Source organism: Canis lupus, chromosome 27, assembly GCF_048164855.1.
Source record: "Canis lupus baileyi chromosome 27, mCanLup2.hap1, whole genome shotgun sequence".
Lineage (NCBI taxonomy): Eukaryota > Metazoa > Chordata > Mammalia > Carnivora > Canidae > Canis > Canis lupus.
Genome location: NC_132864.1, coordinates 15,956,461 through 16,224,061, shown reverse-complemented (window position 1 = coordinate 16,224,061; position 267,601 = coordinate 15,956,461). Strand labels below are relative to the sequence as shown.

The following is a 267,601-nucleotide window of genomic DNA, read 5'->3' as shown; positions in this document are numbered from 1 at the left end:
TATGTATTTAAGAAGGGAGCACAAGCAGGGGGAAGAGAGGAGAAGCTGGCTCCATGCTAAGCAAGGAAGCCAACACAGAGCTTGATCCTAGCACCCTAGGATCATGACCTGAGCCAAAGGCATATGCTTAACTGGCTGAGCCACCCAGGCACCCCTTTATCTTTTTTTAAGTAGGCTCCAAACCCAGTGTGGGACTTGAACTCACAACCCTCAGATCAAGAGTCAGATGTTCTTCTGATGGAGCGAGCCAGGCACCCTTTAATTCTAGAATATTTTTGCTATCCCAAAACAAACTCTGGAGATTATGAATAGTCACTCCCTATTTCTCCTTTATTTCCACTTCTGACCAGGACACCCCTAATCTAGTTTGTGTCTCCTTGGATTTGCCTGTTCTGGACATTTCACATCAATGTAATTACATAATATGTACACTTTTGTGACTGGCGTCTTTAACTTAGCATGATTTTTTTGTTTATTTATCTGAGAGAGAGATGGGGGAGGGTGGAAAGCACAGAGGGAAAGTGAGAAGGAGAAGCAGACACCCCACTGAGCAGAGAGCCCAACTTGGGGCTTGATCTGAGGACCCCAAGATCATGACCTGACTCAAAGGCAGATGCTTGGGCAGCCCCAGTGGCGCAGCGGTTTAGCGCCGCCTGCAGCCCAGGGAGTGATTCCGGAGACCCAGGATGAGTCCCGCATCGGGCTCCCTGCATGGGGCCTGCTTCTCCCTCTGCCTGTGTCTCTGCCTGCCTCTCTCTCTCTTTCTCTCTCTGAATGAATAAATAAATCTTAAAAAAAAAAAAAGTCAGATGCTTAACCAACTGAGCTACCCAGGTGCCCAGCATGATTTTTTAAAAAGATTTTATTTATTATTTGTTTGAAAGAGAAAAAGAGATAGCAAGAGAGAGCATGAGCAAGGGGGAGAGGGAGAAGCAGACTCTCCACGGAGCAGGGAGCCCAGTGCAGGGCTTGATCCCAGGACTCTGTGGTCACTGTGATCATAACCTGAGCCTAAGGCAGATGCTTAGTCAACTGAGACACCCAGGTGCCCCTAGCATGATGTTTTCAAAATCCATCCATGTTGTAACATGGATCAGTGCTTTATTCCTTTTTACAGCTGAATGATATTCCATTATAATTGATATATCACATTTTATTTTTCTGTTTTTTTTTTTAAGATTTTATTTATTTATTCATGATAGTCACAGAGAGAGAAAGAGAGAGGCAGAGACACAGGCAGAGGGAGAAGCAGGCTCCATGCACCGGGAGCCCGACGTGGGATTTGATCCCGAGTCTCCAGGATCGCGCCCTGGGCCAAAGGCAGGCGCCAAACCGCTGCACCACCCAGGGATCCCTTTTTCTGTTTATCAGTTGATGGTCATTTGAGTTTGTTAAGGGCTGATCTGTGTCCTTCAAAAGTTCCTGTGTTGAAGTTCTAATTCCCAGTACTCAGAATGATTGTATTTGGAGACAGGGTTTTTAAAGATGTAATTGAATAAAATGACGTCAGAAGGGTAGGCTCTAAGCCAGTGATTAGTGTCTTAAGAACAAGAAGAAATTAGGATCCAAATGTACAGAGAGAAGACCATGTCAAGTTACAGGGAGAAGACAGCCAATTACAAGCCAAGGAGAGAGAGGCCTTGGAGGAAACCAGTTCACTTGATACCTTGATATCAGACTTCCAGCCTCCAGAACTGTGAGAACAGCCATTTCTGCTGTTTAAGCTGATCAGTTTGTGGTACTTTGTTATGGCAGCTCTAACAAACTAATAAAGGGCTGTTTCCACTTTTCTCTATTATGAATAATCCTGCTGTGAACATTTGCATACTAGTTTTTCTGTGGATATACATTTTCATTTTGCTAGGAGAAGTTACATCTGGGAGTAGAGTTTGCATGATGAATTTTTCCGTATGTGTACACTCATCGTGCTATCACCCAGGTCAAGAAATAGATTTCAAGGGGGCGCCTGGGTGGCACAGTAGGATGAGCATCTGACTCTTGGTTTTGGCTCAGGTTGTGATCCCAGGATCATGAGATCCAGCCCCATGTTGGGCTCCATGCTCAGTATGGAGCCTGCTTAAGACTGTCTCTCCCTCTGCCCCTCCTCTGCCCCCCTAAATAAATAAATCATAAAAAAAATAAAAGAAAAGAAATAGATTTCTAGCACCAGAAAGTTCCTTTAGGCTCCACTCCTATTTATCAACTTCCACAGGGTAACTAGTTTTCTGACTTCTACTATTTGACTAGTTTTTGCTTGTTCTTAAATGTGATGTAAGTAAAATGATCCTGTATATACTCTTTTTTTGTCTGACTTCTTTCATGCAATATTTTGATTGTTATATTTACCCATGTTCTTGCACGTAGCCTTAGAGTGTGTTTTCATTGTTGTATAGTATTCCATATTTTATTAGTTACAGTATATGACAATTAGTATAGAGTATATTACTTACAGTATATTATAATTTATTAGCTCATTCATTGTTGATGTACAGTTGGTTTGTTTCTATCTTGGCCAAGTATGAATATTATTGCTTTTTGTTTTTTAGGTTTTTTTTTGGTTTGTTTTTAAGTAGGCTCCACACCCAGCATGGAGCCCAAGGTGTGGCCTGAACTCTCGACCCTGAGATCAAGACCTGAGCTGAGATCAAGAGTCAGATGCTTAACTGACTAAGCCACCCAGGTGCTCCTGGATATTTTTTTTTTTTTTTTTTTATTCTTGTTTTTGATTAAACATAACATTCATGGGATGCCTGGGTGGCTCAGGGGTTGAATGTCTGCCTTTGGCTCAGGTCATGATCCTGGGGTTCTGGGATCGAATAAATCTGAATAAAATGCATGGAGCCTGCTTCTCCCTCTGCCTATGTCTGCCTTTCTCTGTGGGTCTCTCATGAATAAATAAGTAAATCTTTAAAAAGAAAAAAGAAACCAGTTTCCTAATCAAGATGCCAGGTCCCAATCTGTTTACTTTGTCAATTCTGAAGCAGGGGGCTAGAAAACTCAACTGACATCTGAATTTGTTCATACATAAGGAGAATGGAGATTGGACGTGGGTCCTCAGAGCATGCTGGGAAATTTTCCAGAGTGCCTGGTTACTAGGCAGAATTCTCAGGAGCTGCTGCTCCGTTTGCCTGATGGCTTCCTCATCCCTCAGATCCTCGCACAGTGCCCTTCTGGTGTTGAGGGGAGACACTCTTAGGATCACTTGCATTGTGGTCTGCTTTTCCAGGAAATCTCTCTGTTCTTTCACCCCCATGCTGCCTAGGAAAGTACTTCTCATTTCCTAGAGGGGAAAACACTAATGCTTAAATAGTATTTTTCAAGGAATGGTTTGAGGGCTGGAAGGATTAACATCTTTGGGGGCAGGGAAAATGTTTGTAAAAAATGCAGGTGCCCAGGCCCACTTCCTACTTACTGGATACAAATTTCTGTGGTGGGGTCCCAGAATATTCATTTCAAAAGTCTGTGGATGATTCTTGTGCTCAATGAAATTAGAGAACCCTCTGGCTTAAATTATCAATTCAAGAAAAATTAACAATCCAGACATATTCTTGAAACTATTATCTAGTCCCATCCACCTGCTCCCCACCAGACTGAATATCTTATTTTACCTACCCACCCCTGTGTCCACCAGGACTTCTTAAACACCATTTCTGCTACAACCTGTCTGATGTCCCTCATCCTTCGGGGGTTGGTTTGATTTCACACACTCCAAGAAACCTTCCCAGAACTCTGGGTAAGGCGCCTCTCTGGCCCCTATTCCTTCCTGTGATTACTCTAGGAGCCCTAGAAAGCTACCATATTGTTGTCTCAAGTAGGCACCTGTCTGTCCCATTACACTGGACCAGTTCCTGGAAGACCAGGCTGACATTTTTTCCATGGGCATGGCTGGAACCTATTATAGGGTGGGGCACACGGTAGGCATTCAATAAATGTTGAAGAGAATAATTACCTATTATGACTAATGATACTTATGCCTGTTTAAGAAACCTTTGCCTACCTCACCACAAAGATTTTTTTTTAATGTTTTCTTCTAGAAGTCTTATTGTTTTATCTTTTACATTTAGGTCTATGATCAATTTTGAATTCATATTTGTGTATGGTGTGAGGTAGGGAATAAAGAGCTTTTCTGTCTTGTTTTTTGATATCCTATTGCTCCATTTACTAAGGGGAAGATTCTTTTCTTTTAAATTGCACTTGAGCCTTTGTCATAAATCCAGTGGCCAACCAGTAGGAATCTATTAACTGGATGCTGTTCTACTACTAATCTATTTGTCTATCTCAAACCAATACCACACTATCTTAATGACGGTAGCTTTAAGATAGGCTTGAAATCTGGTAATGTAAATCTCCCTCCTGTGTTCTTCTTTTTTTAAAATCTTTATTTTGGCTATTTTAGATCATTTGTATTTGTATACAAAGTTTAGAATCAGTTTGCAAATGAATTTCCTGACTGGTTTTAATCTCTTATACTTTATCTTACCAGAAAATTGACCAAACAGTAGCACTACTTCCCAGAGACTCCTTCATTTACTTATTTATACATTTTTATTTAAATTCAATTTGCCAACATATAGTATAACACCTAGTGCTCATCACATCCTATGCCCTCCTTAACACCCATCATCCAGTGACCTCATCCCTCACTCCTCCCCTTCTGCAACTCTTTGTTCCCGAGTCAGGAGTCTCATGGTTTTTGTCTTCCTTTCTAATTTTTCCCCACTCAGCTTCCCTCCTTTCCCTTATAATCCCATTCATTATTTCTTATATTCCACATATGAGTGAAACCATATGATAATTATCTTTCTCGGATTGAGTTATTTCAAAAGACTCCTTTATTTTAAATTGGGATCCAACTTTTTGGCATACTATCAGCCAAATGCGGCAGACAGGGCTCTGAGTTCAGCAGTTCAGAGGCAGTATAGAGAAAGTCCAGACTCAGAACATCAAATCCACCTAGTTTGGCAAATTCTTGATTTGTGACCCCAGCTTCGATCTGCCCTTGAAAGGAGCTTGTAAACTGTTTCATGACTAGACACAAGTGCATATGAAAATTTACTGTATGATAAAGGTGGCATGTGCTTTGTGAAAAAGATGGATTATTCAATAAATGAGGTTTGGAGGAACTGGGAAAGATCAAATTGGAACTCTACTTCATTATTCACACTGAAATAAATTCTAAATCAATCAAAGATTAAAATGTTAAAAGTGAAACCATAAAAACACTAGGAGAACTCAAAGTACTTTTATTTTATTTATCTTTTTAAAGATTTTATTTATTCCCAAAAGACAGAGAGAGAGAGGCAGAGACACAGGCAGAGGGAGAAGTAGGCTCTATGCAGGGAGCCCGATGTGGGACTCGAGTCTCCAGGATCACACCCCAGGCTGCAGGCGGTGCCAAACCACTGCGCCACGGGGGCTGCCCTAATATGGGACTTTCTACCACGGGGTGGCCTCTGTAGTCTTTCTGATATAGGATTCTCTGCCAAGGGCAATTCTGAGCTCTGTTGTCTTTCTGATATGGGATTCCCTGCCGAGGACATTCTGCAGTTTTTCCTGTAAAGTTCAGCTCTTATCACAGGGGCCTAAGATGGCTGTACTTGTGCTAATGCTAAACTTTAGGTGGGATGGCCTTAATTTTTCTCGGCCTCCACATTAGGGTCATGAGTTCAAGCCCCATGTTGGGCATAGGCTTACCAAAAAAAAAAAAAAGAAAAGAAAAGAAAAGAAAGAAAGGAGAAAGAAAGAAAGAAAGAAAGAAAGAAAGAAAGAAAGAAAGAAAGAAAGAAAGAAAGAAAGAAAGAAAGAAAGAAAAGTAAAAATAATTATAGTAAGATCTATCCCTTCTGAATTTGGGAAGTAGCCTGGGCAATTTGGCATTTGTGTGCCACCTGGTGGACAGAAGTGGATGTGCCCGGGTGGACAGCCAAGAGCTAGATCTCTGATGAGAAAAATGTGTGAGGCCCAGGTTCATACTGGGAATTACTGGCTAAACCAAGACCATGACCCTGATTCTTCAAACTCTTATCTCCCAGTTCTGTGTTTCTTTGCCTTGAACTCTATTTACCTTTAGTTCTGTGCCTTTCTTTGTACTTTCAGCCTTCTCTATGCTAAGTGTTTGGACCCAAGTCTGTTTGATTTTAGAGCCAGAAATCAAGCTGTTTATTCTATTGTCAAAGTGCAGGAAATCAACTGTGAAATATATCACTTTTAGAGCCAGAAATCAAGCTGTTTATTCTATTGTCAAAGTGCAGGAAATCAACTGTGAAATATATCAATTCTGTGAAGGGTTAGGGTTAGGTACTGAAACCTATCCATCAGAGGAGCATCTGGCTGGCTTAGTCAGAAGAGCATGTGTCCCCTGATCTCAGGGTTGTGAGTTCGAGTCCCACGTTGGATGTAGGGATTACTAAAATAAATAAATAAACAAATAAACTTAAAAAAACCCCAACAACAACATATCCATCAAGATGGAAAAGAAAACCAAAAAAACCTAGAAAAGTCATTGGGTGGAGATATAACCAGTACATCCAAGTAATGTGGCCCCCCTTCCCACATTACCCAGCTATTCAGGCACAATGTACCCATAAACCTCACTGCCCTTGAGTGAGTTTTTCACCAGAACGAATCTGCCACCAAAAAGGAGAAGAATGAAGGGTGTAACTTGTTCTAAGTCAAAGAAATGGAAACTACCATTGAATGAGCACCTGCTGTATGCCAAGTATTTCCCGTTAATGTCAGCTCTAAAAATGGAGTTCCAAATTGTACAGCAAGCAGAATGGGCTTTTGGCTCCTTTGAGGTCATCTCCTTTGTCACCTGAAATGACTCAGGTTTGCCAAAGGGTGTGGAGGCTGCCTCCCAGGAGCAGGTAAGGACAGACCCAGAGCCAGGTCACTGCTTCAGCCTTACGTGCTGAGGACAAGGGATAGGAATGGGAAAAGAGAAAGGCCAATTCATCTCACTTGGATGCCAACAAGGTTTTTGGGGAGAAGGGAAATATACTCTACCAACAACAGTGACTCAAGGATCTAGAGGCCTGTGTGAGGAGGTCCACAATGCTCAGGCTTTGCCAAGTTCAGGGAACAGTGCTGAGCCTGTCAGTATTCTTCTGGGGCCAGGCCAACAAAGGTAACCTGAGAATGATCTGAGTAACCATGGTCCTGGCCAGGAGCCTCATAGGTGCCCCTACTTGAAGGTGCTGTATTTTTCCATTCTGGGAAATTCTGAAAATACAGGTGAGTCACCAGCTCTTTCATTTGTGCCAAAGATGAGCCCCAGCCCTCCTCCCTCATCTCAAAGCTCAACCTTAGCCGATCATACTTGGCAAATCATCTCAGAATAATCCTGGGGTCAGTTTACCTAGACTCTTGTCCTTTATTCTTGCTGTTTAGCAGAATTTGGGGAGCATGAAATTCTCCCCACTAGGATAGGGCTGCCAGATTTAGCAAATAAAAATACAGGATATCTGGTTAAATGTTTATATCAGACAAATAGTGAATATCATTTTAGTGTAAGTACTTCCAAATATTGCATTGTATTTTACCCAACATTCTATCCTTTACCTGGCATTTCTACTAGAGCAGGAGTTGACAAACTTTTTTTGTAAAGGACCATACAGTAAGTGTTTTAGCCTTGTGGGCCACTGCTGGGTCTCTGTTCTAACTATTCAATGCTCCCTTTGTAGCACCAAAGCAGCTGTAGACAATGCATAAATAAATAGGTGTAGCTGTGTTACATACAATTTTATTTATGGACACTGACCTTTGAATTTATATAATTTTCACATGTCATGAAATACCATTTTTATTTAAATTTTTTTTGCCCACCATTAAAAAAGATAAAAAATCATTCTTAGCTTAAGGTTATACAAAAACAGGTAGAAAGCTAGATTTGGCCTACAGGTCAGTTTGCCTACCTCTGATCTAAAGTCAAAGAGTCCAGGGGTGGCGGCTTAGTCACTTAAGCATCCAACTCTTGATTTCAGCTCAGGTCATGATCTCAGCATTGTGAAACAGCCCCACATCGCGCTCTGAGCTTGACATAGAATCTGTTTGAGATTCTCTCTCTCCCTCTGCCCCTTCTCTCTGTACTCTTTCTCAAATAAATATATCTTAAAAAAAATAGTCAAAGAATCCAAGTTTTGTCAGAGTCTAAATCACCAGAGAATCAATTTCTAACAATACAGATTGCTAGGCCCTACTCCTAGAGTTTCTGATTCAGCAGGTCTGCATCAGTGCCTAAAACTTTCCATTTCTCACAAGTTTCCACATGATGCTTATGTTGCTAAGGACCACACTTTGAGAACCACTGCCCTAGAAGAAAACCATTTCCCTGAAATGCCTCTCTATCAGTAATATTTTGTTTACTTTTAAAAGATTTTAATTTTTAAAAAGATTTTATTTATTTATTTATTTAGAGAGAATGAGAGAGAAAGTGGGGGGAGGGGCAGAGGGAGAGGAAGAGAGAATCTCAAGGAGACTCCAAGCTGAGTGTGGAGCCCGACATGGAGCCGGATCCCATGATCCCAGGATTACAACCTGAGCTGAAACCAAGACTCAGATGCCCAACTGACTGAGCCATCCAGGTATCCCAAAGATTTTTATTTTTAAGTAATCTCTACACTCAACATTGGGCTTGAATTTATAATCCAGAGATCAAGAGTTGCACTGTGCACTGACTGAAACAGCCAGGCACCCCTATCTGGGTTATTTTATTTTTATTTATTTATTTTTTAATTTTTTATTTATTCATGATAGACATAGAGAGAGAGAGAGAGGCAGAGACACAGGCAGAGGGGGAGAAGCAGGCTCCATGCAGGGAGCCCCACGCGGGACTTGATCCCGGGACTCCAGGATCACGCCCCCTGCCAAAGGCAGGCGCTAAACCTCTGAGCCACCCAGGGATCCCCTATCTGGGTTATTTTAAAACCTCCTCAGCCTTAGGAATGATTTCCCATGAGGATCACAGATTCTATCTTTGTTGGAGAGCTTTCCATTCTCTGTAAGAATTTCTCCATGCACTCACTACTGAATTTTCTCTTTTAGCTAGCCTTGGGACAGAATTCAGCTGAGAGTTTCTACTTTTTTAAAAAATAGCTCTTCCCAATAATTAAAAATGATGCATTTAAAAATCTTTCATTTTGGGCAGCCCTGGTGGCCCAGTGGTTTAGCGCCACCTTCAGCCTAGGGTGTGATCCTGGAGACCCGGGATCGAGTCCCACAGTGGGATCCCCATAGGGAGCCTGCCTCTCCCTCTGCCTGTGTCTATGCCCCTCTCTCTCTGTGTCTCTCATGAATAAACAAAATCTTTCAAAAAAAATAGTCATAAAAATCTTTCATTTTGTGGGGCAGCTGGTTGGTTCAGTTAGTAAAGCATGTGACACTTGATCTCAGGGTTGTAAATTCCAGTACCATGTTGGGCATAGAGATTACTTAAAAAGGGAAAAAAATCTTTTATTTTGGAGTAATTTTAGATTTATAGAAAAGTTGAAGAGGGTAAAATTTACATATACTTCTCACTGTTTTCTTTCCCTTTTAAATTTTTTTTATTTTTAAATATTTTATTTATTCATTCATGAGAAACAAGAGAGAGAGAGAGGCAGAGACATAGGCAGAGAGAGAAGCAGGATCCCTGCAGGGTGTCTGATGTGGGACTCAATCCCGGAACATCACAACCTGAGCCTAAGGCAGACAGACGCTCAGCCACCGAGCCATCCAGGTGTCCCACCTTTTTTTTTTTTTTTTTTAAAGATTTTATTTATGTAATTCAGAGAGAGAGAGTGAGATAGAGAGAGAGAGAGAGAGCATGCACACTTGAGGAGGGGAGCTGAGGAGAGGGGGAGAAGTGGGAGAGAATCTCAAGAATCTCAAGTAGACTCTGTGCTGAGTTTGGAGCCTGACACAGGGCTCAATCTCACCACTCTGAGATCATCCCCTGGCTGAAACCAAGAGTGGGATGTTTAATGGACTGAACCGCCCAGGAGCCTCTCATCCAGTTTTCTTGAATGTTAACATCTTACATCACCAGTGTACATTTATCAGAACCAAAAGGCCAACATTAGTACAACACTATTAACTAAACTCCATTTTATTTGAATTTCCGCTGTTTTTCCATGAAGCCCTTTCTCTGTTCTAGGATCCCAACCAAGATACTACATTACTTTAGTTCGCATGTCTCCTTTGGTCTGTGACAGTTTCTCTGTTTCCATATCTTTTTTTAAAAAAATATTTTATTTACTCTTTTTTTCTGTTATATATATATTTTTATAATAAATTTATTTTTTATTGGTGTTCAATTTACCAACATACAGAATAACACCCAGTGCTCATCCCGTCAAGTGCCCCCCTCAGTGCCCGTCACCCATTCACCCCCACCCCCCGCCCTCCTCCTTATTTATTTATTCTTGAGAGACACAGAGAGAGAGGGGCAGAGACACAGGCAGAGGGAGAAGCAGGCTCCATGCAGGGAGCCCGACGTGGGACTTGATCTCAGGTCCCCAGGATCATGTCCTGGGCCGAAGGCGGCACTAAACTGCTGAGCATCTTTCATGCCTTGAGAGTTTTGAAGAGTACTGGTCAGACATTTTATAGAATATCACTCAAATTGGATTTGTTTAATGTTTTCCTCATGAGTACTCTGGGTTTATGGGTTTTCTGGAAAAATACTATGGAAGTTCCTTTCTTATCATCTCATATTGGGGTACATGGCATGAACATGAATTATCACCAGTAATATTAACTTTGATCACTTAGTTAAGGAGGTTCTTACCAGGTTTCTCAACTGAGAAGTTATTTTTCCTTTTCTATATTTAACTTTTTGGAAACTTGTCAATAATTCCAGAGTGTGGATTTGGGAGTGAGACTACCACACATTCTACCACAGATTTACCGTGTGATCTTGGGCAAATTACCTAATATATCTATACTTCAAAATTCTCATTTTAAAATGAGGATTGAAATGGTATCTATTCCACAAGTTTATAAGAGCAAAATGAAAAGATGTATGTAAAAGAGCTTATTTAGCAGTCTCTGGCACATAAGTGCTCAGTAAACGCACGCTATTATTATTATTATTATTACTATTACCACTATTTTTTTGTAGGCATGTATATTTAAATTTTATTATTTTTTTTATATTTAAATTTTAATAGCAGTTGTTAGCTTGCTGTTATGGTAGATACCAAAGACTTTTGAGGGGTTCCTGGCTGTTTTAGTTGGTAGAGCATGAGGTTCTTTTTTTTTTGAGCATGCAATTCTTGATCTCAGGATTCTAAGTTCAAACCCCATGTTGGCTGTAGAGATTACTTAAAAATAAAATCTTAAAAAAAAAGTAAATAAAAACTATTGATCTAGATCCTTTAATTAGTATTTTTTTAAAGATTTTATTTAATTATTTATTAGAGACAGAGAGAGAGAGAGAGAAAGAGAGAGAGAGAGGCAGAGGGAGAAGCAGGCTCTTTGCAGGGAGCCCGACATGGGACTCGATCTTGGGCCTCCAAGATCACGCCCTGGGCTGAAGGCGGCGCTAAACCGCTGAGCCACCCGGGCTGCCCTAATTAGTATTTTTTTAAAAAATGATTTTATTTATTTATTTGAGAGAGAAAGTGAACAAGAGACAACACAAGCCAAGGCGAGAGGCAGGGGGAGAGGGAGAAGCAGACTCGTTGCTGAGCAGGGAGCCTGATTTGGGGCTTGATCCGAGGACCTTGGGATCATGACCTGAGCTGAAGGCAGGCAGATGGTTCGCTGACTGAGCCATCCAGGTGCTTCTAATTACTATTTTTCAAAGAGCGGTTCTTTGTTTGAATTAGCATCTCTGGCAGTAGAATCCAGGAAACTAATGTTTATCAAGTTCCCCAAGGGATTCTGATGAGCACTAAAGTTGGAGAATCATTTTCTTGGATGCTAAAAAGCTCAGAAGGGGAGAGGGAAGGAACATCAGTAGAAGGTGTCAACCCTATCTGGTCATAGCTGACACTTGGAGACACTGTAGTGCACAGGATCACCCTGGTTCTCAGAAAGACCTGAGTTTGAATCATAGTGACTAGTGTGGCCTTACCTTAGGTTATGACTCTACTGAGCCTAGCACACCTAATGGCTCCCTCCTCCTCCTACTCCAAGTCTTTGACAACTGTCACTTTTTCAACTAGGCTTTCCCTGACCACATTATGCATATACAATTGCCTCCCTCCTCCACTCCCCTGTCCCTGTTTTACTTTTCCCAGAATCGTTTATCACCACCTCATTTGCTATTTTCTTTGTCTCTCCCATCACAAGTAAAGCTCCATGAAAACTCTATTGATGTAGCCTTCGGGCCTAAAACAAAGCAGGGCACATAATTGGTATTCAATAACTATGTATTCTATGCATTGAATTACTTTTTCCCTCCAGCTTTACTGATGTATAATTGACAAACTGACTGGATTACTACTAATCTAGGATGCTTTTTAGCTGGCTAAACGCCAGATGAGGGGTGAAGGGATCCTGAACATTTCAGGCAGATTTTTACTGTTGATCAGCATTCCACAACCCCCTTCCCTTTTTTTTTTTTTTTTTTTTTTTTAAGATTTTATTTATTTATTTGACAGAGAGAGAGCGCACAAGCAGGGAGAGCAGCAGGCAGAGGGAAAGAGAGAAGCAGGCTCCCCCCTGCGCAGGGAGCCGGGTTGGGGCTTGAATCCAGGACCCCGGGATTATGACCTCAGTCGAAGGCAGACGCTTCACCGACTGAGCCACCCAGGGGCACCCCCCCCCCCCATTTTTAAAGTAAGCTGTGTCCTACCAGGGGCTTGAACTTATCAAGCCCAAGATCAAGAGTCGCATGCTCTCCCTATTGGGCGAGTCAGGCACCCCTGATCAGCCCCCCTTTCCTTATTGTCCCTTGGGTCAATCTCCCAGAGGAGTTTCTGGTTCCTCAACAGTTAGTCAAAGACAAGTCTGGCTGGTCCTCCTTGGACACTGAGGATAAATACGACAAGCAGGAGCAGCCGAGCCCCAGTTTTGAACGAGTTTCTCCCCTCCTTTCCTCACTACCCACCAGTACGTGATTCGGAAGGGATTTCAATACCAACAGCCGTCTGTTCCACCCAGGTCGATTCCATCAGGCCAAAGGAGGAAAGTTTCCTATCCGAGAAGCCACTGCGGTGCGGGTAGGGGTCGGGGGTCCCGGGGAATTCCCTCTCCGCGCGGGGCGTCCAGTCGCAGCTCCGCGACTATCGCGATAGAAGAGCGAGATCAGCGCTGGCCCTTTAACAGCCCCTTCCCGAGGGCCTGCCCCGCGCGTGCGCATTGCGGTTCTGCGCTTGTCATCATGGCGACGCGGGGCCATGTGCAGGACCCTAACGACAGGCGCCTCCGGCCCATTTACGGTGAGTGTCTGGGGCCAGCCTGTTGTCGGCGGGACGCGTCGAGGGCTGCTGAGGCCGGGGCGAAGGTCCAGGAGGGGTGCTGAGGGGGCAGGCGCGGAACTGGCGGGCGCGGGGGGCGGGCCGCGCGGACCTCTAGGCCGCAGCCACGGGCCTCGCGTAGGTGCCGGCCGGGCCTTCCTGAGCCCTGTGCTGGCAGCGGCGCGGTCCAGGCAGGGTCAGGTCGGCAGAGCTGGCCTGACTTGCAGGCCCTGAGAGACACTCTGGCTGCGTTGTTAGTGCCGCACCAAGGGATTCTCAGGATCTCAGGTGGATCCCGAGCCAGGTGAAAGCTGGCTCCAGCGTGAGGGTGCGACACTACTTGAGGGAAAATTCATCACTAAAGAGTTTTTACTTACGAGAATCGAGCCTAGGGGGTGGTCTGACTAGCTGTGCTCGGTGCACATGGAAAAACGGACCCAAAGAGGGGAAGGGCTGATGTAAGGTCACCCAGATCGAGCCAGGAGCAGGTCGGATTCGAGGCCCCCAATCCAGAGCCGTTTGGTGGGGAAACAGCTGCGCTGGGCGCACGTGGGAGGCGGGGTGGGGGGGTGGGGGGGTGGGGGTCGTGGGCCCAAAATAGCGGTGAAGAGACCGTGTTAGCTCTTGTCAGAGGGGCATGCAGGGCTGCTGCAGGGCTTCTCCTCTCCGCAGCTTCTCTGGTTTTCTCTGCAGCTTCCCATGTGCTTGTAAAATAGATCCTCCTCCATAACGTTTCTCTTCACCCCAGGCTTTAAGACCTTGATGTCATCCTTGATGTTGTGAAAAACAGATTTGAGTCAGGGAGGAACACCTTTTCAATAACTGAGATGTTCTGTAATTGGACTGTGGTAGTTCCTCTCTCTCATGGGTGGTTGGTCTCTCTTAATGGTAAGGAAGGCTTCAAGGTCAGTGGTTTTTGCCAAACTAGACCTCGCGTTTATAGTGTAGATGTTACTGTAAATGGAGGTTTCTCCACATGGCTGAGATCACTCAACTTTTTTGGAGGAGGGGGCAACTTTATTTCTGGTACAGTTGGTCCTGCTTTTATAAATTTGTATGATGCTTTACTCATGTCTCATTTGATTCTAGCAACAACCCTGTGAGGTGGGAAATAAAAGCTAATGTGTATAGACTGATTACTATGTCGCCTCTGCGACTGGCCGTTCACATGGCTTATCTCATTTAATTTTCACACATTCTCATGAGGTGGATAGTTTTTTCCAATTCTGCACCCCCTCCTCCTTTTCCCCCACAGATGAGAAAAATGGGACTTTGTTCATGTTGTCTAATTTACCTGAGGTCACTCAGCTAACATTTGATGGGGTTAGGATCTGAACCCCAGTGTCCCAAGCTTACTGTCTTAACCATTGCTAGAGAATACCTCACTTTGAGCTGAAGACACTGAGTTGCCAAAGGTCACACAGGTGTGTTGAGTGGCAGAGGTAGGACTCTATTTCCATTTCCTCATGGTGTATGTTATCATACCCTCCAGTATATATTTTCAGAAGGCAAGGATGAAATAAGGGTGATTGAGAGTAGGAACTGAATCCAGCCAGGGCTCACAATTTTTGGCGTATTACGTATGACTCTCTGCAACAGCAGCTGCCTGCAGATTTTTTTTAAGTTTTATTCATTTATTGAGGTAATCTCTGTGCCCATTGTGGGGCTTGAACTCATAACTCTGAGATCAAGAGTCGCGTGCTCCTACTACTGAGCAGCCAGGTGCCCCAGGCCCCCGCCATTAAAAAGATTCAGTACTTTTATTTTTAAATTTAAATTCTAGTTAGCTAACATACAGTGCAGTATTGGTTTCAGGAATAGAATTCAGGGATTTATCACATACATATAGCACCCAGTGCTTATGATAACAAAGTGCCCTCTTTAATACCCATCACCATCTAGCCCAACCTCCCCAAGATACAGTACCTTTAAAAAAAGATTTATTTATTTGAGAGAGAGAGAGAGAGTGCATGTGCATAGTGTGGGAGATGTAATGGTGTGTGGGGGCGGGGGAAGAGAGGGAGTGGGAGAGAGAGAGAAAACCAAGTAGAATCTATGCTGAACCTGAAGCCTGACTCAGGGCTAGATCCCAGGGCCTTGAATTATGACCTAAAATGAAATAAAGAGGCTGATGCTTAACTGACTGCATCATCCAGACATCCCTAAGATTTAGCATTTTTAAGAATAAATGGATTTCTAAAATTGTTCTTGAAGACTAAAGAAAATGCCTTTGGTGTCCCATGAGTCATTTAGAAATAACGGTGTTTTGAACTACCCAGTAAGGAGTAGTTCATCGTCCATTTCACATTGCTAAACAATTAAGATATGTTAAATAGAAGTGACAGGTCATATTGTCAAAACTGAAGCCAGAATTATGTTGCTTTTGTTATATTACAAAAGAAGAGTATTAGAAGAGACTTTCTTTAAGAATTCCAAGGCAATTAATATCAACTGGCAGGAATAAGAAAAGAGAGGGTACCCACTGTCCTTGACTTCAGCACTTTTGACCTCCAGACTTTGGGACAGCCCCTCCTTTTGTGTTTATATATATTAATACCCCTAAACCACTATTGTTCTTGAATTCAGACTTTAATTAGCTGGTAAAGGAAAAGCCTGTGCTTGGTAGGTAGTGCTTGCTCACCAGCCTGAGGTTCAACAACTGTTAGCATTAATTGAGTGCTTATTTGTATGCTAACTGTCCTATTAGGTAGTAAGATTATTGTGATCATAGTAGTAAACTAAAGGCCTTAGATGAACTTGCTCACAGTTGTAGCTAGTAAATTGTAGATCTGGGATTTGAACATAGGCATTGTCACTGAGAGCCCAGCCCTTCACTGAGTTCAGAATTAGCAGCATCACTGTCTTTGTACAGCATTATTTGTACTGCCAAGGTTTTAGCATTTTACAACTGTTGGAATCTTGCCTGTGACCTCAGTTCATGCTGAGTATTGTTTAGGGTAGAAGTGGACAGGACTGTATGGGCAATTAACTGTGAAATTGTGTTGTGTTGAGATGTGGTAGGTTGAAATTACATTTTCTTTCTTTCTTTCTTTCTTTTTTTTTTTTTTTTTAAAAGATTTTATGTATTTATTCATGAGAGACAGAGAGGCAGAGGAAGAATCGGGCTCCATGAAGGGAGCCCGATGTGGGACTCGATCCCGGGACCATGGGATCATACCCTGAGCCAAAGGCAGATGCTCAACCAACCACTGAACTACCCAGGCGTCCCAAAATTACATTTTCAGTGTCTAGGTTTGGAATAACTTTTCAGAAAGCTCATTAGTTGAAATATCTTCAGAGCACTTCTCATTATTTTTAAATTGGTAAGTTTAGGTATTGTGTTTTTGGTGTTTGAAAACCATACCTGACCTTACTAGAACAACTACTTTATTTATTTTCCTTTTGCTAAAATTATTGTCTTGTGCTATGTGGTTCTTTACAGATTTTGTACTCTGACATTACTTGGTGAGCACCGGTGCTTTCTTCTATTATTATTATTAATTTTATGTTTTAATTAATTTATTTTAAAGATTTTATTTATTTATTCATAAGGTACAGAGAGAGAAAGAGAGAGGCAGAGACACAGGCAGAGGGAGAAGCAGGCTCCATGCAGGGAGCCTGACACGGGACTTGATCCTGGGACTCCAGGATCACACCTTGGGCCAAAGGCAGGCTCTTAACTCCTAAGCCACCCAGGGATCCCCATTATTATTAGTATTAAAACATTTTTTTAAAAGATTTTATTTATTTATTCATAGAGACACAGAGAGAAAGAGAGGCAGAGATATAGGCAGAGGGAGAAGCAGGCTCCATGCAGAGAGCCTGCCTGACGTGTGACTCTATCCAGGGTCTCCAGGATCACGTACATCCTGGGCTGCAGGCGGCACTAAACCGCTGCGCCAACGGGGCTGCCTGTATTAAAACATTTTTAGTGGTTAGAGGGACAAGCAGAATGGAAGTGATGGTCAGGTATGGCACATCATAAATTTGTATAGAATACAGGAATTGCTAGGTCAGCAATTGAAAAATAGAGAAGTTTCAAAGAAAAAATATCCCCACAGTCTTTAGAATACACATACACATTTTTATTTACTTTCTTCATACATGATCTTTTGTTCTAATATGTCTTACTGGCTTGCTATCGTCTGGGTCAGGTATAACATGCTTCCTATTTGTGTTTCTTTTTTCTTTTTTTCCTATTTGTGTTTCTTGAATGGTAATGACTTTTTAGTGAGTTAAGACGTTTCCCTTTGGTCCCTGGTCAACCCCAGGTAATTTTTCTGCTATAGTTCATTAGAAATGCTCCCTAGTCCTCAATCCAGTGTGGTATTTATTCTAAGCCTTCTGTTGGGCCTTGTTAGCCCTGCGAGTTATGTCCTGTTTTCCCCCAGGAGTGGCAGGGCATCTTGGTGAGTGAAGATTATCTTACCCTTTAGAAAAGTCATTTGGTACATTATTATGACCATTTAAAAAGGTCTGACTTAGACTTCTACTTTCTAAAAGCATTTTAGACTTAAAAGAAATTTTAATGCACAGAAAATTCTTAGAAGAATACGTAGAGCATAATGGGAGCATAAGGTAGGCTTAAGAGACTTGCTTTTCATGTTATGCCCTTATGGACTGTTTGGATTTTTTCTTTTTATTATTACTTACTATTAACCATGGCTTGCACTCCTTTTGTTATTTAAAAAAATTAGTTGGGACACCTGGGTGACTGGGTTGTTTGAATGTCCAACTCTTGGTCTTAGCTCAGGTCTTGATCTTGGGGTTGTGAATTTGAGCCCTACATTGGCCACCATGCTGGGCATGGACCCTCCTTAAAATTAGTTGGGGGGGTGCTGGCTGGCTCAGTTGGAAGAACATGCAACTCTTGATCCTAGGGTTGTGAGTTTGAGCCCCACATTGGGATTACTTAAATAAAACTTGAAAAAAAGAGAAAGCTTTAAAAAAAATTAGTTGGCAAGATTTTGAAAAATATTTTAATAGCATGAAGTCATCACTAATAATTGATTCTTTGAATTTCCTGTTATGGTCACTTTGTATGCACATATCTTTCATTTTCCTGATAGACTACTCAATTTCTAGAAGACTGCCTTTTCTCCCTTTTTGTTTCTGTATTCTTTTTATCATTCACCATATTATTGGGGGCCCAATATGTGCTAGGCACAATTTAGATTCAGGGAATGAGTGAGTACCAAACAGCACAACAGAGACATGGTTTCTGCTTTCAAGGAGCTTGTAGTTTCAACAGATTTCTAAAACGTAATGGTACCCATAATCATTACACTTGTGTAATGATTAAGAGATGTTTTTATGGAGCGCCTGGTGGCTCAGTAGTTGAGCATCTGCCTTCGGCTCAGATCATCCTGGGGTCCTGGGATTGAGTCCCACATCGGGCTCCCTGCAGGGAGCCTGCTTCTCTGCCTCTCTATGTCTCTCATGAATAAATACATAAAAAAAAATTTTTTTTAAAGATTTATTTGAGGGGGAGAGAGCGAGAGGGAACGAAGGGCAGGGCAGAGGAAGAGGGAGAAGCAGTGACGCTTGATTCAGGACCCTGGGATCATGACCTGAGCAGATCCTTAACCCACTGAGCCACCGAGGTGCCCTGTGTTAAGAGCTTTGAAGGAAAAATGTAGGTTCCCTTGAGTGCATACAATATATGGGTATCTGAGCTGTTGGAGACAAGACAAGACAAGGTTCCCTGTGGAAGTGACATTTTACTTTGAATGTGAAAGAAGAGCAGAGGTTAGTTAGGCAATGATGGGAGTGTGTAAAAAGGAGCTCGCTCTACCTGAGGACCTAAGTTAAGGCTTGTGTGGTTGCAGTGCAGACACTGCTCTACTGGTGAGAAGAGACTCAGCTTTGTAAGCAATTTTAAGAATTTTGAAATTTGTTTTAGAGATAGTGGGAAGCACTGAAGAGATTTAATTAGTGTAGAGTGAGATGATCAGGCTTGCAGTTTAAAAACGATAGCTCTGAATACTCTAGGGGAAATAGTTGAAAAGGGAGCAGCAAATGTAGGCTGTGAGGTGATCGGTTAGGAGGCATCATTCCTTTTTAAATTTAAGCCCTCCCAGCCATTTTGTGCTTAGTTGGTATTTAACAAAATTTGTTGACTGAGGGAATGTTTCACCTACAGTTTGTATTGGTAAAAGCAAGGCTTCTATTCTAAAGCATTTAGAATTTTAAGCAAAGATGGAGCTATGTTGTATTCAATCTTTTTTTCTAAATTGGAGCAATATCTTTAGTAGTCTTTGAAGCTCTTGTAGGAGGTGGAAACAGTGCACGTTGTCATTTTGGCTGCTCCACAGGCTTTCACAACAGCTGCAAGAACACACAGTGTAAAGGCTTTTTGTTTGTTGGTTTTTTTTTTTTTTTTTTTTGGCAAGACTAATCTTTCTTTTTTGAAGTAAGCTCTATGCCCAATATGGGGCTCGAACTCATGATCCCTGAGGTCAAGAGGTGCATTCTCCATAGACTGAGCCATACTTTCAGTATCCCTAAATATGATTGAACAAATCAATCCCAGGGCCTCTTCTACTGGACAAGTAGGTAGGCCTGCATGTGTCAGGGCCTACTGCTGTCTGCATGTGTAAGGAAGTCACTTCTGTTCAAATTGTTGCCCAGGAAGGTGGCTAGTTCACTCATTCAACAGATTTTGATCATCTCTTGCCAATGATTTAACCCAGTATTTCCCAAATTTCCACCATTCTTCTATCCAGTCTGATGATTATAGCTTTATTATAGTATTACCTGTACTATTGTTTACTAAATATTCTTCTCTAAGTGATTTTTTTTCTATTTTTTCCTAAGTTGATTTTTAACTTAAATTTGTTTTAAAATAATCTATTTCATTATCATTAATGGAGGACCTGTCACTTGTGCAGAGAAAACAAAGCAGTAAAAATAAAATGAAAGCAAAACAGTGGTGTTAAAGTCTTAACTAGATTTTGATATTTGTGGGACACCCGGTTGGGTCAGTGGTTGAGCGTCTGTCTTTGGCTCGGGTTGTGATCCTGGTGTCCCAGGATCAAGTCCCATATTGGGCTCCCTGCATGGAGCCTGCTTCTCCCTCTGCCTGTGTGTCTCTCTCTCTCTCTCTGTGTGTGTCTCTCATGAACGAATAAATAAAATCTTGAAAAAAAATAAAAGATTCTGATATATTTGTGAAGCTCTGAGTCTGAAGTCTGTTCCTTTGTTGTTAAAAGAAAAAAAAAATTAGAAAGTAATAAATCAATGGGGTACCTGGCTGGCTCAGTTGGTAGAAGAGCATGGACTCTTGATCTTGGGGTTGTGAGTTTGAGCCCATGTTGAGTGTAGAGATTACTTTAAAATCTTTTTTTTTTTTTTTTTTTTTTAATTTATGTATTCATGAGAGACAGAGAGGCAGAGACACAGGCAGAGGGAGGGAGGAGAAACAGGCTCCATTCAGGGATCCTGATGTGGGACTCGATCCCAGGACTCTGGGATCACGCCCTGAGCCAAAGGCAGATGCTCAACTGCTGAGCCACCCAGGCGTCCCAAGAGACTGTCTCTTAAATACAAGGGAAACGTTGGAAGAGATAATGTTCTCAGTGTTAGTTATCTAGTGCTGACTGCAAGGATCATAAAAATATTCCACTCAGAGTGGTACCTTTGCTTTGCAAACATTGCTTTCACCTTTGCATCATCATCTTACTGTTTCCTATGCCTGATTTGTGATGCTGATTTTTGGCTTACTCTTGTTGTTAAGGGAACAGCACTAATCCTCATGGTCAAACCACAGTTTAACTATTGAACAAGTTTCTTTTTTTTTTAAAAAAAAATTATTTATTTATTTATTTTGAGAGAGAGAGAGAGAGCATGAGCGAGCGAGCACAGGGAGAGCCAGAGGGAAAGGGAGAAACTCTAGCACACTCTGTGCTGAACATGGAGCCCGACACAGGGCTTGATCCCAAGACCCTGAGATCACAACCTGAGCCAAAACCAAGAGTAGGATGCTCAGCTAACTGTGCCACCCAGGTGCCCCACTCTTGAGTAAGTTTTAAAACAAACTTATTTAAAAAAACAGAGTTATTGTTTATTATTTTTAATTAAATTTTTTTAGAGGAGTGGGGAGAGGGAGAAAGAATCATAAGCAGGCTCCATGCCCAGGGCAGAGCCAGAGGAGGGGCTCAGTGTCATGATCTTGAGATCATGACCTCAGCCAAAATCAAATCGGAGGCTTAACTGACTGAGCCATTCAGGGGCTCTGGGATGTCTTTTTTATTGGCCTGTTTTCTCCAAGAGTTACCTAATTTATATTTCAGAGTCAGTAATGTAAAATGAAAATAGATTTTTCTTGTCTAGGCATCCAGAAACGGGGAGCCTGGATAATAGCAGACTGGCTCAATGTAGTGGAATGTCTTAGTTAAAACTTGTGGGTGCAAGGAGCAGAAACACTTGACACAAGCTCAAGTGAAAGGGACTTGCGGGCAGCTCTGGTGGCGCAGCGGTTTAGCGCCGCCTGCAGCCTAGGGCGTGATCCTGGAGATCTGGGATCGAATCCCACGTCAGGCTCCCTGCATGGAGCCTGCTTCTCCCTCTGCCTGTGTCTCTGCCTCTCTCTCCCCTCTCTCTCTCTCTCTCTCTCTCTCTCTCTCTGTGTCTCTATGAATAAATAAATAAATAATAAAAATTATTTTTTTAAAAAAGGGACTTGCTATAAACCCTTGTAGGAGCATAGGGCAGAAATGTATTCAGGGCTTGATGGAAATTGGAGAGCTGTCAGGATCTAAACCTATTTTCATCACTGCTTTTATCTGTGTGTGTTTATTCTCTGCTTGCTTCTTCATACTGTTTTATTTCTGCTTAGTCATCAGTTCATCCAGGGCCCAACATGTTGGGTTTATAGTCATACCAAGATGTGACCTTCAAAATGGAAATTCTAGCTCTGCCACTGGTAATGTCAGACTCAAAATGAGGTTCTTCCCCATAGTTTACTAACTCTGGCTTTGTGACTCAGTGTTGCAGTTATAGTTTACCAGGGAGAAACCTGACTTACCCTTGGGTCAAATATCCACCCCATTGGGTGTAGTTACAAGGTCTAGACATGGTTATCCAGTACTACCCCTGCAGTAGACACAATGAAAACTATTCCCAGAGAAGAGGGCATGGGCAGGTAGGTACCCTTTTAAGTCCTGACCTCTGGTCTCATCCATTTGTGTGCAGATGCTCGGAGCTGGGGTCTCATCAAGGATGTTTAGTTACTCTTTGAGAAGGCTCCAGGGTGTGCTCTAAGAACTTGGAGTCATGCAGGAATGAGTCAGAATTAACTTAGAACTGACTCAGAAAGAGATCAGCATCAAGTTATTAGGAAGAGAGTGTCCTTTATTGAGCTGAAATATCTCTCTCAGGTGTTCTGTAAGGACAAATGATGGCTGAGTTATTTAAGAAAACTAGTGTTAGATATTTGACTGTTTAGCCTAAGATTGTGTGCTTTTTTTAAAAAAATTTTTATTTATTTATGATAGTCACAGAGAGAGAGAGAGAGAGAGAGAGAGGCAGAGACATAGGCAGAGGGAGAAGCAGGCTCCATGCACTGGAAGCCCGACGTGGGATTCGATCCCAGATCTCCAGGATCACACCCTGGGCCAAAGGCAGGCGCCAAACCGCTGCGCCACCCAAGGATCCCAGATTGTGTGCTTTTAGAAAAAAAAGAAAAACTCATGGGTTCATGTGGTTGTCTGTTTTAAGTTTTAGTCAGGTATTCATTGGAGGAAAATTGAATTCTTTAGGTAAAATCGTCTATTTCTGTTATTTGGGATACTCTGGGCCACCAGGGCCATAGATTATTTTGAATTGTTTATGCCTCCTCTGTCCCTCTTTGGGACCTTGATGGACAGAGTGGGACCATAGGAGGTAGTAGATTGTGAATTGGCCTGCATTCATCCTTTTTTCTATGTTTAGAATTGACAGCTACCACCATTGTTTTCCACTTAGCACGCTTTTCACTTTCCTTCTCTGGAACTGAATCTTTGCTTTTATATATATACATATATATACACATTTATATAGTGTATGTATATAGTTACAATTATATATACAATATATATACAGTATATTGCTTGTGTATATATATATATATATATATATATATATACACACACACACATTTTATTAATACGCTTTTTTTGTTAGAGCAGTTTTAGGTTTACAGAAAAAATGAGTGAAAAGTAGCGGTCCAATATCTTCCCCCCCAGTTTCCCCTGTTGTTAACATCTTAATTTAGTGTGGTACTTTGTTTCAGTTGCTGAGCCAGTAGGATAGGTTATTATTATTATTTTTAAAGATTTTATTTATTTATTCATGAGAAACAGAGGCAGAGACATAGGCAGAGGGAAAAGCAGGCTCCTTCTGGGGAGCCCGATGTGGGACTTGATCCTAGGACCCCTGGATCATAACCTGAGCTGAAGGCAGTTGGCCAACCACCGAGCCACCCAGGTGTTTTTTTAAAGACTATGAGAAAAATAGAGAGAGACTGAGACATAGGCAGAGGGAAAAGTAGGCTCCCTGTGAGGAGCCTGACACAGGACTCAATCCCAGTACTGCAGGATCACGACCTGAGCCACAGGCAGACACTCAACCACTGAGCCACCGGGTGTCCCTGGGATAAGTTATTTTTATTTATTTTTTATTTATTTTATTGTATTATTATTTTTTAAGATTTTATTTATTCATTGAGAGACACACAGAGAGAGAGAGGCAGAGACATAGGCAGAGGGAGAAGCAGGCTCCATGCAAGGGAGCCCAATGTGGGATTCTATCCCAGGACTCCAAGATCACGCTCTGGGCCAAAGGCAGGTGCTAAGCCGCTGAGCCACCCAGGTGTCCCAGGATAGGTTATTTTTAGCTAATGTCCATAGTTTACTAGTTCACATTAGGGTTTATCCTTTGTGTTGTACCTTCTCTGGGTTTTGACAAAAGTATGATGACCTATACCCAATCATTACAGTATCCTACAGAATAGTTTTACTGCTCTAAAAATCCCTTGTGCTCTACCCTTTCATCCCTCTGGTGACCACTGATTGATTGTATTATTGTCTCTATAATTTTTGCCTTTTCCAGAATGTTGTATAATTGGCTACATATATTATGTAGCCTTGCTACATTGGCTTCTTTCATGTAGCAATATGCATTTAAAGTTCCTCTGTGTTTTGTGTGTTTGTGTCTTGATAGCTCATTTCTTTTTATCTGAATAATATTCCATTGTATGGATGTACTATAATTTGTTTATCCATTGGCCCATTGAAGGAAATCTTGGTTACTTCCAAGGTTTGGTAGTTATGAATAAAACTGCCATAAACATTTGTGTGCAGGTTTTTTGTGTGGAGGTAAGTTTTCAGCTTATTATAAGGATAGATATCAAGGAGCTCAATTGCTGACCAAATGGTAGAGTATGTTTAGTGTTTGAGGAAACTGCCAGACTCTTCCAAGGTTGCTGTACCATTTTACCTTCCCAGCAGCACCAAGTGAGAGGTGCTATTGCTCCCTGTACTCACCAGCATTTGATCCATAATTTATTTTCGGTTATCTATGCCTCATCTGCTCCTACACTGACTTTGGTGAGCAAAGAGGGACCTGGTAGTAGTAGCATGTTGTGGACTGGCTTGTTTAATCATCTTTCTATATTTAGAATTGGCAGCTACCATCATTTCCTATTTATGATACTTCTCATTTTCTTCTAGATCTTCTCATCTGGAAATGAATCTCTCCTTTTGTTAGACTTTTGGATAATAATTGATTCCTTTCTTTTTTTCAAGATTTGTTTGAGAGAGAGCAGGCATGATTTGGAGGCAGAGGGAGAGGGAGAAGCAGACTACCTGCTGAGTGGGGAGCTTGATTCAGGGCTCTATCTCTTTTTTTTTTTTTTTAATTTTTTTTTTTTTTAATTTGTTTATGATAGTCACAGAGAGAGAGAGAGAGAGAGAGAGAGGCAGAGACATAAGCAGGCTCCATGCACTGGGAGCCCGATGTGGGATTTGATTCTGGGTCTCCAGGATCGCGCCCTGGGCCAAAGGCAGGCGCCAAACCCCTGCGCCACCCAGGGATTCCCCTCAGGGCTCTATCTCATCACGACCTGACCCAACAGCAGAAGCTTAACTGACTGAGCCACCCAGGCACCCTGATTCCTTTTTTTCCCCACATTTTTTTTTTTTTTTTTAAGATTTTATTTGTTGACTCATGAAACACAGAGAGAAGCAGGGACATAGGCAGAGGGAGAAGCAGGCTCCATGTAGGGAGCCCGATGTGGGATTCCATCCCAGGACTCCGGGATCACGCCCTGAGCCAAAGGCAGACGCTCAACTACTGAGCCATCTAAGCGTCCCGCTTTAACACAATTTTATAACAGGTCTGAGATATGACTATAGGAATATATGATTGTATTCTGGACTATCCTAGCCATATATATATATTTTTTATCCTAGCCATTTAGAGTTAAAATTGGCACTGTGAGGTTTTTAATACTGAATTAAAATGCCTTATGAAACATAGCAGGGTACCTGGATGGCTCAGTTGCTTTAGCATCTGACTTTGGGTCAGATCACGATCTCAGAATCCTGAGATGGAGCATTGCATCAGGTTCTGTGCTCAGCAGGGAGTCTGCTTCTCCCTCTCCTGCTACCCCTCTCCCTACTTGTTCTATCTCAAATAAATAAAATCTTAGTATATGTACTGCTGAAGAGAGCACTCAAATAACATCTTTAAAAGAAAAAAAAGAAAACCTCATACCAGCCTATGCATTTTTCATATTTGTTGAAGGAATATAATAACTATCATAATTTGTTTTCATAGATTATCTTGATAATGGTAATAATAAAATGGCAATTCAGCAAGCAGATAAATTGTTGAAGAAACATAAGGATCTTCATTGTGCTAAGGTAAGTTCATTTGCTCTTGAGTTACTTTTGGTGGGTTATATATTGTAATCTTGAAAGAGAAAATATTTATTTATTTATTTACTTATTTATTTATTTATAGATTTTATTTATTTATTCACAAGAGACATAGAGTGAGGCAGAGACACAGGCAGAGGGAGAAGCAGGCTCCATGCAGGAGCCCGATGTGGGACTCGATCCTGGGACCTGAGGATCACACCCTGGGCTGAAGGCGGCGCTAAACTGCTGAGCCACCCAGGGATCCCTGAGAAAAGATTTTAAATCTCTTTAGTGACTATTTTTTCAGGGTTAATTTTTTTTTCAGGTTTTGTTTTGTTTTTATTTTTATTTTTATTTTTATTTTTATTTTTTTGTTTTTTTTTTTTAAAGATTTTATTTATTCATTCTTGAAAGAGAGAGGAGATGGGGGAGCAGAGAGGCAGAGACCCAGGCAGAGGGAGAAGCAAGCTCCATGCAGGGAGCCCGACATGGGACTCCATCTCGGGGACTCCAGGACCATGCCCCGGGGACACAGGCAGAGGGAGAAGCCGGCTCCATGCAGGGAGCCCTACATGGGATTCTATCCTGGGGACTCCAGGACCACGCCCTGGGCAGAAGGCAGGCACTAAACTGCTGAGCCACCCAGGGATCCCATTGTTTTGTTTTTTAAGTAGGCTCCATGCCTAGTGTGGAGTCCAATGCAGAACTTGAATTCATGACCCTGAGATTAAGACCTGAGCTCAGATCAAAAGTCAGATGCTTTACCGAGCCACCCAGGCACCCCTTAAAAGATTTCATTTTATTTATTTTTATTTTTTAGATTTATTTATTAGAGAGAGAGAGTGCATACATGTGTGAGTGCACGAGTTGGGGGCAGGGATGTAGAGAATCTTCAAGCAGACTGCCCTCTGAGCATGGAGCCCTACCTGGGACTCAATCCCAGGACCCATGAAATCGTGACCTGAGCTGAAACCATGAGTTGAATGCTTAACCAACTGAGCCACCCAGGTGCCCCTAAGGATTTTATTTTTAAGCAATCTCTACACTCAACATGGGGCTTGAACTCACAACCCTGAGATTGAGAATTGAACGCTCGACTGATTGAGCCAGCTAGGTGCCTCTCTAAGCCATTTATTTTTCTGATTACTTAAATGCCATAAATAATGTTTAATTAAAAGCTGGCTGTTTATTTCTCTGGATATTTTGGATATAACTTAGCTAATTTAATTTTTTATTTTGATAGACTTTTTTTTTTTAAGCACTGTTGTGCCTTTTATTTATTCATCTTTTGAGTAGGCTCCATGCCCAATATGGCGTTTGAACTCACAACCTTGAGACTGAAAGTTGTATACTGTTAAGACTGAGTCAGCCAGGTGCCCCTGTTGTGCCTTCTTAATAGACTGAAATAGGAAAGAATCTTGATTTGCTGATAGTTTTAGTGAAATATGGTTTACTTGATTAGCAACATAGACATACCTTACAGCTTATCTTTTATTTTCAAGTTGGCCTTCTTTGGCGCTTTTTTTTTTTTTTTTTTAAGATTTTATTTATTTGACAGAGCACAGGAACAGGGGAGAGGGACAGGAAGAAGTAGGCTCCCCACTGAGCAGGGAGATTTGGCTCATATTTTCGTTTCTGTCCTTTTAAAAGTGATTGTTTTTCCTTTGTCTCAGGTTTTAAAGGCAATTGGTTTACAGAGAACTGGAAAGCAAGAAGAAGCCTTCACCTTGGCACAGGAGGTGGCAGCCCTTGAACCCACAGATGACAACTCTCTACAGGCACTGACTATTCTTTACCGGGAGATGCATCGACGTATGTTTCTTTTTCTTTTTTTCTTTTTCTTTTTCTTTTTCTTTTTCTTTTTCTTTTTCTTTTTCTTTTTCTTTTTCTTTTTCTTTTTCTTTTTCTTTTTCTTTTTCTTCTTCTTCTTCTTCTTCTTCTTCTTCTTCTTCTTCTTTTTCTTCTTTCTTCTTTCTTCTTTCTTTTTCTTTCTTTCTTTTTTTTTGTATGTTTTTAAACCAGAGCTGAAGTTTTTGTTTCTTTTCTTTCCTTTTTTAAATTTTTTAAAAAAGATTTATTTATTTATTTTAGAGAGAGAGAAAGCACGTGAGTGGGGGGAAAGGAAGAGGGGGAGAGAATCTTAAGCAGGCATGGAGCCTGACACTCAGCTCAATCTTACGACCCTGAGATCATGACCTGAGCCAAAATCAGAAGTTGGACGCTTAGCCAACTGAGCCATCCAGATGCCTCAAGTTTCTGTTTGTTTCCAATTGAGTTCTGTATTTGTTTATTTAACAAAAAATTTTTTGTTTTATTTATTTATTTGAGAGAGCATGAGCAGCATCGGGGGAGGCAGAGAGAGAGGGAGAAACAGACTCCCTGCTAAGCAGGGAGCCCGCTGTGGGGCTCCATCCCAGGACTTGAGATCATGACCTGAACCGAAGGTACTTGCTTAACCAACTGAGCCATCCAGGAGCCCTGTCTCTTATTCATTTTACTTATCACTCATGATTAGAGTGAATGGCAATAGGCAATATTTTGTGCATTAACTATGACTTACAAAGACTGTAGGTAGAAAGAATATTTTACATGTATTAGTATCCCTGAATTGGAATGAGAACTTGAGGTCAATTGTGACATTTTGATTTACTATATGGAAGAATTACCCTTTTTTATTATTTGGTATGGAAAATTTCAACATAAAACCAGAACAGCATAATAAATCCTCTTAAACTCATTACCCACCTTCAGCAGTCATTGTCACATGGCCAATTTTATCTGTATCTCCTCCCCCACCACATTATTTCTAAGCATATTCTAGGTTGTTGTTGTTTTTTTTTTCTTTTTATCAAAGTTCGATTTGCCAACATATAGTAACCCAGTGCTCATCCCGTCAAGTGCCACCCTCAGTGTCCGTCACCCAGTCACCCCATCCCCCTGCCACCTCCCCTTCTACTACCCCTTGTTCGTTTCCCAGAATTAGGAGTCTTATGTTCTGTCACCCTCTCTGATTTTTCCCACTCATTTTCTCTCCTTTCCCCTTTAATCCCTTTCACTATTTTTTTGTATTCCCCGAATGAATGAGACCATAAATGTTTGTCCTTTTCCGATTAACTTATTTCACTCGTCAGAATAACCTTCAGTTTCCTCCACGTCGAAGCAAATGGTGGGTATTTGCCGTTTTCAATGGCTGAGTAATATTCCATTGCATACATATACCACGTCTTATCCATTCACCTTTTGATGGACACTGAGGTTCCTTCCACAGTTTGGCTATTGTGGACATTGCTATGAACATTGGGGTGCAGGTGTCTCGGTTTTTCACTGCATCTGTATCTTTGGGGTAAATCCCCAGTAGTGCAATTGTGGGGTCGGAGGGTAGCTCTATTTTTAACTCTTTTTTTCTTTTCTTTTTTCTTCTTTTTTTTTTTTTTTTTAATATTTTCTTTATTTATTCATGAGAGACAGAGAAAGAGGCAGAGACACAGGCAGAGGGAGAAGCAGGCTCCATGCAGGGAGCCCGACATGGGACTCGATCCCAGGTCTCCAGGATCAGGCCCTGGACCGAAGGCAGGCGCCAAACCTCTGAGCCACCCAGGGATCCCTATTTTTAACGCTTTGAGGACCTCCACAGTTTTCCAGAGTGTCCTTACCAGTTCACATTCCCACCAACAGTGCAAGAGGGTTCCTCTTTCTCCGCATCCTCTCCAACATTTGTTGTTTCTTGTCTTGTTAATTTTCAACATTCTCACTGGTGTGAAAGTGGTATCTCATTGTGGTTTTGGTTTGTATTTCCCTGATGGCAAGTGATGTGGAACATTTTCTCATGTGCTTGTTTGCCATGTGTATGTTGTCTTGGGTGAAATTTCTGTTCATGTCTTTTGCCCATTTCATGATTAGATTGTTTCTTTGCTGTTGAGTTTAATAAGTTCTTTATAGAACTTGGATACTAGCCCTTTATCGACTATGTGATTTGTAAATATCTTCTCCCATTCTCTAGGTTGTCTTTTAGTTTTGTTGACTGTTTCTTTTGCTGTGCAGAAGCTTTTTATCTTGAGGAAGTCCCAATAATTCATTTTTGCTTTTGTTTCTCTTGCCTTCATAGATGTATCTTGCAAGAAGTTGCTGTGGGCAAGTTCAAAAAGGTTGTTGCCTGTGTTTTCCTCTAGAATTTTGATGGATTCTTGTCACATTTAGATCTTTCATCCATTTTGAGTTTATCTTTGTGTATGGTATGAGAAAATGGTCTAATTTCATTCTTCTGCATATGGCTATCCAATTTTCCCAGCATCATTTATTGAAGAGACTTCCTTTCTCCAGTGGATAGTCTTTCCTGCTTTGTCAAATATTAGTTGACCACAGAGTTGAGTGCCCATTTCTGGGTTCTCTATTCTGTTCCATTGATCTGTGTGTCTGTTTTTATGCCAGTACCACACTGTCTTGATGATCACAGCTTGTAGTATAACTTGAAATCCAGCATTGTGATGCCCTGGCATTGGTTTTCTTTTTCAATATTCCCCTGGCTACTTGGGGTCTTTTCTGATTCCACACAAATCTTATTTGTTACAACTCTCTGAAGAAAGTCCATGGTATTTTTTTATTTTTTAAGATTTTATTTATTCATGAGAATACACACACAGAGAGAGAGGCAGAGACACAGGCAGAGGGAGAAGCAGGCTCCATGCAGGGAGCGTGACGTGGGACTCGATCCCAGGTCTCCAGGATCACACCCTGGGCTGAAGGTGGCGCTAAACCCCTGAGCCACCTGGGCTGCCCCAAGTCCATGGTATTTTGATAGGAGTTGCATTGAACGTGTAAATTGCCCTGGGTAGCATAGACATTTTTAAAATATTAATTTTTCCAATCCCTGAGCATGGAAGATTTTTCCATCTCTTTGTGTCTTCTTCAATTTCTTTCAGAAGTGTTCTGTAGTTTTTAGGGTATAGATCCTTTACCTCTTTGGTTAGGTTTATTCCTAGGTATCTTATGCTTTTGGGTGCAATTGTAAATGGGATTGACTCCTTAATTTCTCTTTCTTTAGTCTCATTGTTAGTCTATAGAAATGCCACTTACTTCTGGGCATTGATTTATGCCCTTAATGTGGGAGCTGCCAAGTATATCAATTAATAACCAAAGTAAAGACTTTCTTAGATATTAATACACTAATAGTAGGAGACTTTAACATGGCACTTTCTGCAAATGACAGATATTCTAAGCAGAACATCACGAAAAACAGGACTTTTTTGGTGGGGGGGCACCTGGGTGGCTCAGTGGTTGGGCATCTGCCTTTGGGTCAGATCATGGTCCTGGGATCCTGGGATCGAGTCCCCATCGGGCTCCCTGTGAGGAGCCTGCTTCTCCCTCTGCCTATGTTTCTGCCCCTCTCTCTGTGTCTCTCATGAATAAAGAAATAAAATCTTAAAAAAATAATTAGAAAAAAAAAGAAACAAGGACTTTTTAAAGTATACACTGGACCAAATGGATTTCACAGATATATATAGAACTTTGCATCTGAATGCAACTGAATACACATTCTTCTCAAGTGCACATGGAACTTTCTCCAGAATAGACCACATACTGGGTCACAAATCAGGTCTCTGATACCAAAAGATTGGGATTGTACCCTGCATATTTTCAGACCACAGTGCTTTGAAACTAGAACTCAATCACAAGAAGAAATTTGGAAGAAACTCAAACACGTGGAGGTTAAAGAGCATCCTACTAAAAGATGAATGGGTCAACCAGGAAATTAGAGAAGAATTAAAAAGATTCATGGAAACTAATGAAAATGAAGATACAACTGTTCAAAATCTTTGGGATACAGCAAAAACAGTCCTAAGAGGGAAATACATTGCAATACAAGGATCCCTCAAAAAATTGGAAAAAACTCCATCTAATCTCGCACCCAAAGGAATTAGAGAAAGAACAGCAAATAAAACCTACACCACGCAGAAAAAGAGAGATAATAAAGATTCCAGTAGAACTCAATAAAATAGAGACCAGGAGAACTATAGAACAGATTAACAAAACCAGGAGTTTATTCTTTGAAAGAATTAATAAGATAAACCATTAGCCAGCCTTATTAAAAAAAGAGAAAAGACTCAAGTTGATAAAATCATGAAAGAGGAGAGATCACAACCAATACTAAGGAAATACAAACGATTTTAAAAATGTATTATTAGCAGCTATATGCCAATAAATTAGGCAATCTAGAAGGAATGGATGCATTTCTGGGAAACCACAAATTACCAAAACTGGAACAGGAAGAAATAGAAAACCTGAACAGGCCAATAACCAGGGAGGAAATTGAAGCAGTCATCAAAAGCCTCCCAAGACACATAAGTATAGGGCCAGATGGTTTCCCAGGGGAATTCTATCAAACATCTAAAGAAGAAATAATATCTATTCTACTAAAGCCTTTCCAAAGGATAGAAAGGGACAGAATACTTCCAAACTCACTTTATGAGGCCAGCATCACCTTAATTCCAAAACCAGACAAAGACCCCACCAAAAAGAATTATTGACCAGTATCCCTGATGAATACAGATGTAAAAATACTCAACAAGATACTAGCCAATAGGATCTAACAGTACATTAAGAAGATTATTCACCATGACCAAGTGGGATTTATCCCTGGGATGCAAGATTGGTTCAACACTGGTAAAATCATCAACATGATAAATCACATCAACAAGAGAAAAAACAACCATATGATCCTCTCAATAGATGGAGGGAAAGCATTTGACAAAATACAGCATCCATTCCTGATCAAAACTCTTCAGAATGTAAGGATAGAGGAATATTCCTCAATATCTTAAAAGCCATCTACGAAAAGCCCACAGCAAATAACATTCTCAATGGGGAAATACTGAGAGCCTTTCTCCTTAGATCAGGAACACAACAGGGATGTCCCCTCTCACCACTGCTATTCAACATAGTACTAGAAGTCCTAGCCTCAGCAATCAGACAACAAAAAAATAAGGCATTCATATTGGCAAAGAGTAAGTCAAATTCTCCCTCTTTGCAGATAACATGATACTGTACGTAGGAAACCCAAAAGACTCCACCCCAAGATTGCTAAAACTCATATTCTAGTTAGTTTACCACTTCACCTGTAAATAAAGGTTTTCATTGTTAATTTTTCAAGTCTTTTATTATGGGATAATATATGTCTTCCATTTTCCATATTATAGAAGATATATTTTATGTAACACACTAAAATACTTGATGTGAAAAAAAATAAAAAAAATAAAATACTTGATGTGGAGTAATAAATCTACCCACCAACTTAAGAAACACATCAATACTAAGCTTCCTTTGTGTTCCTCTTTAATCTTACTTCCCCTTTTACATTCCAAGGGGTACTTGCTTTCCTGAATATATTTTATTATCTTGCTATTAAATCTATCACATTCGTTTTTCTAAGTAGTACTTTATTAATTTTGTTCAACTTTGAACTTACTTTAAAAGGTTTGCCCTTGGCAGCCCTGGTGGCTCACTGGTTTAGCACTGCCTTTGGCCCAGGGAGTGATCCTGGAGACCCGGGATCAAGTCCCACGTCCGGCTCCCTGCATGGAGCCTGCTTCTCCCTCTGCCTGTGTCTCTGCCCCGCCCCCCCCATCTCATGAATAAAACAAATCTTTAAAAAAAATAAAAATAAAAGTTTTGCCTTTAGGGCACGTAGGTGGCTCAGTTGGTTAAGAGTATGCCTTTTCGTTGGGTTGTGATCCTGAGGTCCTGGGATTGAGCCCTGCATCAAGTTCTCTGCTCAAGGAGGAGCCTTCTCCCTCTCCCTCTGTTTGCTGCTCTGCCTGCTTGTGCTCTCTCTTTGTTTGTCACATAGATAAATAAAATCTTAAAAAAGTTTTGCCCTCAAACCATCACATTATTTCTTTCTTTCTTTCTTTCTTTCTTTCTTTCTTTCTTTCTTTCTTTCTTTCTTTCTCTCTCTCTCTCTCTCTCTCTCTCTCTCTCTCTCTCTTTCTTTCTCCCTCTCCCTCTCCCTCTCCCTCTCCTCTTTCTCCCTCTCTTTCTCTCTTTTTTTTTTTTTTTAAACTTGCTTTTTTTTTTTTTATTTATTTATTTATTTATTTTTTTTTTATTGGTGTTCAATTTACTAACATACAGAATAACACCCAGTGCCCGTCACCCATTCACTCCCACCCCCCGCCCTCCTCCCCTTCTACCACCCCTAGTTCGTTTCCCAGAGTTAGCAGTCTTTACGTTCTGTCTCCCTTTCTGATATTTCCCACACATTTCTTCTCCCTTCCCTTATTTTCCCTTTCACTATTATTTATATTCCCCAAATGAATGAGAACATATAATGTTTGTCCTTCTCCGACTGACTTACTTCACTCAGCTCTTTCTCTCTCTCTCTTTTTTTCTTTTTAAAGGTTTTATTTATTTATTCATGAGAGAGACAGGCAGAGGGAGAAGCAGGCTCCATGCAGGAAGCCCATTGTGGGACTCAATTCCGGGACCCTGGGATCATGCCCTGAGCCATAGGCAGACGCTCAACCGCTGAGCCACCTAGGCATCAAAGTGCTTAAAGGCATATACTTTTTATTTTTATTTTTAAAAAATATTTTATTTATTTATTTATGAGAGACACACAGAGAGAGGCAGAGACACAGGTGGAGGGAGAAGCAGGCTCCACGCAGGGAGCCCGACGCGGGACTTGATCCTGGGCCTCCAGGGTCATGCCCTGGGCCGAAGGTGGCTCTAAACAGCTGGGACACCCGGGGTACCCTAAAGTCACGCACTTTAAATAATGCGGTTCTTTTTTTTTTTTTTTTTTAAAGATTTTATTTATTTATTCATGAGAGACACACAGAGAGAGAGAGGCAGAGACACAGGCAGAAAGAGGGAGAAGCAGGCTTCATGCAGGAAGCCTGATGAATGGACTGAAGATGGCGCTAAACCACTGAGCCACCTGGGCTGCCCAATAATGCAGTTCTTAATTGTCAGTTATTCCTAGATAAAGCTGGAAAAAATAAAGTTTTCGCCAACCTTATGGACAGAAAATGTTATCATTTCTGTTTTTCATTTTTATGAAAGAATTTAAGAGTTGGGATATTATATGTATTGATTTAGGGATATGAATTCTCCCCCAGTGTTTTTTTAAAAATCATTTATCTGTCTCACAAATATTGAATGTTTCTCTGTGACAAGTATTGTACCCCACTTGAAGATGAAAGAAGCTCTCTCTGTTCTTATGTTACAGTCTATAAGGGGAAATTCAGAGGCACCTGGCTGGCTCAGTTGGTAGAACATGCAACTGTTGATCTCAGGGTCGTGGGATTAAGCCTTATGTTGAGCATAGAGCTCAATTAAAAAAATGTAAGGGGAGATTCATCAATAGACTATATACTGCATTTTGTGTTAATAAATGTTATATAAGAGATTTATTTAAAAGATATAAAGATGGCAGAGGGAAGCAGTGATCAAACTGGGTGGAGGAGTGATCAAACTGGGTGTTCAGGGAAGGATTACATTTGAACTTGCACAGTTCCTTGCAGAGAGGATTGCATTTGAACTGGGTCTTGGTCTTGAATGATGTTCACTGAGTAGAAAAGAGAGGAAAGGAGAATCCAGGCAGAGGGAACAGAGTAAAGGCATGGTTAGGTATGATATAGCATAGGGAGTCTAGTGGAACTACAGATAGATGTGCTAGAACACAAAGGGCTGGGGGAAATAATTAAGGAGACAGGGGCTAGATCTGTAGGGTCTTATTTATGTATTGTAAATGTGTTGAGGAGGCCTGAGCTGTTCCATGCTTGATCGAGTAACACGCAGCATAGAGAACATTAATGCTCAGGTGAGGCAAAACAGATACTTTCTTCTTTCTTAGTGATAGGAGACATCTATTTACTTCAAAGGGGAAAAAAATTAAATGCTGTAAAGATTTAAGATATATTTTAATAATTAAAGAATATCCTGTTTCTCTTTATCCTAGCGGAGTTAGTTACAAAACTTTATGAAGCAGCTGTGAAGAAAGTTCCCAATAGTGAGGAATATCATTCTCACCTCTTCATGGCTTATGCCAGAGTAGGCGAATACAAGAAAATGCAACAGGTAACTTGATTCCAAACTTCCTGGGCTGTGGGATTTGTTATTAGATGTAAAAGCCTCTTTAAATGTGACTTAATTTTAGGAATGTGTGTGTGTGCATGTGTGTGTTTGCATATATGTGTAGAACTGAATCTATGTATTTATATGTGGAGATTAGGAAGATACTCTGTGTGTGTGTGTGTGTGTGTGTGTGTGTGTGTGTGTCTGTGTTTAAAAGATTTTATTTATTTATTCATGAGGAACAGAGAGGCAGAGACACAGGCAGAGGGAGAAGCAGGCTCCATGCAGCTAGTTGGACGTGGGACTTGATCCCGGGTCTCTAGGATCACACCCTGGGCCGAAGGCGGCGCCAAACCGTTGAGCCACCCAGGCTGCCCCTCTGTGTGTGTTTTAAAGATGAACTATTATTCAAGTTCTTTAAGAGTTTTATTTGGGGAAATCTGATTGTTCTTTTGTGGCCTGATGGTATGTTTTATTTGGTTCTGGTAAGTTGGCTTCAAATTGTCCCAATGCCTAAGATTGCTGTTATATTCGCAGAAATCCCAGAATAAAAAATGAATAGACTATAGAAATATTAATTTTAAAGTTTATATCTTAATTTTTAAATTTAACTCTTTGTAGCCTGCTGAGATTTAAATCCATCTGGGAAAACTCCCCACTGTTTGGATATTTGTCTTTTCCTCCAGAGGCAGCTTATTTGCCATTTAGCACATTTTAGATATTCCCTGTATTCATGTGAAGGAGCCTCATTTGGACACATTTGGACTAGTGGGTGGGTAAAGTCAACATCCCAGAGAGATGAAACTGGTAAGCCCATAAAGGGTTATGATGTCACACTAGTATTTTTTTAAAAAATAGCTTTGTGTGGGGATCCCTGGGTGGTGCAGCGGTTTGGCGCCTGCCTTTGGCCCAGGGCGCGATCCTGGAGACCCGGGATCGAATCCCACATCGGGCTCCCGGTGCATGGAGCCTGCTTCTCCCTCTGTCTGTGTCTCTGCCTCTCTCTCTCTCTCTCTGTAACTATCATAAAAAAAAAAAAAAAAAAAAAAAATTAAAATAGCTTTGTGTGTAGGTATAATTTCTTCTAAAAGCAAAGCTTTCTTACTTGGGTTTTTATTTTGTTTTATTCTTTACTTGAAATATCAGATTATAACAATAGATAAATTAGGGATGTTGGAAAATACTATATTAATATAAATCCTTTCTCCTTAAAATTAGTCCTTATATTTGCTTATGCAAGTTTTTAAGTTGGAAGAATTTTTTTTGCCCAAATACAATTCTTTGAAGAAGTTTTACTTACTATTGGAATATATTCTCAGGAAAAATATTCAGAGATTATAATTTTTCTTTTAGTGTGAAATGGATATATATTTCTAATTGGCAACACTAACGTGTATATGCAAATCTTTAATATTTTTACATCTAGAAATACATTTTAAATAAAGTATATTAAATGTCCATTAATACAGATATAGTAAAAAAAAAAATACAGATATAGTTAAAGGAATTATGATTCTTATATATGGTAGAGTAAAATGCAACACCCCATCCTGTCAATTAGTCCTATGTGTCTTTGTCTTTTTCTACCAGTACATAAAGGATCTATTTCTAAGGGTATGTACCAAAATGTTACCAGGATATAGGCTTGTGGATACTTTTCTTTCTCTTAATTTCTTTTTTTTTTAAGTGTTAATTTTATTATTCCACTGTGTGTGTGTATGTATAAAGATTATTTATTTATTTTGAGAATGAGCAAGAGAGAACATGAGCAAGGGAAGAGGGAGAAGCGAACTCCCTGCTGAGCAGGGAGCCGATGTAGGGCTCGATCTGGGGACTCTAAGACTGTGACCTGAGCCAAAAGCAGATGCTTAACTGACTGAGCCACCCAGGTTCTTACCACAGATTTTTTTTTTTTAAGATTTTTAAATTTACTTATTCACGAGAGTCACACAGAGAGAGGCAGAGGGAGAAGCAGGCTCCTTGTGGGGAGCCCAATGCAGGACTTGATCCCAGGACCCTGAGATCATGACCTGAACCAAAGGCAGATGCTCAACCACTGAGCCACCCAAGTGTCGTCCTGTTTTCTTTCTTTATAGTACAGCTAAAATATTCTTCCTAGAAGAGTGTAGATGGGTATATATCTCTCCCTTACTCTGTATAACAGACTCGTTTTTGAGTGCTTCACAAGAGTATCTCGGTTACCTTTCAGCCCTTTTCCCCTGCCAGTCCTCTTAATCCTTATCCTTATTTTTAGCCAAATGTCTTATTTGTTCTTTTTTTTGTTTTGTTTTAAGATTTTATTTATTTACATGAGAGACACACGGAGAGAGAGAGAGAGAGGGAGGCAGAGACACAGGCAGAGGGAGAAGCAGGCTCCATGCAGGGAGCCTGATGTGGGACTCGATCCCAGGACTCCAGGATCACAGCCTGGGCTGAAGGCAGACGCTAAACCATTGAGCCACCCAGGGATCCCTGTCTTATTTGTTCTTGTCAGCATGTCTCTTTTTCTTTAATATTTTTGTTCAGTTTATTTTGCTTCTACCTAGAATTGATTCACTCACTTAGCCACTCATTTCAGATGTTTGTATTTGTGTATATGTATTCCTTAGCCCCATCTTTGCCTGTAGACAATCTCTTTCACCTTCAAGGTTCACCTGGAAAGACTGTTACTTTGAAGAAGGCTTTATTTATTGATAAAGTTCCCTATCTCTACTTTCCCTTAAAGAAAAAGAAAGGAATGAATAAACTTAATCTTCACTTTTTTTGGAAACAAAAAAGCATCGTGTTTTTGTATAGGACATTTATTTTTTTGCCAAGTATAATTTAGTTGTTTGAATATTTGTCTTATCTCTTTCCCTAGCTTTTAAGTGCATTTGGAACTAGGACTCAATCTTTGTATCATCAGCAGGAATAGAAAGGTCTATTCCACTTAATAGAGGCTCTGTGTAATTTTTCAAGTGGGTTAAAAATAGGCAAAAGATTAATAAACATAAAATAAAAACTAAAATAGTAACTGTGACAATTAGTTGAGTTCTTACAAAATAATTTTCTTACAAATAATTTGTTCAATTACTAGTTGGCTAATTACAGGTTCTCAGTTATGCATGAATAGATCTACTTTTTCTTCTTGCCATGTCTCTGCTTTTAAGTATTTCATATTATACATTTCAGAAAGAAAGGGTTCAGTTCTAGTTAATGATATCTTGAAAGAACCTGATTATTTTCCTAAAATAAGAATTAATTATTTTTTGAGTAATGTCAGAGTAAACTTTTCTAATTTTACGTTTAAATATACTATCTGAATTTTTTTTGTTTTACTATAACTGGTTAATGCAGTGTCTTTTAGTAAAATTTATTGGTATACATTCATGAGCCACATTTTTTGTTTGTTGATAGTCTGTCAGAACCATATTGGGTTGCTATATTTTTCAAAAATACTGTGCTTTAATTTGAAGAAGTCTGATTCAAAAGGTGAAATATTCCTGATGTAAAATTCACCTTTGTGATTACCTATATTGCTATCTGCTAGAGAATATCCATCAAGTTATTAGGCACTTATAGTAACTGGGATGTGTAGACGTGTTGCTGTTCTCCTAGAAAACTTCTTGCCACATATCTAGATTATTAATTGCCCTCTGTATGATGTTTTCTAAATTAAGTATTTATGGCTCTCTATCTTTCAGGCTGGCATGGCTCTATATAAGATTGTCCCCAAAAACCCTTACTACTTTTGGTCTGTGATGAGCTTAATTATGCAAGTGAGTATGGCATTCAGAATGGGTTTGAAATTTGTTCTTATTTTTGTATATAGTTATTGCCCTTGTCTTTTGAACACATTGTGTAATATTTTGCAGCATGTATCAAAGGGAGTATACATATTGCCAGTTGACTTTTTGAGTTGGGGAGTTTTGGTATTTATTCCTTATGACTTGGTATTTTGGTTTATCTGTGTAGCACAGAATGTATTTCCCTTGAATCTTAAATCCACTACTGAGTTATTTGATCAAGTATGAGCCTCAAAATATTTGATATTTTGACTTGAAGTTTGTCTTTAAGACAGTATTATTTATTAGTGAACACAGTACTGAACTGGATGGCCTTGTTTTATCAATTCTGGTTTTTGAACCTCAGTTTGCTCTTTTGCAGAATTGAGATACTTATTTCTCAGAGCTACTATAAGGACCAAAAGGAGATAGTGTGTAAGAGAAGATGGGGAAGAAAGAGTTAAAATGTAGCAGTTAAGGACAGAGAAGCTTAGGGTTCAGACAGATCTGCATTCATATACTGGTTTCAGCACATCTTAGTGGGTTGTTGGGGAATCTCTTAGTTTATCTGTGAAACAAGCATAGTAGCTTGAGCTACTGAGCTCTGAGCAGAATCTTAGGCAATGTTAAAATTATTAATATGCACTGATTTTAATTATCAATCTAAGATAATCTTAGTTATTGAAATTCGCTAATACTAAACTATATTAATAGAAGTTATTGATGTTTTACCTCTAATATGTGAACATCTCAAAAAAGACATCTGAAAGACTTTTCTCTTCAAACACCTGATGATACCCTTTACATATAATAAGCAGTATAGGCATACCCCCCTCTTAACTTTCTAGAAAAATGTCTGAATAACCTATTTAAAAGTTAGGTCATATTATTGAAATCCAGTTTGTCAAAAATCCAGTTTGTCAAAAATAATATGGGCTAATGAATCTTTAACAAATCTCTTCTAAAGCAGACCACTCTGTAACGTATCTTCTTGGCAAGTTCAAATTAGGTCTGATATTTGACATAGGAAGTAGACTGGAATTCTGTGCTGGGATCACATTAATAGTCTGCCTGGTAATAATATAAATAGTGCGAACAGAAGAGAAATTAGAGTGAAACGTTTATTTTTTCTCCTATAGTCTATATCGGCACAGGATGAAAACCTCTCAAAAACGATGTTTCTTCCCCTTGCTGAAAGAATGGTAGAAAAAATGGTGAAGGAGGACAAGATAGAAGCTGAAGCTGAAGTGAGTAATGGAAGTCCTATAAAAGCCCTACTTTTGTATCACATGAGTTTGATATTGCTACAATATTATGCTACAGTATTATAAACTTCTGTCTTATTCCAGTTAGCTGGGTCCTCACTCTCTTGCCTTTTGTATAGATACAAAGCTTTGGAACAACTCAGCTGAGGTATAATGAACATTCTTACTGCTGATTGCATCTCATTTCCATTAGATACTTTTTAAATTAAGTTAAAATAAATTAAAAATTTTAAGGTAGTCTCCACTCAGCATGGAGTCCAACTCAGGGCTTGAATTCATGACCCTAATATCAAGTTGTGAGCTGGGGCACCTGGGTGGCTTAGTGGTTGAGCATCTGCCTTTGGCTCAGGACGTGATCTGGGGGTTCAGGGATCTAGTTGTACATCAGGCTGTCTGCAGGGAGCCTGCTTCTCCCTCTTCCTATATCTCTGCCTCTTTCTGTGTCTCTCATGAATAAATACCTAAGATCTTAAAAAGAAAAAAAAGATCTGAGCTGATAGCAAGAGTTGGACACTTAACTGACTGAGCCACCCAGATGCCCCTAGATAACTTTTTTAAAAACAGGCAAATGACTATTATTATTGACAAGTTTCAATTATTCCATTTATTTGTTTTTTCTGTAAGGTTGAACTTTATTATATGATCCTGGAACGTTTGGGAAAGTACCAGGAAGCCTTGGATGTTATCAGAGGAAAATTAGGCGGTAATTTTTAAAGTTTTCTTAAAGTTTTTTTTTTCTTATTTAAACATGGAAAATATTTATTGTGGAAAATTTCTTATACAGAAACATAAAGATATAAAGACAAAAAAAATCCACTTGTGATAATTTTATGTTCTTCCAGATTTTCCTGTATGTTGTACTTTGACTTTTTCTTTTTTAAAAAATTTAAATTTGATTTAAATTTATGTTAATTATGTTAAAATTATGTTAATTAACATATAGTGTATTATTAGTTTTAGAGGTAGAGGTCAGTGATCCATCAGTCTTCTATAACACTCCATTTTCATTACATCACTTGCCCTCCTCAATGCCCATCACCCACTTACCCCATCCTCCCCCGACCTTCTACCGCTCTAGCCACTCTGTTTCCTATGATGAAGAATGTTTTGATTTGTCTCCCTCTCTGATTGTCTTGTTTTATTTTTTCCTTTCTTCCTGTATGATCCTCTGTTTCTTAAATTCCACATGAGTGAGATCATATGATAAATGGGTTTCTCTGATTGACTTATTTTGCTTAGCATAATACTCTCTAGTTCCATCCATGTTGTTGCAAATTGCAAGATTTCTTTGTTGTTGTTGGCTGAATAGTATTACATTGTATATATACACACCCACATCATCTTTATTCACTCATCTGTGTTGATGGACATCTAGGCTCTTTCCACAGTTTGGCTATTGTAGACATTGTTGCTATAAACATTGGGGTGCAGGTGCCCCTTTGGATCACTACATTTGTATCTTTGGGGTAAACACCTAGTAGTGCAATTGTTGGGTCATAGGGTAGCTCTGTTTTCAACTTTCTGAGGAACCTCTGTACTGTCTTCCAGAGTGGCTGCACCAGCTTGAATTCTCACCAACAGTGTAAGAGGGTTCCCCTTTCTCTGCATCCTTGGCAATATCTGTCATTTCCTGACTTGTTAATTTTAGCCATGCTGACCAGTGTGAGGTGGTATCTCATTGTGGTTTTGATTTGTATTTCCTTGATGCCAAATGATATTAAGCCTTTTTTCATGTATCTGTTGGCCATTTGTATGTGTTCTTTGGAGAAATGTTTGTTCATTTCTTCTGCCTGTTTTGATTGGATTATTTGTTATTCAGGTGTGAGTTTGATAAGTTCTTTGTAGATTTTAGAGACTAGTCTTTTATCTGATAAGGCATTTACAAGTATCTTCTCCCATTCTGTCTGTCGTCGTTTGGTTTTGGTAACTGTTTCCTTTGCTGTACAAGAGTTTTTTTTATCTTGAGGAAGTCCCAGTAGTACATTTTTGCCTTTGTTTCCCTTGCCTTTGGAGGCATGTCTCTGCTGCTGCCGAGGTTATAGAGGTTGCTGCCTGTATTCTCCTCTAGAATTCCTAGGTATCTTTTGGTTTTTGGTACAATTGTAAGTTTCTCTTTCTTCTGTCTCATTGTTAGTATATAGAAATGCAACTGATGGGACACGTGGGTGACTCAGCGGTTGAGTGTCTGTCTTTGGCTCACGCCATGATCCCAGGATCCTGGGATCGCGTCCCACATTGGGCTCCCTGTAGGGAGCCTGCTTCTCCCTCTGCCTATGTCTCTGCCTCTCTCTCTGTCTCTCATGAATAAATACAGAAAATCTTAAAAAAAAAAAAAACAAAAAGAAAAGAAAAGAAAAGAAATGCAACTGATTTCCATGCATTAATTTTACATCTTTCCGTGTACATTCACTTTTTAAAAGTATTTTAAAATTGAAAATAATTCATGAATTTAGAAAATTCAGGAGGTGTGAAAGAAAGATTATACCCCAGATCTCCAAGCTTTTGTTCTCTAGGTTCTTCATCAGTAATTTGTTCTGTGTATCCTTCTAAAGATGTCCTTTCCCCTCGCCTTTCTTCCCAGTTTTTTCAAACCATGAATGAGAACATACTGCACCTAGTGCATAGAGTAATCTTATTTATTCGGCATGTTTCTATTAGAAAACATTAAAAAATTAATTACAATTACTTTTCTTGAAGATTTTTATTTATTTATTTATTTATTTATTTAATTTTAAGATTTTATTTATTTATTCATAGAGACAGAGAGAGAGGCAGAGACACAGGCAGAGGGAGAAGCAGGCATCACACAGAGAGCCTGATATGGGACTCGATCCAGGGTCTCCAGGATCACACCCTGGGCTGCAGGCGGTGCCAAACTGCTGCGCCACTGGGGCTGCCCCTCTTGAAGATTTTTAAATGTTATTTGTCTGTAGTCAGGATGTGTACCCTGGGTACAAAAATTTTTTTGTTTCCCTGCTTGTCCTATGAAGTCATTTGAGTTTGTGACTTTTGCTCTGTATCCTCTTATACCTATACATTTTTTTTTAACTTAACAGTGTCTTAGATATATCCTCATTACCTTACACTTTAATGACTGTCCAATATTTCATAGTATAAATGCAGACAATTTACTTAACCAGCTCTTGACGGATATTGAAGTTATTTGCAGAGAACACCTTTGTTACAAACCAGATTGCCTTCTAAGAGGCTGCAATGTGTATTCCCACCTGCTGTATTTGCTATCAGTGTGTGAGAGGGCCTGCTTCTTTGTATACTTAACTTGTATCACTAAACTGTTATTTCAAACTTTTGGTAAAGATTTAATTTATTTATGAGAGAGTGAGAAAGACAGCATGCACGCAACAAGTACGAGCTAGGGGAGGAGCAGAGGGAGAGGGACAGGCATACTCCAGGTTGAGCATGGAGCCAATGTGGGGCTTGAGCTCATGATCCTGAGACCCAGACCTAAGGCAAAACCAGAGGTCAGATGCTTAACTTACTGAGCCACCCAGGCACATTAAACTTTTTTTTTTTTTTTTTTTTTTTAATTACTTTTGGGCAGCCCCAAAATTTCTTTTGGCTCAGCATTTTAGCACCGCCTTCGGCCCAGGGCATGATCCTAGAGACCTGGGATCGAGTCCCACGTCGGGCTCCCTGCATGGAGCCTGCTTTTCCCTCTGCCTGTGTCTCTTCATCTCTCTCTCTCTCTGTCTCTCATGAATAAATAAATAAAATCTTAAAAAAAAAATTACTTTCAAGTAAGCTCTACACCCAACGTGGGGCTCTAACTCACAACCCTGAGATCAGGAGTCACATGCTCTACTGACTGAGCCAGCCAGGCACCCCTTTTTTAAACTTTTTAATGTTTTTCAATCTGAGAGATTGAACATATCTTACAATTTTTATTTAATTTGGAGGGAGGATAATTTTTTTGTTTAAAAGCCATTGATATTTTCTTTAAGCTGCTTTTCCTTATCCTTTTCCCATCCTAAAACTGTGGTTAATCATCTTAATGATTTGCAAAAGCACTTTATAGGTTAAAGAGTTAGGTCTTTTCCATCGTAGTGAAAAGACTTCTTCCCTTTTTATTGGAAAACTTATTCGTAGGAACTTCATAGATCTAACCATTCCCCTTTTAAGACGTTTATGACAAAGATTTAGGTTCCTAAACATTTACCCATTTTTGATGATTTCAATAGGAAAAAGTTCTGCAAATGCAGTGTTGTTTTGACAAACCTGGTTTTTAATTGTGCCGTTATAGTCTTTGGGGGAATCTATTGTAGATGAGTAGCTTTAGATCTCTCAATAGGAACAGTCATTAAAAAACTTTATTTCATATAGGTGTGTATATCCTTTATTTGATTGTGGTCATAAAACTAACTGTTAACAACTTTATATAAGACATAGGAGTTTTTGTTGTTTTTTTTAAAGATTTATTTATTTGAGAGAGAAAGTGAAAATGAGTGGAGGGGAGGGGAGGGGCAGAAGGAGAGGGAGAAGCAGACTCCCTACTGAGCCAGAAGCTGGACTCTGGCTGATTTCAGGACTCCGAGATTATGACCTGAGCTACCAGGCATCCCCTCCTTTTTAAAAAAGAGATAATATTTATTTATTTGAGAGAGATGATTATTATTTTAATGTTACTTATTCTTTAACTTCAGCCTCCTTGTATATAGTATGTTAGCCTTTTTTTTTTTTTTAAGTTTTGGGTTTTGTTTTTTTTTTAAGTTTTATTTATTTATGATAGTCTCACACACACACACACACAGAGGCAGAGACACAGGCAGAGGGAGAAGCAGGCTCCATGCACTGGGAGCCCGACGTGGGATTCGATCCGGGGTCTCCAGGATCGCGTCCCAGGGCCAAAGGCAGGCGCCAAACCGCTGCGCCACCCAGGGATCCCAGTTTTGGGGTTTTTTTTGAAGATTTTATTTATTCATGAGAGACCGAGAGAGAGAGGCAGAGACATAGGCAGAGGGAGAAGCAAGCTCCATGAAGGGAGCCCGATGTGGGACTTGATCCCGGAACTCCAGCAGCACGCCCTGCGCCTAAAGCAGGTGCTAAACCACTGAGCCACCCAGGGATCCCCAGCCTTTCTGTTTTTACCCAGCTGGATTATAGTTCTAGGATAGTTAAAATGAAGATTATTTGTAGGAAATTCATAATGTAATTGTTGGTATCCTTAATCAGCTAAGCTCTTCTAAAAGGTTGGGGCAAATCTAATTTGGTCAGAAATAATAGTCTTAGTTTTTCTGTTCCCAGCTCTTGTGAAGGTGTTTGATTCATCTCTGTTCATTTTTGTATTCCTCCTCACATTACACCTTGCTTGTCCCGTTCCAGTCCAAGCTTTTTCCATGTTTTGGAGCTGTATGTATAGATGGGAAGTCTGTCTATGGACCAGTACTAGTCCCTAGGTGCTTTTGGGGTTTTATAAGTGTATCCCATGTACTAGATCCTTGACTCAATACATTCTGCATCATTGTAGTTTATAGAAAAAATGATTATAAAAGTTTATTTTTTTATTTTATTTTTTTTAATTTTTATTTATTTATGATAGTCACGCACACAGAGAGAGAGAGAGAGAGAGAGGCAGAGACACAGGCAGAGGGAGAAGCAGGCTCCATGCACCAGGAGCCCGACGTGGGATTCGATCCCAGGTCTCCAGGATCGCGCCCTGGGCCAAAGGCAGGCGCTAAACCACTGCGCCACCCAGGGATCCCGATTATAAAAGTTTAATAGCAGAAATGTACTTTTTTCTTTTCAGCAAAATAATCTTTATTAAAATAATAGTTTGTATTTAGTAGTGGTCGCATTTTCTAAGAGAGGCAATAAAAAAGTGTGACATTTTCCTTCTTGTGTTTGGACTTTATTCTGGTTTCTGAGAAGAAATGACCAGCTTACCAATTTTTATAACTTTTAATTGTAGAGAAGTTGACAAGTGAGATTCAGAGTCGGGAAAATAAATGCATGGCTATGTACAAGAAGTTGAGCAGGTGGCCAGAGTGCAATGCCCTTTCCAGGCGCCTCTTATTGAAAAAGTAAGTAGATGCTTCTCTTTGGAGTATGAGACTGAAGTGGGGCTCTCAGATGTCACTACTGAAATTTTTTTTCTTGGTCTATTGTCTTTTATATTGCCTGGACATAAAATTTCTTAGTAGTGTGTCCTAGGTATTTTAGAAAGTTTTTAATGGCCCTTCATCTTTCAGTAAAGAGTTATAATGGGACTTAAGGCCACCACGGTGCTAAGTCTTAGGTCTTCAGAATGAATGCCAAAAATCATTAATTTGTTAAATACAGTGTTGGTCTAAAGGAGACACCGCCTCTCTCCACCCTATTTTGGGGAAGTGCTAATGTGGAGTTTTCTGTTAAGAATATTAGTTTTCTGGACCTGGTGATTCCACTGAAGGGAATAATTGTTTCCTAAAAGTTTTATACTTTGAAAATGCCTCTGGAGTTGCCCTTTTGGGGCAGCAGAGGAAATGCAGAGGAAGGGGTGGGCTTCTCTTAGTAAAGACTAAAATGTAACCTAGAAAATAAGTGGAGTATCATGGTTCCTAGGGCAGGCTTGTCACAACTTGGGTTTAATCCTGTGTGCACCATTCAATCTGATTTTAGCTCAGATGACTGGCAGTTCTATCTGACTTATTTCGATTCTGTCTTTCGGCTGATTGAAGAGGCCTGGACTCCTCCTGCTGAAGGTGAACAGTAAGTCGACTCCTTTCCTGAATTACACTGGCACTTTTTAGCACAGTGTAGCAAAAGGATTTCATTGTAAGCCTAATTGAATTCTCTTTTTCGGTCTCAATAGTGTAGCCCTTTCAAAGAAAGATTTTTCATTTTTTTTAAATTGTAAAATAATTTTAAAATAATATATATAATATATTAAAAAACAAAATAATTCTAAAATAATTTTTAGGGTATCCGTGGGTGGTTCATCGATTTAGTACCTGCCTTTGGCCCAGGGCATGATCCTGGAGTCCCGGGATTGAGTCCTGTGTCGTGCTCCCGGCATGGAGCCTGCTTCTCTCTCTGCCGCTCTCTTTATGTCTATCATGAATAAATAAATAAAATCTTTAAAAAATAATAATAATAATTTTTTAAAAATGAAAAATCTTATGTGTTTATTGAAGAAATCTTAAACCAGTGCAGAAATGTGTGGTGTAGAAAGTGTTCCTAATTATCCTACCATCCTGGAAATAACATTTTCCTCCCTTTTTCCACTTTTATTGAGATATAATTGACTCAGAGATAATACTTTTTTTTTTTCTTTTTTTAAAGTAAGCTCTATGCCCAACGTGGGGCTTGAACTCATGACCCTGAACCCAAGGTCGAGTTGCATGCTTTGCCAGATGAGTCAGCCAAGTGCCCCCAGAGAGAATGGCAATTTAGAATCTTTTCTTCCAGCTTTATTTCTGTCCATATACTAACATTTATTCTCATTATTTAACATAAAAATGCAGTCCAATTAGACATAATGGTTTGCAACTTGCTATTTTCTTCCTTTAAATATATCTTGGGCATCTTTCAATTTATGATACATATAGATTTGTTTCATTCTTTTTAGTGACCTCTTAAGAGAATTCCAGCTTAAAGATGTACTATAATTCATTTAACTTGCTCCCCATTGATGGACTCATGGACACTTGGATTGTTGCTGGTTTCCTTTTTTTGTTGTTTTCTTTTTTTGCTATTCCAGATGAAAACACAAACATAGATGGGATCTTCTGAAAAAGTAAGCAGGAGTTAAGATGGTAATGAGCTGATGCTTACTTTGCAATATTAACTGAGTCATCTAATTTTTCTCAGCCTTCATTCTTCAAGCAATAAAGTAAAATTTACTTAGATCTTTTAGACAGTATTTTTTTCTTTAAAAAAAAAGATTTATTTATGTATTTATTTGAGAGAAAGAGAGAGAGAGAGAGAGAGAGCTTGCACTTGTGAGCACAGGGAGGACCAGAGGGAGAGGGAGAGAAGCAGACTCCCCACTGACCACAGAGCCAGATGTGGGGCTCAATCCCTGGACCCAGAGATCATGACCTGAGCGAAAATCAGGAGTTGGTTGTTTAACCAACTGAGCCACCTAGGTGCCCCAGAATATGGTAAGTTCTTAACCCTGGTATAAACAGAATATAGACAGTATTTTATATATATAAGGTCATATGCATTCTTTTTTTAAGAAAGAGGTAGAGGTAATTAGTCACTGTGCAGTAATCAAAGGCCAAAATTAGGAATAATCCTGTGTCATGTGACTTGTCGGAATATGCTTCTGGTTCTCTTTTACTCCCATATTTCTAATTATCAAAGTGCTTTTTATTTTTAAAATTTTTTTCTTGAAATCAGTTTAGCTTCACCTCTAAGTTTTAGGATGGACAATAGAGGTACAAAGATACCTTTTTTCATGTGTTTATACCTAGCTCTTTAGAAGGAGAAGTGCATTATTCTGCAGAAGAAGCTGTGAAGTTTATAGAAGATCGGATAACAGAAGAATCTAAAAGTTCCCGCCATCTCCGAGGACCACATCTTGCTAAACTGGAACTGATTAGACGTTTAAGACGTCAAGGTTTTAATGATGAGTATAAACTAGGTAAGAACCCTTAATATTATTTGGGAAACCATGAGAAGATACAGATAGGCCCCCCATATCCAAGCACAGTATTCATTCTCTGAGGTCTATGATGATGAAGTCATGTTTGGGAAACAAACATTTTCATAACCTGAAAATATCTACTTATGAATGGATTACTGATACCATTAGCCCTCAATCCTATCTTCAACTCAACTTAACATTAGTATCTCTCCCTGTTCCACCAGAGTCTTTATCAGGCATTCTTTTTTGACCCAACATTAATGTCAGAATCAATTTCAAAGTGAAATAGCCAGTTTTGTCAAAATTTCAAGATTTCATGAAGCAGATGAAAGATTTCTTGAAAATCTGCTTCAAGCACTTACAAAACCATTGATGAAAGAGTATCTGGTGGAGTTAGAGGAATTAACAGTTAAAGGAAAATTTGTAAGGACAGTGACAAGATGGGAGAAAAACAGGATTTGGGTTGAAAATCTCTGCTGCTTAAATCCAGTTCAATTTGAGAGCATTTCCTTTTTCATTATTTTAGTTTTTGTTTTTAATTTGAGGAAAAATAAGAGGTGTGCTGGTAGCCTCTGCATATCCAGGTTTAAATTTTCCATAGTAGTAATCTTGCTGGGGGTTATTGGCTTGTGACTCTTGCCATTTATTTTCTCTTCTTTTGGTGAGCCTGTTAAACATTCCCTTTCATTTCGTTAACATTTAATACTTGTTAAAGTAAATAGTTTAGGAACTGTGGAAAGAAGCATGTTTGTTTAATGTTTGTGTATAAATTTCAGTCTTTACTTAAACTCTAATGAAAACTTTTTAGGTATTTAAACTATTTTTTTTTAAGGGTATTTAAACTTTAATGAAAAGTGTTACATTTCCTAAGTGTAATAACAAGTAAACTGAGTTTGTAAGATTCAGCTCCTTTTTACAGTATTTGTTTAAACGGACAAGCCATCCTCCAACCGTCAGTGTCATTCTCATTCAAGCAAAATTTTAATTTAATTGAAATAAAGGTTTTTCAAATCAGACCTCTTAAATTAGAAATTGCTTAATTCATGAATTAATTTAGTGATATCTTTTTTGCTCTCCCTTAGGTGATCCAGAAGAATTAATGTTCCAATATTTTAAAAAGTTTGGGGATAAACCTTGTTGTTTCACAGACCTCAAGGTGTTTGTTGACCTCTTGCCTGCTACACAATGTACAAAAGTAAGTATAGTTTAGAATTCTGTTCGGTGCCTGTATTTACTGTAACTAGGTTAAAGTGTGTGTGTGAGTGGTGAACATGAGATGCCCAGGTAACTGCTGTAGCAAGCCAAGGATTCCAGGTGCTAGCAGATTAAGACATGATTTCTTGTTAAGTTAAGCCACAAGGAGAATAAGCCTCTGATAGTTAGATTCTTTCTTGTTTTATGGTGAGGTGTGGGGTGGTTTTTTTTGTTTTTTGTTTTTGTTTTTTTTGAATTTTAGATTCACCTGTAGCTGTAAGAGAAATAATACAGAGACCTCTGTATACCCTATTCCCATTTTGCCCCATTTGTAACCTCTTGCATAACTATATTGTAATATCATAATTAGGAAATTGATATTGATACAATTCACTGACCTTATCCACATTTCATCAGTTTTACATCTGCGTGTGTACATATGGTACATTATGTGTGTATTTAATGCAGTTATGCAGTGCATGTGGATTCAGTGACCCCCACCAGCGTCATGATACAGAACAGTTCCACTACCAGGATCCTATGTGCTACCCCTTTGTACTGGCAGCCATCTCCCTGTACCTCCCTCTTTCTCTCTGTCTGTGTCCCCTGGCAATCACTAATATGGCTTCTATTTCTGTAATTTTGTCATTTTAAGAATGTTATGTAATAGAATCATATTATGTATAACTTTCTGAGATTAACTTTTTTTCTCCCTCAGCATAATTCCCTGGAGATTCATCCATGTTACATGTTTCAGTAGTTCATTTTTTTTAAGATTTTATTTATTTATGTATGAGAGAGAGAGAGAGAGAGGCAGAGACACAGAGGGAGAAGCAGGCTCCATGCAGGGAGTCTGACATGGGACTCGATACTGGGTCTCCAGGATCCCACCCTGGGCTGAAGGCAGCATTAAACCACTGAGCCCCCCGGGCTGCTCTCAGTAGTTCATTCTTGAGTATTGCTGAGTAGTATTCTGTGGTATTGATGTGCCACCATTTCTTTAACCTTTTGAAGGACATCCAGTTTCCTGTTTTTGGCTGTTAGAAATAGAACTGCTGTGGACATTTGAGTGCAGGTTTTTTTGTGTGAACTTAAATCGTCACTTCTCTGAAAAAAATGGCCAGTGGTGCATTTTGGTTTGGTAGCTGCATGTTAGGGTTTTCTTTCTTTTTTTTTTTTTTTTAATAATACAGTAATTATTTTATTTATTTATTTGTTTGTTTAGATTTATTTATTTATTTATTTATTTATTTATGATAGTCACAGAGAGAGAGAGAGAGAGGCAGAGACATAGGCAGAGGGAGAAGCAGGCTCCATGCACCGGGAGCCTGATGTGGGATTCGATCCCGGGTCTCCAGGATCGTGCCCTGGGCCAAAGGCAGGCACCAAACCGCTGCGCCACCCACAGATCCCAGGGTTTTTTGTTGTGGTTTTTTTTAAGAAATGTCTAAACTTTTTCACAGTGGCCATCCCATTTTAAATTCCTATTACCAGTGAATGAGTGATCTAGTTTCTCCACATCCTCATCAGCATTTAGTGTTGGCACTATTTTTTTATTTTAACCATTCTGGTTGGTGCATAGTGATATTTTATAGTGTGTGTGTGTGTTTTTTTTTAAGATTCTATTTATTTATTCATGAGACAGACAGACACACACACACACAGAGGCAGAGACATAGGCAAAGGGAGAAGCAGGCTCCATGCAGGGAGCCCGATGTGGGACTTGATCCCGGGGCCCCAGGATCATGCCCCGAGCTGAAGGCAGACACCCAACTGGTGAGCCACCCAGGTGTCTTTAATAGTGGTTTTTTTTTTTTTTTAATTTTTTTTTAATTTTTATTTATTTATGATAGTCACAGAGAGAGAGAGAGAGGCAGAGACACAGGCAGAGGGAGAAGCAGGCTCCATGCACCGGGAGCCTGACGTGGGATTCGATCCCGGGTCTCCAGGATTGCGCCCTGGGCCAAAGGCAGGCGCTAAACCACTGCGCCACCCAGGGATCCCTTTAATAGTGGTTTTAATGTGCATTTACCTAATGGTTAATTATGTTGAACATCTTCTCATGTGCTTCATTTGCCAGCTTTATATTCTCAGTGAAATGTGTGTCTCCGTCTTTCCTCACTTTCTAGTTGTTTTTTTTTTTTTTTTTTACTATTGAGTTTTGAGAGTTTAGATATTCTAGACACAACTCTTTTGTCCGAAATGTGGTTTCATATATTTTCTCCCAGTTTGTACTTGTCTTTTCATCCTTTAATAGGATCCTTTGCAGAGCAAAGTTTTAATTTTGATGAATTTATTTTGGAATAATTTTAGATTTCAGAAAAGTCATGAAGATAGCACTTCAGTGTATTTGGGGTAGGATAGAGTACCATATAAAGAAACATTGGCAAGTATAATGAAAGTCTATGACTTTGATCAGCTTTACTCATAAATACCTATGTAATTAGTGAAGGTTGCAACGAAGCCTTTCTATCGCAGAGTTGTCATCACCTGTTATTCCAGAATGCCTTAGTGGAGGTGACTAGAGTATTTGTTTGGTCGTCATATCTTCAGTCCAGCAAGCTCAATAGTTGGCAGTCTTGAGATGATGTGTCTAGGGCAGATGGAGCAGTGCATTCTCAAACTGATAAGTAGCCAGTGGTATCTATTGTTTTTTTTTTTTTTTAGCGATTTTATTTATTTATTCAGGAGAGACACAGAGGCAGAGACATAGGCAGAGGGAGAAGCAGGCTTCCCACAGGGAGCCTGATGCGGGACTCAATCCCAGGACCTCAGGACTATGACCTGAGCTCAAGGCAGATGCCCAATCACTGAGCCACCTAGGCCTCCCTCTGTTGGGTTCTGAAATGACTGACACTTTGGTTTAGTAAAGCTATTCTTGGAGTGCTGTGCTCACAGCGCTCAGGCCAAGCTTTAGAATTTTCTGAATTAATTGTAACATATCCAGAAAGGGGGTTTTGGGTTGTAGGAGGACTTGAAAGCATAAGAGGGAGAAATAGTTGAGTGGAAGAGAAGTTTGACTTGGTGAGGACAGAGTCCTTCCTTTCTTAAAATGAAAAGCCCTTGTACAAAAGGGATTGAGAATTGGCATGGTAAGAAGTTGTTACAGGGAATTTAGAATTTGGCCAGTGAAAAAAAATCTTTCTCATAGTCAGATTTCTCTAAAAATAGATTGTGTGAGTTTCATGTTACTAGAGAGATTTAAGCAGAATCTAGAACCACATGGAAGAGATTCCTTCAGTTAGTGTTGGTTGCACTAAGTGCTAAGATTTGGAACAATTGATCATGTCTTACATTGCTTTTCGTCTTGTAAGTTGAAGCATCAAATAATGGGACTGCTAAGTGCTAAGATTTGGAACAATTGATCATGTCTTACATTGCTTTTCGTCTTCTAAGTTGAAGCATCAAATAATGGGACTGCATTAAAAGGACACTTAAATTACTATCAGCTGAGATTCATAAGGGTTTGCTAATGTGAATCTAGTACAAGCACCTCTGATATATTAGTATGTTTGAAAGTCTTAGGTCATCTCATGTGATCTCATGTAGTAATAATCTGAGAGGAACCCTCTAGAAATGCTGGAATACTAACAGTGACAGGTAGTCATTGTTCTGTGAAACAAAAGATTTAAAGCTGTTGCAATGAGTTTTGTAGTCCCACATAAATTTTTCATTGAGGGGGTAATTTTGCTGCCACAACTTTTTAAATGTAGGATGACTTCAGTAGCTAAAAATTCTGCCACTCAGCAGTGTGTTTATCAGAGGATTGCAAACTGTTCAGTAAAGTTCAAGCTGAGAACTGTAGTCGTAATGAATTAGTAACCCAATCATTTAAAACTGGGACTAACTAGCTCCTAAGAGTAGGCCACTGAATCCAGTTATCCTGAAGTGGTTCACGCAGAGTGATGTTTTTGTTTCCTTTATCTTGGGGTTTTAAACTAAACAAATGATTCCAGTTTTTAAAGAAGCTTTTCGCATATCAGTAAAACTGTACAGACTGGAATAAAGAATGAATATATTGTTTCATGACAAAACCTATCTGGAAGATTCTTTAGCATTCCCTGAAGAAAGCATTAATAATAAGAATCACTAATATATAAAATAGCTTACAAGAATGGAACAGTTGGCAGTAGAAGCTGTATAGGCATTTAATCAAAAACATGAAAACCAGTGCTGCAGTTTCTTTGTTGCATATGGTTATCTGATCATAATAATTAAAATTCATATAATTGGAGACAAATTGAAGCAAAATTGTTCTAGATGTGAAACTGCATGAGTGGAGTTTTCTTTTTAATTTTTACTTGTGTCAAAAAATTTTATGGATAAAGTTGAAAAAGCCAAATAGCACTACAAAGTTTCTGTTGACAAATAGTAGCAGCTGTTTGCCACCTCCCCACCCCCTCAACCCCTGTTGTGGCTCTCTACAGGTAGATCACTTTCAACTCCTATGTGTGTCTTCTGTGATTTACCTCCATATTTCTAAATTACAGATTTGTGTAGCTGTTTATTTTTATAGTTAAAATCTTAGTCTGTTGGAGTCCTGTTGTGGAAAGATGATCTTGTTTACAACAACGTCCTACTTCTCTCCTTATGTACTTGCCTCCAGTTCAGTGTTAATTCAGAATTTATATTTTTATGACCAATGGCTGTGCCACTTTGTATATGGAGATTACCTTTCTTGCACAACTTTCTCAGAATTCATACTTTTTATTTGATTAATCCCAATCAATCTGACAGAACCATAAACGTATAAAACTTCTCTGAGTGTAGTCTAAAACATGAGGTGATCATCTGTTCCATTCTCCCCCAAACCTCCTCCATCCCCTGCCCCTCACCCCTCACCTCAGGAATACTTTTTATAGAGCCTGTTTGCCACCTTTTGTGTTGGGGTCTCAAACATTTGGCATGTGGCATTCTGGGATTTGGTTGGGATTAGGGGGAGAGGGTTAGGGTGCCCATCCATCACTGAATAACAGAGTTTCACTTTATCCTCTTTTTTTTTTTAAACCAACATAGAGGTTTTGTCTATTTATTTATTTATTTTTAATTCCAATATAGTTTACATACAGTGTTAAATTAATTTCAGATACACAGTATAATGATTTAGCAGTTCTATACGATATTTAGTGTTCATCACAATAAGTATACTCCTTGATTCCCACTCACATCCCCTCTGGTAACCATCAATTTGTTCTCCATAGGTAAGAATCTGTTTCTTGGTTTGTCTCTCTCTTTTTCCCCCTTTAATTTGTTATGTTTCTTAAATTCCACATATGAATAAAAACATATGATATTTGTTTTTCTCTGACTTATTTCACCTGCCATTATATACTCTCTAGCTCCCTTCATGTTGTTGCAAATGGCAAGATTTCATTCTTTTTTATGGCTGAATAATACTCAAGTGCACGTACCTATGTGTATACACTATATTTTCTTTGTCCATTCATCTATTAATGGATACTTGGACTTCTTCCATAATTTGGCTATTGTAAATAATGCTGCAGTAAACAAAGGGGTGCATATATTCCTTTGAATTGGTGTTTTCATATTTATTGGGTAAATACCCAGTAGTATGATTACTAGATCATATGGTAGATAAGGAGGTGGAGAAGAAGAAACCCTTGTACTCTGTGGTTGGGAATGCAGGCTGGTATAGCCACTGTGGAAGACAGTATGGAGGGTCCTCAAACAATTAAAAATAGCACTTTATCCCCATTTCTAGCTATGCCTGAGTCTGTAGTACCTCTGGTTTGGCTTCTCCTTGGGAATAAAACTGTAGGTTTCTTCTGGGTTTAGGAAGTCAGTCTGTGAACTAGAGGAGGAGTTGAACTTCTTAGATGGAATTTAACTAGCTCTTTTCCTGTTTCAGTCTTACCAAGACTGGAGCTTTCTGGTGTCCTGAATTTTTGCCTTCCAAGGTTTTGTGGTTGGAATAGACTTGCTGCCCCTTGTGCATGTTAGATTTCTCCCCTGTGTGTAGGTTAGTACTTAACACCTGCCATTCTGCCTTTTATCTTTGAAATCTTGTTAATGCTTTTTACCTGTTGTTATCTTTTCACATGTTTTTGATCCTGTGGTTTGATTCTTTGTTGTCATCTTTTTTTTTAAAGATTTTATTTATTTATTTATCACACACACACACACACACACACACACACACACACAGGCAGAGGGAGAAGCAGGCTCTATGCAGGGAGCCCGACATGGGACCCGATCCCTCGCTGAACAAGGAGCCTGATGTGGGGCTCAATCTCAGAACACTGAAATCAAGACCTGAGCTGAAGGTAGACTTCCTCCCTGCCCACTCCCCTAAGGTAGATGTTTAACCAAGACTGAGCCACCCAGGCGCCCCAAGCCTATATTTAATATATAATGGGAATGATACATTTTAAAAACTTCTTATGAATTTAAAGAATTAAAAACATTTTAATGCAAGATGTTACCATTGGGAGAAACTGGATGAGAAGGGGACATGGGATCTTTCTGTATTCTTTTTTTTTTTTTCTCAAAGATTTTATTTATTCATGAGACAGAGAGAGAGGGAGAGAGAAAGAGAGAGAGAGGCAGAGACACAGGCAGAGGGAGAAGCAGGCTCTATGCAGAGAGCCCAACGTGGAACCCCATCCCGGGTCTCCAGGATCACACCCTGGGCTGAAGGTGGCACCAAACTGCTGAGCCACCTGGGCTGCCCCTGTATTGTTTCTTACAACTGCATGTGAATCTATAATCATTTCAAAATAAAGCTTTAATTAAAAAGCAATTTAGGGATGCCTGTGTGGCTCAGTGGTTAAAGCATCTGCCTTTGGCTTGGATCGTGATCCTGGAGACCTGGGATTGAGTCCCGCATTGGGCTCCCTGCATGGAGCCTGCTTCTCCCTCTGTCTGTGTCTCTGCCACCGCCCCCCTCTGTGTCTCTCATGAATGAATAAATAAAATCTTAAAAAAAAAATTTTTAAGGCCACTGACATAACTATTCCTCTCTATGTAATATTTTCTTTAAGAATTTACTTATATAGCAGTTACAATTGTAGACTTGTTTTTGGTAATTGGTCTTTTTATAGTCTTCCTGATTAAACTTATCATTGCCATATTATATATTATGTTGATGTGATATAATTTATGAAACGTTTTTACAATTCTTTTAATTTTTTAGTTAGTGTAGTACCTGGTATTGACAGATTACTTGTGGACAACAATGAATTAGCATGCCATTTTCATTGGCCTTTTACCAGCATTATTTGTTGTTAGAAAAGTTTTTTAGTAATTTTGATAGCAAATGTCTTTTTCTAGACCGTTTCAACATTTGTTAATTATGTTCTGCCAAAGATAAGTTCTGTTTTGAGATCTGTGCTTTTTTTTTTACTTTGCAGTTTATTAATCAATTACTTGGAGTTGTTCCTTTGTCGACACCAACAGAGGATAAGCTGGCACTGCCTGCTGACATCAGAGCTCTACAGCAACATTTGTGTGTGGTGCAGCTGACGAGGTTACTTGGCTTGTACCATACTATGGATAAAAATCAGAAACTGAATGTGGTCAGAGAATTGATGTTAAGGTACCAGCATGGACTAGAATTTGGTGAGCAACCTTTTAAAATGTGTAGTAGTTTCCGGATTTGCTAAGTTTTAGTCCTTTTTTTTTTTTTTTTTTTTTAATCAGAGTACCTTGTTATAATGAGTTTGGCAAGGAGAATATTTTGTCAGGTGGGAAGACTGTTTGGAATGTAAAGCCTTTTTTAAGTTTGGAATTTTATTTTTTAAGATTTTTAAAATTTATTTATTTATGAGAGAGAGAAAGAGAGAGGCAGGCTGAGACACAGGCAGAGGGAGAAGCAGGCTCCATGCAGGGAGCCCAACGCGGGACTCAATCCTGGGACCCCAGGATCACGCCCTGGGCTGAAGGCAGGCGCTAAACCACTGAGCCATGCAGGGATCCCCAAGTTTGGAATTTTAAATAATTAAAATTTTCCATATTCTTCTTGATTGAGCTAACTCAATCTGAGGCTCATATGAATTACATGGAGTTTATAATTGTTGTGACATTTTCTGCTGATTGGCCTTAGTATTTTTAATATATAGACTGAAATTGAACAAAATGAATGTTGTAAATTATGAGGTAAATGTTTGAGAAGTAGATGATCTTTAAATTGTAGATACATGTGATAAAGTGTAAATTATCTGACAAGATGACATCTCTAATGTATCCTAAATCATTAGACGAAGTAATGAGCCTACTATTTATTACTTTAGTAGTACATGGCCCTTGGCTTCTGTTCTTCTCTTTACCTGAAGCCTCCTTCCAAATCTTACTGCTTTCCCTTTGGTGCCATTGAGGGTATCACCTTTGCTCTGGAACTCTTTCTTCTGTTCCAGCTGAGTGTGGCCTTACCTTCTTTTGAATCCTTTGATTCATGGCTTATATTTTTCTTCTGGTATTTATATGACTCTTATTACTTTTCATTTCCTCTTTTTATCTTCTCCCTCCTGTCACTTTTCTGCTTTAAAAAATTCCTTTGGGGCTGTGATGTTGAACAAATGTTAAAATACAAATATGGGGTTTTTTCCCTACAGGGAAGTCCTGTTTGAAAACCGAATTGCAGTTTTCAGACTATTACTGTCTTCTTGCTGTCCATGTGCTTATTGATATATGGAGAGAAACAGGTAAGGAAGAGTGATTTCAGTTTAACTTTACATTTTGCTTTTACTGATTATAAATCCTGAGAATAATTATATAATCCAAGAATTTGATTTATGCTTTTAGGTTTTCCTCCTTGCCCTTTTCCAGGTTGCTTTTAGAAGAACCCATCTCCAGATAGCCCCGTCTCGGTAATCAGGATGATTTTACATCAGTGCACATCTGTTTTTATTTTTTAGATTTTGTTAATTTGAAGTATAGTTGAGACACGTTACATTAATTTTAAGTGTACAACATAGTGATTTAGACAATTCTGTACATGGTGCTATGTTCACAATAAATGAAGCCATCATCTAGCACCATACAACACTGTTATAGTACTGTTGATTATATTTCCTATGCTATGCCTTTCATCCCTGTGATTTATTCATTGTACCTTCCACTCCTCTTTTTACACCTGCCTCTCGTCTCCTGACAACTTCCCATTCTCTGTATTTGTTAATCTGTGTCTGCTTTTTTTGTTTGTTTTTTATTTTTTAGATTACACATATAAGCGAAATCATATGGTATTTGTCTTTCTCTAACTTATTTCACTTAGCATAATACCCTCTAGGTCCATCCATGTTGTTGCAAATGGCAAAATATATTTTTTTTAATGGCCAAATAATATTCTTTGGGGTATGTGTGTGTGTGTACACGTATAGATACCACATCTTTATCCATTCATCTATTGATGGACACTTGGTTTGCTTCCATATCCTGGCTATTGTAAATAATGCTGCAATAAATATAGAGGTGTGTAATTCTTTCTGAGTTAGTATTTTCATTTTCTTTGATAAATCCTAGTAGTGGAATTGTTGATTTGGAAGATATTTCTATTTTTAATTTTTTGAGGAACCTCCACACTGTTTTTCACAATGGCTGCACCAGTTTACATTCCCACCAACAGGGCATGAGGAATTCTTTCTCTCCACATCCTTGTCAAACTTGTTATTTCTCATTTTCTGTTCTGTTTTTAAACATTTCTAAATAGTGAATAATGACTGAACTACCTATTACAAAGTTACAATAATTAAATACAGAGAACCTGACTCAGAGATAGATGTATAGGCCCATGAAATGGAATAGCTTTTATTATTCACTTGAAAAAATGTTTAGGAGAATGCATTCTTTTTGGAATATAATTTTAATTGACCTGTTTAGGACAAAAAACACAATACATGCTGAAGGAAGCATCATGTATCATTAAGCAAGAAAAGGATGATTCAGCAAATGGTATTGTAATTACCTTTTCTTTAGGTCTTACTCCTGGCATTTTCTTTTATTAGCATTTAGACACTTATTGCATAGTATTCACAAGAATAAATTGCACAAGACACAAAGGGCTAGGGAGACTGTACTGTGCGTGATGGACACAATCCCTGCCCTTGGGATCATTTCATGGAGCACTTGATTTTGATACCATCACCCTCATGCTTAAAATCCTTTAGAGGTGCCCTGTTTTTCTGAGGATAAAGGTTAACCTTTTTAGGATAGTGTTTACAATGCTTTTTATAATCTAGCCTCTGCCTTTATCTCCAGATTCTTAGGTACTTAAATCCTAAATCTCCTGGGGTTTTTTGTTTGCTAGTATTAGTAAACATGGTGGTACCTCTCTTTGAAATAACTTCCTTCCTTCCTTCATCTAACTTTTACTCAAATGGTGCCTCTGACAAGCCTGTCTTGATTTCATCCCCTCCCCCCATTGCAGATTTTATGCCCCTTTGTGAGTACCCCTATGCTAGTACTTGTTACACTATATTGTCCTGGAGATGGAGGTGAAACCCTATTATCAGAGTCTTTGTCATCTGAGGCCCAGAATTGTGAGTTTGCACAGGGCTATAAAAAAACCATCATTAATGAACTGACCTTTTAGTAATTTGGTCCCTACTCAGATATTCTTCCTCATTTATCCTAGCATCCATTCTTGCTCATAAGTGACTGTATGGCTTTGCTGATCTCTTGGTTTTTTTTGAACAATGTGTCTGCCCATATAGTATTAGCTAACATTTGTTGATCATCAGGTACTTTGAAAGTGCTTTACATGAATTAACTAATTTAAACCTCATAATAATAGAGTTAGGATTATTGCAGTTTTTTTATAGATGAAGGAAAGATAGGGCAGAGAGAAAGAAGCTAATTTTCCATAATCATACAGTGCAAATACATTGGAAAATTGCCAGTATTATAAAGATGCAAGATTTCTTGCAGCCAATGAAATTGAAGTGCTTCAATCAGAGGCATAATCATTGTCCAAGGTGGATCTAACAGATACTAGAAATCTATAGAAATTTGTTAAGGATGTTGGAAAAGCCTGATTTTAATGTGAAAGATTAAGAAGAGCATTTTAAGAAGTTGATGATGCTCTCAGACATTTTGCATAAAGCCATTTGTTTATGATTCTGCAAAAGTAAGATGAAGAGTTAAGGATGTTATTTTTACCTCTAGTTTTATTGAAATGTGGTCAGCATATTACATTGTATTAGCTTAAGATGTATAACATAATGATTTGATGTATGTATATCATGAAATGATTGTCATCATAAGTTTAGTTAATATCTATCACCCCATAGCTAGGTTTTTTCCTTGTGATGAAAAACGTTAAGATCTATTTTCTTAGCAGCTTTTGAGTAATGGTATAGTATCATAAACTGTAGTCCATACTATATATTAATATATTCCCAGAACTTACTTCATTTTGTTATATTACAACATTTAGTTAGAAAATTTTTTCCCAAAAGCCTAATCGATCCTTCATGCCTTTTTTTTTTTTTGCTTGATACTTTTTTGATTTGAAGAATTTGTATACAGTTGTATAGTTACAGCCTAAATTTTGCAAAATAAAATAATAAATGTCTATAAGAGTTGGTTTAATGGTTGAGAAGTGTGAATTATACCGTTTTTTTCTTTGAAATTTTGTTTCCATTTTAAGGAGATCTCTTTAATTTTATTTATTTTTATTCATTTACTCATGAGTGACACAGAGAGACAGAGCCACAAGCAGAGAGGGAGAAGCAGGTTTCTTGTGGGGAGCCTGATGCAGGACTCAATCTCAGGATCACACCCTGAACCAAAGGCAGATGCTCAACAACTGAGCCACCCAGGCATCTTTTTTAAAAAGATCTTTTTAAAAAAAGATCTCCTTCGTGGAGATCTTTTATTTTATTTTTTTAAATTAATTAATTAATTTATTTATTTATGATAGTCACAGAGAGAGAGAGAGAGAGAGAGAGAGGCAGAGACATAGGCAGAGGGAGAAGCAGGCTCCATGCACCGGGAGCCCGACGTGGGATTCGATCCCAGGTCTCCAGGATCACGCCCTGGGTCAAAGGCAGGCGCCAAACTGCTGCGCCACCCAGGGATCTCTGTGGAGATCTTTTTTAAAAAAAACTAGTTATCTTTGAATAGCAGGACTTCTTTTTTTTAAAAGATTTTTATTTATTTGTGAGAGAGAGATAGCGAGCATGAGTGGGGAGAGGGTCAGAGGGAGATGCAGACTCCCCACTGAGCTGGGAGCCTGATGCAGGGCTCGATCGCAGGACTCTGAGATCATGACCTGAGCTGAAGGCAGATGCTGAACATACTGAGCCACCCAGGCACCCTATTCTTCTTTTTTTGTTTAAGATTTATTTATTTACTTTATAGAGAGAGAGCAAATGTGCACACAAGTTAGGGGGAGAGAACCCTCAAGCAGATGCCTCACTGAGTGTAGAACGTGTTGGGGAGCTTGATCTTGTGACCCTGAGATTACCACTCGAGCTGAAACTGAGTGAGTTACCTAACTGACTGAGCCACGCAGGCACTCCAAGGGACTTCTTTTTTTTTTCTTTTTTTTTTTAAGATTTTATTTTTTTATTCATGAGAGACAGAGAGACAGAGACAGAGACACAGGCAGAGGGAGAAGCAGGCTCCATGCAGGGAGCCCAATGTGGGACTCGATCCTGGGATTCCAGGATCATGCCCTGAGCTGAGGGCAGCACTAAACCGCTGAGCCACTAGGGCTGCACGGAACTAGGACTTCTTAAAATTATTTATTCTGTGTAATTTCCAGATGTTTCCTCCATTCACTTCTGAGCTTCTTGTGGCTAGGAACCACCTGTGACTCTTATCCTCTGGTCTTATATCTAGTGTTGCTCCAGAGTTTAAGTCAGTAAGTGTTGAACTCAATAAAATTAGATTGTGAAGACTAGCAACATTGGAAAACACTTCAAAGAAAGAGCAGAACACAAAATAAGTGTTAAAGTTTTTTCTGACTGTAAAAATAGCTTATAAAAGCTTTGGAAGTTTATTTTAATCTTTTCCAGCTTCTATAGGCATTCTAACATTTTGGCATATTTCCTTCTCTATCTGTGCATGTCGTATGTGCTGAAGATTACCTTTTCACACTAAATTCTCTGTGTTTTACTGAACTATTACTGAATAAGTATTTTCCCTTATCACTAAAACTCAGTAATGTCAAATGGCTGCCTAATGTGGGTTTTACTATAATTTACTTAATTATTTTCCCATTATTAGTACAGTGAATATTTTTATATGTAAATCATTATTTCCATTTCATATTATTTTCTTAGGTTCATAAAAGAGAAGTTACTTAGTCTTTAAGGTTATTGATGCATGTAACCTTTTGAATTTTGGTAGGCCAAAAAAAGTGTGTCAGATTAATTTATCTGATTATTAATGAACATCTTTTTTCAAATACCATTTGACATCTAAATAGTAGAATTACATATGGAAGAAAAATGTTGTCCAGAGAGTGTATCTAGCTGGGGTTTGGTAGAAAAAATCCTGTACTGGGAAGGTTGGTGGACTCAAATTCTCCTTCAAAGTCCATCTCTTCTCAGAATCTAGGTTCTCTGAGATTCCATAACCTCATAAGACCTTACAGCTTAAAGTTTGCATCACTCTTGCAGATGCATGTTTAAGAACTGAGGTAACTATTGAGAAACTTTCTGGGAAATTCCCTAGTTTGTTTATAGGTGTGTATCTAAAATCTGTTCTTTGACACCTAAACTCGTTCTTCAGATAGTTAGGGGAGTAAGTTTTTATCTTTTGTTTGTGAGAAACCTCCATTTACTGCCAAGTACTATGGATAATGCTATTACATTTTGTTTCTAGGTGACGAGACTGCTGTATGGCAGGCCTTGACTTTGCTGGAAGAGGGATTAACCCACAGCCCTTCCAATGCTCAATTCAAGTTGCTGCTTGTTCGAATCTACTGTGTACTGGGGGCATTTGAACCAGTGGTGGATCTGTACTCCAGCCTTGATGCTAAGCATATCCAGCATGATACCATTGGGTTGGTAGTATATACTCTGAATACTGAGCAGCCAGCTATCCCAGGGGATCCTTATACATGGAGCTCAGACTTTGCAGTTTTAGCAGTAGTATTGTTTCTGTTCTTAAGCTTTTTATTTATTTTTATTTTTTTAGAGATTTTATTTATTTATTCATGAGAGACAGAGACACAGGCAGAGGGAGAAGCAGGCTCCATGCAGGGAGCCTGATGTGGGACTCGATCCCGGGACTCCAGGATCAAGCCCTAGGCCGAAGGCTCAAAACCGCTAAGCCACCCAGGGATTGCCTTATTAAGCTTTTTAGACTAAGTAATCCTCCATGATGACCCATTGCAAAGCTGAAAGATTTTTATATCTTCTTTATTAAATGGTAATTTTTACATTTGCACAACTTAGGAAAGGTAAGAAAGTTATCCCCAGGGATGGCAAACAGCTTTATACTTTGAAAACTTTCTTAGCACACATTGTCTTGAAGTTTTTATTTGCAGTTGAGATTGACACAGGTACTTTGTTTGACCTTAGAGGTCCTTTGAATTTGTTTTTTGACTATTCTTTATTATAAATCAAGGGTATTGTCTTTATTTCTTTCTGTTCCATTAATCATCTGAGTATAAGAAAGCATGACATAGAGTTTTAGGTCTCCCACAAAACTGAATTAACTTCATTCTTTAAAAAAATTTGATTTTGTGAATGAGATCACTTATGTGGCAAGATGTTTTAACTTTCCTGTGTGCTTGTTTCTCTGTTATAATAATTTGAAGTGTAGTATTTGATACTGGAGGTGGGTAAGTATAACATTTTTTTTTCTTTCCTTCTGACCTAGCTATCTTTTGACTCGATACGCCGAATCCTTAGGTCAGTATGCTGCTGCATCCCAATCCTGTAACTTCGCACTCAGGTTTTTCCACTCCAACCAGAAAGATGTAAGTGAAAAATATTTTTTAAAAATAATGTTCTTACCTGCTTAATGCACACATTTCAGAGAACATATTCCCTCGTATGCCAAGTGCACATGTTGAGGTGCACCATGCATACTTACAGGTGCCTGTAGGCCATAGCTTACTGGCCATATCTGTTAGGTTAAGAGTTATTTGTGGTTGCTAGGATGGATGTGTTTAATAGAATCCATGTAAAGCTATAGTTAAAACAGTATTAACAGAATAGGAAGTGGTATTCCTCTTAGATCCATCTTTTAATTTCTAAGAGACTTTTTCTAAGGGTCTAAGAGGTAACCCATCATATGTGTTTATTTTATTTTTTTTTAATTTTAATTTATTTATGATAGTCACACACAGAGAGAGAGAGAGGCAGAGACATAGGCAGAGGGAGAAGCAGGCTTCATGCACTGGGAGCCCGACATGGGATTTGATCCTTGGTCTCCAGGATCGCGCCCTGGGCCAAAGGCAGGCGCCAAACCGCTGCGCCACCCAGGGATCCCCATCATATGTGTTTAGAGCCTGGGATGCCATAGAAGATTCTGCAAAAGCAGCAGCTCTCTGTTACCTTTATTTAATTATGAAGTTTATAACTGCTGTGCTCTTCACTAACAATCAGTACACTCGTATTTTCTTAGAATCATAAAATTGACCAATTGAAGGACATATCCAGAAACTTGGGTCAATAGTATGTTTTTTAAAATAGCAATAAATAAGGTAGAGCTATGTGCCATAATGAAAGGATGGGATTTGCACCATATTTTTCACTGCAAGCAGACTTGATCATCTCCACTTGTCAGTTAAGCAGAAATTTTATGTAGTCTCTAGTCAGTCAGCCAGCTGTGCAAAACCACCCAGAACAGAGGTGAAAAGAAGGCAAGTCTCTAGGATGGTCATTGCCTACTTTGTTCTCATGTGCTTCTAAAACTCATTGCCTGAATTCGGCCATACCAGATATCTGCCCATAGCTTTCATGGTCTAACAGCAACTAAGGACCTTGGCAGGGAAGCTGGTTTTGGGGGTGGTTCTTTTGTAACTGTAACAGTGGTGGCTAATCTCTCTCTTATTGAATTCTTTAGTCTTGTATTAAATAGAAGGCAGAACAGAAGCATTTCTGAACAGTGGAATATAGGTTTATTGTTCTCAGCTTGCAGTAATTCTGTCCCCACAAGCCTTAGGGCAAGGTCTAGAGGGTTAGTATAGCAAGGGATGGTGAGCTGTGCGTAAGTTAGTTATTAAACCCTATTCTCCTCCCCTTGTGGCATCCTTCCTCCACAGTGATTGGGATCTCTGTTCAGACCTCATTTTGTGCCATAGCTCCTGATCAGTGAAGGAGGGAAGTTGGCATCAGCATTTGAAGGTGCTGGCCTGACTTAAGAGATCCTTAGGACCTTGGGTTTCTAAGAGAGCCTAGCACAAGTAGGCAGTTGAGTTATAAATCTCTGTGTTTTCACTGTGTGTTCACGTATCTGTGCTTGCCCTTCTTAGTTCTGAAGTTTTACTAAGTCAAGAAAAAAAATCAAAAGTGTTTCTCAAATCTCCTTATTCTGGCTGTCATTTCTGTATCTCTAAGAAAGAGGTTAAAGAAACATTTGATTTACTGATAACTCCTTTTCAAAGTTTTGTTTCTCAAATGGCTCTTAGGTGGAAATTGGGGGCAAATAAGGGATTAATCCAAGTCTGGTGCCTGGCCTTACTCCAGTTTTTAATCATCCAGCATTCTAGAAGCACCATATTCATGATTTGGTCAGTAAGGCACATTTCATATACTGTTGAAAATTAAGCTTTTATTTTTTTTTCCACAAATTTTGTGGAGTTGTTTTAAAAATGAAACACACCCACCCCAAAACAAAACAACTCAAGTTATTGTTATAGAGAAAGGAGATCCTCAGGAAAGATTTGAGAGTATGTTGTTCTCAGTGGCTTTTTAATCTTTGAGGTTTTGCGGATGGTGTGTGGCAGGAGTGACTAATTGATCTGAATGTATGTGATGCTGAACCTGAGCATTTTATTGATCTGGGAATAGGACTGTCTGCTTGAAATTTATTTTTATTACTACTAAGAAGAAAGAGCTTATTTAATCCTACTAAAGTAGATAATCTTTGAGGGGTCGTAGAGGCAAAAGCAAAACCAACACAATAAGGAAAATGCACCTTAACCTTTAATGCCTAGCCTGAGTCCCAGAATAGGGAACTGGAGACTGTGGTGTGGACTGTTTCCTATAGGAATTTGAGAATAAGAACACGATTTTAGTGTTGCCTTGTGTGTCTTAAACCATCTAATAGTATTAGATAATTCTCTGGAAAGCTAAAGCTCTATGTTCTATATCTGTTATTCTTGGAGTTTTTGAGATTCCCCAGATGGTTTTTTCTTGAGTGACTGATGAATTTCAATTCCCAACCTGCTCTTTGAAAGAACACTTTACTCCTTAACTGGAAAATCCAGTGTTCTGCTTTGTAAGGCTTTGTGCTATGGGATTGAAAGTTATATTTGGAAGATCTACACAGGGATTTGCTTTCTGGAAAGATCATCATTTGTTGCTGTCATCTTACTCTGAAATAGATTTTTGCAATATGAGACTGAGCCAGATTTTCTTATCTCCAAAAGTTACCTTTGTGTTTGTACTTTAAAAATAGTTTTCCATTTAAAAGTCTGTCTGTTTTAGGTATTGTGAAGACTATCACTCAGGGTTTGATGTCTATCTATTTTGCTAATTTTTACAGTGACCAGGGTTCATTTCAGGAATCCATATGGGATATAACTAGCCTCATTGGTGCATATATGAGTAGAAATAGGTACGGACAACATTCTCTGATGTTCAAAAGTTTTTAAAGGGCCTATGGCTTCCAATTTTGCCTGCAGTTCCAATAGGGGTTGTCTCTTCAAACCGTAGACCTCTCTTGTGCTCGGTCTTAATACAAGATGCCCAGGCCCTTTTTCTAGCTCTGCAGTGGTACTTTGCTGCAGCATTAAAGGAGGACTATCTTAAAAACAGAAGCCAGAGAGCTACAGTTACCGTCTCAGTTTGTTAAAGGACTACATTCTCTTTCTATTGCCCCTTGTTTTTCTTTTTTTTTTTTTTAAGCCATTGCCTTTTTTTCAAAAGTGGTGTTCCATGGACCACTCAGAAATTAAAACTGCCTCTGTACTTTGTAAAGCTGTATTCTTTCCTTTAATCAGCATTATTTTGGAACTGTCATTAATAAATTTGACTGGAATCCCCAGAAGTACTATTTTAATCCTGATTAATTGCTGGAGCATTATGTTCCTAAGCAGCTGATTTTTTTTTCAAGCTGTAAGTTTCTGTTGCAAGGGCTGATATTAAGCTTTTTCTAAGTCAAGAGGCCATTGGATAGGCAGGTGTGTTTAGAGTATCCTGGCCTCTTCTTGATGGGGCATATCACTGTCCTTTAATCAGACTAGAAGGTGCACTTGAGCTTTTTTGGATAGTCCTTCTTTAAACCTGCAGGATCACAAGTAATCTTTTTAATTTTCTTGTGTCCGTCCGTCTTTAATTTCTCCAGATACTGCAGGCAAACAGCTCGCCGAGGTGTCCCATGGGGTTTAAAAGCCGCATCGAATGCAGTTGAATTAGCGCCCGTGGCGCAATCCCGCGGCCTGAAATGAACCCTGCGAGGCTGTGTATCAGAGGGTATGTTGTTGACTATTGGCCTATTTTCCTACTGGGCAAATTATTCAGTCATAATGGAGATGGGGGCAGTGCTGACTGAGGCTATGTAAAAAGACTGGCTTTCCTAGAAAGGATCTTTGGGGCAAACATCCACTTTGAGCTTAACATTTTCCTTGGCCCAAAAGGATACCCTCCTGACTTCTGATCCTGATGGCATAGGCCCACACCCATGAAATGTTCTTCCCTGAGATTTTCTTCTATTGTGCCAGAATTTCTGTTGAGAATTCTTTTTCTTGCCTCTGTTCACAACATTTCATCTGTACATATGTATTAATCTAAAATTAAAGCGCATGTGATGAGTGTTCCCTTCACTTGTTCATGGAATTTTCTGGCATAGGTCTTACGTAGTTTGGATGGACAAGAAACCTGGTTCTTGCAGTCTTTCTGTCCTCAGGATGGATTCTGATGAATTCTTAAGGGTCTTTTGTTTGTTGCCTTCTATCCCGATGTAATGCATATATGCCCTATGTTTGTGATACATAGTACTCAGAAATAAACAAAACCAAGGAGCAGCCTATCTTTTCTCTGAAGGAGGGTGACTTTTATTTGGGTTGGTGGTGGGGTGGTTATATTATTCTGGTGTTTTTGGAACGTTTGTATAAAACAGTTTATCTTAGATGCAGAAAAACATGGAGTAATATCCCTTCCACAATGGCACTAACCAAATTTTTGACTGATGTGGTATAACAAAACCTCCAGTCCTACTGAATTGAAAGACATAACTGCTAAGAGAAAGTCTCTGTGGTGGCAGGAGCAGCTGGGTGGTAGTAATACTAATAGTAGTAGTAGTACTAGTCCTAGTAGTAGTATTGGTAAAGAACACATAATTCTGGTATAACAAAGAAGAAAAATAATGTTTTTAAAGGCTGATAATACTACTTGATGACCTTTAAAGGTTAGAATTCACATCTTAATTTTAGTTTTGAGTATTTTGTTTTGCCTGGCAAAGTTTGCCTTCATTGCCTGATCTGTGAAATATTTATACGGAGGTGATGTCTTTCCTTCCCAGACCTCAGAATATATTATTCAAGCTTACAAATATGGTGCATTTGAGAAGATCCCAGAATTTATCGCTTTTAGGAACAGGTTGAATAATTCTCTTCATTTTGCGCAAGTCCGTACTGAACGGATGTTGTTAGACCTTCTACTTGAAGCAAATATGTAAGTATTGCACAAGACCTATAAAGAACTAAGGGATTAGATCAGATCCTGAGAGCCATTAATGGGCTCATGGGTGATATTAGCAGGCCTAAGCTAAGGAAAAATGGCTGGGGGGAGAAGTTGGTGGGAACAGAGAAGAAAGGGGAAGTAACCCAGGGCATATTGTGGGGAATGATTGGGTGCTGCAAGCACCATGAGTTCTGTACACAAGCTGCCACCCAGACCGTGGTTATCACCCCAAGGTCTGTGGTGTTTAAAGGGTTTCCCTTCCCCTATAAACATGGGATTTCAGGAATTAATGTTGATCCACTTTATTTTAGTTGGGCTTTCAGGCACTTTCTCTTGCTCTGTAGCAGGCTAATATGATACAGGCTTGGTTCTGTGTCATCTTTTGTGCACCTTTACTTCATAATAGTTAATCCTTCTTCCTCTTTTCTTTCTAGTTAAACAAAGTTGTCGCTAATATGTTTTCATGGCTGTTTTACTATTGAAATAACACATAAGCAAATTTTCTATATCATAGATCAACCAGTTTAGCAGAAAGTATAAAGTCAATGAATCTTCGGCCAGAAGAAGATGACATTCCATGGGAAGCCTTGCGAGACAACAGAGACTTAAATGTTTTCTTCAGCTGGGATCCAAAAGACAGGTTACTGGAATTAAACCCTAAACATTTATTTTTGAAGAATTAGGATGCATCTAAGAGTTACCCCACCAAGAAATCTCTTTTTTGCACAAATACAGTAACATGGTTGTTGTAGGGATAAGAAGGTATAGGTAAGCCAAAGGAAGAAAATGAATCTCACTCATATGTTGGATTGCTTGCTAATCTAAAAATTAGATTTCCCCTCATAGCATACATGAAAAGAGATTCTAGTTGGATTAAAGGTTACATGCTAAAACTCTTTAGAAATTCTACAAGAAAATTAAAATTTATTTATTTAGCAAGAGAGAACATGGTTAGGGGTATGGTAGGAGGGGGTAGTAGGAGAGGAAGAGCGTGAAATCTAAGTAGGCTCCACACTCAGCACAAAGCCCTGTTTGGGGCTTGATTTTACAACCTTGAGATCACAACCTGAACTGAAATCAAGAGTCCCACGCTTAACTGACTGTGCCATCCAGACACCCCTAAAAAATATTTTAAATGGTTAGGGCAAACCTTTCTTAGCATTACGTCAAACCTGTAAACAGAGGATTTGGTCTCTGTAAATATTAGCCTTTTATATAGAAGTAAATTTGTTAACAAGTTCTAAAGGTAAATTAGTAATTTTCTTCATATATATTAATATCTTTCACGTACAGGGAGAACTCTTAATTCAATAATAAGATAACGAAAAACCAAGTTGGACTTAAGAAATTCAAAGAAATGTACCTTATAGTGATTTTTTTTTAAAAACCATTATACAAAGATAAAAAAGATTTACTTGTGGTCAGTGAGATTGTGGGGGAAAAGGTTGTTGTGCATTGACATGGAGATATAACTTTATATAATCTTCCTGTGGGGAATTTTAGTAATCTGTATTAAGATTGAAAATCCCTTATCCCAGTTAATTCAGTAGATTCACTTTTAGGAAAGTATAATCAAAGGAAGTAAGTGCATAGGCATGCAGACCTGTGTATATGAGGTAATTCTGAATATACAGTTGACCCTTGAACATGTAGGATTGGGTTGCTAACCCCCTTGCACAGTTAAAAATCCATGTGTAACTTTTAACTCCCCAGAGACTTAACTGGGGAGTTAAATCATTCTGTTGACTGGAAGTGTTGCCTACAACATGATCAGTTGGTCAGCACATATTTTATATACCAGTATATTATATCCTATACAGGATAAATGTACACTTACTTTAAAGTAAGCTAGAGAAAGAAAATATTATTAAGAAAATTATAAGGAAGAGAGATTCCTGGGTGGCTCAGCTGTTGAGCATCTGCCTTTGGCTCAGGGTGTGATCCTGAAGTTCCGGGATCAAGTCCCACATCAGGCTCCCTGCATGGATCCTGCTTCTCCCTCTGCCTGTGTCTCTGCCTCTCTCTGTGTGTCTCTCATGAATAAATAAATAAAATATCTAAAAATAATTATAAGGAAGAGAAAGTACATTTATAGTACTATACTGTATTTATTTTTTTAAAAATCTGCATAAGTGGACCCATGCAGTTCACATCAGTGTGTTCAAAGATCAGCTGCATTGTGATTTGAGGATTGCCAAGACTATATTCAGTGATTTTCTAGGATTTAAAACTTAGCCTATAGTTGTCTTCACAGCTAAAGTTTATTATAACAAAAGGACGGGGCAGCCTGGGTGGCTCAGCGGTTTTGCACCGCCTTCAGCCCAGGGCGTGATCCTGGAGACCCAGGATCGAGTCCCATATCGGGCTCTCTGCATAGAGCCTGCTTCTCCCTCTGCCTGTGTCTCTGCCTCTCATGAATAAATAAATAAAAATCTAAAAAACAAAACAGAAGGACAAATGACAGGATCAGCAAGGGGGAAAAAAAAAAGACAATATGGAAAACTCCATGCACAGACTTCCAGTACTCTTTACCTTCTGTGCTCCTCTGTTTAGCGGCAAAAAATGCAGTGATGCATGTGTAGCGTTTCTACCTGGAGAAGCCATTCGAGATTTGGTGCCCAAGGTTTTTACCAGCTGGTTACGTAGGCATCCCTTGTCCATCATGTGCCAATGTTCCAAACTCCCAGAAAGAAAGCAGGTGCTCACCATAGACCATATGGTTTGTACAAACAGTCTAGGTACAGTGAGCTACTCTTCATCATTTAGGGAATGTTTCAAGTCCCAAGTTCGTAGACATCAGCTAAAGCTCAACCTTAAAAGCTGTCCCTTGAAGAATAATAACCTCAGTCTTGCTATGTTAACTCTTTTCTACACACTGTCAAAAAAGATGTCATTTGCAAAATAGTGTATTGTGAACCCATTTTATTTGTTTAAAATATGTCAAATTATATAAATATTTTTATGTTGTACGTTTGTATTGTAAGAGTCTGTATTTTACATTTGTAAGAGTCTGAAAGGATTAATACCAAACTTGTTACTATTGCAGGTGTTTGATTACTAGGGCACATTTTTGTTTTTCAGTTTTTTGTCATTTGAATTTTTTATATCCTATATTTCTTTGAAAATACATGATGTATATTTTGTTGTTATCAGATGTCTCACTGAAGCAGAAAAATGACTTGTTAGATAGGTTGTCATTCCCCATTTTACTGATCCTGAAATGGGAACTTGGGTGATTGGGTTTATCCTTCAGCTAGGAGATGAGCACTGGAACCATTCAATGGGACCTTGACTGATGAAAGTAAACCTTGAAAGATGTAAAGGCAACACACTGAATAAAGTGAATGGTTTGGGGATATTTCTTTTTAAGGGATGTTTCTGAAGAACATAAGAAACTTTCCTTGGAGGAGGAGACCATGTGGTTAAGAATCCGTTCCTTAACATTGAGGCTGATCAGTGGACTTCCAAGTCTGAACCACCCTGTAGAGCCAAGGAACTCAGAAAAGACCACTGAGAATGGCGTGTCCTCCCGGATTGATATTCTTCGTTTACTTCTTCAACAGTTGGAAGTGGCCATGGATATGGGAAAGCGATTTATTGAGAAGGAAGTTCAGGTATCATCAATATGTATTTGTCATCAAAGGTGCAATAATCCAGGGCTGTCTTTTTAAAAATAGGAATTTGGTGTGGATGAATAGTAAAGAGCAGTATTTTGTCCCAGTTTGTGGTACCTAGGAAAAAACTTGATTTTATAGGCTTGGGAATTAAAGAGGCTTCCTCACTATCCAAACTAGATAGTGAGGAAAAGCAAAATAGCTTTATTTGTAATGGTGTATTTTTAATAGCTGTGAACAAATTAATACAGAATTTGTTTCACCATAATGATTTAGTTGTTAATTTGATCCGTGGTTTGCAACCTAGTCAATGAGATAGACTTTATCCAGTAGTTATAGTCCTCTGTTTTCTTGCTTTGTATAAATTTAGATGGATTTAAAGGACATTACCCCTCCCCCCCCCCCCTTTTTTTTTTTCAGTATCCTTTCCTTGGTCCTGTTCCTACTAGAATGGCTGGATTCTTTAGTTCTGGCTGTTCACAGTGTCAGACCAGTTCTTTTTATCTTGTTAGTGATATTTATGAGCTGGATACCAGTGGTTTAGGTAAGTATACATTTGCATGAATATGTTTACTTAGGTCTTTGTCTTTGAAAACTTAGTAAATGTAACAAAATATTTAAGTCCTCGCATATTTGGATGATTGTGAGGAGGTGGAAGCTGTTCTGGAAGTGTCTAACTTAACATGAATGTATGTACATTCATAGGTTACAAAGTAATATTTTACAAATTTAAGTCTTTTCCCTATTTAAAATCACTTGTTAGGTCCAAAAATTGAAGAAATCCTTAATTTGTTGAAGTATTGTTGGATTTCGGATTGAATTCTTTACTAAACTTTGTGGAGAAGAGTTTTTTCCTAACCCAGTGAGAATCATGCATATTCCATAGACCCTCTTTCCCCTTCAGATCTTAAGATTTGTAGATTCTGTCTTTGAGATTATTTGAAGCACTTAGATTTTAAGTCTTCCTAGAAAATTGTAGGTATTACTTTTGAGAGAAAGGTAATTAATGCCTTTCTTTTCCTTTCTTTTATCTTTTTCTTTGTCTCCCTCAATGATGGAATTTGATGCCTGTGAGTCTTAAGAGTAAAGAAAATGTCCTTGCCCATGAATGGCTTGCGGGTGTTGATCTTGCTGCTGTTTTTTCTTTTTCTTTTCTTTTTCTTTTTCTTTTTTTTTTTCGATTTTAGAGGATACAGTGGAAATCCAGGAGCGAGTAGAGAATTGTCTTAAGTCTTTACTAGAACAATTAAAAGGTAAGCATTCTAACTATGGACCCCCGTATTTTATCTAATTAGGAACTCATTTTTTAGTAGAAACTTGAAGGAGTTGCAAACAACTTGAAAATAATGCATACTTTGGGTATTTTGAGACTTGTCTTTAACTTTAAAAAGTGTTGATTACAAAAGTAGTAGACAACCTACTATAAAACAGTACACAAGTGGGTATGGTGTTTCTCCCTTTCCTAGCCTCATTTCCCCAGAGGACAGTAAGTACTTTACTTAAAAGGTAAGTAACACTTTTGGAGTCTATACTCATAGAAGGACCCTAAACAGTCATATGTGTGTATGTGGAAATATATTGTAGTGATTTTATTTTTTTTATTTTTTAAACATACTTTTTTATTTTACTTTTCTGTTGTCTTGGGCACTTACCATGTCAGTTACATATAATATTACACAGTATTATATCAGTGTACTAAGTTTATTTATGTATTGCCCCATGGAGTACATGATATATTATGTACTTGAGTTATTTATAAACTCTATAATAAAGCTGAAATGAACATCTTGGGACATAAGTGTTTGGGTACTTATTTGAGTACTTCTTGGGATTAAATTCCTGGCAATGGAATTGTTTGGTAAAAAGGTACATAAATGCATGTAAAATCTATAAGGGTCTTTATTTTCAAGAGCCTAAATAGGGGGAAAAATAGCCTAAATGGTTTTTTATTTTATTACCCAAATGAAGAATAATGAAAAGATCAAGAGTATGAGAATAAAACATGGTATTTATTATGAAGGTTAATTTCTATCATGTACTTTGGTCTTTTAGTCCATAATAGCACACATTCTTCTAAATCATTCATTTGAAGTCTTAATTTTATTGTGACAATGACCTATCTGTGGAACAGCTAGCTGGGGTTTAGACTCTAGAATATATAATTTATGAGGCCACCTTTTATATTTTGAAGACAGCAGAGCCTTAGTTACATGGCTTTTTAAAGAGCTTAAAATAGGGGCTCCTGGCTGGCTCAGTCAGTAGAGCCTACAACTCTTGATCTTGGGGTTGTGAATTTGAGCCCCATCTTACAGATAGAGATAACTTAAAAATAAAATCTTTTTTAAAAAAAAGCTTAAAATAGATATCCTTTGTTTGGTTCATTGTGGTGGGGGAAGCTTTCTGGCTTAAGCTTTTATATTTGCTTATTCTTTATTGGAGCATACATTGTATTCCTAAAAATAGTGTTGAAACAAAAGCCAAATAAAACAATAAAATACTTTCCTATTTTCAGATGTCTTCAGTAGATGTAAAGGTGACCTCTTAGAAGTTAAAGATGGTAACTTGAAAACACGCCCTGCTCTTTTAGAGAACCTAGTCTTCTTTGTTGAGGTATGTCTTTGTTCTCTTCCTGGAAAACTTGGTTTTCCTTAATTGAGTGAAAGATAATTTTTAAAAAATAAACAGGTAAAAGGCACCTTATACCTTTATTTTAATCCCCCACCTTTTGTTAACTGAAAAGCAATTTAAATCATTTTTGAAGGTGTTCCTTCCAAGCATACCAAGAAAGTTTTGTTCATAATGAATAAAACTTGCAATTTCTTTATCAATCTTTGAAAAATTCCTTAGATTCACTCTAAATGTATCTGTTCTCTGTTCATTTTCCTTTTTCACTCAACTATTATGTTTTAAGTTAATTCCACCAGTTTTTTAAATTTGTTGTTACTAGGAACGCCTAAGTGGCTCAGTGGTTGAGCATATGCCTTTTGCTTAGGGTGTGATCCCGGAGTACTAGGATTGAGTCCCACATCAGGCTTCTTGCATGGAGCCTGCTTATGTCTCTGCCTCTCTCTCTGTGTCTGTCATGAATAAATAAATAAAATCTTAAAAAAAATAAATTTGTTGTTGCTATTCACTAATTACTAAGATTCTGCATTATGAAGGAGAATCTGGGCACTTATTCAGCAAAACTTTCTCCTCTTTTTTAACCAGAGGGAAGAGGAGGATTGCAAACACTCATAATCCATTGTCTTATTTTTGTCACATGTTTATTTACTTTTCTTCCCCTCCTAGTCTGTTCTGGTGACTGATACAGTGTAAGTGTCTAAGACTCTGAATAAATCAGCCATAATTGCTCAGTATGTCCATGCACACTCTGTAGCAGAGGAGAAGCATAGGTGTAAACACCTAACTTGAAGGAGGGAATGTGCTGACCAGTTGGGGAGATTTCTGTGTGTGTGTGTGTGTGTGTGTGAGAGAGAGAGAGAGAGAGAGAGAGAACATGGGGGACGGTGGGGAGGGGCAGAGGGAAAGAGAATCTTTTTTTTTGTTTAAAGCTTTTATTTATTTATCTTCGAGATAAAGAGTGCAGGTGCAGGAGTAGAGAAAGAAGAACAAGCAGACTATGTGCTGAACACAGAGCCTAATGGGGCACTCTGTCCCATGACTCTGAGATCAGGACCTGAGCTAAAATCAAGAGTTGGATGCTTAACTGACTGATCCCCCCAGGATCCCTCTCTGTTAATATTTAAGTTAAGATTTGTGGTGAGGTAATATCTTAATGGGCTGGGAGGTGGGTGGGGAGAGGCATATTATAAATAACTTTTGGATTCCATGCCTAGGAATTTGGACCTCTCACTTGAGTGAAAGGAAACTGGGCTGAGGTGGAGGATGCCTTTAGGGCTAGGAGAGCTAGAAGGGAGGATAAAGATTGAAGCAATCTTAGTATTCTGAGCAGTATTCAAATGAAGGTCTTCAGAATCAGCGTGGTAATTGTAGAAATTAATCTAAACTCTCTAATCTGTAGTGGAGAACTAGAGGAGAATTCGAAGGGATTTGCACAGAACTATCAGCAAGAATTTAATCCATAACCTTAACTGTTCCTGCTAGATGTCTTGAATATAATCCTTATTGATGAATTTGCGATTTTTCCTCTTTCAGACTATTTCTATTATCCTTTGGGTGTCCAGTTACTGTGAGAGTGTCCTGCGACCATACAAATTAAATTTACAGAAAAAGAAAAAGAAGAAAAAAGAAACCAGCATCATCATGGTAATAATAGGGAAAACACAACCTGGCTGCATGCTGCTTTTTCTTTTCAGTTTTCCTGCATATTATAAGAAACTTTAGAGTCCTGTGTACATTCATTTTCTCTGTCCAGCTTGTTTTTGCTTTTAAATGACACGCCTATAGAAAAGTTGAAAGGCTAGCATGATGACACCCAAATATCCTTACTAGACTTGCCACTTGTTAATACCACTTGGCTCCATCTGCTTTATCTTACTCTCTCATCCTATCTACCCCCCTTGTTTGTTGAACTGTTTGAAAGAAAAGTACAGACTTTGTGATGCTTAACAGGATAGAATAGGGCAGTTGCCTACAAAACCACAATACTCAAGAAATTTTCACAGTCCAGACATTTAATACTGATACAATAATATTATAATGTCCACATTCAGATTTCCCCAGTTATCCCAATTGTGTCCTTTATTATAGCCTTTTTCAAAATACTTAAACCCTAATAAGGATCTGACGTGGCCTGGAGGGTATTATGCTGAGTGAAGTAAGTCAGTCGGAGAAGGACAAACATTATATGTTCTCATTCATTTGGGGAATATAAATAATAGTGAAAGGGAAAATAAGGGAAGGGAGAAGAAATGTGTGGGAAATATCAGAAAGGGAGACAGAACGTAAAGACTGCTAACTCTGGGAAACGAACTAGGGGTGGTAGAAGGGGAGGAGGGCGGGGGGTGGGAGTGAATGGGTGACGGGCACTGGGTGTTATTCTGTATGTTAGTAAATTGAACACCAATAAAAAAAAAAAAAAAAAAAAAGGATCTGACGTGGCTTTTAGTTTTCTTGTCTTTTTACCCTCCATTAATCTTAAATACTTCTTAGCCTTTTGTACTTACTGTTGAAGAGTCTAGCTCAGTTTTTGGTAGCATAGTATTACAGTCTAGATTTGACTAATTACCTTGGGTTTAGGTTAAATATAAATGCTGTGTCTATTTTAGCAAATTAAATCAGGAGGTACTAAGGTTGTTTTGTCCCATTATAGGTCCTTGTAGATTTAATTATTTGATAGAGGAAGTGTCTGGATTTCTTCATTGTAAAGGTGCCTTCCCCCTTGTAATTATAAGTCCTCTGTAGGACGATGCTTTGAGACTGAATATCCTGTTCCCTACCAGCCTTTCGCTTGCTGGTTTTAATATCCACTGTTAAGTCTGATTTGCATAAATCATTTAGTACACTGATGGTTCCACATTGGTGAGTTTTAAAAATCCTGGCAGTCGGGCAGCCCCGGTGGCTTAGTGGTTTAGCGCTGCCTTCAGCCTGGGGCATGATCTTGGAGACCCGGGATTGAGTCCCACATCTCAGGCTCTCTGCACGGAGCCTGCTTCTCCCTCTGCCTGTGTCTCTGCCTCTCTCTCTCTCTCTCTCTCTGTCTCTAATAAATAAACAAAATCTTAAAAAAAAAAAATCTGGCAGTCCTTCCTCATTTACTAGATGGCATTTTTCTGTAAAATGGAGCTGTCTCACCCCATTCATATATATATTTGTATATATGGTTTTTAAATATTACTCCCTATTTAAGTATCATTCTTTTTAAAATTTCCTTTCTAATCCATTATCATTATTCTGTTTTGCATGCTCAGATTTGGCTAATGAAAGCATCTCTAAGCTTGTTCCTGTCCTCTAACAGGTTATCAGCTTTTGAGCCCTTATTTTGTGGAATAGCAAAACTGCTCCAACCACTTTGTTCCTATTCAGCTGAACTGAGAACTTATTTCCAAGGAGCCCTGGTGGCATTTCAAAACCAAGATCTAGATGTTAGGTATACTAATTGGTATTGGGATTTCAGGTTTATGTCAGTGAAAGGAGACAGGAAATTTATTTACACATGCAAACACACAGAATAAATAATTCTTACTGATACCAATATCACAGTGTTCTTCCTTCTTTTCCTTCCCTCTTTCCAGTTTGTAGCTTTTTTTTGTTTTGTTTTGTTTTAGTTTGAACCCTGGTTCCCTACAACATCAGTATATTCACTTGTTTTACAATAGATACTAAGAGTTTTGGAATTACATCATTGTATCATTCACACTACTAGTTTTTTTTTTTAAACCATTTTCTTTTTAAGATTTTATTTATTTATTAATGAGAGACATACAGAGGAGAGAGGCAGAGACACAGGCAGAGGAAGAAGCAGGCTGCATGCAGGAAGCCTGATATGGGACTTGATCCCGGGTCTCCAGGATCACAGCCTGGGCCTAAGGCGAGCATATGACTCTTGATCCTGGGGTCATGGGTTCAATCCCCACATTAGGGGTAGAGTTTACTTAAAAAAAAAGTTGTTAAAAAAAATTGATTGATATTGAACCTTCCAGGGAGATTTTTTTAGTCAAAAGTTAGCCTAACAGATTGGGCAGGTTTCTTGTGTTTGTCTGATTTTTAAATTGTGTCATATATTGCTAGGATTTCTTTGTGTTTTGTTTGTTTTTAAAGATTTTATTTATTTTTGTGAGAGAAAGAGAACGAGCATGAGCAGCAGGAAGAGGCAGAAGAAGCAGCAGATTCCCTGCTGAGCAGGGAGTCCCATGCAAGACTCTATCTCCCAGGACCTGGGATCATAACCTGAGCTGAAGGCAGACGCTTAACCAACTGAGCCACCCAGGCACCTGCTGGGTCTTTGATATATTTTCTGTTCATATCTTTGCCCAAGTTTCTTGTTGTGGTAGTAATATTTTTCCTATTAAAATATTTTAAGCTTTGGGCTCTTAATTTTGTTATTATTAATTCTGTATCCCGTATGATGCAATTTTTTTCAGTTTTTCATTTGTCTTTTAAGTAATTTTTTGTCAACGTAATTAAAATTTTTTTAATGTTTTTAAAAAAGATTTTATTTATTTATTAGAAGAAAGAAAACAAGTGGGAGGAGGGGCAGAGGGAGAAGCAGCTCCATGTGGAGCAGGGAGCCTGATGCGGGACTCAATCCTAGGACCCTGGGATCATGACCTGAGCTGAAGGCAGATGCTTAACTGCTGACAGACCCATACACCACCAACACCCCACCCCCGATCATCTTATTTATTTATTTATTTATTTATTTATTTATTTATTTTTAAGATTTTATTTATTCATGAGAGAGAGAGAGAGAAGCAGAGATACAGGCAGAGGGAGAAGCAGGCTCTATGCAGGAAGCCTGATGTGGGACTTGATCCTGGAACTCCGGGATCACGCCCTGAGCCCAAGGCAGACGCTCAAATGCTGAGCCACCCAGGCATCCCCCATTATTTTTTAAAAATGGTTCTTAGCTTGGTGTAATGTTTAGGAAGGCCTTTTCAATTTATTACACAGGCCATTATCTAAATTTTCTTCTGGAGCTTTGGTGGATTTTTTAAACTTAGTATTTACTCTATTTGGAATTTATTTCGGTTATTTTTTATCTTATTTATTTATTTTTTTAAAGATTTTACTTTGGGAACCTGGGTGGCTTAGTCAGCTAAGCATCTGATTCTTGGTTTCAGCTCAAGTCATGATCTCATGGGTTATTGGACTCCTTGAGCAGCAAGGAGTCTGCTTGAGATTTTCTCCTGCTCCTATCCCCCACACTCATGCTTGCTCTCTCTCTCAAATAAGTAAATTAAAAAATATATATATTTTAAAGTAATCTCTGCACCCAAGATGAGGCTTGAACTCATGACCCCAAGATCAAGAGTTTCATGCTCTACTGACTGAGCCAGCCAGGTGCCCCTATTTTATATTTTCAAATGTCTACCTAGTTATCTCAGTACCATTCATCCACTGGAAACCGTTGAGGTTTTGTTTTTTTTTTTACTTTTAAATTTTTCATATTTTCAACATTTTATTTAAATTCAAATAATTAACATAATGTATTATTTGTTTCAGAGGTTGCAGTCTGTGATTCATCAATCTTATACAACACCCAGTGCTCATTACATTACATGCCCTCCTTAATGTCCATTACCTAGTTTCTTTTTTAAGATAGATTGTTTGTTTGTTTATTTATTTATTTATTTATTTATTTATTTATTTATTTATGATAGACACACAGATTGAGGCAGAGACACAGGCAGAGGGAGAAACAGACTCCATGCTGGGAGCCCGATGCGGGACTTGATCCTGGGACTCCAGGATTGCGCCCTGGGCCAAAGGCAGGCACCAAACCGCTGAGCCACCCAGGGATCCCCTGTCTATTACTTAGTTATCCCATCCTCCTACCCACCCTCTCCACTTCCAGCAACCCTCAGTTTATATCCTATGATTGAGAGTCTCTTGTGATTTGTCTTCCTCCCTGATATTGTCTTGTTTTATTTTTGAAAACCATTGTTTTGAGATGGCACCCTTAAATTCCCTTATATTCTTTGGTTTATCTTGGAACTTGTTTCCTTTCACTTTTTATCAGTTCACTTCTATACCAGTACTGTCTGGATTTTATGTAACTTTATAATATACTCTAATATATATCAGGGCAAGTCCCCTTAACTCTTGTTTTTCAGATTTTTTTGTAACTGTTGTTATCCATTATTTTTTCTTTTGGAACTTAGAAAACTCTATTTCTGTTATTAACATTAGAGGAAATCTCAAAAATACATAGAGAAGAAATGAAATTTTGGTTTGTCTCATATGTAGTGTTCCAGAAGATTCTCAGCCTGAAGTTGAGTAAATAGGATATTTCCATCTATAGTTCCTCAGAGTGAATAAACCTCATTTAAAAAAATGCTTGTCATTGTTGCTGAGTTTGCATTATTTGGTGGCAGTTAAATTTACCTTGGTTTGAGAGACTTTCATAATATCTAAAACTGTATCCATCTCGGTTACTATTAATAGCATTAAGTAATACTATAGTATGAGGTTAATATAGCTTATGAGATGTAAGCAAAGGAAATATGTTTTGATAATCTTTCATCTTTTTAAAAATCTTTTTTCTAGCCACCTGTCTTCACCAGTTTCCAGGACTATGTTACTGGGCTTCAGACTTTAATTTCCAACGTTGTGGATCATATTAAAGGGCTTGAAACACATCTAATTGCACTTAAACTTGAAGAACTTATTTTAGAAGATACTTCTCTCTCACTGGTAAGAGACTGCAGGCAACCAGCAATAAGTTATTTGTAGATATTCAGATGTTCTTTTCTTTATCACAAGGATGAATTTCAATTCATTATTTGCTCCTTCTAGGACTTGTGATTGGAAGGTGCCTTATAGCAGTTTTTTGTTGTGTCATTGGTGGTGGTGGGTTCCCCTCCCCCTTCATTTCTCCCCTCTCTCCATACCTCCTTTCTATACATTTGGGGTGTTTCTTTTAGTATGAAAACTGATGATTAATTAATGAGGAGTATAATTAGAACTGTCCCTGTTTTGAGTACAAGAGGAAACCAGCCATACTCTTGAGATCCACGGACAATCTCCTTGAGTGAGAAGTTACCTCCTACCGGGTTGGTTTATTTCTTTGCCACCCCAGCAGTTATCACCTGAAAAAGAGATGCTGGACATCATAAATAATTATGTCAGTAGTAATTAGGCTAGAGAGAGTAAGCCAGTCAAAAAAGGGAAGGAACCAAGCATGGAATCAAAGGTACTACTCATCAGACTTCTGGTAATTACTTTAGGCTAGTTTCTTACAATTTTGGTAGCAAAATCCTTGTAAAGTCTTGCCTTTAAGATGTGTATTCTTAAAAAACATTAAGTAAACTTTCAGTCTGAAATGATTGAAAATTTAATGGTGTCAGAAGAGTTAACATTCACTGACCTAGTTGCTCTAGTGATGAAACTCCAATTATGAGGGAGTGCTCCCTTGAGTAGTTCGTCTGGCCCCAGCCTCTGCTAGTGAGGGAGCTCATTCACTAATGACAGCAGCTATCATCACTAGCCTCAGACCTTCCCAGGGAGGCACAACAGCTTTAAAAGATTATAAGCCCCTCTTTTGTAAAGCTTCAACACATTGGAGCTATAAATGAGGCGGAGCTATAAACAAAAGGCTTACTATGGTAAGGGGCTCAGAGCCTTTAATAATAACATTTCCAAAGACTGGTTAAAGAAAGCAGATGTGTTCAGAGGTGAAACAAGAAGTTTGGTTGTAGGCAGTTAAGCTGTATATTCAGCTGCTTTCCTATATACATTAGAATGAATATAGACTTCAATGGTGAGTAGGACTAATTGATGGGTTAATTCTTTAGTATTTTTGTCTTATTTGTTTAGTTTTCCTTTTTTCAAGCTTTACAGTGTTTTGAAAAGTAAAATAATCTTGTAAAAAAAATTGAGATTAAATAAAAACTATATAGTGAAATGTCTTCTTCCCTTTCTAACCCATTCCCTAATTCCATTTCCAAGAAGGAACCATTGTTGTTGATAGTTTCCAAGAAGGAACCATTGTTGTGCAATCTTCCTGAGTTCGATAACCCAAGCTAAAAGCATATAATGTTTGTTTCCTTACCTTTTGCTTTTAAACACAAATGATAGCATACTATACACATTGGGGGTTTTTTTGTACTAAGTGTCTAGATTATTAGGTGAGTACTTCTGTACTTTCTTTTTTTTAAGATTTTAGTTATTTATTCATCAGAGACAGAGAGCGAGAGAGGCAGAGACATAGGCAGAGGGAGAAGCAGCTCCCCATAGGGAGTCCGACGCAGGACTCTATCCCTGGCCCCTGGGATCATGACCTGAGCTGAAGGCAGACGCTCAGCCACTCAGGCATCCCTTTTTAAAAATTTCTTATTTTCTAAGATTTTATTTATTTATTATAGGGCACAAGTGGAGGTAGGGGCAGAGGGAGTGAAAGAGGGAGAGGCAGTCTTCCTGCTGAGCAAGGAGCTCAGTGTGGGGCTTGATCCTAGGACCCTGATCATGATCTGAGCTGAAGTCAGACACTTAACCAACTGAGCCACCTTATTTCTTAACTGTTGTATAGTGTTTCACTATTTCTTTATACGCAAAATGTATGCTTAAGAAAATTAGAAAATAGAGAATAGCACCTCTCTTTTCTTAGCCCCAAATAAGTCCCAGTCTCATCATCCAGAACTATCCTCACCTCTTTCTCTTCTGTATTCCTGTAACACATCTGTATCTGCCAGTAGCCTTTATGACTTCTGGGCACTTGGGTGCCCAGTAAAAGCCTAGTAATTGAATCCTTGAGAAACAGGTATTTCCTAACTAGGATTTTTGCCTTCTGCCTCTCACTTGGACACACTCTGAAAGAAGAGATACTTGATAGTCTGTTTGGAACACTTTTACAGTGCTCGCTTCGGTAGCACATACTAAAAATTGGAACACTTTTACATATAGAGAAATCTGATAATTAGTGGTAGGTTTTGAGCTGTTTGACTTTTTATTTTTTAGGCCAAACCCAAACTTATTCTCTACTCCAAACTCACAGCTCTTTCCCAAATACTATAGAACAAGAAAAACTCAAAATTATACTATTTGCTTAAAAAAAAATCTTAAAAGATCACAAATTTGGATGAATGTCACATTGCTTCATATGATTGGGCTTTGCTGGATATCTTTGAGATTTTTAATAAGTAGATATAAATTTATTGAGCTTGCTATTGTTGGATAAATGCTCATAGAAATACAGTGATTGAAAGACCTGGCTATAACTCTGAAAAATAGAATGGAGTTTCCTCAGACAGTTGAAAATAGAGCTACCCTATGACCCAGCAATTTGCACTACTAGGAATTTGCCCCAAAGATACAAATGTAATGATCCAAAGGAGCGCTTGCACCCTAATGTTTATAGCAGCAGTGTCTACAATAGCCAAACTATGGAAAGAGCCCAGATGTCCGTCAACAGATGAATGGTTAAAGGTGGTGTGGTATATGTATACAGTGGAATACTACTCAGCCATCAGAAAGTGAAATCCTGCCATTTGCAATGATGTGGATGTAACTCTTATGCTAAGTGAAATAAGTCAGAAAGACAAATACCATGGTCTCACTCATATGTAGAATTTAAGGAATAAAACAGGATCATTGGGGAAGAGAAAGAAAAATAAAACAAGACAAAGTCAGAGAGGGAGATAAACCATAAGAGACTTTTTTATCATAGGACACAAACTGAGGGTGGCTAGAGGGGAAGGAGGTTGGGGGACAGGGTAACTGGGTGATGGACATTAAGGAGGGCATTACGTGATGTAATGAGCACTGGGTGTTATATAAGACTGATGAATCACTGACCTCTACCTCTGAAATTAATAGTACATTATATATTAATTTAAAAAAAGACCTGGAAAAAAAAAAAAAAAAAAAAAAAAAAGACCTGGCTTTAGATGCATACAAATTAATTTGGAGGTAAGATAGAGGCACAAAAACTGAACGAGTCTGCGAAGTCTTACCGGAGAGGTTACATTTAAGGATCAGTAAGTGTTCAGTAGGTAGACCAGAATGGATGAAAGGATATCAAAGCAGAAAGAGGCAGAAGAGTGAATTGTGTGGAGGCACCTGAGTCAGTCGGCAGAGCTAGAGCACATGGTATATGGGAAGGACTGTCCAAGACCAAGATGACAGGCACAGTAGCCCACAAAGCTGTTGCCAGTTGTGTGGTGGTGGTTAAAAGATCTGTCTGCCTTCTGATGTAAGAAATAAGATTTTTCATTTTGAGTATTCATTCAAAAGGTTATCTTTAAGTTTGGGCTACTTTAAATTTTTTAAGCCTTGACTCTGTCCTTATCTTTGTTTTTTTTAAAAAGATTTATTTGAGAGCATGAATGTGTGTACAAGTGGGGGGAGGACAGAAAGAGAGAGAATCTCTCTCTGCTGAGCATAGGGCCCAAGGGGGTGGCAGTGGCTCTATTTCACAATCCTGAGATCATGACTTGAGCCAAGACCAAGAGTGGATGCTCAGCTGACTGAGCCACCCAGGCACCCCTGTTCTCATATTTTGACCTTGGGAAAGTCATTTAACCTCTGTGCTTCAACTTCTTTATCTGAAAAATAGAAATCATAATACCTATTTTATAGGATTATAGTGAGGATTACAAAAAACAATAATGGCATTTTATTACCTATTTTTATTGAGGTCATAATACCTATAATATACTGAGCAGCACCAGCCACCAAATGTAGGATCCATATAGTGCTGGCTATTCGTATTTTGAGGGGAAATTTTTTTTTTTTCTTCAATTCAGTTGCCACTAGGTTTACTTCTTTTTTCTTTCCTTCCTTTCTTTCTAAACTTCAAACACTATGCATAAACCCTCTGAACTACCACAGTCCCAATCCTTTTTCCTCTTCCCAGGGGCTATCCACTAAAACTGGTTATGTTCCAAGACCTTTTAATGTAACCTTATAATGTACTCTAATAGCTGTTAGGCTTTTGAAAGTAAATGATACATTCTATTTTATTCTGAAACTTGGCTTTTTGTTTTTTTTTTTTTTCTTCACTTAACCTCATATTCAAGAGATTTGTTTAGGCTAGCACATATATGCCAGTCTTGTTCTTTTAAACAACTGTATGGTATTCAAAATATGAATGCATCATAGCCATTGGACTTTTTAGGTTGTTTATATACATTTACTACAGGACGGAATGAAATGTATTTTACATGCCTTCTCGTCTTATGCACATGTGTATTTCCAAGGTTGTTTAGGTCTCAAGGTGTGTTTATCTGGTTTCTTCAGGGCTTTGCAGTACCAACTTCATGTAACCTTAGCCAGTTCTCAACCAACCTCCTTTCTCTGTTTGAACATTCCATCCTTTTGTTTTTTGTAGTCTCTACCACAATTCAAGTGTGTAGCACATATTTGAGTAGGTCTAGGAAAGCTTTATTCTTTTTTTAGCTCTTTATTCTCTGGAACCCATGGACTTTGTCAATATAGAAGGAGACCTATCAATATTATAACTAGAAAAGTTGGCAAAGGTAAATGTGATGCCTTTATATGTGTCTGTGATAATGTTCAAATTAATAATAAATTTCTACTTTTGTTTTCTGATGAAATAATGAGAAATATTAATTTTTCCATTTTGTACAGCTAACAAAATAGTGATTTTATATCCAAACTACTTAGTAATCATTTTCTACCTTTTTTTTCTGGATAAAAGTTAATCAGAAATACCAGTTTTTTGATTTTGTGTAACTTAAAACAATACTGATTAAATACTTAAAAGAATAATGATGCTAAAGCAGGGAGCCTGTTTCTCCCTCTGCCTATGTCTCTGCATCTCTCTGTGTCTCTCATGAATAAATAAATAAAATCTTTTATTAAAAAAAAAAGGATAATTGTAGTTTTAACTTCCACAAGAAGAACTATAATCTAGGGGAGTGCTTTCAGAGCAAGACCACTAATTATTGTCTCCTTTGTAGGAAGAGAGAAAATTTTCAAAGACTGTGCAAGGGAAGGTGCAGAGCAGTTATCTACACTCACTTCTGGAAATTGGAGAGCTGCTGAAAAAAAGACTGGAGACCACAAAGAAACTAAAAATTTAAGGAAGTCTGAATCACAGGCACCGATGACTTTATGGCAGAAAATTACATCATCTTCCCAGGCAGAAGCTACATCTGGTTGACCATCATTTTAATCCAGAACTTCCTCATAAAATGCATGAAGGACTTTGATTGTGAATTAATTTTTTAGGTATTAAATGTATACAATTGATTAAATTATTGTATATAAACCAGAAGCAGGACCCTCATCTGGGTTTGACCACTTTTTATACATGTTCATATGCATATGGCAGCCACAAGAGAACCCCACTTTTCTTCTTTCCTCCCATCACCAGAAACATCTGGTGGGTAGGGGGGTCCTATAAAAGCAGCAATAGAAATTAAGCATAAAGCATTGACCTCAGAGCAGCTGAATGGCCCTACCATTATTGCAGTAGGTGTTTGGTCTGGTCCTTGAGCCTTAGGAAGCAGAAAGCAGAAGTATAGGGGGACCATGACTAGCAGCAGGCCCTTTTTCCACATTAGTTTAGTTTTGAGGCTTCCTCAGCTGCTTGGCTCCCACAGAACCCAAATCAGGTTCCCAAAGGGCCTCAGATGAAATTTGGCATAAATAAGCACCTGTCACTGAAGAGCGCCACTGAGATGACCACAGGCTCGGTAGCCAAGAAATCCCCATCCTAGCTCCTGTGAGTTAAATCACAGATAGGCTTATGTTAACTTACAGGCATATGGAGGGGGAAGCAGTGCAGACCACTTACGAGCCTGCTGAGGACTAGCTTGCTGTCTTTCATCCATCTTTGGGAAAGATGGGAATCACTGTTTTAAAGAAGAGAGGTGTACATAATTTATGCAGGCAAATCTAATACCAATGTCATTGGTTTTGTGAGATATATATATATATATATATGCTTTTACATATATATTTTTCAGGCATATATATGTGTGTGTGTATATATATATATATATATATATGCTTGAAAATAAAGATGTAATACTTTAGTGTTTTTTAATTGGGGGGGTGGTTTGGGGAGGAAGGAAGGAATGTATATTATGGACTTAACCTAGGTTTTAAGTTTTAGGCTGGCAAAAGAAATGTTATCCATTGGGTTTGACATTGTCTACTTTCTTCAAACTTGAGAATTACACCAGGATGGTGTTTACATTGTTCCTACATTGTACCTGTAGCTCCCCAAGACTGTAGCTTCAGAGGTTGGTCTGACAGAAAACATAAACATTGCTCTTGAAAATGCTATACAGTTTATACAATTGCTTTGATAACTTTTTGCATTTGAATCTGTGCTTCTATTTTTGGTCTTTGTTACTCAAATACCATTAAAGTTAGTAATTCTTTAAGAACAAAGACATGAGTTTGATAAGGAAATTCAGACATCGGGTTGATTGGTCTTGAAAGACCTTACAGGTCCTTTCCTACTCACTTCTCCAGTGAAAATGTGATACTTTTTTCTTTTAAAAAGCAAAACAAAAGAGAGCTTGGAAAATCTCTGTATGCAAAATAACTGCATTTTGTTCCCTCATCGTGACTTTCTTAGATTCACAATTTGATAGAGTGATTAATAACTGTTTAAACTTCCAAGGAAATTTTTAAGGAAATTACATTATCTGTTCAAAATAAGACTGGAAATCCTAGTCCATCAAGTAATTTCAAGAAGTTATTTTTTGACGTAAGTTGGTATCCACAGCCATCATACCCCATCTCAAAAAGAACTGCCTTGAACAAGATGAATTAAAAACTCTAATTGATTCCAAATTTAATTTAATGACAACATATCATAATTTCGTAAAACTATTGCCTATTTAGATGGGACTTGGTGTGTGTATGAGAGTGGGGGTATGTGTGTATGGCATATGTTCTTGAAATGATGTTTCTTTGAATATCCAGAAATACTGTACATAGAAATAGAAATGCTCTATGAAACAAGTCTTCAACTGACCATGGTCAATCTAGCATATGTGTGCTCAGTGAGCTGGCTTTGGTCCTCAGGGACAGTGCTTGACTCCAGTGGTCTACCTAACTAGTCTTTTGCCTAGGGGCACCCGGGACCTCTACTGGTGTTAGTGACAAATAATGTTACGTCGAGGTTATGCTTCCTTTGTTATTTGCTGACTTTCCTACTAAATGTAGCATTTCAATTAGATCCAACCGCTTACATTTTGAATAATGTAAAAAGAATGAAATTATGCAGAAATGGCGAATATCTTTTATTGATCTGTTCTTTTGGAAACTGTTATGCACTATAAATTGTGTACAGTTTAAATATATATATATTCATACACACACACACACACACACACATATATATATATATATTCTTACGGGATTAAAAAGCACCCTCCAGCAATTGTATGTCATTGGTATTTGAAGAGAATTCCCAAATAACCTGTTGCTGCTGCTGCTGCTGTTTTTGGTTTGTGTGGGTTTTTTTGTTGTGTTTGTTTTTGTGTGGTAAATTGATATTTAAAAAAAAAAAAAGGAAAGAAAAAACACGACTACTGTTTACAGACTGAAAAATTACTGCTTTTTATACTACTGAGATCCTAAGTTAAGACTCTCCAAAGCAAACATTTGGTTTAAATCATTTATCTGATGTGGATAAAGCATAGAGAAATTTTTAGTGTTCTTCACATCATGGAAAATGTACAAATGCCTAGCTGTGTTGCCCATCAATTTTGTATATTTTCATAATTTTAATTGTTCAAAATTGCATTATATTTTGCAATCACTATGTTCAACCTGGATTTGTCTTTCATTTAAACTTTTAATATAAAAAGGGGTTTCAATGTATCTATGGCCTTGTTATTGAAACTCTTCCTACTCATTTAAGGTCATTTATTAATATGGGAAGTATGTTTTCCCTTCAGAACTAAGTGAGGCATACATATCCAATTAAACTGGATGGGATTAATTTATATAAATACTTCCATTTTAAGTTGGCATTTCTGCCTGGGTCATTTCTGTTTGGATTCCTAGAAGCCACAACGTTTTAGATAATGTAATTCATCTCAATTTTGTACTGTTACATTCCTTGGCAAAATTGTAGTATTTGTGAATTTAAAACTTTTATTTCAAGGCCACTAGTCTTTTCATTTAAAAGTAGTACCCCACATGCCAGCATTCATGAATTTCAATATCTATGTATTGGACACTTCTCTATCACATGCCGAATTCCACTTTAGGCTCTGCTGATACAAGTGGTAAATGAGAACACACATCCTAGGTGGTGGCCCAGGTGGGGTAGGAGTTGAGAAAAATAAACCTAGTTTATTTATAAAGTCCTGGAGGTAAGTCAGGATGCTGATAACCAGGTCCCACTAATAGTGCCATCTGACCTGACTGATGGAAAGTCAGCAACGGAGAAAGGAACCCCTGTGCATAGGCCCCAAGGCAGGAACTACTGAGCTTGTTCCAATTGATTGACAAAGGGCTCAAGCAGCTGGGCTTGAAGTGGAAAGGGGGAAGGATGTTGGGGGGTAAGGCTGGGGGTTTGTCAGAGCAATGACAATGGCTACTTCGTAGTTAGGGAAAGGAATGAGATCTCTAAATTTACTGGGAAGTTACTAGAAGATTTCAGGCAGGCTGATGACATGGTTTATTCAAGAGTACTTAGGGCCCACAGGCTAAGATCAAAAGTTGACTCACTGACAGTACAGTGGAAAGAGGAGCTTTCTGTCCTGAAATATTGTTTCCTATCTGTCCTGATCTATTAAATGCCCTTGTCTGGGCCCTGAGGAAAGTCTTAAAATTTTTGCCTGCTACTCCATCCCAATATTCTCTGTCATTTTTACAAAAGGTGGGGTACTTGGGTATACTTCACCACTTTTTTTTTTTTTTTTTGAGCACCGGCACATACTCAGAGCAGAGAGAGGGAGAGACTCCCAAGCTGACTCCCTGCTGAGTGTGGAGCCCAGATGTGAGGCTCAGTCCTACGACCTTGATATTACAACCTGTGCTGAAATCCGAGTCCACAGCTCAACCAGCTGCACCATTCAGGTGTGCCCCCTCACTGCCATTTTTAACCTTCCCCAAAAGGTGGGCTCAGGTTTATACTTTTTCTTCCATTTTTAGATGCCGTCACTACCTTGATGCAGACATGTATTTCATAGTAACAAGTGGAATGTAAGCAACCAGGAGCCAAATGCTTATAAAAATTATTTGTGGGGTACCTACAGCAATTTGTGCTGTCAAAGCACAGCTTTCTTTGCAACTTCCTGCTTCCATATATCCCAGTAAAAATGGGTCCCTGACAATGTGCTATTTCACATAGGAGAAAAGTTATTGCAGGCAAGGCTACTACCTAAGACTACATAGTGAGGTAAGGGTTAGGGAAGATTCAAACTCTTAAGTATTGATGAAGCAAGCTGAAATCTCGACCACCCCTAACCCACTATCTCACATTCTTGGTAGTTTTGATGGCTACATTCAAATTGCCAGATTCTGTCTTGGTGCTTTATTGAACAATTGTTCCAGCTGCAATTCTGATGCCAACTTTTTTGGGGACACCAAATGCCAAGGATTATTTGAGATAACTTACAAGTTCCTCAGAATGAGGTTCTTCGTGTTGGATCCAAGGTCTCATTTGCTTCAGGTTATCTGTAAATTCCCCAGAAATTGTCTATATTTGTTTGATTTTGGGAAGCCAGTCCATAGCCTCATTATGATCTGATTAGCAACATTTGAGCCATGATATTTAATTAGAGGAAGAAGAGGGAAGGAATCCATTTGCTCTAAGTGTCAGGGAAGATTTAATTTTATGTGGCATATGCAAATCACTTAAAAACTCTATAGAGTTTTGAGGGCTCATCTTTAATGAGAAATATCTGATATAAAGAGCCTTTGATAGGATAATCTAGCCCTGCCCAATGGCTCTTCAAGTCAAGACCCTAGGCTTATAAATACTCAGTCTGGATTCATCCAATGAAGTACCCCTTGATGTGCTGCCACCTTTCCTTTAACAACTGGTAGGACTGCATTCAGGGACTGTGGATGCGTTTAAAGTTCTTTCCCTATCTGTCATTTGGCTTCTTTATTTCCCATTAAGACAGTGAATGCTTAGATACTTGGAAGTGAACCTGTTTTAGACAAATGAGAAAAAAATTTAGAACAGCTAAATCAAGTTTATCACTGAGAAACATCCAGAAAGATCTCCCCAAATTTTCAATTAGAATGAAAAAAAAAGAGTAGGTGAAATATTGAAATCTATATACAGTTACATCCTTTTCTCAAATGTTGAATATCTACACGGGCTACTGGCAAGTGTTGAGGTCTGAACACTTGTTCAGATTTTAAGATTTTATTTATTTTTATTTATTTATTTTAAGATTTTATTTTTATTTTATTTATTTATTTATTTATTTATTTATTTATTTATTTATTTATTTATTTATTTATTTATATTCTGAGAGAGAGAGAGGCAGAGACACAGGCAGAGGGAGAAGCAGGCACCATGCAGAGAGCCTGATGTGGGATTTGATCCCGAGTCTCCAGGATCATGCCCTGGGCTGCAGGCGGCACTAAACTGTTGAGCCACCAGGGCTGCCCATGTTTTTAAGATTTTATTTATTCATTTGAGAGAGATAAAGAAGGAGGAGGGGCAGGAGAGGGAGAGAGAATCTCAAGCAACCCTGCGCTGAGTAAGAAGCCCACCACAGGGCTCCATCCCAGGACCATGAGATCATGACCTGAGCCAAAATCCAGAGTCAGATGTTCAACTGACTAAGCCACCCAGGCTGCCCCTGAATATCTTTTGCTTGGTTTAAATTCTGAGCCTAAGCTACCACAATGTTTTTGTTCCATCCAACTCAATACATGGATTTTCCTGCATGTTTTTGTTTCTAGTGACTTTACTTTTTTATTTTTTTTAAGATTTTATTTATTTATTAATGAGAAGCACAGAGAGAGAGAGAGAGGCAGAGACACAGGCAGAGGGAGAAGCAGGCTCCATGCAGGGAGCCCGACGTGGGACTCGATCCCGGGACTCCAAGATCACACCCTGGGCTGAAGGCAGCGCTAAGCCGCTGAGCCACCCAGGCTGCCCTCTAGTGACTTTATTATTTTTTTAAAGATTTATTTATTTTTATTTATGATAGACACAGAGAGAAAGAGAGAGGCAGAGACACAGGAGGAGGGAGAAGCAGGCTCCATGCCGGGAGCCCCACACGGGACTCGATCCCAGGACTCCAGGATCGCGCCCTGGACCAAAGGCAGGCGCCAAACCGCTGAGCCACCCAGGGATCCCCCTCTAGTGACTTTAAATACCAATCTGGCTGAAATGGACGAACACGAACAAGGTTTTATTTGCTAACTCCCTTCAAGTCAAATTTCTTTGTGTGGCTGTAAGAATATTTTAGGACTTGCACTTTGGTATTTCCAAATAGTTAAATATGAAAGTGGAGATGTTATCATGAAGCTTATCATTACATGAAGCTCATCACTCCTAAAAACAGACTGGAGTCAGTACAATGGGTCTCCCACTCTGCTTTTTTAATGTTGGTACTTACTCAGTAACTGACAGTGACAAAGTAACTTAGATGGAAAACAAGCTCTTTTTTTAAAAAAACTTACAATTAGACTGAATGGTATCATTTAGCTATCTAAATCCAACTCTTAAAAATCTGATTTTATCAGTAAAACTAAGAATTTGCTCTTTTTCATGGAATGTGGAAAATTATTACACTGAGCTTCCTTAATGTTGTTATTCCACTTCAAGGATCAGAAAGAGGATGATGCATTTTGCCACCCACAGTCAGTCCACTGGAGTTTGAATGCCAGTGGAAGGTAATAAAGGCAGTCCTTGAGCTGGGACCAGTTTCTACAGTGTTACAGGGATAGTCACTTATCCTGGTAGAGTGGAGTCCATACCAGCTTAGATTAAAAAATAAATTCAAAGGAGAAAGCATATCACAGGCCAAAGTATAATTTGTGAAAGAAAACTGAATGGCTTCAGGTCCTTTTAACCAAAACACAGAAACTTTAATTGGGTTATAATAACACCTGTCAAGGACCTGGGCAGTACACTCTTTTTTATAGCACCAATTCCTTCTGAGGGGGGATTTCACAAGCCATCTGGTAAGTGCTCTGGTTATACACCAAACTGGCGCTAGTAATGTCCTAAGCATGGTCACATCAGCGTCAATGTCCAGGTATGCTCAGATTTCCAGCTTAGTACCCCTTTAACCACCACTCTCTCGTATCCCAGGAGGGTCTCTCACAGCCAACAGATTAACTCTCCCCTCTCCCCACCCCCAAACCCTGGAAAACCTGGAGTGCCTTTTTACAGCTCCTCCTTCTCGACCCCCTTCTTCTGGAAAGCAGTCAAGATGTTTAAGCTCTTCTGGAGCTCTTCCTTCTTCCCATCACTCATCTTGTTCTTCTCAATCAGCTTGGTGATCCGGGTCATTTCTGACACTGGGAAGTCCTCCCCTTGGTCTAAGACCTTTCCCATGATCTTTAGATATTGCTCAGCCCACTTCTTCTCAGTGTCCTTCACACTGGCGAGGTTGTCCTGCCCCTGCTTCAAGAGCGCCTGGCGGGCCTCCACACCTGAGGCCCTGATGAACTCCCCAGCAAGGGCATCATATGCAGGCAGGCAACCAGGCATACCCAGGTAGACTCCTTGCCCCTTTAGCCAGCGCTGGATGGCTCCAACCTTAACCACCCCACTATACAGAACTGGGTTCTCAAAGTCCCCATCCCGAAAGAGGTAGAAGACTGGGTAGTTCTCTTTGTCCAGCTTGTATTTGTCACTCAGCTCCATATTCAGCTTATCACCATAATCTGTAAACAGAAAGCAAGTATAAGGAGCAAGATCATAAGGAATGCGGGGCAGGACACTGCTATGAAGCCTATCTGAGCTGATAGCAAGAAGGATCCTGGTTGTGTCTCCTGACTTCTTAGCCACAGGGCATTAATCAACTTATTTAACCTCTCTCTCGCTCTTTTTTTTTTTTTTAAAGAATTTATTTATTCATGAGAGACACAGAGAGAGAGGGGCAGAGACTAAGAAGAGGGAGAAGCAGACTCCATGCAGAGAGCCCAATGCGGGACTCGATCCTGGGACTCCGGGATCCCGCCCTGAGCCAAAGGCAGGTGCTCAACCACTGAGCCACCCAGGCGTCCCTTATTTAACCTCTCAACTTTGCATTCCTCATCTGAAAAATGGGAATTCTTCTGAATATTTATTCTATGCCCACTATGTGCCAGGTTCTAAGTGCTATGGATCTAGTTATGATTAAGAGTAATAAGTTCTCTGATCAAGGAGCTTATGTTCTTTTAAAGGTAAGAAGAGAGAAGATAAACAAACATACACGATTAGTGCCAAAAAGATAAAACTAACATGGCACGATGTGACAGTAGGTAAGGCCTACTTGGGTAGTCATGGAAGGCCTTTCTGTGGAGAGAATAGGAGCTGAAAGACCCATGTTTCAAGGAGGGAGACACATGATAATCTGGGAAGAGTGTCTCAGGTAGGAAGGTGTGAAAATGCCAAAGCTCTGAGGCAGGAATAAGCTGGGTGGCTTGAAGGATTTCAAGGGCCATTCTGGCTGGAGCTTAGTGGGCAAGAGGAACATGTGGTAGGTAGCAGGCAGAGGTGTTGGCAGGACCCAATGAGGAGATATGTGCACCTAACCTGACAGAGTTCAGTGCAATATGTGGTATTTGCTATGTTCTTCAGAACAGGTAGTAGCAGTTCCAAGGGCTGATTTTGTGACAACTGGTTTCTTATACCTTGGCAAAAGGAAACAGCCAAGGCCACCTATATTACTGGGCAGTAGTATAGGGAAGCGTGGGGTTCCAGTCCTCCTTCTGCCACTTCAAACTGTACAATCCTGAGCAAGGTACTCCAAGCATGAAGTATTGGGGTCATAGTACTTTCTTCATAAAGTTGTCACAAGGATAAGATACATGCAAAACACTTTAGCACAGTGCCCTGGCACTAAATAAATGTTTGATAAATGTCACCTGCTATTCTTCTTTTAAGCCCCGAGGGAGTGGATCTGCAGCTGAGTCAGGATTGACTACCCAGGAAAAGTGTGGTTATTATCTCTACCCAGGACCAGACTCTCTAGCTAGCTAGGGAACTGAAGCATCCCAGCTGGAGGGAAGCTGTGAGAGGGAAGAACTCATGGCACTTTGAAATAAATACTTAGGTGGAATTCTGTATGAGCTACTTCCTACTACTTCATGGCCTCAAACAAGTCATTTAATTCTTTGAGCTTCAATTTTCCTTAAGTGTAAAAATGAAGAAAACGTGCCTCACTTTTCAGGCAGGGTTCAAGTGAAGATTCAAAATGCATGGATTGTGCATACCTTTACAGACTGTAAACCACTACGTGTTGGCAACTATTATTATTAGAGTGGTCACTGTGGTTGAGAGCTTCACTTTGATTTAGTGATAGCTCTGATGGATTTGAGTTAAAGCCAAAACCTAATAGTTTTGGTAAAAAACAGCTGAAAAGATGGAAGAAGTGACTATGGAGACCCTAGGAAGCTTGATACCTCCTCTGACCACAGTCCCCTGCAAGGAGAGCCCCAGATTCTTAGAGTAAGTTTAATGTCAGTGTGGGGTAGAGGTGAAGGATGGGGGATTCCCTTCCCTCAGGCATCTGCAAGGATGAACTTGGGATCAAGTCTGTGGTATCAGAATCTGCTCAAGATAAGCCTACCATGGGTGCCAGATTTTTGAGGTCCTGACCCCACTTACACTGGTGTGTGGCTCAGACAGAAGTGTTGGGTATTCCACCTACAGGGAGGGAAATAATCTCTAGCTTCCTCCCCTTCTGCCCTCCACAGTCAAGATGCATTTGTCCATACCTGAGATCCCCACCTCTGCCACCAAGAGATCATCGCTGGAGGCCGAGTTTTCAGCCAGTCGCTTGAACTCATCCTGTTTCTCACCGTAGGGGTACTGGGTGTCGAACTTCACCAAGACGAACTTGCTTTTGGGAATGACCTGAGGGTACAGAGAGCTGAGCAAGTCCAGGATTCCAGAGACTTTTGGGGCTAATTCCCTTTCTCAAAGGACTCCTGTTTAAGAAAGAGTGCAAACCAAGCCTGCAGGGGAGACAAGTGCTCACACACTAATGTTCATCCATCCATCCATCCCTCAATTCATGTAACAATTTATTGGTGATGGGCACCCCATTAGATTCATAGTAATCAAAGACATATACAACACTGCTTAAAATAAACAAAGCTTAGATGTATTAAGGCCTTCTTGGTAAGATTAAAGGAACCCTTTGAAAATACTACATTTGCCCTTGGCATATCCATCATCCTAGAGGGCCTTTCTTAGTAAACAATGAACCAAAAATCTGACAAAAGTCAACCAACCAAACATCTATAAAGGGACTGGCACCCATGGAGGTGCTTTGGCTAAGGAGCTCAGAAGCTCAATCAACTCTGTAGTTTCAGGGCTCATAGGAAGTTGCTGAGAGGCAGGCTTATGACAATGTCCACTCCCTAGACCATAGTTCCCCTTGGCTAGATCTCCAGGTCCTAAACTGTCAGGGTCAAGACCTTTATTTTATTTGTGGTAAAATTCTGAACATATGACATTCACCATATCAGCCATTTTAAAGTGTACAAAACAGTAAAATTTATTCCACTGACAACAGAGTGGCACCATCACTAGTGTCTATTCCAGAACATTTTCATCACCTGAAAAGGAATCACATACCTATACACATTTTAAGCAATCACTTCCCATTCCTGTTCCCTCCCATCCCCAGGCAACCAACTATCTACTTTTTGTCTCTATGATGTCTGCTCTGATGGAATCCTACAATATGCAGCCTTTGGTACCTGGCTTCTTTCACTATCACGTTTTCAAGGTTCACTGATGTTTTAGCATGTCTCAGTATTTAATTCCTTTTTGTGGGCTAATAACATTCCATTGTATGGATATGACACATTTTATTTATCTATTCATCAGGTGATGGACATTTGGGCTGTTCCCACCTCTTGGACTATTTGAGAATAGTGCTGTTATAAACATTGTGGACAAATGTTTGTTTAAAAGCCTGTTTCCATTTCTTTTGGGTATATACCTGGGAGTGGAAATGCTTGATGATATAATTTCCTTTTTTTTAAAGATTGTATTTATTTATTCATGAGAGACACAGAGAGAGAGAGAGAGAGAGAGAGAGAGAGAGAGAGAGAGAGGCAGAGACATAGGTAGAGGAAGAAGCAGGCTCCATGCAGGGTGCCCCATGAGGGACTCGATCCCGGGACTCCAGGATCACACCCTGGGTCGAAGGCAGGCACCAAACCACTGAGCCATCCAGGTGTCCCTGATATAGTAATTCCATGTTTAAGTTTTAGAGGAATCCCCAAGATCTTTCTTTTGATAGTTTCTCTCAATGCACAGGTTTATTCTAACTCTTCTCTCCTCCTCCTACAACTTTTTGTTTTTCTAATGAAAGTGATCAATTGGCCACTTCTGGCCAATTTTTCATCATAAGCAATCACTGTCATAATTAAGTGAAGCTGACATCATTTCAGTTTTTGTTACTCTGTTCCTCATTGTGTGTTGAAGTCCATTTGATTTTAGCTTTTAAAAAAATATTTGACATAGGAAAGGAGAAGCTACCAGAACAGATAATCTTTTAAGTGATCACTGACTTCCAAAATCTGAGCTCTGGGAGCCTAAAAGCAGGTAAGACTTTTGTTTTTGTTGTTTTAAAGATTTTATTATTTGAGAGAGTAGCCATAAGCAGGGGGAGTGGCAGAGGGAGAGAGTGAAGCAGGGAGCTTCACTTGGGCCTCTATCCCAGGACCCTGGGATCATGACCTGAGCCAAAGTCAGGTGCTCACCTGACTGAGCCACGCAGGCACCCCCGCAGGTAAAACTTAAAAATATAAATTAGATCACATCCCTCTAGCCTAAATGGCCTTATTTCAGTTCAACACAACAAGCTCATTCCCACTTAGGGCGTTTTCATTTGCTGACTTTACTGGCTGGAATACACTTTCCCCAACTACTTCCAAGATGTATATCATTCAAAGCTCAGTTTAAATGTCCCGCCCAATGGAGAGGACTCCACTCAAAATCCTAGCACTGCTTCATTTTTACCCTCCTCTATCACGTTACTCTGCTCTGCTTTCTTCACAGCATTAATCACTCTTTAAAATTCTTATCTGTTGTCTGTCCTCTTCACTAGAATATACATTTACAAGGACCTCGTCAGACTTGTTTTCTGCTTTATCTCTATTTCCCAAGAGTGTCTGGCATGTGGCAGATGCTGTGAAAATATTTGATAGATGAACACAAGTAGGGTAGGCTATGGTAGCAGAGGCTACATGTGTCTGGGGGGAATATTCTAAAAGAACACCACAGGATCCCTACCTTCAAAGGGCCTACATTTGTATTATGGAATAATGAATAATTATACAGTGGTCTAATACTGAAACAGAATTGAGAGGCCTCCATCTTTTATTTTGCCATTTTAAGCCATTGGCAGAATGGTTTTGAATGGCACACATTTGCACAGTGAACTTTTTCCTTTTTATTAATCAGTTTGTACCTCTTAATTGCTTTAGAAATCTGTCCTTTCTTCATCCTCAAGGAATCAACTCCACCATACCCTATATTTAGGCAACTTGCTTCTTCAAGATGCAGATTAATTTATCATTCATTCATTCATTGAATAAACAGGTACTGAGGGCCTATCACATGCCAGGCACTGTTCTAAGTAAACACAGCAATAAAAAATAAAAATAAAAAAAAAGCAGGCAGGATCTCTTATTTCTAGTGATGGTCAAGGGCAAGAAACAAAACAAAACAAAACAAAAAAAGGTATTGGAAATTGCAAAGAGACAAAACACAGAACAAGGCCCCTGGACATACATATTACCAGGAAGCTCCCCTTCTATACAGTGGTGATGGAAGAAAGATCTAGAAAGGGAGAACACATCTGTTCATTCATTCAACACATCTGTTCATTCATTCAACAAATTATTATTAAGTATCTTTTATGTGACAGGTAACCTGCTAGGTTGTGCAGATGATCAGTGAACAAATAGACAAGGCAGTTCTTCATATTCTAGCATGGGAGATAATAAAATAGACAAAGAGGGGATCCCTGGGGTGGCTCTGCGGTTTAGCGCCTGCCTTTGGCCCAGGGCGCGATCCTGGAGTCCTGGGATCGAGTCCCACGTCGGGCTTCTGGCATGGAGCCTGCTTCTCCCTCCTCTCTCTCTATGTCTATCATGAATAAATAAATAAATAAATCTTTAAAAAAAATAAAATAAAATATATAAGGGGATAAAATCAGTGATGAGTCCTCCACAGAGAAATCCAACTCATGTGACTGGCTCTTTTGACAGAGGGGAGAGGAAGTCAAGGAAGGTCTCAGAGAAGGTAATATTTAACCTAAGGCTGAATGATGAGAAGCAATCAGCCTTTCAAAGATTGAGCAAAGAATGTTCTAGTCAGTAGGAACTGTCAGTGCAAAGGGTCTAGGTCAGTAATGAGCTAGAAATATTCAACGGACAGAAGGCATGTACGGCTGGAGCAGAGGGAACAGAAAGGAGAATGATTAGAAGAGGAAAGGCTAAGCAGTGAGACCTGCAAGAATACTGTAATGAAAGCCATGACCAGGGTGGTAGCAATAAAAACAGACAGACACCAACTGATTAGGAAATACTACTGACTTTACAGTGCAAAATTTCCTTTTAAGTCACACTTGATCTGTGATATTATCCCATTCCCGCTTTTGGGGAGTAGGGTGTAACTGTCCCAATGAAGACCCCAAAAGTACAGGGTGCTGTGGGGTGTGCCTGACAACCATCCAGCCATACCTACACTTTTAAATATGTAAGCCACAGGTGCCAAATCCAGGACAATGAACCCTTTTGAGAATAAAAAGTTCAATCGCTTGAGACAGATTTAGAACTCCACTTTCTTGTTTCACTTCCCAGCAATGGGTACAAATTAAGAAAATAAAACGAATGGCTTCTCTCTCAATGCTTAGTTTCCCCATCTCGCAGGCTAAGTTGAAAGCTACCAGTGGGTGAAGACAGGTGCAAGAGGAGGGAGCTGGGGCTGCATTCAGCCTTCAACATTTCCAACATCCATTTACCCAGGCGAATCCTTCCACGTCTTGACCCAATTTTACTTCATTTTGTTCCCAGGCCCAAAATATTCCCTAGAGTTCCCTTATTCTTAACGCTTGCACTTCTCGGGAAGACACAGGATATCTGAGCATTGTTTGCGTACTGCAAAGCCGGCTGCGCTCTACCCCGCAGGAGGAGGGGCGCAGCAATGCCAGTTAACGAGCCGGGTTTCCAACCACCTCCTCCCCCACTTCCCTCGCCCCACCACAGCCGGAGCTCGGCGGCGACCGCTTCGCACCGCCCTCCAGGCCTCCCACTTGGGATTCGAGGATTGGATCTCGCCCGGCACCGCCCTCTCCCCTTAGGTGAGGGGAAGGGGCGGCGGGTTCCGTAGACTGCAAGTCTACGGCTCTCCTGGAAAAGAGGGGAGTACAAATACTGCAAGGGCAAAGGTGCGCGGGGACCCTGGCTCCCGTGTGCCCCATGGTCGCGGTATGGCCCCGGTCCAGAGCCCACCCCCCTTTAGGATGGTGAGAAGTCCTGGGCTCGTCACTACAGACCACCTTCCGGCAGCCCTGTCTCCTTCCCCACGGGTGTGCGCTCCCCTGGGCGCTCAGGTGCACCTGCGCGCGACTCCCCCACCCCCGTTACCTTGTAGAAAGTGACTGTGTCCAGGGGCAGGGCGCCCTTGGTGTGCAGGCCGCTGCCGCCATGCGGAGCGGAGAGGAGCAGGAGGAACAGGAGAAGGGGAAACAGTGGGGACAGAGAAGCGGCGCGGGGCACGCCGGCAGCCATAACGCCGGATTCTGGCAGTGCGAGCTAGGAAGGCTGTAGTGGAGAAAACGCGGAGGGGGGCGTCACGTGACTAGCAGGGCCGGCTGGGAGGCGCGCACGTGTACCGCCTGGGAGGCTCGCGCCGGCCCAGGGCAGGAGGGAGGGGCCACGTGAGGGGCGGGGAGACAAGGCTGCCACGCGCGCGCACTCGCCGAAGCTCGCGCAGGCCTGCGGCGTGGGGGCGGGGCCGCGTGTAGCGGGTGGCGGGAAGGGGCGGCTGCGCACGCGCGCTCGGCGAGGCTCGCCGTCGGCCCGCTCTTTTCCCGTCCTCCTCTCCTCTCCGTGAGGAGAGGCTCCGAGCGCGTGCCCGGCGTCTTGCAGCGATTACTTTGCTCTCTTTCCTCCACTTCGAAGATGACGAGGCTGGCCATCGTTTCTTCCTGCTTTTGGCCCTGCAGGCAGTCCGTTGGGACCTGCTACTACTTTAGGTTAGTCTGTCAGTGTGTGGTACCACCCTCACGCGGTGGGCATACTCCCCCAGCTCCCTTAGCCAGGACCCAAGTAGGTCGCGCGGACGCTGCTGCCGGTCAGCATGGCGGTCAGGGCCCCCTCCGAGCCCTGCCCAGCGCCTGCCCTGTGGGGCATGCCTCAGCGGCGAGACGCCAGGCTCCGGTACAAGCAGGCTTTACTGAAAGTGGGGCACTCGCGCAGCTACGTCCTAGGCTCCCTGGGGTCTTCAAAACAAGAGTCCGAATAACTCTACACCCTAGATGTTTGTTCAGATGTGTGGTTTACACTGGATCCCTTTTGCCTGCGGGAATACAGAATAGAGATGAATGAGATAGAGCTCTGGACTGAAGGAACTCCTGGTGTTGCGGAGAAGATAGTAACAACAACCACTACAGTGTTGTGAAAACACGTGGAAATCCAGTCAGTCACGCTAAGGAGTGTCCAGGAAAGTTAGAGACAGGAAATGACTTCTGAACCGGATCGTGAAGGAGGAGGAGGAGGAGGAGGCATCGACAAGACAAAAACACCAAAGGATATTTCTAGAAAGGGAAAAAACATGATGAATCTGTAAGGGTAAACTGAGGCACTTTGCAAAAGGTCTCATCAAGCTGAAGGGTTTGGAGCCACCACAGGTGTTAATGAGAATGAAGTTGGATTTGCTCTCACTGAGGAGTGAAGGGAGTGGATCGAAAGGAAGAAGGTTGAAGGCAGGGAGACTAATTAAGGGTCAATTGCAGTAGTCTAGATGAGAGGGTTTAAGGTCCTGCAGTAGGACACAATGAGAGGCATGGGTGGAATTGAGAAATTTTGTGATGTAGAATTCGTAAAACTTTATAAACAAATGGATGTGAGGTAAAGAGAATAATTTATATGTACATATTGAGGGGCTTAGCACCATATTAACCATTTTGTATATCTAATAAGTGTGTGTGTATATAGTCTCCAAAGATCATAGGATCCAATCATGGGTAACCAGTTTATATAGAAATTTTGAAAGAATGAGTCAATATATGTATGTGTTTTGGAGGTTTGGAAAAATTTCGGTTTGCCCTAATACGTTATTAAATAAAATGACCCACATAGACACTGATAGAAGCAGAAGGGGGAATTATGAGCTAAAGTGGTTAAAGAAGGCTTCATGTAGGAAGTGGAAAAGGAGTTAAGCCTTGGATGAAAGAACATCTTAGGTGGAGAACAAATGAAAACGGAGCAGAAATGGAAATAAGCATGATGGTTTTGGAAGACTGATTTGGCTGGAGAGACTTCTCAAAACATTTTCTTAAAGATTTTATTCATTTTAAAAAAAGATTTTATTCATTTATTTGAGAGAGGGAGCAGAAGCAGACTCCCCGCTGAGCACAGAGCCCGATGCAAGGCTCAATCCCAGGACCCTGAGATCATGGCCTGAGCAGAAGGCAGATGCTTAACCATTCGAGCCACCCAAGTGCCCCTAGTAAGACAGTTATAAGCCCAGGTAGGGGAAAGTCTTGAAAAGCCAAGATTTTTCTCATTTGTCCTGTACTCAATAAGGAGCTATGAAGAGATTTAGAACCCTTTATAAGATGTTTAGACTACTTTTAAATTATTCAGTTCTGAACAAGTAAATGCTTTGGGTACACCTAGTTAGCATGATCAATCAGGAATGGCTTTCTAGTCATAGTTTTGAAGTAGGTTTTGAGAAAAGTGAAGGAAGAAGATTGGTTGGGAAGGGAGGGGAAATATTGGTACCATTGCTATGAATTGCAGCAATTCAATACAGTACAATACGTGTCTCAATACTTCCTTTTAGTAGTGCCCTGGTCCCAGTTGATTGCTTTATAATATGATTAGATTCTTAGCTTCAGGACCCTGATGACAATCTACACAAATAAGTCAGGTGTAATTCTCTATATTTAGGAAGTTACATAATTCCATAGTTGACACTAATGTGGAAAATCAGAAGGCTCACCCTGGGTATTGTAGAGAAGAAGCAGGACATGTTAAGTTGATGCAAGATGGTTGAGCCCAATGGTCAATAAAGAATTCTTGAGACATTTTATGGTTCAAGAAGGTGTTTTTATTATAGTGCAGCAACAGGACCTATGGGCATAAAGAGCTGCACTGGGGTTGTGAGGAGTAACTGATTATATACTTTTAAGTTGAGAGGGTTAGAGATAGTGTAAGTCTGGAAGGAATTTGGAAGCTAGGTTTCTAGGATCTTGAGGCGTTATTTACTACTGTTTAGTAAAACCTTAGTCATGAGATCCTTCAGCTGTATATCAGTGGGCCATGTGTTTGGAGGATGATTGCTAACACATCTTAAGTGGGCAGAGAAGTTTCCAAAGAGATTTTCATCTGTTAAAGTAGACTTTACAAGATCCTGGAGGTCAGAGTAATGTCATGCTAAGGTTACCTTTTGCCTCTAGCAAAGTATTAAAATTGAGGCAGTTGAGTTCCTGGAGGAAGGTCCCTGCCAGTTTCAAGTACTTGTTAGCTGTAAGTTATAAGGAAGTTTAATTGTTTCTATATTTGTTTTGCCTCAGTTCTCCCCATCAAAATGAGTATACGCTTGATGCCATGTAGCAGCTGGAATAAAGAGAAAAGTGGTCTGCTAAGGCAACTAATAAATAAATTTAAGTCTTTTTCTTCTAACATCATCAAGCTGGTGTATCCCCAGTGTCATTGTCTTCTTTGCTATTCCTTGTATACACAAGGCATGTTCCTTCCTCAGGGCCTTTGTACTGGCTTTCTCCCTCTAAAACTTTTCCTTAAGATAGTCATATGACTGCCTCCTTCAGTTCCCTTAAGTATTTCCTCAAATGTTAACTTCCTAAGATCTACCCTGACCATCCTTTAAAAAAAATTACTCCTGGGATCCCTGGGTGGCGCAGCGGTTTAACGCCTGCCTTTGGCCCAGGGCGCAATCCTGGAGACCCGGGATCGAATCCCACGTCGAGCTCCCAGTGCATGGAGCCTGCTTCTCCCTCTGCCTATGTCTCTGCCTCTCTCTCTCTCTGTGTGTGTGTGACTATCATAAATAAATAAAAATTTAAAAAAAATTACTCCTTCTGGTAGGGACTACTTAGTGCTGGGCCTTGCATATGTGACTTTTTCTTCTGTGCTGGAGGCCTCTGCTGCATCCGTGTTATGCCAGATCCTCAGTCAGGCCAGGAAGCATCTGAGCTTAATCCCCCCTCTTATTTATTGGGGCAGGAGATACTGGAGCAGCACTGTATGTCTTGTGCCTGGCATTGTTCAATCCAGATGTCAGTTTTGGGATAGGAAGAATAACCCAGAACCCAGGAACAAACCGGGTCCCAATGATCAATACAAGTTCTACCTAATCAGTGAATGTATATTACAGGAACTGAAGAAAGAAGGTCCAGTATTTTTTTAAAAAGATTTATTTATTCATGAGAGAGACAGAGAGGCAGAGACATAGGCAGAGGGAGAAGGAGGCCTCCTGCGGGGAGCCTGATGCAGGACTCGATCCCAGAACCCCAGGATCATGACCTGAGCCAAAGGCAGATGCTCAACCACTGAGCCACCCAGGTGCCCCAGAGGTCCAGCATTTTAAATGAAATGTTTCACTATAAAGCTGCTTAGAATGAAGGTCTTCTAGAAGTTATTGGCACAATTTTCCACTTATCTAGGAAATATTTCCCCTCTAACTGCACGAAATCATGTTTGTGTTTTGTGTTGGGGTTTATACTGATTAATAAATATCTAAACTTGAAAAAAAATTGCTCCTTCCTGATACCTCCTTGCTTCACATCCCCCTTTTTTTTCTCCATAGCACGTTTCAGCTTGCTAACATACTACATAATTTGCTTATTTTTCATATTATGTGCTCCCATGAGGACTAGATTTGTCTTTGTGTTTTTGTCTCTTTGGGTTAAGGTACTATATCCCCCCACCTGGCATATGAGAGTACTCAGTACATACTTGTTCACTGAATAAATCAATCAATGAAAGAGAAACTGTTCCATGGCTGTCTCTCAAAATTCATTAGCTCTTTTTACATTCCTTTCTTAAAACCTCATCCTGTTCCCCAGAGATATTCCATCTCTTAGAGCTAATTGTTTTTACCTCGTAAATTTTTGTTGGTGTTGTTGCTAACACTAATTCTTTTGAGACAGATGAACACTTAAATTAAGAACAAAGCTAAAAAAAAAAAAAGAACAAAGTTGTTTTCATCTGTTAAAAATTATTATGGAAGGAAGATTTACCAGCAGTAGGATTTTCTTCAAGCCGCATCTTCCTTTAAGAATTCTTTCATTATTGGGGTGCCAGGGTAGCTCAGTTGGTTGAGCATCTGCCAGCTCCAGTAGTAATCTTGGAGTCCTGGGATATAGCCCCATACTGGGCTCCCTGGTGAGGGAGTCTGCTTCTCCCTCTCCTTCTGCCACTCCCTCTGCAACTCCTCCTTGCTTTTGCTCATGTGCGTGCTCTCTCTCTCGCTCTCTCTCAAAATCTTAAAGATTCTTTTGGGCACCTGGGTTGGATCAGCCAGTTAAGCATCTGCCTTTGGTTCAGGTCATGATTTCCGGGTCCTGGGATCAAGCCCTGCATCAGACTCCCAGCTCAGTGAGGAGCGTGCTTCTCCCTCTCCAACTGCCTCTCCCCCAGCTCATGCTCTCTCATTCTCTCTCCCTCAAATAAAGTCTTTAAAAAATGAATTCTTTCAATATTAAAAAAATTCTTTCAATGTTTCAATATTTAACAACTACTTGCTGTACATTTTACATGTACCATATACTCTTCTGAGGGCAAGGTGCTTAGATGTGCTCCCGCAGACCTAGTTAAGGAAACCAACATTAAATAATCACACAAATAAATATATAATTACAAATTGTGATAATTTCTGGAAAGAAAAGTTGAAGGCCTATGAAAAAATATGATGGAGGGGTCAATTGGGGTTGGAGTTCATGAAAAACTTCTACAAACAAGTATATGTAAGCTGAGATAAGACCTGAAGGATGAATAGGATTCAGCTCTCAAGAAACTTACTCTTTGGCAGCCTCAGTGGCCCAGCAGTTTAGCGCCGCCTTCACCTGGGGTGTGATCCTGGAGACCTGGGATCCAGTTCCATGTCAGGCTCCCTGCATTGAGGCTGCTTCTCCCTCTGCCTGTGTCTCTGCCTCTCTCTCCTCTCTCTCTGTCTGTCATGAATAAATAACTAAAAAATCTTAAAAAAAAAAACAAAAACTTGTGTGATGAGAAAGACATTAAATAATTATAAATAAATTTGAAATTGTAGATTTTTGGAAAAGAAAACAGCCAATGAGAAAGTTCTAGAGTGAGAAAAAACTTGAAAAATTTGAGAACTAAAAGAATGCCACTCTGAAATTTATACTTTAGTAGCAAAGTCATCACAGAAGGAGGTTATAAGTGCAGAGATTAGGGAAGAATATTTGTTGCAGCGTTGTTTATGGAAGCAAAAAAAAAAAAAAGGAAAGAAAGAAAAAGGAGAAAAGGAAGAAAAAACCTGGAAACAACTCACGTGTCTCTGAGAACAGGTGTTAGATATATAGTATATGTGCTGCCAAAGCGAGCACAAGTGTTAGATATATAATCTTTTTTTTTTTTTAAGTGGGCTCAACGCCCAATATGGGACCTGAACTTAACACCCCAAGGTGAAGAGTTTTATGCTCTACTGACTCCAGGTGCCCCTAGAGAAATAATCTTATATAAAATATACCTATCAGAATAGGTTAGAACTATTTCCCCGAAATACTAAGAATGTGTACAGAAATATGTGACCTCATTTTTAAAACCCTACAACCATAACTTAACATAAACATAACCCCTATTATGTATGTAGTATTTAGACATGGTTTTGTTTTTGTTGCAAAAAGTAAACTTTATCTGAAGCAAATAAGAAGATCATGGGAAATAGCTTCTAAAGTTGTGACTCCCCAAGAGCAGGTGAATGGGTGCTTTTTGTTTAGGGTTAAGATGAATAGTTACTTAGTTTTTATTTATTTTTTAGTAATCTCTATACCCACCATGGGGCTCAAACTCACAAGTTGCATGTTCTTCCAACTGAGCCAGCCAGGTGCCCCAGATGAATATTTAGATAGGGAGGCCTTGTCATTGTATGTAGAGGTGGGCATAAATTCATGCTTGCACCTTAAGGAAACATGCCTATACATACATTGTGTGTTATGTAAATTAGGCAGAAGCTCTTCCTTGGGCAGAGATTTTAGTGTTATAATGAGGTGAAGATAATTACAGGTCATTCCAGGGGGGTCACTCCATGGTCCATAAAGGGTTTAGCTCAACTAGGTGTTCTGGGCTTGTGGGTGGTCTTGTCAGGGAAATTGCTGTTGCCTGAGGGGTGGTTTCAGTTTTCATTTGCCTGTTCCTTGGTGCATGCTTCCAGTGACCCGAAGAATTATCAGGTCTTTTGTCCCTATTTGGATTTTTTTTTTCCTATTTGGATATTTTAAAGATTTTATTTATTCATTTTAGACACAGAGAGAGAGTCAGAGACCTAGGCAGAGGAAGAAGCTGGCTGTCTGACAGGAGCCCGATGCAGGACTAGATTCCAGGACCCTGGGATCACTACCTGACTAAATGCAGGTGTCCCCCCTATTTGGATATTTTAACAAGAAAAGAAAGATGTAGAGAAATACGTTAGTATTGGGATCCCTGGGTGGCGCAGCGGTTTGGCGCCTGCCTTTGGCTCAAGGCGCAATCCTGGAGACCCGGGATCGAATCCCACATCGGGCTCCTGGTGCCTGCTTCTCCCTCTGCCTATGTCTCTGCCTCTCTCTGTGACTATCATAAGTAAATAAAAATAAAATAAAAAGAAATACATTAGTCTTTTAGTATTGGTTACAGTCCAGGGGAATGGAGAGAAAGAAAATAAGACTAATGAAAGAGAAAAAGTTATGGGGCAGCCCAGGTGGCTCAGCATTTTAGCGCTGCCTTCGGCCCAAGGCCTGATCCTGGAGACCTGGGATCGAGTCCCATGTTGGGCTCCCTGCATGGAGCCTGCTTCTCCCTCTACCTTGTGTCTCTGCCTCTCTCTCTCTCTCTCTCTCTCTCTTTGTGTCTCTCATGAATAAATAAATAAAATCTTAAAAACAAAGAAAAAGTTATGGAATAATGTTGAGGAAAATGTAGAATATAAAATACTAGTGTACAATTACTACAAATATGTAGAAGCTGAATTGTGTGGGTACAAGGACTTAAAGTAACATCAATAAATAAAACACTTCTGACTAAATGAAGAGATTGTAGAAAATTTTATCGTTGATTTCTGTTGTCTTAATATTGTTTTTTTTTTTCAATGAAGTAACATTTAAAAAAATCAGAGATTTTAACACCATGGATCAAATATTTCAAGAGATGTTTTTCTTCTTTTGTCCCACTTTGAATTCATGTTATTTTCTTTTATTTTATGTACTCTTTTAAGTCACCTAAAATACTATCTAGGTCAAAGTGGGGATATAAGTAAGTAAATGAAAGTAACCTAGCTCTTGCCAGTCTCTTCCCCTTTAAATCTATACTGCACACTGCCAACATGTTATTATAATATTATCATGTAAAATGGGGATAATAATAATACTTGTCTCATTGGATTGTGAGTGGATTAAATTAGTTAATACTAATTTAAATTAGTTAACACTACTTATAGAGGATTTATGACAGTATCTGCCTTATGGTACATATTTGCTTAAAGACCAGCTATTATGGTTATTATGTCATACCACTTGTCTTGAAAATTTGTTTGATTAAAAAATTTATAGTGGCATTTTGGCAGGATAAAATGCAAATGCAAGAGCTTCCAAAATCTATTTATAAATCAAATAGTCTAAATAAAAATGACATTTATAATACCACATGCAGCTACTGAACTCTTGAAATGTGGCTATTCTAAATTGAGATGTTGTTTTTTTTAAATTTGTTTTTATTTAAGTTCGATTTGCCAACATATAGTATATCACCCAGTGCTCATCTCATCAAGTGCACTACTCAGTGCCCATCACCCAGTTAATCCCTACCCCCGGCCACCTCGCCTTCCATGACTCTTTGTTTCCCAGAGTTAGGAGTCTCTCATGGTTTGTCTCCCTCTCTAATAATTCCCACTCAGTTCCCCTCCTTTCCCTTATAATCCCTTTCACTATTTCTTATATTCCCCATATGAGTGAAACCATATGATGATTGTCCTTCTCCGATTGACTTATTTTACTCAGTATAATACCCTCCAGGTCCATCCACGTCGAAGCAAATGGTGGGTATTTGTCCTTTCTGATGGCTGAGTAATATTCATTGTATATATGTGTGTGTGTGTGTGTATATATATGTATATATATACACACACACACATACACACATATTCCTGTGTATATCCATTCATCTGTCGAAGGGCATTGTGGCTCCATCTACAGTTAGGCTATTGTGGATATTGTTGCTATGAATGTGGGGGTGCAGGTGTCCCGGTGTTTCACTACATACATCTGTATCTTTGGGGGAGATACCCAGTAGTGCAATTGCTGGGTCGTAGGGTAGCTCTATTTTTAACTTTTTGAGGAGCCTCCACACAGTTTTCCAGAGTGGCTGTACCAGTTTACATTCCCACCAACAGTGCAAGAGGGTGTTCTCCTTTCTCCACATCCTCTCCCAACATTTGTTGTTTCCTGTCTTGTTAATTTTTGCCGTTCTCACTGGTGTGAGGTGGTATCTCATTGTGGTTCTAATATTTATTTCTCTGATGGCAAGAGATGTGGAGCATTTTCTCATGTGCTTGTTGGCCATGTGTATGTCTTCTTTGGTGAAATTTATGTTCATGTCTTTTGCCTATTTTATGATTTTTTTTTTTGTTTCTTGGGTGTTGAGTTTGTTAAGTTCTTTATAGATCTTGGATACTAGCTCTTTATCTGCTATGTCATTTGCAAATATCTTCTCCCATTCTGTAGGTTGTCTTTTAGTTTTGGTGACTGTTTCTTTTCCTGTGCAGAAGCTTTTTATCCTGAGTAAGTCCCAATTGGTCATTTCTGCTTTTGTTTCCCTTGCCTTCATAGATGTATCTTGAAGAAGTTACTGTGGCCCAAAAAGGTTGTTGCCTGTGTTCTCTTCCAGGATTTTGGTGGATTCTTGCCTCACATGTAGATCTTTCAACCATTTTCAGTTTATCTTTGTGTATGGTGTAAGAGAATGGTCCAGTTTCATTCTTCTGCACATGACTGTCCAATTTCCCCAGCACCATTTATTGAAGAAACTGTCCTTTTTCCAGTGGATAGTCTTTCCCGCTTTGTCAAATATTAGTCGACCACAGAGTTGAGTGCCCATTTCTGGGTTTTCTATTCTGTTCTATTGATCTGTGTGTCCATTTTTGTGCCTGTACCACGCGTCTTAATGATCACAACTTTGTAATACAGCTTGAAATCTGGCATTGTGATGCCCCCGTCATGGTTTTCTTTTTCAATATTCTTCTGGGTATTTGGGATCTTTTTTTTTTTTTTTTTAAGAGATTTTATTTATTTATTTATTTATTTGTTTGTTTTATTTTTTCTTTTATAGGGTTGTTTATTTTTTTTATTTTTTTTAATTTATTTTTTATTGGTGTTCAATTTACTAACATACAGAATAACCCCCAGTGCCCGTCACCCATTCACTCCCACCCCCCACCCTTCTCCCCTTCTACCACCCCTAGTTCGTTTCCCAGAGTTAGTCTTTACGTTCTGTCTCCCTTTCTGATATTTCCCACACATTTCTTCTCCCTTCCCTTATATTCCCTTTCACTATTATTTATATTCCCCAAATGAATGAGAACATATAATGTTTGTCCTTCTCCGACTGACTTACTTCACTCAGCATAATACCCTCCAGTTCCATCCACGTTGAAGCAAATGGTGGGTATTTGTCATTTCTAATAGCTGAGTAATATTCCATTGTATACATAAACCACATCTTCTTTATCCATTCATCTTTCGTTGGACACTGAGGCTCCTTCCACAGTTTGGCTATCGTGGCCATAGCTGCTATAAACATCGGGGTGCAGGTGTCCCGGCGTTTCATTGCATTTGTATCTTTGGGGTAAATCCCCAAGTGCAATTGCTGGGTCGTAGGGCAGGTATATTTTTAACTGTTTGAGGAACCTCCACACAGTTTTCCAGAGTGGCTGCACCAGTTCACATTCCCACCAACAGTGTAAGAGGGTTCCCTTTTCTCCGCATCCTCTCCAACATTTGTGGTTTCCTGCCTTGTTAATTTTCCCCATTCTCACTGGTGTGAGGTGGTATCTCATTGTGGTTTTGATTTGTATTTCCCTGATGGCAAGTGATGCAGAGCATTTTCTCATATGCATGTTGGCCATGTCTATGTCTTCCTCTGTGAGATTTCTGTTCATGTCTTTTGCCCATTTCATGATTGGATTGTTTGTTTCTTTGCTGTTGAGTTTAATAAGTTCTTTATAGATCTTGGAAACTAGCCCTTTATCTGATATGTCATTTGTAAATACCTTCTCCCATTCTGTAGGTTGTCTTTGAGTTTTGTTGACTGTATCCTTTGCTGTGCAAAAGCTTCTTATCTTGATGAAGTCCCAATAGTTCATTTTTGCTTTTGTTTCTTTTGCCTTCGTGGATGTATCTTGCAAGAAGTTACTATGGCCGAGTTCAAAAAGGGTGTTGCCTGTGTTCTTCTCTAGGATTTTGATGGAATCTTGTCTCACATTTAGATCTTTCATCCATTTTGAGTTTATCTTTGTGTATGGTGAAAGAGAGTGGTCTAGTTTCATTCTTCTGCATGTGGATGTCCAATTTTCCCAGCACCATTTATTGAAGAGACTGTCTTTCTTCCAATGGATAGTCTTTCCTCCTTTATCGAATATTAGTTGACCATAAAGTTCAGGGTCCACTTCTGGATTCTCTATTCTGTTCCACTGATCTATGTGTCTGTTTTTGTGCCAGTACCACACTGTCTTGATGACCACAGCTTTGTAGTACAACCTGAAATCTGGCATTGTGATGCCCCCAGATATGGTTTTCTTTTTTAAAATTCCCCTGGCTATTTGGGGTCTTTTCTGATTCCACACAAATCTTAAAATAATTTGTTCTAACTCTCTGAAGAAAGTCTATGGTATTTTGATAGGGATTGCATTAAACGTGTATATTGCCCTGGGTAACATTGACATTTTCACAATATTAATTCTGCCAATCCATGAGCATGGAATATTTTTCCATCTCTTTGTGTCTTCCTCAATTTCTTTCAGGAGTGTTCTATAGTTTTGAGGGTATAGATCCTTTACATCTTTGGTTAGGTTTATTCCTAGGTATCTTATGCTTTTGGGTGCAATTGAAAATGGGATTGACTCCTTAATTTCTCTTGCTTCAATCTCATTGTTAGTGTATAGAAATGCCACTGGTTTCTGGGCATTGATTTTGTATCCTGCCATGCTACCAAATTGCTGTATGAGTTCTAGCAATCTTGGGGTGGAGACTTTTGGGTTTTCTATGTAGAGTATCATGTCATCGGCGAAGAGGGAGAGTTTGACTTCTTCTTTGCTAATTTGAATGCCTTTAATGTCTTTTTGTTGTCTGATTGCTGAGGCTAGGACTTCCAGTACTATGTTGAACAGCAGTGGTGAGAGTGGACATCCGTGTCTTGTTCCTGATCTTAGGGGAAAGGCTCCCAGTGCTTCCCCATTGAGAATGATATTTGCTGTGGGCTTTTCATAGATGGCTTTTAAGATGTCGAGGAATGTTCCCTCTATCCCTACACTCTGAAGAGTTTTGATCAGGAATGGATGCTGTATTTTGTCAAATGCTTTCTCTGCATCTAATGAGAGGATCATATGGTTCTTGGTTTTTCTCTTGCTGATATGATGAATCACATTGATTGTTTTACGGGTGTTGAACCAGCCTTGTGTCCCAGGGATAAATCCTACTTGGTCATGGTGAATAATTTTCTTAATGTACTGTTGGATCCTGTTGGCCAGTATCTTGTTGAGAATTTTTGCATCCATGTTCATCAGGGATATTGGTCTGTAATTCTCCTTTTTGGTGGGGTCTTTGTCTGGTTTTGGAATTAAGGTGATGCTGGCCTCATAGAACGAATTTGGAAGTACTCCATCTCTTTCTATCTTTCCAAACAGCTTTAGGAGGATAGGTATGGTTTCTTCTTTAAACGTTTGATAAAAGTCCCCTGGGAAGCCATCTGGCCCTGGACTCTTGTGTCTTGGGAGGTTTTTGATGACTGCTTCAATTTCCTCCCTGGTTATTGGCCTGTTAAGGTTTTCTATTTCTTCCTGTTCCAGTTTTGGTAGTTTGTGGCTTTCCAGGAATGTGTCCATTTCTCCTAGATTGCCTAATTTATTGGCGTATAGCTGTTCATAATATGTTTTTAAAATCGTTTGTATTTCCTTGGTGTTGTTAGTGATCTCTCCTTTCTCATTCATGATTTTATTAATTTGAGACTTCTCTCTCTTCTTTTTAATAAGGCTGGCTAATGGTTTATCTATCTTATTAATTCTTTCAAAGCACCAACTCCTGGTTCTGTTGATCTGTTCCACAGTTCTTCTGGTCTCGATTTCGTTGAGTTCTGCTCGAATCTTTATTAACTCCCTTCTTCTCTTGGGTGTAGGATCTATTTGCTGTTTTTTCTCTAGCTCCTTTATGTGTAAGGTTAGCTTTTGTATTTGAGTTCTTTCCAGTGTTTGAATGGATGCTTGTATTGCGATGTATTTCCCCCTTAGGACTGCTTTTGCTGCGTCCCAAAGATTTTGGATGGTTGTATCTTCATTCTCATTAGTTTCCATGAATCTTTTTAATTCTTCCTTAATTTCCTGGTTGACCCTTTCATCTTTTAGCAGGATGGTCCTTAACCTCCACGTGTTTGAGGTCCTTCCAAACTTCTTGTTGTGATTTAGTTCTAATTTCAAGGCATTATGGTCTGAGAATATTATTTATTTATTTATGAGAAAGAGAGAGAGACGCAGAGACACAGGCAGAGGGAGAAGCAGGCTCCATGCAGGGAGCCTGACATGGGACTCAATCCTGGGTCTCCAGGATCATGCCCCGAACTAAAGGCAAATGCTCAACTGCTGAGCCACCCAGCCATTCAATTTGGGATCTTTTCTGATTCCATATAAATCTTAAAATTATTTGTTCCAACTCTGCAAAGAAAGTCCATGATATTTTGATAGGGATTGCATTGAACGTGTAAATTGCCCTGGGTAGCATAGACATTTTCACAGTATTTATTCTTCCAATCCATGAGCAGGGAATGTTTTTCCATTTCTTTATGTCTTCCTCAATTTCTTTCAGAACTGTTCTGTAATTTTTTGGGAATAGATCCTTTACCTCTTTGGTTAGGTTTATTCCTAGGTATCTTATGCTTTTGGGTGCAATTGTAAATGGGATTGATTCTTTAATTTCTCTTTCTTCAGTCTCATTGTAAGTGTATAGAAATGCAACTGATTCCTGTGCATTGATTTTGTATCCTGCCACATTGCTGAATTGTTGTATGAGTTCTAGCAATCTTGGGGTGGAGTCTTTTGGGCTTTCTATATACGGTATCCTGTCATCTGCGAAGAGGGAGAGATTGACTTGTCCTTTGCTAATTTGAATGCCTTTTATTTCTTTTTGTTGTCTGATTGCTGAGGCTAGGACTTCTAGTACTATATTGAATAACAGTGGTGAGAGTGGACATTCCTGTCGTATTCCTGATCTTAGGGGAAAGGCTTTCAGTTTTCCCCCATTGTGAATGATATTTGCTGTGGGCTTTTCATAAATGGCTTTTAAGATATTGAGGAATGTTCCCTTTATCCTTACACTTTGAAGAATTTTAATCAGAAATGGATGCCATATTTTGTCAACTGCTTTCTCTGTATCTATTGAGAGGATCATATGGTTTTTGTTTTTTCTCTTGTTGATGTGATCTATTACGTTGATTGTTTTAGGAATGTTGAACCACTCTTGCTTCCTGGGGATAAATCCCACTTGGTCATGGTGAATAATCTTCTTAATGTATTGTTGGATCCTATTGGCTAGTATTTGGTGAGAATTTTTGTATCCATGTTCATCAGGAGTATTGGTCTATAATTCTCCTTTTTGGTGGGGCCTTTGTCTGGTTTTAGAATCAAGGTAATGCTGGCCTCATAAAACGAGTTTGGAAGTATTCTGTCCCTTTCTATCTTTTGGAAAGGCTTTAGTAGAATAGGTATTAATTCTTTAAACAAATTCCCCTGGGAAGCCATCTGGCCCTGGACTTATGTGTCTTGGGAGGTTTTTGATGAGTTTCAATTTCCTTGCTGGTTATTGGCCTGTTCAAGTTTTCTATTTCTGCCTGTTCCTTCTGGTAGTTTGTGGTTTCCCAGAAATGCATCCATTTATTCTAGATTGCCTAATTTGTTGGCATATAGCCTCTGATAATATGTTTTTAAAATCGTTTGTTTGTATTTCCTTGCCATTGGTTGTGATCTCTCCTCCTTCATTTGTGACTTTATTAATTTGGATCTTTTTTCTTTTTAATAAGGCTGGCTAGGGGTTTATCTATCCTATTAATTCTTTCAAAGAATGAAATCCTGGTTTTGTTGATCTGTTCTACAGTTCTTCTGGTCTCTATTTCATTGAGTTCTGCTTGAATCTTTATTATCTCTCTTCTTCTGCTTGGTGTAGGCTTTACTTGCTGTTCTTTCTCCAGTTCCTTTAGGTGTGAGGTTAGCTTCTGTATGTGAGTTTTTTCCAGTTTCTTGAGGGAGGCTTGTTTTGCGATATATTTCCCTTTTAGGACAACTTTTACTGTATCCCAAAGATTTTGAATGGTATGTCTTGATTTTAATGAATCTTGTTAATTCTTCTCTATTTCCTGGTTGACCCATTCATCTTTTAGTAGGATGCTTTTAACCTCCACGTGTTTGAGTTTCTTCCAAATTTCATGTGATTGAGTTCTAGTTTCAAAGCATTGTGGTCTGAAAATATGCAGGGGACAATCCCAATCTTTTGGTATTGGTTGAGACCTGATTTGTGACCCAATAGGTGTTCTATTCTGAAGAAAGTTCCATGTGTGCTTGAGAAGGATGTGTATTCAGTTGCATTTGGACAGAAAGTTCTGTATATATCTGTGAAATCTATTTAGTCCAGGGTACCATTTAAGGCCCTTGTTTCTTTGGTGATGTTCTGCTTAGAAATCTGTCATTTGTAGAAAGTGCCATGTTGAAGTCTCCTACTATTAGTGTATTATTATAAGTATCTCTTTACTTTGGTTATTAATTGATTGATATACTGGGCAGCTCCCACATTAAGGACATAAATATTCATGATTGTTAGATCTTCTTGTTGGGTAGACCCTTTAAGTATGATATAGTGTCCCTCTTTATCTCTTACTGCAGTCTTTGATATAAACTTTATCTGATATGAGAATTGCTACCCTAGCTTTCTTTTGAGGACCATTTGGATGGTAAATAGTTCTCCACCCCTTCATTTTCAGGCTAGAGGTGTCCTTAGGTCTAAAATGAGTCTTTTGTAGTCAGCATATAGATGGGTCTTCCTTTTTTATCCAGTCTGAAACCCTGTATATTTTTATGGGATCATTTAGCCCATTCACGTTCAGAGTAACTATTGAAAGATATGAATTTAGTGTCGTTGTAATACCTATTCAGTCCTTGTTTTTGTGGATTATTTCTTTGGGTTCCCTCTTTCTTTTACAGGGTCCCCCTTAATATTTCTTGCAGAGCCGGTTTGGTGGTCACATATTCTTTCAGTTTCTGCCTGTCCTAGAAGCTTCCTCTATTCTGCCTATCTCTCCTTCTACTGAATGACAGCTTTGTTGGATAAAGTATTCTTGGCTGCATGTCCTTCTCATTTGGTACCCTATATATATCCTGCCAGCCCTTTCTGGCCTTCCAGGTCTCTGTGGAGAGGTCTGATGTTAATCTGATATTTCTCTGCATAGAAGTTAAGAATCTCCTGTCTCATGCTAGTTTAAGAATTTTCTCTTTATCTTAGAAATTTGCCAGTGTCACTATTAAATGTCAAAGTGTTGAATGTTTTTTATTGATTTTTTTTGGGGGGTCCTCTCTATCTCTTGGATCTGAATGCCTGTTTCCTTCCCCAGATTTGGGAAGTTCTCTTCTGTGACTTGTTCAAATATAGTTTGTGGTCCTTTCTCTCTCTCAGCCTCTTCTGGAATCCCAATTAGATGTATATTCTTCCTTCTCAAGCTATCATTTACCTTCCCAAGCCTTTCCTTGTGGGCTCTTTCATTGTTTTTCTCTTTTTTCCTCAGCTTCCTTCTCACCATCAACTTGTCTTCTATGTCACTCACCCTCTCTTCCACCTCATTAACCCTAGCAGTTAGAGCATCCAGTTTGGATTGCATCTCACTTAATCTGTTTTTAATTTTGGCCTGATTAGATCTCAATTCTGCAATAATGAAATCTCTAGGGTCCTTTATGCTTTTTCCAGAGCCACCAGTAGTTTATAAATTGTACTTCTGAATTGACTTTCTGACCTCATATTGAAATCCAAATTCTGGGATCACTGGGTGGCGCAGCGGTTTGGCGCCTGTCTTTGGCCCAGGGCGCGATCCTAGAGACCCGGGATCGAATCCCACATCGGGCTCCCGGTGCATGGAGCCTGCTTCTCCCTCTGCCTGTGTCTCTGCCCCTCTCTCTCTGTGACTATCATAAATAAATAAAAAATTAAAAAAAAAAAGAAATCCAAATTCCGTAACTCTGTGGCAGAGAGTATTGTTTCTGGATCTTTCTTTTGTGAATTCTTCCTTCTAGTCATTTTGTCCAATGCAGAGTGGCTGTATGAGTGGGCTGAGTAAAAAATATCAACGACGCTCTAAGTAAAATACACCCTTGATATTTCTGAAGAGGTCAGAGACCAGAAAATAAAAGAAAAAGAAGAACAGAACAAAATAAAACAAAAGGACCACTCAAGTGAAAAACAAATTTTGAAACAAAGTAGTAAAAATAACAAGCCAAAAACCAAAAACAAAGAAGAAGAAAAAAGAAAAGCAATAAATAAATAAATAAATAAATAAATAAATAAATAAATAGTAAAGAAAAGAGGATAAAGGAAAAAATGGTAGATGGGATGATGGTGATGAAGAGGTGGTAGTGGAGAGAATGTAGTCTTCCTGAGGGGTCCTAGAGAGTGATCCTCTTGGTTCTGAGTGTATTTTGTTCTGTATGTTAGAAGATGTTCAACCCCACATTTATATAAACCAACAATGCTTATGTAAATCCCCAACATTGACCACAAAAACATAAACAAGATAAAAGATGGGAGCACAATAGGATGGAAGAGAGAATATAATCTCACAGAATGAACCTACATGGTGTTCCACTTGGTTCTGGGTGTATGTTGGTCATGTTTTAGAGATTACTAACTTCCGCCATTGTAAAACAAAATGAGGCAGAAAAAACAAATACCCATATCTCGTGTATCTACCAAAATTAAGTTGAATACATTCAAGGGAATCCAGGAGTGTAAAATATATCTAAGACATGTAATTTTAGAAATATGAAAGTCAAAAAGGAAAAAACTTAAAAATGAAGAGCTTGTTAGAAGTGAAAACTTTTTTCTCTGTAGCGTTCCAACTGTTCTCTCTTTAAACAGGTTGAATTCATAGGTGTTCAGGATGTTTGGAAAATTATCTAGGTAAGTTTGTGGGGCCAGGTGAGTTAAGGACCCCTACTCTTCTGCCATCTTGCCCATGTCGAAATGTTGTCATAAGAGTAAGATACACACTGAATTTCAAAGTACAAAATTACAAATGTTAAATATATCAATGATTTTTATTTATTTTTTAAAGATTTTATTTATTTGTGAGAGACAGAGAGAGAGAGAGAGAGAGGCGGAGACAGGCAGAGGGAGAAGCAGACTCTTTGTGAGGAGCCCTATGCGGGACTCGATCCCAGGATCACACCCTGAGCCAAAGGCAGACAGGTGCTCAACCACTGAGCCACCCAGGTGTCCCTCAATGATTTTTTATGTTGATTGCATGTTGAAATGACAGAATTAGGATATTTTGGTTATGTAAAATATATTATTAAAATTTCATCTGTTTTTGCTTTTTTGATGTCCTCACTGGAAACTTTTACATTACATCTATGACTTATATTTTTATTGGATAGAACTGCTCTAGATTCTTAAAGTAAAATGCTACTATGTTTTCATCCTAATATTTGTCCAATTGCTGTTTTATATGCAAGGACAATATACTTACATTTATTTCTATTAATTTGTATCTTATTAAAGAAAACTCATTATTTTAAAGCATTTATATTTTATAACATCTTAAATCTGTTGTCTGTCTCTCAAAACTTGAGTACATTCATTCAGTAAATACTGAGTGCCTATTCTAGGGACTGTTTAGGTATTGGAGATTGGGGTGAATGAGACAGATAAGTTGCCTGTCCCCAAGGATGTTACTGTCTACTAGGGGGAATCAAACTGCACAAACAAACATGATACTTTGGAATTTGATAAATGTTACATCTCTGAGGTAATGACATTTAAGCTGGTAATTAAAGGATGAGAAGGAGCTAGTCATATGATTATCTGGAGGAAGAACATTCCAGAGAGAGAGAATGATTATAAATGATCTGAATTGGAAAAGTAGTTGATACATTGGATGAACACATAGTGACAGACTCTAAGATAGTCTCCAATAATGCCTGCCTTTTGGTATTTACACTCTGTGGTCCTTTCTCCTTGGCTGTTTGCAAATCTGTGGTCAGTAGAATGCAGGAGAGGTGATGAGATGTCACGTCAGTGATTTCATTACATAAGATTCTGACTTCCATCTTTCTTGGAAGACATATTAGAGAAATCCACATGACAAAGAACTGAGTGAAGCGTTTGGCCAACAATTGGTTTGGAACATAGTCCCTAAGACCATCAACCCTCAAAGAACTGAATTAGACCAATTACTTTGTGAACTTGAATGCAGACCCTTCCCCATTTGAGCCTTCAGATGAGATCTAGACCTGGTTGATATCTTGATTATAGTCTTGTGAGAGACCCTGAAGCAGAGGACCCAACTAAGCTATTCTTGTACTCGTGACCCACAGAAGCTGTGAGATAATAAATGTGTGTTTTAAGCCACTAAATTTGTGGAAATTTGTTATGCAACAGTAATAACACACACATTTGATAAATATGCTTACTATATTTCTTTCAAGTAATTAATGGAAGTGTTTTACAGAACTGTGCCAAGTCAGGATGCTGATTCCCTCCACCTGAAGTCATTTCTAAGTTGATATTGATCAGTTAGTTAGCACTCCCTTAGGCTTATTTGTGCAATAAATGCCTAATTGTGCTTCCATTTGGTCTATATTTCCTTATCTCTTTAAATATTTCATTTATTTATTTGGGAGAGAGAGAGCACATGAGTGGGGGAGAAGGAAAGGGAGAAACAGACTTCCTGCTGAGCAGGGAGCCTGCTGTGGACTTGATCCAGGACCCTAAGATCATGACCTGAGCCGAAGCCAGATGCTTAACTGATTGAGCCACCCAGGTACCCTTTCCTTATAGTTTTTTAAATTTATTTATTTGAGAGAGGGAGGAGCAGAGGGAGAGGGAAAGAGAGAATCCTAAGCAGACTTTCTGATGAGCATGGAGCCCAATGCAGGCTTGATCAAATGAGCCTTAGATCACAACTCAAGCTGAAACCAAGAGTTGGACACTTGGCTAACTGAGCCACCCAGATGCCTCACCTTATTTTTATATCATGAAATTTCTCACCAAATGCTTTGCCAAAATACCATATATACTATGGTAAATCTATCCAAAGAGAGAATGGGGTAGTCTGGCATGATTTTTTTTTTAATAAATCCATTCCGACTTAGTGATTACTTTTTAAAAATTGTTTAAAAGCACAGCTTTTGAATAGGTTATTTCAGAATCTTGTTTGGGATCAGTACTGAGATCTTTGACCTGCAGTTAGCAGATTCCACCATCTTATCTCCTTTTACAAATTAAAAATGTAGTTGTCACCAGTTTTCTACAATTTCTAACAATTTTCCCATTTTTACACAAACTCTCAGATTTCATGCAGTGGTTTACTGGGTTGACCTGCAAGTTTTATCAAAGTCCCGAAATGTAATTTGTTCAGACTAGGAGTGGTGGATTTATTTAGAGCAGTCAGGTGCTCTCTTAGTCTATCTTCAGTTCCCTCTTACAATGTTTGTTTTACACTTTATTCTAAATATTATTCTTTTCAGTAGAAACGACAGAAACATGTTATTCATTAACCATTCATTACACCATGAATTTCAACAATGGAACATTTACTGTGTCCCTGTAAAATTTGCCTATTTACATTTCATCCTTTTAAAGTGTACAATCCAGTGAGTTTTAGTATATTCATAAAGTGTGCAACCATCACCACTGTCTAATTTTAGAATATTTTTGTCACCCTAAAAGAAATCTTGTGCCCATCAGCAGTCATTCTCCATTCTCTCCCAAATTACCTTCCTAGCCCTAAGCAACCACAAATTTACCTCATGGCTCTATAAACTTGCTTATTTTGGACATTTATATGAATAGAATCATATAATTTGTGGTCTTTTGTGATTGGCCTCTTTAGCATGTTTTCATGTCGTAGAATACATCAGGACTTTCCTTTTAATTGCTGAATAATATTTCATTATGTGGATATACTATGTTTTATTTATCCATTCACCACTTTATGGACATTTGTGTTTCTATCATTTGTCTTTTAGGAATAACACTGTTTATGAACATTTGTGTTCAAGTTTTTATGTGAATATGTTTAATTTCTCTTGGGTATATACCCAGAAGTAGAACTCAGTTTATACCTAGCAGCTGAGTCATATAGTATGTGTTTAACATTTTGAAGAACTGCCGAAGGGGCTACAGTATTTTCCATTCTCACCAGCAGTATATAAGGGTTTCTATTCTCCACATTTTCATCAACACTTGTTATTGTCTTTTTTTATTATAGCTGTCCTGGTAGATATGAAATGGCATTTCACTGTGATTTAATTAATATTTTCCTGCTGGCATATGATGTTAATAATCTTTTCATGTGATTATTAGTTATCTGTTTATTTGGGAGAAATTTCTATTTAAAACCTTTGCCCATTTTTAAATTGGATTGTATTTTTATTGAATTGTAGGATTTTTAAAAAAGATTTTATTTACTTATTTACTTATTTAGAGTGTGTGCTTGGGGGGGGGCAGAAGGAGAGGGAGAGAGAATCTCAAGTAGACTCCATGCTGAACACAGAGTCTGTAGTGAGGTTTGATCCAAAGATCCTGAGATCATGACCTGAGCTAAAATCAAGAGTCATAGGCTTAAATGACTGAGCCACCTACCCCCTGTAGGAGTTCTTTATATATTCTCTTATGTAAGTCCTTTATCAGATGTGTGGTTTATAATTTTTTTCCCATTCTATGGCTTGTCTTCATTTTTTTTTTTGATGGTATCTGTTGAAGCAGAAAAGTTTTTAATTTTGAAGAAAACCAATTTATCTGTTTTTTTCTTTTGTTGCTTATGTATTTGTTATCATATCTAGGAAGCAATTGCCTAATAGAAGAGCTCCTTTGATGTCACATTAATTTTTAAAAATATCTTTCCCCTTCTTCCTATTAACTAATTCTTTCTCCATTAGAATATTGTGTGTGTTAAGAGGAGAACTATGAGGTCAGAATGACTGGATTTGAATGTTGGTATTACCACTCGATAACTCTGTAACCATTGGGAAGAGACTTCTTTAAGCCTCAGTTTCTTCATTTGAAAAATGGGAACATTAATGGGGTTCCTGGTTAGTTCAGTTGGTAGAGCATGAAACTCTTCAAGCCCTTTGGGTGTGGAGCTTATGAAAATTTTTTTAATGAAAATATTACTTCTTACCTCAAAGCTTGTATTGACAATTAAAATGCTTAGCACATAGCCTTACATATAGAAAGCATTTGATAATTGGTATATGCTATTTATAGAAGTCTTTTTTGAGTTAAAGTATAATTTTTGCTTAAATAAAAATATTTTGTTAAGTAGGTGTCTTTCTTGACTTTGTATCCACAGTAGTAATTTGCTGATAGCATAAGTTTAATGAATATGTTAATTTAATCGATACATAAAATATAGTAGCCCATTATATTAAGTGAGCTGTGATGTATTTGAGCTTACCAAGGAGCTAAGTAAAAAAAGGAAAGAAAACTAAAAATAAGTATCACTCACTTCATTTTGGCTTAGGTTAGCCCTTGCAGAAAAGGAAGATTGGAAGATTATGTTTTAAAAGACATTTCAGGGGCACCTGGCTCAGTGGTTGAGCATCTACCTTTGCCTCAAGTTGTGATCCCAGGGTCCTGGGATCAAGTTCCTCATCGAGCTACCCACAGGGAGCCTGCCTCTCCGTCTCCCTATGTCTGTGCCCCTCTCTCTGTGTCGCTCATGAATAAATAAATAAAATCTTTTTAAAAAGACACCTAAAGGGGGAATGGTGCTAAATATGCAAAAAGTAGGGTACTAATATAGAGAGAAAAATAGAAAAGTAAATCCCCAAATGGGAATTTGGTCAGTGACAAGACATTTTAGAAGAGATGCCAAAAGGGAAAAGTTCTTACGTCAAGAGCCACAGACTGATTTGGAATAGCTGTTGAACAATTTGAGATTTGTTCTTGACTGAGACAAGAGTCCTTTGTCCAAAAGCATTCTTATCACTTGGTGAGACTGTCATTAGTTCCCTCACCCTTATTAGATAGATATATTTGATTAGAGGCCTCAGAACACTCCTTGAGACCTTATGGTAGGGATTTATGATCCAGAAATCTACTTTTTAAACTTGTTTATCTAATGATTTAAACAAAGTGGTTAGAGCCTACCTCCAACTTAACAGTTCCCTGCCAGAACCTACCTCTATTTAATGATGTCCCTTCTTCTACTCCACACTATGATGAATAAGTTAATCATATGTTAACTTCATATGAATAAATGAATCACATTTAAATTACTGAACCCATGCAAATGATCCAGTTTATGTTATCAATATTTGTAAGTGCATGAAAGTATAGTTAGATGAAAGATAAATGGTTACATAAATTAAATGTTCTTTTTGCTTTCTCCTTACCATAGTCTTTGTCTAAAATTCACTAGTTCTTCCAAATATTGTTTAAATTGCAGGCAGTATATATTGTTCTGTGTGCAGATAATTTGAGATTTTGGTATTCAGGCCATTCTTCCTACCATATTATAAGCTCCTGGAATTCTGAGTCTGTCTCTTATTTGTTTTTGTATCTTCTGTAGCACAATGCTTTACAGAGAGTTGATATATAAATATAAGTATAGTGAGTGAATCATGTAATTTAATATATTTCTGTGGGAAGTTTTGGTACAGAATATTTCAGATGTTACTATTAAATATGAGATACTAACAACCCCTTCTCTTCACAGCTTTTCTTAGTATTACTAAATATTTATTGATTGCTTCAATATGCAGTCTCTCTTTTTCATCACAGGCTTTGTCCCTAAATGGGGCAAGTTTTAAACAGACCTCCCTTCTTCCTTATTTCTTTCTGTTCCATTTCTTTCTTGCAGCTCTATTTATCTTTTCACTATTCTCTCTTTTTTATTATCCCTTTCTCTTCCCTCTTCTTAAAATTCCTAATTCTTTTTAGAACTTTGTTTCCTTGTCACCTGCTCTTTCTATTTTTGTTCTTTCTGCTTGGCTTCTCTTCCACTAGTCACCGCCTTCTTTCCTTGTCCTGAAGACACAGGGCAAGACTGGGTAGGGAGGAGCCCAGATGGGCTGGGGGTGGAGCCACCTGTTCAGTGCTTCAGGATTCAGAACCTGGGAAGGAGCAGTAGCTTAAGCATAGCTGAGGCTAAAGTCCCTATGGCCTTCCTGCTGGAGGTTAGCATTCTGGAGGACAATTGGGACTTGGTGAGATTATAAATTGTCCCTTTCTTTGTTTTTGCTCCCCCTTTCTTCCTCTTTGTTCTGTATTTTTCCACTCACAGTATCTCTTTACTACTTCTTCCTATTTCTTTATTGCTTACTATTTTTTCTCTAGCTGTCAGTTAACTCTGTTTAGTATTTGTTTGCCTTTCCTATTCCCCATTCTTTTCACACATCTGTCTTTTCTCTCTCAAAATTTAACTTTTCATACCTCTTCCCCATTTTATTCTTTCCTTTTTAAATCTTCTCATCTGGCTCTCTTTTCATTTAGTCATTTTATGTCCACCTGTCTATTCTTTTTATCTTACTGTTTCCCAGAGATGAAGCAATAGAAGAGGAAACAAGGAGCCACTTTGTCTTTCCAAGGGCTTTCTGCTCCTTCTCTGATTTATAGGGTATTTTGATTAGGCACTAAAGAGTTTGTGTTCTATACAGATAGTTCTTAAACAGTGAAATTGGAGTAAGGTTGAAAATTAAATGTACAAGTTTTAATTTTATATTCACTTTCTTGTTTTATTTAGGTTTTTTCTGCAGTACAGTGGATACAATTTGTTATGGCTACTCTGAGGTAAGTTTGTTTAATCTCATGTACTATGACTGTTTAAACAAATACCCAGGTATAAGTACACTTATACTAGTATAAGTAAAACTAGAATTCTGAAGTTTTCTGCATTTTTCCCCTGGGTATTTGTTTTTACTCTGTAGGGAGAAATACTGTTCTTCACCACGTTGATATTTTCTGATTAATAAAATGTAACATCAACAATAACAAAAAAACAGATTGAGGGATAACATCTGAACATGAAAAGACTTGGTCAACAGTATTGATTTGCAAAATCAGTAACAAAGTGGTCACTTTGACAGCATATATACTAAAAATTGGAATGATACAGAGAAGATTAACATGGCCCCTATGCAAGAATGACATACAAATTCATGAAGCATTCCATATTTTAGAAAAATGTAGTTTATTTTACATCTATTATATATCAGTAAAGCTGTAAAAATTTTTAGCAAAAGGAGGAGCCCCAGTAGTCCTCATTTAATGATAATTTTTTATCACTGTCAGTGTTATAGGTTCAAGTTCACTTATTGCCTATGCTGTATTCCAGAATACACAGAAATCACCAGAGGTGAGCAATCTCTTTTTGTGTTCTGAACTTTCAGTGACTTAGCCTTTGAAATAAATATGAGAAGTGTCATCTACAAATAATGGGATAATTCTATAAATTAATTGTAAATTTGTCATTATGATACAGTGGGATATTTTAGACAGAGTCCATAGCTTTCCCTTTTCTTCTGGATAATTATTTTAACTGTATCTTTGAATACTGAGAGATTGCCTACTAAAAGTACATTTTTTTTGCTATGCATTGATTACTAAAGTTAAGGAAGCAGTTGTTTGAAACCCGTATTCACTCTAAGCACAGTACAGTCCTGCCGAGAGGTGAGTTTTCTGATATTAATATCTTGGTAACATTGCTAGTGGGGATAGGAAATAGTTCAGAGACTTTGTTCTCTAAAAGATACTAGGTTTGCTGTTCAGGTCTTCTAGGCAATTAAAATTTAGTAGTGAAAACAGAGCAAAAATACAGTCTATGTAAAGTTATTCATACCAAAAAGATCAAGTAAAAAAGTCTTTGTTTCATTGAGGTATAGTTGACAAACAAAAATTATATATATTTAAGGTGTTAACAAACAAAAAACCTTCCTGATTGAGAGAGGACTAGGAAGAGAGTTGTATTTCCATCTATGAAAAGAATTGAAGTGAATTGTAACAACTATTTCTCTAATCAGGCCAAATGGCAGAAAATTAGACAAAATATAGTTCAGGACATTTGGGAGAGCTTTTGTTTGTGGAAAATGTGATTGGGTTTTATTGGGCCCACTTTAGTAATCAAAATAGCTCCATATGTTGAATACACTCTTGAGTTCTGAGTATACTGGGTCCTTTTCGAACCTTTTTGGTTCTCATCACTCTCCCATGAAGAGGATGATATTAGCTTCATTTCATAGATGAGGAAATTGAGGCTCAAAGTCATAAAATATGTGTTCAAGTTTCACAGTTAAGTTGCAGAACAGATTTTCAAAAGTCCAACTCTTAACTACAATCCCCTCTCAAATTAAGTATGGTATTTAGTATTTATTATATTCTAGGCAGATTGCTCAGTGTTTTAAATACATTTTCATTTAATACTTAAAACAATTATGTGAGGTAGATCTTATTAATCTGATACTATAGTGAAGAAATGGAATCTTAGTAAGGTTGAGGGACTTTTCAAAGGTCTTAAATATAGCAAGTAAGTTGTTAGAGCTAGGATTTGAGTATAGGATTGTCTTGCTCCAAAGCCTCTCCCCATATATACTTTTTAAGCCACTGAAATATGATACTTAAGATAGGATTTTGAATTTCAGTCATAGACTGTTACTATGTAAGTAAAACCAGAAAGTAGAAGTCTTTTACTGTATTGTCATTGCCTACCAAAGTAATCTTAGACCATATATCTTTCTGTGATTCAGATTTCCCTAATGTTTGTCTCCTTTGCTGAAATTTGAATTCATATGTGATTAAGTTAATAAAGTATGAATTATATAGTAGAGAGAGCTAAGCTGAAGTTCTCAGTCTCTGCATTATTAATCTGTTGGGCTGGATGATTATTTGTTGTAGGAGGCTGCCCTGCACATTAGGTTGTTTAGCAGACTTTACCCACTAGATGCTAGAAGCAAACCGCCTCTCCCCACCTCTCAAGTTGTAAAAATCAAAGTATCTTCAAATATTGCCAAATGTCTCCTGGTGGAGGCAAAATTGCTCTTGGCTGAGAACCATTGCTCTAAGGTGACCTCTGGCATGACAGTGGGTTAGAGCTTTAGAAAGATGTGGGATCTAATTTGGCCTAGGATGTGATCTTTAGTTTCTCTGGCTTCATTTCCCATACCTTTCATATAACCAGAGCCTAAAGGACCTTAGTAACCGCTAGTTCACTGTTTCCCACACATTCTGGTGTAGGAAAAATTCCAATTTTTCCAGGTTAAGAATATCAGCCATCATCCCCAGTTTTCCTTTTTTCTCCAGCAAAGAATATTTTTAACAGCAAAAACACATGGAAAAGACAAAAATAGTCTATTAAATTAAAAATAAATATAGTAAACTAGAGAGATCCATAGGGAATCTTTGAGGGGACTAGCTGCTGAAACAGTGAGTCAGTAAGGCAAATTAAAGAGAGAAGCAAATGGCCTGGATCAGCCAGTGTTAAATAGCACTCAAGGCAGATATACTTTACTACACTTGTGTGACTTAATTTCCCCATAAAGATCACTTCCTATATTCTTTGTAGCCTGATTTTACTTGAATAGAAATATTGGGAAGCAGGGTTTTAGACTATTCATATGAACTGTTTAAGATCCTTACCAGGACAGACTTGGGCCCAGAACCTTCCCAGGAAAAGTCTTTCACACAATACATGTCCTCTCTTCTCTACCCATTACCCTGCTTTTGATTTAAAATAGGTACACATCAGACATGTTTTTTTTTTTTTAAAAAGAATGTTTACTTTCATATTTAGGATGACGTATTTTGCTTTTCTGTGTCTTCCCAATTACCACATAGTGTGCTTGCTTGTACTTTCCTTATACCATGGGCTATCCTGTACCTTTCTTTGTATTACCTTCAACTTAGTATCTTGTAAACATAGGTAGGGTGAAGTTTTTCTTTATTTAAACAACAGATACTCAGTTAATTTCTGTTTACTTATTGACTTTATTGCCTGTTACTAGAACCCAGGGGTTTCCAATGAATGAAAATATATAAACCTCTTTTTATCCTCCATTTTCCTGCTAAAGACTTTAGGTATGTCTTAGTGGCAAACAACTCTCTCTATATAAGGCTATTTATTGAATCAATGACCATAAATAAAATAAATAAATAAATAAATAAATAAATAAATAAAATTACATTCTTGCTTACAAAAGCCTCTTGATTTTTTATTTATTTATTTTTAATTATTATTAAATAAATAAATAAATAAAATTACATTCTTGCTTACAAAAGCCTCTTGGCTGCCTTTCTCCTTCAGAGTTTATTTTATGTTTAGTTTTAATTTTTTACCCAATTAACAGTTATAAACTTGTGGGAGGTCATGGGCCAGTAGAATATGTGAATGTGCCATCTAGCTGGAATTTCAATAGGCTTACCAGAGCAAAGACTATATATATATATATATATATATACACACACACATATATGTACACATACATATTATATATTATATATGGTTAATAATATCTGATATTTATTAAATATAGTTTAAAATTTCACGTGCTTTTGTTTCTGTTAGCCAAAGCAATGTGACTATTTACTCCTATTTGCAAGATTTTTAAAAAATTTATTTATTTATTTATTAATGAGAGACACAGAAAGAGAGGCAGAGACACAGGCAGAGAGAGGCAGAGAGAGAGAAGCAGGCTCCATGCAGGGAGCCCAAAGCAGGACTCGATCCCGGGTCTCCAGGATCACGCCCTGGGCCGAAGGCAGGCGCCAAACTGCTGAGTCACCCAAGCATCCTGCAAGATTTTTTAAAAAGATTTTTTTGTTCATTTATTCATGGGAGACACACAGAGAGAGGCAGAGTCATAGGCAGAGGGAGAAGCAAGCCCTATAGGGAGCCTGATGCAGGACTTGATCCCAGGACCCCAGGATCACGCCCTGAGCTGAAGGCAGTTGGTCAACCACTGAGCCACCCAAGCATCCCTATTTGCAGGGTATTGTAGTATCTTAGCTTTCCTCTCATTCGGAAGAGAGGTATGAGAAAAATTCCCTTTTGTACAGGTGAGATTAATTTTTATATTAAGTAGTATGTGATAATAACTTAGAAAAAATTTTAATTTACTTTTTCTTGTGATATATATCAGATGTGGATTAGAAAGCATAAAACATGTATTACTGTTTAAAGAATGATTATAATCACTAGAGACAAGAAATAGAAATTACAAACCTACTGTACTCCTTACTGGTCACAATTATCTTCACTTCTAGAGGTAACTACTATCCAGACTTCTATGACCATAATTTCTTTGCTTTTCTGTACAGTTTTGCCTGTAATGTATGTATCTTTAAACAATTTAGTTCAGCTCATTTTTGAACTTTTTGCAAGTGGACTACTATTGTATGTATTTTTAAATATATATTGTTTTGTGATTTGCTGTTTTTTGTCATTGTGAGAGTTATTCATGTTGTGTAAAGCTCCGCTTCATTTCATTTTCACTGATGTTTAGCATTCTGTATTATGAACATATCACAATTCATGTATCTGTGTTACTATAAACGATCTTATACATGTCTTCTGATACATACATGCAAACATTTCCCTAGTATATTAACCTAATGACAGAATTGCTGTAGGAGATGCTATCTCCTAGATAATGCCAAACTTTTTCAAATGGTTGTGCCAGTAGGGCATGAAAGGTCTTATTGCTTCATGTTTCCATTAATACTTGATATTGTCAGACTTTAAAATTTTTTGCCATGATTGTATAATTTTTTCCTCATTGTGGATTTAATTTTTCATTTTCTTGATTACTAATAAGGTTAGGCATATTTCCATGTTTATGGCCATTTGGATTTCCTCATAAGTACCTGTTCATATATTTTGCCCATTTTTTCTATTGTTTTGTAAGAGTTTTTGTTTTTAATACTGTGTTGATATCAGTCCTTTGTCAGTTTTATGTGTTGCAAATAATCTTCTCCCATTTTGTGGCATATATTTTCACTTTCTTTTATGGTGTCTTTTGACACATTTTTCTTTTTCACTGGTTGAATTTTTCAGTTACTTCCTTTATTAGAGTCTTTTTGTTTTGTTTAGGAAAAGTTTCCCTGCCCAGAAGTTGAAGACATTCTCCTCTATTATCTAAGAAATTTTTTATGGTTTTTGCTTTTCATATTTAGTTATTTGTTTAAATTGGAACTTATTTTTTGAGTGTGAGATAGAAAGTCCACTTTTTAAAAAAAATCCATATAGATCCCATTTGTTGCAACATCATTTTGAAAAGACTATCCTTTTCGCATTGATCCAAAAAGCCACCTCAGGGTGCCTGGCTGAGTCAGTCAGTAGAGCCTACAACTCTTGATCTCAGCATTGTGAGTTTTAGCTCCACATTGGGTATGGAGATTACTAAAATAATAATAATAACAAAAATTAAAATGTTTTTTAAAAAGCCACTTTTATCATGTATCAAATGTTTGTTTGTTTGTTTGTTTTTTGTATCAAATGTTTGTATATATGCTTAGGTCTCTTTGAGCTCTGTATTCTGTTTCATTTGCCTATTTGCCTGTCCCTGTGCTACTACCACAGTATCTGCACTCTAGCTTTATATTAAGCTTTGATATATGTACAAGTCTTCTTTCTCCTTTTTCTTTAAGAATGTCTTGTTTATCTTGACATCTTATATTTCCTTTTCAGAGGTAGAGCCAGCTTGTTAACTTCCACAAGAAAATATGTTGAGGTAAAATTCAGATTGCATTTAATCTGTATATCAATTTAGAGAGCACCAACACTTAGGTAATCTTAGGTCTTACAATCTATGAGTGTAGTATATTTCTTCACTGTAGGTCCTCCTTGAAGTCTCTCAATAAACATTAAATAATTTTCTCTGTAGGAGAACCAATACTACTTTTAGAAAAGTGGGAGTAGGGAGGTCTAAAAAGAAGAATACTAGAAATTGACAAAGAAAGACAGACTTTACTGATGGAGTCAGAAATTGAAAGGTAGCATATACAATTCTTACTGATATTTTTTCCTACTCTGAGTTTTCATTGAGGAAAGAAGGTGATTAAGGTCTGAGGATCTAAATGTGTAATGTGATGACTATAGTTGATAAAACTTGTTGTATAGTTGAAATTTGCTAAGAGAGTAGAACTTAAAGGTTCTCACCAAAAAAAAAAAAAAATGTGTGTGGTGATGGTTGTGTTAACTTGGGGAAATCCTTTCACAATGTACACATATATCAAATCATCACATTGCACACTTTAAATATCTTACAATTTTTTCAATAAAGAAAAGAACGGGGAACCCTGGGTGGCACAGCAGTTTGGCGCCTGCCTTTGGCCCAGGGCGTGATCCTGGAGACCCGGGATGGAATCCCACGTCGGGCTCCCGGTGCATGGAGCCTGCTTCTCCCTCTGCCTATGTCTCTGCCTTTCTCTCTCTCTCTCTGTGACTATCATAAATTAAAAAATGAAAATAAAGAAAGAAAAGAACAGGGGATCCCTGGGTGGCTCAGTGGTTTAGCGCCTGCCTTCGGCTCAGGGCGTGACCCTGGAGTCCTGGGATCGAGTCCCACATCGGGCTCCCTGCATGGAGCCTGCTTCTCCCTCTGCCTGTGTCTCTGTTTCTCTCTCTGTATCTCTCATGAATAAATAAATAAAATCTTTTAAAAAAATGAAAAGAACAATACAAAATACAAGTTAAGGGACGGCCTGGGTGGCTTAGTGGTTGGGCACCTGCCTTCGGCTCAGGTCGTGATCCCCGGATCCAGGATCAAGTCCCGCATGGGGCTCCCTGTGAGGAGCCTGCTTCTCTCTCTGCCTATGTCTCTCCCTCTCTCTCTCAGTCTGTCTCTCATGAATAAATAAATAAATGTTTAAAAAACACAAAAATGCAAGTTAAAATTAAACAAAATTTTTATTTTGAGTCCTTAACCATATCCCTAAACACTCAGCTGGTGATCTCATTTCCTGTTAGAAGATATTGGCTGTGCAACTAGAGGGCATTTTTAATTTTCTATATGTGGCATGTCTCCCATCTCAAAATTTCTTACTTGTCCATTCTTTTTTAAAAAATGATTTTATTGGGTGGCCCCGGTGGCTTAGCAGTTTAGTGCCACCGTCAGCCTGGGGTGTGATCCTGGATACCTGGGATGGTGTCCCACATTGGTTCCCTGCATGGAGCCTGCTTCTCCCTCTGCCTGTGTCTCTGCCTCTCTCTCTCTCTCTCTCTGTATGTCTCTCATGAATAAATAAATAAAATCTTTTTTTTTAATGTTTTTATTAATTTATTTCAGAGAGAGAGTACACAAGCATGAGCAGAGGGAGGGACAGAGCATGATCAGGGAGCCCAGTGAGGGACTTGATCCCAGGACCTTGGGATCATGACCTGAGCTGAAGGAATACATTTATCCCAGGTGCCCCTTATTTGTCCATACTTTCCTTTGTTACTATATTTGAAGAAGGAATGTGTCTATGAGTAAGAAGTTCCAGTGCTAATCTTTACCCATGAGTAGTCTGATTCCAGGACAGTTGGGTTATTTGCAATTATAAATCCCTTACTACCTGGGATATTCCTTTATGTTCCCCACAATCCACCAATGATAGAGACCCCAGAAAAATGATGCCCAAGTTTCTCCTAGAGAGGTATAACATAAAAATAATAGTTACATTCTCCTCACTACATCATTTATGAAGTGATGTTGCTTTGACAGATAAGGCCCCTCTTTTATCTGAGCGTCTCTGACCTTCTCCTGGGGATATGCTGGCTCATTGAGGCACTTCTTTATGGAACTTCAGCAGCCAATAAGGATATTATCTGCTATAACTTGCAAGCAGTTGGACAGGTGAGTGGTACTAGATTGTGATTGTACCTTGTAAGACAGGTGTCCTCAGATCTAAATAGAAAGCAAAGATAATCCATCTTGGATTAACAAGTAGGACCCTCTTGTTTATTGTTATACTTTGAAACAATAGCTTTTATTGTTTTTCCATATTAAGAAACACTACTTGTTTATTAGAGGAAATGTGGAAAATTCAGAGAAGGAAAAAGATAATTAAAATCACCCATAATCATCCACATAATATTTTATATGTATATATAAATTAAATACAATATAGATATATTTTATGTATCTTTCCAATCTTTTTCTCTGTAGGTATATGCATTTTAAAACAAATAAAATAACACATTGGGCAGTCCCGGTGGTGCAGCGGTTTAGCACCGCCTGCAGCCTGGGGTGTGATTCTGGAGACCCAGGATCGAGTCCCACATTGGGCTCCCTGCATGGAGCCTGCTTCTCCCTCTGCCTGTGTCTCTGCCTCTCTCTCTCTCTCTCTCTCTCTCTCTGAATAAATAAATAAATAAATCTTTAAAAAAATAAAATAAAATAACACATTAATACTTTTTGTGATTTGTTTTTATTTTTTAGCATATCATGAATGTGTTCTCATGTAATGGAACATTCTTTAAGAACATATTTTGAGATTAATGCAGGGATTTTTATTAAAAGAATATAATAAACATTGGCTTAAGCATTGGGAAATATTACAGATCATCATGTATTGATTATAGATCTTTCATAGATTTTATAATTGGGTTAACCCATACAGTAACATCTGTACATAATGTTTCTCTTGGATTTCTCAGACTTGCTGTGTGGAAAAAGTAGAGAAAATGCAAGCTGTACTCACTGCTATGTGTTTCCTTTGAAATTTGCTACTAGAGGGAATATTTCTTTCAATTTAGTAGAGAAATAATAACATGTAATTGGCGGTATGAAATCCATGTACTAATATATGTTAGCTATCTCATAGGAGTTTTAGTATCATGGAAACATACTCTATTCAGTCCTCTTAATATCTCATAAATTGAGTAACACTGTATTGTTTTCTCAGATAAGGAAATAATATAGTTTTGGAAGTAAAAAAGTCTGCATGGAATTCTGGACCCAGTTAAGCTTTGTAATCTTAGGTAAATACTTAATTTTTCTGAATTTAAGTCTCCTAATCTGTAAAATGGTCATTAATAATATTTGCCTTGTGCTTGGCACAGGTATGATTAGTGTTACTTTTTTTTTTTTTACAACTTTCTTGAGCTGTACATACAATAAATGACATTATTTATTTATAATTTTTAAAAAATTTATTTTAAAAAAGATTTTATTTATTTGGGGGGGGGGTGGAGCATGAGCAAGAGGAAGGGGTAGAGGGAGAGGAAGAAGCAGACTCCCCCCTGAGCAGGGAGCCTGATGCAGGGCTCAATCCCAGGACCCCAAATTCATGACCCAAGCTGAAGGCAGATGTTTAACCAAGTGAGTCCAGGCACCCCTACATGACAATATTTGAAGTATACAGTTTTATCTCTTTTATTTTTTAAAAAGATTTTATTTATTTATTTGGGAAAGAGAGAGCAAGAGAGCACAAGCGGGAGGAGGCGCAGAGGGAGGGGGAAAAAGCATGCTCCCCACTGAGCACAGAACCCGGTGTGGAGCTCCATTACAGGAATCTGGGATCATGACTTGAGCCAAAGGCAGATGTTTAACTGGCTGAGCCACCCAAGGATCCCAATTTTATCTTTTTAAATATAAGTATACCCTTATCAAATCATTACTACCATCAACATTACCACAAACAACAAACATTTCTATTTCCATCACCTCCCCAAATCATTTCAAGTGTATTTTCCTTTACCTCATGGAGCATATGAATTATAATAGTTGCTTTTAAAAAATATTTGTTGGATATTTCCAATATCTGGCTCATTTCTAAGTTGGTGTTTGTTGAGTATATTTTCCCATAATAATGGGTGACAAATTTCTCTTTGTGTGTCAGGTAATTTAGGATTTCATCATGGATGTTGTGAATGCTATGTAGCATAGACTCTGGGTTCTTTTGTAATTCTCTGGAGAATGCTAATGTTTTTGTTTAGCAGACAATCAACCTGATTAGGTTTAGAATGTGAATTTCATCTTATCATTTTTAGGTTCAAGTTCTCTAAGCCTAGTTCTTTAAGCCTTAGCTATGCTGGTTTAGGGGTGTCATGTGCATGCACAGTGCAGTGGTTAGATTGAGACTTATATGGGAACATATACAGAATTAGGACATCTGCTTTTTGGGGGCTCTGTCACTTTTGGGATTCTCCTCATACTTTCCTGCCTGAAAGGGGATGTTCTCTGGTTTATGTGGTCTAAAAGACAGGTTTCTATTGGAGTTTTAGGAGCCTTCATTGAGAAGCATCATGATTGGGGTGCACACTTGAGGGAAAGTTGTAAGAGAGCAAGAGAGAAAAGTTTAGGAAACTCACTTTTGTGCAGTTCACTTTTCCATATTTGACTCCTTTGTTTGATTTTACTTTTCAGAGTCTTCAAGTAGTTGATTTTATATTTTCCCCAGAGTTTTCCTTTGTAATCAATGGGAGGGATGGGCTGTAGAGGGCCAATAGCAATATACTAGCTTGTTTATTTTTATTTATTTATTGAGAGAGAAAGAACATGCAGGGGGAGGAACAGAGGGAGAGAGAATTTTTTTTTTTTTAGAGTTTATTTATTCATGAGAGACATAGTGAGGCAGAGACATAGGCAGAGGGAGAAGCAGGCTCCCGGTAGGGAGCCCTTTAGAGGACTCAATCCCAGGACCCTGGGACCACGACCTGAGCAAAAGCAGATGCTCAACCACTGTGCCACCCAGGCATCCTGGGAGAGAGAATCTTAAACAGGCTCCACACTCAGCTTGGAGCCTGACGTAGGGCTCAGTCTCATGACCTTGAGATATGACCTGAGCTGAAATCAAGAGGGGAATATAAAAAATAGTGAAAGGGAATAAGGGGGAAGGGAGAAAAAATGAATGGGAAATTTCAGAAAGGGAAACAGAACATGAGAAACTCCTAAATCTGGGAAACGAACTGGGGTGGTGGAAGGGGAGGTGGGCGGGGGGTGGGGGTGACTGGGTGAGGGCACTGAGGAGGGCACTTGATAGAATGAGCACTGGGTGTTATTCTATATGTTGGCAAATTGAACACCAATAAAAAATAAATTTTAAAAAAAGGTACTTGGAAAACCAAAAATAAAATAAAATGAGAATATGTGAAATATTAAAAAAAAAAAAGAGTTGAATGCTTAACCAATTAAGCCACCCAGGCACCTCTAGCTTATTATTTTTAACTGTAGTAAAGTACATAACATAAAACCATTGTAATAATTAAATTTTTTAAAAATTGTGGTAAAAAAATTTATCATTCTGACATTTTTATTTATTTTTAATTTTAAAAATATTTTATTTATTTATTCATGAGAGACACAGAGAGAGTCAGAGACCTAAGCAGAGGGAGAAGCAGGCCTTCCTGTTGGGAGCCTGATGTGGGACTCGATCCCAGGACCCTGGGATCACAACCCAAGCCAAAGGCAGACACTCAACCCCTGAGCTACCCAGGCATCCCCTGACATTTTAAAATGTACAGTACAATGTTATTAAGTACATTCACATTGTTAAGTAACTATCACCATCACCCATCTCCAGAAATTTTCATCATCTCAAACTGAAACTCTGTATCCAGTGATTCCACGTCTCCCACCAAGCCCCACTATTCTACTTTCTGTCTGTATGAATTTGACCACTCCAGTTATCTCATACCAATGGAATCATGCAATATTCATCCTTTTGCATCTAGCCTATTTCCATTAGCTTAATGTCTTCGATGTCTATCCATGTTGTAGCATATATTAGAATTCCATTCCTTTGAGAAACTGCATAATATCCTACTGCATACATAAACCACATTTTATTTATTCATTCATCCATTGATGGACTCCTGGATTACTTCCATCTTTTGGCTATGGTGTATAATGCTGCTGTGAACATCAGTATACAAATACCAGTTTGAGTTTGCCTTGCTCTTAATTCTTTTGAGTATATATATCTAGGAGTGGAATTGCTAGATCAAATGATAAATCTATGTTCAATTTTTCTGAGGAACTACTGTACTTTTTTCCATAACAGCAGCATCATCTTACAGTTCCACTGCATAAAGTTTCTAATTTCTTTATATCCACATTAACAGTTATTTCTGGTTGTTATTGTTTTTTAAATAACTATCCTAATGGGAGTAAAGTGGCATATCATTGTGGTTTTTGAGTTGTATTTCTTTAAAGATTAGTGATATTAGTGATGTTGAATATCTTGTGTGATTATTGACCATTTGTATATCTTCTTTGAAGAAATGTTTATTCAAGTTTTTTGTCCATTTTTATTTTTTTTCATTTTTATTGATTTATAGGAGTTCTTTATATATTGTGAAAATTACTCATCAAATACATGATTTACAAATACTCTCTTCCATTCTCTCATAGGTTGTTTTTTTGCTGTAGATTATGCCTTTTGATGCATAGAAATGTTTAATTTTGATGTGGTTCAGTTTATTGTTTCTTTGTTGCCTGTGCTTTTGATGTTGTACTCAAGAAATAATTGCCAAGTCTAATGTCATGAAGTTTTCCCCTATGTCTTCTGCTAGGAGCTTTACTCTTAGGTTTAGGTCTTTGATTTTGAATTAATTATTGTATATACATAAAGTAAGTGTCCATGTGCATGTAGATATTTAGTTCTTTAAATAACATTTGTTAAAAAGGCTATCCTTTTCTCACAAATGATTTTGCCACCCTTGTTTAAAGTCATATGATGTACATGTGACATTTTATTCCATGCTCTCCATTCTGATCCATTAATTCTATATGTCTTGTCTTTTTTTAAAGAGATTTTATTTATTTATTCACAAAAGGCACACACAGAAAGAGGCAGAGACACAGGCAGAGGGAGAAGTAGGCTCCTTGCAGGGAGCCCAATGTGGGACTGGATCCCAGGACCCCAGGATCACACCCTGAGCCGAAGGCAGATGCTCAACCGCTGAACCACCCAAGCGTCCCTCTGTGTCTGTCTTTAAGCCAGGACTACGTTGTTTTGATTATTGTCACTTTGTACTAAGTTTTGAAACTGGGAAGTGTGAGTCCTCCGACTTTGTTCTTTTTAAAGATTGTTTTTGCTAACACAATCCTATGAGGTTACTTAATGGATTTTAGGATGTATTCTTCTGTCATTAGATGGAATGTTCTATAGATGTTTATTATGTTAGGTTGACTGATAGTGACCTTCAAGTCTATTAAATTTTTGCTGATTTTCTGTGTACTTATTGTATTCATTAGTGAGAGATAGTGATTTTTCTGATGATAATTGTGGATTTATCTATTTCTCATTTTAGTTTTATTATTTTTTGCTTCATGTATTCTGAAATTCTCTTCTAAGGGGTATACAAATTTAATATTTTTGTATTGTCTTGATTAGATGAACTAGTTGCCATGATGAAATGACTTTTATCCTTGGTAATATTCTTTGCTCTGTAATTTACCTTTTTCTCATATTTATAAAGCATTTCACTTTTGTTATTCTCTTCTTGTTTCACTTTCAATTATCATTAGCATGGTATATTTTCTTACTTCCTTGTGATTTTAAATTAGTTGTATATTTTAATTTAAAATATACTTGTTAAAAAAAAATAAAAATAAAATATACTTGTTGTGGGCAGCATATATTTAGGTCTTGCTGTTTTTATCCAGCCCAACAATCTCTGCCCTTTCATTGTATTTTTAGGTCACTTACATTTAATTTGATTGTACTGTTTTGTTGAATCTATCATTTTGCTATTAGTTTTCTGTTCTATTCTTTGTTCCCTTTTCTTTCTTTTTCTGCCTTCTTTGGATTAATGTACTATCTTTATTATTATCTTTTATCTCCTTTATTGTCTTATTAAAACCCTTTGTTGTGTTACTTTAGTGGTTCTGTTACAGGGTTAATAGAATTCATTTTAACTTATCATAGTTTAACTTCAAGTAATATCATATTTCTTTACATACAGGGTGAGAAACTTACAATGGAATATTTTCATTTCTCCTCTCCTGGCCCTTTGCTCTTGTCATGTATATTTTATATGGATATTGTAAAGCTCATAATATATTTTTATATCTGCTCAAACAGTTAATTATCATTGCAGAGATTTTAAAGAATAAGTAAAAATATTTTATACTTACTATTTACAATGTTCTTCATTCTTTTATGTAGATTCAGATTTTTATGTGATAACATTTGCTTCTGCCTGAAGCATACTCTTTAACATTTCTTTTTTTTTTTTTTAAGATTTTATTTATTTATTCATGAGAGACACACAGAGAGAGAGAGAGAGAGGCAGAGACACAGATAGAGGGAGAAGCAGGCTCCATGCAGGGACCCTGACGTGGGACTCGATCCCGGGTCTCCAGGATCATGCTCTGGGCTGAAGGCATGCTAAACCGCTGAGCCACCCAGGTTGCCCACTCTTTTACATTTCTTACGTTGTGGGTCTGCTTTTGTATGTTTGAAAATGTCTATTTTGCCTTTTTTTTTTTTTTAGAGTATATTTTCTGGGTATAGACTTCTAGATTGAGAAAATTTTAGTACTTTAACATACTGCTTCAGTGTCTTTTTTGCTCACATAGTTTCCTTTAAGAAATGTGATGCTGTATCTTTGTTCCTTTCTGCATCTTTTTTCCTCTGGTTTCTTTTTAGGTTTTCTATTAAAATGAGCAATTTGATAATGATGGGCCTTGGTGTAATTTTCTTCATGTTTCTTTTCCTTGGGATTAATTGAGTTTTTGAAACTATGAATTTCTAGTCTTCATCAAATTTGGAAAGCTTTTGTCCATTATTTCTTCAAATATGTTTTCTGTTTCCATTTTCCCCACCACTTGCTCCTTTGAGGCATCCTATTACCTATATATATAATGCTGCTTGAAGCTTTCCCACAGTTCATTGATGCTTTTTTCAATTTTTGGATTCTTTTTTGCTTTGTTTTTCATTTTAAATATTTTCTATTGTTATGCCTTCAGATTCATTAGTAATTTCTTCTGCAGTGTCTAATCTGTATATATTTTTGATTCATCCACTTTGGTTTTTATGCTTAACAGCTTAAATAAGGTCTTTAAAAATACCTTCTGTATTTTCACTTATTAAAAACATGGAATAGAGTCTAATAACTTTTACTTTCTTTTACTGCTAATTCTAATATCTGTTTCAACTGTGGGTAGATTTCAATTGATTGATTATTCTTGTGTGGGTCATGTTTTCCTCCTTCTTTCCATCTAATCTTTGACTGGGTGTCAGACACTGTGAATTTTATTTTTGGAGTACACTAGATATTCCTGTATACCTATAATCATTCTTGAATTTTATCCTTGGAAGCAGTTAAGTTACTTAGAAATAGTTTGAATCTCTCAGATCTTGCTTTTATGATTTTTTTAGTTAGTGGAGTGATGCTTGGTCTCAGGCTAATTATTTCTCACAACTGAGGCAACACCTTCCTGAATACTCTACTTTATGCCCTGTTGAATTATCAGTTTTTTGAATCTTGGTAGTAGTAACTATTTTTGGCCCTATGTGAACTCTAGATACCATTTTCTAATACTTTCAGATGGTTCTTTCAGATTTGAATAGTTCCCTTACACACATGCACCAATCAATATTACAGAAGACCCTCTGCAAATATCCAGGATGCCCTGAGCAGCTCTTTTCTCTCCAGTACTCTGTTCTATGAACTCTAGCAGCCTTAGTCTTCCTGGATTCTCATCTCTATCTCCTCAGCTCACAGTCTACCAAGCTCTGCCTCAGTTTTTTCTTCCTGTACTATAGCATGGAAACTCTCTTTAGAAAGTAAGCTGAGGTAGGTGTGCCTGGATGGCTCAGTTGATTAAGTGGCCAACTCTTGATTTTGGCTCAGATCTCAGGGTTGTAAGATTAAGCCCCCATCCAGCCCTGTACTCAGCATGGAGTCTGTGTGAGATTCTCTCCCTCTCCTTTTTATTCTCCCTCTTTCCCTTCCCTGGCTCAGGCACATACATGCTCTTTCTCTCTCAAATAAATCAATAAATCTTAAAAAATAAATAAATAAATAAATAAAAGTAAGTAAGCTGAGGTAGTCCTATGGCTTATCTCATGTTTCCCATGTTTCAGAGATCACTGACTTTGTTATCTAGTGTCTAGTGTCTTGAAACTATTGTTTGAAATATTTTGTCTGTCTTTTTTGTTTGTTTGCCAGGAAGTTCTTGTTACACCATTTTGTCCAAAAGTAGAAATTCATAAGTAAAGCTTGAGATAGAATTAGCCGAAAAAACTTCAGCATTTGAGTATTCAGGGTTAACTTGGAGGTTTTAGGGGGAATATTTTATTTAAATAGCTCTCAATAAACATCTAAGTTATACTTTAGAATAGAAAAATGTCGTGGTGCCTGGGTGGCTCAGCTGGTTAAGCATCTGCCTTTGGCTTAAGTCATGATCCCAAGGTCCTGGGATCAAGCCCTGCATCAGGCTCCCTGCTTCTCCTTTGCCCTCTACCACTCCCCCTGTTTGTGTACACACACACACATTCTTTTTCTCTCAAACAAATAAATAATCTTTAGAATAGAAGAGTGTCTAGACTGTTTCAGATTAATGTTTCAATATTCCCTGTTGTTTTCCCTCCTGATAAATTCTACCAGCTTGGAGAAAAAAAAATACTGTTTAACTTGGGTCTTTTCTTTATACTGACACACACAGTTTAGATGAAATAGTCTACTGGTTCATTTATTCAACTTTAGGAGAGCATGAAATACAGATATCTCCACCTTTTCAAAAGTTTGTTATACACCTCTTTGCTTTTACAAAAGACCTACATGAGTACTTGTACTTGCTAACTAAAAGAAATCCAAAGAGGATTTTGGCCTTTGTGGAAAAAGGCAAAAAGCAAAAATAAGATTCAGTGTTTGTTTTGCAGCAAGCCATTATGGAGGCAGTGTGTACCCCAGCCAGTGAGTAGCACCACCAAGCTCTCCCTGGGAATACATTCAACATCAAGCTGACATAACTTTGAATTATGTATGTGGGCATCTGTGCTTTATCTCAATTTATTTTCTACATCTATTAGCAAAGTATTTCCATTAGCAAGGGTATCAGAAATGACAATCATTATTGCATTGTTTTGCTATTGAAATTCATATAATTTTGAGGAAATCACTTGATTTTTATGACAATCATTCTTGCTAGTTGAATGTAACTAAGGATACAGATGAATAGCTAGATAAAGAGATACATAAGTCCAAAACGATCCTGAATACAGCAGCTTCTGTCCCTTTGGAATTGGATGTGTTCACCTGCCCAGAAGCTTTCTGAATCTTGTAGTTTAGATTTTTTTTTTAATGGAGGCTTGTAGGCATGATAAATTATTAATTCAATCTCTAGCCTCTCTCCTCATCCTGGGGATTGGGGAGTAGGGTGGAAAGTTCTAAGCCTGAAGTCATGATTTGATCTTTCTGGTAACCAGCCTCTATCCTACAGCTATTCAGGAGCCCACCAAGTACATTAGAACAAAAAGTTCTCCTATCACCCAGGAAATTTCAAGGGATTTAGGAGCTCTGTGTAAGAGCACTTATCATTCTCATCACTCAGGAAATCCCAAGGGTATTAGGAGCTCTGTGTCAGGAACTAAGGGGCAGATACCAAACATATATTTATTATGTCACAAGAGCAAACCCAAACCTAACTCTTTTATCTCTCGCTCTTCATGTTATAAGAGGATCCTGGTACCTAGTTTAATACTCTTTAGAGACCTGGAGACTAAGAAATATATACTTTACTAAAAAATGGAACAATTTTGTTTTTTCAGTTTTTCTACATTAAAATTTTTCTTAATTTATAAAATTAATACATATTCTTGATAAAAATTAAAACACATTTTTGTATACCTGGGGTTTACAAATGAAAAGTGTAAGTTCACCTTCCTTTATTATCCCTGACTTTCACAATTCAGCCAGTTTAGATTAAATGTCTCTGACTTTCAAAATTGTCCTCTAACTGGTTCTTGAGAAAAAAATTGGGAGTGGGAGGAGGTGGGGGCATACCTTAGTTGCACAAGCAGATGAAGAGGTCCTAGATTTCCCAAGAGTCATAGTAAGGAAAGCACTAGTCACCTGATGTAATAAACAAACAAGATATCCAAGTCACTTAATTTAGATTTCCAGTTTCATTCTTTGAACAGGGAGAGTCTTTTTTTTTTTTTTCAAAAAGGATTTTCTCAAAAAACCTTTTTGAAAACTAGTGCCAAGGAATGCCTAGGTGGTTCAGTCAGTTAACATCAGTCTTCAACTCAGGACATGATCCCAAGGTCCCTTCTCAGTAGGGAGTCTGCTTCTCCCTCTCCTCTGCCCATTCATGCTCTCAAATAAATAAAAATCCTCTGCCCATTCATGCTCTCAAATAAATAAGTAAGTAAGTAAAGTCTTAACGAAACAAATTAGTGCCAAGAGTTTTAGAATATAGTTAGTAGTTATTATTTCCACTGAAGCAGAATGAAAGAAAATGAGCTTAAGCAGTTGTAGGAAAATATTTAGTTTGGGTAGAAACCTTGAGGATTGTTAGGCAGAAATAAATCATTAGGGTCACTTTGGTGTTTCCCTATCAAATAGGTATGTAATTTTCATTCATGTGAAATGGATTTGCCAGGTGATAGACCAGATAAGTGGTTCACTGGTTCCTAGACTTCAGGGTTTTACAAATGAGTAAAAGAGAAAAGTGTGAGTTGTCATACTGTTGCTCACCTTCTATTTTGCTAAATTAAGAATGCTTTTAAACAACTACTACCTAATTCCATAAAAGGAATAACAATTTATACTAAAAATCTAGGCAAAATATAATCTCAGACTAGAGCATGGACTCTTTAAATTAGTAGATTTAGCTGTATTAATTACATCACCTATGGTTTTTTTTTCAGTATTTTTTAGACCAATGCCTATTTTGTCAGGGATCACCACGAATTTTCGAATTAGCATTTGGAAATTATTGTACTACATAGGTTTTTAAAGCCTTTTCCAGGTTTTGGGTGTATGGCTTCAAGACATGCGGATTTTTTGTTTTGTTTTGAGCTTTTTCTCCTGAGGTGGGTGTGGGATGAAAATTAGAGTCAAGCTTATTCATCTCTCTCTTGTTTTTTTTTTTTGAAAGATTTTATTTATTTATTCATGAGAGACACACACAGAGAGAGGCGGAGACATAGGCAGAGGGAGAAGCAGGCTCCATGCAGGGAGCCTGATGTAGGTCTCAATCCTGGGACTCCAGGATCATGCTCTGAGCTGAAGACAGATGCTCAATTGCTGAGCCACCCAGGCGTCCCAAGCTTATTAATCTCTTATGTTATTACTTTATTTTTTAATTTTTAAAAAAGATTTTATTCATGAGAGAGAGAGAGAGAGAGGGAGAGAGGCAGAGACACAGGCAGAGGGAGGAGCAGGCTCCAGGCAGGGAGCCTGATGTGGGACTCAGTCCTGGGACCCCAGGATCAGGCCCTGAGCTGAAGGCAGATGCTCAACTATTGAGCCACCCTGGCGTGTCATGTTATTACTTTATTTTTTTAAAAAAGAATTTTATCTATTTATTCATGAGAGACACAGAGAGAGGCAGAGACATAGGCAGAGGGAGAAGGAGGCTCCATGCAGGGAAACTGATATGGGACTCGATCCCGAACTCCAGGATCACGCCCTGAGCCAAAAGCAGACACGCTTAACCGTTGAGCCACCCAGGCGTCTCCATGTCATTACTTTATTATGTGCCTGGAATTACTGAGCTCTTGCTTGATTTAGGTAATGAAAAGATTTTGTAGGAGACCCAGAGCTGGTCAGGGGTAAACGCTGGCTCAGGAAAGCTCTGGCACCTTTTTGTGTCTTCAGTGAACTGGAACAGAAGAAATCAGTCATTTACCAAGAGCTAATCATTTGTTCTGGAACTTACCTGAGAAGCAAAGTGAGTTTGAGAACTAGACCATCAAATAATTTCATTCTTTGATTAATAAATTGAGATGTGGGATTTTCGAAGTATGTGTGTGTGTGTGTGTGTGTGTGTGTGTGTGTGTGTGTGAGAGAGAGAGAGAGAGAGAGAGAGAACTCAGCCAACCATTGAATGAATGTTATCATGCCACAATAACACGGAATCAGAAAGCTATAGCATTTGGCTCTGAAAGATGAAATCTGATCCATAGTTTAAGATGCTAAGAACTTTTAATTCTGTTAGGTGATTAGATCTACACCAAGAGGATTATTAATTTGATTGTATATGATTGTCCCCAGATCAGTCTTGGGGTCAGGAACAAATTCCATGCTTTTTCCAAAAGGATATAGAAGTATTGCTGTGTCAATATTTCTGTTTATCAGAGATAGCTGCTATGGAGAAACAAGATAAGGGGAAAATGATAGTGCCAGATATTGTCCCAGTCTGCTTCTCTATTCTGGTGTTTATTTTGACATAGGTTGAAGTGTCAGCAGTCATCTTTTCTTAGTGAATGAACCAGGTTTCATTTCCTAGAAAAATATGCTAGTCAGATACTTTAGAGACATCAAAACCAAGTTGGATTGCAAACAGCATGAAATTTGTAGCTTGGAGTTAAAGCATAGAGTTCAGAGTCAAACAGATCTGGGTTTAAATCCCAGCTCTGAGAGCAGCCCCAGTGGCCCAGTGGTTTAGCGCCACCTTCAACCCAGGGCGTGATCCTGGATACCCGGGATCGAGTCCCACGTCAGGCTCCCTGCATGGAGCCTGCATCTCCCTCTGCCAGTGTCTCTGCCTCTGTCTTTCTCTGTGCCTCTCATGAAAAATAAATAAAATCTTAAAATAAAACAAATCCCAGCTCCGATACCTATTAGCTATATGATTTTCAAGGAAGTTCACTTTTCTAAATCTTAGTTTCCCTATGTAAGATGAATACTGCTAGGATTTTTAGGGTTGTCATGAAGATTAACTTCAGTAACAACTGCCAAGTGCTTGCCCTTAGTGTGAACTATTGTTGTTTTTCTTCTTTTTGGAGATAAAATAGGATATCTGCTGATCTCCTTAAGAACAGAATTCACTTGTAGGCCTCTTGTTTCCTCCCCATATTTACTGATCTATTACTTTCTGAATCTGGTAGAAAGCAGTCTATTAAAAATATTCTCTTATCTAGGATTAAACTTCATGATATTTGCTTGTTAATATATTCTCACTGCCTCTCTGACCTTTTGGACTTAGCCTGCCTAACTCTAAGGCCTACATTTTACAGTGGCTGGGGGTTTGCATGATATTATTATTGTGATTTTGAGGGTCTTTCATTGGTTTAAATATTATAGGAGCTCAAATAAACTTTTGCTAATTGATAGTTGACCTCTCTGGATTTAATCCCATGCTTAAGGGCACTAAGGCATTCTCTATGGGTAGATTTCTGATGTTAGCCTACTTCAGCTAGCTTTTATCTCATTTAGCCATGGTGTACTAACCAACATCTGGTTAATGCCATTGCACCATGTCTGATCTGTAGTAGAACAGATTTCTGTCATGACTAATCCCCTTTGTTAAGGGTAAATTCTCTAAACAACAGCAAGAATCCCTTGTATCTTAGGTCTGTATGTTAGAGGTAGCTTTACCTGTCCTGTTAAGTGTTTTAGGACATCTAGAGTCTACTTTAGAGTGGAATTATCTCATCTTATTTTCTGTTGCTCAGAAAATGGGTTCTGTCTACATAGAGATAAGAATGAATTTGTTCAAAAATGTCATCTAAAAAGTATATTTATACTTGATTATCCTCTTTTTCTATTTTCTATCATAAGCTTGAGCTACCATCTTTTCAAGATGATTTTACAAAGTAGAAAGCCATATTTGAAATTTAGGTATCTTCATTTTTTGTGTATGTATTTCTGATTTTATTTATTTGTCACTCTTGGAAAATCTCATTTTTGACTGGACTCAGAGGTAGAAGCTCTCAGAGAGGACAGCTCCATCTCTTGGTGATCTGTTCTGGCATTTCTCTTTGGCCTCCGTCATTCTCTTGGCCAAAAGTTTAGAATATTCTGCAGCTTCTTCCTTATTTTTCTTGATGTGCTGTTTCCTCAAAGTAATACACTGATGTTTGTGTTGGAGGACATATGAAGTAACAAGACGATGAATCTCAGGTGCTTTGATTCTAGGTTTCTTACCTTCTTTGTTTAGGGGCTTTCTCACAACATGCTGGCAGACATCATCTTCTTTAGAGAGATTGAAAAGTTTGCAAATTTTGTTGGCTCTTTTGGACCCCAGGTGACAAGGCACAGTGTATCAGTGAGTCCAAGAATATCCTTCTCGCCTTTTTCACGATGACCAAGTTGAGAACACTGAGATTGGCATCTGCAATGCAACCCCAGACAGATTTGCGCTTCTTCTCTCCAGTCCTCCTCAGTTGATAGCATGTATGCTCCTTACACAGCAGCAGGCAGACATGGCCATGGGTTGTTAAGACATCGTGTCTTTGTCATTGCCACCACTGATTCGGACCATGTAACCCTTCCATTCTTCACCCAGAGCATCAGCAGCAACTTCTGTGGCCACACACTTCTCATAGAAGGTACAAAGTTTGCATTCATCCTCCACTTCAATGAGATTCTGGCAGCCAGTAGCTGGGAAAGAGATGTTCAGCTTCATCATGAAGCAGCCTACCACATCCGAGGTGCCATGAAAAAGAGCCATTTTTTTTTTGGAAAGAGTGAACTAAATAAGCTATTGAGATCTTATTTAGTCTCAGGATTCAATAAAAAAACAAAAAGGGCCTGGTTGAAAACTGAGACTTTGTAGTTACCTTTTGGATCTGTTTTAGACTAATGTAGGGGATATTTGGGGCAAATAAATTCACACATTAATTTTTTACTAATTTATTTTTAAATTTTTTTTAGATTTTATTTATGTATTCGAGAGAGAGAGAGAGAGAGAGGCACAGAGACATAGGCAGAGGGAGAAGCAGGCTTCATGCAGGAAGCCTGATGTGGGACTCGATCCCAGGACCCAGGGATCATGCATCTGCACAATCGCTGAGGCACCCAGGCGTCCCAATTTTTTACTAATTTAATAATAGAAGTAAACTTGTTTCTGCCACTTAGCTGACCTTAAATAAGTCCTGTTAAAATACTAGTTTTGGTGTTTTCATCACAAAAATAGGATGAAATGTCATTATGTATATAAAAGTACTTCTGTGTTATAAAGCATTATACAAATATAAGGTTGAGTAGATGATTCTTATTCGTCTTCCCTATTATAAATTCTTTTTTATACATGGTAGTCATTCAATAGCTATTTGCCTCACTGGGATTTTAGGAGAATAAAGATTATGGCTTTGGTGAGTTGTGAGTATTTCAAAAGAATACAAAGTAGTTAGGATGATGCATTTGTTATTAGTCACCTCTGTTTGATATTGAAGAATGTTAACATTATTCATAGTCATCAAGGTTATTAACAATACTCTCAGGCTTTAAATTTTTAAATCTGAAAGCTGCAAGTAATGTCAAATTTAGAATATTTACATATCTAGTGCAAGGATGGAGGAATCCATCAGATATGATGAGATCCTGGTTCCCTCTACTGGGCTTAAATGAAATTACGTTTTTTAAAAATTTTAGGTTTTTATTTTAATTCCAGTTATATTAGTTTCAATTGCTATATATAGCAATTCAACACTTCCATACATCACCTGCTGCTCATCATCACAGGTGAACTCCTTATTCCCCATCACCTATTTTACCCAAGCCCCTACCCCCTTCCCCTCTGGTAACCATTAATTCTCTATAACTAAAGGTCTGTTTCTTGGTTTCTTTCTCTCTTTTTCCCTTTGCTTTTTTTGTCTTGTTTCTTAAATTCATATTAGTGAAAGCATATGGTATTTGTCTTTCTCTGACTTATTTCACTTAACATAATACTCTCTAGATCCATCCATGTTGTTGCAAATGGCAAGACTATTTTTTATGGCTGAATAATATTCCATTGTATATGATACATACCTATTGCTTCTTAAAACGTGCTTCCTCGGCATAGAACAGTCAGTCTCTTTAAGTGGCAACAAGAGGAGAGAGGAAGACAAGGGAATCAGATCACGTTTCAAATTTTACTGCCAGTGTTGGAGAGCCATGTAATTTAGAGGACACTACTCTCTGCTATAGACCATTACTTCTCTCACATGTTTGCCTTAGTAATGGTGGGATAAGTTTTAGGGATGTTTCTGTACAGATTTTTCTAAAAACTAAACTTGCATTTGCCTATGGCCGTGGATAGAGGAACTCAGAGTTATTAGATGAAAATGTGTTGTTGGGCAGCCCCGGTGGCTCAACGGTTTAGTGCCGCCTTCAGCCCATGGTGTGATCCTCGAGACCTGGGATCAAGTCCCACGTCAGGCTCCTGCATGGAGCCTGCTTCTCCCTCTGCCTGTGTCTCTGCCTCTCTCTCTCTCTCTCTCTCTCTCTCTGTGTGTGTGTCTTTCATGAATAAATGAATAAAATCTTTAAAAAAAAGAAAGAAAATGTATTGTTTACAGTGTGCCAGTCACTATGCTATACTCTGGGGCACACATCCTTTAAGGTTTGATCATGAGATTGCAGAAATTCTGTCACATATTCAGACTCCACTTCTAGTTCTCTTGCAATTTCTACCACATCTGAAGTACTTCCTCCACTAAAGTCTTAAACACCTCAAAGTCACACATGAGGGTTGGAATCAACTTCTTCCTCACTCCTGTTAATGTTGATATTTTGATCTCTTCCAATGAATCACAAGTGTTCTTTTTATTTTTTTAAGATTTATTTATTCGAGAAAGTGAGAGCATGCGTGAAAGAGAGAGCACAAGAGAAAGGCAGAAGGAGAGGGAGAAACGGGCTCCCCACTGTGCAGGGAGCCTGCCACGGGGCTTGATCCTGGGACCCTGAGATCATGACCTAAACCAAAGGCGGAAGCTTAACTGATTGGGCCACCCAGGTATCCCTTCAAATGTTCTTAATGTTATCTAGAATGATGCATCTTTTCCAGAGGCTTTCAGTTTACGTTACCCGGATCCATCAGAGAAATCACTATGTGTGATAGCTATAGCTTTATGAAATGTATTTCTTAAATAATAAAATTTAAAAGTCTAAATTACTTGGGCTGCAGAATGGCTATTGTGTTAACAGGTATGAAAACAGTATTAATCTCATTGTATATTTCTATCAGAGCTCTGTCAATGAGCAGTAATATTTAGAAAGAAGTCTTTTTTTTTTTTCTGAGCAGTTCTCAACAGTAGGCTTAAAATATTCAGTAAACAATGTTATAAACAGATGTTCTGTCATCCAGGCTTTGTTTTCATTTCTAGAGCCCAGGCAGTATAGATTTAGCATGATTCTTAAGGGTCCTAGGATTTTCTGAAGGAAAATGAGCATTGGCTTCAACTAAAAGTCACCAGCTACATTAGCCCTAGCAAGAAAGTTAGCCTGTCCTTTGAAGCTTTAAAGCAAGGCATTCACTTCTAACTAAGAAAGTCCTAGTTGGCATCTTCTTTCAGTATAAGGCTGTTTCATCTATGTTGAAAATCTGTTGTTTAGTATAGCCACCTTCAATAATTATTATAGCTAGATCTTATGGATAACTTGCTTCAGCTTCTACATCAGCACTTACTGCTTTGTCTTGCACTGTTATGTTATGGAGATGGCTTCTTTTCTTAAACCTCATGAACCAATTTTCTTTTTTTTTTTAAGATTTCATTTATTTATTCGAGAGAGAGAGAGAGGCAGGGACACAGGCAGAGGAAGAAGCAGGGTAAGAGAGAGAGAGAGAGAGAGAGAGAGGCGAGACACAAGCAGAGGGAGAAGCAGGCTCCATGCAGGGAGCCTGATGTGGGACTCGATCCCTGGTCTCCAGGATCAGGCCCTGGGCTGAAGGTGGCACTAAACTGCTGAGCCACCCGGGCTGCCCTTATGAACCAATTTCTGCTAGTTTCAAAGTTTTCTTTTTCCAGTGGATAGTCTTTCCTCCTTTGTCAAATATTAGTTGACGGTCCACTTCCGGATTCTCTATTCTGTTCCACTGATCTATGTGTCTGTTTTTGTGCCAGTACCACACTGTCTTGATGACCACAACTTTATAATACAACCTGAAATCTGGCATTGTGATGCCCTCAGCTATGGTTTTCTTTTTTAATATTCCCCTGGCTATTTGGGGTCTTTTCTGATTCCACACAAATCTTAAAATAATTTGTTCCAACTCTCTGAAGAAAGTCCATGGTATTTTGATAGGGATTGCATTAAATGTGTAAATTGCCTTGGGTAACATTGACATTTTCACTATATTAATTCTTCCAATCCATGAGCATGGAATATTTTTCCATCTCTTTGTGTCTTCCTCCATTTCTTTCAGAAGTGTTCTGTAGTTTTTAGGGTATAGATCCTTTACCTCTTTGATTAAGTTTATTCCTAGGTATCTTATGCTTTTGGGAGTAATTGTAAATGGGATTGACTCCTTAATTTCTCTTTCTTCAGTCTCATTGTTAGTGTATAGAAATGCCACTGGTTTCTGGGCATTGATTTTGTATCCTGCCACACTGCCAAATTACTGTATGAGTTCTAGCAATCTTGGGGTGGAGTCTTTTGGGTTTTCTATGTAGAGTTTCATGTCATCGGCGAAGAGGGAGAGTTTGACTTCTTCTTCTTCTTTGAACTTCTTCTTTGCCAATTTGAATGCCTTTAATGTCTTTTTGTTGTCTGATTGCTGAGACTAGGACTTCTAGTACTATGTTGAATAGCAGGGGTGAGAGTGGACATCCGTGTCTTGTTCCTGATCTTAGGGGAAAGGCTCCCAGTGCTTCCCCATTGAGAATGATATTTGCTGTGGGCTTTTCATAGATGGCTTTTAAGGTGTTGAGGAATGTTCCCTCTATCCCTACACTCTGAAGAGTTTTGATCAGGAATGGATGCTGTATTTTGTCATATGCTTTCTCTGCATCTAATGAGAGGATCATATGGTTCTTGTTTTTTCTCTTACTGATATGATGAATCACATTGATTGTCTTATGAGTGTTGAACCAGCCTTGCATCCCAGGGATAAATCCTACTTGGTCATGGTGAATAATCTTCTTAATGTATTGTTGTATCCTATTGGCTAGTATCTTGTTGAGAATTTTTGCATCCATGTTCATCAGGGATACTGGTCTATAATTCTCCTTTTTGGTGGGGTCTTTGTCTGGTTTTGGAATTAAGGTGATGCTGGCCTCATAGAATGAGTTTGGAAGTATTCCATCTCTTTCTACCATTTATTGAAGGAGGAAAGACTATCCACTGGAAAAAAGTCTCTTCAATAAATGGTGCTGGGAAAATTGGGCATCCACATGCAGAAGAATGAAACTAGACCACTCTCTTGCACCATACAGAAAGATAAACTCAAAATGGATGAAAGATCTTAATGTGAGACAAGATTCCATCAAAATCCTAGAGGAGAACACAGGCAACACCCTTTTTGAACTTGGCCACAGTAAACTTCTTGCAAGATTCATCCATGAAGGCAAGAGAAACAAGAGAAAAAAATGAATTATTGGGACTTCATCAAGATAAGAAGCTTTTTTGCACAGCAAAAGATACAGTCAACAAAACTAAAAGACAACCTACAGAATGGGAGAAGAGATTTGCAAATGACGTATCAGATAAAGGGCTAGTTTCCAAGATCTATAAAGAACTTATTAAACTCAACAGCAAAGAAACAGACAATCCAATCATGAAATGGGCAAAAGACATGAACAGAAATCTCACAGAGGAAGACATAGACATGGGCAACAAGCACATGAGGAAATGTGCCACATCACTTGCCATCAGGGAAATACAAATCAAAACCACAATGAGATACCACCTCACACCAGTGAGAATGGGGAAAATTAACAAGACAGGAGACGACCAGTGTTGGAGAGGATGTGGAGAAAGGGGAACCCTCTTGCACTGTTGGTGGAAATGTGAACTGGTGCAGCCACTCTGCAAAACTATGTGGAGGTTCCTCAAAGAGTTAAAAATAGACCTGCCCTATGACCCAGCAATTGCACTGCTGGGGATTTACCCCAAAGATACAGATGCAAAGAAACGCTGGGACACCTGCACCCCGATGTTTGTAGCAGCAATGTCCACAATAGCCAAACTGTGGTAGGAGCCTCAGTGTCCATCGAAAGGTGAATGAATAAAGAAGATGTGGTTTATGTATACAATGGAATATTAATCAGCCATTAGAAACGACAAATACCCACCATTTGCTTTGACGTGAATGGAAGTGGAGGGTATTATGCTGAGTGAAATAAGTCAATCGGATTAGGACAAACATTATGTGGTCTCATTCATGTGGGGAATATAAAAAATAGTGAAAGGGAATAAAAGGGAAAGGAGAAAAAATGAGTGGGATATCAGAAAGGGAGACAGAACATGAGAGACTCCTAACTCTGGGAAATGAACTAGGGGTGGTGGAAGGGGAGGTGGGCGGGGGGTGGGGGTGACCAGGTGACGGGCACTGAGGGGGCACTTGATGGGATGAGCACTGGGTGTTATTCTAAATGTTGGCAAATCGAACACCAATAAAAAATAGATTTATATTTTAAAAAGTTTACTACAGCTTCCTCACTTATTTCAGTCTTCATAGAATTGAAGAGAGTTAAGGCCTTGCTCTGAATTAGGGTTTGGCTTAAGGCATTGTTGTGGTTGGTTTAATCTTGTATTTAGATCACTGAAACTTTCTTTGTATCAACAGTAAGGTGGTTTCACTTTCTTATCATCTGTGTATTTACTGGAGTAGCACTTCTAATTTCCTTCAAGAGCTTTTCCTTTGCATTCACAACTTGGCTAACTGTACAAGAGGCCTAGCTTTTGACTGTCTTGGCTTTCGGCATGCCTTCCTCACTAAGCTTAATGATTTCTAGCTTTTGGTTTAAAGTGAGAAACACGCTATTCCTCCTTTCAGCTGAACACTTATAGAAGCTGTTGTGGGTTATTAGGAGCCCTAATTTCAGTATTGCTGTGTCTCAGAGAATAGAAAGGACTGAGAAAAGGGAGAGATGGGGGAATGGCCAGTTGTCAGGACACATACAGTGTTTATCAATTAAGCTCGTTGTCTTATATGGGTATGGTTTGGGAGCCCCAAACAATTATAGTAGTAACATCAAAGATCGCTGATTGCAGACCACCATTCCAAATACAGTAATAATGAAAACGTTTGAAATTTTATGAGAATTACCAGAATGTTAACAGAGAGACATGAAATACATAAATGCTGGAAAAAATGGTGCCAGTAGACTTGCTTGAGACAGGGTTTCCACAAACCTTCAATTTGTAAAAAAAAAAAAAAAAAAAAGGAATATCTGTAAAGAGCAGTAAAGTGAAGCACAACAGAATGAGGTATGCCTATATTTTAAATTATGTTTAATTTTTATTACTTTATATATTAAATAGCCACATGTGTATAGTACCTACTACTCTATTGGATAGTACAGATCTAGATAATAAATGACTATAGTTAGCCACTGAAAAATGGAGACCTGGCATTTTACTGTGATCCTATGCATGCTGTTTTTACATGAACGCTTGTGTAGTTCACCTAGATCCTTGCTACTAATCTGTTTTCTAACACTTGAGACTACACCCCAAATTTTTGTGACTTTCTGTCTTTTGTCTTCTCTGTTATTTTAAAAACAGCTGGCTTTTTAGGGGTGCTTGAGTGACTCAGTTGGCTGAGTGTCTGCCTTCTGCTTGAGTCATAATCCTGGTGTCCTGGGATCAAGCCTCCCTCTCTTGTACACCCCCACTGCTGCCCCCCCCCCCGCTCTCTTGAGCGCGCACGCACTGTATCTCTCAAATTAAAAAAAAATGTATATATATATAAAACAAACAGCTTCCTTGTTAGTTTTATTTAAATGTTATTATAGGGCTTTGCAAAACTCCTGTAAATAATGACACATACTATTTTTTGAATGCTTAAATTATGTGCTGTGAACTACAAAAAGTACTTTATATATATATTATTTCATGTAATTTTTACAGCAATTCTAAAAGGTTGATACTTTCATTCTTGTTTTATGTAGGAGGAAACTGATGCTTAGAGAGGTGTGGGTAAAGTATTAAGAAAAATTCCTTTCTCTGTCTTGGGGACAAATTTGACCTTAGATTAACTTTCTGCTTTTCTTCTGGAAACCTGATAAGATGGACCATCTATTGTGTTACCAGGCAACTTTGCTTATGGTAAAAATGACCCCTGATAGATGAATTATACCTAAACCAGGAAGCTTGTAAATAAAGCATAGAACAGCGGATCCCTGGGTGGCGCAGCGGGTTAGCGCCTGCCATTGGCCCAGGGCGCGATCCTGGAGATCCGGGATCGAATCCCACATCGGGCTCTCGGTGCATGGAGCCTGCTTCTCCCTCTGCCTATGTCTCTGCCTCTCTCTCTCTCTCTCTCTCTCTCTCTGTGACTATCATAAATAAATAAAAATTAAAAAAAATAAAGCATAGAACAACCTGTTTGGAAGTGATACCTATATGCTTCTCCGGATACAATGAATTTTGGAATTAGGCATGTTCCTTACAGAGATCCTGGAAGCTAAATTCATGGACTGTAGCAAGAGATACTGATTTCTATTTGAGACATAAGCCATGGTGGCTGTTACACTTTGATAATGACAATGTGATTTTGTTCCCTCATACGTAAGCTGTCACTTTTGAGAGGTCAGTGACTAGTTCCTGAAGTGCTACAGGAACTTTTAATGAAGAGAAATAGCTGATACTGCCGTGCTGATACACTGTCTGCTGGTCTGTGTATTTTTGAGTGCGAAACGTGGCTTATAATAACCATGTGAGTTTGATGGTTTGGTCAAAGTAGGTGGACTTTGCAAAAGATTAAGTAATTTGACCCACAAAATAAGTAAATGGAAAGTTTCCAGAAGAAATACAAAGGCCAATAAATGAAAATATGCTCAATCCTTCTAATAATTAAAGTATAAATTAAAATAATAATAAGATGGCAAAAATTAAAAACATAATGCAGTCTGGTGAGAATGTGAATAAAATAGGCATATTTGCTGGTAATATCAATTGGTAAAAAAGTTTTATAGGCAATTTGTGATATTTCTCAAAATAATTTTTCATATCTTGGTGGTTTTATTTCAAAAAATGTGGTTTATGGAAATATTTGCACAACTGGGCAAAAATGATATTCATATGATTTATGAATGTTATATGAATATCATTTTTTGTAATAGTTGGAGGTTGGAACTCAAATATATATCTGTTAAAGAATGATTAAATAGGGATACCTGGGTGGCTCAAAGAATGATTAAATAGGGATACCTGGGTGGCTAAGCAGTTGAGCGTCTGCCTTCAGCTCAGGGTGATCCTAGAATGCTGGGATTGAGTCCCACATTGGGCTCCCTACATGGAGCCTGCTTCTCCCTCTGCCTGTATCCCTGTCTCTTTCTCTCTGTCTCTCTCAAGAATAAATAAAATCTTTTTTAAAAAGAATGATTAAATAAATAGTGGTACATGCAAATAGTAGAAAAGTATCCATTCTTTAAAAGTAATGATCCTTAAGTGAACTAATGGATATTAGTATTGAATACTGACAGCTGCTTATATTATAAAAAGAGAGGCTATTTAATGCTATGTGTTCCTTAAAGGGAGAACACACCACAAACTATGAAGTATTACTGGTCAAAAAAACCCTCCTGAATTTGACCTTTTGGGGGTAGTGGTATGTATCTAATCATCAATAAATAGAAAATAATGGGACAAAAAATATGATAAACCACGCCAGAGAGGTGCAATTAGAAAAATCCAGATTGTAAAAAATTAGATTAAAAAACATCTGATTTTTGGGGCACTTGGGTGGTTAAGCATCTGACTCTTAGTTTTGGCTCAGATTGTGATATCAGGGTTGTGAGATTGAGCCTTGTGTCAGGCTTCATGCTCAGTGTGGAATCTACTTGAGGCTCTCTCTCCTTCCCTTTCTCCCCCCTCAAAATGAATAAATAAATCTTTAAAAATTGTTGATTTTTGGGATCCCTGGGTGGCGCAGCAGTTTGGCGCCTGCCTTTGGCCCAGGGCGCGATCCTGGAGACCCGGGATCGAACCCTACGTCGGGCTCCCGGTGCATGGAGCCTGCTTCTCCCTCGGCCTGTGTCTCTGCCTCTCTCTCTCTCTCTCTCTCTGTGACTATCATAAATAAATTTAAAATTTTTTTTAATTGTTGATTTTTTCAATCAATCAATAATAATTAAAAACCTCTAAAAGATGGAAGAGGAAACTGGTGATTAGAAGAGCTTTAAAAAAATATATATATATATATTGCAGAGACAGGACTTCTGGAAAGGTGGTATGAAAAGCTTGGAAGACCCTCTACCCAGTGAAACAGCTCCTTAACTACAAAAATTATAAGAAAACAACAACGTAAAGTCCCTGGAGATTGTCCCATGGATATAAAACAGACAAGTTTTTATTCAAGAAAATTTACTAAATCTTAATAAGAACAATGAGAGTCTATGGCATTTGAGACAGGACTTGTTTCCATCATCCTCCTGTCAGACATGTATAATGAAAGCTTCATTCCAGGTGCTTTACAGTGAGTGGATGTGGCCAAGGGGATGGAAACTCCCTCCCCATCCAGCTCTTGGTCTGGGGCTACAGTTGCACTCCAGGAGTGGCTAGGGAAGACTGCCAATGTCTTTCATCCTTCCCAGCCCTGTGCTGTTTCAGATAGGCCAGCTAAGAGAATGGAGTTCTTTCTCCTACTTAGCCAGTTTTCATAGAGCAAGGGCTCTATCTTATATGCAACAGTCAGAGAATACCGAGGCCTGATGATGCTTGTTCCATCTTGCTTATATGTTGGAGGCTCTGTACTGGTAGAGATAAGCCAAAAGAACCAGGATCTGCCATCTCTCTTTCCTCTAGTGCCAGCTCTTAGAGCAAATATATCATTCTAGGAAAATCAAGCTACTGTCCTTTTTTTTCTATCTATGGAAAGATTCAGGACTGAATTTATCTGGAGTACAGCATAGAAAAGTTCATGCTTAAGGCTTTGTGGAAAACAAGGCATTATTGAAGATGACAATTAATAGAGAACTGGTAGCTCCACAATACTAGTAGCAACAAGTAAAATTACAGACCATCGAGAAGTTTAACAAAACCAAAGAAGGAAAAATCCAAGGACAGCCCTCCTGGGGTCACATTCATCAGTAGAGAATAGTTTAAGGATCCCTGGGTGGTGCAGTGGTTTAGCGCCTGCCTTTGGCCCAGGGCGCGATCCTGGAGACCCGGGATCGAATCCCACGTCAGGCTCCCAGTGCATGGAGCCTGCTTCTCCCTCTGCCTATGTCTCTGCCTCTCTCTCTCTCTCTCTCTCTGTGTGTGACTATCATAGATTTAAAAAAATTTTTTTAAAAACAGGAGAGGATAGTTTGAAGGCTCTCTATATATGTTCTCAGCTGACCCATTCAGTAGCAATCAGAGTAGGACATGGGATAGATTTGAAAGCATCCCCTTAGCCACACACAGATCCATCAGGAAAGGGCTTTGACAAGGGGTGGTGGAAGGGGAGGTGGGCGGGGGGGTGGGGGTGACTGGGTGGCAGGCACTGAGGTAGGCACTTGACGGGATGAGCACTGGGTGTTATTCTGTAGTTGATAAATTGAACACCAATAAAAATAAATTTATTAAAAAAAAAAGGAAAGGGCTTTAAGTCTTAGTGGCTCAAGGGGCTTAAGCACAATCTATGACCAAATTCTGATTGAATAAGAAGCTTCTCTGATGAAGGGTGAGTTCTTGGAAGCCGGATTTAAAGTCACACACATTGCTGATGATCTGTAAGACTATGTGAATGCCTAAGGCTGCACTCTCTCAGGAGGACCTCTGAGTTGCTCATCACTAGCTGAACATGATGTAAAATCATAAACTCCCTGAATTGTGAAAGCAGACTCCAAACCACACACAGATGTGATGTAATGGGTGGAAATCTTGCTGGATAAGGGGATTTAAGCACAAACTTTGACTAATAAGTGGTTTTTGCATACCCGGGGCTAAAACCAGGCTAACAGATAAATGAGAGGAAAAACTGAGTCTGCACACTGTGGGCAAAACAGAATTCAAAGAATTATTCCATGCCCCTAGAAGGGGTGGCATTACTAACCAGAGTTACTACAATATATTATCTAAAATATCTAATTTTCAACAAAAAATCACAAGACATGCAAAGAAACAGAAAAATGTGAATCATACACAAGAACAAAAGGAGGCAATAAAAACTTCTTTTGCAGAAGCCTAGATTTAGATTTAATACACAAAGACCTTAAGCATTTATTCTAAATATGTTGAATGAACTAAAAGAAACAATGTTTAAAGAATTAAAGGAAGATGTGATAATATTGATTCATTAAGAAGAGCATATCAATGAAAATATACAAATTATTTTTTAAAAGAACCAAGAGTTGGGGACCTGGGTGGCTCAGTTGGTTGAGCGTCTGCCTCCAGCTCGGGTTGTGATCCCAGGGTCCTGGAATCGAGACCCATGTCAGGCTCCCTGCTTAGCGGGGAGTCTGCTTATCCCTTTGCCCCTGCCCCCACTCCCGTTTATGCTCTCTCTTCTGCACTCTCTCTCAAATAAATATTTAAAAAAAGAACCAAAGGAAAATTCTGGAGTTAAAAGTGAAAAATTTGGTAGTGGAGCTGAACAGTAGATTTGGTTTACCAGAAGAAAGAATTGGTGAATTTCAGGATACATCAGTATAGATTATGTGATGTGAAAAATGGATAAAACAATTAAGAAAATGAACAGGCATGTGGTATGATGTTAAAAGTTCAACTTACATATTATGGGAACACAAGGCAGAGAGGAGAAGAAAGAAAGAAAAAATATTTGAAATAATAATGACTAAAAACTTTCCGAATTTGATGTGAACTCTAATCTCCACATCCAAGAAGTTGAAAAACACTGAGAAGGATAAATACAAAGATATTCATATTTATATACATAATATACTGAAAACCAAAAATAAAGACAAAATCTTGAAAGTAACAGCAAAGAAGTAACTCTTCACCCATAGGGAATCCTCAATGAGGAATATCAACTGAATTCACATCAGAAACAATGGATGCCTGAAGGTAACAAGATAACAAAGTCAAAGTGCTGAAGGAAGAATTCTGTCAACTAAGTCTTATACCCAGCAAAACTATCTTGTACAAATAAAGATGAAATAAAAGCAATCCCAAACAAATAAAAATGGAGAGACCTGTCTTACAGGAAATATTAAAAGAAGTTCCTTAGGCTAAAAATAAGTGACACATTATAGCAACTTGAATACACATGAAAAAATAAGGAGCTCCATTAAAGGAGATTATGTAGGTAATCTACATATCTGTAGGTAGTATAATTGCATATTTCTTTTTTCTTCTCAGTTGATTTATAAAGCAATCACATACAACAATATCTATAAAACTGTATTATATTGTTGGGCTTATAACATGTATAAATAAATATATTTGACAACAGTACAAAGGATAAGGTGGGAACAAGGCTATATGGCAGTAAGAAAATTTTAATAGATGGTAACTCAAATCATATGAATAAAGAGAATCATAAATGGTAAATTAGAAGGTTAATTCTAGAAATATGTTTATTCTCCCCTTTCTTCTCTTAGCTTCATTAAGACATTATAGAAAGCATTAATTATAACAATGCATTGTTGGGTTCTAATATATAGAGATGTAAGATGTGTAAAAATATAAAAAAAATAACACAAAAAGAGAGGGTGGAGCTATATAGGACTAATCTCACTGGAATTAAATTAGTATAAATGTGTATATGTGTGTGTGTGTGTGTGTATATATATTTATCTTAAAATATATAGGAGTATATATTATGAAATTAAGTTAGTATACATCAGAAGTTAATTTTGATAAATTAAGATATACATTATAAGCCCTAGAACAACCACTAAGAAAATAGCTCCAAAATACAGTTTAAAGTAATCAAAGGAGTCAAAATGCCACAATAGAAATACCAACTTAAATTGAAAGGAGATAATAAAGGAGAAACAGAAAAAAGTAGTCATAAGCTGTATAGAAGCAAAAAGCAAATGGCAGATACAAATATAACCATATCAATAATATTATTACATGTGAATGGATTAAAAAATTGACTCAAAAGGCAGAGATCAAACTATTTGTCCTTTATTGGAGATACACTTCAGATTCAAAGGTACCAATAGGCTGAAAGTAAAAGGATGGAAAAGATAAACTATGCACAGAGTAACCAAAAAAAGAGCTGTATGGTTATCAGACAAATGGATTTTAAGACTAAAAAGCTTACTGAAGAGGGATATTTTTATAAAGATAATGGGGCCCATATATCAGGAAGATATGACTGTTACAAATATATATGCCCACCAAAAATAAAACAGAAACTGACAGAATTGAAAAAAGATGCAGATAACTCAACAATAATAGATATTTAGGGATGCCTGGGTAGCTCAGCATGAGCATCTGCCTTCGGTTCAGGGAGTAATCCTGGGTCTGGGGATTGAATCCCACATCAGGCTTCCTGTGAAGAGCCTGCTTTTCCCTCTGTCTATGTCTCTGCCTCTCTGCGTGTGTGTCTCATGAATAAATAAATAAAATCTTTAAAAAAATAGGTGTCTAAATACCTCACTTTCAATAATGGGTAGAATAACTAGGCAGAAAATCAGTAAGAGCATGGAGGACTTGAACAACACTGTCAACTGACTTGACCTAACAGATGTCTATAAGATAGTCTACCCTATAGCAGAATACATAGTCTTCCTAAGTTCACATGGAACATCCTTCAGAATAGATCATATGATATGTCATAACATAAGCCTTAATAGATTTAAAAGGATTGGAATCATACAAAGTATCTTTTCAGACTTTAGGGCATTACATTAGAAATCAACAAGAAAAAGAAATGTGAGAAATTCATAAATATGTGGAAAGTAAACAATATGGTCCTACAAAGTTAATGAGTCAAACTAGAAATTACAAAGGAAATTAGAAAATACTTTGAGATGAATAAAACTGAAAAGCTGCATTCCACTAGTTTTGGTGTATTGTGTTTTTACTTTCAGGTCAGTATTACTTGGATACAATAATCAGACAAAGACATAACAAGAAAAAAAAAACCAACAACTACAGACCAGTATCTTTCATGAATATAGATGGGGAAATCCTCCATAAAATACAATCAAACCTAATCCAGCAGCATATGAAAAGATTTTTACATCCTGACCAAGAAGGCTGTATCCAAGAATGCTAGATGGATTTCACACAGAAAAAGCAATGAATGTAATTATATCTGTATTAGTCAGCTAGAGCTGTCAAAACAAAATACCACAGACTGGATGGTTTAAAAAAGTTTATTTTCTCACAGTTCTGAAGTATGAAAGTCTAAGATCAAGGTGCTAACAGGGTTGTTTTCTCCGGAGCTTGTGGCTTGTGGATGGCTGCCTTCACTCTATGGTCTCACATGGCTTTACTCTGTGTACATAAATCCCTGTGTCTCTTATAAAGACATCAGCTCTTTTGTATTAGGGAGCCACCCTTATGACTTCACTTAACAGTAGTCATTTCTTAAAGGTGCTATCCCCAAATACAATCACATTGGGGTTTAGGGCTTTAATGCATTAATTATAATACCATGTTAATAAAATAAAGGAAAAAAACACATGGTCACTGCAATACAGAAAAAAGTGTTTGACAAAACACAAAACTTTTTTTTTTTAAAGATTTTATTTATTTATTCATGAGAGACACACAGAAAGAAGTAGAGACATAGAGGGAGAAGCAGGCTCCTCACAGGGATCCCAATATGGGACTTTTCCCCAGACCCGTGATCATGCCCTGAGCCAAAGGCAGATGGTCAACCACTAAGCCACCCAGCCATCCCTAAATATTTTATTTAGAGAGTGATAGAGTGCATGCACATGTGTGAGCAGGGGGAGGAGCAAAGGAAGGGAGAGAGAGAGAGAATCTCAAGCAGACTCCATACTGAGTGTAGAGCCCATTGTGGGGCTCAATCTCATAATTCTGAGATCATGACCTGAGCTGAAATCAAGAATCAGAGGCTCAAATGACTGAGCCACCCAGGTACCTCAGGGCATCTATAAAAAGCCTACAGCTAACATCATACTACATGATAAAAAAACTGAATGCTTTCCCCCTTAGTTTAGGAGCAAGACAAAGATGTCTGTTTCCACCACTTACAGACATCACTGTACTTGAGGTTTTAGCCAGGAAAGTTAAGAAAGAGAAATAAAAGCCATCCAGATTAGGAAGAAGGAAATAAAATTATCTAATTTTGAAGATAATGTGATTTTGTATACCCAAATCTCCAAAGAATCCACTAAAATTCTACAAATAAGTTCACTGTGGTTACAGAATATAAGATCAATACAAAAATTGGTTATATTTCTATACACTAGCAATAAACAATCCAAAAATGAAATTAAGAATTCATTTATAATAGCATCAAAAAGAAAAAAAAACACCGAGGAGAAGATGTAACATAATAATAGTACACTAGAAACTACAAAATATTGTTTTTGTTTGTTTGTTTTTACTACAAAATATTGTTGAAAATTAAATAAAATCTAAATAAATGGAAAAGTATTCCGTGTTGATGGATCACAAGACAATATGTTTTCATTTTTTAAATAAGTTCTGCATCCAATGTGGGGCTTGAACCCACAACCCCTAGATCAAAGGTTGCATGTTCTACTGTTTGAGCCAGCCAGGCATGCCTCATAAGACAATATTTTTTTTAAGGTTTATTTATTTGTGAGAGAGAGCATGAGCATGGGCAGGGGGAGAGGCAGATGAAAAGGGAGACAAAAAAATAAAAAGGAGACAAGCAGACTATCACACTGAGTGGGGAGCCCAATGTGGGGCTCAATCCCAGAACCCTGAGATCATTACCTGAGCCAAAATCAAGTCAGATGCCTAACAACTGAGCCACCCAGGATCCCCATAAAAGACAGTATTTTTGAGATGACAAAATGATCCCCAAGTGATCTACATTTTTATCACAATTCCTGTGAATTGTGAACTGCTTTTTTTTTTTTTTTTTCAGAAATTGATGAGTTGATCTTAAAGATTATGTGGAAATGCAAAGGACCCAGAGTAGCCAAAATAATCTTGAAAAAGTAGGACAAAGTTGGACTGTTCACACCTCCTGATTTCAAAACTTACAACAAAGTTTCATTAATCAGACAGTGTGGTACTGGTATAGGACTGATGAATATGTCAATGGAATAGAGCTGAAAGTCCAGAAATAAACCCTAACATTTTGAACAATCGATTTTTGACATAGTGGCTAAAATAATTCAGCAAGGAAAGCATAACCTTTGCAATAAATTATGTTTGGCCAACTGAACACTTACATACTAAAGACTGAATTTACCTTACACCACAAACAAAAATTAACTCAAAGTGGATTAGAGGCCTAAAATGTAAGAGCTAACTAAAACAGTAAAACTCTTAGAAAAATATAGGAGTTTCAAAATCAGTTTTTTGAGTGCATAATGGTGTCAGCAATCGACATAAAAAATATTGAACAAGCTACATAGGGATAGACTAATCCAACAACTATTTAGTTATGGGAATATTGTGCCCAATGTTAAAGTACAGAATCCCATTATATTCTTTTCTTAAATTTAATTTTATTTAAATTCAATTAATTAACATATAGTGTATTCTTAGTTTCAGAGATAGAGTTTAGTGATTTATCAGTTGCATATAACACCTAGTGCTCATTACATCTCTGCCTTCCTTTGTGCTATCACAGTTACCCCATCCCACCACCATCTCCCCTCCAGCAGCTCTCAAGTTTGTTTCCTATAGTTTAGAGTCTCCTCTGGTTTGTCCTTCCTCTCTGATTTCATCTTATTTTACTTTCCCTTCTTCCCCCTATGATCCTCTGTTATGTTTCCTAAATTCCACATATGAGTGAAATTGTATAATAATTGTCTTTCTCTGATTGATGTATCTTGATTACCATAATACCCTCTAGCTCCATCTACACCATTGCCAATGGCAAGATTTCATTTTTTTTTGATGGTTGAGTAATATTACATTGTATATATGTACACCATATCTTCATCTATTCATCTGTCAGTAGACGCCTTGGCTCTTTCCATAGTTTGGCTGTTGTGGACATTGCTGCTGTAAACATTGGGGTGCAGGTCACTATGTTTGTATAGCAGATCACTATGTTTGTATCCTTTGGATAAACACCTAGTAGTGCAATTGCTGGGTCATAGGCTAGCTCTATTTTTAATTTTTTGAGGAACCTCCATATTGTTTTCCAGAGTGGCTATACTAGTTTGCATTCCCAACAACAGTATAGGAAGTTTCCCCTTTCTCTGCATCCTTACAAGCATTTGTTGTTCTTTGACATGTTAATTTTAGCCATGCTGACCAGTGTGAGGTTGTATCTCGTGATTTTCATTTGTATTTCCCTCATGATGAGTGATGTTGAGCATTTTTTCATGTGTCTGTTAGCCATTTGTATGTCTTCTTTGGAGAAATGTCTGTTCATGTCTTCTGCTCATTTCTTGACTGGATTTTTTGGGTTTTGGCTGTTGATTTTAATAAATTCTTTGTAGATCCTGGACACTAGCCCTTTATCTGATATGTCATTTGTAAATATCTTCTCCCATTCTGTAGGTTGCCTTTTAGCTTTGTTGACTGTTTTCTTTGCTGTGCAGAAGCTTTTTATCTTGATGAAGTTCCAATAGTTCATTTTTTCTTTTGTTTCCCTAGCCTTTGAAGACCTGTCTAGCAAGAAGTTGTTGCAGCTGAGGTCAAAGAGGTTGCTGGCTGTGTTCTTCCTTAGGATTTTGACAGATTCCTGTTTCACATTTAAGTCTTTCGTCCATTTTGAGTTTATTTTTGTGTATGGTGTAAGGAAATGGTCCAGTTTCATTCTTCTGCATGTGTCTGTCCAATTTTCCAAACACTATTTGTTGAAGAGACAGTCTTTTTTCCATTGGCTATTCTTTTCTGCTTTGTTGAAGATTAGTTGACCATAGAGCTGAGGGTCCATTTTTGGGTTCCCTTTTCTGTTCCATTGATCCATGTGTCTGTTTTTTCTTTTTTTAATTTATTTTTTATTGGTGTTCAATTTACTAACATACAGAATAACCCCCAGTGCCCATCACCCATTCACTCCCACCCCCCGCCCTCCTCCCCTTCTACCACCCCTAGTTCGTTTCCCAGAGTTAGCAGTCTTTACGTTCTGTCTCCCTTTCTGATATTTCCCACACATTTCTTCTCCCCTCCCTTATATTCCCTTTCACTATTATTTATATTCCCCAAATGAATGAGAACATATAATGTTTGTCCTTCTCCGACTGACTTACTTCACTCAGCATAATACCCTCCAGTTCCATCCACGTTGAAGCAAATGGTGGGTATTTGTCATTTCTAATAGCTGAGTAATATTCCATTGTATACATAAACCACATCTTCTTTATCCATTCATCTATCGTTGGACACCGAGGCTCCTTCCACAGTTTGGCTATCGTGGCCATTGCTGCTATAAACATCGGGATACAACTTGCTTTTGGCCACTCTGCACTGAGCAAAATGACTAGAAGGAAAACCTCACCTCAAAAGAAAGAATCAGAAACAGTCCTCTCTCCCACAGAGTTACAAAATCTGGATTACAATTCAATGTCAGAAAGCCAATTCAGAAGCACTATTATACAGCTACTGGTGGCTCTAGAAAAAAGCATAAAGGACTCAAGAGACTTCATGACTGCAGAATTTAGAGCTAATCAGGCAGAAATTAAAAATCAATTGAATGAGATGCAATCCAAACTAGAAGTCCTAACGACGAGGGTTAACGAGGTGGAAGAACGAGTGAGTAACATAGAAGACAAGTTGATGGCAAAGAGGGAAACTGAGGAAAAAAGAGACAAACAATTAAAAGACCATGAAGATAGATTAAGGGAAATAAACGACAGCCTGAGGAAGAAAAACTTACATTTAATTGGTGTTCCCGAGGGCGCCGAAAGGGACAGAGGGCCAGAATATGTATTTGAACAAATTCTAGCTGAAAACTTTCCTAATCTGGGAAGGGAAACAGGCATTCAGATCCAGGAAATAGAGAGATCCCCCCCTAAAATCAATAAAAACCGTTCAACACCTCGACATTTAATAGTGAAGCTTGCAAATTCCAAAGATAAAGAGAAGATCCTTAAAGCAGCAAGAGACAAGAAATCCCTGACTTTTATGGGGAGGAGTATTAGGGTAACAGCAGACCTCTCCACAGAGACCTGGCAGGCCAGAAAGGGCTGGCAGGATATATTCAGGGTCCTAAATGAGAAGAACACGCAACCAAGAATACTTTATCCAGCAAGGCTCTCATTCAAAATGGAAGGAGAGATAAAGAGCTTCCAAGACAGGCAGCAACTAAAAGAATATGTGACCTCCAAACCAGCTCTGCAAGAAATTTTAAGGGGGACTCTTAAAATTCCCCTTTAAGAAGAAGTTCAGTGGAACATTCCACAAAAACAAGGACTGAATAGATATCATGATGACACTAAACTCCTATCTCTCAATAGTAACTCTGAATGTGAACGGGCTTAATGACCCCATCAAAAGGCACAGGGTTTCAGACTGGATAAAAAAGCAGGACCCATCTATTTGCTGTCTACAAGAGACTCATTTTACACAGAAGGACACCTACCGCCTGAAAATAAAAGGTTGGAGAACCATTTACCATTCGAATGGTCCTCAAAAGAAAGCAGGGGTAGCCATCCTTATATCAGATAAACTAAAATTTACCCCGAAGACTGTATTGAGAGATGAAGAGGGACACTATATCATACTTAAAGGATCTATCCAACAAGAGGACTTAACAATCCTCAATAAATATGCGCCGAATGTGGGAGCTGCCAAATATATAAATCAATTATTAACCAAAGTGAAGAAATACTTAGATAATAATACACTTATACTTGGTGACTTCAATCTAGCTCTTTCTATACTCGATAGGTCTTCTAAGCACAACATCTCCAAAGAAACGAGAGCTTTAAATGATACACTGGACCATGTGTCTGTTTTTATGCCAGTACCATACTGTGTTGATGATTCCAACTTTATAATAGAGCTTGAAATCCGGGGATTGTGATGTCATGAGTTTTGGTTTTATTTTTCAACATTCTTTTGGCTATTCAGGGTCTTTTCTGGTTCCATAAAAATTTTAGGATTATTTGTTCCAATTCTGTTTTTTTAAAAAAAGCTGATGGTATTTTGATGGGGATTGCATTGAATGTATGGATTGCTCTGGGTAGCATAGACATTTAAACAGTATTTGTTTTCCTGATCCATGAGCAATGGAACATTTTTCCATTTCTTTGTGTCTTCCTCAATTTCTTTCATGAGTGTTCTATAGTTTTCTCAGTACAGATCCTTTGCCTCTTTGGTTAGGTTTATTCCTAGGTATCTTTTGGTTTTTGGTACAATTGTAAATGGGATTGACTCCTTAATTTCTCTTTCTTCTGTCTCATTGTTAGTGGATAGAAATGCAACTGATGGGATGCCTGGGTGGCTCAGTGGTTGAGCGTTTGTCTTTGGTTCAGGCCATGATCCCAGGGTCCTGGGATCGCGACCCACATCGGGCTCCCCAGGGGGGGCCTGCTTCTCTCTCTGCTTATGTCTCTGTCTCTCTCAAGAATAAATGAATTAAATATTTTTTTATTTTTTAAATTTTTATTTTTTTATTTATGATAGTCATACACAGAGAGAGAGAGGTAGAGACACAGGCAGAGGGAGAAGCAGGCTCCATGCACTGGGAGCCCGACGTGGGATTTGATCCTGGGTCTCCAGGATTGCGCCCTGGGCCAAAGGCAGGCGCTAAACCGCTGCGCCACCCAGGGATCCCTAAATATTTTTTTAAAAAGAAATGCAACTGATTTCTGTTCATTGATTTTACATCTTTCCATTTACATTTACTTTTAAAAAATATTTTAAAATTGAAAATAATTCATGAATTCAGAAAATTCAAGAGGTGTGAAAGAAAGATTATACCTCAGATCTCCAACCTTTTGTTCTCTAGGTTCTTCACCAGTTATTTGTTCTGTATATCCTTTTAAAGATGTCCTTTCCTCTCCCCCTTCTTCTCCCCAGTGTTTTCAAACCATGAATGAGAACATACTGCATATGTGCATAGAGTAATCTTATTTATTCGGCATAATGTTTTTTATTAGAAAACACTTTATTTTATTAAAAATTTAATTAAAATTATTTTTCTTGAAGATTTTTATTTTTTTAAAGATTTTATTTGTGCTCGCTTCAGCAGCACATATATTAAAAAGATTTTATTTATTTTTTCATGAGAGACACAGAGAGAGAGGCAAAGACATAGGCAGAGGGAAAAGCAGGCTCCATGCAGAGAGCCTGATGCGGGACTTGATCCCAGGACCCCAGGATCACGCCCTGAGCCAAAGGCAGATGCTCAACCACTGAGCCACCCAGGCGTCCCTCTTAAAGATTTTTAATGTTTTTTGTCTGTAGTCAGGATTTGTACCCTGGGTACAAACATTTTTTTGTTTCCCTGCCTGTCCCTATGAAGTCATATGAATTTGTGACTTTTGCTCTATATCCTCTTATACCCATTTTTTTAACTTAACAGTGTGTCTTAGAGATATACCTCATTACCTTACTGTCTTTAATGACTGTCCAATATTTCATAGTACAAATGTAGACAATATACTTAACCAGCTCTTAATGGATATTAAGGTTATTTGCAGAGAACACCTTTGTTACAAACCATATTGCCCTCTAAGGGGCTACAGTGTGTATTCCCACCTGATGTATTTATTATCAGTATAAGAGAGGGCCTGCTTCTTTGTATACTTAACAACTTGTATCACTAAACTGTTATTTCAAACTTTTGTTAAAGATTTTATTTATTTGAGAGAGAGAGAGCGAGAGAGAGCACCCACCAGCATGAGTGCAAGCTAGGGGAGGAGCAGAGGGAGAGGGACAGGCTCACTCCATGTTGAGTCTGAAGCCAATGTGGGGCTTGATCTCATGACCCTGAGACCAGGACCTAAGCCAAAACCAAAGGTCAGATGCTTAACTGAGCACCCAGGTACATCAAGCTTTTTTTAAAAAAATTACTTTCAAGTAAGCTCTACACCCAACTTGGGGCTCTAACTCACAACCCTGAGATCAGGAGTCACATGCTCTACCAACTGAGCCAGCCAGGCACCTCTGTTTTAGACTTTTTAATGTTTTTCAGTCTGACCGCCCCTCCTCCACTCTCTCTCTCACACACACTCTCTCTCACACACACACTCTCTCTCTTTCAAATAATAAAATCTTAAAAAAGAAACACAACTGACTTCTGTGCATAGATTTTATATCCTGCAACTTTGCTAAATTCCTGTATCAGTTCTAGCAATTTTGGGGTGAAGTCTTTTGGGTTTTCTACATAAAGTATCATGTCATTGGCAAAGAGTAAAAATTTGACTTCTTCTTTGCCAATTTGGATGCTTTTTATTTATTTTTTGTTTTCTGATTGCTGAGGGTAGGACTTCCAGTACTGTGTTGAACAATGGTTACGAGAGTAGACATTCCTGTCGTGTTCCTCACTTTATGGGAAAACTCTCAATTTCTCCCCATTGAGAATGTATTCATTGTGGATGGCTTTTATGGTATTGAGGTATGTTCTTTCTATCTGTACATGGCAGAGATTTTTTATCAAGAAAGGATGCTGTATTTTGTCAAATGCTCTTTCTGCATATATTGAGAGGTTCATATGGATGGTTCTTGTCCTTTTTTTTAATGTGGTGTATCACATTAAAACAAGGGCTTTGAAGGACACACTGGACTTAATATATATTCAGAACATTTTATCCTAAAGCAATAGAACAGACATTCTTCTCAAGTGCACATGGAACATTCTCCAGAATGGATCACATAGTGGATCACAAATCAGGTCTCAGCTGATACAAAAAGACTAAGATTATATCATGCATATTTTTAGACCACAGTGCTTTAAAATTTGAACTTATTCACAAAAAATTTGAAAGGATCACAAATGCATGGAGGTTAGTAAGCATCCAAAAAAATGAATGGGTCAACCAGGAAATTATGGAATTAAAAAGATACATAGAAGCAAATGAAAATGAAAGTATGACAATTCAGAACCTTCAGGCTGCAGCAAAGGTGGTCCTAAGAGGGAAGTATATAGTAATATATGCTTTTCTCAAGAAACAGGGAAAATTTCAAATATACAACCTAACCTTACATCTAAAGGAGCTGTAAAAAGAACAGCAAATGAAGCCTAAATCCAGAAGGAGAAGATAAATAATAAAGATGAGAGTAGAAATCAATGATACAGAAATCAAAAAAAGGGTAGAACAAACAGATCACAAGGAAACTAGGAGCTGGTCTTTGAAAGAATTAATAAGATCAATAAACTTCTAGCCAGACTTATCAGAAAGAAAAGGGGAAGGACCCAAATAAACAAAATCATGACTGAAAGGAGAGGTCACAATTAATACTGGAGAAATATAAACAATTACAAGAGACTATTATCAGCAATTATATGGCAACAAACTAGGCAATCTGGAAGAAATGGATACATTCCTAGAAACATATAAATTACCAAAACTGAAACAGCAGGAAATAGAAAACCTAACAGACCTATAATCAGCAAAGAAATTGAAGCTATAAATCAAAAATCCCAAAAAACAAGAGTCAAGGGCTGGATGGTCTCCCAGTGGAATTCTACCAATATTTTTAAAGATTTTATTTACTGATTTATTTATTTTATTTATTTAAGAGTGGGTGAAAGAGAGAGAGAGAGAATGAGCAGGGGAAGGGCAGAGGGAGAGGGAGAAGCAGACTCCTTTGCTGAGCAGGTAGCCTGACAATGCAGAGCTGGATCCCAGGACCTGGGATCATGACCTGAGACAAAGGCAGATTCTTAACCAACTGAGCCACAAGGTGCCCCCTACCAAAAATTTAAAGAAGAATTAATACCTATTCTTCTGAAACTGTTTCAAAAAAAAAAAAAAAAAGAAATGGAAAGAAAACTTCCAAGTTCATTCTATGGGGCCAGCATTACCTTGATCCCCAAACCAGACAAAGACCCCACCAAAAAGAATTGCAGACCAATATCCTCGATGAGCATGGATGCAGAAATTCTCTCCAAAATACTAGCTAATAGAATAAAATTAGATCAAAGAGTACATTAAAGGGATTATTCATTGGGATGCCAGAGTGGCTCAGTGGTTGAGCATCTGCCTTCAGCTCAGGGTATGATCCCAGAGTTCCGGGTTTGAGTCCCACTTCCGGCGCCCTGTGGGGGGAGCCTGCTTCTTCTTCTGCCTGTGTCTCTGACTCTCTCTGTGTCTCTTATGAATAGATAAATAAATAAAATCTTTTAAAGAAAAAAGGGTTAATCACCATGACCAAATGTGATTTATTCCTGGGCTGCTAGGGTGGTTCAGCATTTATTGACTTTTAACAGCTTTACTGATATATATAACTCACACATTTAAAGTATACAAATCAATGGCAACCATCATCACAATCAAGTTTTTAATATTTTCATTACCTCAAAACCCCACACTTCGTATTCATCACCATTCAGTTCCTTCCTCCTAACCCTAAGTAACCACTACTGTACTGCCTGTCTTTATAATTTTTCCTATTCTGGACACTTCATATGAATGGAATCATACATTTCATATAAATGAAATCATATGATATATGGTCCTTTGTGAATGGATTCTTTCACTTAGAATAATGTTTTCAAGGTTCATTGTGTTGTGGCATATATCAGTACTCCATTCCTTTTTATTCTGGATAATATTCCTTGAATGGATATACCACATTTATTTATCCATTAATCAGGTGATGGGCATTTGAGTTGTTTCTACTTTTTGGCTGTTATAAATAATGCTGGCCTGAATGTTTGTGTACAAGTTTTTATGTGGACATGTTTTCGTTTCTCTATATACCTAAGAGTATATTTTCTTGGTCATATGGTATAATTCTGTTGAATCTTTGAGTACTGCCAGTTTTCCGAGGTAATTACAGTCTTATATTCTGATCAGTAGTGTTTGAGAGTTCCAATGACTCCATCCTTGTCAGTACTTGTTATTATCTATCTTTTTGACTATACTCATCCTAGTAGTTGTTGAGTGGTAGCTTATTGTGGATTCATTAATTGACTTTGAATTTCAGTCTGTCCTTCATTCTTCAGATTAACAACACTGTTATGTTTTTATTGATGTATTCAGTTGGTAATATTTTGTATCTATATTCATGAAGTACATATTGCTCTGTAGTTTTCTTTCTTTGTTTTTGATAGTATCTCTTTAGAGGTTTTATAATCAGGTTAATTCTTTGTTCATAAAAACAATATGTGTAGTGTTGCCTCCTTTTTCTTCTCCTGAAAGCATTTATGCAATACTTTTTAAATTTTGTCCTTAACTGTTTGCTCTAGTTCACCAGTGAAGCTATCTGTATCTGCTCCTTTTTTTCTGGAAAGATGTTTAATTATGAGAAGTGTATTCTTTCTTCTTGTGTTATTTATAATATTTTTTATTTAAGAAATTTGCCAGTTTAGTTTATATTGTAGAATTACTGACAATGATAACATTGTTAATAATTTAAAATTTTTAATGTCTTTAGGACCTGTGGTGGTAACTTCTTTTTCATTCTTTTTTTATTTTGAAGATTTATTTATTTACTTAGAGAAAGAGAGAGAGAATGAGCCCATGTGTGCAAGCGGGGAGAGGGAGAGGGCTAGAGAGAATCCCAAACAGACTCCATGCTAAGGACAGAACCTGACACCAGGGTCAATCCCAGGACTCTGAGATGATAACCTGAGCTGAAATCAAGAATCAAGTGCGTAACTGACTCAGTCACCCAGGTGCCCCTCATTCTTAATATTGGTAATCCAATTTTACTCTAGTTCTTTTTTTAAAAAAAACTATTTATTTGAGAGAGAGAAAGTGAGATAGACAGCATGAGCCAGGGGATGGGCAGAGAGAGGGAGAAAATCACTCCCTGCTGAGCAGGGAGCCCAACATGGGCTCAATCCCTCCATGGTTTATTTAGAAGTATATTATTTATTTTCCAAATATTTGTTGATTTTCCATATTTATTTTTGTTACTAATTTGTAATATAATTTTATTATCCATGGGGAACATAATTTAAAATTTTTTAATCCTAAATTTATTCAGGCTTGTTTTATGGCCCAGTATGTGATCTGTCTTGGAAAATGTTTCATTAATATCTGAAAAGAATGTGTAACCTAATTCTATCATGTTATCTAACCAACAATTTTTTTTTCCATTTGCTTTTCATTAATGTCTCTTTGGTCCAGGATCCCATTCAGCACCTCATATTACATTTAGTTCCTGTTTCCTTAATCTCATTTAACCTGGGACAGTTCCTCAGTTTTTCTTCCTAACATTGATGCTTTTTTTTTTTTTATTATTGGAGTTCAATTTGCCAACATATAGCATAACACCCAATGCTCATCCCACCAAGTGCCCCTCTCAGTGCCCATCACTCAGTCACATTGATGCTTTTTGAAGAATACTGGCAGATTACTTTGTAGTGTTACTCAGTATGGTTTGTCTGATGTGTCTCACGTTTAAATTCCGTTTATGCATTTTGGCAAGAATATCATAGAAGTAGCATCACATACTTCTCAGGACATCATACCCGGAGGCATATAGTTTCAGAACATTTCATTTTAAACATTTTAAAATGTTTTATTTATTCATAAGAGATGGAGAGAAACAGAGGGAAAGGGAGAAGCAGGCTCCATGCAGAGCAATGGAGCTCAATGCGGGACTCCCAGGATCCTGGGATTATGACCTGAGCCAAAGACGCTTAACCAACAAGCCACCCATGCCTCCATAGTATTGTTAATTTTTTTAAAAGATTTTATTTATTAATTTATTCATAGAGACACAGCTAGAGAAAGAGAGGCAGAGACACAGGCAGAGAGAGAAGCAGGCACCATGCAGGGAGCCTGACGTGGGACTCGATCCTGGGTCTCCAGGATCACACCCTGAGCTGCAGGCGGCGCTAAACCGCTGCGCCAACGGGGCTGCCTGTATTGTTAATTTTTATCATTTGGTTCAATAGATTTCTGCCAGGTCTCTATTTTTCTCTATTTTTTCTTTTGTCACTTTTTTAAAAAAAGATTTTATTTATTTGAAAGACAGAGCAAGCATGTGAGTGGGGGAAGAGGCAGAGAGAGGGAGAGAGAGAGAAGTAGACTCCACACAGAGCGTGGAGCCCAACACAGAACTCGATGTCAGGTCCCTGAGATCATGATTTGGCTGAAATCAAGAATCAGATGCTTAACTAATCAATCTACCCAAGTGTCTCTCTTTTGTCACCTTTAATCAAAAGGCTTAACACATTTTATGATTACCATTTAATTATTTTTTCCAGCTTTATTGTGGTATAATTGACAAATATTTTATATATTCAAGGTGTACAATGTGATATTTTGATTATACATATATGTTGTGAAATGATTATCACAATCAAGTTAATTAAGGCATCCATTACCTTATATAGTTACATTTTGTGTATGTGGTGAGAATAGTTAACATCTACTCTCTTAGCAAATCCATTATTAGCTTTAGTCACCATGTTGTACATTAGAGTTATAGAACTTAATCATCTTATCACTTATTCACCTGAAAGTTTATACCCTTTTACCAATATTACCCCATTTGCTCCATCCTTCATCTCCTGGTAACTAGCCTTCCACTCTGTTTCTATAAGTTCAACTTTTTTAGGTTCCACAAATAAGTGAGATCATGTAGTAGTTGTCTCCCTGTGTCTATTTTGCTTGGTATGGTATACTCCAGATTCATCCATGTTCTCACAAATGGTAGAATTTATGTTTTTTTAAAATATATATCATCTGTGCCTCATTTTTTAAAAAAATTTGTATAAAAGAATTTATGTCATTTTAAAGGTGGAATAATATACGTGTGTGTGTGTATTTAATCACATTTTATTTATCCATTCATCCACTGATAGATATTTAGGTTTCCATGTCTTGGCTGTTGTGAATAGTGCTCCACCGTACATGAGAATGCTGGTATCTCTTTGAGATAATTATTTTCTTTCACTTGAATATGTACCCAGAAGTAGGATTACTGGATCATATGGTAGTTCTCTATACTGCTATTCTTAGTGGCTATGCCAGTTTACACTCCCTCCAGTAGTATATAAGGATTTCCTTTTCTCCACATCCTTGTCAACACTTGTATCATTGACTTTAAAAAAATATATTTTATTTATTTAGAGAGAGAAAGAGAGAGAGCAAGTGTGGGGAAGGGCAGAGGGAGGGAGAGAATCTCAAGCAGACTCCATGCTCAGCATGGAGCCCAAAGCAGGGCTTGATCTCATGACACTGAGATCATGCCTGAGCAGTAGTCCAGTCGGACACTTAGCAAATTGAGGCACCCAGGTGCTCTCTTTGACTTTTTTGTAATAGCCATCCTAACAGGTATGAGGTGATATCTGTGGTTTTAATTTGTGTTTCCCTGATGATTAGTGAGATTGAGCACTTTTTCATATACCTGTTGGCCATTTCTGTGCCTTCTTTGGAAAAATGTCTGTTCAGGTCCTTTGCCCATTTTTAAATCATATTATCTTGTGTTATGTTATTGCTATTGAATTATTATATATAGGATTTGCAAATATTTAATTCCATTATATATGTTTGCTTTTTCATTTTGTTGATATTTATTTGGTTTCCTTTGTTGTGCAGAAGTTTTTAGTTTAATGAGTTCCCACATGCTTATCTTTGCTCTTAGTGCCTATTTTTGGTGTCATATCAAAAAAATTATCTCCAAGACTAATTAACATTTTCCTCTGTGTTTTCTTCTGGGAGCTTACAATTTTAGGTCATATATTTACATCTTTAATCCATTTTGAGTTGACTTTTGTGTGTGAGGATACAATTTTTTTTTTAATGTGGATATCCAGTTCTGCCATCACCCTATATTGAAAAAAATTATCCTTTTCCCATTATTTATTCTTTTTAAAACAGATTTTATTTATTTATTTGACAGAGAGAGACACACACAGAGAGAGAGAGAGAGCACAGTTTTACAGAGAGAGAGCACAAGCAGGGGGAGCAGAAGAGGGAGAAGCAAGCTCCCCGCTGAGCAAGGAGCCCAATGTGGGGCTTGATTCCAGGACTCTGGGATCACGACCTGAGCTGAAGGCAGATGCTTAATCAACTGAGCCACCCAGGTGCCCTCCCATTGTTTATACTTGATTCCTTTGTCAAAGATTAGTTAAAATGGTTAAGTTTATTTCTGGGCTCTCAATTCTGGTTTTTTGGTCTTATATGTCTGTTTTTATTCTTTATTATTTTGCTTGCTTACCATTCTATACCAATTGCCATAAGCATTATTTTGCTTACTTTACCATATTATTTTGCTTCCTATAGCTTTGTAACATAATATGAAATTAGGAAGTGTGAATCATTCATTTTTGTTGTTATTGCTCAAGATTGCTTTAGCTATTCAAGGTCTTTTGTGTTTACATTTTTCTCCAAAAAATGCCTTTGCAATTTTGATAGAGATTGAACCTGTAGATTATTTGGCTAGTATGGACATTTTAACAATTCTAATTTTTCCAATCCATGGACACAGGATATCTTTCCATTTATGTGTATCTTCAGTTTCTTTCATCAGTGTTTTAGAGTTTAGAGTGTACAGATCTTTCATCTCCTTGGCTAAATTTTTTCCTAAGTATTTTATTATTTTTGATGCTATTGTGAGTTAGATTGTTTTCTTAATTTCTTTTTCATATCATTTGTTCTTAGTGTTTAGATACACAGTCAATTGTTGTAGGTTGATTTTTTGTATCCTGCAGCTTTACTGAATTTATTACTTCTAAAGTTTTTTTTATATAGTCCTTAGGAGTTTCTATGTATAAGATCATGTCCTCTGAAAAAAGAGACAATTTTACTTCCTTCTTTACAATTTGGATACCTTTTCTTTTTTTTTAATATTTTATTTATTTATTCATGAGAGACACAGAGAGAAAGAGAGGCAGAGACACAGGCAGAGGGAGAAACAGGCTCCATGCAGCGAGCCCGATGTGGGACTCGATCCCAGCGCTCCAGGATCATGCCCTGGGCTGAAGGCAGGCACTAAACCGCTGAGCCACCCCAGGATCCCTGGATACCTTTTCTTTTTCTTGTCTAACTGCTCTGGCTAGGACTCCTATAGAAGTGACAAGAGTGAGTATCCTTGTCTTGTTGCTGATTTTAGAGGAAAAGCTTTCAGATTTCATCACTGAGTATGATGTTAGCTATGGGCTTATTATATATGTCCTTTATAATGTTGAGGTAAATTTCTTTTATATTTAATGTGTTGAGAATTTTTTATTATGGAAGGATAATTTTGTCAAATATGACAAAATTTAATGCACCTGTTCATATGATCATGTGATTTTTAAAGATTTTATTTATTTATTTATTTATTTATTTATTTATTTATTTATTCATGAGACAGAGAGAGAGAGAGAAAGAGAGAGAGAGACAGAGGCAGAGACACAGGCAGAGGGAGAAGCAGGCTCCACGCAGGGAGCCAGACGTGGGACTTGATCCCAGGTCCCCAGGATCACTCCCTGGGCCGAAGGCAGCGCTAAACTGCTGAGCCACTGGGGCTGCCCATGTGATTTTTTTTTTGTACTTCATTCTGCTTATGTGCTTGTTATGACTTTATTAAATTAAATTTGTTAAGAGGAGCACAGGACAGGTTCTAGAAGAAGTATACAGCACTCATCAAGGGGCCATATAGGGAGGTCGAGGGCAGAGTGCCGACAGGGAGATAGAAGCTGGGGCATATGGTTTGTGGGTGGGATGCTTTGGGGTTCCCAGTCAGGGTCATATCAACCAATTCAGCCAAAGAAGCAGAATTTTCATAAGCCCATGGGGGTCTTATCCAAGGGGCACATAAAGTGCCAAGGGGCACATAAAGCATACTGGTGCTAGAAAGCAGAGAGTACTGTTGATCACAAAGGCTGTTGGGGAATTCATATAAGGAACTTATATTTACTGTGACTCTGGACTGCTATCAAGGGCATGCACTTGCCTGAGGGGGTTAGTATCTGTTTAAGGACCCTGCAGGCTGCTTGGTTCAACAATATGGATTATCAAGGCAGCAATGCCATGGAGTGGCTTAAGTAAACTCTCAACAGTGGTGTATTACATTTATTGTTTTGCATATGTTGACTCATCCTGTCTTTAAGGGATAAATCCCATTAGGCAATGGTATATGATCCTTTTAATGTTCTGTTGAATTTTGTTTGCTCGTATTTTGTTGATGATTTTTGCACTTCATTTCATCAGGGATATTAGCTTGTGATTTTCTTTGCTTGTGATTTTCTTTGCTTGTAGTGTTTTTGTCTAGCTTTGATTAGGATAGTACAGGCCTCCTAAAATGAGTTTGGAAGTATTCCATCTTCTGCAAATTTTTTGGAAGAGTTTGAGAAGGTTAGGCATTAATTTCTCTTTATTTTTTTTTTTTTTTTAAATTTTTATTTATTTATGATAGTCACACACAGAGAGAGAGAGAGAGGCAGAGACACAGGCAGAGGGAGAAGCAGGCTCCATGAACCGAGAGCCCGATGTGGGACTCGATCCCGGGTCTCCAGGATCGCGCCCTGGGCCAAAGGCAGGCGCCAAACCGCTGCGCCACCCAGGGATCCCCTAATTTCTCTTTAAATGTTTGGTAGAATTCACCAGTGAAACCAAATTGTCCTGAAACTTTCTTTGTTGGTAGGTTGACAATTACTGATTTTATCTCCTTACTCATTATTGGTCTGTTCAGTATTCCTGTTTCTTCCTAATTCAAGCATGATAATCTGTATGTTTCTAGGAATTTATCCATTTCTTCTTTGTTATTCAATTTGTAGGTGTATAATTGCTCATAATGGTCTCTTAGGATCGTTTGTATTTCTGTGGTATTGGTTGTAATGTCTTTCCTTAATTTTTATTTTTTTGACAATGAGAAATGATAATTAAATTTTATTGAATCAATGATCCTTTTGTCCTAGTACCCAGTTCATTTTCTGTTAACATTTTAATCAAATAATGTTACCAAAACGTCCATATTATTTTCCATTAAAGCTGATCAAACTCACGAAAAAAATTTTTTGACTATAGGTGACACAATATTGTATGAGTTTCAGGTATACATCGTAGTGACTCAGCATCTCTATACATTATGATGTGCTCACCACAAGTGTAGTTATCATCTGCCACCATACAATGCCATTACAATATTACTGAGTGTATTTCTTAATGCTGTGCCTTTTATTCCTGTGTAATGTTTCCCCTTTCTTTTTTTTTTTTTTAATTTTATTTATTTATGATAGTCACACAGAGAGAGAGAGGCAGAGACACAGGCAGAGGGAGAAGCAGGCTCCATGCACCGGGAGCCCGACATGGGATTCAATCCTGGGTCTCCAGGATCCCGCCCTGGGCCAAAGGCAGGCGCCAAACCACTGCGCCACCCAGGGATCCCATGTTTCCCCTTTCATTTCAGATTTTATTTATTTGAATCTTTTCTCCTTATGTCTTAATCAGTCTACCTAAAAGTTTGTCAATTTTGTTTATATTTATAAAAAACTCAATTTTGTTGATCTTTTTGTTGTTTTTCATCCTCTATTTCATTTATTTCTGCTCTGATCTTGTTATTTCCTTCTACTACTGTTGGGCTTATTTTGCTCTTTTTCTAGTCCCTTGAGGTGTAGATTTAGGTTGTTTATTTGAGATCTTTCTTTTTCTTATGTATTTATTGGTTTTGTTCTTATGTATTCTTATGATATTTATTGTTCTAAATTTCCTCTTAAAACTGTTTTTGCTGGATCCCAGGACCCCGGGGTCATGCCCTGAGCCAAAGGCAGATGCTTAACCACCGAGTCACCCAGGTGCCCCAGGTTAAATATGTATTAAAGAGGGCACTTGGGCAGCCCGGGTGGCTCAGTGGTTTAGCGCTGTCTTCAGCCCAGGGCGCGATCCTGGAGACCTGGGATTGAGTCCCACGTCGGCCTCCCAGCATGAAGCCTGCTTCTCCCTCTGCCTGTGTCTCTGCCTCTCTCTCTCTCTCTCTCTCTCTCTCTATGTATTCTCATGAATAAATAAATAAAATCTTTAAAAAAAAATAAAGAGGGCACTTACTTTGATGAGCACTGAGTGTTGTATATAAGTGATGAATCGCTAAATTCTACAGCTGAAACTAATATTACACTATATGCTAACTGGAATTTATTTTTTTCCGTATTTTTTAATTGAAGTTTTATTTGCCAACACATAGTATTACACCCAGTGCTTATCCCATCAAGTGTCCCCCTCAGTGCCCATCACCTCACCCCATCCCCCACCCACCTCCCCTACCACTACCCCTTGTTGGTATTAACTGGAATTTAGATAAAAACTTGAAAAAGAAAAAAATTTGTTGAGATGCATTTCACATAAGATAAAATTGATTATTTTAAAGTGAACAGTGTAGTGGTAGTTAGTACATTCACAATATTGTGCAACCTGCACAACCTAGTTCCAAAACATTTCTATCACTCCAAAGTAAAAACCCCTTTCTCATTAAGCAGTTTCTCCCCATTTTCCCTACCCAGAGACCACCAATCTGAGTTCAGTCTCTATAGCTATATCTATTCTGAATGCTTTGTATTAATAGAACCGTTCAAAATGTGACCTTCATGTCTGGTTTCGTTCACTTAACATAATGTTTTGAAGGGTCATTTGTGTAGCATATATATCAGTACTTCATTCCTTTTTATGGCTGAATAATATTATATGTATATATCACAATTTATGTATTCATTCATATATTTATGGACATTTGGGCTATTTCTACTTTTTGGCTCTTGTTCTCAGTGCTTTTATAAGAACAGATATAAATGTAGTTGTTTGAGTTTTTGTTTTTGTTTTGAGGTGTGTACGTAGTAGTAGAGTTGCTGAATCATATGGTAATTCTATGTTAAATTATTAAAAAATTTTTTATTGATGTTCAATTTGCCAATATGTAGTTTAATACCCCGTGCTCATCCTGTCAAGTGCCCTCCTCAGTGCCCGTCACCCAGTCACCCCATCCCCCCACCTGCCTCCACTCCTACTACCCCTTGTTCGTTTCCTAGAGTTAGAAGGCTCTCATGTTTTGTCACCCTCTCTAATTTTTCCCACTCATTTTTCCTCCTTCTCCTATAATCCCTTTCACTATTTCTTATATTCCCCGTATGAGTGAAACCATGTAGCCATTGTTCTTCTCCGGTTGACTTACTTCACTCAGCGTAATACCCTCTAGTTCCATCCATGTTGAAGCAAATGGTGGGTTTGTCATTTCTAATGGCTGAGTAATATTCCATTGTATATATATACCACATCTTCTTTATCCATTCATCTGTTGATGGACATTGAGGCTCCTTCCATAGTATGTTAAATTATTTAAGGAGACACCAAACTGTTCCCATTTTTTGGTACCCTTAATTGCTTTGTGTAGATTCAAATTTCTGTTACCACATGTTTTTTCCTGAATGATTTCCTTTAACGTTTCTTATAGTAATGGTCTGCTTCAGTGTATTCTCTCAGCTTTTGGGTTTGTCTGCACAAGTCCTTACTTTTATCCTTGTTTTTGAAAGGTATTTTTATTTATAAATTTTTTTTATTGGTGTTCAATTTGCCAACATATAGAATAACACCCAGTGCTCATCCCATCAAGTGCCCCACTCAGTGTCTGTCACCCAGTCACCCCACCCCCCGCCCACCTCCCTTTCTACCACCCCTAGTTCGTTTCCTAGAATTAGGAATCTCTCATGTTCTGTCTCCCTTTCTGATATTTCCCACTCATTTTTTCTCCTTTCCCCTTTATTCCCTTTCACTATTTTTTATATTCCACAAATGAATGAGATCATATAATGATTGTCCTTCTCCGATTGAAAAGTATTTTTTCTATGTATAGAATTCTAGGTTGACAATTTTTTTCCATTTCAGTTATTTTAAAGATGTTGTGTCCATGTTTTCTAGATTTTATTATTTCTTATAAGAAATGTGATGTCATTCTGATCTTTGTTCCTATGTGTATAATAAGATTTTTGCTCTGGATGCCTTTTAAAAAAATATTTATTCATGAGAGATACAGAGAGAGAGAGACAAAAACAGAGGCAGAGGGAGAGAGGGAGCCTGATGAGGGACTCGATACCAGCACCTTGTGATCACCACATGTGCCAAGGCAGACACGTAACTACTGAGCCTCTCAGGTGCCCACCCTTGGGTGCTTTTCTTGTTTTCTGTTTGTCATTGATTTTCAGTAATTTGATTAGGATATGTCTCGGCGGTGTGTTCTTTTTCATGTTTTTTATGCTTTCTATTTTCATTAAATTTGAAAAAAATTTGGTTATTTCTTCAAACATATCTTGTTTTTCCCTGCTTCTCTACTCTTTCTGGAATTCCAGTTCTATGTGCATTAACCTTCCTGATATTGTCCCATTGTGCATTGAGGGTTTGCTAATTTTTTAAAAAGATTTACTTATTTATTTGAGGTGGGGGAGAGGAGCAGAGGGAGAGAGAGAGAGAAAAAAAAACCCAAGCAGACTGCACCGAGTGTGGAGCCAGACATGGGGCTTGATCTCACAACCCTGAGATCACAACCTGAGCTGAAATCCAAGTTGGACACTTAACTCACTGCACCACCCAGGGGATCCTACTCATTTTTTTAAAGATTTTTATTTATTTATTCATGAGAGACACAGAGAGAGAAAGAGAGGCAGAGACACAGGCAGAGGGAGAAGCAGGCTCCACGCAGGGAGCCAAATGTGGGACTCAACCCCAGGTCTCCAGGATCACGCCCTGGACTGAAGGCGGCGTTAAACCGCTGAGCCACCTGGGCTGCCCACTCCTACTCATTTTTTAAAGTCTTTTTCCTCTGTTTCATTTTAGATATTTTCTATTTCTATATTTTCAAGTTCACTAATCTTTTCATTTGCAGTTTCAACTTTGTCATATTTTAACTTCATGTATTTTTCATCTCTAGAATTTCAATTTAGGTCTTTTTTATATCTTACATATCTCTATTTGTCTACTTTCCTCTATCTTCTTGGACGGTATGGAGTGTATTTGTAATAGTTTCCTTAACATATTTGTCTACTGATTTTAATGATCTATTATTTCTGAGTCCATTTCCATTGATTAATTTTTCTCTTGGGTGTGGGCCATATTTTCCTGCTTCATTGTATCATTTATAATTCTTCTTAAGAAGTCAAGGTAAAGGGAACCTGGGTGGCTCAGCAGGTTGAGCAGCAGCTGACTTCTGAACAGGTCATGATCTCAGGGTCCTGGGATCAAGCCCTGCCCACCCATGTAGAGCTCTGCACTCAATGAAGAATCTGTTTCTTCCTCTCCCTCTGCACCTCTCCTGCTCATGCTACTCACTGTCTCTCAAATAAATAAATAAAATCTTGGGGCACCTGGGTGGCTTAGTCACTCAAGTGTCTGCCTCCAACTCAGGTCATGATTCTGGGATCCTGGGGTTAAGCCCCATGTTGGGCTCCCTGCTCAGTGGGGAATCTGGTTCTCCCTCTCTCTGCCCCTCCCCCCTGCTCATTCTCTCTCTCTCTCTCTCTCTCTCTCTCTCTCAAATAAATAAAATCTTTTAAAAAATGAACTCTTGGGCAGCCCCAGTGGCTCAGCAGTTTAGCGCCGCCTACAGCCCAGGGCGTGATCCTGGAGACCCGGGATCGAGTCCCAAGTCAGGCTCCCTGCATGGAGCCTGCTTCTCCCTCTGCCTGTGTCTCTGCCTCTCTCTCTCTCTCTCTCTCTCTCTCTCTCTCCTCTCTGTGTGTTCTCATGAATAAATAAATAAAATCTTTAAAAAAATAAAATCTTTAAAAAAATGAAATCTTAAAAAAAAATAAGGCAAGGTAAACAAATAGCTGAAGCATTTTATTTGTTCACAAGTAAGCTTGTTAACACTATATAATAAAAATCTACAAAGAATGATGTTGCAGTTTTTTGGTTAGATTTGAAGTCAGACATTCATTAATAAGGAATCTTAGAATATCAACATTCCAGAAATTTCTCTAAGCCATCTGATCGAACAACTGTCTCTGAATTTTACCTTACTTTGAAAGGTACAGAGATATGTTAGAATTGAACTCAGAAGTTTTCAAAATAAACCCTAATTCTTAAAACTCTTCTATATTTAGACTAAAACAATTTTAATAAAACTTTCCTTTCTAGAAACAGTAATAAAGGAAACAAGGCATTTTGTAAAATGTGGTTCTAAACAAGTAATAGTAAAAAAATGTATACTTCTACCTCCTCAAAACAGAGGCTACTTTCTGTTCCTCAGCCTTGGAAATAAGGTATCAGTCTATAAGTAAGTTTGGACAGGGGGTTGCCATAACAAAGCTCAAGTAGTTGAATATGGTCACTTCTTTAAAAGAATTTAGGGAAACTGTGCTTTGTTGAGTGGCACTGAGGACCTCTTTGCTAAACTAGTGCTCCAGGTATTTTTGTTTGGAAAATCTATCATAGTGGATCACAGCTGTTTACTGATGAGCAGAAGAGAAAGATCTGCTTGTGGCTAGCAGGAAGTTTTAAGGTCTTTCAAGTTGTATTTTAAAAAGGACCTGCAGAAATGTGTAAATGTTCTCAGGATGCGAAGTTGGAGCTGAAATGTGCTATCAAACCAGCTGCAAAAAGTATATGGCAGCCATCTCTTCAGGTAAAACCTGGTACCCAGATATGTAAGAAAGCTTCAGAACAGGCTTCAGGAAAGCTTCAGGCTTATCGGTCTTGTCCCATATGTTTACATAATCTGATCATGTATGGAGCTGGGCAGAGGGGGCAGGTGCTTCCATTTTGGGGAACCAGGGCCACTTTAATGTCACTTGCATACCATGCCACTGAGGGTCCAGGAACCAGGAATGACCAGGGCTGCAGCAGCTGCCCAACCTCTGGCTCCTCAGTGGAGCTCACAAGCCAACCAAGATTTATAAGATTTTATTAGATGCCAGACATTGCAGACTTTACATTGTTCATTGAAAAAACTATATATATTCCTTTCCTATATATCCATATATATATATATATACACACACACACACACACACACACACACACACACACACACACATATATATTTTTTTTTCCTTTAAATTTGATTTTGCCTTGGATGTAGCTAACTCTGAATCTGTCTGATCCTTTCAAGGCTTGCTTATTTTTCTAAGGCTTGCTTTTAAACTTTCATTAAGGCAGTCTTTCATGTACAGCTAATTTGTCCCATTAGTGAGCCAATACTCTTCTTAGAATTCTACCTTATTATTCTGTAGTACTTTCATTTCCTACCTATATATTAGGAAGTCTTTGCACTCTGGCTAATGGAGACACAAACTATTGCTTTGGAAGTTGTTTCACCTATTTCTCTCTGGTTATTCTGTTCCTGGTCTTCATGGTTTTCTGTCTCACATGCATAGATCAGTACTTAATCAAGGACTTGAGGGTACTTCTGCAAATCTCCAGAGCACTATATCTGTGTGGCTACCTCTTCTCTGATAATATGCTTCACGTATTATAGCTGCTTTGGCCTCTCCACACTCTAAACTCTGTCTACTTACTCACCAAGACATTCCATGTGTTTGGATTCCCCGTCACTGCACTCACTTTTCCCACCAGTAAGCTGGGACACTCCCTTTTTTTCTTCTTTCAGGGATTACTGTTCTGCACTGATTGTTACTTAATGTTTGAAAACCAAGTGTTTCATATATTTTTCCCAATTTTTAGTTTTTGAGGCTAAAAGGCAAAATGTATTTCTATTATTTCATCAAAGATGGAAGCAGAAATTTTTTTCTCTGGGATTTTGTCCTGCTGATTCCTTCTTATCTTGTCAGAGCTTTGATTCTTTTAAGTATTTAAAAAATATTTCATCCAGTTTGTTTAATTTTTTTAACGAGAAATTTGGTTCAAATAGCCTGGCTATCATTATTAGAAATGGAACTGCTGGGGATCCCTGGGTGGCGCAGCAGTTTGGCGCCTGCCTTTGGCCCAGGGCACGATCCTGGAGACCCGGGATCGAATCCCACGTCGGGCTCCCGGTGCATGGAGCCTGCTTCTCCCTCTGCCTATGTCTCTGCCTCTCTCTCTCTGTGTGACTATCATAATTAATTAATTAATTAATTAATTTAAAAAAAGAAATGGAACTGCTTATGGTCTTTCCAATTAGAAAGTAAAATAGAAAAAAACATTCTATGATATTTTTATAAAAGGGGGCAGTAGGGTCAGAGGAGGTGGATAATGTTGTGGCTAATCAAAAAGATAAAATAAGGAATCCAGAACATATAATAAGTAGGCCTGGGTAGAATTCCCAGGCCCAGTTTTGCATGTTATGGATGCTAGATGGTAAGTTACTAATAGACAATTAGGTAGGATTATTATAGAGAAATGATGTAATAAATTGAAAGAAGACAGTTGTGGTAAGTTTTTTTTTTTTATTTTCACCTAGATATTCTACATTTCCTCATTTCTTTACACTGTCAATTACATCTGGTATCTGTACAAAGAGCTGAAGATTAGACACAACCAGAGTGGACAGAGCACATTTCCACTGGTAAGTTTTATTAGAGCTAATAGTTAACAACAGTGTGCTAAAAAAAATCCATGTTCTTGATAAATGGTGTTATCATTCAGCACTGGGTACGTGAATGCATGCAGGTTAATGAAAGAAAAATCATGTGCTCACAGAGCTTCCATTCTGTTGAAAAGATTTCCTCTTCTTTCCTGCCATCAAAAAAAAACAAAGGTTTTGATTATAGGAAACATTATTTACGGTATTGTTATTACTGCCTGGTTCCATCCATCTTAGCTCTATGCTAAACTTCATAGTTACTAAAGAATAAGAGTCAGGAAGGAACACAGTTTGCTCAAATGGGATTTGGGCTACAGTTTTGGAAAAGAAGAGTGTCTGTTTTGCTCTGCTGTATTTCTTCAGCACATGTGGATAACAGATACTGGTTTGCAGAAAGGCAGGGGGTTAAAGTGTGGTAATCAGAAAACAAGATGGATCAGGGGAGTAGCTGTCTTCCTTCTTTGGTTCAAAGAGAATTTGGGACACTGTATAGTATTACACTTGACAACAGAGAGGAGAACACTAAGTACCTCTGGATTTTTTGTGTATGTGTACATATTTGCATATCACATAATTAATTTATTTTAAGTTACCATTCAATGGTTTCTAAAGCAGACTTAACTAGCTTTTACAGTAATATCATAAATCACTTCCAGAACATTTTCTTCACCCTAATCAAATCCTTCATGTCTATTTATTGTTAATTTCTTGCTCTCCCCTCTGCACTAGGCAACTGCTAATCTACTTTCTGATTCTATAGATTTTCCTTTTCTGGACATTTCGTATAGATGGAATCATCCAATATATAGTCTCGTGTATCTGATTGATTCCAATTAGCATCATGCTTTTGAAGTTTATCCATTATAGCATGTATAAGTAATTCATTCTTTTTTATTGCTGAATAGTATGCAATTGTATATACACTCAGTTTCTTTCTGATTCTTTTTTAGTATATCACTAAGTGATCTTGGTAGAAAACATTTTTATTATGTTAGCAATTTTTATTTCTTTCTTTGGTTGTCATGATATATTTTAATATTATTATATAAATCTTACTAAATATTCCTGTTTTTTTTTACTTCTACAGTGTCCATTCTGTTGTGGGTTTGTTTTTAAAGATTTTATCTTTAAGTATTCTGAACACCCAACATGGGGCTTGAACCTACAACCCCGAGGTCAAGAGTTGCATGCTCCAGTGACTGAGCCAGCCAGGCACCCCGATTGTGGTTTTTTTAAAGGGGAATTTTTATTTAAGAGTGACATGGAGTAAATGAATCTGGAAAACTTCTCCACCTACCTTTTTCTAGGGCCTACAGATCAGTTCTAGACCAAATGAAAGTGATATATTATCATACACATGATGAAATTCAATAAAAATTTGAATAGAAACTGGATGGTATTATGCTGAGCGAAATAAGTCAAAGAAAGACAATTATCATTTGGTTTTACTCATCTGTGGAATATAAGAAACAGCTCAGAGGATCATAGGGAAAGGGAAGGAAAACTGAATGGGAGGTAATAGAGAGGGAGACAAACCATGAGAGACTCTTAACTATAGGGAACAAACTGAAGGTTGCTAGAGGGGAGGTGGATGGAGGGATGGAGTAATGGAGTAATGGGCATTAAGGAGAGTACATGATGTGATGAGCACTGTTATATGCAACTGATGAATTAATGAACTCTACATCTGAAACTAATGATGTACGATATGTTGTCCAGTTGAATTTAAATTTAAAAAATTGTTGAACAAGTAAATGGTACTATAGCATTGTGAAAAGATATTTGAGGGTAAATCAAGGAATCTGTCTTCTTCTAGACACAGTTCTGTCACTTATCTCCTATCTGATATGGGGCATATTGTCTCCCTTTCTTGGGTATCAGTTTTCATCATAAAATGAAGTATTGGTCTGTGTGATCTTTAATGTCCCTTATAGCTCTAAAATGCTGTGATACTCTAAATCATCTGACTGACTTCTAAAGAAGATATGCTTCTTGCTTGTTTCTAGCCTTGTTCTAGATATATATTGTTGGAAAAGATAAGGAGCAGAGAATGCTTTGAAAACTCTCCTTTTTTTTTCTTTTTTTTGCAGAAAGGAAAATGGGCAATAAGGAAATCATTGAAAAATTAATGCAAAGGATCTCCCTTAGTTAGCATCCTGAACAAGATGTTATAGTCTGTCCAAGCATACTGTTCAATAGAACTTTCTGCAATGATCACAATATTTCATTCACTGTCCAGTTGAGTAACAACTAGCCATGTGTGGCTGTTGAGCACTTAAAATGTAGCTGGTGTGACTGAGGAACTGAATTTTTAATTTTATTTAATTAATTTAACCACATTTAGCTAGTGGCTATCACATTGTATAACACAGGACTATATTCTGGTGTTTTTTTCTCGTTTACCTCTGGAGAGCCAACACTTACAATTACTTTTCTATATTTTAAACTTGTAGAGTTTCTCAGTTTCCTACAATTTATTAATGGCTATCTATCTATCTATATCTATCTATCTATCTATCTATCTATCTATCTATGTATATATATATCCTTTTATATGTTTGCCTACACGATCCTAGAATCCTAGAGCTGGAAGATACTACAAAAAACTGTTCATTTCCCTCCCTCAAGGAGATCAATGTCTAAAAAAATTCAACAGCCTTATATGGCTAGTATTTCAAGTTTCTATTCGTTCACTCACAAGCTCTAAGAGACTGGAATTTGGGAGATGTTATTTGGCTACAGAGTCATTCTCTAAAGAAGTTACCATGATGAGACCAAAAGCCAAGAATGGGAACAACATGAGGAGATATTTTTCTGAGGCTTGAGGAAAACAAATTAATCTTTGAAGGAAGGGGAGGGAGGGACATAAGATTAGCTCTTATATATGGCATTCTACTGTTTTCTTTGCATAGAAATGCACATACTGTACTTTATAACTCATGCTATCGTTCCAAGAAGACAGACTCCAACCCCAAATTTTAACCTCACTGCCTTTTATTCTGTCATCATAGCTTTATATCAGGAATCTTGAAATTTTTTTTTTCATTTTGAGTTCTCTTTTAAATATCCTAGCAAGACTTGTGCCCTAAACTATTATCAGTAAGGTTTTTTTTTTTAATCAGAAATTCACTGACAGCAAGGTAAGAACGAGAATTAAACACAGGTTAGCCTGAGGATAGAATAGACATCTAGAGGATAGAATAAAAAGAGATGAAGGGACGTAGGTGGAAGAGATCACCAAAGACGAATTTTACTTTTTTCGCATTTTATTTGAGTCAGCAGTGGCTATCTTACTTGAAATCATTTACTGTTCCTGATCCATAGTTTTTAGGGCAAATCAGTTACCCACCTCTGATTATTGATTAATTGCTCACTTAATGCTTATTGATTCCTAACAATGCCATTCTAGAATATAATATAAACTCTTACCTCAGAACAGAAAAAAACTTATTTTCTATTCTATTCTCACTTTAAAGTGTTCTGTTCAAAGTCTTTTACCATAAACTTCCGGTGGATAGATAACATTTTTCTGTAAGCTATTTTTCAGTGTCTAACATAGCTGGGGGGTTTGGAATGTTCTTTCTTCTAGAGTCTCATGGGTATTATTTCCAAGGGGCTTATATAACCCCTCTCTATTATACTAGTCCTGGCTTATTAAGCTTTCTGCTGGTCATCTTATACATAGACTGCTACTCCACCCATAAGGTTGGAAAAGTCCACACTTCCCTGGATCTAAAAGAGCATAGATTGAACCATTAATAGAACAGGGAGGAGTCCTACTTACCTTTATTCTTTTTTTTTTTTCTACTTACCTTTATTCTTAAGAGAATTTATTGTGATATCCAAGTCTTACTTTAGGGTACTTTCCACAGGCTCTCTTTGTGGCTGTTGTTGTATGTTTTAGAATATAGTAATACAGATAAAATTCTCTTGTCTCCCATGCTAAGGAACTATCTATTTTTTAAGATTGTATTTATTTATTCATGAAAGACACACAGAGAGGCAGAGACACAGGCAGAGAGAGAAGCAGGCTCTGTGCAGGGAGTCTGATGCAGAACTCGATCTTGGGACCCCAGGATCACGCCCTGGGCTGAAGGGAGGTGCTCAACCCGCTGAGCCACCCAGGCATCCCAGGAATTATCTATTTATTTGAATTTTGTAGTAAATATTGTTTGACAGAAGCAAGGTGGCTCTTGGGGATTTTTGTTTATTCAAGTGGTATGTGATGACCAGATATTTATTATACTATGATTGACAATATTCTAAGACTTTACTAGTATTTATTCTTTTCACAGGTTATAGATTATACTTGTCACATTGGTCAAATAGCCATCATTTTGTCAAGGTAAGGTTTTTGCTTTCCATTCTAGAAAGGTGTAAACTCATTATTATGGTCCAGGTGGGAACAAATAGGAGGACAGTGCCTTTTATTTCCATTGAGTCTATCACTCCTAGGTCCTCACAGAGCCTGAGTTGGAAGCAACAAACATAGGATCATTGGTACCATATTCCCAGATAGAAAAAGCAAGCAGTTTGAAGTTACAGATTTGCATTTTAGCCTTAATTCTGCCATTAACTCTATGTGACCTTCAACAAATATTTCCCTTTAAGTTTTTGGACTTCTAATCCCTTTTTATATCATAAAGAGTTATAGCAGATGGCTTTCAAGATCTCATCTACCTTTATAACACATTGGGTGAGTCTTAAAAGTATTTACCCCCCAAAGGGTCTGGATCTCATCTAAAGTAGTAGTCCTATCAGAGTTGATGTTAAGAGTTTGTAACTTTTATTTCTGGGTCTTTTCATCTTATAGGGACCTGGCTATATTTAGCTAGATAAATAATGGATTATTTAAATGTATACCTTGAGAAAGCTCCCAGGAAGGGGCTGATGAAAATGAAGCTATTCCTGGTTGTCATAGAATGTTAGCACAGAACTCCTTGTTAGATTTTTCCTTTCACTTTGACCCACACCCAAAGACTGTCTGTTAGGGTTCATTAATTTAGATATGAAATGCATTCTCCACTCCATTTACCTAGCAGTTGGACAAGAAGTATACATAAAGTTTTTGAGGCACTTTTCTTGAAGAAATTAAATGTGTGTGAGGGTGGGTGGGTGTGTATTTGTGGAGAGTAGAGGGGTGATGGAATTGAGAGAAGAACAGAGTATTTTATGAAGGGGAAAGAGCATAAAAATATCTGAATATTAGGTTGATATTTTTTTTTCCTCCCAGCCTGATACCTCTGCTGTTGATGATACCTGTATTCTGTCTGGGCAATATCAGTGAATGTTTCCACAACTTCACCCAGAGCCACAGGTAAGCAAGGATCAAATCTATCATTTTAATGGTAGACTACACCTTTTCTTTTTCATATAGAGATATGGAAAAGACTTTCTACATACATTCTGGCCAAGTTGTTTGTATTTGGAACAAGGTAATATGGAAATTTGGTGTAGTCTATAGAACAAGGTATAATCGAGTCAAAAAATACATAAGTAGAAATACAATGCAAAGTGACTGGAAGATAATGTGTATATGAGAAGGACTAAGGTATTATGGGCAAGGGTTGGCAAAATGATAAGTAAAATTTGCATACTTATTAAATTTTGTTGTACCAAATGGGTATCTCTCGTATCTCTCTAGTCTTGTATCCGTAGTAGTACTCTTGTCCATTGATTCTCTTCCTAGGTGTATTCTGATGTATTCACCATCAGCCATGGCTGAACTGCCTTCTGCCAACACATCAGTCTGTAGTGCACTTTATTTTTATGGGATCACCATTTTCCTGACCAGCTTTCTCCTCAGCCTCCTCACCATTGTGGTATGCCTTTCTAGAAAAAGGGAATTTGGAGGGATATGGCAGTATTTCCAGGGCCTGGGAAAAATGGGATGGAGAGACATTTCCTAAAGTCCCAGAACTAAGAAGGTAGCTAAGAGATATTGATAGTTTAATTACTACCTCAGTATTTGGGCTTCCCAAAATTAAACGATTAGTGGGGAAAGAGTCTATATTCACTAGGTGAGAATTATGCTCACCCTAGAACTAACTAATATATGTTCCTGTGGATCCTCATGGAAGACCACACCAGAAAACTAGTATATATCAAGTATACCCTTTATACAGGCTAACACTCCAGAACACAGGAAATATGCTTTGATTTAATTTGATAATTTTCCAAATAATGAAGAAGGTTTCTTTTCTATATGTGCATTTATGCTATGTCTAACTGGGATTAAAGTGGCTTAGGCATTTACTAAATACTCATTTAACATCATCAGAATGATGTACAGTTAAAATAATTTGCCGTGTAACAGTATGTTATTTACACATAAATGCATAGTACAAAATCAGCACACAAGCGAATATGCCTTTTTATTTGCCATATCTACTTTTCAGTGTCATTTTCTCCTCTCTTCACATGCTAGTTCAAGTATTACAAACTGCCTGCAGACCAGATTTATCCCACAGATATGTTTTGTTTTGCTGGCACAGCTGGCACATGTGTACCAAATCAATTTATGGAGTATTTCCTTTGACAACTTAAAAATAAGTTATAGAGATAGCTTGGCTCAAATCAGCATCTTTGTAAAGAGGGTGAAATGAATAGTTTATATTAGGATGGTTTTGATGTTCTACTGAATGACAAGAGAGGCAGGTATCTCAGAGCCTCACCTGGTGATTCTTGTTTGCCTCTTTATTTTTTTTTTTAAAGATTTTATTTATTTATTCACGAGAAACACAGAGAGAGATAGAGGCAGAGACACAGGCAGAGGGAGAAGCCGGCCTCATGCAGGGAGCCTGACGTAGGACTTGATCCTGGATCTCCAGGATCACACCCTGGGCTGAAGGCGGCACTAAACCTCTGAGCCACCAGGGCTGTCCCTTCCTTGTTTGCCTCTTTAAATAACCCAAGCTTCGGGTGCCTGGATGGCTCATTTGGTTAAGTGTCTGCCTTCAGCTCAGGTCATGATCTCAGGGTCCTAGGATCAAGCCCCAGAGTTGGACTCCTGGCTCAGCAAGGAGTCTGCTTCTCCCTCTCCCTCAGCCCCTCCCCCCTGCTCATGGTCCCATGCTCTTTCTCTCTCAAATAAATAAAATCTTAAAAAAAAATAACTCAAGCTTCAGTGGGCATTTAGAATCAGAACTGATTCTACTAGACATAAATATTCCCAAATAAGTAAAAGCCTCCTTTTGATTTCTGTGTATGTAGGGAAAGGAAATTACATGGCTAAATTTAATTAAATAATTGGCTTATTAACTTAGAAAATGGGTCTAGATTATTAGGGAAAATTTTAGATTTGTTACCAAGATTTGTACCAAGATTATTGCCTAATTTATTCCCCATAAAGAGTTTGTTGGACTTCTGAACTGATTTATATATTTTTTTCATTAACTTAATCTTATTTGAATAGCCCCCAAATGGAAGGGGAAAACTATCTATTTTCCATCTAAGGTCAAAAAGAGACTTCTTAAAACTTCTTTTGCTTAGAGTTGAGAATTTAAGCTCAGCCATGGTGCTAAAGTGTTTCTTTAAAAGAATTTTTTTAAGATTTATTTATTTATTTATTTATTTATTTATTTATTTATTTATTTATGATAGACATAGAGAGAGAGAGAGAGAGAGAGAGGCAGAGACACAGGAGGAGGGAGAAGCAGGCTCCATGCCGGGAGCCCGTTGCGGGACTCCATCCCAGGACTCCAGGATCACGCCCTGGGCCAAAGGCAGGCGCTAAACCGCTGAGCGACCCAGAGATCCCGTAAAGTGTTTCTTTTAAGGGTATTAAGCACAGAATACTTTCTAACACAATCTCTAGTGAAGTGTTTTTAAAAAGGGTCTGGTTAGATCTTAGCTTTGACTTCCCATACATTCTGTGATTAGCCTCACTTAGGAAAAAAAAGCCTGAGGGTTGATGTAAAGTTTATGTATTGAACATTGTAACCACAGGTTTGGCTATCTGTCCATTTCCCTTGGGCAAGCAAAAAGTTGACTCTGAAGATTATTTTCTTTCAGAAAAAGCCAGTCTTTGATGGCAAAGACAGGAGAATGAAATTTTCTGCTCTCAGATCCTGAGAGAAGTGATCCCTCTACAACAATAGGAAGCTAGAGCTGGGAAGTTTGGCCAAGCCTTAGGCAAACTACTCACTGCTGTACCCATGTTTAGGTCTTACTTATCCAAGCCCAGACTCTGTATAAGAAGTTTGTAAAATCAACTGGCTTCCTGGGGAGTGAACAGTGGGCAGTGATTCATATTGTGGAGCAGCGAGTTCGCTTCTACCCAGTGGCTTTCTTTTGCTGCTGGGGTCCAGGTAGGTATCTTAAGGGAAAGAGCCAGGTAATGAATGATGAGGGCACCTACTGGGTTCAGATCAAGCAAAATGGTCTCACCAAGAAGGATGACTGCAATTTGTAAAATTCCTGTCCAGCTGTAAAATCTATATTGGTCCCACTTTCTTCTTTTTCTTCCTGTGTTTTAGACATTAAGGTAATTGGACATGAAATGAAACCTAAGAGAGGAAACATCCTGATAGAACTCAGAGGTATTAACACCTGTCCTTTGTACTACACAAAGTGTAGTGAGGATCGGATAATGCTTATGAAAGAGCTTGATAAATTCTGAAATGCTAAGAAGTGCAACTTATCTTCCCATAGTGTGTCTTATCATCATTGCTACACTAATAACCTGCAAAGTTTAGTCAATGAGGAATAGAAGTTGTAGACCGAAGGCCCAGTGGTTTATGTAACTGATTAATCTCATTCTTAGTCTTTATTATGCCTATAGCTTTATTTCTCACAGTATGTAGGCATGTAGACTTGGGAATTTTATGCTCAAACAGGTGCGGCTGGCAAGAAGATTTATACTTTGTGTTTTCACAGTTGTCATTCTGATGATCATAAAGCTAACTAAGCCACAGGACATGAAGCTTCACATGGCCCTCTGTGTTCTCCAGGTAACACCTTCAACATCTTTTCTCACACCCTCTTATCCTGTTCTCTTATACTGCCATTATGCAGTAAGCACAGTTTTTTCCCTTAGCATATTTATTTCTGTGTTGCAAAAGAGAAAATGTATTATTTATATTCAGTTATGAAGAATGTGAAATTTTCCTCACAAAGCAGATACTTTTGTGAAAGTGCTGCCATGCATTCCAGAGCATATGTATCTCTAGTTAACTTCATCTTATTGGTGTTATTTTTAGGAATGGGTAACAAAAAGACAAGATCTACCAGATAATGTTTTTTATGAAACACTGATAGTGGTGATTTTCTCCCATTCAGGATGAATTGAATGGGATAAATTAGCTATTCTAGGTAAACGGGGAAAGAGGAATACAGAAATAGAATGATTCTCACTTTACCTCTTTCATCAGACTTAAGGTTTTTTTGGGTTATCTGATTATACTGATTGGGCATTGTTCTCAAGCCTCGCCTGGGAAATGGCGGTAATAAGGAAGAGCATTGAAACCAGTTCGTTTCCCTTATGTATATGCTAAGAAATATGACCAGGTCTCAGTCATCCGTAACAAGGTACAGTGTGAAGAGTAAGTTCAGGAAGAGCTAGACAAATATAAAAAACTGACACCAGATCTTGATGTTTGAGATATAGGAGATATAACAATGCTTTATAAATAAGGGGAACGGGTACTATTCCCTTGATCTTTGAAAATCTGAAGGATGGGTTCCATCACTTCATCTCCTCCAGGCTCTAACAGCATCATCCCAGGGTCTGCTCAACTGTGGAGTATATGGCTGGACCCAGTACAAGTTCTACCAACTAAAGCAAAAGGCTCGGCGTGATGCAGACACTCAAACACCATTATTATGCTCACAGAAGAGATTCTATAGCAGGGGCCTAGATACAATGGAGTCTACCCTTACTTTTGCTACTAGCCCTCCACCATCCTTTGAAACTGTAATACTGGAACATCCAGGTACTGGAATTACTCCACACTAATGGACTGAGAAGAGTGTTGGGGAATAACATCTCAAGTCTTTTCCAACCATGCCTTAAACTATGGAAGTGAAAGAGGATGTAGTGCTGTGGTTAGTAGCTTTTCTTCTTGATTTGAGCAGGGTCTCTCTGTTATTCTCAGATTCACTAGTGATTCTTAAAAGTCTTTGTTCAGGGAGGTGAAGTCACTGTCCTTCTAAGAGATAGACTCCTGTCACCTCAGTGAATACTAGATTTGTTTAAATCTCTTCTAGATAAGTTCCAGGTTGTTATTTATATGTGCCATTTCAGGTTCTCTACTCCAGCCATGGTTGTGGGGTAAGTAGGATGGCACGCAGTCATATTTTGCCAGTATTGTTATTCCCTTTGAGGTTGGACAAAGAAAGTCTTAGGTTTCAGTTCTTTGAAGAGTATTTGAAACTCAGAAGAAAGTAGAACAGTAACTACCAAAAAACTGATGGTGGGATCCTCAGGCACACCCTAGTCTCTTATTTGTTCAGTACTGTTCTAAGTCTTGACAGTAGGGACTATCTGCTCTAGGAAATTAAGGCCAATCTTGTGAAGTTACAGGGGATAATAATATTTATAAGAAATCAGGATTAAAAGAAATTTTAGGTATCAAAAACTCTCACCTCTCATTTATAAGCAGAAATCTAAAGGTAGGTTTCATAGTGCCTGGATATAGAATTAGGTTGGACCATATGAAATTACCATTTTTGTAGGTGAAAATGGCCTAATACCGTCAATTTTACATGGTTTAACCTACTGGTAAGTGCTCAATATATATTTATAGCATAAATGAATGAGTAAGTGAATGAATGGCTAGTAAGTAGAATTTGAACCTTTTGGGAAAGAAAAGATTCCCAGACTGCAGAGCCTCATTCAACAGTAGAAATGTCTAATCCATTTCTTCTTCTTCTCCTCTACCTTCTCCTCCTCCTCCTCCTTTTAAAAAGATTTTATTTATTTATTTGAGAGAGAGTGAGAGCAGGGAGTGGAGCAGAGGGAGAAAGACCAGAAGACTTTGCACTGAGCATGGAGCTTGACACAGGACTCTATACCAGCACCCTGAGATCATGACCTGAGCTGAAACCAAGAGTCAAACACTTAACCAGCTGAGCCACCCAGGTACCCCTTTCCTTCTTTAATCAAACAGCAAGTGATGTTTGTCCTCTCCAGTTAAGTTATGAACAAAGCCATGAGATGCCTGGGTGGCTCAGTGGTTGAGCATCTGCGTTTGGCTCAGGACGTAATCCTGGAGTCCGGGATTGAGTCCCACATCGGGCTCCCTGTGAGGAGCCTGCTTCTCCCTCTGCCTATGCCTCTGCCTCTCTCTGTGTGTCTCGCATGAATAAATAAATATAAAAAAGAAAAGTTATGAACAAAGCCAATCTGCTGAGGCCAGAGCAATAGATACTGTGATGCAAAAATGAAGAGGAAAGCCAAGTAGACAAAGTGACTGGAATGAGAATCATCTAAAACACCTGGAGCTAGTAATGAGATACTTCTCATCTGACATACTCCTTTGATCTAAGGAAAAATCCTTAAGATTAGAGCAGATTGACAGAATAGATTACAATGGGTGCTCTGAATCATAAGTTCCAGAGATCATTTTGAAGGAACTCTCTGTAGAAATGTTAGGGTGCTCAGTAATAGCTCTTTAAGTTCAAGGTCATAAACTTCAGCCTTACTATGGAGGATGAACTCTCCTTGTTATGTCAAGATCACATCTTGAGGCCTCTCATTGCCCCGTATCTCTGGAAACCTGATTTTTGGATGGCACAGAACAAGAAAGATTGCTTCATATAAGGAGCTGCTTTAAGTTCTTTTAATTTAAAATGAATAATTATTCAACATTTGGAGAGACAGATGGAAAAAAGGAAGAATTCCTATTTCCCTAGAACTTGAGGGACATCAAAGCTACAGAGTCCAGTCCAATTCTTAAACATTTCTTTTAGTGGGGTGCCTGGGTGGCTCAGTTGGGCGTCTGACTCTTGATTTCTGCTCAGATCATGATCTCCACATGGAGGAATTGAGCCCTACATCAAGCTTCATGCTCAGTGAAGAGTCTGCTTCTCCCTCTCCCTCTACGCTTTCTTTCTCTCTCTACCCTTCCCTCTCTCTCAAATAAATAAATCTTTAAAAAAAAAAAGGCCTTTTAATGTGACTTCATATTCAGCTTTATTACCAGAAAGAAGGCAATTATCAAATGTTTGTCAGGTTTGTTAATCTTGCTTTGATGAATTTTTTGCAGTGACACTGCTGTTAGATCTTCAGTGGATGTAAGTAAACAAAAAGATAACAGCAATGAGAAATAGTAAAAGGCTAGGCAAGATCCAGATTAGGATTATTAGCTTTTTGTCATACTGAGAGTCAGAGGGAACATGTAGAGTTGGGCCACTATTCAAACTGTCCCTATAACCCTTTGATTCACATGTAGGAGGGGTATAGATGTAGACACAGTGACATTCTTAAAATTTTTGTGAATACCCCTCCATGACATTTGTCCAGGTTGTAGTCATAGTGGAGTGTAGTGGTATCTAAGCAGGTTTGATTAATATGGATCTTCTGTAGACCACGTCGGGTACCATCCTTCATCTTCTTCTCATCATTTCTGTCTATGGCTTTACAAAACTCTGCTCTCCAATACTACATGTCCTACATGGGGAACTGGGTAAGCGTTTGATGTTTTTCAGTTCAGTCAACAGCCTTTCACATTTTGTGTCTTTGGCCTTGTACTTACTAAAGATGTTAGTCATCCCTTTTGATTGACTGCCACAGTTTTCAAACCTGCCCCCTTTGGTATTCTATGTAATGATACCAGCTTTCCAGGTAACCTTTGTGCCCTTTCCAAAAATTTTAACACACTGATGCTTCAGCATCAGCCCTGGTAACAGTAACCTTGTTCTTTGTAAGGAGTGCCATCTTGCTTGTAGATATCTATCTGGCATCACCTGGAGATGCCATTACAGTGTTCACAGGTCACACTCATCTACTCTGAGGCAGCAGGTTTAGAAATTTTCAGGTTTTGTAGAAGGATCCCAGATGTATAATCTGAACCTTTCTTCAGCTGGCATGAGGGCAGACAATAGTGATCCTTTTAATATTCAAGATACTCACAATCACATTCTTTTCCTTTCCTAGTGTCTTTTTTTTCCCTTTACAATATGACTTTCCAAGGGAGTGCCAGAGCTCAGGTTTGTTAAAAGGTAGTCTCTGTGCTTATGCAATTGCTAGGGGAAGTAGTCAGAGCTACAATTGCTGAAGTCCATTTGACAGTAAGAAATTCATGCATAGGACAGAGGTTCTGGCAATGACACTTGTAGGTCATAGTCATGCTTTGTTCCCAAGTTTTGGCCAAGCTCATAAGCCATAAAAGCTGCGAAATGTGGTATCTTTTCATGACAGAAAGATTCAACGCTGGTTGAATTCTTAGCAGTACAGGGGTACAGGGGATCCCTGGGTGGCGCAGTGGTTTGGTGCCTGCCTTTGGCCCAGGGCGCGATCCTGGAGACCCGGGATTGAATCCCACATCGGGCTCCCGGTGCATGGAGCCTGCTTCTCCCTCTGCCTGTGTCTCTGCCTCTCTGTCTCTGTGACTATCATAAATAAATTAAAAAAAAAAAAGAAAAAAAAAGAGAATTCTTAGCAGTACAGATACTATTAAGAAATGCATGACTCTGACTCTGGTACCTCCCAAGATTTTGGCTAATGATCATATGAGCAACATTATGCTTCACCCTTCTCAAAAGATGCCAGGCTCTCTAGCAGTTAAAATTTTGAAGTAGGGGATCCCTGGGTGGCGCAGCGGTTTGGCGCCTGCCTTTGGCCCAGGGCGCGATCCTGGAGACCCGGGATCGAATCCCACATCGGGCTCCCGGTGCATGGAGCCTGCTTCTCCCTCTGCCTGTGTCTCTGCGCCTCTCTCTCTCTCTCTGTGACTATCATAAATAAATAAAATTTAAAAATAAAATAAAATAAAATTTTGAAGTATTTCTTGCAAATTCAGGAAGATTTTCACTAAGTTTCTCTCTGTCCATATCTTCAACCCAATAAGTAATATTGTCACACTTAATTCCTTCATGTACCTGTTAACAGGAATATCCATTACCATCTGTTTGTCTTGGTGACATTATTATTCCACATTTGGAACTGCAAATTGTCAACCACAATAAACATTGCTGCATACTTGGAGAGTGGCCACATAAGGTTGTTGAAACCGAGGAGGGTTCTATTTTGCTCTGAAATTGTGAAGTGATTAAGAACTCCTCTTGTTTATCTCCACTCACTGCACAAGACTAACCAGATTTTAAAGATATGATGAAAAATATATGCCCAAAAAAAAAAAAAAAAAAAAAAAAAAAAGAAAAATATATGCCCAAAATTCTTTGAAGTATATTTAGACTTGATGCCAAAGACAGTGTCCTATAAAGTCAGGACTCCCTTTGTAGCCCTGAGCAAGTGCTGATAGTCAAAAGAGAATGCAAGTCACCCCCTGAACATACAGTTGTCCTGAATAAAAGGCATGTCCAACCCAGTATCCCATTTTGATGTGTATAAACAGGGAATTTCTTGATAAATAATCCTTTCTTTTGCTTCAATTTAATAATAGGCCATTTTCCTTGTATGAGCAGGATATAGGACACTTTTTCTGCTTTTTCTTCCAGTCCTTTGAATATTATCAAGTTGCTAGGGATGCCTATTCTATAATAAAGAGATTTTCATTTATAATGCATTCCTTGAAGAATAGTTACTATTAGCAATAAAATTATGTGCAACTCAGTATAGGAAGGGCTCATTCTCAAATGCCCCATTCAGGAATTCCTGGAAGAAAAATCATCCTAACCTTACTTGTGACCATTTGATTTCATAGAAGGAAGGGCAGAAGGGAGGCAAAGTAACTAGGGTTGTCATTGTCATGGCCCAGTTGAAACAACTGATAGTCTTGCACCCATGTCTTAGTTGCCTTCCCTGAGATCCAAATCTTTGCCAGTGACACAGTTGTTTAGCTAAAGCTCAAAGCTTTGCTGCCTGTTGCAAGGATAGCTGCTTCTACCTGAGAGTTATATGATATCTGTCGTTTGACTGTGGTTCTTTCTACTCCTGTTGTGCTCTCTCTTCTCAGAGTGTCCTTACTTTGCAACCTTCATCAAAGCACAACAGTGTTAGTGCCTCTTAACTGAGTTCCTGCTGTCTTCATAGAGGAGTATACCAAGGAGAGGAAACTTTCATAGGTCCTGCCAGTACTATGACTCAGGATGAGGCCCCAAGAAAAGAAAAAGGTATAACTTTCTTCCTTTAGTCCCAGTCCTCATGGAAGTCTTCCCCTCCTGTCATTCATTGTTCTTTTGAGTCATTGAAATGAAAGGTTTCCAGAGCAGGGGTTTGTGGATCTCTGTGTAGGTCACATTTTGTATCATTCCTACTCTGTACCACTCATCCCTTTTCAAACCTCCAGTCCCTTTTTATTTCTTTCTTTTTTTCTTTGTTATTCCCGGTATGTTTATTGTCTTATTCCTAGAATACATGTAAAGTATTAGAATAATTAACCCATGTCTCTGTTCTTTTTTCTCATCAGCCTAGTTTTATGAGGTCAAAATAATGTTTTCTCACATTATTTGGGTTAGTACTTCTCTATCTAGACCTACTCAGTATGATGATATTATTCATTTCGAATACAGTTAAGTTTGTATGTTACTGTTCATATTTCATTTTGGGTTTCCCCCCGCATTTTGGATGATGATGATGACTTTGAGGGCTTGTGAAATATTACCACGGTTCTAAAACTCAGTAGTATACCAAAAAATATGCAGAGTACACCTCCTTGAGCCTTTAATCTGCTTCCATGACCTACTTCTTTCTACCAAGTTCCCAACCACCAATCTTAATAGTACTTAGTTTATTTTTCCTGTATTTCTTTCTGCACAAATTAGCAAATACATGTATATTCTCTTGTATCTTCTCCTCTCTTCCCTTCCTTCCTTCTTTCTTTTCTTCCTTCTTTCCTTTCTTTCTTTTTTTTTTCTTTTTAAAGATTCTATTTGAGAGAGAGACAGAGACAGAGGGCATGAGAGAGAGAGTGAACACAAGCCAGGGGAAAGGGCAGAGGGAGAGGGAGAAGCAGAGAGGATAAGGTCTGTGGGGAGCCTGATGCAGGGCTTGTTCCCAGGACCCTGGGATCATGACCTGAGCCAAAGGCAGACACTTAGCCAACTGAGCCACCTAGGTGCCCATATCCTCCCTTTCTTATATAAATGTAGCATAAAATTTTGCATTTTCTTCTTTAAACTTAAAGATACATCCTGTAAATCATCCCATAGCAGGTCAATGAGATCTTCCTCATTCTATGTCTTTTTTACAGCTGCATAGTATTCCATTTTGTGGATATGATTTATGTAATCACTCTTCTACGTATGGACTTTGCAGTTGTTTACATTATTTTGAAATTACACACAACATCAACAAATAATTTTGCACATATATATTTTTGTGGAAGCAATTTTCTCCACAAAATGGGGAAGCAGTGTCTCTAACTGTAGATGAACTTTGTTTGATATTGCCAAATTCCCCTTCAAAGGGTTTTTCCAGTTGCATTCCCATCAACAATATATTAGAGTGCCTATTTTCCCACATTGTAAGCAACAGGATATGTTACCATGTCACAGAGTTTAATTTTCACCAAACTAATAGGTGAGAAGTGGCATCTCAGTATTGTTTAACTTGTATTTTTCTGGGATCCCTGGGTGGTGCAGTGGTTTGGCGCCTGCCTTTGGCCCAGGGCGTGATCCTGGAGACCCGGGATCGAATCCCACGTCAGGCTCCTGGTGCATGGAGCCTGCTTCTCCCTCTACCTGTGTCTCTTCCTCTCTCTCTCTCTCTGTGACTATCATAAATAAATTTAAAAAAATAAAAAAATAACTTGTATTTTTCTAATTTTGAATGAATTTGGACATGTTTTAATATGTTTAAGGACATTTTTGTATCTCCTAACAGTTATTTTTTCATGTCTTTTCCCCTTTTTCTATCAAGCTTTTGGTCTTTTTTTCTCTTTACCCTTTCTCCAGCTTTATTGAGGTATATAATTCATTAAGAAAATTGCATATATATTAAAGTGTATAACATGTTAACTTGATATATGTATATAATGTGGAAGTTTTATATACATATAAAATAAAAATTAAATATATTTATGAAATATAAACTTTCTAAAAGGCAAAGGAACAAGTACAGTTAAAATAATTTTGGAGAAGAATAACATACGGGAAGAACTCTGTTCAATTTGAAGACTGGTTTTGGTGATGGGAAAAATACATAGGTCAATCAAACAGAAAAGAGAACCCATATATGTATGGCCAACTAGTTTTTGACAGAGGAGTAATGGCAACTGCATGGAGGAAGGGCAATCTTTTCAACAAATGGTGCTGGAAAATTAGATATACCATAGATTAAAAAACAAAACAAAACAAAAGACCTCAACCTAAACTTCACATACACAAATCATCTTAAAATGGGTCACAGATCTAAATGTAAAATGTAAAACTTTAAAACTTTTTAGAAGAAAATATAGAACAGGACCTAGGGCTGGTGAGGAATTTTTAAACATACTACCAAAAGCATGATCCATAAAAGAAATCCGTAAATTGGACCTCATCAAAAGTTAAAACTCTTAATTTGTAAAAGACCTTGTTAAGAGTATGAAAAGACATGCTAAAAACCAGGAGAAAATATTTGCAAACACATATCTGATAAAGGACTCATCTAGAATATATAAAGAACTCTCATTACTCAACAATCCAGTTAGAGAATGGGCAAAAAACAGAGACATTTCACTGAATAGGGTATATGGATGGCAGACAAGTACATAAAAAGATGCTTAACATTAGTAGGCATTAGAGAAATGCAAATTAAGGCCCCATGAGAGATCACTACAGACCCATTAGAACAGCTAAAATTTGAAAAAAAAGACACAATGTCCAATGTTGGTAAGGATGCAGAGAAACTAGATCTTTCATACATTCCTGATAGTATAAAATTTTTTAGCTGCTCTAGAAAAGTTTCTTTAAAAAAATAAGTAGGTTGGGGTGACTGGATGATGGGCACTGAGAGGGACACTTGACAGGGTGAGCACTGGGTGATATGCTACATGTTGGCAAATTGAACTCCAGTAATAAAAAAAATAAGTAAATGGCATGGCTTAGCAATTAGGGTTATAGATATTGATCTCAGAGAAATGAAAATGTATGTCTTCATAAAAACTGTACTCAGGAGGAAGCCCAGGTGGCTCAGCGGTTTAGCACTGCCTTCAGCCCAGGGTGTGATCCTAGAGACCCAGGATCGAGTCCCACATCAGGCTCCCTGCATGGAGCCTGCTTCTCTCTCTGCCTGTGTCTATGCCTCTCTCTCTCTCTCTCTCTCTCTCTCTCTCTCTCTCTCATAAATAAATAAAATATTTAAGAAAACCTATATACAGAAAATCACAGCTTTATTTGTAATAGCCAAAAACTGGAAACAGCCAAAGTGTTGCTCAGTAGGCGAAAGGTTAAGCTGTGGTAAGTCCATGTCATGTATTAGCAGCAAAAAGGAATGAACCATTGATTCACAACACTTAGCTGGATTTCAAGGGCATTATGGTGAGCGAAAAATGCAATCTCAAAGGTTGTATACTATAAGGTTCCATTTGTATAACACTTCTGAAATGACAAAATTATAAAGATGGGTAACATATTAGTGTTTGTCAGGGCTTAGGGATAGCGGGGTGGGCAAGAAGTGGTAGTGTAACTATATAGAGGGGTAGCATGACTGAGAACTTTGTGATGATAGGATAGTCCTCTATCTGGATTGTGGTGGTAGTTTACAAAAATCTACACATATGATAAAATGGCATAGAACTATACACATTGTAACAATATCAGTGTCCTGGTTGTGATATTCTTCTGTATCAAAGGAGAGAAGCTCAGTGAAAGGTTTATATGACCTTTCTATCTTATTTGAAATTTCTTTTGAATTATTGCAAAATAAGTTTTTTAAAAAAAAACACGACTGCCAAACACATTTAAAAAACTAGAAATATTAGGAACAGCTGATAAAAACATAATTTAAGAGGAAGTTTTAAATATAGTATATATCTCACAGAATTTATCAGTATAGTAAGTAATAGTAAGTAATATCAGTATAGAGAATGGTATACACACAAAATAGAATAGAAACAAAAACCTCAACTTTATGGTCAACTAATATTCGACAAAGCAGGAAAGACTATCCATTGGAAAAAAGACAGTCTCTTCAATAAATGGTGCTGGGAAAATTGAACATCCACATGCAGACCATTCTCTTACACCATACACAAAGATAAACTCAAAATGGATGAAAGATCTAAATGTGAGACAAGAATCCATTAAAATCCTAGAGAACACAGGCAACACTCTTTTTGAACTTGGTCACAGCAACTTCTTGCAAGATACATCCACGAAGGCAAGAGAAACAAAAGCAAAAATGAACTATTGGGACTTCATCAAGATAAAAAGCTTCTGCACAGCAAAAGAAACAGCCAACAAAACTCAAAGACAACCTACAGAATGGGAGAAGAGATTTGCAAATGACGTATCAGATAAAGGGCTCGTATCCAAGATATATAAAAAACTTATTAAACTCAACACCAAAGAAACAATCCAATCATGAAATGGGCAAAAGACATGAACAAAAATTTCACAGAGGAAGACATAGACATGGCCAACAAGCACATGAGAAAATGCTCCGCATCACTTGCCATCAGAGAAATACAAATCAAAACCACAATGAGATACTGCCTCACACCAGTGAGAATGGTGAAAATTAACAAGACAGGAAACAACCAATGTTGGAGAGGATGTGGAGAAAGGGGAACCCTCTTGCACTGTTGGTGGGAATGTGAACTGGTGTAGCCACTCTGGAAAACTGTGTGGAGGTTCCTCAAAGAGTTAAAAATAGATCTGGGGATCCCTGGGTGGCGCAGTGGTTTGGCGCATGCCTTTGGCCCAGGGCGCGATCCTGGAGACCCGGGATTGAATCCCATGTCAGACTCCCGGTACATGGAGCCTGCTTCTTTCTCTGCCTTTGTCTCTGCCTCTCTCTCTCTCTCTCTCTGTGTGACTATCATAAATAAATAAAAATAAAAATAGATCTGCCCTAAGACCCAGCAATTGCACTGCTGGGGATTTACCCCAAAGATACAGATGCAGTGAAATGCCAGGACACCTGCACCCCGATGTTTATAGCAGCAATGTCCACAATAGCCAAACTGCGGAAGGAGCCTCGGTGTCCATCGAAAGATGAATGGATAAAAAAGATGTGTTATATGTATGCAATGGAGTATTACTCAGCTATTAGAAACGACAAATACCCACTATTTGCTTCGACGTGGATGGAACTGGAGGGTATTCTGCTGAGTGAAATAAGTTAATTGGAAAAGGACAAACATTATATGGTCTCATTCATTTGGGGAATATAAAAATTAGTGAAAGGGAATAAAGAGAAAGAGAAAATGAGTGAAAATATCAGTGAGGGTGACAAAACATGAGAGACACCTAACTCTGGGAAATGGACAAGGGGTGGTGGAAAGGGAGGTGGGCGGGGGGTTGGGGTGACTGAGTGATGGGCACTGAGGTGGGCACTTGGCGGGATGAGCACTGGGTGTTATGCTAAATGTTGGCAAATTGAACTCCAATAAAAAAATTAAAAGAAACAAGTTTGATATTTTATACACATACATATGATTTTTGTTTCCTACAGAAAGTACGTATTTTTCTCTTATGCCCATTGAATAACTAAAAATCAGTGATGAAAAAAATCAGGAATTTTGCAATAAGCAATTGGGGAAGGGGACATTAGCAAGATGACAGAATGGTAAACCCTGAACCCTCATTTCCCTCAGAAACAAACATATACAGCAGCATTTCACAGATTCTCTTTTTGAGAAATCAAGATACTAATTGAAAGTCTCCTGTACCCCAAGTGAACATGCAACCAGACTCACAAAGCTTATAGGGACATTGGGGACACCTTCTTGCCAGGATCCCTATCCCTGGAATAGTGCTATATAATCAGAAAGAGACAAACACACCCCAGCTCCCAGCTTCTTCCACAGGAAAGAAGGGGGTTGATTTGCATTTCCAGTACCTACATTTTCTGGGAGGGCTCTCCAGAGGATGCTTTTGTCATAATATTGGAGCTCTGATGGGACTTGCACAGTCTGGCTTCCCTGGGAGAGAACAGAGATGGCAGTTTGGACTGATAGACATCATAGTATCTACCCCTGCTCATCACAGAGTGAGAAGATGAAAAATCCCAGCTCGGCTTCTCCTTGAGGAAGGAAATAATTTATATATCATATGTCCCAACTTTTCCATGGTTGTTCTAAAACTGGCATCAGTCTTATAGACTTGGAACCTTGAGAATTTAATGCAATGTAGCCACCTGACAAAGAACAGAGATTGTGGTTTGGACTGATGGAATGCCATAGCTCCTCCTTATGGCTTAGCACAGAGCAAAGAGACAAAAACACAGCTTTCTGCTGTTCCTGGGGGAAGTAAAGAGTTTGTAGAGATGCCCAGAATCTCTGGCCAGACTGATCGGTGGATGTCTTCTGTATGAGGCCAGTCCATGATGACTGAGGGAGGTGCATGCTTTGTTTAAAACACCAACACCAACAGAGAGAGTCAAGGAAAATAAAGAATCAGGCAGATAAGTATCAAATAAAGGCATAAGATAAATCACCAGAAATAAACCCTAGTGAAATGGAGATTTATGATTTACTTAATGGAGAATTCAAAATAACCATAATAAAAATGCTCACTGAGGTCAAGAGAATAATGCATGAACAAAGTGATAATTTCAACATGGCAGTAGAATATATATATATTTTTTAATAGAAATGGAGCTGAAGAACACAATAACTGAACTAAAAAATTCACGAGAAGGGTTCAATATCAGACCAGATCAAGCAGAAGAAAGGATAAGTGGAACTCAAAGACAGATCCTTGGAAATAATTCAGTCAGAGGAGCAAAAAGAAAACAAATGAAAATGAAATCTTAAGGGACTTAGCAGATACCATAAAGAAGAGCAATATACACATTATAGGAGTCCCAGAAGGAGGACAGGGGATTAAAAAGTGATCAGAAAGCTTATTCAAAGGAATAGAAGCTGAAAATGTTACAATTCTGGAGAAGGAAATGTACATACAGATTGATGAAAACTAGAGAACACCAAACAGTAGTCCAAAGATAGCCACACTGAGATATGTTATAATTAAATTGTCAAAAATCAAAGACAAAGAGGAGTTTGAAAGAAGCAAGAGAAAAGTGATTTCTCATATACAAGGGAACATTTATGACTCTCAGTGTTTTTGTGTGTGTGTGTGTGTGTGTGTGTGTGTGTGTGTGTGTTGTTGTTGTTGTTGTTTTTCGGAGACTTGGTAGGCTGAAAGGGAGTTGCATGATATATTCAAACTGAAAAAAATCCTGCCAACCAAGACTACTTTACCTGGCAAAATTATCCCTCAAAAATGGAGAGATAAAGGTTTCCCAAACAAAAGCTGAGGGAGTTCATCACTACTAGAACTGCCTTAAAAAGAAATGGTAAAGGGAGTTCTTCAGGTTGAAAGGATGTTAAAAAGTAACACAATAGCATAATATGAAATTCCTGATGCCTGAGTGGCTCAGTGGTTGAAAGTCGGCCATTGGCTCAGGGTGTGTCCCGGTGGGATCAGATCCTGCATCAGGCTCCAGGAGAGGAGCCTGCTTCTCCCTCTGCCTATGTCTCTGCCTCTCTCTGTGTGTCTGTCATGAAAAAATAAATAAAATCTTTATTTTTATTTATTTTTTTAATAAAATAATTTTTATTGGTGTTCAATTTACCAACATACAGAATAACACCCAGTGCTCATCCCGTCAAGTGTCCCCCTCAGTACCCGTCACCCACTCACCCCCACCCCCCGCCCTCCTCCCCTTCCACCACCCCCAGTTTGTTTCCCAGAGTTAGGAGTCTTTATGTTCTGTCTCCCTTTCTGATATTTCCCACACATTTCTTCTCCATTCCCTTATATTCCCTTTCACTATTATTTATATTCCCCAAATGAATGAGAACATATAATGTTTGTCCTTCTCCGATTGACTTACTTCACTCAGCATAATACCCTTCAGTTCCATCCACTTTGAAGCAAATGGTGGGTATTTGTCGTTTCTAATGGCTGAGTAATATTCCATTGTATACATAAACCACATCTTCTTTATCCATTCATCTTTCGATGGACACCGAGGCTCCTTCCACAGTTTGGCTATTGTGGACATTGCTGCTATAAACATCGGGGTGCAGGTGTCCCAGCGTTTCATTGCATCTGAATCTTTGGGGTAAATCAAATAAAATCTTTAAAAAAATATATGAAACTCATTGGTAAAGGCAAATATATAGATAAATACAGAATACTGTATCACTGTAATGGTGATGAGTAAGTAATTTTTAATTCTAGTATAAAAGTTGAAGGACTAAAGTATTAAAAGTAACTAAAAATATATTAAAAGATATAATATGAATAGATGCTAATTCAATGGCAATAACAAAGTAGGGGGAGGGAAGAAGTTAAAATGTTGAGTTCTTTATGTGATTAAGCTTAAGTTGTTATCAGCTTTAAATAGACTCTTCTAACTATATTTTATGTAAGCCCCAAGGTAACCACAAAAAATACCAGTAGAAATTACAAAAGAAAAAAGAAAGGAAAAAAAAAAAAAGAAAAAAGAAAGGAATTACAACATATCAATACCAAAAAATTCAACAAAACAGAAAGGAAGACAGAAGAAAGGAAAAGGCAGACCAAAGAACTGCAGGACTAACAGAAAACAGCAAAATAGCAATATTAAATCCTTCACTATCAGTAATTACTTTAAATTTAAACAGTTGAGGGGCACCTAGGTGGCTCCATTGGTTAAGCAACCAACTCTTGATTTCGGCTCAGGCTGTGATCTCAGGGTTCTGAGATCAAGCCCTTGTCGGGCTCTGCACTAGGCATGGAGACTGCTTAAGATTCTCTCTCTTCCACTTCCTCTGCCCCTCTCCCCTCTTAAAAAATGAAATTAGTGAGGCACCTGAATGGCTCAGTGGTTGAACATTGGTATTGGTCTTTGGCTCAGGTCTTGATCCCAGGGTTCTGGGATCAAGTCCCACATCAGGCTCCCCACAGGGAGTCTGCTTCTCCCTCTGCCTCTTTCTCTCTCTCTCTCTCTCATAAATAAAATCTTTTTAAAAATGGAATTAGAAAATACCTCAAGACAAATGAAAATACAGCACATTGAAACTTATGAGATGTAGCAAAAGCAATACTAAGAGGGATGGCACCAAATCAGTATTGAAAAAGAACAACAGGGGAATCCCTGGGTGGCTCAGTGGTTTAGCACCTGCCTTCAGCCCAGGGCATGATCCTGGAGTTCCAGGATCAAGTCCTGCATCAGGCTCCTTGCATGGAGTCTGCCTCTCTCTCTCTCTCTCTCTCTCTCTCTCTCTCTCTCTCTCTCTCTCCCTCTCATAAATAAACAAACAAACAAATAAATAAATAATTTTTAAAAAGAGCAACAAACTTGGAGGCATCACATTTCTTGACTCCAAAACGTATTACAAAGCTACAGTATTCAAAACAATACGATACTGGCATTAAGGCAGATACACAGACAAATGAAACAGGAATTGACACTGATGTGGCCAACTGATCTTCAACAAGGGTGCCAAGAATACACAATTGGGAAAGAATAGTCTCCTCATCAAATGATGTTGGGAAAACTAGACATCTACATGCAAAAGAATGAAATTGGACTCTTACATTATACACAAAAATCAACTCAAAATGAATTAAACACTTAAATGTAAGACCTGAAACTGTAAGCCTCCTAGAAGAAGGACATCGCCATGACATTGGTCTTGGAATGATTTCATAGTTATGCTACCAGAAAAATAAGAAACAAAACCAAAGAGTATGAGTATCATAAAAAAGGCAAAAAAGAAATACAAATCTTGTGTATTGAAGGAAAATACCATGTTCAAAAAGATTTTATGCCAGAAACATAAGCATGAGTTTGGCATTAAGAAATGCATCATCATAATTCATTACAAAACTTAAAGGATAAAAAAAGTGAACATAAGAATACATGCCAAAAATTGTTAAAATTCACCAGCTATTCCAATTTTTGAAAATTTCATGAGACTATGAAGATACTACATAAACATGGTAAAGACACCAAAATCTAATGGCAAATAACATTTTATTTTTTTTAATTTTTATTTATTTATGATAGTCACACAGAGAGAGGCAGAGACACAGGCAGAGGGAGAAGCAGGCTCCATGCACCAGGAGCCCGACGTGGGATTCGATCCCGGGTCTCCAGGATCGCGCCCTGGGCCAAAGGCAGGCGCCAAACCGCTGCACCACCCAGAGATCCCCGCAAATAACATTTTAATTACTGAAATACTGAAGGTTTTTACACTTCAAATCTCTTTCTTTTTTGCCTTTTTGTCCTAGTCAATTTGAATAACTTCCAGCAGATTCTCCCCAACATAAGACTTTGTCATGGAAGTTTAATTTTAAAAACTCGTAGTCCCTGGACTTTTCTGGTACCTTCACACTTTACAGTTGACCTCTTGCACTCTCCCCAAAACTGAAGTGTCAGAAACCCTTTCTAATTTCAGGTGTTTTGTTTTTTGTTTTGTTTTGGCGAATTGGTTCCCTATGCTGCCTAGAGTATCTGTTTGATAGTTAGGATTTCTCCTGTTCTGGGGTCCAGTCAGCATCTTATTACTCTTCTCTAATTTATCTCTGACAGATACTAATACCACTTGGCTCTTAGAGCTATCAGTAATTTATCTTTATCTATGCATGCTTTGGAGTTTGTGAGATGCCTTATCACCTTTTTGTTGTTGTTTGTAGGTTTTGATTTTACCATCCTGGTGCTTTGTCTGTCTTCTGTGGAGTGGTTTGAAGAAATTTTGAAAAACTGAAGTCTGCTGCCACTTTCTGCAAATCTCCCTTCCGTTCTCATATTTAAATTTGTTTCCTAACCATTAAAAAATAGAATGGTACATCCTATGGCAAATAGTTTTTTTCCATGGACTATGACATGCAGCCTTATTCAAAAAGTTTTTGTTTTTATTTTTGTTTTTTTTTTCTAAACTAGAAAACCTGAATTCAAGTCCCAACTTGGTTATTTGCAAATTGTTATTTTTGTCATTTAATCTATTGAGCATCAGCTTCTTGTTTGTAAAGTGGAAATAACAATATCTATATGAATTTTTTGATTATTCAACAGCATTTCTAGAAATGCTTTGCAAAGTAAGAAGTGTGATGCAAGTATGAAATATTGATACTTCTTCAAAGTTTCCCTTTGAGAACTTTCCCAGGATCAGGATTTCCCCTTTCCCATGAATGTTTTTCCAAAAAGTTTTTTTAAAAGATTTTACTTGTTTATTCATGAGAGAGAGAGAGACAGAGAGGCAGAGACACAAGCAGAGGGAGAAGCAGGTTCCATGCAGGGAACCTGATGTGGGACTTGATCCCGGGTCTCCAGGATCACACCCTGGGCTGAAGGCAGCGCTAAACTGCTGAGCTACCCAGGATGCCCTCCAAAAAGTTTTTTTTTTTTTTTAATTGAAAGAGAGTACAGCAAAGTTCTTACTATATCATCAGAAATATTTGACCCATCACAGAGGCTCAGTGAATTAGCCAGGCATGAAATCCTTTGCAGAAGAGACAATGTCTTTGCCCAGATACCTTGATGCTGCTTTAATTGAATTGCATCAGATATAGTAAACATTTATAATGCCCAAGATCCTACCAGACCACTACCTTTGAAGAGCTTATATGTGATATGGACCCATCTCGAAAACATAATGAGGGATCCCTGGGTGGCGCAGCGGTTTAGCGCCTGCCTTTGGCCCAAGGCGCGATCCTGGAGACCCGGGATCGAATCCCACGTCGGGCTCCTGGTGCATGCTTCTCCCTCTGCCTGTGTTTCTGCCTCTCTCTCTCTCTCTGTGTGTGTGACTATCATAAATAAATAAAAAATTTAAAAAAAAAGAAAACATAATGAGGCTTTAAAAGCATGACATTATGTTATACATATACTTTGTACATAAAACAACCCCATATAGTTTCTGCCTCAAAATAGACAAAACTGATAATAATCATGTACAATAGGGAGGACTGCGAAGAAGTGATGAAGAGAGATTTAGCTTTATTTTTAATGTTTTTCACTTTTTATTTTTTAATAATAAATTTATTTTTTATAGGTGTTCAATTTGCCAACATACAGAATAACACCTAGTACTCATCCCGTCAAGTGCCCCCCTCAGTGCTTGTCACCCATTCACCACCACCCCCCCGCCCTCCTCCCCTTCCACCACCCCTAGTTCGTTTCCCAAAGTTAGGAGTCTTTATGTTCTGTCTCCCTTTCTGATATTTCCCACACATTTCTTCTCCCTTCCCTTATATTCCCTTTCACTATTTTTTATATTCCCCAAATGAATGAGAACATATAATGTTTGTCCTTCTCCAATTGACTTACTTCACTCAGCATAATACCCTCCAGTTCCATCCACGTTGAAGCAAATGGTGGGTATTTGTCGTTTCTAATGGCTGAGTAATATTCCATTGTACACATAAACCACATCTTCTTTATCCATTCATCTTTCGATGGACACCGAGGCTCCTTCCACAGTTTGGCTATTGTGGACATTGCTGCTATAAACATTGGGGTGCAGGTGTCCTGGCGTTTCATTGCATCTGTATCTTTGGGGTAAATCCCCAAGAGTGCAATTGCTGGGTCATAGGGCAGGTCTATTTTTAACTCTTTGAGGAACCTCCATACAGTTTTCCAGAGTGGCTGTACCAGTTCACAGTCCCACCAACAGTGTAAGAGGGTTCCCTTTTCTCCGCATCCTCTCCAACATTTGTGGTTTCCTGCCTTGTTAATTTTCCCCATTCTCACTGGTGTGAGGTGGTATCTCATTGTGGTTTTGATTTGTATTTCCCTGATGGCAAGTGACGCGGAGCATTTACTCATGTGCATGTTGGCCATGTCTATGTCTTCCTCTGTGAGATTTCTCTTCATGTCTTTTGCCCATTTCATGATTGGATTGTTTGTTTCTTTGCTGTTGAGTTTAATAAGTTCTTTATAGATCTTGGAAACTAGGCCTTTATCTGATACGTCATTTGCAAATATCTGCTCCCATTCTGTAGGTTGTCTTTGAGTTTTGCTGACGGTACCTTTTGCTTTGCAAAAGCTTCTTATCTTGATGAAGTCCCAATAGTTCATTTTTGCTTTTGTTTCTTTTGCCTTCGTGGATGTATCTTGCAAGAAGTTACTGTGGCTGAGTTCAAAAAGGGTGTTGCCTGTGTTCTCTTCTAGGATTTTGATGGAATCTTGTCTCACATTAAGATCTTTCATCCATTTTGAGTTTATCTTTCTGTATGGTGCAAGAGAGTGGTCTATTTTCATTCTTCTGCATGTGGATGTCCAATTTTCCCAGCACCATTTATTGAAGAGACTGTCTTTCTTCCAATGGATAGTCTTTCCTCCTTTATCGAATATTAGTTGACCGTAAAGTTGAGGGTCCACTTCTGTATTCTCTATTCTGTTCCACTGATCTATGTGTCTGTTTTTGTGCCAGTACCACACTGTCTTGATGACCACAGCTTTGTAGTACAACCTGAAATCTGGCATTGTGATGCCCCCAGATATGGTTTTCTTTTTTAAAATTCCCCTGGCTATTCGGAGTCTTTTCTGATTCCACACAATCTTAAAATAATTTGTTCCAACTCTCTGAAGAAAGTCCATGGTATTTTGATAGAGATTGCATTAAACGTGCAAATTCCCCTGGGTAACATTGACATTTTCACAATATTAATTCTGCCAATCCATAAGCATGGAATATTTTTCCATGTCTTTGTGTCTTCCTCAATTTCCTTCAGAAGTGTTCTATAATTTTTAGGATATAGATCCTTTACCTCTTTAGGTTTATTCCTAGGTATCTTATGCTTTTGGGAGTAATTGTAAATGGGATTGACTCCTTAATTTCTCTTTCTTCAGTCTCATTGTTAGTGTATAGAATTGCCACTGGTTTCTGGGCATTGATTTTGTATGCTGCCACATTGTCAAATTGCTGTATGAGTTCTAGCAATCTTGGGGTGGAGGCTTTTGGGTTTTCTATGTAGAGTATCATGTCATCGGCGAAAAGGGAGAGTTTGACTTCTTCTTTGCCACTTTGAATGCCTTTAATGTCTTTTTGTTGTCTGATTGCTGAGGCTAGGACTTCCAGTACTATGTTGAATAGCAGTGGTGAGAGTGGACATCCCTTTCTTGTTCCTGATCTTAGGGGAAAGGCTCCCAGTGCTTCCCCATTGAGAATGATATTTGCTGTGGGCTTTTCATAGATGGCTTTTAAGATGTCGAGGAATGTTCCCTCTATCCCTACACTCTGAAGAGTTTTGATCAGGAATGGATGCTGTATTTTGTCAAAAGCTTTCTCTGCATCTAATGAGAGGATCATATGGTTCTTGGTTTTTCTCTTGCTGATATGATGAATCACATTGATTGTTTTACAAGTGTTGGACCAGCCTTGTGTCCCTGGGATAAATCCTACTTGGTCATGGTGAATAATTTTCTTAATGTATTGTTGGATCCTATTGGCTAGTATCTTGTTGAGAGTTTTTGCATCTGTGTTCATCAGGGATATTGGTCTGTAATTCTCCTTTTTGGTGGGGTCTTTGTCTGGTTTTGGAATTAAGGTGATGCTGGCCTCATAGAACGAATTTGGAAGTACTCCATCTCTTTCTATTTTTCCAAACAGCTTTAGTAGAATAGGCATGGTTTCTTCTTTAAACGTTTGATAGAATTCCCCTGGGAAGCCATCTGGCCCTGGACTTTTGTGTCTTGGGAGGTTTTTAATGACTGCTTCAATTTCCTCCCTGTTTATTGGCCTGTTCAGGTTTTCTATTTCTTCCTGTTCCAGTTTTGGTAGTTTGTGGCTTTTTGGTAGAAATGCGTCCATTTCTTCTAGATTGCCTAATTTATTGGCGTATAGCTGTTCATAATATGTTTTTAAAATCGTTTGTATTTCCTTGGTGTTGGTAGTGATCTCTCCTTTCTCATTCATGATTTTATTAATTTGAGTCTTCTTTCTCTTCTTTTTAATAAGGCTGGCTAATGGTTTATCTATCCTATTAATTCTTTCAAAGAACCAGCTCCTGGTTTTGTTGATCTGTTCCACAGTTCTTCTGGTCTCGATTTCATTGAGTTCTGTTCGAATCTTTATTAACTCTCTTCTGCTGGGTGTAGGATCTATTTGCTGTTTTTTCTCTAGCCCCTTTATGTATAAGGTTAGCTTTTGTATTTGAGTTCTTTCCAGTTTTTGAATGGATGCTTGTATTGCGATGTATTTCCCCCTTAGGACTGCTTTTGCTACATCCCAAAGATTTTGAACGATTGTATCTTCATTCTCATTAGTTTCCATGAATCTTTTTAATTCTTCCTTAATTTCCTGGTTGACCCTTTCATCTTTTAGCAGGATGGCCCTTAACCTGCACGTGTTTGAGGTCCTTCCAAACTTCTTGTTGTGATTTAGTTCTAATTTCAAGGCATTATGGTCTGAGAATATGCAGGGGACGATCCCAATCTTTTGGTATCGGTTCAGACCCGATTTGTGACCCAGTATGTGGTGTATTCTGGAGAAAGTTCCATGTGCACTTGAGAAGAATGTGTATTCAGTTGAGTTTGGATGTAAAGTTCTGTAGATATCTGTGAAATCCATCAGGTCCAGTGTATCATTTAAAGCTCTCGTTTCTTTGGAGATGTTGTGCTTAGAAGACCTATCGAGTATAGAAAGAGCTAGATTGAAGTCACCAAGTATAAGTGTATTATTATCTATGTATTTCTTCACTTTGGTTATTAATTGATTTATATATTTGGCAGCTCCCACATTCGGCGCATATTTATTGAGGATTGATAAGTCCTCTTGTTGGATAGATCCTTTAAGTATGATATAGTATCCCTCTTCATCTCTCAATACAGTCTTCGGGGTAAATTTTAGTTTATCTGATATAAGGATGGCTACCCCTGCTTTCTTTTGAGGACCATTTGAATGGTAAATGGTTCTCCAACCTTTTATTTTCAGGCTGTAGGTGTCCTTCTGTCTAAAATGAGTCTCTTGTAGACAGCAAATAGATGGGTCCTGCTTTTTTATCCAGTCTGAAACCCTGCGCCTTTTGATGGGGTCATTAAGCCTGTTCACGTTCAGAGTTACTATTGAAAGGTATGAGTTAAGTGTCATCATGATATCTATTCAGTCCTTGTTTTTGTGGATTGTTTCACTGGACTTCTTCTTAAAGGGGAATTTTAAGAGTCCCCCTTAAAATTTCTTGCAGAGCTGGTTTGGAGGTCACATATTCTTTTAGTTGCTGCCTGTCTTGGAAGCTCTTTATCTCTCCTTCCATTTTGAATGAGAGCCTTGCTGGATAAAGTATTCTTGGTTGCGTGTTCTTCTCATTTAGGACCCTGAATATATCCTGCCAGCCCTTTCTGGCCTGCCAGGTCTCTGTGGAGAGGTCTGCTGTTACCCTAATACTCCTCCCCATAAAAGTCAGGGATTTCTTGTCTCTTGCTGCTTTAAGTATCTTCTCTTTATCTTTGGAATTTGCAAGCTTCACTATTAAATGTCGAGGTGTTGAACGGTTTTTATTGATTTTAGGGGGGGAATCTCTCTATTTCCTGGATCTGAATGCCTGTTTCCCTTCCCAGATTAGGAAAGTTTTCAGCTATGATTTGTTCAAATACATATTCTGGCCTTCTGTCCCTTTCGGCGCCCTCGGGAACCCCAATTAAACGTAGGTTTTTCTTCCTCAGGCTGTCGTTTATTTTCCTTTATCTTCATGGTCTTTTAATTGTTTGTCTCTTTTTTCCTCAGTTTCCCTCTTTGCCATCAACTTGTCTTCTATGTCACTCACTCGTTCTTCCACCTCGTTAACCCTCGTCGTTAGGACTTCTAGTTTGGATTGCATCTCATTCAATTGATTTTTAATTTCTGCCTGATTGGATCTAAATTCTGCAGTCATGAAGTCTCTTGAGTCTTTTATGCTTTTTTCTAGAGCCACCAGTAGCTGTATAATAGTGCTTCTGAATTGGCTTTCTGACACTGAATTGTAATCCAGATTTTGTAACTCTGTGGGAGAGAGGGCTGTTTCTGATTCTTTCTTTTGAGATGAGGTTTTCCTTCTAGTCATTTTGCTCAGTGCAGAGTGGCCAAAAACAAGTTGTATTGGGAAAAGGAGAAAAAGAGAGGAGAGAAAGAAGGAAAGAAAAGAGAAAAAGAAAAAAGAAAAAAGGAAGAGAAAAAGAGAAAGAAAAAGAAAGGAAAAAAAGGGTGGGGGAAGCAAACAAATCAAAAAGCAAAAAACAAAAACAAAAACAAAAAAACACGGGGATGTATCTTCTGATTCTGTGTACTTTAAGTCCCTTGACTTCCCCTGGAACTTGTTCCTCTAGCTGGTCTTCTGGGGGAGGGGCCTGTTGTGCTGATTTTCAGGTGTTAGCCCTTGGGGGAGCTGCTCTGCCCCCTGCCTGGTGCAGGGCTCAGTGGGGGTTGTTTACCCCGTGAGGCCCCAGGAGGAACAACCCCAGTGGCGGGGCCAGCTCTGGAGCCCTGGCTTCAGCCCCCGCAGTAACTACAGAGCTCTCCCTCTGCAGGGCCTGGATGCTCTGGGGGGCAGGGCCGCTGATCTGCTCAGCTCGGGGCAGTAGCGTCCTTGCGGTCCTGGGCCCTCCTGGCCTCTGCCTGTCCCGAGGGGAGGCGGGATCCTGGGCTGTGTCCCCAGCGCCCTGTGCTCCCGGCCTGCGCTGTTGGATTCGTGCTCCCGGTGGTGCAGCCCCCTCCGCGGAGCCGCCGCCTTAGCCCCTCTGAGTCGCTCCCGGAGCCGCGCAGCCCCCTCCGCACAGAGCCTCTTCCTCTGCCCGAGACCCTCCGAGCTGCTCCCGGGTCCGCCGGGCGCGCTGCAGCCCTTAGGGAGCTCGGCGCACTCTCCCTGGGGCGCAGGTGTCTGTTAGTGTCCCAGGGAGCCTGAGGGCATCCCCGCCCTCCTGGGGCCCTACTCTAACTCCCTGCGAGGCCTTTCCGCCCGGCAAGATCGGTGAAGCTCCTGCTTCTCCAGGTCGGGGCTCTCCTGTCCTGGGGACACTCGCCCCGGCCTTAGCCCGGCTCCTCGCGGGGCCCCTCCCTCTTGGATGCCTTTTGTTTCTTTATTTCTAACCCCCCCCGCCCCCCGCACCGTCTTCCTACTTTGATAGAAGCGCAAACTCTTCTCACTGTAGCCTTCCAGCTTTTCTCTCTTTAAATCTCAGGCCGAATTCGTAGATTTTCAGGATAATTTGAAGGTTATCTAGGTAATTTGGTGAGGACAGGTGATTTGGGGACCCTACTCTTCCGCCATCTTGCCCCTCCTCCTGTTCATCAGTTTTGTTTATTGAATTCCACATATCAGTGAAATCATATGGTATTTGTCTTTCTCTGGCTCACTTATTTTGCTTAGCACAATACCCTCAACTTCCATCCATATTGTTGCAAATGGCAAGATTTTACTCTTTAATAAATGTATTTTTTATTGGTGTTCAATTTGCCAACATACAGAATAACACCCAGTGTTCATCCGGTAAAGTGCCCACCTCAGTGCCCGTCACCCAGTCACCCTCACCCCCCGCCCACCTCCCCTTCCACCACCCCTAGTTCGTTTCCCAGAGTTAGTTTTTATGTTCTGTCTCCCTTTCTGATATTTCCCACACATTTCTTCTCCCTTCCCTTTCACTATTTTTTATATTCCTCAAATGAATGAGAACATATAACGTTTGTCCTTATCCGATTGACATATTTCACTCTGCAGAATACCCTCCAGTTCCATCCACGTCGAAACAAATAGTGGGTATTTGTTGTTTCTAATGGCTGAGTAATATTCCATTGTATACATATACCACATCTTCTTTATCCATTCATCTTTCGATGGACACCGAGGCTCCTTCCACAGTTTGGCCATTGTGGACATTGCTGCTAGAAACATCGGGGTGCAGGTGTCCCGGCATTTCATTGCATCTGTATCTTTGGGGTAAATCCCCAAGAGTGCAATTACTGGGTCATAGGGCAGGTCTATCTTTAACTCTTTGAGGAACCTCCGCACAGTTTTCCAGAGTGGCTGCACCAGTTCACATTCCCACCAACAGTGCAGGAGGGTTCCCCTTTCTCCACATCCTCTCCAACATTTGTGGTTTCCTGCTTTGTTAATTTTCCCCATTCTCACTGGTGTGAGGTGGTATCTCATTGTGGTTTTGATTTGTATTTCCCTGATGGCAAGTGATGCGGAGAATTTCCTCATGTGCTTGTTGCCCATGTCTATGTCTTCCTCTGTGAGATTTCTGTTCATGTCTTTTGCCCATTTCATGATTGGATTGTTTGTTTCTTTGCTGTTGAGTTTAATAAGTTCTTTATAGATCTTGGAAACTAGGCCTTTATCTGATACGTCATTTGCAAATATCTGCTCCCATTCTGTAGGTTGTCTTTGAGTTTTGCTGACGGTACCTTTTGCTTTGCAAAAGCTTCTTATCTTGATGAAGTCCCAATAGTTCATTTTTGCTTTTGTTTCTTTTGCCTTCGTGGATGTATCTTGCAAGAAGTTACTGTGGCTGAGTTCAAAAAGGGTGTTGCCTGTGTTCTCTTCTAGGATTTTGATGGAATCTTGTCTCACATTAAGATCTTTCATCCATTTTGAGTTTATCTTTCTGTATGGTGCAAGAGAGTGGTCTATTTTCATTCTTCTGCATGTGGATGTCCAATTTTCCCAGCACCATTTATTGAAGAGACTGTCTTTCTTCCAATGGATAGTCTTTCCTCCTTTATCAAATATTAGTTGACCGTAAAGTTGAGGGTCCACTTCTGTATTCTCTATTCTGTTCCACTGATCTATGTGTCTGTTTTTGTGCCAGTACCACACTGTCTTGATGACCACAGCTTTGTAGTACAACCTGAAATCTGGCATTGTGATGCCCCCAGATATGGTTTTCTTTTTTAAAATTCCCCTGGCTATTCGGGGTCTTTTTTGATTCCACACAAATCTTAAAATAATTTGTTCTAACTCTCTGAAGAAAGTCTATGGTATTTTGATAGGGATTGCATTAAACGTGCAAATTCCCCTGGGTAACATTGACATTTTCACAATATTAATTCTGCCAATCCATAAGCATGGAATATTTTTCCATGTCTTTGTGTCTTCCTCCATTTCTTTGAGAAGTGCTCTGTAGTTTTTAGGGTATAGATCCTTTACCTCTTTGATTAGGTTTATTCCTAGGTATCTTATGCTTTTGGGTGCAATTGAAAATGGGATTGACTCCTTAATTTCTCTTGCTTCAATCTCATTGTTAGTGTATAGAAATGCCACTGGTTTCTGGGCATTGATTTTGTATGCTGCCACATTGTCAAATTGCTGTATGAGTTCTAGCAATCTTGGAGTGGAGTCTTTTGGGTTTTCTATATACAGTATCATGTCATCTGTGAAGAGGGAGAGTTTGACTTGTCCTTTGCTAATTCGAATGCCTTTTATTTCTTTTTGTTGTCTGATTGCTGAGGCTAGGACTTCTAGTACTATGTTGAATAGCAATGGTGAGAGTGAACATTCCTGTCATATTCCTGATCTTAGGGGAAAGGCTCTCAGTTTTTCCACATTGAGGATTATATTTGCTGTGGGCTTTTTGTAGATGGCTTTTAAGATGTCGAGGAATGTTCCCTCTATCCCTACACTTTGAAGAGTTTTAATCAGAAATGGATGCCGTATTTTCTCAAATGCTTTCTCTGTATTTATTGAGGGGATCATATGGTTCTTGTTTTTTCTCTTGTTGATGTGATCCATTCCGTTGATTGTTTTAGGAATGTTGAACTTGCTTCCTGGGGATAAATCCCACTTGGTCATGATGAATAATCTTCTTAATGTACTGTTGGATCCTATTGGCTAGTATCTTGTTGAGAGTTTTTGCATCTGTGTTCATCAGGGATATTGGTCTATAATTTTCCTTTTTGGTGGGGTCTTTGTCTGGATTTGGAATTAAGGTGATGCTGGCCTCATAAAACGAGTTTGGAAGTATTCTGTCCCTTTCTATCCTTTGGAAAGGCTTTAGTAGAATAGGTATGGTTTCTTCTTTAAACGTTTGATAGAATTCCCCCAGGGAAGCCATCTGGCCCTATACTTATGTGTCTTGGGAGGTTTTTGACGACTGCTTCAATTTCCTTCCTGGTTATTGGCCTGTGCAGGTTTTCTATTTCTTCCAGTTCCAGTTTTGGTAGTTTATGGTTTTCCAGAAATGCATCCATTTCTTCTAGACTGCCTAATTTATTGGTGTATAGCTGCTCATAATACGTTTTTAAAATCATTTGTATTTCCTTTGTATTGGTTGTGATCTCTCCTCTTTCATTCATGATTTAATTAATTTGTCTTTTTTCTTTTTAATAAGACTGGCTAATGGTTTATCTATCTTATTAATTATTTCAAAGAACAAACTCCTGGTTTTGTTGATCTGTTCTACAGTTCTTCTGTTCTCTATTTCATTGAGTTCTGCTCAAATTTTTATTATCTCTCTTCTTCTGCTTGGTGTAGGTTTTATATGCTGTTCTTTCTCCAGTTCTTTAGGTGCAAGGTTAACTTGTGCATTTGAGTTTTTTCCAATTTTTTGAGGGATCCTTGTATTGCAATGTATTTCCCTCTTAGGACTGCTTTTGCTGTATCCCAAAGATTTTGAACAATTGTGTCTTCATTTTCATTAGTTTCCATGAATCTTGTTGTTTCTTATCTAATTTCCTGGTTGGCCCATTCATCTTTTAGTAGGGTGGTCTTTAACCTCCACGTGTTTGAGTTTCTTCCAAATTTCTTGTGATTGAGTTCTCGTTTCAAAGCATTGTGGTCTGATAATATGCAGGGGGACAATCCCAATCTTTTGATATCTGTTGAGACCTGATTTGTGACCCAGTATGTGGTCTATTCTGGGAAAGTTCCATGTGCACTTGAGAAGAATGTGCATTCAGGTGCGTTCAGATGGAAAGTTCTGTGTGTGTGTGTGTGTGTGTGTGTGTGTGTATATATATATATATGAAATCCATCTGGTCCAGTGTATTATTTAAGGCCCTTGTTTCTTTGGTGATGTTGTGCTTAGAAGATCTGTCATTTACAGAAAGTGCCGTGTTTAAGTCTTCTATTATTATTGTATTATTTTCTAAGTATGTGTTTACTTTGGTTATTAATTGATTAATATACTTTATAGCTCCCACAATAGGGGCATAAATAATCATGATTGTAAGTTCTTCTTGCTGGATAGACGCTTTAAGTATGATATACTATCCCTCTTCCTCTCTTACTAGTCTTTGGGATAAACTTTAATCCATCTGATATGAGGATTGCTACCCCAGCTTTCTTTTTAGGACCATTTGAATGGTAAATAGTTCTCAAACCTTTCATTTTCAGGCTTAAGATGTCCTTAGGTCTAAAATGAGTCTCTTGTAGACAGCAAATATATGGGTCTTGCTTTTTTATCCAGTCCAAAACCCTATGTCCTTTGATGGGATCATTTAGCCCATTCACATTCAGAGTAACTATTGAAACATATGAATTTAATGTCATCGTAATACCTATACAGTCCTTGTTTTTGTGGATTATTTCTTTGGGCTCCCTCTTTCTTTTACAGGGTCCCCTTAATATTTCTTGCAGAGCTGGTTTGGAGGTCACATATTCTTTCAGTTTCTGCCTATCTTGGGAGCTCTTTATCTTTCCTTCTATACTGAATGAGAGCCTTGCTGGATATAGTAATCTTGGCTGCATGTTCTTCTGATTTAGTACCCGGATTATATCCTGCCAGCCCTTTCTGGCCTTCCAAGTCTCTGTGGTGAGGTCTGCTGTTAATCTAATATTTCTCCCCATATAATTAAGAATCTCTTGTCTCTCACTGCTTTAAGGATTTTCTCTTTATCTTTGGAATTTGCAAGTTTCACTATTAAATGTCGAGGTGTTGAATGGTTTTTATTGATTTGGGGGATCCTCTCTATCTCCTGGATCTGAATGCCTGTTTCCCTCCCCCAAATTAGGAAAGTTCTCAGCTATTATTTGTTCAAATATGCTTTCTGGCCCTCTCTCCCTCTTGGCGTTTTCTAGAACCCCAATTATACGTAGATTCTTCCTTCTGAGGCTATCGTTTATTTCCCTTAACCTTTCCTCATGGCCTTTTAAGTGTTTTTCTCTTTTTTCCTCAGCTTCCTTCCTTGCCATCAACTTGTCTTCTATGTTGCTCACTCTTTCTTCCACCTCATTAACCCTCATCATTAGGACCTCCAGTTTGGATTGCATCTCATTTCATTGATTTTTAATTATAGCCTGATTAGATCTAAATTCTGCAGTCATAAAGTCTCTTGAATCCTTTCTGCTTTTTTTTTTCCAGAGCCACCAGTAGCTTTATAATTGTGCTTCTGAATTGGCTTTTTAACATCGAATTGTAATCCATATTCTGTAACTCTGTAGCAGAGAGTACTATTTCTGATTCTTTCTTTTGTGATGGATTCTTCCTTCTAGTCATTTTGCTCAGTGCAGAGTGGCTGTATGAGCAGGCTGAATCAAGAATATCAACCACAACCTAAGTAAATTTCACCCTAGATGATTCTGACAAGGTCAGAGACCAGAAAATGAAACAAAGATCAGAACAAAATAAAACAAAAGGACCACTAAAGTGAAAAATAAATTTTAAAACAAAGTAGTAAAAAATAAAAGGCTAAGAATCCCAAAGAAGAAGAAAAAGAGAAAGAAAAAAGAAAAAAAGAAGAGAAAAATAGCAAAAGTTAAGATGGAAAAAAAAGAGAAGAAGAAAAAGGGGGGATGGGACTGGGAGATGGTGGTGGTAAAGAAGTTGTAGTAGAGGGAGAATGTAGTCTGAGGGTCCTAGAGGGTGATCCTCTTGTTTCTGAGTATAAAGTTCTGTATGTTAGAAGATGCTCAGTCCCACATTTATATAAATCAGCAATACTTGCAGAAAGCCCCACATTGACCACCAACATAAATGAGATAAAAGGAGGGGTCAGAATGGGAATGAAGAGAGAATGTAATCTCACAGAATGAACCAGCATGGTAAACCAGTTGGTTCTGGTTGCATGCTGGTCATGTTTTAGAAGGTATTAACTTCTGCCGTTGTAGAAGAAAACGAGGCAGAGAAAACAAAAAACACAAAACCAAAAAAAACATATCTCGTGTATCTCCCAAAATTAAATTGAGTATGTTGAAGGGAATCTAGAAGTGAAAAATATATATGACATGTAATTGTAGAAATATGAAACTCAAAAGGAAGAAACTTAAAAATGAAGAGGTGGTAAAATATTGTAGTTAAGGTGGGAAAAGAGAAAAAAATACTGGAAATTTTTAGTCTGATATAATGAGTTGTACTGGAAAAAGGGGTGGGAAGGAGAGGTACCCTCTACTTCTATATACTATAAATCCCTTTACTGCCCCTGGAGCTTTCCAGCACTGCTTGGTCAAGAACTTGCTCTTCTGTTCTTCCAGCTGGTCTTCTGGGGGAGAGGTCTGCTGTGCTGATTCTCAGGTGTCTGTGGTGGGTGGACTCTGCCTCCTGCCAGGTATGGGGCTCAGTTTGAGCTTTATCCTGTGAGGCTTTTGTTCCCTGGTGGCCTGCCTCTCCCAGGCACAAGGAGGAACAATAACAATGGCGGAGGCCAGGTCTCCAGCTCTGGAGTCAGCCCCCTCCCCCGCCCTCTCCCCGCAGTAACTAATGCAGTCTCCCAGCCTGCACTAGCCTAGAGGCTCCTTCTGTGCGGGTGCGCTAATCTGCACAGCTTGGGGGCACCCAACGGAAGGAGAGTCCTTGCTGTCCTGTGCCCTTCCCGCTTCTGCCTGTCCTGGGGGATTGCAGGATTGTGGGCTTTGTCCACTCAGTGCCCTGGGATCCGGGGCCCTGTGCTGCTGGAATCGCGCTCCCGGGGTATGCAGCTCCCAAAGGCAGCAGGGCACAGACACTTCCATCCAGAGCTGGCCCGCCTAACTGACTGGCTTCTCCCAAATACTCCCCAAGCTGCATGCTCCAGCCCTTTACCAAGATCAGTCCACGGTTTGTGGTGCACTCTCCTCAGGGCACACTTCCTCTATTAGTGACTCCGGTAAACTGGAGGCTTCACTGCCCCTCCTGCAATTCTCCCCGATTTCTCTAAGCACTTTTCCGTCTGGGAAGAATGTGGTGCGGATTTTTAAAGTTCCCACTTCTTTGGTGCTGGGCTTTCCGGTTTGGAGGTTTTCGCTGCCCTGGCTTTAGCCTGGCTCCTTGCGGTGCCCCTCCCCCACTTGATTCTTTTTTTACTTTTTTCCGCTTTAATACCTTGCTAAAGGCAAAAACCCTTCTCTCTGTAGCGTTCCAGCTGTTCTCGCTAAATCTCAGGTCGAATTGGTAGATGTTCAGGATGATTTGAAAGTTACCTAGGTAAGTTGGTGGGACCAGGTGAGTTGAGGACCCCTACTCTTCCTCCGTCTTTGCCATCTCCCTGTGTGTCTGTTTTTGTGCCAGTACAATACTGTCTCGATGATTACAGCTGTGTAATACAGCTTGAAGTCCAGAATTGTCCAGAATTGTGAGGTCACCAGCTTTGGTTTTCTTTTCCTTTTTCTTTTTAAGATTTAATTTATTTATTCATGAGAGACACAGAGAGAGAGGCAGAGATATAGGCAGAGGGAGAAGCAGGCTCCTTGCAGGAAGCCCAATACAGGACTCGATCCCAAGACCCCAGGATCACTTCCTGAGCTGAAGGCAGATGCCCAGCCACTGAGCCACCCAGGCATCCCAGATTTGGTTTTCTTTTTAAATGTTCCTTAGGCTATATGGGGGCTTTTCTGGTTCCATACAAATATTAGGATTATTTGTTCGAGCTCTCTGAAAAATGCTGGTGTTATTTTGATAGGATTTGCATTGAATGTATAGATTGCTCTGGGAAGCATAGATATTTTAACAATATTTGTTCTTTCAATCCATGAGCATGTAATGTTTTTCTACTTCTTTGTGCCTTCCTCAACTTTTTTCATGAGTGCTTTATAGTCTTCAGAGTACAGATCCTTACCTCTTTAGTTAGGTTTATTCCTAGGTATCTTTTGGTTTTTGGTGCAGTTGTAAATGGGACTGATTCCTTAATTTCTATTCTGTCTCATTGTTAGTATATAGAAATGTAATTTATGGGATGCCTGGGTGGCTCAGCGGTTTGGCACCTGCCTTCGGCCCAGGGCGTGATCCCAGGTCGGGCTCCCTGCATGGAGCCTGCTTCTCCCTCTGCCTGTGTCTCTGCCTCTCTGTGTGTGTGTGTCTCTCATGAATAAATAAATAAAATCTTTAAAAAAATGTAATTTATTTTTTTTATTTAAATTCAACTTGCCAACGTGTAGTACATCATTAGTTTCAGATGCAGTTTTCAATAACTCATCAGTTGCATATAACACTCAGTGCTCATCACATCATGTGCCCTCCTAAATGCCTGTCATTTAGTTACCCTATCCCCCACTCACCTCCCCTTCACCAACCCCCAGTTAGTTTCCCAGAGTTAAGAATCTCTTATGGTTTGTCTTCCTCTCTGATTTTTCCCCATTCAGGTTCCCATCCTTCCCTATGGTCCCTTTCACTATTTCTTATATTCTGCATATGAGCAAAACCATTTAATTGTCTTTCTCCAAATGACTTATTTCACTTAATCATAATACTCTACAGTTCCGTCTACACTGATGTAAATGGTAGGTATTTATCCTTTCTGGTGGCTGAATTATATTACCTTGTATGTACATACCACATCTTCTTTATCCATTCATCTGTCAAAGGAAATCTTGGCTCCATCCACAGTTTGGTCATTATGGACATTACTGCTATGAACATTGGTGTGCAGGTGTCCCTTCATTTCACTACATCTGTATCTTTGGGGTAAATATCCAGTAGTGCAATTGCTGGGTCTTAGGGTCACTCTATCTTTAACTTCTTGAGAAACCTCCATATTGTTATCTGGAGTGGCTGTACCAGCTTGCATTCCCACCAACAGCATAAGAAGGCTCCCCTTTCTTCCACATACTCGCTAACATTTATTGTTGTTTTTTTTTTTAATTTTTATTTATTTATGATAGTCACAGAGAGAGAGAGAGGCGCAGAGACACAGGCAGAGGGAGAATCAGGCTCCATGCACCGGGAGCCCGATGTGGGACTCAATCCCGGGTCTCCAGGATCGCGCCCTGGGCCAAAGGCAGGCGCCAAACCGCTGTGCCACCCAGGGATCCCCATTTGTTGTTTTAATGTCACTAACATTTGAAATCATTTCCTGATTTCTGTGCATTGATTTTGTATCCTGTCATTTTGCTAAATTCCTGTGTGAGTTTTAGCAATTTTGAGGTAGAGTCTTTTGGGTTTTCCATATAGAGTTTCAGGTCATCTGCAAAGAGTGAGAGTTTGACTTCTTTGCCTATTCAGATGCCTTTTATTTCGTTTTGTTGTCAGATTGCTATCTACTCATCTTTCTTAACTTTGAGTCTGGATCACTTATTTTTATCCTATGAGCATCAGTCTTTTTCTTTTCTTTTCTTTTTTTTTTTTTGCAGATTTCTTTTTTTTAATTTATTTTTTATTGGTGTCCAATTTGCCAACATATAGAATTACACCCAGTGCTCATCCCATCAAGTGACCCCCTCAATGCCCGTCACCCAGTCACCCCCACCCCCGGCCCACCTCCCCTTCCACCACCCCTAGTTCATTTCCCAGAGTTAGGAGTTTCTCATGTTCTGTCTCCCTTTCTGATATTTCCCACTCATTTTGCATCAGTCTTTTTCAACCATAAACTGAATACATCAAAAATATCTTGCACGGTTATCTTGAGGATTACTAGTATGGAAAACTTTTAGACTTCTGCTCAGCACAAAATGTGCAATAAATATCATTCCAGGTTACCATTATTTTCCTTTATTACATATCATATTAGCAAATTAGGCCATTATAGGGGATTTCCTGCTTATCCCACAATCTTATCCCTCTCAATCTCCACAAGTTATAAACCACAGAAATTCCTATTTAGAATCTATCTCTGAAATGAAGACCTAGTTTATGCTTTACAAAGATTTCACCTAAATTTAACTAGATTAAACCATCTCAGGGACTCCTGGATGGCTCAGTGGTTGAGCACTGACTTTTGGCTCAGGTCATGATCCGGGAGTCCTGGGATTGAGTCCCTCATCAGGCTCCCCACAAGGAGCTTGCTTCTCCTTTTGCCTATGTCTCTGCCTCTCTCTCTGTGTGTTCTCTCATAAATAAATAAATAAATAAATAAATAAATAAATAAATAAATAAATAAAATCTTTTAAAAAACTGTCTTCCTCTTTGTAATACTTAATCTTCTTGAATATATATTTGGTGGGAAAAAATTTATCAGGAAATTAATTATATAAGAAGAGGAACTGGTAGACCTGGCAGACTAAGAATCACCAGGGAAATACAAATCAAAACCACAGTGAGATAGCACCTCCCACCAGTCAGAATGGCTCAAATTAACAACTCAGGAAACAACAAATGTTGATGAGGATCAAAAAGGGGAAACCTCTTATACTGCTGGTGGGAAGGCAAACTGGTACCACCAGTCTAGATAACAGTTTGGAGGTTCCTCAAAAAGTTAAAAATTGAGCTACTCTATGACCCAGCAATGGCACTACTAAGTATCCAAAGGATACAAAATAGTGATTTGGGGAACCCTGGGTGGCACAGCAGTTTAGCGCCTGCCTTTGGCCCAGGGCGCGATCCTGGAGACCCGGGATCGAATCCCACGTCGGGCTCCCGGTGCATGGAGCCTGCTTCTCTCTCTGCCTGTCTCTGCCTTTCTCTCTCTCTCTCTCTGTGACTATCATAAATAAATAAAAAATTAAAAAAAAAACAAAATAATGATTCGAAGGGGTACCCCAATGTTTATAAGCAGCAATGTCCACAATAGCCAAAATATGGAAAGAGCCCACATGTGCATCAACTGATGAATGGATGAAGATGTGGGGTGTGTGAGTGCGTGTGTGTGTGTGTATGTATGTATATATACATACATATATAAGGAATATTACTCAGCCATCAAAAAGAGTAAAATCTTGCCATTTGCAACAACATGGATGGAAATAGAGGATATTGTGCTAAGTAAAATAAGTCAGCCAGAGAAAGACAAATACCATATGATTTCACTGATATGTGGAATTCAAGAAACAAAACTGATGAACATAGGGGAAGGGAAGGAAAAATAAGGTAAAATAAAAACAGAGAAAGAGGCAAACCATCAGAGACTCTTAATAGGGAACAAACTGGATGCCTGGGTGGCTCAGTTGGTTAAGCATCTGCCTTCAGCTCAGGTCAAGATCTCAGGGTCCTAGATGGAGTCTGCAAGGAGTCTGCTTCTCCCTCTCCCTTTTCTCCTCCTCCTCCCCTGCTTGTGCTATCTCTCAATTGCTCTCTCAAGTAAGTAAATAAATAAAATATTTTTTTAAAAAAAGCAATAGGGACTAAAGAGTTGTTGGAGGGGAAGTGGGTAGGAACATTGAGTAAATGGGTGATGGGCATTGACGAGGGCAGTTGATGGAATGAGCACTGAATGTTATATGCAAGTAATGAATCACTAAATCCTACCCCTGAAACTAATACACTATATGTTAACTAACTTGAATTTTTAAAAAATCTAAAATACATAAAAATATACAAAAAAATCTAAAATAAAAAATAAGAGCTTCCACAGCAAAGGAAACCATCAACAAAATGAAAAGGCAGCTACTGGATGGAAGAAAATATTTGCAAATTGTGTATTTAATAAGGGATTAATATCTAAAATATAAAAAAGAACTCCAGCAACTAAATAGCAATAAAACAATCCAATTAAAAAATTGGCAGACCATCTGTATAGATATTCTTCCAAAGAAAACATACAAGATGGCCAAGAGGTCCATAAAAAGGAGCTCAGTGTTACTAATCATCAGGGAAATGCAAATCAAAGCTGCAGTGAGATATCTTACACCTGTTAGAATGGTTATTAAAAAGACTCAAAATCAGGACACCTGGGTGGCTCAGCGGTTAAGCATCTGCCTTCGGCTCAGGGTATGATCCCGGAGTTCTGGGATCGAGTCCCACATCAGGCTCCTACAGGGAGCCTGCTTCTCCCTCTGTCTCTGTCCCTGCTTCTCTCTGTGTCTCTCATGAATAAATAAATAAATCTTTAAAAAAAATTGAAATAACAAGTGGTGGCTAGGATGTGGACAAAAAGGGAACCCTTTTGCACTGTTGGGGGAAATGTAAATTGGTGCAGCCACTATGAAAAGCAGTATGGAGGTCCCTTAAGAAATTCAAAATAGAACCATGATATGATTTAGTAATTCCACTACTGGCTATCCAAAGGAAACAAGCACTAAATTGAAAAGATATCTGCACCTCCATATTCATTGCAGCATTGTTTACAATAGCCAAAACATGGAAGCAACTATATGTTTATCATTGGATGAATGGAAAAGAATATGTGAGATATATAGGTACATATAATATACATATATGTATTTATTTTATATGTATATTTACATATTATATATTTTATGTATATTATATATATGTATACATATAAAATCTAATGATATATATCTACTATATATAAAGGAATATTGTATACAATGTATATATTCAACATTATTCAGCAATAAAAAAGAAGGAAATCTTGCCATTTATAACAACATGGATGGACTTGAGAATTCCTTTTTTTTATATTTTTAAAGGTTTTTAATTTATTCATCTGAGAGAGAGCAAATGAGCAAGCGAGAACATGAGCAGCGAGAGGGGCAGGGGCAGAGGGAGAGGGAGAAGCAGACTGTCTGCTGAGCAGGGAGCCCAACATGGGGCTTGATCCTAGGACCCCAGGTTCACTACCTGAACAGAAGGTAGATACTTAACTGACTGAGCCACCCAGGCACCCTGACAGAATTCTAAGTAAAATAAGTCACTAGAGAAATACCAATACTATATCATCTCAATTGTATGTGGAATCTGAAAACAAGCAAAAAGCAAAAATAGATACAGAGAACAAATAAGTTGCCAGAGGCAGGGGATGAGAGGGTTGATGAAATGGTAAAGGTAGCCAAAAAATAGAGACTTTCAGTTATAGAATAAATAAGTCCTGGAGATACAATAAACAACATGATGACTAATTAATACTGTATTATGTATTTGAAAATTACTGAGAGAGTAGAACTTAAAAGTTCTAGTAGAACTTAAAAGTTCTTATCGTAAGAAAAAAAACTGGGGGATCCCCAGGTGGCTCAGTGATTTAGCGCCTACCTTCAGCCCAGGGCATGATCCTGGAGACCCGGGATGGAGTCCCGCGTCGAGCTCCCTGCATGGAGACTGCTTCTCCCTCTGCCTGTGTCTCTGCCTCTCTCTCTCTCTCTGTCTCTCATGAATGAGTAAATAAAATCTTTAAAAAAGAAAGAAAGAAAGAAAGAAAGAAAGAAAGAAAGAAAGAAAGAAAGAAAGAAAGAAAGGAAAGAAAGAAAGAAAGAAGAAAGAGTGTGGTGATAGATGTTAACTAGACTTAACCATGGCAACCATTTCACCATATTTGCAAATACGAATCATTATGTTGTATACCTGAAACTCATGTAATGTTATATGTCAATTATAATTCAAAATTTAAAAATAGGGGATCCCTGGGTGGCTCAGTGGTTTAGCACCTGCCTTTGGCCCAGGGCATGATCCTGGAGTCCTGGGGTCAGGTCCCGCATTGGGCTCCCTGCATGGAGCCTGCTTCTCCCTCTGCCCGTGTCTCTGCCTCTCTTTCTCTCTGTGTCTCTCATGAATAAATAAAATCTTTTTTAAAAATTTAAAAATAAGCTTAAAAATGAAGTTTGAACATACAAAAAGCTAAATTTTTGTCAGACTAATTTCATGCTTTGTCTTTATTGTGGGGGTAATTATATTAATGTGAGGTTATGATGACATGATCTGGGTTGTCAGTAAATTACTTTTTTTATTTCTTTCCCCTCTCACTGGGCCCCAGAGAATGTGGTGGAGTCTGATTCCAGACAAGGATATTCTCACAAGCAGTCCTACAGGAACAAGAGAGGGTGTTGGGTCAGGTCTGAGGAAGAGACAGCTTATCCAAGTCCACCAGCAGGGCATGATGCCTGGACTTCAGGAGCATTAATACATATCTGTAGCATTCAAATATTTTTCTTTTTCACATTGTAATTTCCCTTTGTCCCCCACTCTACCCCCCAAATCTGGATAAAAATGTAGAGCCTGGACATGACTATGGTTTGAGGAACTAAGGGAAGGGCCTGGGTATTTTCTGGCCTAAGGCAGCACAAAAAGGATAATAGCTGCCCAGGTAAAAGATAGCAGTAAGTTTTAGGGGAGCAAGTAGCTGGTGACTGCTGACTCAGATGTTTGAAACATGCAAGCTTTCATCAAAATCCCCCAAATGTAATATGGAGAGGAATCAGTTGAAAAAGCATACTTTCTAGAGGCAGTCACATGCGATGTAGAACTGTTGTCACCCAAACTTTACAAGAAACTGATCCTCAAACATGGAGATTTCACAACCTAAGTTACATCTAACTGCTTTTTCCTGCCCACATTAAAACTAGCCTCCTCCTTTACCGTAGTCTATCCTAATGTGGTTCAACGTTCATTTGCTGGAATTCAAGATTTTTATTTTATTTTATGTTTGGAATTCAAGATGTTATAAACTTTTTATTACTTGATAATTTCTAAATGTTTAGCAATCCCAGTGCCTGGGATTGGTGCAGTCAGCTAAGCATCCAACTCTTGGTTTCAATTCAGGTCATGATCTCAGGATCCTGGGATCGAGCCCACTGTTGGGCTCCAAGCTCAGCAAAAAGTCTGCCTAGAGTTCCCTCTCCCTCCCCCTCCACCCCTCCCCTCCTTCTAAAATGAATAAATCTGTTTTAAAAAATTGGTCTGCCTCAGTATTACACTAAGTAAGATTTTTGTTGTGCTAAGGAATAGCAAGAGGCATTCAGCCAAGGAAATGAATTTGGCCTTATCTATATTTTAAGGTTATCTCCAGTTAATTATTCATAATAGACTTTTATTAAGCATTTATAATATGCTGAATCCAAGCACTGAGTAAGATGACAACCTGCCATTCCCTGATGTCAAGATGTAATAGGAGAAAAGACATTTTCATTGATAATTTTTATGCAATTTGGGAGTTCATAGTAGAGGTCAATTAGGGACCTGTTGAGTGCCTTCCTCATCACTTTTTACCATAAGAAAAGACCCATGAGGAAGTGGAGAATAGTGATTGAGCCATACCTGAGGAGAGATGCAGGTTCCACCACTTACCAGTTCTAGAGCAAATTTTCTTTGCTTCCTCATCAACAACATGGAGGTTTCATAGGGAACTTGGGAAGATGAAGTGGAAACAATGAATGCAAAGTATTTATCACAATTCTTGCCACAAAATAACATTAATGTTATACTTGCTTTGTGCTTCTTCACAGAGAAGTATCTACCACCTCTAAGCACTGTTAACCTGTAATTGGAGAGATTCCTTCTGATGTCAGTGAACAAGTTAATAATTTCAATACATTAAAAAATAGAAGATAAAAATTTAGTTTTATACACGTACTTAGCACTGTCGGAGGTTAGGGTCTCTATACTCATAAAATTAGCATAAATACAGTTTTCTAAGTCTAGGTGATATTCATCAGACACAAGATATTTGGAGGTTTGAAATTCATCCCATGAAGATGATTAAAGAGGAAAGGCTATGAAAGCTGCTCTAAAGAAAAATAATTGAAACCTTGTGGGTGAAAAGGGAGTATGGCTATAGGAAGGTTTTGGGAATACTGGGAAGTAATAAGTTGGGTATACATGCATCATGTTAAACATCTGCCAGATTTGAAAAGGAGTATGATTTTAACACTTGCCCCTTGACCTTGGGACAATCAGGCTTTTCTGGTTTCCCAGGTATGGTATATCCCACAGAGTCCTAGAATAAAATGGACTTAATAACTATGCCAAGTGGAATCTGAAGAGATAAATAATCAGAATAGGGTTTTATTTATTTTTGGATTTAAACGCTCATTTCATGAATATACATTTATAAGGCAAATTTAAATGATCACATAAACAGCTGTCCTCATAATAGGTACTGGTTACTTATATAGTGAAAGTAATAAATGCAGGTAAATATGGTAGTATATGTCAAACAACTTAGACGAAAGATGGTATGTACTAAAGGAGTTTCTGGTGAATGGAAAAATTGGCCCGAGACAAAGATACTGATGTTGTATACAGATGCATGCGAAGAGTTCAAATGAAATGTGGAAAAGTAAAAAGTAGTAGAATATTTAATATATTAAATAAATAAAACCTTACATACTAAAATGAGTTTAAAAAAAAGTGAGTGGTGAATCCCTCCTCCTACATTAGTATATTTTTATAGACTGTATTTCTAGTCAGAGCCACTGGAGCTGTCATTCCCACTTCATCTTTACTTCCCTGAGCCTCTCATTCCCATTCAGTGCTTGAGATGTCTGACATATTTGGCTTCTTTCTCCCACTACTTCTCTTATGGCTCGGATTCTTCCTCCTCTTCCTCTTCCTCTTCCTCTTCTTCTTCTTCCTCTTCCTCTTCCTCTTCTTCCTCTTCTTGCCTTTCCTCTTCCACTACCTCTTCTGGAGCAGCCATTTCAGGCTCTGCTTCTGGGGGCTTTACTGCAGCCTCAGCTGGACCCTTTTCTGTGGGCTCTGGAGGAGCTCCTCTTGCACGTTTACAAATGATAATGATACAAATAATTACGACTAATAATATTAGGAAGGAAAATACCAAAGATGATATGATAATTTGGTCTAAGAAACCATCCTCACGTTTTTCAACAATGGTAGTGGTTTCAGGTCCCTTTACTGCAGCAGGAGAGCCACTGTCCACACTACCCCCAGTTCCTATAGTTTTGCAGTTAGGTGGGGCATAGCCAGCCTCACAATGGCAGTGCTTTAAATTGTTGCAAACTCCTCTCCCATTACACATTTCTTTTGGTTCACAGTCATAGTTGAGCACAGCATAATCAACACAGGAGAAATTATAACAAATTTTTTCTGGGGCACAAAGAGTGCCAATTTCCACATAACCATCATCAGGGATATCGGTAACATTATAAACATCCATGCTCCAACACCAGTCATCTCTATAAGGAATCTGGACCATTGTATGCATGGGTTTGATATCTGGCATATTTTTAATATTTGTACATATAACTTTCCCACAATATATGTTTTCATCTGTGCACTTAACATATTGTTGGCTTTCTGAAGTGGGAAGGCCACAGTTTCCAAACCGATCCCCTTTAGTGTTCATGGAAATGTAACAGTCTTCTGGGGCAGACCTTGCAGGGTACCCAAAAACACTTACACATTGAAAATCGAGAGTCTTACACTGACCCTGAACACAATAGTGAACTCTTTGACAAGATGTACCATCTTGCTTGTATGTGTTAGTGGGGCATCTGTCAGAGATACCATCACAATACTCTGGAAGGTCACACTCTCCCAAAGCAGAGCGACACATCAGTCCCTGTTCTGCATAATCACATGTATCTTTACAGCAAGGTCCATGACTACACTTTGCTTTTGGCTTCAGGTGACATGTTTGGTCACAGCAAAGGTTATTACCACAGTCAGGTCCACAATCACATTGTTCATCCTCCTCCAACACACCATTTCCACACGTGGCTTGCCTACGCAGGCGACCTTTGGGCCGAGGCTTGTTAAATAGGCAGGCCCCTTTATGCTCCCGGAGGAACTTGTAGAAGTAGTCAGAGCTGCAGTTGCTGAAGCCACTTTCCTTAGTGATATTTTCATGCATGAGGCAAAAGTGTTTATCTTTACAAATGCAGGCTGAGTGGTCGTGCTGAATACCCAAGTTGTGCCCGAGCTCATGGACCATGAGCGCTGCAAACAGGAGGACATCTTCATGATGGAAGGATTCAACGGCTGTTGCAAAGCCTCCCGAACAGGCACCATTGAGAAATGCCTGCCCCGCATCCCCTTCAGGATGATGTCCAACGATCATGTGGGCAACATCGTGCTCCACACGATGGAACAGCTTCTCCTGTCTCCAGCTATTGAAATTCCTGAGTGTAACTCGCAAGTCCGCTGGGACTTCTATGAGGTCCCCCTCGGTCCAGATCTCCATTCCAGCCAACACCACCTCTGTGTTTATTCCCCTAGTGAAGATGTTGGCCAGAGCGGTGATGTCCATTACTCTCTGGACTGTCTCATTGACGTTACTGCCCCACATTTGGAACCGCTGGTGGTTGACCACGACAAACATCTCCACGTACTTGGTGTGTGACCAAAAGGAGGACGGTGCCTGTAGACTGCGAGGCTCCCTGCTCCCTTGTTGCCGGCTGGTGGACACCACTTGGCTGCCTTTGGAAGTGACATTACAGGAGACTCGAGCTTGGTGTGCCATGGTGTACAGCACATGTTCAAACCGTTTTGAAGTGTCCATGGGCTCAATGCCATAGGGTTTTCCCTCCCTAATCAGGATGCCCCTGAGGCCCGAACAGGTGTTGAGAGAAACAAAAGAACCTGGGACTCCTTCTATGTAGCCTTCATAGTGACAGTCATGCGAGATGAAAGGCATTTCTTGCCCCAGGACACCATTGTGGTAGCTGAAGACTGGAAAGTTACTCACAAAATAGTCTCTCTTCACCTTCAGGTGAATCACCTGTTTCTGGCCCTGCATTAATAGTACATAAGATGCCTTTTCCCCTGGGTCTTCCCTTCCCTTGGCTGTCAGACTCTTGGGGATGACTGTTTCATAAGAAGAGTAATATACAGATCCAGGGTCACAGTACAAGCTTGGCAAGAAAATCAGTACCAACAGCAACAAAACCCCCAACCTGACACACAGAGGTCCTGGTGCTACCAGTGCCCGCCTCAAGTCCTTCACGTGGGGAGCCCAAGTCTGAAACACTTGGCCAGCCTCGTAGGTAACCACTTGGTATTTCTGCAGAGAAGACAAGGAGGCAGAGTGTCTCAAAGAAGCTGCCATGGATATGGCCATTGTGAATCAGCTGATGGTGGGTGGCCTGCGTCCATCAGCAGCAGCTCTCCCTGACACACAGACCCTCAGTCACAGGCATTAGCTCCAGATCTCTTCTGGCTGCATAAAGGGTGGCTACTGTCTACCTGTGAGAGGCACAGCCTCTGGCTGTGTCCTTTCCAGTCTTTCTGATCTGTTATCCTTCAGATAGTGTCCTTTCTCTGTGACTTCTTTCCACAGCATCAGCTTCAGTGCACCTTGGCTAAAGTCCTTCCGACATCATAGGCTGATATAATCATGAAGGACTGCAAACTCTAAAATGCAAGACCCTACCTTGAGAGTGGAAACAAAACCTCCATGCCTTCTCAACTGTGCCACACAGAATGCCCCACCCCCACCCCTCTGGTCGTCCGTTGCTTGGCTAACTCCAAGTGTTCCAGACCAGGGGGATTGGACATCTTTGGTGAGCACACTCTGTCGCTCACTTCCCCTCTTCTAAAACTCTTGCTCTGTGATACACAGACATCATAATTCAGATTGTTCTTTATCCCTCGATGGCATTATAGTGATATGCACACCTCACAGGCCGGTCTGTTAGCTAAGGCAGATAGAGTGGTGGCACTGTGGCCACAGGACAGACTCACGTGGACTGGTGACTCACGGGGCAAGGGCCAATAGTCCTCTCTGTTTTAACATCACCAAAGTTTGGTTTCTCGAGTTCTGTTTATAACACAGTCCAAACATGTGTATGGGGATGCTAATAGAGCGGTCTCCTCTTATGCATGAGTATCATGGCCATGTTGGTGGGTGCGTAGAGGCCCACAGCCTTCTCGAGATGGCCCTGACATACTGGTACACTAAGATTGTGCCTGTTCTGAACTAGATAATCCTGATAAAAGTCTCCCTTGTGTTAGAATATGGCCTCTGGGGGTTCAGCGACCTCTTCTGTCTGTTCATCTTTATACCCCTGGGTCTAGAAGAGGGCTTGTCCAAGAGTAGATGAACAAGAATTATTTATCAAGTGAACCCTGGTATGGGTACGGTGATGTCTCATCTGTTGTGTGTTATTTGTTTGTACTTGCTTGAATGCCTGCCCTGAATGGCTAAAAGTGTCTTCTGGGAAACCCACAACCATGCTGACTAATGGCATATTTGTGATTTCAGTGTGTGTATACCTCTTCCTATATTTTACCAGAAGTTCACTCTCCTGATTTCTTCCTGCCTCTTCTTTCACTGAGAAAAATGGAAGCAATCCAATGAGTACTTCTACATGTAGATGCCAGGTGAGCCCACCTGTATCTAGAGTCTCCTCCACTGTAGTGGATAAGTTGTCCATGCTCCAATCTAAGGCCGATCCTTCTGCTTGTATGCAGAGTCTCCTTCCCATTCAGTTGCTCACGGACTTTGTTCACTCTTCCAGTTCTCCCTTCTCCCTTTGACATCTTTTTTTTTTTAAGATTTATTTATTTATTCCTGAGACACACACACACACACAGAGAGAGAGAGAGAGAGAGAGAGAGAGGCAGAGACATAGGCAGAGGGAGAAGCAGGCTCCTCGCAGGGAGCCCGATGCAGGACTAGATCCCGGATCCGGAGATCACAACCTGGGCCGAAGGCAGGCACTCAACCGCTGAGCCACCCAGGCGTCCCTCCCTTTGACATTTTAAACATCTGTTTGTCCATTGGATCCAGTCTCATCATATGCTGTAATATCTCGCCCTTATGAAACCATCCTTCTCAGCCTATATCACTCTCCAGTTGCATCCAATTTCTCTTTTCCATTTCAAAATGAAACTCTTTGAAAGAGTGTATAAACATTCTGTTCCAGTTTGCACCACTCCTTTTTTCTTTTCTGAAATGTTTTACTTTGAATCACAGCACAAACACAAAGCATGCATAAGATGTAAATGTATTTTACAGTGAGTTATTAGAAAGAGAACAGCCGAGCCAGACACAAAAGGACAAATATTTTATGATTTCATTTATTTAAAAACATTTTATTCAAACTCAATGTAATTAATATATAGTGTATATTAGTTTCAGAGACAGAATTTAGGGATTCAGCAGTTGCGTATATAACACCCAGTGCTCATTCCATCAGGTGCCCTCCTTACGGCCGGCCCATCACCCAGTTACCCGGTCCCCCCTGCCCACCTTCCCCTCCAGCAACCCTCAGTTTGTTTCCTATAGTTGAGTCTCTTACGGTTTGTCTCCCTCTCTGTTTCCATCTTATTTTATTTTTCCTTCCTTTCTCCTGTGTCCATCTGTTTGGTTTCTTAAATTCCACATAGGAGTCAGATCTTGTATTTGTCTTTCTCTGACTCTTATTTCACTTAGCATAATACCCTCTAGTTTCATCCACGTCTTTCCAAATGGCAAGATTTCATTCTTTTAGATGGATGAATAGTATTCCATCTGTGTGTGTGTGTGTCTGTGTGTGTGTCCACACACCACGTCTTCTTTATCCATTCATCTGTCAATGGACATCTGGGCTTGTTCCATAGTTTAGCTACTATGGACATTGCTGCTGTAAACATTGGGGTCCAGATGCCCCCTTGGACCACTATGTTTGTAGCCTTTGCATAAATACCTAGTAGTGCCATTGCTGGGTTGTAGGGTAGCTTGATTTTTAACTTTTTGAGGAACCTCCACACTGTGTTCCACAGCGGCTACCAGTTTTCATTTCCACCCACAGTGTGAGAGGGTTCTTCTTTCTCCGCATCTCGCCAACATCTGCTGTTTCCTGAGTTGTTAATTTTAGCCATTCTGACCAGCTGGGAGGTGGTATCCCATTGTGGTTTTGATTTGTGTTTCCCTGATGCCGAGTGATGTTGAGTTTTGTTTTTGTTTTTGTTTTTGTTTTTGTTTTTTACCTGCCTATTAGCCATTTGTACGTCTTCTTTGGGAAATGTCTCTTCATGTCTTCTGCCCATTTCTTGACTGCAGACTTTGGTTTGGGGGTATTGGAGTTTGAAAGTTCTTTATAGACTTTGGATATTAGCCCTTTATCTGATATGTCATTTGTAAATATCTCCTCCTGTTCCATAGGTTGCCTTTTAGTTTTGCTGTTTCCTTTGCTGTGCAAAAGCTTTTTATCTTGATGAAATCTCAACAGTTCATTTTTGCTTTTGTTTCCCTTGCTTTGAAGACGTGTCTAGCAAGAAGTTGCTGCAGCTGAGGTCAAAGAGATTCCTGCCTGTGTTCTTCTCTAGGATTTTGATGGATTTCTGCCACACATTTAGGTCTTTCATTGATTTTGAGTTTATTTTTGTGTATGGTGTAAGAAAGTGGTCCTGTTTCATTCTTCTGCATGTGGCTGTGCAGTGTGAGTTATATATCAAGAAAGCTGTTATTAAAAGCTGTTGTTAAAAATAAATGTTGAGGGCAGCCCGGGTGGCTCAGCAGTTTAGCGCCTCCTTCAGCCCAGGGTATGATCCCGGAGACCTGGGATCGAGTCCCACGTTGGGCTCCCTGCATGGAGCCTGCTTCTCCCTCTGCCTGTGTCTGTGCCTCTTTCTCTCTCTGTGTCTCTCATGAATAAATAAATAAAATCTTTAAAAAAATAAAAATAAAAATAAATGTTGAACCACCCTTGCAGCCCAGGAACAAATCTCACTTGGTCATGGTGAATAATTCTTCTAATGTACTCTTGGATCCTATTAGCTAGTATCTAGGAGAGAATTTTTGCATCCATATTCGTCAGGGATATTGGTCTGTAATTCTCCTTTTTGGTGGGGTCTTTGTCTGGCATTGAGGTCAAGGTATTGCTGGCCTCGTGCAATGAGTTTGGAAGTCCTTTCATTTCTATCTTTTTGAAACAGCTTCAGAAGAAAAGGAATTAATTATTCTGTAAATGTTTGGTGGAGTGGCGCCTGGGTGACTCAGTGGTTGAGCATCTGTCTTTGGCTCAGGTCATGATCCCAGGGTCCTGGGATCAAGTCCCACATCGGGCTCCCTGTGCCTATGTGCTTCTCCCTCTGCCTATGTCTCTGCCTCTCTCTCTCTCTCTCTCTGCTCTCTCTCTCTCTCTCTGTGTGTGTATGTGCGAGTGATGAATAAATAAGTCAAAAATCTTTAAAGAGTAAAAGAAAAGAAAAGTTTGGTAGAATTCCCCTGGGAGGCCATCTGGCCCTGGACTCTTGTTTGTTGGGAGGTTTTTGATTACTGCTTCAATTTCTTTGCTGGTTGTGGGTCTGTTCAGGTTTTCTATTTCTTCCTGTTTCAGTTTTGGTAGTTTATGTGTTTCTAGGAATGCATCTTTTTCCTCCAGATTGCCTAATTTGTTGCCATATAATTGCTCATAATATTCTCTTGTAATTGCTTGTACTTCTCCAGTATTGGTTGTGGTCTCTCCTCTTTCAGTCATGATTTTGTTTGTTTGGGAGGAAGGCCTCTTTTCATTTTGATAAATCTGGCTAGGGGTTTGTCGATCATATTAATTCTTTCAAAGAACCAGCTCCTAGTTTCCTTGTGATCTGTTCTACTGTTGTTGTTTTTTTATTTCTGTGTCATTGATTTCTACTCTCGTCTTTATTATTTCTCTTCTCCTGCTGGATTTATGCTTTATTTGCTGTTCTGTTTCCAGCTCCTTTATGTGTATGTTCAGGCTGTGTATTTGAGACATTTCTTGTTTCTTGAGGAAGGTGCCTGTATTGCTATATACTTCCCTCTTAGGGCTGCCTTTGCTGCAGCCCAAAGATTCTTAACTATTGTGCTTCCATTTTCATTTCTTTCCATGTATTTTTTAAATTCTTCTTTACTTTCCTGGTTGACCCATTCATTCTTTAGTAGGATGCTCTTTAACCTCCATGTATTTGTGTCCCTTCCAAATTTTCTCTTGTGATTGAACTCAAGTTTTAAAGCATCGTGTTCTGAAAATATGCATGGTGTGAGCTCAATTGAATGTTCCATGTGCACTTGAGAAGAATGTCCATTCTCTTGCTTTAGGATGAAATGCTCTGAATAGGGTACCGGGGTGGCTCAGTTGGTTAAGTAGCTCTTTTCAGCTCAGGTCATGATCTCGGGGTCCTGGGACCGAGCTCCGCAGCAGGCTCCCTGCTCAGTTGAGGATCTGCTTCTCCCTCTGCTCCTCCCCCACCTCCGTCCCACTCATGTGCTCTCTCTCTGTCTCTGTCTCTGTCTGTCTCTGTCTCTCTGTCTCTCTCCCAAATAAATAAAACCTAAAGAAGAAAAAAATGCTCTGAATATATCTGTGAAGTCTATCTGGTCCAGGGTGTCATCCAGGGCCCTTGTTCCCTTATTGATCTTCTGCTCAGATTATCTGTCCTTTGCCATGAGTGGGGTATTAAAGTCTGCTACTATTGTCAACATGTTTCTTTAATTCTGTTATTAATTGGTTTCTATAGTGGGTTGCCCCAAGTTAGGGGCATAAATGTTTATAATTGCTAGATCTTCTTGTTGGATAGACCTTTTTATTATATCATGTCCTTCTTCATCTCTTATTAATATCTAGTTCGTCTGATAGAAAGATTGCCACTCCAGCTTTCTTTTGATGTCCACTAGCATGACAAATCGTTCTCCACCCCCTCACTTTCAATCTGGAGGTGTTTTGGGGTCTAAAATGAGTCTCTTGTAGACAGCAAGATGAGTCTTGTTTTTTTTTTTTAATCCAATCTGATACCCTGTGTCTTTTGATTGGAGCATTATGTTCAGAGTAACTATTGTAAGATATTAATTTAGTGCCATTGTATTACCTGTAACACTGCTGTTTCTGTAGATTATCTCTGTTCCTTCCTGAGCTTTGTTACTTTGGGGCTCTCTTTTCACTCAAAGGATCCCCTTTAATATTTCTTGTGGGGCTGGTTTAGTGTTCATGAATTCTTTTAATTTTTCTTTGTCCTGGAAACTCTTTATCTCTCCTTCTATTCTGAATGGCAGCTTTGCTGGATAAAGTATTCTGGGCTGCATTTTTTTCCCCTTTAGCACATTGAATATATCATGCCAGTCCTTTCTGATCTGCCAGGTCTCGTGGACAAGTCTGTTGCCAGCCTTATGTTTCTACCCTTATAGGTTAGAGACCTCTTGTCTCAAGCTACTTTCATGATTTTCTCTTTATCTCTGAAATTTGCAAGCTTCACTATTCTGTGTTGGGGTGTTGACCTATTTTATTGATTTTGAGGGGGGTTCTCTGTGCCTCCTGGACTTGAATGCCTGTTTCCTTCCCCAGATTAGGGAAGTTCTCAGCTGTAATTTGTGTTCAAATAAGCCTCCTGCCCCCCTTCATCTTCTGGGACCCCTATTATTTGAATATTATTTCACTCTGTGGTCTCACTGATTTCTCAAAGTCTCCCTTTGTGATCCAGTACTTGTTTCTCTCTTTTTCTCAGCTTCCTTGGTTTCCATCATTTGATCTTCTATATCACTGACACTCTCTTCTGCCTTGTTTATCCAGGCTGTGAGACCTTCTCTTTTTAACTGCATCTCAATAATAGCATTTTTTATATTCACCCGATTAGATTTTAATTCTTTTATTTCTACAATAAGGGATTCTCTGCTGTCTTCTATGCTTTTTTCCAAGCATATTTCTTTATAATCATTGTTTTGAATTTCACTGCAACATCTTACTTATATCCATATTGATTAAATCCCTGGCAGCAAGTAGTACTTTCTCCTGTCCTTTCTTTTGGGGTGAGTGAGTTTCTCCATCTCAAAATTATGTCCAAAAAGAATAGAAGAAAGAGAGAGAAAGACAAAAATAACAACAGCATCACCAGAAAATACAAACAGGACTAACCAGAAGAAAACAGAAACAAAACGAAATAAGAAATCAAACAAGAAGTAAAACAAACAAAACAATAAACTAGATCCTGGGTATGTTTTGGCTTGTTTGTTAAGAGAAACTAGATCTCAAACTAGGAAAGAAAGGAAAACATATAAGTATATATGTTTATACATACAGACTCCAAAATACAGTAAAATACAATGAAAGGAAAACAAAAACTAAAAATGTATATATTAAAACAATTTTAAAGACTTGAACAGAGAATTGGAAAAATAAGAAACTAGCTGAAAAACAATAAAACCAAAAGATTAAAGAATAATTTTTTAAAACCATGAATGATATATCCTGTTTTCCGCAAAAGCTGAACTTTTGCAATCTCTATGATCGGTAAACTTGGTGCTAATGAGTTGTTCCTGCTGGTCTTCTGGGGGAGGGGCCTATTGCACTGATTCTCAGGTGTCCTTGCCTGGGTAGAATTGCACCCCCCTTACCAGGGGGCTGGGCTCAGCATAAGCAACTCTGGATTACACTATGTGACTCAATCACTCTTGTCTCCCTGGTTTTCATCCGAACTCTTTGTTCACCCAGCCTGTGACCGAGTGTTTTATCTCAGGCACATGACCCAGTTTTGAGTCTCCAAATGTTATGGACTCCCATGGCACAGACCCACGCCATTCCTCCCAAGAAAGGGGCGGGGGTGTCTGGCCCAGCTTCCGCCTTTTGCTGGGCCCCTGCCCAGGGCACAAAAGTAGGACCGTGCAGCAGTTCACAGTTTATGACAACACACAGCAGAAAGCCAGCTCCTGGACTCGCTGCTTTCAGCCAGCTTCCGAGCTCCCATGTCTGGAAACTCTGCCACACTCAGGCGCCTCCGTTCTTCTGGTGACCCCGGGGATCCTGAGGCCATGCTGTCCGACCTGGTTTTCCACCCTGCTTCTCCACCTGAGCACCCTCAAGCCAGGGGTGTCCTCTATTGTAGCAGACTTCTAAAAGTTCTGATTTTGTGCCCTACTGCTTATAATACTTTGCGGTAGCCTCCTCACGCAAGTTCCCACCCCTCTGCCCTATATCTTCCCATGTATTGCCCCGGATCACGTCTCCTCACCTCTTACCTTCCAAAAAGTGGTCACTTTTCTGTTTGTAGAATTGCAGCAATTCTTTTCTCAGATCTCTGGTTGATTTTGCAGGTGTTCAGAAAGATTTGGTAACTATCTAGCTGAATTCCAGGGACCAGACAAAAATTAAGGTCCCCTACTCCTGGGATCCTTGGGTGGCGCAGCGGTTTGGCGCCTGCCTTTGGCCCAGGGCGCGATCCCGTGGAGGCCCGGGATCGAATCCCACGTCGGGCTCCCGGTGCATGGAGCCTGCTTCTCCCTCTGCCTGTGTCTCTGCCTCTCTCTCTCTCTCTGTGACTATCATAAATAAATAAATTAAAAAAAAAAAAAAAAAAAAGGTCCCCTACTCCTCTGCCATCTTAACTCCTCCTCTGTGATTTCCTTTGGATGAGGTTCCTCAAATAGTCAAGTTCATGGAGGCAGAGTAGAATAGAGCTCTACTAGAATAGGGCTGGGGGAAAGAGTAACGGGGAAGTTATTGTCTAATGGGTGCAGAGTTTCAGTTTGGCATGATGACAGGTTCTGGAAATGGATGGTGCTGATGACCACACAACAGTGTGAATGTACATAATGCCACCGACCTGTACACTTAAAAATGGCCAGGATGGTTAGTTTTATGTTATGTATATTTGACTGAGGGAGCAAAACAGCTGTATATGTGCAGCACCAGTGCAGTAATCATCAGTTTCTCCATAGAAATCACCTGTGTGCCATTGCCAGTCACAAAGCCTCCTGCTTCAGAGATAATCATGATCCTGTCTCTTATGGTAACTACTTTCTCACTTTTTAAAAACGTGTCTTGCTTCCAAAATATGCACGCCAGTGTAATTGTGTACTTTTATTTTAGCTTGTCAACAATACACCTTTGTTGAGATACAATTCACATACCAAGAGTCCAGGTCAGTGGTTTGTAGCATGTTCTGGGAATTATGTAACCATCACCTCGGTCGATTTTAGAAGCTTTTCCCCACCCTCTCAAGAAAATTCTCATGTTCATTACCAGTCCCTCTTCATTCTCCCCTCCCCGAGCCCCCCTGGCCATCACCAGTGTGCTTTCTAGCTCTAGGACTTTGTCTGTTCCAGGTATTTCATAGCAATGCACTCCTACATGTCATAATAGTCTTCTGTGACTGCCTTATTTCACATCATATGTTTTCATGGATGAGCTGTGTAGCATGTGCCAGTACCTCATTTCCTTGGGGCCAAATAATAGATTCTTTTTGAATGAATGAATGAACCACATGTTACGTTTATTTTTTTTGATCCAGCAGTCGAGCATTTTGGTTGTTTCCACTTTTTGGCTATTGTGAATAATATGCCGTGGATGTTTGAGTACAAGTTTTTGCTTGGACATATGTTTTCATTTCCCTTGGGTAGGTACTTGGGAGTAGAATTGCTCAGTCATGTGTTAACTCTATGTTTGGCCTTTTGAGGAACTGCCCAACTGTTTTCTGAAGCAGCCACGTAATTTTACATTCCTGCCAGCAGTGAATGAGGATTCCAACTTCTCCACATCCTCACTGACATTTGATACTTGCCTGTCTTTTTGGTTTTAGCCATCCCAGTGCATATAAAGGGGTATCTCATTATAGTTTTGATGTGCACTTTTCTGATACTTCATGATATTGCACATCCTTTCACAGTCTTACTGATTCTTTATTTCTTCTTTGGAGAAACGGCTATTCACATCCTGTACCCTTTTAAAATTGGGTGTCTTTTTCTTGTTGAGTTATAAGGGTTCTTAATATTTTTGGAGTACTAGTCCCTATCAGATACATGATCTGCTAATATTTTCTCCCATCCTGTGGGCTGTCTTTTCACTTTCCCAGTGCTAGTGTTTCTCTCAGAATGAAGAAGTATTTCATTTTTGTTCTCCCTGTTTTCTTTTTTATTGGGTTGAAACACACATAGCATAAAACTTACCATCGTCGCCGTTTTTAAGTGCACAGTTCAGTGGCATTAGATACATTCTTAATGTTGTGCTACCATCACCACTACCAATCCCCAGGACTCCTTTTCCTCTTATAACTTATAACTGACACTCTATAGTCATTGAGCTGTAAATCCCCATTGCCTCCTTGCCTTCAGCCCGTAGGAACCACCATTCTACTTTCTATCTCTATGACTGTGACTACTATGAGTGCCTCCCCTAAGTGCCTCCCCTAAGGACTCCCTAAGAATCCTACAAGATACTTCTTTTGGGGACTGGCTCATTTTGTTCCGCATAATGTCCTAAAGGCTCATCTGTGTTGTGGCACGTGTCAGATTTCTTTTCTTTCTAAAGGTGAGGAATGTTTCATTGTATGTATATGCCTCATTTTGCTTATCTGTTCATCATCCATCAATGGACACTTAGGTTGCTTCCATGTTTCAGCTATTGTGAATAGTGCTGCTGTGAACATGGACATGCAAATATCTCTTCAAGACCCTGCTTTCAGTTCTTTTGGGTGTATACCCAGAATTGGAATTGCTGTATCGTATGACAAGTCTATTTTTGATCTTGTGAGGAATCGTGACACCGTATTCCACAGCAGCTGTACCATTTTTCATTTTCAGCAGCAGCACACATGGGCTCCAGTTTCCTCCATGTCCTCTCTGACACGGGACATGTTATTTCCTGGGGTTTTTGTTTTTTGTTTTTTTGACAGAAGCCATCTTTATGGGTGGGTGGTGGTGTCTCACTGTAGTTTTGATTTGCATTTCCCTAATGATGAGTGACGGTGAGCATCTTTTTAGTGGTGCTCATGGGTCATTTGTGTATCCTCTTTGCAGCCGTGTCTCCTTGAGTCCTTTGCCCATATTTTTAATCAGGTTATTTTGTTGTTGTTGAGTTGTAGGAGTGTCTCTGTGTATTAGTCCCTTATCAGACACTTGATTTGCAAATATATTCTCCTGTTCTGTGGGTAGCCTTTTTCCTGTGTTAATAGTGTTTTTTGATGCACAAAATTTTTAAAGTGTTGTTGAAGCCTGTTTTGTCTATTTTCTGTTGCCTGCACATTTGGTGTCGTGCATCAGAAGGATCTTGGCCAAATCCAGTGCCGTGACACTTTTGCCTTATGTTTTCTTCTAAGAGTTTATAGCAAGGCACGTCCTGTGAATGGGGATTTTCTGGGCAACTGCTAGACGTAAAATTACCGACAGTTCGATGGCCGTGGGCCTTTTGGGGGGGCTTCAAACTGTTCTGCCCAGTCCACTGGGTGCTAGGTTGCCTGTTTTCACAGCTACCCGAGTAGCTATGATGCTGTTTTTCAAGGATAGTGAGGGCCTGAGGGAGAGGGATACGGGACTAGGGCAACTAAAACTTCCCGTAGCTTGCTGCTCTTATCAAGATTCAGCTGTTTTACTGTTTGTGTTTGAACAAACAAGCTTCACATGGTTCCTTGTCTTTGATTAATTTCCATACTTCGAAAAAGTGGACTCTGACTCTATTTGCCTTTGTCGTAACTGCTCATGTGGAGGAGGGAGTTTCTAGAGGACCTTATTTTAACATTTTGGAAACGTTTCCCATTTTACCTCTTAACTTCCTATGAATTCATACGAATGCGATGTGGCCTCTTTTGTTCCACATGGTATTTAAGTTTACACTTACTCTCTTGGGTGCCACCATAGTTCATTCCTTTCCATGTTGTACTACACCTGTCTTTCTCTGTGTGGATCAGTCACAACATTCTACTGAGGATCAGTGAACACAGGGTTCTTTTCTTTTCAAATACTATGAAGAGTGCTTCTCTGACCATTATTGTCCAGTAACATGATGCAAATAAGCAGAAGTGTATAGGGCATTTGCCTAAGAGTCAAAGAGCTGTTATAGGGTACTTGAGAAAATAAATTTAACTGGAAAATTAAGAGTGCTATTTCAAAGCGGCATGCCACTTTATGTTCCTGAAGCAGTTTAGGAGAGCTTCCACTGCTCCATAGCAATACTTGGAATTTTCTGTTTCGTCCAGCCAGTCTTGTGGGTGTGTAGTGACATCTCTTTGTAGCTATACAATCTGTATTTTTCTGAATACTGATGACACTGAACACCCTCAGAGATGTTTGCTTGACTCATCCTTTACCTTTTGATGCCAGTAGAATAAGCTTTCATTCCCACCCATCCATCCAGACTGCTCTGCTCCAGGATACCAATGGATATGTCTCTGTTGTCAAATCAAATGATCAAAACTCAGTCCTCACCGTGGACCTATTGGCAGCACTTAAAAGATGATCAGTATGTTCTGACTTACCTTTTAAAATAATCACTCTGCCTGCTGGGTGGAAAATAGGCTGTTGGGAGAGCCAGGGTGGAAGCAGAGAGACCAGTTAGAGACTTTTGTGGTTGGCGAAGAGAAGAGGGAGTTGATGTTGGCTGGCAGTGTGCTGGACAGTGGGGGGTTGGGGGCAGTGGAGATAAGAGGTCACAGCCTGGGTATGTGTTGAAAGTAGAGCCAAGAGAATTTGCTGTTGGGACTGAGTCTGTAGTGTAACGCTCTTCTAGAAACACTTTCCTTTCTTGGTTTTCAGGACAACACTCTCTTGGTGATACCATACCAGCCACTCCTTCTCCCACTTCTTTCCTGAGCCCTCAATCTTATCAACACTTACACGTGAAACACCCTGGAGCTACATCCTCACCCAGCCCTCAGATCTGTTCCTTTCTCTAGCTGCTCACTCTGCTCCCTAGGCAGTGTCAACCGATCCCGTGGCTTGGATATCATCTCCAGACTGGCAACTCTCAAATAGACATCTGTGGCTGACTTCTCTCCTGAATTCCAGACTCAGTCAACTTGCTGCCTAGCCAGCATGCCCACATAGGTGTTTAACAGGCATCTCAAACTAACCATGTCCAACGCCTGCTCTTTCCACACTCATCTGCACCTCAGTAAATGGTAGTTCTGTCCTTGCAGTTGCTCAGGGCAGAGCCACTGGAGTCATCCTTCTTTGCTGCCTTTCTCTCACACTCTACATCTGCTCTGTCAGCAAACCCTTTGAGCTCTACCTCACAGTGTACCCAGAATCTAGCTTCTTCTCACCACTACCACTTCAGCCACCCTCCTGAATGCTTCCAACATCTCCCACTTGACAGATCACAAGGTCTCTAAGGATTCTCTATTTATGCAATGGCCCATCGCCCTACCCCTGCCTGTTCATTGATCATGTAGCAGATGGAGTGATCCTTCAGTACTTCTCAGCTCTGGTCACTCCTTTGCTAAAGCCCTCCCGTGTTTCTCATCTCCACTGAAATAGAAACATAATTCCTTTACGATCCTTACCAAGTGTTCATGTGACCTGTCTCCACTCACAGCCCTCAACTGCTACACACGATGCCCACTCTGTCCAGATGATGCTGACCTCTTGGCTGTTCTTCAGACATTGCCAAGCATGTTCCCGTGTCAGGACTTTTCCACTTAGACTTCCCTCTCCCTGGTCTGCTCTTCCCCTTCTCTGACCATGGCCTTCAAATAGCACTCCACCCTAACATCACTCTTGTTCCCTTTCTTGCTCCATTCTGTTCCATCACACACATATTACAACCTGGCACATCATACAGTTATCTTTTTGTTTCTGCCAGGTTTGTGATTTTTTTTTTAACTTTCATGGGATCAGAGGCTTTGTCTTATTTTCTACCATGTCCCTAGTACTAGTTCAATAGTTCATAGGTAAGGACTCAATAGTGGTGGAATGAATGAATGCATCAATGAGTGAGTGAATGAGACAAGGTGACATGTGTCAGCTTCATAGTCAAATTAGACTCTGTAAAAAGGCATCAAGGTTGGGCAGTAAGCCTCAAATGTGCAAATTGACCTCTCCTGAGCCATTTGCACGTTCAGGATTAAAGGTACAGTCAGAAGAGGGAGGAAACTAGAATCTTGACTTAGGACCCAAACAGCAGTGTTGCTTTCAATGCCACCATGGTCTTGAGAGGGGCTCTAAGGAAGAGAATAAAGCCCTTACCAGTCTTACCCGTAACTGGACCCGAGGCAGTGATTGCCACATCAATCAAATCTTACTCCTCCTCACCCCCCAGAGATTTTCAATTTAGTAGGGGAAGTAGAAACATGTTTGCAAATGCCCATGTGTGTGATAGGCCAGAATGCCATTGGTATGAAGGAAATTCAGTATTACGACTAGGTAGTGATAGATCTTACCATTGCTGAACAACGTAGAATTCATACAATCTGACATCCATAGACACAGGTGACTTTAGATCTTCTCAGTGTTTATGTGGGCACCCGCTGTAAGCCAAGCAGTGCACCTGATACGAGCACAGGCATTACCTAACTTAATCTCTCAACCCACTATGTGAGGGGCGTCCTTCGCGTGGCCATCTTACTGAATCAGAAACCTAGGCCCAAGGAAGTGAAGTTCGATGTCTAAGACCAATGAGCCAGAAAGTAACGCCTGGGATTTAGAGACAGGGAATATGAAAGCCCCCTCAATCAGAAGAAAGGTGACTTTCTTCTTTTAAATAAGGTTGTTTGCTCTCAGAAAATCCTTCTGGCTGGATTTTTTAGGCTATCAGAACACAAGACTCCAAGCTTACACAGCATTCACGCTCTTAGCATCATCCAAGGAGAAGAAAAGAGCTCTCACAGTGTTTAGGAAAGGTAGCCGATTGTTTTCTCTTACGCTTTAATTGTTTTGTAAAACACTACTAGACATTGACATTGGTCATAAAAACAGCTAACGTGACAATAAAGATGATTAAAAATTGTATCTGTTTTGGAAAAAATTGTGAATAAAACCAAGTGTTTCATATATATATATATATATATATATATATATATATATATATATATACACATTGTTCCATAAAAATGTAAATTCTGCAATAGAGTTCCCCTGAATAGCTGGGGGATCTAATGTACTGGCATCATTTTGTTGCAACAGTTTTATAAAGAGATTCCTGTCTGTAGGCTTCCCTTAAACCATGACACATCAGTTACCTCAAAGTTGGGATCCATTGTCATTTTTCCAAAGCATAGGATTAATTGGTAGCCTTTGCTTTATTTGGCATCTTTGTTTGCATTTCCGTAGTTTCCTGATGACCTACCTTACCTGGGGAACCGTAAAGGAGGGCTTTAGGTGGATAAGCATGAGGGAGAGCCTTCTCTCCCGTCCCCTGGCACTGACACTGTGCCTTTTTTTATATCCCTTTTTCATGGGAAACTGTTTGCACTCACACCTAGTTCGTGATTAGTAGGTGACCAAAAATGCATTACTAGAAGAAAGGTTGTGGCTTCGCAGCTCACTCCTCCTGTGTCTTGAGAAGCTTTCTTTCCATTTCTCCACCAAAGCATGAGTACCTTCAGACTTTGAGGTTCTGAGAACATGTTGCGTGGGTACACACATTTCTCACTTTCAACGTACTAACTGGAGATTTCTTTTTTTAAATATATATATACAATATTGAATATATATATATATATATATATATATATATATATATATATATAGAAGTTCGGTTTGCCAACATAGAGTATAACACCCAGTGCTCATCCCATCAAGTGCCCTCCTCAGTGCCCGTCACCCAGTCATTTCACTCAAGGACAAGGATGATGGATGCTCCCTTGTTCTGTAGAAAACAATCCCCTGATGGCCTGTTTCAGACTGACTGCCCTATAGGTTCTTTCCGTGAGTATTCTCAAAGAGAACCCATGTGTCCTTCAAAAAAGTAGAGAAAGGTATGCTGGAGCAATTTCAAGAGCCTCGCTGGAGCTGGGAAGGTTGAACCAAGTGAGCATAGGGAAGAGTAAGGTCATTTGATAGAATCAAAAGCCCAGAGAGACAAGTGGCCATGGCATATAGCGAGAACACAGGTCCTCCCTGTCAGACATACGAATAGGAGAAACGAGGACATGTTTGTTTTCAAAAGTCGTAGGAGATAATGGCTAGAAGTGGACAGGAGGACCCAGTTGTCAGAGCCCTTTAATGCCTCACCAGGTTTACTACCCTAGATAACGAGAGAGCAGTGGACGTTCCTGAACTCCAGGCTGTGGTGACACAGTCTGTGTCTGGAGAACCTCAGGAAGGTCACTAGAGAGCCCGATTAGGTAGTTTCCAGCAGTAAAACAGGCATTTGTTTGCAAACACTTGGTCATAATTCCGCCTCCGATGTTTCCTTTGTAAGTATTTGGAAAATTGTTTTCTAACTGTGGGAAGACTCACCCATGGCTTTCTGCTTCACAAACTAATCCAATGCCTTCTTGGTCCTCATACATGTCCTTACACATGACCTCCTCATGTAAGACTGCCATAATTATATTAAATAACGAAAGTGGTATTGGACCTTTTTCTCCCCCCATTCTTCCCTGGTCCAAGAAGTTTTAAAGCCTTATGTCCAGAAGCAGGGGGAATAGTAATTTTAAAGAGTCAGCACTTTGCAAACATTCTTGAAGGAAGTCTGCTCTTGGTTTTGAGAAAACATTTCAGTGAGCATATTTGCCCAAAGGAAACACTAAAATTCTGAAGTTTGTAAATACCATTAAGTTTTCATTTTAATTTTTAACATGGTGTCAAGAAATTTTGCAGATAAAAAAAAGTTTTGGTGATGAGTGCAAAACTTTATTTAGTGCAGAACTGCACCCCTATGAGGTTGATATGTCACCTGTGTTTAACATAAATCTTTTACTTTCCTTCAACTGAGCCCCAGAAGGGAGGTTGGTGTTTGGCTCCAAGTTTTGAGGACATTCCCAAAGTACTCCTGCATGGACAAGGAAAGATGTCACGTTGGGGACGTCCAAAGAAAGAGAGGACCTGTCCAAGTCTCCGAGGGAGGGGCAAGACGTCTGGACTCCAAGAACTTTAATATTGGCCACACCCATATACATTATTTTCCACACTGTAGTTTCCCTTTGTTCCCTCTAAACCTGGATAAAAATCTAGAGCCTGGACTTGGCTGTGCTTTGGGAAACTAAGGGAAGGGCCTCGGTCTCCACCAGCCTTAGGGAGCAGAGAGAGGACAATAGCCACTCAGGGAAGGGGGGGCAAAGGACGGCAAGGAGTCACTGTCAGAATCTCTTAGGTGCAGCTGGCTGGGTCATTAGTGACTACCCACACAGGTTATTGGAACATGGAAGCAAGAACGCCTCAGAATACCCCAAACATAATGGGGTGGGGGGCGGAGGATCAGGCAAGAGTGTGCTTTGTAGAAGCAGTCACACAAAATGCAGAACGCTGAACCTGGAACCCAAGGTACCCTACCTCCCTTCTTGTGCCCACACTAAAATTGGTCTCCTCCCTGCCATAGCATATGCTAAAGAACTTCAGCCTTCAATCCCTGAGATTTAGGGTTTCCACACATTTTAAGATTTACCTGACACGGGTGGCTGGGTGGCTCAGTCGGTTGAGCATCTGCCTTTGGCTCAAGTCATGATCTCAGGGTCCTGGGATTGGGCCCCGCATCAAGGAGCCTGCTTTTACCTCTCCCTCTGCCACTCCCCCTGCTTGTGCTCTCTCTCCTTCCTCTCTCTCTCAAATAAATCAATAAAATCTTTAAAAAATAGATTCATCTGACAGTTTATAAATACGTCCAATTTTCTATCTCTTTTTCAGAGGAACTTCATTCAAATAGCCTGTCCTGACCTTTGTTTCCTGCCTTCAACCTCATCTTGCAGTCATAGGACAGCAACTAAAAAACAAAGTTCATTCAACTTACAACTTGCATATTTGCTAATTTTTTCTAAAGTTTGATGTAAATATTGTGAAGTTTTTTGGTTTGGGTTTTTTTTTTTTTAAGATTCCATTTACTAAAAAAAAAAAAAATATATTACATTTACTAATGGGGGGGTAAGTGCGGGTAGCATAGGGGTGGAGGCAGAGGAAGACAGAGAAGCAGAGGGGATCCCTGGGTGGCGCAGCGGTTTAGCGCCTGCCTTTGGCCCAGGGCGCGATCCTGGAGACCCGGGATCGAATCCCACGTCGGGCTCCCGGTGCATGGAGCCTGCTTCTCCCTCTGCCTGTGTCTTTGCCTCTCTCTCTCTCTCTCTCTGTGACTATCATAAATAAATTTAAAAAATTAAAAAAAAAAAGAAGCAGACTCCTCGCTGAGCAGGGAGTTCAACCAGGGGCTGGGATCCCAGGACCCAAGATCATGACCTGAGCCGAGGGCAGATGCTTAACTGACTGAGCCACCCAAGTATTCATGTTGTGGAGTTTTAAATAGGTTTTACTGATAGTTTCCCAATTATCTATCTGACTTTTGGTCTTTAAAGAACACCATTAAATTAGCTAAGCATAATTACCCCCTATCTAAATCATGATTCCCTTATGCTTGAGAAGCTAGTAAAAATATGTGATGCTCTTTAACTCTTACCATAGTCACCATCACATGTGCAGTTAGGAAAGTAACCCCTCCTGCTCTCCACTGAAGTGCTTCTCAGCAGAAATCCTCCACATCTTTTTCAAAAGTCCCAAATCACATGTGTAAGTTTACAAGTGGAGACCTTCACTTACTCAGTTTCACCCTTGTCGTCACAACTCTCGGCTGACTACCAACTAATGGTGTCTTTTCACCATGCATCCTGATCTTCTGGCACAAAACACGCTGAGATTTGGTTAGCAGCGAATCCCATGACCTGGAATCTTACATAACGAAGTCCTGAGTTTGGATTTTGCCCTGAAGTTTAGTTTTGTTCCAGCAAAAGTAATTAACATAAGCTTCTTGAAGGCAGAAATCACGTCTTAACGGAATTTTTTTTTTCTGTTCTCTTCTGCGCATGTGTGTCAGGCATTAGAAGAGGGACTCAGCAAGTGTATCATCAGGGACTGATGCTCAGAAACTTCCCTGAGACTCAGAACACTCAACATGAAGCAACACTGCACCCAAGCAAGGTTTTGGCAAGTGGCATTCATAGAAGTTACCCTCCTATTTTAAAGTCCTTCACTTGGTCAACATTTACTGAGCACCTACAGTGAGCTGGGACCTCAGATCTGAATAAGATAAAACCTGACACTCCATGACATCAGGATGTAATAGGGAGAAAGGCACTTTCATTGGTAACAAGTACACAGTCTGGTGGGTTCACGATAGTGATCAAGCACCCATCTGGTATGGCTTTAGTTTCCTCAGAGTCACTGAGGAAGAAGCTATGTTGTGGGCACATAAAGAACATATCGATTGTCTTTAAAGTCACTTGTCACTTTTTTTTTTTTTAATTGAAGGAAGGGCTCATGAAGCAGTGGGGAATGTAGATTCAGTGGTACATTGGGCAAGACACAGCTTCCATCTGTTGCTAACTCTAGAGCAGAACTCTTTGGGGTCTGTTTCCTCTTTTAGAAGATGGAGGTCTCAGAGGACAGATGGGAGGATAAAATTAAGACAACAAATGTGAAGTGTTTAATTCCTTGTACCAATGGATAACGTTATATAGGTGCTTGTTATGTCTTTTTTTAAAAGATTTTATTTATTTATTTTTTTCATGATAGACATAAAGAGAGAGAGAGACAGAGAGAGAGAGACAGGCAGAGGGAGTAGTAGGCTCCATGCTGGGAGCCCAACGTGGGACTCGATCCTGGGACTCCAGGATCAGGCCCTGGACCGAAAGCAGGCACTGAACTGCTAAGCCATAACACTCCCTTGTTATGTCTTTTTAAATAACTACCTTCCAAATCTCTGTATCTTTAAGACATTCCCTCAACAGTATATAACTTAGAAAAGGAATTGAGAATAAACAAAATTAAAATAGAAAATAGAAAAATGTAAAATGAGCACCAGTCAAGGTCACCTCTTGTCCTTTTTCCCCATCCCTGCCTCTTTCACCCCGAACCAGGGCGATCGTACCAACCTGAATTAAATGGAGAACCACAAAATGGAAGGAGACCCAGATCACAGGCCACATAAAGCCTAAAGTGATGTTTCATTTGAAAAGAGATATTTATTTACTTTTTAATTTAAAATCTTTTCATTTCATGGATACACTTCACAGAGCAATTAGAACAACCAACATAGAAACAATGTAATGTGTAGTTATGAATGAGGTGAAAAACCTGGGACCCCAATATATATAGGGACATATATGTGTGGACATATTATCTGTATGTCCGCATAGTAGATGGAAGATGACATTCCCTAAACATCAGGTATCTCAAAATTAGACCTACTAACATAAGATATTGATCTGAATGTTTCATGAGAAAAGTTTAAATTAAATGTTTAATAAAATGTGATAATGAAAGTATTAAAATATTTTAACAAAATATTTTAGATATATGTATATATAATCCATGACTAAATTGAATGAGAAAAGCCCTCCTTGCCCAGATGTCATGTCTACAAACTATAGAGTCCCTATTTATAGGGCCATTGCAACCATCAGTGTGGACTTCATGTTCTGAACCTGCATTCCACCAAGTATTCTGGTATTTGCTATATTAGACTTCTTCCTACCACTACTCATTTTTTCCCTCTACATCTTCCTCTAATCTGCCTACTTCTTTTTGTACAGCTACTTCTTCAGTTTCTTCTAGAGCCTCTTGTGAGCACTGTGATATCTCCTTTCTAGCCCCAACACTGGCAGCAATAATCAGACTTAAAAATATTGCTACAAGAAATAAGGGGAATATGTACAATAAGTTGCCAAGGCTTTTGCTTTCATCTGCATTCTCACCACCTTTACCAAAATTACCACGATCAAAACTATGACTTTTACTTTTATCTTCACGTGGAATTCCATCATCTAGATAGCCAGGAGGGCCACTGTCCACACTACCACCATTTCCTGGAGCTTTGCAGTCAGGTGGGGCATAGCCAGCCTCACAATGGCAGTGCTTTAAATTGTTGCAAACTCCTCTCCCATTACACATTTCTTTTGGTTCACAGTCGTACTTGAGCACGACATGATCAGTGCAAGAGTAATTCATGCAGACTTTGTGTGGGGCACAGAGAGTGCCAGTGTGCACATCTCCATCGTCAGGGATATCACTGATGTTGTAGGCATCCATGCTCCAACACCAGTCATCTTTGTGAGCTACCTGGATCACAGTATGGTAAGGTTTTATTGGTGGTACCTGGGTAATATTTGTACATACAAGTTTCCCACAAAATATATTCTCATCAAAGCACTTAACATATCTTGGGACAACTGCAGTAGGACAGCCACAGTTCCCAAACCGGTTACCTTTGCTGTTCATAGAAATATAACAGTCTTCTGGAGCAGACACTGCAGGGGAACCATATATATCCATGCACTGAATATCAGGGTTCTTACACCGGCCTCTAAAGCAATAGTGAATTATATCACACACTGTACCATCTTGCTTATAGAGGTCTGTGGGGCATTTACCAGAAGAACCATCACAATACTCTGGGAGGTCACACTCTCCCAAAGCAGAGCGACACATGAATCCTTTATGTCTGAACTGGCAATTAAAACAGCATAGTCCATCATTACACTGTGCCTGCTCCTTCAACCGACATGTTTGGTCACAGCAAAGGTTATTACCACAGTCAGGTCCACAATCACATTGTTCATCCTCCTCCAACACACCATTTCCACACGTGGCTTGCCTACGCAGGCGACCTTTGGGCCGAGGCTTGTTAAATAGGCAGGCCCCTTTATGCTCCCGGAGGAACTTGTAGAAGTAGTCAGAGCTGCAGTTGCTGAAGCCACTTTCCTTAGTGATATTTTCATGCATGAGGCAAAAGTGTTTATCTTTACAAATGCAGGCTGAGTGGTCGTGCTGAATACCCAAGTTGTGCCCGAGCTCATGGACCATGAGCGCTGCAAACAGGAGGACATCTTCATGATGGAAGGATTCAACGGCTGTTGCAAAGCCTCCCGAACAGGCACCATTGAGAAATGCCTGCCCCGCATCCCCTTCAGGATGATGTCCAACGATCATGTGGGCAACATCGTGCTCCACACGATGGAACAGCTTCTCCTGTCTCCAGCTATTGAAATTCCTGAGTGTAACTCGCAAGTCCGCTGGGACTTCTATGAGGTCCCCCTCGGTCCAGATCTCCATTCCAGCCAACACCACCTCTGTGTTTATTCCCCTAGTGAAGATGTTGGCCAGAGCGGTGATGTCCATTACTCTCTGGACTGTCTCATTGACGTTACTGCCCCACATTTGGAACCGCTGGTGGTTGACCACGACAAACATCTCCACGTACTTGGTGTGTGACCAAAAGGAGGACGGTGCCTGTAGACTGCGAGGCTCCCTGCTCCCTTGTTGCCGGCTGGTGGACACCACTTGGCTGCCTTTGGAAGTGACATTACAGGAGACTCGAGCTTGGTGTGCCATGGTGTACAGCACATGTTCAAACCGTTTTGAAGTGTCCATGGGCTCAATGCCATAGGGTTTTCCCTCCCTAATCAGGATGCCCCTGAGGCCCGAACAGGTGTTGAGAGAAACAAAAGAACCTGGGACTCCTTCTATGTAGCCTTCATAGTGACAGTCATGCGAGATGAAAGGCATTTCTTGCCCCAGGACACCATTGTGGTAGCTGAAGACTGGAAAGTTACTCACAAAATAGTCTCTCTTCACCTTCAGGTGAATCACCTGTTTCTGGCCCTGCATTAATAGTACATAAGATGCCTTTTCCCCTGGGTCTTCCCTTCCCTTGGCTGTCAGACTCTTGGGGATGACTGTTTCATAAGAAGAGTAATATACAGATCCAGGGTCACAGTACAAGCTTGGCAAGAAAATCAGTACCAACAGCAACAAAACCCCTAACCTGACACACAGAGGTCCTGGTGCTACCAGTGCCCGCCTCAAGTCCTTCACGTGGGGAGCCCAAGTCTGAAACACTTGGCCAGCCTCGTAGGTAACCACTTGGTATTTCTGCAGAGAAGACAAGGAGGCAGAGTGTCTCAAAGAAGCTGCCATGGATATGGCCATTGTGAATCAGCTGATGGTGGGTGGCCTGCGTCCATCAGCAGCAGCTCTCCCTGACACACAGACCCTCAGTCACAGGCATTAGCTCCAGATCTCTTCTGGCTGCATAAAGGGTGGCTACTGTCTACCTGTGAGAGGCACAGCCTCTGGCTGTGTCCTTTCCAGTCTTTCTGATCTGTTATCCTTCAGATAGTGTCCTTTCTCTGTGACTTCTTTCCACAGCATCAGCTTCAGTGCACCTTGGCTAAAGTCCTTCCGACATCATAGGCTGATATAATCATGAAGGACTGCAAACTCTAAAATGCAAGACCCTACCTTGAGAGTGGAAACAAAACCTCCATGCCTTCTCAACTGTGCCACACAGAATGCCCCACCCCCACCCCTCTGGTCGTCCGTTGCTTGGCTAACTCCAAGTGTTCCAGACCAGGGGGATTGGACATCTTTGGTGAGCACACTCTGTCGCTCACTTCCCCTCTTCTAAAACTCTTGCTCTGTGATACACAGACATCATAATTCAGATTGTTCTTTATCCCTCGATGGCATTATAGTGATATGCACACCTCACAGGCCAGTCTGTTAGCTAAGGCAGATAGAGTGGTGGCACTGTGGCCACAGGACAGACTCACGTGGACTGGTGACTCACGGGGCAAGGGCCAATAGTCCTCTCTGTTTTAACATCACCAAAGTTTGGTTTCTCGAGTTCTGTTTATAACACAGTCCAAACATGTGTATGGGGATGCTAATAGAGCGGTCTCCTCTTATGCATGAGTATCATGGCCATGTTGGTGGGTGCGTAGAGGCCCACAGCCTTCTCGAGATGGCCCTGACATACTGGTACACTAAGATTGTGCCTGTTCTGAACTAGATAATCCTGATAAAAGTCTCCCTTGTGTTAGAATATGGCCTCTGGGGGTTCAGCGACCTCTTCTGTCTGTTCATCTTTATACCCCTGGGTCTAGAAGAGGGCTTGTCCAAGAGTAGATGAACAAGAATTATTTATCAAGTGAACCCTGGTATGGGTACGGTGATGTCTCATCTGTTGTGTGTTATTTGTTTGTACTTGCTTGAATGCCTGCCCTGAATGGCTAAAAGT

At 39.0% G+C, this 267,601-nt stretch overlaps 5 protein-coding genes and 1 non-coding gene across 18 annotated transcripts; 3 read left to right on the top strand and 3 right to left on the bottom strand.

The window, feature by feature from the left end:
- Positions 1–12,540: 12,540 nt before the first annotated feature.
- On the top strand, positions 12,541–91,966 carry NAA25 (N-alpha-acetyltransferase 25, NatB auxiliary subunit). The gene is made up of 24 exons (XM_072802550.1): positions 12,541–13,364; positions 26,199–26,284; positions 27,955–28,093; positions 36,237–36,355; positions 40,036–40,110; positions 41,256–41,363; positions 42,006–42,084; positions 47,308–47,419; positions 47,997–48,086; positions 49,796–49,965; positions 51,051–51,163; positions 58,533–58,740; positions 59,733–59,822; positions 64,951–65,131; positions 65,953–66,052; positions 70,765–70,916; positions 71,440–71,565; positions 74,296–74,539; positions 74,960–75,083; positions 75,727–75,792; positions 77,052–77,149; positions 78,698–78,808; positions 83,711–83,857; positions 89,083–91,966. Exons 1-24 carry the CDS (start codon positions 13,307–13,309, stop codon positions 89,203–89,205), a joined length of 2,919 nt encoding a protein of 972 aa, XP_072658651.1. The 5' UTR covers positions 12,541–13,306; the 3' UTR covers positions 89,206–91,966.
- A 4,160-nt stretch (positions 91,967–96,126) lies between these two features.
- Positions 96,127–104,175, bottom strand: ERP29 (endoplasmic reticulum protein 29). Its single transcript, XM_072802569.1, has 3 exons — positions 103,886–104,175; positions 98,993–99,131; positions 96,127–96,955 (listed from the first exon to the last, which is right to left on the bottom strand). Exons 1-3 carry the CDS (start codon positions 104,027–104,029, stop codon positions 96,453–96,455), a joined length of 786 nt encoding a protein of 261 aa, XP_072658670.1. The 5' UTR covers positions 104,030–104,175; the 3' UTR covers positions 96,127–96,452.
- TMEM116 (transmembrane protein 116) lies at positions 103,600–242,174 on the top strand. 13 transcript variants are annotated; one of them, XM_072802561.1, is made up of 13 exons: positions 103,627–103,686; positions 122,077–122,118; positions 128,906–128,952; positions 129,454–129,517; positions 136,857–136,988; positions 191,588–191,692; positions 196,006–196,055; positions 196,944–197,027; positions 197,400–197,532; positions 199,875–200,019; positions 200,588–200,661; positions 201,414–201,642; positions 217,607–217,795. In XM_072802561.1, exons 3-13 carry the CDS (start codon positions 128,939–128,941, stop codon positions 217,675–217,677), a joined length of 1,101 nt encoding a protein of 366 aa, XP_072658662.1. In that variant the 5' UTR covers positions 103,627–103,686; positions 122,077–122,118; positions 128,906–128,938; the 3' UTR covers positions 217,678–217,795. The 13 variants fall into 13 exon arrangements, 12 of the variants coding, with proteins under 12 accessions (XP_072658669.1, XP_072658664.1, XP_072658662.1 ...); XM_072802560.1 differs by lacking the exon at positions 103,627–103,686 and adding an exon at positions 104,280–104,496; XM_072802557.1 differs by lacking the exons at positions 103,627–103,686; positions 122,077–122,118; positions 217,607–217,795 and adding exons at positions 128,225–128,369; positions 232,151–232,220; positions 238,816–242,174.
- Positions 129,233–129,340, top strand: LOC140619858 (U6 spliceosomal RNA). Its single transcript, XR_012019664.1, has one exon. It is a non-coding gene; the product is annotated as a U6 spliceosomal RNA (small nuclear RNA).
- Positions 240,827–244,245, bottom strand: LOC140619315 (disintegrin and metalloproteinase domain-containing protein 1a-like). The gene has a single exon (XM_072802553.1). The coding sequence runs from the start codon at positions 243,853–243,855 to the stop codon at positions 241,357–241,359; it is 2,499 nt and encodes an 832-aa protein (XP_072658654.1). The 5' UTR covers positions 243,856–244,245; the 3' UTR covers positions 240,827–241,356.
- A 19,281-nt stretch (positions 244,246–263,526) lies between these two features.
- On the bottom strand, positions 263,527–266,898 carry LOC140619316 (disintegrin and metalloproteinase domain-containing protein 1a-like). The gene has a single exon (XM_072802554.1). The coding sequence runs from the start codon at positions 266,509–266,511 to the stop codon at positions 264,061–264,063; it is 2,451 nt and encodes an 816-aa protein (XP_072658655.1). The 5' UTR covers positions 266,512–266,898; the 3' UTR covers positions 263,527–264,060.
- Positions 266,899–267,601: the final 703 nt, after the last annotated feature.

What these genes read in the sequence shown, in the direction of transcription:
- NAA25 (XM_072802550.1), top strand. Translation starts at nt 13,307, where the DNA reads ATGGCGACGCGGGGCCATGTGCAGGACCCTAACGACAGGCGCCTCCGG. An exon ending in CCAGCATGGACTAGAATTTG is followed by an intron (nt 58,741 to 59,732) that starts GTGAGCAACCTT and finishes TTTTCCCTACAG; the next exon opens with GGAAGTCCTGTTTGAAAACC. An exon ending in AAGATACTTCTCTCTCACTG is followed by an intron (nt 83,858 to 89,082) that starts GTAAGAGACTGC and finishes TCTCCTTTGTAG; the next exon opens with GAAGAGAGAAAATTTTCAAA.
- ERP29 (XM_072802569.1), bottom strand. Translation starts at nt 104,029, where the DNA reads ATGGCTGCCGGCGTGCCCCGCGCCGCTTCTCTGTCCCCACTGTTTCCC. An exon ending in ACACAGTCACTTTCTACAAG is followed by an intron (nt 99,132 to 103,885) that starts GTAACGGGGGTG and finishes CTGTACCCTCAG; the next exon opens with GTCATTCCCAAAAGCAAGTT. An exon ending in GGCAGAGGTGGGGATCTCAG is followed by an intron (nt 96,956 to 98,992) that starts GTATGGACAAAT and finishes TTCTGTTTACAG; the next exon opens with ATTATGGTGATAAGCTGAAT.
- TMEM116 (XM_072802556.1), top strand. Translation starts at nt 128,322, where the DNA reads ATGGCCTTCCTGCTGGAGGTTAGCATTCTGGAGGACAATTGGGACTTG. An exon ending in TGGAGGACAATTGGGACTTG is followed by an intron (nt 128,370 to 128,905) that starts GTGAGATTATAA and finishes TGTTTTATTTAG; the next exon opens with GTTTTTTCTGCAGTACAGTG. An exon ending in GACAGAGCACATTTCCACTG is followed by an intron (nt 191,693 to 196,005) that starts GTAAGTTTTATT and finishes TTCTTTTCACAG; the next exon opens with GTTATAGATTATACTTGTCA.
- LOC140619315 (XM_072802553.1), bottom strand. Translation starts at nt 243,855, where the DNA reads ATGGCCATATCCATGGCAGCTTCTTTGAGACACTCTGCCTCCTTGTCT.
- LOC140619316 (XM_072802554.1), bottom strand. Translation starts at nt 266,511, where the DNA reads ATGGCCATATCCATGGCAGCTTCTTTGAGACACTCTGCCTCCTTGTCT.